At 40.3% G+C, this 204,495-nt stretch overlaps 7 protein-coding genes across 10 annotated transcripts; 6 read left to right on the plus strand and 1 right to left on the minus strand.

The window, feature by feature from the left end:
• The first annotated feature begins 3,094 nt into the window (after positions 1–3,094).
• Positions 3,095–6,346, plus strand: rbm8a (RNA binding motif protein 8A). 2 transcript variants are annotated; one of them, XM_014989829.2, is made up of 6 exons: positions 3,095–3,213; positions 4,291–4,350; positions 4,453–4,530; positions 4,784–4,920; positions 5,629–5,765; positions 6,000–6,346. In XM_014989829.2, the coding sequence occupies exons 1-6, from the start codon at positions 3,147–3,149 to the stop codon at positions 6,046–6,048; spliced, it is 528 nt and encodes a 175-aa protein (XP_014845315.1). In that variant the 5' UTR covers positions 3,095–3,146; the 3' UTR covers positions 6,049–6,346. The 2 variants fall into 2 exon arrangements, with proteins under 2 accessions (XP_014845315.1, XP_014845316.1); XM_014989830.2 differs by having other exon boundaries at positions 3,095–3,207.
• Positions 6,347–9,007: 2,661 nt separating this feature from the next.
• Positions 9,008–48,850, plus strand: otud7b (OTU deubiquitinase 7B). 3 transcript variants are annotated; one of them, XM_014989832.2, is made up of 12 exons: positions 9,008–9,204; positions 31,854–32,085; positions 33,088–33,258; positions 35,062–35,292; positions 35,373–35,474; positions 35,794–35,921; positions 37,197–37,303; positions 37,525–37,652; positions 38,069–38,218; positions 39,752–39,869; positions 41,782–41,860; positions 43,020–48,850. In XM_014989832.2, exons 2-12 carry the CDS (start codon positions 32,001–32,003, stop codon positions 44,460–44,462), a joined length of 2,742 nt encoding a protein of 913 aa, XP_014845318.2. In that variant the 5' UTR covers positions 9,008–9,204; positions 31,854–32,000; the 3' UTR covers positions 44,463–48,850. The 3 variants fall into 3 exon arrangements, with proteins under 3 accessions (XP_014845318.2, XP_014845319.2, XP_087869657.1); XM_014989833.2 differs by having other exon boundaries at positions 39,755–39,869; XM_088013531.1 differs by lacking the exon at positions 9,008–9,204 and having other exon boundaries at positions 26,728–32,085.
• Positions 48,851–50,927: 2,077 nt separating this feature from the next.
• On the plus strand, positions 50,928–85,396 carry mtmr11 (myotubularin related protein 11). Its single transcript, XM_014989834.2, has 17 exons — positions 50,928–51,772; positions 63,625–63,694; positions 67,553–67,689; positions 68,811–68,880; positions 69,062–69,201; positions 69,939–70,023; positions 72,577–72,724; positions 72,872–72,959; positions 73,158–73,246; positions 74,697–74,824; positions 76,267–76,345; positions 77,369–77,439; positions 78,737–78,909; positions 79,294–79,464; positions 79,540–79,758; positions 81,314–81,631; positions 83,567–85,396. Exons 1-17 carry the CDS (start codon positions 51,716–51,718, stop codon positions 83,987–83,989), a joined length of 2,466 nt encoding a protein of 821 aa, XP_014845320.2. The 5' UTR covers positions 50,928–51,715; the 3' UTR covers positions 83,990–85,396.
• On the minus strand, positions 85,390–89,596 carry LOC148154895 (uncharacterized). The gene is made up of 2 exons (XM_088013705.1): positions 88,942–89,596; positions 85,390–86,201 (listed from the first exon to the last, which is right to left on the minus strand). Exons 1-2 carry the CDS (start codon positions 89,022–89,024, stop codon positions 85,865–85,867), a joined length of 420 nt encoding a protein of 139 aa, XP_087869831.1. The 5' UTR covers positions 89,025–89,596; the 3' UTR covers positions 85,390–85,864.
• A 2,669-nt stretch (positions 89,597–92,265) lies between these two features.
• Positions 92,266–128,347, plus strand: sv2a (synaptic vesicle glycoprotein 2A). Its single transcript, XM_014989836.2, has 13 exons — positions 92,266–92,583; positions 107,944–108,701; positions 117,514–117,694; positions 118,903–119,054; positions 119,198–119,331; positions 119,658–119,747; positions 119,824–119,931; positions 120,024–120,112; positions 120,382–120,546; positions 120,740–120,873; positions 121,421–121,627; positions 123,098–123,257; positions 124,096–128,347. The coding sequence occupies exons 2-13, from the start codon at positions 108,092–108,094 to the stop codon at positions 124,277–124,279; spliced, it is 2,214 nt and encodes a 737-aa protein (XP_014845322.1). The 5' UTR covers positions 92,266–92,583; positions 107,944–108,091; the 3' UTR covers positions 124,280–128,347.
• Positions 128,348–128,968: 621 nt separating this feature from the next.
• Positions 128,969–130,988, plus strand: bola1 (bolA family member 1). The gene is made up of 2 exons (XM_014989839.2): positions 128,969–129,069; positions 130,331–130,988. Exon 2 carries the CDS (start codon positions 130,337–130,339, stop codon positions 130,781–130,783), a length of 447 nt encoding a protein of 148 aa, XP_014845325.1. The 5' UTR covers positions 128,969–129,069; positions 130,331–130,336; the 3' UTR covers positions 130,784–130,988.
• Positions 130,989–171,189: 40,201 nt separating this feature from the next.
• On the plus strand, positions 171,190–196,934 carry nr2f5 (nuclear receptor subfamily 2, group F, member 5). Its single transcript, XM_015005734.2, has 4 exons — positions 171,190–172,392; positions 184,552–184,832; positions 186,808–187,054; positions 193,243–196,934. The coding sequence occupies exons 1-4, from the start codon at positions 172,026–172,028 to the stop codon at positions 193,560–193,562; spliced, it is 1,215 nt and encodes a 404-aa protein (XP_014861220.1). The 5' UTR covers positions 171,190–172,025; the 3' UTR covers positions 193,563–196,934.
• The last annotated feature ends 7,561 nt before the right edge of the window (positions 196,935–204,495 follow it).

Here is a 204,495-nt window from a genome sequence, read left to right on the forward strand (position 1 = left end):
GTTTGAATTTCTCACTTTTTGTTATAGTTGTTGTTTGTTTTGGTTGGTTATGAACATCCAAACTTCCTCATGCAGGAATAGTTTGGGTTCTGACCTCTGAAGCAGTGGAGACAAATCCAAAAAATTAAGAAAAACTTTCACAACGTATTTAAATCTCCTTATTAGATCTCTGATTGGTTGGGTTGACTGTCGTGTTGTTCTGAGGTTTGGTCAGCAGCAGTAAGATGAGAAAAAGAAGATCCATGAAAAATATGGATTTGTTGCAACATATGTTGTCACTGCAATGTTTTACAGTAATACTGACATTGCATGAGTTTCTGATGTTATTCAACACAATTTTATTCAGTTCAGTTCAGTTCAGTTCTTTTTGAACAGATTCATCCAGTTGAGGGTGAGTTTTTCCTCTCCACTGTCACTGCATGCTTAGGAGGAGTAATTATTGCAAGTTAATGACTCCAGGCAATCTGCTGGGTTTTCTTTGATGTAAGACTTTTTAAATCAATTAATCATTAATAAACTGAACTGGATGATAACTGGGATCAGTTGGAACAGATGTCTGATTGGATTAATTAACTTTTTTGTAAACCAACGCTTTCCAAACTGATTTTAAATTGAATTATCTTCATAGATAATGGATGCTGATGGTGTTGGCAGGAAGGATCTCCAGCAGCAGTCAGTCTTGCAACAAATCTGAAGACAGTTCTGACTGAAGACTGTTGCTGTAGGAGATTCTCATTTTAACAGCTTGTTGTATTTTACATTAACTTGCCCTGGATGACACCATTGGTTTGCATTTGCCACGCCTTTTTAAATCTGATTGGGTGTATGGTTCGAAAGCCTGGAAAACCTATTGATCTGCTCAGTAAGTCTGTCAAACGAATTCCTTTTTTTCACTTCAAGGAGAAAATCTCAGCTGCAGTCGGACCAACCCGCAGTAAGCAGGCCTGCTCAGGTTATAAAACACTCAAGAACCTTCAGCTCCCATTTCGATTAGGATTTGAGGCATTCAACAACCCATATAAAAAAGAAGCTAATAATATCTTGTATCTTCTCCTCAGCAGTTGGAGGCAGAATTAATTTTTGTGCCTTTTGATCTGAAATTGTGTCCTGCACTGACAGCTGAGCTCATTTTTATGATGTTGTGGGCTGTTCTGCTGAAACAAGGGTCATCTGATGAAAAACAGGTCAAGATAAAGTCTCACATCCCATTTGCTCCCTTTTATCAGCAGTTACCTAACGATCTGCAGCAGCTCCTGATAAACTCACCACACATCAACTGTTCACTTTACAAAAACATTTGATCTGCTAGTTTGTCTTTATTTTCCAAGGTTCAGCCCTTATATTTCTAAATAATTCTTTAAGTCTTTTTGAAGGATTTTTTAGTGCACAAAAATACTCATCTCGTCTCCTTTTTCACATTCTCACAGCAGTATGCAAGGTTGGACATTCATAGCATCACTATGGCAACCTGCATTTCTGTCTGCTTTTTTAAAGTCTTGATATTGTGCTGTGCTCCTTCAGGAACAATGAGAGTAATAAAATGATCACAAAGAAAATCTCTGGCTGAGTTCATTTCTGAAACTGTATTCGCCTCCATGAGGCACCAACAACAGAATGATGCTTGTTTTGAGTCTTTTCTAATCTTTATTTTTTTCCAAATTCTTATTCTTAGAAGAATAAGAATCCCATGTATTAAGAGGAAAAAACTTTGCATCCACTCTGTCATGTAATTGTTGCTGGTAGTCTCATCCATGCTGGAAGAAATTGCCATCGATTTTGGAAAACCTGACAAGAAGTCTTTTACATCACTGTGGAGGAATTTTGTCTGACTCTTCTTTGCAGAGGTTTTTTTATTTGACTAAATAAAAACCATTTAATGGTGATGTGCTTCATGTTGCACAAGTGAACATTGATAATGAGGTTGTGAGCTGACAGATGGCCGATTCTCTTCAAGATTTTCTCCTACAATGTAAAATTCATGATTCTGATAATTAAAGAAAACATTTTGGGTTGTTAAGTAGCAAATCAGGCCCACATCATCACACTGCCACCACTCTGTTTTAATGTGGATGACATTCTCTGTCTGAAATGCTGTTAGTTTTACACCCCTGTTAATGAGACAAATACTTTATAAAATTGAATAAACAAAATAATCATTTGTAAACTCTTTTTATGTTTACTCAGGTTATATTTTTTATATAATTTGTTTAATGATTTCAAATGTTAATGTGACAAAAAAGGAGAAAATGCCTTTTTCACATTATCAAAAGGGTCTTAAAAGAAAATTTTAAATGTATTAGTTTCCTACATTTTAGGGTCAACTTATATGGTTTTTGAATCTTTTGATTCTGTTTTATATCATGTAGTTATTTCATGAGTTTTAATATTGAAGAATTATGTACATTTTAAAATCTATATAGTTTTTAATTTAATTATGCTAATTTATCTTTTTGTCTAAAATGTAATATTTATGTTAATTTTACAGATTATTATTTATATTCTATTATTTACAGTTGTGTTTTAAAAAGTACACACTTTTTAATTACAACAAATATTTAGGAGCATATAGGTGTGTATTAAAAATAATGACAAAGCAGAACAATACCAGCAATGATATCTTAGCAAATACAAGATTCACTTTATTGTCTTCAGCACTTTAAAGACAATGCAGAACTAAATTCACATAAAACATAAAAATGTCAGTATAGTTTAAAAAAGGGAACTATATGATTAGTAAATATAAAATCAGTAGTACATATTAAAAAATACAAACAATATTCAGCTGCTGAACAAAAGACATGTTGATTGAACTGAAAATGTTTTTGTTAGACTAGAATAATATTATAATCTTCAGAATAGGAACTATTATTGTATGGATTGTTGTTGCCCAATCAATAAAAGGTTCATGAGTCTACTACAAGCTGTTGAAATTTGTCATTCAAAAAAGGGGAGTTATTAATAAAATTTGGAAAATTTCATGGCTGATGTCCCACACACATGCAGTCCAGTGGATGGCAGTAAAACAGCGCCAAGCCCAGAAAAACATCAGCGAGTTGCTTACAGAAAGACACCCAGTCCACTAGGTGGCAGTAAAGCTGAACCAATACAAAGAAGAACACACGCTAGTGTACACAGAGAGCGGCATCATGGCGGACGTGTTAGATCTTCATGAGGCGGGAGGCGAAGACTTTCCTATGGATGAGGATGGTGATGGTGACTAGATTATTTTGTTGCCGTAGGGTTCGTTTTCTTAATGTACAAGTGATAGGCCCGTTTTAGGTTTATTTTTCTCGTGAATTGTGAAAACCGGTAAAACGGCCACTCTGCGGGTTGGCAGGCCCCAGCTAACGAGCTAAGCTAACAATGCTAACTGTTATTTCGTTCAGTCTCTGCGTGTTAGTTACCTAGCCAGGCAGCTATAGTTTGGCTATTTAAAGACTAAATACATTTTTGGAGGATAACGTATCAATTTGTCGTTGTTTTATCTGTAATGTATCTGATCAACAGTGTCGTGAAGTTGTGCAGCTCAGATTACCCGCTGGCTAACAACAAAAACCCTTATAGAAACCGTAAAATCAATGTTCAGTTTTGTTATTTTATCAGTAATGTAAGTAAAAGCGCTTTATACAGGAGACATATCACAAACGGCTGATCAGAAGATGACCTAGAAAAACATAAAATAACCGTACAGTAACAGCTCATTAAAAGAAATTGTTAAAAGATGGATAAAATGTATAATTTTGATCACATCAAAAAATGTAAATATATATTTTTAATAGAACTTACAGACTTTTCATATGTGATGATATATACGAAGCCGGTAAAAACTTTTCGTCTTAGAGCACCTTTAATCTGCTGTAGTTAAAAAAAAACTAAACTATTTAGACTCAAACATAGACTAGATTATTCTACACTAAACAGAATAGTTGTCACGCCTTTTAGTTAACTTTCACAAGTGAAACTGATTTTGAAGTCTCCGCATTTTATTGGTTACTTCAAGTATTGATTTGACCTTTGAAACTATGGTTTGTTAAACTTTGTTATTGTTAAATTGTAGCTTTTCCTCCAGCACCCTAGCTTTGGCTATTTTGCAGGAAAATAAATAAGTTGTAATTCAGGCAACTAGTGATTTCCTCTAATGCCCAAAGAAATCAGAACAACTGAGCGGAAATGGAAACAGACATATTTGCCAAATTAAATATACATAAAATACTGAGCATAATTTATCTGTATCGGCCAATTAAAATCACCTTTTAAATTTTCCTCATGACCTTCTCCTCCTGTCCTCAGAGAGCATCCACAAGCTGAAAGAGAAGGCCAAGAAGAGAAAAGGACGAGGCTTCGGCTTGGGTAACTTCCTCTGGTCATTTTCATTACCTCATGATAAAACCTTCCTGAACTGGTAGAAAATATATTCAGTTATTTAAAAAAAAAACATGTTGTGGATTACAGAGGAGGGATCCAGGTCCAGAGCTAAAGAGGACTATGATACTGTGGAGCAAGATGGGGATGAACCAGGTCCTCAGAGATGTAAGTCCTAAACTAAACTTTCTCTTAGAATTATTTTAGTATTAATTATTTATTGTTAATCATTTATCCCTTCTTTACTGACTCCATATTTGACCCCAGGCATGCGCTAACAAGCAAATGTCTTCAGTTTTATTTTAACAGTTAATTTACTATTTACTTAGTAATATAACTACAGGTAGTTGGCTGTGTTCAATTTTCCAGGGGATTTGTAGGAAGTGAAAGGATTTGGTATATTTTTGTTTGTTTGCTGCAGCGGTGGAGGGCTGGATCCTGTTTGTGACTGGTGTGCATGAGGAGGCCACAGAGGAGGACATCCATGACAAGTTTTCAGAGTTTGGAGAAATCAAAAACCTGCATCTTAACCTTGATCGAAGAACAGGTTACCTGAAGGTAAGGACAATACTGTCTGTCAGATTATGACTTGCATGCGGTATTAAAACTTTTACATTTGCAAAGTTTATGACCAACTCGTTCTTGTCCTTTAACGACAACAAAAAAACACCAAAAAAACTGGGATTTTCTCTTCATAATTTGAAGGGGAAAAAACATGTTATTCATATTATAAATTTTGTGATGGTACCTAAAAAATAGTCTTTCTAATTATAAACACTAATAGTTTTAGTTGATTAATTTTGCTCTACAAACCTTCCTCTATTTAGGTTAATAGTAAAACATTTTCTGGTTAAGATACTTTTGGATCCCTTTACTCTGCAAATATTTCTCATATTTTAATTAAACTGACTTTGTTTGCCTAAAGCCAGTTGTCAGAATATTTGCTAATATGTGTTGACAAACTTTATATGATCTTTAAAGATCATTTTCATTTAATAAAAGTAGTTTGAAATATTTTTTGCATATTTTTTGTTTTTGTGTTGTCCAAATGTATATTCATTTCAAATCCACAAGGTGGCAGCACTGTCTTAGTTATACAGTAGAAACGGACTGTCTGCTTTGTAGTTGTGCGTCTTTTGTGCCATATTTAATCTGCTAAAATACTTTGTATAAACAGTGGCAGTGTTAGATCCAAAAATAAATAAATGTATGTCTTTTTTTGTAATTATCTGATGATGCATGTGATATTTTCAATCTTTATCTCAGGGTTACGCACTAGTGGAGTATGAGACGTACAAAGAAGCGCAAGCAGCCATGGAGGGCCTCAATGGTCAGGACCTGATGGGCCAGACTATCAGCGTAGACTGGGCGTTTGTCAGAGGACCCCCGAAGAACAAGAGGAGGTGAGGCTTTTGGCCTTATTTTGATTTTATCTACTGCTTTAAAAAATGCATAGCTTGAAATATTTCAGTCAACTTCATGTGACTCACAATGCCAACCTTGTGTTTAATATGGTTATTCTAATATTTAGATTTTAATTTAAAAATAATCAATTAATGTAAGTTAATTTGAGTTAACCAACATGCTAGTTTATTTTGTTACACCCTCAGGCTGATGTAATGTGACTTGTGTTATAGGGGAGGCGGACGGAGACGCAGCAGAAGTCCAGACCGGAGACGACGTTGAGTGTTTTGTGGAAGAGTGAAGCCGTATCACAGTTGATTTAAAAAAAAAAAAAAAAAACTTGGTATTTTTTCCCTGATATTGTTTCAGCAACAGTTAGTCCCAGCATCTGGAGATGAGGAACTCTGCCAGGAGAAGCCGATTTATCTGCATTATCTGCAACACATTCAAGTCTCTTAGTGAAACTTTGGTCATACATGTTTATAGTTTTCACGATTTCCTCAAATGTTTGTGTTTGAATTTCATTGTGATTGTTTTGAGCTTTTATAACCTGGGAACAAATAAAGTTTTAAAACATAAATGTGTACTTTGTGTTTTATGCCACATCACTAATAGGAAACAGTTAAGATCATCTGGGCAATATCAGCATTTAGAACAAGGTTACAAGTTAAATTATTTATTCTCAGCCCAATATGAAAATTTTGGGCTGATGTTAATATTGCAAATATATATATGTGTGTGTGTGTGTGTGTAAAATTTGTTCCCCTACCCTTTTGATACCAAAATACACAAAAGTCAACAAGATGGAAATATGTCTCTAATATTTCATTTATTGGATCTATTTCAGGAAATTAATATTAAAGACTGACCAACATCAGCTGATACCAGCTGTAATGTTACTCAGTTAATTGGAGTTTTTCTCCGTCAATTCATCCATAGGTTTGATTACGATCTATCCGTTCAGTTAGATGGCTATCAGTCCATCTTTCTGTCCACCTATGCGTTCATTCATTCATATAGTTTCAGTGCTTTTCACTAATCCTTTCATTCACCTATCTATCCATACTATTATCTGTCAATCTGCTGGTCTATCATCCAATCAATCCCTATCACTGTCTACTCTTAACACTGTGATGGGTCTGCGCATGTGTCAAGCCCACAGACCAAAACCCGTGTCGGTGCGCATATTGGTTTCAGCAAGTCACGTGACCGATACAGAAACTGTTTCGAAATGACATTAACGCGCCAAACTGTGTTTATAGGGAAGCAAATCTGTCAATCTGTCAAATGCATTTGCCAAACGAATTATTGATCTTTTACGGAACAGCGTCAACTATGGAGCAACCTCAAAGGAAAGGTTTCTGCACTGTGGGACCATTTTGATCTTATATTGGAAAATAAATTTTTCATTTTTGTTGTTTCATCAAACAACAAAAATATATACTTGATCTGAATAGATCAAGTATCTATTCAGATAGATACTTGATCTATCTGAATCCAAATTCAGCTGAAATTGACTCTTAGTTTACTTTCATATTATGTTCTGCAGGTTAAGTGTCGCATATGTTTGACTGTCTTATTTAAATAAATCCACCTCCTCAATGTTGAGGCATTATGAGACCAGGCATGAGAATGAAGTCCCAGATACACCTAGATAAACTCAGATATACAGCCATTCTACAAATTACTCAGTTGCATTTTATAAATTATTTCATATACAGTGAACCTTGGCTATAACGCGGTCCACCTTTCAAGGTCTCGCTGCTTCGCAGATTTTTGTGGAGTTTTTTTGTCAGTGTTCTGCGTCCTGATTGACCGTATTTAATACAGACTGGCCATTCAGGAGATGGAAACTGAAACTTTCAATGCCTGCTGGAAGGCCGCAGAACCCGACCGGAGGCTCGCTTGACGAGATCCAGATACTCTGTGAATCTCGCAAAGCAGGTTGGAGGAGACGCTTTAATGACATGACTTTGCATCACATTAAGGCCCGATTGATGCACATGCATATCCGCTGATCTGAAAACAGGCTTTGTTCTTTGGTTTCAATGTAGAGTATTTAATTATGGTGTATAAAAATTGTAAAAACTAAAGGTAACTACTCACGGATTTCGCCTATCGGGGTTTATTTTCGGAACGCAACCCCTAAGAAAAACAAGGGTTCGCTGTAAATGTAGTGTTTACTTCATTTTTTTCTACAGCGGGAGAAGTTTTGTCAAAAAAGCGTAACAGACTACATTTCAAAATGTTGTAAAACCTTTTTTTAAATACAAATTTGTGGGGAAAAAAACAGTCCATGCATCCTCATTCCAAACACATTCACTTAAATTTTCACTTATGTGTACATGTTCACATTATTTATTGACTGTATATCAAATATATTTTAAATTTAACTGAAAATATGACATAATACAATATATAATACTCAATAAAATACAGACTTAAATCTTATTGTATATGATTTAAGTCTATAAATCATATGCAATAAGTATATTGTATCATATGTATATTGATATGATATTGTATACTTGTATACAATATGTATATTGTATACTTATTGTATGCAATGTATATTGTATATACATGTATATTTATACTTGTACGACACAGTTTTGCTATGTGTCGAAACATGACGCCTCATCTACCCATCACTACTTTACACCCTTTCCTAAAATCCAGTTTTCATCCTTATCAAAATGACATTCTTTGTGCCCCCCAGTTCATCTTTTTGTTTGGTTTTCCATCCATCCATTCATAAATATGCCCCCACATAACCCATTTATTTAAGTCTAACACACTGAAATCTCGACCACTGCAGATTTTTTTTCCATAACTTTTGTTCTATATTTAAAAGTTGAGTAAAATCATTGAAAATTCTGGAAATTTGACTTTTGGAAAAGTGTACCAGCATAGCTTAAGAAAAACAAATAGGTGCCCTATAAATATCGGCATCAGCCATGGAAAAAGACATCAGTCGACCTCTGTGACGAAACGTTTACATCATTCGGGATGATCTCATTCATTGCTTTTTGTCAACTCCACGCCGCCTATAGGGTACTGGGACAAACCCCTCTGGTCCCCTTCTCTTCCAGCAGCCTCTGTTCTCATTTGGTGTTTACTCTACTGGGGAAAATCAGTCAGCTTCTGGGCGTGCTCATTGGTTAGCGTCTGCACCATTAAAGCAGCAGGACGTCGTGATTGGCTCCTCCGCTCACGTGGGCGGGCCCAAACCGTTGCTTGACGTTGTTGTTGTAAGTGGTGGAGAATTACTTTGTCGGTGGTGGTGGTCCGGGTCGGGGTCCTGTGCTCTGTGTAAGCCGTGAATATGCTTAAAAGTTAAAATTCAAATTTTTGAGGGAGACATGTGATACATACAAGCTGGGAGTTCCTGGAAAACTTAACGGGACGATGAGAAGTACATCTGCGTGGCCGCTGAAGGTAAGCAGTAAGAGGATACTCCAGCTAGCAGCGTTAGCTCGGGTTAGCTCCTGATTAGCGTGAAGAAGCGCCTTGCTAGCTAAGTGTAACAGCTTGGAGGAAAAAAAAACACTCCCGTTCTTTGTGACTGGTATTCATGCTCATCTGTATACCAAGATATTTATTAATATTGCATTGTGGTGGGTGAATGTAAAGTTCGGGGGTTGTATGTAAACGGAACATCAGCCCCAAACGCGTTTATGTAAGCATGTGTATTGTTCGTAGATATTTCAAAGAGTAGTCATGGCTACAATAGCTGACTCAGTTTAGATTTTATAGCAAACTGCATCTGTTTGCAACTGTAAAGCTTTCTGGGTGTTATTTTTAAAGCATCAGCGATATAACCCCCTAATTTTTACGCCACACTTACTTTTATTTAATCCCTTAAAAATTAAGACATCATCATCTGTGTTGGTCAAAGCTGCCAGTCACGATCCAGAACATCAGACACCGGTGTGTGTTTAAGGTGCAGGCGTGATGTAACGCTTATTTAAAGCTGCAGCTTAGCGGGAAATTACCAGAAGTCAGTGTTTACACCTGCTCACGTGCGAGTCCGAACCTACAATTAGAACGAGCCGCTTCTGCAAAGTCAATAAAACTCGGATTGCTTTGGGTCTGTTCACCTACTGTGTTCAAACCACCACTTGGTTTATTTGCAGTCATTTCCAGAACCTCCTCGATATGAGAGAGAGGATTGAGTTTCTCTTAGGGATGAATTATTCACCTCTTGTAGTTGTGGAGGCCTGTGTTTTTGGCAGACGTTGGGTTGATGGTCAACAAAAGTAGGACAGTGGTTTTTACTGGAGTTGGACTCCATTTGGCTCCAGGATCTGCAGACTGTTTGCAAAATGATGATCCGCCACATCCTGCCATTTCTCCAATCTATTCAGTGGATAATTGCAATGCTGGCAGCATTTTCAGATGAATGTGCATGACTCTGGAGAACTCCATGTCCAGGCTGTAGGGCACAGAGGAGGAAGACGGTCTCCTTTACTCTAAATAAAATTGACATGAATTCACAAAATCAAAACTCTGCATCATATTTTATTATTGATCTGTACAGAATGAGTTTGTGTTATATGTGTTTAAAATACTTTAAGATAGTTTTAAGTAAACCTTTATGGGACTAATAAGGGGGAATGTTGCATACCAAAAACGATTTGGCTTAAAATTTTAGGAATATCATCTTTCTATACCAGTTTCAGCATTTCTATTTAGAAACCCAACATTTTTCTCAGGCTAAAAATTGCATATGCCAATTCTGTATTTTGGAGGAATTGGTACAGTTTTTCCTTGTAATTAGGGAAAAATCAATTTTTATCTACACTATGCATTAAAACTATAATTTCTGTTCTATAAACTACCAGTTTGTGCTTTGGTGCACTTTTTCGAGTCTGAAAAACAAGGTCAGTTGCAGGTTCCACCCCGAAACTGACAAACTGAAACAGCTGCAGGACAGGAGACATGTCCACGCCTCCATGTAAAGTCCGAGTTCATCAGGAATATTCCCACTGCCTGAGGAAATGTCATCCTGAAACTTTCAGCAGGACAGGGAACTCCTTGAGCAGGTTTTCTGAGAGGGGTGTGGCATCCATTCCTTTCAGATGCCAAAATAAACATTAGCTTTTAAAAGAAATCGAATACGCCCGTTCAGAAATGAGGCAACAGTGATAAGAACAAAAAACAACTAACATGCATTGCCAAAGAACCAAAAGCAATACAGAAGCTAATTTGCTTATTGAGCTGTTGCAGTTGTATATTTTTATGAATCATTTAAATTTGCAGTCCTGATGTAAATTTGTGCTTCTGTACAGAAATCTGCCCCATTATTCAAAATTACTGTGGTTTGAAGCCTGTAACAACCTGAGCTGAAAAATGCAAACAGAAAACATGAAATTAAACTTTTCTATCCATTTCTTTAACTGGTATTATGCATTTTGCATTAAACACCCTTAGCAGTTGTTGCTTTCTCTTGTGTTTGCACTCGTGTGTCCTCAGCTGCACGCAGGGTATGAAAATTTAACATTCATCTCTCCCTGGCTTCCCCAAACAGCTGTTCGCTGCCTGTGTGTGTATGAGTGTGTCGTGGATCCAGTGTCACTGACTGAGCCAGGCCTATTTGGCCACACAGCTATTCCCTTAGGATCCTGAAAGTGTGGTCAGATTAATAAGTAAGTAGATAAGTGCTTCTCCAGGTTAGTGGGACGAATGCATCACATTTATGATGGGTTTACTTGACCTTCTGTAGTGATCCGCCTGCAACGAGTGTCAGCTAACACTAGAAGCTGCTTCTGTACTGATTAGATAAGTAAAATGATGTGTGATGCATCATAAATACATGGTTAGATGCAGTGTGTGTAAAACACCTTAAAGCTGCAGTATCTAACTAGGCCTGTCACAATAAATTAATTACATGATAAATTAAAACAAGCTCAATACTTTTCATTTGCACAATTTATCATTTTGTCTTTTCGCTCTACCAAAAACTAGATGACAAAAGTCTGCTTTGTTCTAACTAACCCTTTTTTAAGTACAATTTAGTTTACTGAGAGTTCACAATTAATCTTTATTGTTTTTTCTGTTGTTTACTTATTTTGGATATTTCAAATGTCTTCCAGTTCCAGTGTTAAATGTTCATTAAAATAAAAAAATTATGGAACTTTGAGAGGATGTTCTTTCATTGTTATGCCATCAACATTATATTACTTGAAATGGTCTCAGAAGAACAATATTATTGTTTATCGCAAGAATTTCTGTTTGTCACTTTGTCGTCACAGTGTCATGAGACAGATAATCTGTGAAAAAAATCAAACTCCTCTGCTTCCTCAGTGCTACAAACAACCAATCAGAGCCAGGAGGCGGGTCTTAGCTCTGTCAATCATGATTATATATGTGCTGCTCACAGCCCTCTGATAGTAGAGTCAGATAAATAGTAGAGATGTGCCGATCAGGTTTTTTCCTCCCGATACCGATACCGATCACCCATGAGGGCCGATCACCGATACCGATCACATAATTTTTTTTTTTTTATCATAAACACTACCGGTTACATTATGTGGAAAAAGGAACCATGAATTCACCTTAATTTAGACAAAAACTTGTTTTTAATAACTTTTTTTCAAGAAGAAAACTAAACAAAACAGGCATTGTGCAAATTGTACTGCTATTGATAATACTATCTTTAACAGACTGATAACATATGAAGGCTCTGAAGAGGCTAAATAATACAAAGAGTCAAAATAAAACCTCTCAACATTGGCAAAAAAATTCAAGTATAAAACTTTACATTCAAAGGCAAATACAGGATCCATTACAATAAACAATCCAGAGTTACTGAATGAAAACTTCCTGATAGCATGGCGGCTAGCTGATTACTGCTAGCTCTGATTGGCTGTTTCTGACTGAGCGGAGTAATTATGCAGATCAGGGAGGAGATCGATTATTTTTTTTTAGAGATTATCTGTCTCATGTTAGGACAGAGGAAGTTTTAATACGTATGTAAAATTAATTTTTTTTAAGTTAGATGCTGCAGCTTTAAGCAGGTTCGGTGTGAGAGTCACTACCAGGTGGAGCAGAAGCGAAGCTCCGTCTGTCAGATATTACTACCTGTAGCGTAGCAGCGGTTCAACAGGAGAGCAGAACCAGCGTCTGACATCGCAGCTCGAAGACTTAAATAATTTTCCGGGTTATTTGTTTAGCTTTCTGACCGTCATGCTAATCCGGGTGAGTGTTTGTAGCTGTGTGCTGCTTTACCTGCTCTCTGATCCTCCATATGTCTTTTTTTACTGCAGTGAGCCTCGATGTAGCCAAACTCCGTCCAGTATGGCATTGTTTTTATGTCGTATTAGCTTCGTTGTGTTGATGCATTTTGACCTGCTTCAGTTTTCTGCCGCAACACGCAAACTTCCCCATTCCCTCAGTGTGTTATAGTTCCACATCGCTTAGGATTTGTTGCTGCGCGTTTGCGCAGAGTGAAGGAAAGAGGGGACCAGCTGCACAGGCAGGTTGGAAATGAGATGCAGGTGATCGGTATCGACAAGAGCCAATGATCGCCGATCACCGATCATGCACTTTTTCACGAAAATCGGCCCGATTATGATCGGTGACCGATCGATTGGCACACCTCTAATAAATAGTTTTCTTCTTGGAACCGTAAGTTGTTCTTTCCCCCATTAACACATTGAGTAGCGCCTGTATGAGCTTGTTTGACAGCGCTAAGACCTCTGATTGGTTGTTTGTTTGTAGATATCCTAGGAGGACATACATTTTTTTTTTTTCATAGATTATCTGTCTCATATTATTCTGTCACAACATGGTGACAGTTTTAGAAAATATGTAAAAAACTATTTTTGCATAAAAGTTACATACTGCAGCTTTAAGTGTCAATGTGAGGAAACCAATAGATGGCTTGTGTGGGAACTTTGTGTCCAGACAGCCATTATTAAAGCATCCCAGAGTCCCGCCCTCCCCGCCATGCCTGGTCGCCTGCCAGTCTGTGACACAGCATCTTGCTTCTGCTCTGGGCAGCTTGTCTCACGGCAGAGACGCTCAGAACCGAGGCACCTGTCTGGATGACGCCGTCTGATTGACGTTCTTACTGCTGCACTTGTTGGCTTCAGATGGCTCTCACCACTTGCCATTAAACTGGAGTAATAAAGTTAATAGAGAAAACGAAATAGAGGAGAGTGAACAGCCATAACTCAGCCCAGCATGATTTTCCACCCGCTTAACAGAAGCTGTGGTAATAAGAGCGTGCTGTATCAGTTACTCCTTTTCTCTCTCTCCATGGACTACAGGATGAGGATTGGATATTGATTGAGCTTGCTGCTGGGGGCGAGTGATTAAACAAGCTCCAGGTTGTGTTGCAGTTACATTTTTGTTGAATTCTGATGATAAGAGTTACACAGCTTCAGTCTGTTAGTGGAGACTTCAGCCTTTATCTCAGTGCATTTAAAACAAGGTTTTCAGCAGCTGAACGATGGCTGCCTGGACTGGAAACAGGAGGACAGGTTTGTTGTCCCACGCTGATTAGGAGAAATATTTCCCATGTTGATGTCTGAGGAAGGAGATTTTTTCCAACGCTTGGGTTTCCTGTGAACTCATTCACGTCATGTTAAACTCTAAATCTTACTGCTTTCCGTAGAGTAGGTTGTACTTTGGAACGTCGTTAAACGGTGGTGTGGTACCTCACATCTAGAAGGTCATCACGGCGTTTCTTAAGGGGCTTGCATGCTCATGAATGGATTTCCCCTGATATTTCAGCTTCCTCTTCCAGTCCAAAAACAAGCTTGGTATTTTAACTAGCAACTCCAAATTCCACTTTTCTGTCTGGGTGTTTGTCTTGGCCCTGGTGACTTGTCCTGGGGGCGCCCCATGGTTTCTGGTATGGGCTTAAGTCCATGATGAATAGAATATTTTTTTGTCTCTAATTTTAGTGACATCTCCTGAAATAAAAATAAAATAAGTAAAAAAAAAAAAAAAAGCTCAACAAGATTCAAGCTCTAATTTGGCAGTATCATGGTTTCTAGAGGTGCACCAATCGATCAGTTTCCTTTATTGGGAGATCTGCGATCGACCGATATATTACCTACTCATGAAACTGATCTTATCTACCTTTGCAAAGATGTGAAATTTTGTTGACCTTTCAGACCCCTTTCTGTGTTAGACTTCTATTTTCTGCAGTTATTGTGTCATGGGTATTGTTCAGTGTTTAATAAAATAAGCTTGGAACATTGATGATTTATTTTGACCTTATAACAGCTGACTGTGTTGGTTACAAAAAAGTTGACATCTGCCAAAATCAGAATCAGCAGATCAGACTTTTCAGAGATTTGTGATCAGCCAGAAAACTGCAACCGGTGCAGCCTTAGACAGGAGATACAACCAGGTAAGGGTTTGAGTAAATCTGATGACTAGACGGTCATCATAGCCGCTTCCTTCTGTTCTTCGTGGTTGACGAAGGAATTTGAACCACAAATGAATATGAAGATGGGTTTTGTTACTAGCAGTGAAAAGACAAAGGAGGAAAAGTAAAGTACAGATACTTTGTGCTCAAAATACATATGAAGACAGCAACTATTACAGCTGTACAATATATTCTGAATATAACCTCAATGCAACGTCAGTGGCATTATTTATATTTATTTGGTGTGCAGTAACTGTTGGCTAGTATATTCAAAGTGTTTATAAGCTTGTATTTTACATATTAATTTAATATTGGACTCGGTCTAACTTTAACAGACTCTCACATTGAACACTAATGACTCCAGAATGCCAAGGTCAAGAGATGAAAGAATAAAATGGGCAGCCCTACTAACTTGGCTCTATGGAGGTCAGTTGGTGTTCAGTTGCATTTAAATGGGGGAAAATTCAATGTGGTCCTACATTCATCTCCTGATTGCGTAGACAGACGTGTTGTTTGGTCTGATAATAATCTCATAAATTCTTGAAGAACAAACACTTAACACTGATAAAATGATATTGAGTTAGATAAGAGAGCCTCTCCCACATGGAAACATTTTTGAACCCAGCCCAATACGGCTGATCTTTGTTCCACATTTGCTTCAAAAGATAACAACTAATCAGATCAGAAACACGACGGATGGGAAGAGCCAGAACGTGTTGTTATGAGTTCAGTTTTGGCTGAGCTACTCCTGTAGCTTCCGGTTCAGACTTGGAAACATGTCATCCTCAGCCGGGCCCGTTAAAAGCAGGACAGCAGGAGTAATCCCACGCATGGCCTAATGATCAGCCTGTTATCCCCAATGACGTCACTGAGAGCGTGACGTTGGGTCGGTCCTCAGCGTACACGGCCTGGCCGGCAGCACATGGGGATTCACATGAGTTAGTGCTGGCTGCCTGCAGAGATGGGCGATTCAATCTGGAAGAATCCAGTCAGCTTCACAGAACAAGAGCAAAACTCTGAATATACATTTCAGCTCATACAAGAGTCTCATGTTTTATTATTAAAGAAGTTAATAATAAAACATTATTATTATATTGGAATTATATTATTATTTGGAATTATAGTATTATTATAGTGGAATAATACTTTCCACCATTATTCCACTAATGGTGGAATAAAGCACATTATTCCACCATTAGTCTGTTTGTGCTGCAGAAGTGGAGAAATCCTACAGCTTGTTTGTGTGTAATATAAAAAAGGCTCCATTTGCTTTCTTTATTTCAAACAAATCAATAAACAAATAAAGCAAAAGTACATGCATACATTTAAACACATACACAAAAACTGATTCTTGGCTAATGTAAGAATCAGTTAGCTTCTTTTCGGACTGAAAAGAAGTTACACTTTTTTAACTTCCTACACCTTTATGTTATTCTCCAATATAACACGTGACAGTATTTATTCTATCAACATCTTACGTAGAAAACAATTTTGGGGTGGGCATTTATCATATCATTTATTGTAATAAATGTCCAAGAATCTAGCTTCATTGTTGTCACAGCAAATTCCAATTAATGATGTTTGAAATCATCCTAATTTATTCGTATTGTCTGGATTTTTAGTTTTAGTATTTTCTCTATAGTTTGCTCACTGAGAGTATCAATAGATGTCAATAAATTTTAAAATATAATAAAAGCAGTTACTGATGTCCTAAAGAATTATATTACTTGATAAGTTTTTCAAGAGCAATATTAAAACCTTGCATATGTAGCTTTGGTAGAAAAATCCCATTAATAATCGTTCATGGTTTAAAGTCATGAACATATTTGGTTATTTGATCGTGAATTTCCCGTCTGTGTGCTGATAATTGGGTCAGCATTGTTCAGATGGATGCAGAGGCTCGTATTTCTTCCCTAAGCTGGAGGCCGGTAGGACTGAACGAGGACTTCTCACTCTGTCTGCAGTTTATCTTGGCAGCTGTCCTGAACACCTACTCTTCATCATTTTATCCATCTTTCTTCATTTCGTTCATCGTTCCTTTCGGCTCCTTTTTTCTGTAGATCTTTAACATTCTGGTACTGTTACTGGATCGATGCCAGTTTAACTCCAGCTTTCTCCTTTTAACTGCATTGGTAGCTATTCAAAGCTAAATTAATCTAGGCAGCTGCACTGCTCAGAAGTTTGTAGCAGATTTTTGATCACCAGGTTTTTTTTAAACATGTAAAATATTTGTTCTAGCCGTTTAAATGTCTAGTTTAAAGTGGACCAAACCAGGTTGATGTGAACCCACCTTTCCAGAGACCAATTAACTTAACAGTTCTGTTTTTGGATTGTGGGAAGAAGCTGCAGTACCTGGAGAAACATGCAGGGAGAACATCCAAACTCCATAAAGAAAAACCTCAGGAAGGGTTTTGAACCTGTGACCTTCTTACTGTGAGGCAACACTGCTACCAACTGTGCCACAGGTTTTTTTTTTTTTTTCTATTTGATATTTTTTGCAACAAAAACAAATAAAGGGACATTTTTCCAGACTTTAACTAGTTTAGGATGACGTTGGATACTTTCTTGGTTATTGTTTGGTTTTTGACTGAAGCTGCACTCAGTGTGGTGTGGAATGTGGGAATGCCACTTGTGATTCTTTAAAGCCCTGTCCACAGGAGTCTGCTTCATGTGGCTGTTAATTAGCACTCTGTGAGCGGTGGTTTTTGGGCCGGCCGGACTGCGGCGATGGGCCTCGGGTACACGTTTGGGAACCTCTGAGCACACAAACAACAGCTAAATTCAAGAGAACCAAAACTATAACGTGGCTGCAGTGTTGCGCCTTCTGGGGAACTTATTTATCATTTTTCTTATCTGTTCTTGAGTTTGTCTTGACTGACCACTGAATCATTTCTCCGCTAAATTTATCAGCACAATAAAGGAAGTGACACATTGTCAGGTGGTCCCTGTGAAAATAAAGGAACAAAAGCTTTTGGATGACATTCATCCGCTTGAAGATAAGAACATTTTTGAGTATTGAACACAGTTCCCAGTTTTCCATGTCTGGCATATAACCATTCATTTTAGCTTTTAAACTGGTTCTATTGATCCTGTGTCCAGACAGAGGAATAATCAGTAGCCCAGCATCATGATCTGTTTGTTCTGAAGATCCTGCAGCTTCATCTTCCTAACATGGCGCCTCCTCATCCTGACTCTCACACTGACAGGAGGAACCACAGAGCTCTGTTAGGTTAAAGCTCATCTTCTGAAGTTGGGATGTTTTTCCTCCAACAGGTTCCAGAGGAATCACCTCAAACCAGATGTTGGACTGGATTTTATTTCACTGTCATTTGTGAATGTTAGCTTCTCATTTTCAACAGTGGAGCTATAAAGGTTGAACAAGGTTATCATTTTGGAGAAAATCTCATCAACATCTATATTTCCACTAAATAAGAGGCAAAAAAATTTTTTTGATAAAGGAAAAGCCTCTCAGGCTCTGAGCCCGACAGCACCAAACTATTTTTTTATATTAGACAATTTATAATTCATAATCATCGCTGTAGAAGCCATTTGTTAATGAAACATATTTACCGTGTTTGTTGTTTGTTGTAAATGACGTAGACCTATACTCACAACGAACGAGATAATTAGTCCAAGTTTGTCGTTTATTGAAAGTTCAGAAATTACAGCGGCTGTGATGCGCCAAGACAAAGGAAAACAAAGATAAAACAACGCAAACAGGTGTTCAACTCTAAACCACTCGCACCTTTTTACTCTCCGTCTCTCTTTGTCATTTCAGCACACCCGTTGCCATGGCAACCGCTCGCTCCTCGAGCCGAGCACAGATTACATAAAAAACGTAACATTCACTCCGTTATGATATTAGGTTTGCAGGCTTGATATTTATTTTGCGATCCCTGAACACAGCGGTGGTTGATGAGTTAATTTTAAGCTCCTGCTCTGCTCGTTATTTTGGTAACGGAACCGAAGCGCACAGAATTGCGCAACACCTTGTAGAAACAATAATCACTGAGATTATTATTGTTGTTGGGTCATTAATTTGAACACGTTTTGTTGATTTTTGTGTTGTTGTTCTTTAATAAAGTTCTGAACGTTTTGATAAGGAGTCAGAGGAGGACGTGCTGGTCTCAGCCTCCTGGCGGCGTTCAGTTTGTCACCTAAATCCGAGATCGACTCAAAACCTTCCACGACCAACGTGTTATTGCGCCCCTGCTCTAGCAAAGCACGAATGGCTCAGAAACAATATGAAATGGGGGAAAAAAGTTATTTATTAACTGATTAAGTCGTGTTTTAGATTGTTCTTGGAAAAACTAATCACTCACGGCTGCACAGTGAACCCACTGATTCTTTACAGCTGACAGCTGCTCCTCTCTCTTGCAGGTACTGCGTACCCCCGCTAAATCTTTTAGGGGTATGCAGTACCCTGCCGTACCCCCTTACTTTCATCCCTGGTCACAGGATGAAGAGCTTTGTCCGTTAGCCTCATTCAGAACAAGCTCTTTCTTCCCTTTAAAAGGGAGTTTGTTGTTTCCTGCTGTGGCATGCTGTGCAGCGCTTCAGGGAACAGAGGACTCGAACGTCTCTGCTGCATGCTCTGCTACACCATGACATCAGCTCTCAGGCACCGATAAACACTCGTGCTCTGCAGCTACTGGCCGGTCCACCAGGCTGGATTTAGCACTTATTACTTTGCTCCAGTGAATATCAACAAAAGCACACATTAAGCTTAAGGAAACCAGGACAAAGTACTTGCATAACTTTAGGCACGGTTTGTGGGAAAACTCAGATTTTTTTTCAGATGATGAGAGGTCAGGTTCACCATAAGGAACCAGAAGCTAAACAACATGCAGGGAAGATGTTTATCTAATAACCTGTTAATGTAGCTGTGGTTATGTTTATGAACAAAATGTGATTTAACTGGCCAGTGGATATGATTCATGTTCCATGAAATAAACTGGCCCTATTCACTCTGGGCATGAATATTGATGTTTGGACATGCAAACAGAGAGAACTGGGCATGAGTTGGTTACCAGTATTAAAATAAACCACAGTTTTACACATTTATGGTTTCAAGACCTCTATAATTTTTCTATCTGATTAAGTAAAAAAGGGATTAAATAAAAATACTTTTAATGATTGTCCAGAACACACCCTGCATGGAGGGACTGCATGCATGGTGACCCATCGTACAGCTGGACTGAATCCATTTTTTACACAATAAATGCTTCCTAAAAATACCTATTGCTACCACCTCGTTAGACAGACGTCTGTTGTATACTTAAGGGTATAATTTAGGGTGTTTTGAATCCTTCATTTAATTCTGATGTTTACCAAAACTGCCTCACAGAACAGAACATTAATCTAAGATAGGAATGCATTCTTCAAGCTACAGAGGCGCTGCAGAATCTACAGGTCACCGCTTCAGGTTGTTTTGTTAGAATGAACTCTACCCAGCAATGTGAAGGGTTTCTTGGAAAAACAACGTGCGTGCACGCCTACATGCTCGAAATTTCACATGCATGAATTTCACCGGCCTCTTGGCTGGAGGAGGGGTAAACAAATGCCTCCTTATCATGCAAGTTCCATAGGAAATGAATGGAAAGGGAGCGACGTCGCCTCCCATGTCTTGAGCCCTTTACTTGACGTCCGCTACAGTCAGTGACCAAGTGGCGAGTAACAAAAATTTAGCTTTTTAAGCTCTTCAAAGAATAAGAATGTCCTAAAATGCCTAATTTGTCTTGTTGTTGTTGTTTTTTTTCCTCTTCTTTTTTCTATTTTGGGGGGTGTTTAATAAGGAAAAATATTACAAATATTTCTAAAGTAGCACCATAAAATCATAAAAACAATCACAAAATCCTAAACCAAAGCCACAAATGAGCTGCACTTCCTTCACACACCCCATCCTTTGTGTCTCATGGATTGGTAGATTATTTTGAAACAGGATAACAAGCAGATATAAAACTTGCACCTCTTTAAACGCACAACCCGACACATACTGCAAAAGTAAAATGATCTTCTTGAGTTCTTCATCTTACTCTGTCTTGTCCTGTCATGTAGAGGAGAAAGTGAATTCACACAGATCAGCTTCGATTGTTTCTGAGCCGTCAAGCAGGTTAGCGAGGCCGCAGGAGGGAAATTAGGCCGTGCAGACATTTCTTTGATGACTGAGCAGCTTTTGGACTCCACCAGCTCCACTGGCATAGCCTCAGAGTTGGGAGGCATGAATGTGGAATCTCTGACATCAGCTGTGTGTGTACAGCGATGTTGTCTTTCACATTATGTACCGTCGCTACCCCAGCTGGTGGTTTGGGCCCCCATCAGGGCAGAGAAGTGGCATTTCTGCTGATCTGATCCACCTTGTTTAAGTTGTCGTCTCCTTCCTACATGGGACGTTTGACACTTCTTGGAGTGCAGGCTCAGCGAAGCAGTGAGAAAACGGTTCAAGTCCTTATTTGGGAAGAAGATGGGCAGTTGTGACAGCATCTACATCCAGATTCACTCAAGACACGAAGAAGCTTTTTTTAAACTAATGCTATTAAAACAGTCCATTTGCCATTCTAAATCGACGGTCACTAATAGCTCTCTGGATGTTCTGTTTAACTGCGTTTCACTGGGTTCTTATTGATTTCACTTCAGTGACCAGCCTGCTAGTGTATTTTCTTTTGTCCAGAGAAATGGTCACAGTCCAATTTACTGTATTGATTTCTTCTATGTAAGCAATTACAACAGGAAAGATTGGTTCCTTCCCCTTTTTTTTACCTAGTGCTTTGGGGAATTACTAAGGTACCATGTTTGGAACCTTGGGGTTTGTATTATTTTTAATTGTACATTCTTGTTTTTAAAAACGAGCTACAACAATTCAGGGAGGTTTGTGTGTTTTAAAGTTCATAAGTTATCAACATTCTTGAAAGTATGAATAGGATACATTCCAGTTAGCCTTCCGATTGTGTTTCCAAGTAGATGAATCGTTTGAAAACTTTTCACTAAGAAATAAGAAAGCTTAGTCACACTGTGTAAGATGGGAAGTATTTCCACAGATGACTGTGGAAATCTCTTTCAGCGATCGGAAAACAAAAACAAATTAAATGTTATAACTGAAATATCTTTGGCAACAGCACAGTATTGCAGCAAATCTGTTTTTAATTTTTCAAACCCCAAATACACACTAATATCCACTAATGTGAACAGTGGAAACCACCTTAGCACTAATGCAGTACCTGACATCTACAGTCTTCCTTTGGGGCCAATCATTACCAAGAAAAATTAATACCACTCCTGGACTGACTGCTTATAAAACACCAGCCAATAACGTGTCAAGTAGTGTTGCTCCCAGGTATTTTATCTTCCCAAATTGCATTTTCTTTTGAATATTTTCTTTCAAATCAAGTTTATTTTGTCAAGGACGCCACAGTGAACAATGTTGCATGTTAAAAACAAAGCAATCGTTTTGTATGAAGGTTTTCTAGCTACAGGCTAATTTACAAACCCAGTCCTTGGTTGGACCTTTTTTTCAAAAGACAGCAACGTTAAAATTAAAGATTCCTCTCACACATTATTTTAGAAATGCTCTATGAAAAGAATGTGAAAATAGGCAAGTTTTCCACAAATAACTTGGAAGAGAAATCTGCAAATGCTGTCCCTCAAATAGGCGGAGGAGCGGTTGGTTCTGCTTCATGCAATGCCTTAGAAGGTGATGTGCCTACATTATTCCAGTGAAACACTTATACACCCTTCGAGATGAATCATCACACACAAGACAATGGGATTACAGATTTTTCCTGCTTTTTTTTCAGACTTTGCTTTTTTTTTCCTGTTTGGATTGAACAAAACTATATAACTTGTAAAAGAAACCCTACTCAGTTCTGTGTGAAAAAGTCTTTTAGTTTACTGACTGGGTTTGTTCTTGCTTCTTGCTTTCATCTCTGTTATGAAGGATTTTTTTGGTTTCTCTCCTTAGTCAGCCAGCATTGATCCCTCTCCTTCCCAGCTCTTACATAATGAGTCAGTGTAGGCTGACTGGGCTTGGTCACTTACCCAGGTTTCAACACAGGAGACAAAGTGACTGCTGACGGTCAAACATCTCACCACACCTTTATTTATTTGTCTTCTCATTCTTCCTTAGTTCACTCGTCTTTTTGAACTTTTTAAAAACACACTTCTATTTGTAGTTTTCATAGAAATAATGATTGTTATTGGAGATATTTCAGCCTTTAGGCTCCTCTCTATGACTGGTGCATAACTTCCCAGGTTTCATTTGTTGGTAATATCCAGAATGCTATTTTGTTTTGTCAAGTTCTTTAGTTCCCAATAAATGAACTTAGAGCTGTTTAGCTTTTAATATTTGGTGGTAATGGTCTAAATTCTCCTCATGGATGTATTTCCATTGATTGTGAACTAGTGATGCCACCACATGTTTATTCATAATGGTGGCATAAAGCCAATAAAGGTTCAAATGTCGTTTAACCCAAAATTGATGGAAAAAATTTGTAGTTCATTAAATTTTCTTAAACACGTTTTCTTTAGTAAAACAGTCAACAGTTGATGTGTCTTGCGTGCAAAACCAATATTGGCTCAAACTTTAATATTGGTGCATAGTTCACCTGTCTATGCCTGCTGTCTCTTTTTCCAAACATTGTTGCACTCCAAAATATTTTGCCCAGCAAACAGAGAAACTGAAGCAATCTTACTTGAATTTCTACTAAAGGAATGCAGATGATGATGATACATTAAGCCAGATGGTTTGTTGGTCTTGCTGTGGTGCTCACTGCTTCATTCACAGGCTGGCAGTTTTGATTTCTATTTCCAGTCTCTGCACTGGAAGCGGAGCAGTTGGGTCACCCTTAGCACTCCTGTTACAACTCCCACCAGTCACATTGCCTCTCCATGTTTTCTTCTGTCCTTAATCTCATTACTCATATGGTTTTGCAATTCAGAGAGGGCGTGTAGCATTAGCTGAGATCACAGGACGGGTTTATGTGATTGAACTAAAATAGAACTGACACATTTATATGGTCATTTAACAAGGCCCAGCCATTAAAGGCGAATGTTGCTTCTCAGTTAGATATGTAGGTAGTGGATGGATACTTCTGCTTCATTTGGTCTGACCACAAAATATGTGGAAGGAAAAATAGGTTGGGTCATTGTGGTGTGTGAATACTTCTCATTCCTTAATCGCAGCTCCTTTTACTTCTCATTATAAAAGAAAGCTCATGTTTCAGATGAATGAAACCCAGTTGGACCAAACGATAAGGGGGAGAAACTTGTCCGAGTACGTGACTGTTTTTGTGTGACAGAAATGTACAGCATTGACATGTAGCTGTGCTTTAAAGCTATGTGGAAGAGCAGGTTCTATGAACATAAGACCTCAGTGGTTATAAAATCGTGACATGCGACACACAAGGTGGAGCATGTTTAATCCAGAGGCATAATCTTACTTTTTTCGTCAAAGAAAATGGATATCGTATATTTGAGTTGCTTATATGCTGTATAGTTTTGTTATATGGTGGTGCTGTGCAGCTAGACAATCTTTACTTTGGTCCCATAAATCAGTTAGATCCAGTTTGACAGAACCACCATATTTTAAGAAAAATATTGATTTATAGAAGTTGTGTTTGTAAGTGACGCACTTAATGAATGATAATAGAAGAGTTGGTGGAAAACAACCTTTTGGATACGGCTGACTTGAGGCCCAGTTTTACAGCGGTATTGTTGCTTGTTTTTGTTTTCTTTTACGGGTTGCCTATTTATTATTTACATTAAATTTTAGAGTTATTTTGTTTTCTCCATCTTCAGTATGTGATGAAACCATTACTTCAGTCACTGCAGAAAAACAAGCAGTCGTCTGTCAAACATTGGCCTGTTTCCAACAGACAGGAGGAAGGCACGGCTCAGTTTATGGTCGGGTGACTACAAGTTATGTTGTTTGTGTTTAAGTGTGGAAAAAAAGCGAAAGGCAGTCATCTGTTAGCCTCACGCGATTCTAAGGTACACACATGTTTTTGTAAGGCAGCTTGACAAACTTGAAGACAAATGGTGTGGAAACTTTAAATGTTTAGATGCTTTATTAGTCATATGAAGGCGCTGCAACATCTTGGAGCTTATTGTTTTGGAAGTCATAATTTCTTCAGGATTTGTCACAAATTAGACTTAATCCAGGTGTAAACCTTCCATTCAAAGGTTGGATGTTGATTATTTGGGTAAATTTGGTTTTAGGTATAATTCCAACTGGTCAACAGATGGGATCACTCATAACAAACTTTAGGTTTTCATGTACAGTGGACACCCAGTATTCACAGGGATAAGGGACCAAATATTTTAGGTCCCCTCAAATTCTTATAGCTGCCCATTTTAATTGTTTATAAACCAAATATACCTTAATATGCATTTATACACAGTTGAAACAGTTAGCACTACTGCAGAAGCTAATATATAAATTCCCCCACCCCTTTGAGAACTTTGTTCAAGTTACTTATTGGACCAATACCAATATGCTAAAAAGTATTTAAAAAGTAAGTATGCTGTTTTTCCATTATATTTAAGATATGCTTTGTTAAAAAAGATATAAAAATATAGCAAATATATAAACTTTCTGCAAATCAGTTATTTTTCACACAAAAATTTGCCAATGTGAATTGGAGGAGGTCTAGAATAATGGAGAATATTGATCTCTAACTCCAAGTCATTACTATAAGAGATCTAATGTAGATGAAAGTAAGAGCTAATACTACTTACAATAACTAAAATCTTAGTTTTTTTTTTCTTCATGTATTATTTTTTTCTGGAAATCATATCAGACAAGAACTTAGTCTTCTGAGAAAACTTATTAAATGACACAAACTAACAAAACTGATCCAAACATTTATAATTATGTCTGCATTGCATCTAAAAGTTTTAGTGTTGCAGTGACAGTTGGAAGCAGAGGGAGGTCTGGTGCAATGACTTCAATAAACATAAAGCAAATCGAACTCAAATTCTAAAACCAAGACAACCCAGAAGCTACATGTTGGTTTCTTAAAATCAAAACACAGCTTGTTTAAAAATAATCTCTGAATGCCAGAACTTTTGTACTTCCATTTCTTCATCTTTCTTCTCTCTTTCTGTTGAATGTTGGCGCAATCGAAACCATATTTTTCATCTGAAGTATGGCAACACAATCTTGCATGCTCACCAGTGAATTGACCCTCCCATCTCACCAACGGCTGAAGCGGTGGAACGGTGACCTCCCCGTCTCCCTCTGAGATCCAGCTGGTTCTCCCGAGCCCTCAGCTCAGCACCCACGTGTTTTCAGCAGCTCCTCTTATGTAAGCTCTCCTGCCAGACAAAAGCTCAGCCATCGCAGATACAAATCACTGACTGGCCCTTGCTGGCAGCAGAGCTCTTAATGTTAGCCAGTAATCCCACTTACTGATGTTTCTGCTTAGAATGTGTTTTTGCTGGCTGTAATTTTGAATTATACACGTTTATGTGTTCTCACGCCATTGCCTTTAAATGGTCTTGACCATACCGTTGTTGTTGGCTTCAGTTTTAGCTCGCCAGACGTCCACTGAGATATAAAAGCAGATTGTTTGACCAAAGCTGCCTTTTGTTTTTAAAGACAAAAACCCACAACCACAAATGTGCAACTTGCTCCTGATTTTTGCACTTAGATTTTAATTGTACAGTGTTTGCCTTTTGTCTTTTTTGATTCATCAATGGTTCCCATTTAAATCTCCCCATCTTGTCCAAATCTATTCCCAATTCCCATCTGAAATCCCTCCATGGTTTCCGACCCACACGGATTCATTCATGTTTCCCATTTCTTCTCATCAAAGTCTATAATTCTTGTCCTTTTCCTTTATATTCAAATCCATCAATAATTACATGCTGTCTATAACCATGATTCCATCATGTTCAATCTAAATCTATCCATGATTCCTATTGCATCCCACCCCACCCAGGATTTAGTTCCATATCAGTCTGGAAAGGTATGGCAGGAAACCATAAACCCCTCCATCCAGGAACACTCTTCTGCTTCTCAGGGGGTAATACGAGGCTTTCTACATGGTCTGGAGTCCATTTCTGTATTGGGAATCTCAAGAGCAAGGTTCCCAATGCAAAACGTGGTCCAGCCGGGGCTAGTTCTTGAAAATGAACCATGCCGTCACTCTGTAAGCTGATGAAGTCGAAGACAAAGCATAGCTTCAAACCTGAGTAGACCAGGTTTGATTAGGGACCAAAATTGCAACATGTTAAATTTTCAGCTGGTGTAGCTCTCTTTCACACTGCTCTGAGCGCAATTTGCTTCTTCATGAAATGTAAACATAAATGGAGTGGAGTCAGATTTTAGCTGTTGAAGGATTTCTCTTTTGTCTTTGGCAAATTACTGTTCAAAAATGGGCTCAGCTTGATCCAGTTCTCCCACTAGATGTGTCTTTGTTTTGGTAGTATTTACCCAGAATGCCTTGCGTTGTAATCCCCTTCATGCTTTTGGAGCAGTCTTGAGTCCAGTTGGTGTTCACACATACATTTGAACTTTACCAGAGTTTGCTTCAGTCAAATCAAGACTGTTTGTAGGCAGACCAAAGTTAGCTTTTTTTGGTCCACATCAGAGTTTGATTTCACATTCACACCTCTCTAAATGAACTGGACTTTCTAGGCAATATGTGTAAAGGGAACTAAACAGGACTGGTGTGAAAAGCACTTGTAGAAAAAATAAGCACTGTGGCAAACAGGCCTTTGAGACCTTAGAGGCACACATGACATCTACTATCTTGCTCTTCTGACGCTAAAACAGAAGAAGAGTGGGTCTATGTCGGGTATTTTGAGTTCCTATTAAAGGTTTGTCTGAGCTTCAAAATTCACTCACGTTATCAGACTAATAAAGACCAAGTGATTTATGCTTACAGAATGTAACCCCACAAGTCTCCTGGGACACAGTGTGCAATTTATACTGGCCTTTTCATTTGAAGATAAGCAGTTATTAAGTGTGTCTGAATCTGGGCCAAATGACGTTACATCAGCTGCTCACAGCAAGAGTTACAGACCAACTTCAGTACTTTCTGTCCGTAGAGTTTTGCCTTCATCACTCTAACATGTTTCAGTGCTGTCCCTCACTGCCCTACACTACACAATAAAAACTGGAGGTTTTATTGTTAATCTATAATAGTTTATCCCGATACCCAAACAAGGCGAAAGTGTGATGGAGTTGCTGAAGGTTTGTTTTGAAGCTGCAGTCTTGTTTAGTTGACTGCCTTTTTTGCAAAGTCTTTGGCTAACTTCACTTTATTTCAATCAAGAGAAACAAAAAGTGGTCAATGGAGAATTGACTAGAGATTTGGTTCAGTGTTTTATTATTACTGCAGGATAAGCATAGATGGATGAATAGATTGACAATACAATAATTAAAAGCACACTTGCAAATTGGGGATACACTGATGTAAAATATTGGTTATTAATATTGGCCCAGTTTTACTTATCCAACCAATGCTGCCATGTTAAATAAGGACAAACATGTTCTGATGTTATTGATGATACTGATATATTGTGCGTCCCTGTTGAAAATTATTGTTTAGAAAAGACAGTGCAGACATTTCTGAATTAAAAAAAGTTTAAATCACTTTTGCATAGCCTGATATTTAGACACTGAGTGTACCAGATGTACTTGAATGCACCATAAAAGTGCATCTTCTGGAAATCCTCTCTGCTCAGACAGTACCAGTGTGTTTTTACAAATCATATGCTGTGCATCATTTTGGACTTGTAAAATCCTGTCGATAGTTGGATTTGGACTTTAGTTAATATTTTCCAGAACCAGAGATGTTTATGTTCAGTTTGGTTTTTCAGGTAACTCATAGTAAAGAGCAGAGCGAGCCATCTGCCCTACTGCTGTTGAAAAATGCATACCCTGACAAATTTTTGTTTCAGTCCTCTCTCCTTTCTACACTGCAGCTGCATGATGAACCTTAATGTTTCCAAATGATTTAATAATAACTGGGAGTCCCGTCTGTTTCAGACAGCGTGTTCAGGTATAAAACAACACTGTAGTTCAGTACATCCAGACTATAGGCATTTTATTTATTTTATTTCATTTTTTTGTCTTTTACTCTGTATTTATTATTATTTAAAGTTGAAATTCAAATACAAATGGAATGATTAATATCTTGGCTCTCATATCAGTGCAGATTTTTTATCTATATTCATTTTAAAGCATCTTTCCTCAAACAATAGAGCTTGTGAAAAGTAAACAAATACATATATGTATAGTATTGACGTCTGTTTGCTTTAATATGAAATGTATGTTTTTCATTCCCAGGTAATTTGTAGCTAAAACACATTATGTCCCAAAGATAAACACCAAGCACATGAATCCACGGTACACATAGTTGCATAATATCAGGGATGCCCCACTTCAGATATTTTTGTTAAATTCCAACTTCGTAAGAGGAACATGTTTAACCTTTGGCACAGTTTGCTGTACAGGAACACCCTGCCACCTCCTCTGCCCCCCAGCCCCAGGTTTTTAAAGCAGTGTCCTTGATGGTAATTATACAGCGTTATCTCTATTTGTCTGAATAAGATCAAAGTTTGTTTCCTCACACCAAAGTGAGTTTAATCAGATAACATCAAAGAGCTCCACTGACTGTGGGAATGCCAGGGCACAGTGGCTGCAGAAATCCAGTTCTGGCTCAGAAAGCCTCCGCCTGCGTAGCTTTTGATAAAGATAAAGAAACTGAGGGAGGCAAGAAGGATGGTGGAGAAGAGTAAACTGGTGAGTCATCAGACACAGTGGAAAAGAGTTCACTGAGTCACGGCTGAGCCAGGAGCCCTGGGAGGTGGATGAGCTGTGGGACAGAGGGGAAGAGATGACTAGATGGGGTCAGGATTGAATCCAGCAGCTTCTGAACTGGTCACCAGGAATGATGATGCCTTAGACTGTGAATCCTGGAAGGTTTATCACACGCTTGTTGCTTAAAAATGGTTGAACATGGAAAGAACAGGAGGTAAAACCCATTTGTTATATGTATTTAAGGCTTGTATTTGATATAAAGTGTGAACCATCTGGGATGTGTGCTGGGCCTGTATCTGCATGCAGAATATTATTTCAGCCCTGACTGAACATCCGTTGATTCAGGGCTGCCTTCTGACTCATCCCTTCTGTCCGGCTGCTGCATCGATTGCCCTCTGCATCCCTCGTGTCAACAGCCCATTGATGCTGACTCTCTTATTCTTTCGGTCTTGATAATGTCTCTACATTGATTTCAGTGGCCGACTGATGCAACCCCACAGTTTCTTTTGAGCCTCCGATGAAATTCGAGGAGTGGAGCTATGTGATCGATTTCAGAGCATCGACAGGCATAATTACTCTTCATGTATTTGATAGTAGTGAGATGAAAATATCTCATATCGCCAGCAAAAAATTAACATATATTAGCTGAGATAAAAATGTGTCTTTGTGATGAGTTTAGATATGATTTATGGGGTTGTACAGGCCTTTTAAACTGTTTAATTTACATGCATTATTATTGTTCGGAAAATGTCATGTTTAGAGGTGAACCGATCAGTCTCCAACTTTTTATTGAGTGGAATATCACAAAAGAGAGGGGAAAATGTGCTGTGGGCTCTTTGTTAGAGGTATTGGTTTTTGAATCCAACAGAAAATGAGTGAATTACAAGATTCTCCCCATCAGAGCAGAACAAGCTGAAATCTGCAGATTCTGATCCGTTTGGTGGGTCTGAACGGTTTCTACTGACACACACTGTTCAAGTAGGCCGGCATTGAGAACACAGTGGGGCCAATTAACAGGTGAGGGCTTTAAAGACATACAGAGCAGGTGCATGGCTTATGTAAGTACAAAGGAGAAAAATGTCGAAACAGAAATACCACAATAGAGGTGTTTACTGCCAGATTGTTTTTGCTCTTTTCTTTTTCATATTGAAATGTGTTTATTGCTAATATAGTGGACCCCCAGTATTCACAGGAGCCAAGGGCCACAGTTGCCCACAAATTGCTAAAATGTTTAAAAAGCTTTACCTGCTAATTCTGGTACAGAACAGGTTTATATATACATATGACACTGCCAGGTTTTATAAGGTCGCAATACTTCCAATCATATTTTATTTAAAAAATACATTGAATTTCAGGCTTTTGTGGAGTTTTAATCTCTGCTCTGAACTTTCACAACTGTAGCAGGCCCATGTTTAGTGCAGGCGATCTCATGTCGGATTTTTGTTCGTTTTGCATTCAACTCGACGTCAGCAAGTTGTGTAACAAATAAGGCAGGACATGGAGCAAAACATAATTTTGAGAAAACATTTCTGTTTAATTTGGTGTTTTGCTTTCCTTGCAGCATGTGAAGAGAGGAGCATAATACCTTCTGGTTCTGTCTGACTGTTTGAAATGCCAATATGAATCAGGAACATCAGGTTATGCATAAAGGACAGTGTGACCATGTGACGAAGCAGTCTGCTTGTTCAGAATTAACAGACCCTGTTAATTCTGAAGGTTTTCTGGATTTGGTATTGAGAGTTGACTGACTGAAGGCATTTATATGATTGCCTTGTCTCTGGATAATGTTTTGGCTAAAGGGCGTTAAAGCCGTGACATTTAAAAGCAGCTTGGACGAAGCATGTACTGTAAGACATCTCTGATCTCTTAACAAAAAGCGGTAGTGTAATTGTTTAGTATCTGATAACATCTCTGTTTAACCTTTCCCATTTCTTTTCTCAGGGGTGGCCGGTAGAGTAGCTCACCAGAGGACGGCTCCACCTCCTCGTTGGCTGTCCCATCTCGGAGAGCAGAGTTCGTGTTTGTTTTTTTCTTTTTTGTATTTTTAATGTTTGGAAGCAACCACTCAACTTGTGAATTCATGATCACATGACCGTGGACATGGACGCAGTCCTGTCCGACTTTGTCCGTTCTACTGGAGCTGAACCGGGATTGGCCAGAGATCTTCTAGAAGGTGAGACCTAGCCCTTAAAAGCCTCAGGATTTTATTTTAAAAATCTGTTTTTTACATATTTATTAAAACTTTAGCCATGTCATGACAGTATGCTGTCAAACGGATATTCTGTCGAAAAAAATGCAACTCCTCCACCACCTCCCAGTGCTACCATTACTAAAAATGCAACGCTCCCAGTCACAATCAATCAGAGCCAGGATGCGTGTCTTAGCGCTGTCAATCATCCTCCTGTACGTCACTCAATGTGTTAATAGTGGAAAAACAATGTACTGTTACAGAAAAACCATTTATCCGCCAACATAGTGGCTATGCTAACTAACGTCAACCAGCTGTAGCTTAGCAAAGAGCAACCAGGAGGGGATGAACATGAGATTGATTGACAACACTAAGACCCTCCTCCTGACTCTGATTGGTTGTTTCTGACTTAGTGGTGTATTTCTGCAGTTAGTACTGGAGTTATCATTCTTGCACCGTCACAACATAATGATAATTGTGAAAAATATTTATTTATTTATTTTTACATATTTAAGACCTAAAATGTCTTAATTTTATGTCATTTTTTTCCCCACCCACGTGACCTGCAATTGAACAAAGGTCACATGGGTTCAAGTAGACACAGAGCTTCATCACTGGAGATACCTAGTTTCAGTTGCTGTTTGTGTCTTATTATTATTATTATTATTGGCTACCAAACACTGAGAGAAGCAAGGTATGGCTAAAGTGAAGAGGATTTCTGTTGCCTAGCAGCAGTGCGAGCTGCCAGCAGATATATGCTCTGAAAATGTAATGCAGCTGCAGCAGCGAACGCTGGTATTCACCTGAGTGACGGAATGCGCCTTTGCATGAGATAAGACGGCCCATGCTGCCATGACTGGTGGTAAATATTTAAACTCATTAACGACGCGTCATTTGTTCGCCTTGTAAAGCGGATCCAGGTTGTTGAGTCCCGTCGTCCAGTTGAGTCACATGAATGTTTTCTCCTCTCTGCCTCTGTCTGTGTAGGTAAGAACTGGGACTTCACGGCGGCGCTCAGTGACTTCGAGCAGCTGCGGCAGGTCCACGCCGGCAGCCTGACGTACTCGTTCCCAGAAGACCGGGTCTATCAGCCATCCGAGAAGGAGATGGCCCGGGTGGGGCGTCCTGTTCTCCACCGGCAAGACGAGGTGGTGCAAGGTGAGGCACAACGATTTGCAAATATTTGTTTTTTTTTCATTAGAGTTCAAAGTCTGTTTATGTGGTCGCTTGATTGTGATTAGATTTGGAAGCCATTTTGAAAAATTTTAAATAGTTTTTTTGTTCTGCTTGTTGTAAGGTGGTTGTAAGGTGTTTATTAACTTATCTAAAGTTCAACGACTTTCCTTACTGTCCTGGCCACACATCACCCTCACAACAACACAAAGGAGTTTCAACACAGACCTCTGTACAGTGGAGGTTAGATTTATGTCCAGGCCGGGTCGGACCAAAACTACTCGTTTTTCTGGCACATTTAATCAGCCAACGATGAACATGCAGAGATAAAGGTGTGTGGTAACACTTTATTTGACAGGGTGTCATAAACATGACATAACATCTGTCATGACCATGAAGGAGTCTTTATGAATTTTGCATTATTTACAAAATAATACAAAGTTGGCACTTCTAATAGACTTTTAATACAACATTTACAGCAACTTTGCATTAAAAGTGTCATTATTTACCGAATGATACTTCATGAAAACAGGCATAAACATTCATAAAGACTTCCTTATGCTCATGACAGGGGTTATGTCATGTTTCTGACGGTGTGATGTCATTCTTATGCACGCCCCGTCAAATAAAGTTTTACCAGGCGGGTTAATCTACTCATTATAGTCTAAATAGAGGAGCACTTCCAGAAAACAGCACAGATGCTGAAACACTGAGTTCCTTTAAATCAAGACTAAAAACCCACCTGTTTAGAGCTGCCTAGTAACTGGGACATTGATCAATGTATTGATGTGTATTTGCTTGATAATTGTGATGATTGACAAAATGTAATGTTTGTTTCATAACTGTTTTGTGTAGTGTGAAGCACTTTGAGCTGCCCTGTTCTGAAATGTGATGTACAAATAAACGTGACTTGTTGAAGAAAGAATGTAAAGAGCCAGAAGCTCATTAGACTGTAACCAGCGCCTCGCCCTGCTCCGCTCCTATCAGTCACACATCTCAGATGATCTACACTTGACTGACAACAAGTGACAAAATGGAGTTAAATAAAAGCTAGAAATGGAAGAAGTTACACTACTTACTTAAATTGTAGCCTAAAAATGACGCATTATTAAAATAATATGTTGGGTTTACTTTGGCCTCAGGTCTGTAATGGAGGTTAATTAGTTGGTTTGCATCGAGCTCAGACACGATGTCGACTGGCTCAGGTTGGGTTGAAGTTTTTAGGCTCGATCTAAACTACAATACAGTGTAAAACAATCAAAGTTAAAAACAGGGAAGTATTGCAGATTCAGTAAAATAAAATATCATGAAAAAGTTAATTTATTTTAGTAATTAATTCAAAAAGCAGAAATTATGTTGCATACATAAATTACATACAGATTTATGCACCTCAGCCAACATATTTTTAGTAATTTGGTAATTATGTTTAACAGTTTATAACAGAAGTCAAAAAGAAAAACTCTTTAAAGCAGCTGTTTTTAGTTTTCACAGTCTGGACAGATGGTAGATGGCAGCACTGACTGTTAAGTTTGGTCTCCAATTAAAGTCCAGTCTGTTTGAACTATTTCTGTTCCTTTTCTACCCAACGTTTTCCTTCCACTAAACTTTCCATCCTTCAATTTTTATTAGAAAACCTGAACAATATAACCCCCACAAAGTTTTTAACCTTTCCATCTTTTAATAAACTGCATTATTAAAAATAATACAGTATACTGCATACTTAATTGTAAAACAGTAACAGTTTCTAGGTTTACTTCCCATTGTTTCCTCTCTGCCGTTGCGTTTCAGCGGCGTCAGAGAAGCGTCTGTCGAGGGGCATTTCTCACGCCAGTTCCACCATCGTTTCGCTGGCCCGCTCTCACGTCTCCAGCACCGGCGGCAGCAGCAGCGAGCCGCTCCTCGACACGCCGCTCTGCACTTTCCAGCTACCGGACCTTACTGTGTACAGGGACGACTTCCGCAGCTTCATCGAGAGGGACCTGATCGAGCAGTCCATGATGGTGGCCCTGGAGAACGCCGGTCAGACTTTCACTCATGTGACTCATAAAGGTGCACGCTTCCTTAAACACAGGGGTTAAAGTCGAATTTTCTGCCTGCAGGGCGACTGAACTGGTGGACGAAAGTGGTTCCAAACTGTCAGAATCTGTTGCCGCTGGCGACGAGCGGAGACGGAAACTGCCTGTTGCACGCCGCCTCGCTGGGTGAGTCTCAGTCCTTCCAGTAGCGTTCAGGTTCCCTCTCCATTAGCATTCAGCAGGAGAGCTTCGCTGTTGACTGAAGAACTAATTGCAGTGTTGCTGAGCGCATCCACCTCCCCTTTGTGGCCCTCTTAGGAATGCCAGTTCAAAGAAATGAATAAGGCCACAGCTGATGTGGACACATCAATCTAGACCTTGTTCTGTTCACCAGCTTGACGTCTTATCTGAAAAACATAAATGCAGGCCGACATTTGTAGAATTTCTGATTCTCTTGCATTTTATGTAGGAGAGAAAAACAAAATGTTGTGCGTTTCTGCTTCAGGAATGTGGGGCTTCCATGATCGTGACCTGATGCTGCGGAAGTCTCTGTATGCGCTGATGGATCACGGCCTGGAGAGAGAAGCTCTGAAACGCAGGTGGAGGTGGCAGCAGACCCAGCAGAACAAAGAGGTGCGATACCCTGACTGCCCGACGCTCCGAGACATTTACTCAGCTATTGTCTGGCTAAAGTCATAGTAAAAAGAAAGCACAGTTTTTGAGTTGCCATAAATAACATCCATTTAGTTAAAAAAAAAAAAAAAAATGGTTGACTTTTTTTGTTTGATTTTAGTTGTTCACTTTTGTCTCGACAATTTTGGTCCACGTGACCAAAAGTTTGGAAACCCCCACTTTACACAAAACTACAAACTGCGTCAGTAATGAGCCTCAGATAAAAGAATCTGCCTCAACCTGCGAGAGAAAACTGCTCCCGGAGCTTAAAACTATGTTTTTATGCAATTAAAACCCAAACTTTCAGGTACATTATTCATCACCAGCTGCTTCAGCAATGCAGCATCCATATTTAACAAGGCTTGGCTGCATATCAGGGATTTCAGTAGTTGGGCCAAAGCCCAATAGTTGCTATAAATGTGAGCAGGAATTTAAAGGTAAAGTGTAGAAACACTTTCCAAAGCTGAAAAACGGGTAGAACTTACATATAGACATAAAATAGAATAAAATGTTTTTTTTTTTTTTTAACTTAAATGCAATATGTATTTATTTTTTGATCAGTTTACTGCTATGATAATGTTCTTTCAGCAAATGGCCTTTTTTGAGTCTGTGTGCTCCAATTAGTGAGTAATCTATTACTAATCTAGCTTATGATTATTTCAAAGATTAATTGTTCCAACCCCGTTAAACTGTATGAAGAACATCAAATCTTTTCTACTTTTAGACACGCCTGCAGTTATTTTTTAACTTGACCCACATTATTAACATGCTGATGGTTGTTTAACAGTATCCTCGACAGGCGGCTGTGACTCCTGATCCTCTCATAAGGCTGTAAATGTTCTGTACTGTGACTATGAAACAAAACCAGGCTGTTTGGGGTTGTTTTCAGTTTTTTCCAGACTGTAGTTTTTTGGTATGAAAGCAAGCTTTGTGGTGCAACAAGTGTGTGATTTAACATGGCAGCAGCCGGCGTGCAGACCAGACGCCCACAGAGCACAGGCCATACCAATAACTGCTTAATATCTGGTCGTTCTTCAACGGCCGCTGCGGCTCCTGCAGCGTTTATTTTCCATGAGAAACTCTGGCGCTGCTGTCTGAGCAGCACAGACGCTCCGGGCTCAGTTGTCAGTTTGTAGCCTCGTGGTAAGACGCAGGAACGTCGGCGCATGCTTCTGTGACATTCGACACCGTCTCTCTAAATGACAAAACTGTGTCCTTCGTTCCCCCCCATCTCAGTCCGGGCTGGTGTACACGGAGGAGGAGTGGCAGAAAGAGTGGAACGAGCTGTTGAAGCTGGCCTCCAGCGAGCCAAGAATCCACTACAGCACCAACGGCACCAACGGGTAAGGTCTGGCACGGACAATGCACTGACTGTTAACCCACGCCACTTAGTCACACGCTGCTTGTTTTCCACGAACAAACAACTGCGGCGCGTCACTGTGACATGTCCTCTGAGACGCATAAACAGCCGAGCGGCCATGCTTTTTAATGAAACGTTTTTTTTTCATGGTCTGGGTCAGTTCCAGAGTAAACAACTGTTTGTTTGTGTTGTTGCTTTCTGCAGGGCGGAATCGTCTGATGAGCCGGTCTATGAGAGCTTAGAGGAGTTTCACGTCTTCGTCCTGGCTCACGTCCTCAGAAGGCCCATCGTGGTGGTGGCCGACACCATGCTGAGGGACTCTGGAGGAGAAGGTTGGTGCAGCAGAACCTCCACCTATTAATGCTTTTTCACCTGGAGGGAATCAGGCAGAGGGCCGCCACACTTCACTTCCACTCTAGACATGTATGAAATTATCACATGTATGCCACGGTTTCGTCGGTTTCTATTTTTGGCACAAAACAATTAAGCGATACTGATACAGTTTCCAGCTAATAGGATAACTGTGTTTCCACTGCTGCAGTAGCTTAATGAGGTTATATGACAATCAGGACTCCACTATCAATAACCGATATTATTTCCTAACCTTTCAACACACTACTGACATTGCTTCCACAAAAAATGGAGGAACATCTGTCTGCTTTCATTTGTTAATTATTCCTTTTGTTTTGTGGATAAACAGTTTAGCTCTTGTCATCTAATGTTCCTGGTGCCCCTCTCTCTGCCGCAGCCTTTGCTCCCATCCCGTTTGGAGGCATCTACCTGCCGCTGGAGGTGCCAGCTGCCAAGTGCCATCGCTCTCCACTGGTCCTGGCGTACGATCAGGCACACTTCTCTGCCCTGGTCTCCATGGAGCAGAAGGACAGCTCCAAAGATCAAGGTGAGGCCCCTGATGTCTGCAGCAGCTCTAAAACCGGCACAGCCCTGTTCAGATGCCAGGTTTCAAGGTCCAGAGCAGGGGTCCCCAAACTACGGCCCCCTGAACAATGCCGGATCCGGCCCGCCTCCTCATACCAGAGAGCATTCAGTGTTTTTTTTCATATATTGTATTTTCCGGTTTATATGTGGATTTTTCTTCAACCACCAGGGGGGCTCTTGAGCAGATGTGAAACTAACTTTCCCTCAATGGAATATATACTAGTCAGTACCAGTCACCGTTTCACTCACGGTTTTTTCCATTTGCATTCTGGGTAAAAATCTATCTAAAAGCGCGAATGTGTCGTTGCCCCGCTCGACAGTTTTGAAGACAGAGCGGCAGCAGCAGCCCACCCCCCGACAAGAATTTTCTAAGGTTTCTTCCTCCAAAAACTAAGACTGGCCCCCGACCAGAGAAAGGAACAGCTATGTGGCCCTCGCAGGAAAAAGTTTGGGGACCCCTGGTCCAGAGTATAAATGAAAAACACATTTCCCAATAAAAACCATTATTATTGCCTTATGTGATGTCATTTTCAGGTTCAACACAACCTGAACTCTGCAAATTTACACGTATTATTTTCGTTTGTAAATTCTGTTATTGCATATTAGCTCTTCAATCACAGACATAAAATCAGAGTTGAAAAAAAAATTCAGAGTGAAACCCCCCAAGATGCCTAACAAATGTATTTATCATTTATTATACCACTGTATACTGTAAATATCTAAAACTGATGAAAAAATACTGGAAACAGTTTTATAAAATTAAAAGCAGAAAGATGAAAGCAAGTCTTCATTTATTTGAGTACAACTCCACAGATAACTTTTAAGATCCTAAAAAAGATGCTATAAAATGTGTAATTGTGCCAAACAAATTAGAATCTTGGCAATTTCCTGATAGTATTTTGCAAATGCTTATGCTTCGACGTAGACCGGTCCAGAATGTGTGATCAATGACATGGTTTCTTTATTACGTTGGGATATGGATGATAAACAGACATAGGCAAGTCACAATAACACATTTTTGCTGGACGATGAATTATTCCAGAAGTTATTGTGATAAATTATAATATTGTTGTGGTGAGACCATTTTTTAAGTAATGTAATGCAAGAACACATTCTCAAAGATCAGTAAACTTTAAATTCTAATGAACTGGAAGACATTTTAAATATCCAAAATAAATAAAATGACAAAATTAATTTGAAGTCTTTGTAAACAAAATCACCCCTCAAAAAAGGGCTAGGTGAGACCAAACTACCAAACTGAAGACTTTTATCATCCAAACGATAAATCAGGTCAGTTTGTTTCAGTTTGTTATTAATTGATTTATTGATTATTGTGACAGCCCTACCTGCTCATGTTTAATTAGAGGGGTGTGTGGATATTTCTGCTCAAAATCTGGTCAAATTTAAATATCCTGGATTAGTAATGGTCACACCTCCAGCATGAGGAATAAAACTGCAGCACAGTTCTATTCATTTTTTTGTCTTTTTCTACCAGCAGTTGTGATTCCACTCACCGACTCGGAGCACAAAATGCTGCCTCTGCACTTTGCTGTGGATCCTGGGAAGGACTGGGAATGGGGAAAAGATGACACAGACAACGTGATGCTGGCGAGGTAAACGCACAGAATGAAACCGTCCGCTCACATGTTCCTTCTATAGAAAGGTCACAAACAATGCCAACAAAACGCTGCGTCACATGCCAGCGCTGTGAGCGTGCCGAGGCCCGTAAACAGCAGCGGCGCTTTCTGCAGCAGGCGGAGGCGTGCAGAGATTGGCCGCTGACGCCAGATTACAGATACCCACTGACGTTGACAATGAGATTAGCCGTAAATACTTTGAGTGAATGAACCAGAGGTGCAAGCGCCAAAAATAGCAGCTCTGTGGAAAAAGAACCTTATTAACTCAGCTGCTAGTGGTGACTGTCTCATCTGAGTGTGTTTAAAGGTCATGGAGATGAAGGCTTATCGCAGAATGTGAATCCAAGACATTAGGATCCATTTTCTCTACCTGTGTTTTATTAAATGTATTGAAATGTTAGAATTGGCAGCTCAGAAACAAACCATGTCACCTCATTTTACAGAACTAATGCTACTAATGATTAATCAAATAATAAAATTGCTACATTATGCAGATTTTTCATTCATTTTTTAGAAATACATAAAAGATGCAAATAAACAAATGATTTGATAAATTTTTTAAAATATATTTTTATTTTTGGCTAAAATGCCATGACAGCATTTTTTTCTCTCTCTTTTGCTTGACAACAACACAGTGCATTGGCTGTTCAGGGCTGATCTGTTGCTTGGTTTTTGGTTTACTGGTTTGTAATTGGATAACAAAATGTGCTTAAAGACAGATTCCTTTTATTTCTTATTTTTACAGAATTTGACCCTGGGTAAGCTAAAACTACCATTTGATTTCTGGGAAGAACATATTTACAAAAGTTTATTATTATTGTCAAGTTTTTTGGCCTCTTCAAACCACCACAGCTTTTGCCCAAACTTGAAAAGGCTTTCCTCCTCCAAAGAGACGCAGAAACGACTCATCTCAGCGACATCTTTTTATTTCTCTTTTCTTTTGTCTTTAAATTACTTCAGTTTACAATACAAGACCACCATGATTTTGTTTGAGTGGTCAGAGTAGACACAGAGAGGTCACCAAGCAGGTTGAAAACCTACAAACAAATGAACCAAAATAAATTACAAATCACAATGAGCTAATTAAGCAGCTTACCAAATATTACCAATCTGTTTTTAAGTTAACAGTGAATGAACAAATAAATAAACTACATTCTAAACACATAAAACCAATTTCATCACCAAGGCTAATTTGGTCTTCTGAATGCAGATGAAATGATTTAAACTGTGCATAATGTCCAGTTCCTACCAGTGGTGTCTTTGTGGAAGCTTGAAGCCGAGGTTCTTTGTCTGTAGAGATCATTCTGAGCACAGGTGTGCCAAGTTACCTTATAGGCTTCTGAAGGCTTGAGTGAGAGAGAGATGGGTGCGCTTGATTCTCTCTGATGCATGTGCCAGTTGGGTGGAGATAGCAAATACACCCACTAATGCACCATTTGCTGTTTTAACTTGACAATTATTGTTTTAAATGGAAAAAAAAAATATGTGTATATATATATTTTTTTTACAATTATCTGCTCTGAGTTTGTTGTTCTTTTAACAAAAGGCCTTTTTTAGAGTCTGTGGACTCCAGTTAATGATTAATCGATTACTAAATTAGTTGATGATTAGTTTAATAAGCAATTGATCCAATTATTTGTTTCCTCCCTAAATACTAACGGGTGTAATTTATTTATAGAAATATATAATCAGATCAGCACAGTGACTCTCTGTACTGAGATTCAGATTCAATTGGGATCATTTATTATGTTTTCAGCCAGTTTTATTAAGTTTTTTTCTGTAATCTCAGAATCCCAGCCGGTTGCAGCAGTCGTTCCTGGTGACGGTGGACATGTAGCAGCAGAATCCGCCTCAGAACTGAACTTGTTTATCTATTTTTTCCTCCCAGTGTGGCGCTCTCGTTGGAGGCCAAGCTGCAGATGTTACACACCTACCTGACGGTTACCTGGCTGCCGCTGCCATGTGAGGTAAAAACGAGCTGCTCCATCAAACTCACCTGCTCCGGTTGAAAACAAACCAAAGTAAATCGTTTATATCAGCAGCTGTGTTTAAGTGTGAAAAAATCTTTGAATAAAAAGTCCAAATGTACCGTTTATATGGGCGTAAAATGAATGACTCCAATCATGACGTGCGCTTTCATGCATGTCATGTTTGGAACATGTGGCGTGTTGTAAAATTCCCTTAAAAACACAGAAGTCGCACTTCCGTGTGTGCGGAGTCTAAAAACAATCAAGCGTAGTGGCATGTTGAGGTTTCTGAGCGCTCAGAATGGATCAGCGCCAGGTTCTAATGAGGCGTTGCTGCCTCCGTCATTAAGCCACAGGCTCAGCAGTTCGCTGTCGGCCTTCCTGTCTCACAGGGTGAGAGATCGACAGACCAGTTCTGCTTCCCTTTCACAGCGCACACATTCACAGTCAGAACAAATGTTTAAATGCATTTCCTTCAAATTATCAGCAAAAACCACACCTCTGATTCAGGACACAAATTAATTCTGATCAAGATGGATCCGACCTGAAAGAGACAGTGGATTTAAAAACGTCAACATTTCTGGCTTTTGTTGACCAAATAAAAAACTCCAAAACTTCTGTTTTTGTCTGAGTTTATTCTTCTAAACTTCCATATTATAGAAAATCTGACGAACGTGAATCGAGGTTTAGATGTTCTGGTTTGATTTTCTTCACATTCATCTCCTTTGTCTAAAGCCGGGGTGTCCAAAGTGTGGCCCGGGGGCCATTTGTGGCTCCTGAACTGATTTTGTGAGGCACATGACTGCAGCTGCAGATGCAGGCTTTTTGTTTTTAATCAGGATAAAATCAGTTTAGACAAATTAAAATCTGTCAATTTAAAATAATGGCTGCAACACAAATGACTAATTAAATACAGTACAGTTGTTGTATTTTTTGTGAAGATCACAACAGGGTTTGATGCGCCCAGATCTGCTTTTAATGAATTTATGAAACTTGCCTGTAAAAACTAATTGCTTATTGGGACACGGTTATTTGAAATATGTTATTTCTTTACATCTCTGTTTATTTTTCTTCTCTCACTGAGCTAAAACCAGAGCTAAAGTTAAATTTAAACATTAACCTGGTGCACTAAGTGTTTTTCTGCTTGGTTTGCCTGCAGCAAGCCCCTCTGGCCCAGCCCGAATCCCCCACAGCGTCCGCTGGAGAGGACGCCCGAACGCCTCCCGACTCCGGAGAGTCGGACAAGGAGTCGGTCAGCAGCAGCTCCAACGGCAACGGAGATGCAACAGCGGGCTCCACCGCCAACGGCAGCGGCTCGTTGGCCAAAAACAGCTCGTCTTCTTCCTCCAGCTCCTCCAGCAGCGGGTCCGCCGGCGCCGGGACGGGCGGGAAGGACAAAACCAAGAAGGATAAAGACAAAGACAAGAAGAGGGCAGACTCTGTGGCAAACAAGCTCGGCAGTTTTGGGAAGACGCTGGGCAGCAAGCTGAAGAAGAACGTCGGCGGGCTGATGACGGGGAAGAACGCCGGAGCGGCCGGCGCCAAACCGGAAGGCGGGGAGAAGAAGAAGGGCTCATTCAGGGGCAGGAAGGGCAGCAAGGACAGTTCGCCGTCCGCCCAGGCCTCTGAAGACTCCGGGAAAGGGTCGCCGTCGTCGGGCAGTGAGCGCCTCCTAGGGACCATGAGCAGCATGAGCAGCAGCGGCGGCAGCAGCACAGAGAGTGAGCACTACAAATACAGCTCCGACGTGAAGGTGAGCCTGGGCATCCTGCGGGCCGCCATGCAGGGCGAGAGGAAGCTCATCTTTGCCAGCCTCCTCACCACTAGCAACCGCCAGCCCTTCCAGGAGGAGATGATCCAGCGCTACCTCTCCGACGCCGAGGACCGCTTCCGCGCTGAGCAGGAGCAGCAGCGGCGCGACGCCGAGCGGAAAGGCGTCGCCAATAACCTCCAGCCGCCGAAGAAGGAGGAGCTGAGCTACCGGCCATTTGACGCCAAAGAGGAGCTGACGGAGTCCTTACCGCCCTCCTTCAACCCCACGCCGCTGAGCCCCTCCCTCTACTCCGCGGTCATCCCCATCCCTCGCCCGTCGTTCATCGACCAGCCCCACGTGCCGACGCCACTGACTCAGCACCTCCACATGCACAGCCACCTGGATGCACGGCGCCAGCTGGCCGGCGGCTCTCCAGCCGCCTCTTACCCGGGCCTCCCCTCCTACGCGACGCTGCCCCGCCACTGCCCCGCCGCGCCGGGTCCCTCCCACCCGCAGTACATCCCCTCGTCCCTCAGCCCCTCCCGGCTCGCCCCCTCTTACCCGCCGGAGTTTGACCCACCCGATTACCCTGGCGCTGAGCCCATCGCCGGCGGCTACACCAACGGTTTCCGGGAGCTGAACGCCGGCCTGGACTGTCGGAGTGGGCAGCCCCCCGTCAGACACTACTCTCTGGGCAGCGCGGGCGGCCTGGCCGGCCTGCAGTCCAGCCGCTGTCGGACACCCAGCTGCAACTACTACGGCCACCCAGAGACAGGGAACTACTGCTCATACTGCTACCGAGAGGAGCTGAGGAAGAGGGAGGCGGAGCCGGCCGTCCACCGCTTCTGAGCGAAGAGTGGCCTTTTTGTGTTTCAGTTGAAAAGAACGTGGAACGACCCCTTACCGTGTCATTTCCTGTTGAAGGCAACGAGAAGAAACTGGGGAAGAGACCGTCGAAGAAACTGACTGCACTTCTGTTACGTTTTTGCTCTTATGCAGCTGTTGAGTGTGTGTGTGTGTGTGTGTGTGTGTGTGTGTGTGTGTGTGTGTGCGTGTGTGTGAGTGTGAGTGTGAATGTGTGGACTTCAACTCTCCACCAGAGTGAAGTTATGCCCAAATCCCACTTCTTCTAATTAAACAAAATTTGTGTCAAATGTTACATTTTTGTACAAATTTTAAGTTTGTGCCACTATCATTTTAAAGATATTAATGAATGTTTCCAGAGGTCATCAAAGGTCAACCAGTCAGTCCACATTTACAGAACCCAAGGAAACATGGTGTCAATCAGCTGTGCTACATTTGCTGGTTCGTGCAGCAGAAAATGTTTTGTCTTTTATTTTTAAGGCTGAAAAAGTTCTGAGATGAACCTGCTGGTTGCTTGTTTGTGCAACTATTTTAATTTAATTTTATTTTTTTGCCACAGTTATTTGACGCCAAATTAGTTTGATTTTGTAAAACTGGGAAGCCAGGTTGACCTGATGACCCCTGAAAACATTCATTAATATTTCTTTAAAGGTTGTGGCATAAACGTTAATCTCTAGTGACTTGTGAGAATTTCTTTTTTAAATCTTAAAAATTGTAATGGCACAAACAAAACTGTTTGCTGCACAAATGTGTCACAGTTGATTGACACCATTTTCAGTTTGATTTTGTAAATATGAACTGACTGGTTGACCTATGACCTCTGGAAACATTTATTAATGTCTTTAAAATGATAGCTGCACAAACAACTGCTTTGGTGACAGATTCTGTTTCATTTGAAGAGGTGGTGAGGGGTCGGCTTCACTCGGTGACTCTCCTCCTTGGTAAGAGTTAAACACCTGGCTACTGTCTCCTCCTAGTGGAGGGAATGTAAACTGCAGGCATCGTATATAACACTCATGCAGGCAACTAGCAGTGATGCAAGCACAACTGGAGAAGGCACAACTGTCTCCGCTTCACATGTTTAGTCCAACATCAGTGTTACGGATATGACCTTACTGTTACTGGATGCCTCTGTCCTCGTCGGATTGCTTCTACTCGATATTTGCATTATGCAAACTGAAACTACTGTTTATCGCTCGACGTGCAGAAAGACGCTGCTGAGGTGCTAAAACGCAACAATCGGCATCCCCTGCAATAAATTCCCCGCCCCCTTTTTTTCTTATTTTAACTCAATCAGATGAAAACTGGATCTGGAAGATGTCAGCAGGTTCAGCACAGCCAAGCTGCTTTGCAGAAGTATTGAAGCCCCATATTTTCTCAGCTTAGATCCACAAACTTTGATTTGTCTTTATTGGGATTTTAGGTCATGGAGCAACAGACGTTAAAAACGGTGCAGGGTTTGAAAAGCAATGCTCATCCTGCAGCTACGGATTTTCTTTTAGCGTTACACATCTAGAAACTAAAATGGGATGAAGAGTTTGAGTCTGGTCCAGGCTTTGACTAGGCCATTTTAACACAGGAGTATGTGTTGATTAAGTCTTTCTAGGGTAACTATAAACGCTCTCTCCAGGATTACTTTGTATTTGGCTCCGTTATTTCCATCAACTTCCTGTTGCTGTTGAAGAAAAGCATTCCCACAGCATCATACCGCAACCATTGTGTTTAACAGTGGTAGTGTTCAGCTGTGTGTGCTTTTTTTTTTTCTCCATTTGATAAAACAATGACTTTCTTTGTGCAACGCTTCCAGAAAAGGTCACTTTTCTCTGTAAACAGAGTTGCCATGTTGCCTCTTGGCCTCTTCTCTGATTATCTCATTTTCTGGGCCGTCAGTGGTTAAATGTAATTGTTTGTTGTGTGTTTTAGTTAGGAGTATCACTGTAAAGGAGGGCTGAATGCAAATACATTCAAAATCATCTATTATTTTCCTTCCAGATCATAATTACATACTGCTTTCTCATTCGCATAAAATCCCAATAAAATGAACAGAAGTTTCTGGTCTTGGTGCGACAGAAGCTGAAACCAGTTGAAGGGGTTTGGATACTTTTGCACAAGGCGCTGTAATTAAAAGCAATGGCATCAGCTGAGATCTGTGACGCTACTCACCCACTCTGGAAGTGAAATAGCTTTTTTTTTCCCCCTGACTCTTGACAGAACCAACTTTTCCGCGCAGTATAACGGGAACAAAAACATGCAAATGGCAGTCCTGAACTTGGACGGGTTGACTTTTAAAGCTGCTGCAGGAAGGAACGGATCGTGACCGCGTCGATGCGTAAAGCGGTGCTCTGGTTTGATTTCAGGTGCAGGTGAATTTCAAAGGTGTGGGAAAGTTTTTCTTCTGTTTTCAGTCTTCTGTCAGCTGCTACACTGGCTGTTTTAAATGCTCTTTGCACCAAATGAAGAACAAACACTAAATAAATCAGACACTGGGTTTAACACAAGGTTCTTATCGAAGCTTAAATTAAAAATATTACGATTTTCTGAAATAATACAAGATTTCTAAGAATTCCTGTTTCCTCCTTGCTTAGGTCAAATGAAAACCACCTCGGATAATTTACTTAGAGGCTGAAGGTGTTTTATTCTCCTCCCTTTAAGCACTTTTCCAGATGTTTTCTGGATTTTTTGTTTTTTCCCTCCCTGTCTCTGCAGACACTGCCGCCTGGAAGTACGGGGCTCAAACTAGAGGCTTTTATTCCAACCGCTTCCTTCCAGTTCACTGCTGACCGCTAAACCAAGCAAATAATTGCACAATTTTAAACTAGCATCGGTCCCTTTGAAAGTTACACCCTCGTCATGTCTATTAAGCGCTGGAAATAAGCTGATAATAGGGTGGATTTATTTGAGTCTTCCTTGTTAATTCGAGTTCAAGACTGTTGTGGTTCTCACGTCTTGCTGTTTTATCGTTTCACTACAAGAAGCCATGATGTTGGACTCCAGTTGCTCTGCTTGTTCAGTCTTCTCTCATTGAGGTTGGTAGAAAAGCACAAAATAGTATGCAATTCACTGCCTTGCCCGCTAGAGGGTGCTCCTGTCTTGTTTTCCGTATGGACTCGGTTTTGATTCTGGCCCTGCTGCTCTAACTACAAACACTAAACCCCCCATTAAACGGATAATAAGGTGTGTTTTTATTAGTGTTGTTTAAACACTATTTAATAGCAAGATGTTGCTAAAGCTGCTCAATTTTCAACGAAACGCAACCGTCGTCAGTGTGAATGTGTGTCAGCATGTGTTGGTAATGTAGGATTTTAACTGATACACATGAATAAATCTTTTGTTGGGGAGAAAAACTTGCTTTTTTTCCTCTTCTCTCCTTTCCTCCAAAGTAATAATTATCTCCCAAACTCAGTTTTTACATCCTGCAAACTATGTATATATATATATATATATATATATATATATATATATATATATATATATATATATATATATATATATATATATATATATATATATATATATATATATATGACAACAAACAGAAGCGCCTGTGAGGTTGTATAAATATGTTCCGAGTTATTTTTGTAAGCCCAAAGTTTTACAGTGTTTTTAAAAGGGTAAGAATGTATTTTGTTGGAAACTTCCACAGTTCTGAGAATAAGCTTGGAAAGAGCCTGGATCTGGGGGTGGAAATGTTTGGGCTGTTGAAGGAAACCCCCACATGGGCCTTTTTGATACTTGAGGCTCCTCTCATTGAGAAAAATTTCCTTAATACTGACAAAACAATTTGAGAATAAATATATCTATATATTTATAGTGAGATTTTTTTTCTGTTCTTTCAAATTTGTTTCCTTGTAGGAAGTTTAGTTGAGATCATTTAGGATGTTCTTTCTGGCTAATTGTCTAGAAGTCCGGCTGTTTGTTGCTTTCTAAATTTGTGAACGTTTCATTTTTGATGCTGCAGCCATCAGTCCGTGCTTCAATTAAAGAAGTTTTTTTTTGACTCTGCTCATTTCCTCAGAACAAGAAGAGAAATGGCTCCGCATTAGTTTGCAGCACCGTTGACTCGATTATATTTTTCTATGATCTTTTATTTGGGGGCAACGGGGAAAACCTCCGAGCTGCATGGGACTGGAACTGTTGCATGTAAATGGCGAACCATTTTACCAAATTTGTGCGTTACTTTAACCTGATTTTTGTTCTTTGTTGTAATTTGTTCTGTTTTGATTTTTCTATCTTTAATTTTTTTTTGGTTTGTTTTAAAAGGCTGTGTGACTGTGCAATCTGGATAGAAAGAACATCAGATTTTATGTTAGGTATTATGATTTTTTTTTTTTTTTTTTGCACCGTTTGAATAAATTCTCATTGTATTTCAAGGATCTTTCGTCTCTCTTCTGTTTTTGTTGAGTAGCTCCATTTTGTCAGTTTAATCCAAAACAACAAACCTTGAAATTTGAATATTGGATAAATAGTAAGTTTAGCTGTAAAGTAAACTTACCAAAGTTAAAAAAAGTATTTTTCTCCTTCAAGAAAACACATTTTCTACCAGATGTTAAAGCAAACCAGTAAATAAAATACACATGAAAGTAATATGTGGCTGTAATCCCACTAAGAAGCATTAAAAACATTATAGACTCTCCAGTTTGGCTTTCATCTGAATCCTAAGCTATTTCTGAAGAAATTGATCACCTGGAAGTGTTTTTATTGCAAAACTTTTCTCTTATTTGCTCTCCGTTTCGTTGTTTTATCTTAACCTTGCTGCATAATACATTAGTGAATATCTCCCAGCTCAGATAATCCACGCTCCTGTGTCTGTGACTGTTTTATGTATTAGAGAAATCGGAAACCCTGATGCAATATTAAACAGCTTCCCATGTGGTTTAAAAAAATCCAGACCTCTATATTAGTTGACTGGGACGCCTCACCTGCTCAGCAGAGCTCAGGATTACTCAAACTTTCCCTTTTCTTCCTGGGAAGGATTTCCTGAAACGCCTAAAGTCTTGGTTCCTTGTGCTGCTGTGAATGAGAGGGAAAAGATTCCTGCACGGATTTGTCTGAGGATCACAGTAAGGTAAGAAAACAGGCTGCAGATGGAACATTATAATTATTTGGTTGTTTGTTTCTTAATGTAAAGATAATTTCTATAGAATAGAAAAAAGTTGGCTTTGTTTCTTGACATTCATTCCTGTATAATAAAAATGGCTTCCTTTAGATACCAGTTGTGGCTGCATCTGCTTTTACATAAAGAAGAACGTGTTGGAAAACGAAAACTTGGACATCCTGTACAAAGGGAATCTAGCTGAAGCTTATTTGGTCTGCTTTTTGAAAAGTACTGTTTAAGGTTTAAACAAACAACATTCTGTAAATGTATCCTTGCCTCTCTCTTCAGGGAACGCTGCACATTTTCCTTTATCGTTCTGCTGGATGCAAACAGACCCAAACCATCCGAACTCCACCGCTGTGCTCCACATCTGGTATCTGATGGTTACACTGAAATGCTCAAACTATGTTACCTCATATTTTAAAATGGCTAACTCACCAGTTTTAACTATTAAATGGGTGGAAATAACTAATTTTAATCAAGTAATTAATTAAAAGATGAAAAAATAAAGTCATGATCCTAAGCAAACCAAATCTATTGGCTGACTCTGGATAGGAATCAAGTTGCATCTGCAAGTTGTTTTTTAATTTTGTTTTTGTTTTGCTGTTTGTCACAGATGCAAACACAAACTCAAATGTTGCTGCTTCACTGAGAGACATAGAGAACAGGCTAAAGGGGAGGGTCAGAATATGTGTTATGTTAGTCGTCATCTCAACTTTTTTTTCTTCTAGTACATAACTGAAGACAACAGTGAATTTAATTTGAAGTGAGTGGCTGGTGACTCAAAGAAAACGCAACAAAATCTGAAAGTATTTTCTGATAATAGGAAATGTTTATAAATGAATGTGTATAATACATTAAAATCTTCAAATAAATATTGAATATTAAATGTTCAAGTGAATTTTAATAAATATTTTTAGAATAATTCAAAGTTGGACATCCCACCAGGTGAATATGTAGCTAAACCCAAAGTTATTCACACCCCTGCAGATTTAATGTAAAAGTGTCTTCATTAAACCAAGAACTTTATGATACACATCTATTTTAAAATTTCATTGTATTTATTAAATTGTATGGCATGTAAATTATTTATATCATCCTCAATAACCAAGTATTCCAAATAACCAAATAAATCAAATATTTACTAACATTGTGTGTATATGTAAAATGCTAATTAATTAATTAAGTGTTAAGTAATAACACCTGATATTTGGAGATGATGTGATTATGTGACAGATATTGAGTTATGTAACTTCTGGTATTTTAAAGACTAAACTGAATAACAAAGAAAAACAAATTCAAGCAGAATAAACTTTAAGCTTTTTTTTTCAACAAAAAACTTATGAAACAATTTTTTTACTCAGTTTTATTCAAGAGTAGCCATATTACTACTGTAAAATATTACTCAGGTAAAAGTACAGTGTAGTAAAATTGACTCATTTTTCAAAATAGTTACTGAAGTAAATGTAGCCACCAGTCACTACCCGCCTGTAGCTATTAACTTCTGTGGTGACTGATGGTGAGTTCAGGGAGTCTATAAAAATCAGGAAAGACTGCTAACCCCCCGAAGCGTGATTTTCGTTCCAAACAGAAGCGAGACCAGAACATATCCAGTCTCCTGCGGGTTTTTCTGTGAATGCTGACTGAAGACTCTCCCCGAGTCCAGCCTCACTGTCTCTTTAAGAGCCCGCTCTCCTTCAGTCCTCCCTGCTTCACTATGGCGAAGGAACAAACAAACAAAACGGAACGGGTCCCGGCCGGAACCGTGAACACATCTCTCGGTTTGAGTGACTAAGCTCAGTGAGTTGTGGCCGCTCTCAGGCAGGGTGTGCTCTTGTTTTCTTTATTTTTCTCTCTGTGCGGGTTGAGAGGCAGATGCTGTCCGCACAGAAAGCGATGAAAAAAGCTGGAACAGTTGGCTTGTTCACACCGAAAACCTCAGCTGGAGGAGGAGGAGGCGGAGAAGAAGAAGCCGGGCTGCTGCTACTGCTGGTGGCCGCTGTTCAACGCCGTTTTAACGGTTTTCCTCCGCTGGAAACGGATGGACGAAGCAGGACGCTAACCCGTAACCATTAGCTTCAGACAGCACACGTTTTCCCTCCTGGATTCTTCCTGGTTGTCGGTTCTGAAACAGTCCAGAAAGATGTTGACAGGATCCAGAACGACGTTCAAAGTGAGGCAGATGCTCCCAGATATTAAGGTGAGGTTACGGGACAGGCTAACTGGCGCTAACTAGTCCCTCTGAGTCTGACCTACTTCTGCCTATTCTAGTTTATCCACAGCAGATGTGTAAGTGAGACCCATAAACAGCTCATGGTTGTTTAAGATTTTTTTTTTTTTTTTTTTTTTGCTTGTCAGACAACCATCCAGTTCTTATTTAAAACCGATCTGATCATATTTGGAAGCTTTATTTTTTATCTCATGTGTATTTCCTGCCTCATATTTAATTTAAGAGACTTTAAATATTTATCTAAGCATTTGATTTGGCTGTCAGTGCTACAGTCCGTCTTCATAACTCTGCTTGTGACCATAAAGCACAGAAGGAGGCAGGAAAAGGGCAGTGTTATGATGCAGGAAACACCAGCCATCATTCAGCAGGCTGAGCTATAAATGTTCAACCAGACCGGCCGGATTAAACCACCAGGATTCCTGCACCCTCCCTTAAAAATACTCTTGTTTGAAAGCACCGATCTCTTTTTGCCAGTACCAATTTTCTTTTCAATTTCCTAATTAAAGCTGCACAGTAGACTGAATCACAAGCGTTTCTACAACTGGTTTTAATGACAGAGATGCTAAAGTTCACACAGAGGTGAATGTGGGTTCATCACATTACCATCATTACCAAAATGCTCAGTTGCATATTTTCCTGCAGCTCCAGTTGTTAACCTTTGATTCTTCCTGAAAATCAAAGTCCTTGTTGATGCATTTATTGTCAGGCCGGCACTCCCTAGCTTTTCGTGGAAAAGTGGCAAGATTTTATAGTTGGACAACAGAGTGATGCATAACTAGTTACTGGCATTTTTTTTTTTTTTAGATCTGATTAAGTCTGTAAAATAGTGAGCGAAAGAAAAAACAGCCTTATTATGTTTAATGGAAAACCCAAATTGCACACTGGATTAGTTGCAAGCAGGTATTGGGTTTGAATCCTGGCTGTTCTCCCAATGCGTTCATTGGTTCTCTGCTTCCTCCAGCAGCCCAACAACATGCATGTTGGGTTAATTAGCCATTTGTGTTGCTCTCCGTTGGACTCATCTGGTGTTCTGCCAGTTTTACATGTGTTTCTGCTCCAGCACAGCTGATTCAAATGGGCCAACTACCTCCTCAGGATGTCATAAAGTTCTGCAGAGGTTCTGCTAATGAACCATCGTTTGGATCAGGCTTGTTGAACCGAAAACATGCAGTATACCGACCCTTGAGGACTAAATTTGGACACCATTGCTGTAGTCTCCTGTCTGTTAAGCACCATCCTGCTTCCCTAAACCAGCAGGATGGCCTGTTTGGAAAGGAAAACCAAACAGGCCAGTAACGAACTTGGATCAGACTTTATTAAGATCAGACTTGTCAGATTTGACAAAATAAACACGAAGACCTTTGTTTTGTTTGCCGTTCTTTATTTACTATGATGAAGATATAGTCTAAGCATTAACTACATCTTAAACATGAAAACTTGTCTTTAAATGGAAATAAGGAAGAGACGCTGCGCTCCTCTGGGACGTTCTCCATCCATCCTGGATTCCCTCTTGTTTTTTCAGTTCCCTGCTCTCTACTTGCTTTAAAGGATAAAGACTTGCATGTTGAGAAAGAGAGGGTACATATAATCACTGTTACTGCTTGGAAGCCTAATTACAGTCCACAAAGGGGAATGTTAATCATGTCTCTCAGCATGGTGGGAATAAACTGCAGCCTGTGATTCATCATCTGGACAGATGTGTGCTGAACAATTTCAGCTCCTTTTTATTTACACGAGCAATTACGGAGAATCGACGAACTGCTCTGAGAGGTGTGTGTCATTATGCACACCTGACAGGAGAAACATTTGGTCGATGCATGATTAGACAGAAAGCACAGGGTTTCCTGTGTTCTTGGCTGTGTTGTCGCGCAGCCTGGCTTTGTGTCTCCTCGGATATTTTCTGCAGCCGCGAGGGGAACTGGGAACAGATGCCTCCCTTTGCTCCCCCTCAGGCGAGGCTTGCATGTGAAGTGGTGGTGGTGGTGGGGGGGTGACGTGCTGTGCACAACATCTGGCTGTCGTCATGGAGACAGGCTGGATAGGTCAGGACTTGGGAGTTTTTACTACCTCAGAATGAGACGTTGGGAAGTCATCAGCGTGCGGGCTTGTGGCTCAGGCAGAGATATGGTAATGCAGTGTAGCGGCCTGTGGACGGTAGATTATACGCTGAGGCCACCCACACACTCTTTTGTTTCACTTTTCTGAGCGAGTGGTGAAGCTGAGTCTAAATCTGGGACCAGATGGTCGCTCCGTTTGGACGTGCCATTGAATCTTCCTTTCTTCATTACAGTTAAAGCCCGTTTTGATCGGCTCAAACAACAACGGGTTACCAATTCATTCATTTTCCTAGTCATAATCAAAAAGTGTGTGTTTTCTCAGTTGTTCAGGCGGAAACTGAAATGTTCATTTCGGAAAACTTTCAAGATTAATTTTTTTTAGAAGCATGAGTAAGTTTGGGGACATAAAAGGAAACGGAGGGTGGAAAAACACTTGTTATCCATTTTCTGAATTCAAAACAACAACCCAAACAAGCAGAGTGTTGTCTGCATTCTCACTCCATGCTCTTCGTGATGTTCTGATTCATCGGCCACATCAGGCCGTGAGTATCCATGACTTTGGAATCCCTGTTGGACAAGCAGAGAAAACAAAACTGAAGCCACAATGTTGCTAATGCATAACATTTAGCTGGTAAATCTCAGCTGCAGCACAAAGCCCAAACCACCAGCCTCCACCACTGTGCTTTGCAGTTGCTATGGGCTGATTTTACTGATATGCTGTTTCTATTGTATCGTCAAACCTCTACGCTTTGTTCCCATCTGTTCAAAGAAAATTGCTCAAAGTCTTGGCCGTCATTCAAAAGCAAATCTGCAAACCCATGTTGTGCTGCTGTATTTGTTTCTGGTAAAAGAACTTTCTCCATTGACATTTCCATACTTCTTCAGTCTTTTTCAAACCATCATGAACTTGGAGACCAGCGCAAAGTTTCTGGCGAAAATTCACTGACATCAAAGATCCATGGAGAGGGACACAGATCTGGTGATGTAAAGACTCAACACCACGAAGTTCAGGGGAACTCAAGGGAACAACTTCATTAGCAGAACATCATGATCATGAACTCTGCCATTTAGCGTACTAACTGAGGCCTGTAGAGTCTGAGATGAAACTCCTGCAGTCTTTTGTCATATCTTTGAGCATTGCATGCTCTGACCTTTAGGATGAATCTGCTGGATTGTCCACTTCAGTGAAGATTGGAAAAAAACACGTTTTTCACTTGTTAATAACACACAGACTGTAAGAGCTAGCATATGATTAATTATTCTGTGGAGTTTGATCAGCTGTAGCTGGCTGCTACTTTTTCATGCATTTATTAAGCACTTTACTGCTTGTGCTGCTTTTTCCATCTCCCTCTAGACAGGCATGGTGCATTTCTTAGCATTACTGTAAAACTCAGACTTTGGAAAAAGTAACACTCCATCAAAATTCCAATATGACATTGTTACGGGTTCCTTGCAGTCAGCAGATATGAAGCCAAGGATTCATTGTGTTGTGCAGCTACTTACAGTGGTGAAAAAAGTCATGAACCCCTCAACGTTTTTCTCAGTCAATATGTTTCTAATATTTCAACTGACAAGAAATTCGTACCAGATGTCGTCAACAGCTGACGTAATCCGCTCTTCCAAAGAAATCAAAGGAATTTAATCCACAATGAAGCTATGGCTAAAAAATGGAATGACATAAAAGAATAAGTATTGGACTTGCTTACAAAAATGTGTGACAATACAGCCTAGAAAATACTTTTTTGGTGAGTTAAGACTTATCCTGTATGTTGCATGCAGTCACTGTTCCAATGTGATGTTGACTCATTCTTCCTCACAAACCTTTTTTAAACCTGAAAGCTTCTTGGGGTGCTTTGCACGAGTTCTGATCTTCATCTTTTTTCCAAGTTAGATGACTGACTGGGATATTCAAACAGATAAAGTTCTTCAATTTTACACGTTCCGCCAGAACCAGAACCTGTAGGACAGCCCAGACCATGGTGTTTCCACCTGCAGTCTTTAACATTAGCATGGTGTTTTTGGGTTGGTGTTCAGAGCCATTCTTCCTCCAAACACGGTGTGTACAGTGACATTCATACCCTCCGATTGTCCGACCAAGATAGACCTGAGGACTGTTTTCATCAAAACTACGAAGCAATTTGAGGGAAATATCAAAAGTCAGACAGGAAATGAGACATGGAGGCCAACTAAAACACATTCGACAGGGACATGCACTTGTGAATACTCGATCTTGAAGGTCCAGTGCTCCATGGAGGGACCCTCCAGTCGAAGCCTGTACTTCAGGAAAACATCCGATTGGAGCGTGAAGAGTCAGACACAATCTTGAATATTAAACCAGCTGATTTTGATTACTGGCATATTCTAGATGGTTCTTGGCTTTTTATGGCTTTTTCATACATATTGTCTGTACCATGTCACTTCCTATCACATTACTTAACTTATGGAACAATTAGTTTTCTTATAGATTACTTGATTTGTTGGTGACATCTGGAGGATTTTTCATTTATACAGGAATATTAGAAATATATTTACAGAGATCCACATGTTAAATTCTTATCTGCCAGATTTTATGTTTTGTTCCTCTATCGACTGATACCAGACATGCCAGATTGAAAACAATCAAAATAGACCTTAGAGTTGTTGCTGTGCTGCTTTTCTCACTTGTACTTGGGAAAATAAGTCACCTTCAGTAGAACTTGAAACAACTTCAACCTCCTCCTACATCTCACAATGTACAAAGAAAGCTCTACAAATTGTGTTTTTAAATTGATGTGTAGGAATCCTAAATGCTACATAGAGAAGGCAAGGGCCTCTTTTTGACAAGACGGTGTGCATGTTGGGCCTCGTTTGGGCTGCACTTTTCTCTGGAGTTCGCTCTGCTGGCATCAGCCCTCCAGCTTTGAAGCAGCCAGTTGAAAGGCAAACAGCTCAGCAGAAGCAGAAATGCCAGACGATGGATCATCAGAGCGGCTGCAGATTAAAGGCTGATAAGAACGTGCCATTCCAGCATGGGCGCACCCTCCACCCCCTCCCACAGCAGCCAAATACCACCTCTACTGCCAGGCCCCCAGCTGGCTGCAGCTCCTCCAGCTCAACAGAGTCAGACAAAGAGCTTCTTCTCAACCTCTGGCCAGGGCCGCGCTCCTCTGAAGGTCTGTTGGTCAAAAGGAAAAGCTCAGACTTTCTGAAAGTCAGGATGGAGTCCAATTATCTGACTTTCAGAGAGAGGAGATGTGAAAATAACACTTGACCAATGTGCAACACTGGATTTTTGTTTTTAGTCATTGCTAAATGCAAAATCTCTTTGCAGAGATTCTTAGTGATAAACAAATCTCTCTTCAGCGTAGAGCATCACTACGTAGAAATATTCAGAATATTTTGGTAAAAAATATTAAAGCTAGATCAGAATTTGGAAAAAAGATTAATAGGAATTGCATGTATGCAGGAAGTACCCTTTACTCGGAAGACCGAGTTTGACTATTTCTGCTTCTGTTTGAGGCAGTCTTGTTCTTTGCACTTTGGCTTTTTTTGTTCAGTGCGTGAATAAATTAGATGCTGGATCTTCTGTTGCCTTTGTAGTAAATTCAGTATACTTATTTAAAGAACAAAAAGTTTTCTTTTTTTCTGCTGAAAAAAGTCCTGTTTCTGCTGAGAACATTTGTGATTTGCTTCTGGTTGTTCAGCTGCAAAGATTTTATTTGCTTGTCAATTCTTACTCACTGTGAGGATATTTGAAACCTTTTTTTTCCTAAGAAATGATAACTATGTGATTCAAATAAATAAAATTTCCAATCAGAAGATCACTCAGCCTTTCAATACTCATAATCTGCTATTTTCTATAATCTAGGCAAGAATTAGATCCATAACCAGTGGAAACGGATTGTTATATAAGAACGAAAGAAATTAATATGCCATTAAATTAAATCGTATGATGGTTTTCGTCATTAAGAATCCTCCTTGATGCCTAACTACCAAGAGAAATGGACAACTGTGCACATGGATATGGAATGACTTGTTTGTGGATAGAAAATGGCAGATATTTGGGGCGAAATGTCAACGTGTGGTTAGGACAGAACAACCTAGTATCGTTAATATGCTGCTCCCTTCAAAATGGGACAGAACAGATGTGTTTCATTTCTTCATTAGAGGAATTTTGGATTTCGCTCCACTTTTCTTTCCGACTTTGCTTCAATTCAAGTAGGCCTGCAGACGTTTATTTCTCCACAGCCGTCTTAAGGTCCCACCACACCATTTCAATCAGACTTGGGTCTGGACTTGACATCACTTTGATTCTTTTGCACTTTCATCGCAGTTCTGCAGAGCAGTTCAGACTCAAAAAGCCTTTTAACATGTTAGTCCTGAGAAATTAAATGATACAAAAAACTGCATTTTCCACACGTCACTTATGACGTCTGTGAGCCCAACTGAAATGTAACTGAAGCTGCCAGTGATTGTTCATGTAGTTAATAGTAAAGGGTCCATAACACTGACTCTCCTCCACTTCACACCTACTCACCATCTCACAGTGCGACTTCTTGCCTCTGCAGCTTAGGCTTCGGTCACACAGCCGATGTTGATACTTTTTTTTCATTGTTTTTGTTGCATGGTTGTTAATACTTCTGATTAAATGTGACCACAGTCAGACTTCTGTGAAGGGTTTAAACCAGGGGTCTCAAACTCCAGTCCTCGAGGGCCACTGTCCTGCAACTTTTAGATGTGCCTCTGATGCGCCACACCTGAATAGAATAATCAGGTCATTAGCAAGGCTCTGGAGAACTGATCTACACAAGGAGGAGGTAATTAAGCCATTTCCTTCCAGTGTTTTGTACCTGTGCCACATCTAAAAACTGCAGGACAGCGGCCCTAGAGGCCTGGAGTTTGAGACCCCTGGTTTAAACCATCTGCATGTTGTGAAGAAGAAGGTAGACGTCACACAGCAGCGCACTGTTTAATGAAGTAATAATGTGCAGCGCTGTTTATAGTTAGATTTTAATGTTGTCTATCAATGAGAGCTAACAGTGTTGTCAGACGGTTACAACAAGATGAAGGCTTCATTACCGCATCTGGCTTTTTCTGGTGTAGAATCGACCTGTTTTTCTATCAACGGTCCTTTACATGCGTTTTGAAGAATTGCTTTTGAAAAGGTTGATTGAAACGTCAAAATTCAAAATACAAGCTTTTCCCCCAGAAATCTTGCTAAGCCCATTGGTTGGGACCTAGGGCAGACATTCATCCAGCAGCCCGTCATCTTTGAGTTGAAAAATGTTTAAAGTTGACAGGAAATTAGAAAATATTACTTGATAATTATGTTCTATTAAAAGATTGGGAGATTCATACCTGAACGCCAACTATTAAGTCTCAAAAAATGTAATCATTTTTAAAAGACTTAAAAAAATAAATAATGCTTAGCCTGGTGGGGGCACAAGTAAAGCCTGGTGGCCCGCCAGGCTTATAATACACTAGGGGAAATGCTGAAATAACTTCCTCAATTTTGCAAAAAGTTTATACCCCTGCTTGAGGTGTACTTTTGGTTTTCTGAAAAAGAGTTTATGTGCTAAAGGGGAGATGGAAACACATTTGTCCTGATTTCACTGGTGGGTCTGTGCCGAACCAGAGGCACAAAATTTCTTAATCTAAAACTCCATGAGTGGAAGACTCTCTATTTTTTTTCCAGATGTGTGGTTTAATTTAGTTTGCAACCTCTACATCCTGGTTATTACAGTCTTAAATGGCGTCAACATCTGACAAAATTGTGCTGGTTGATTAACTCCAAACTTGGCTAATTCACATTTTCTTTATTGTAACATTTGGAAAGTTCACTCAAAATTTGCAGGAGGATTTAATGGAAACAAAGCTGCAATCAATGACGCAAAAGTCTGAAATTCAACATGACCCATTCTGTCTGCAAACGGTTTGAAAACTAACTGATATGAATCTGATTTAGTTTCACAAATGAAAGTGGCACAAACTGGATTCTTTTGGAGGGTGAAAAGATAAAAATCAGGCCATTCAGGCTGCCCTGAAAAAGTCGGATATGGATCTGCAGAGGATGTTTGACACCGTCTAAATAGACGACTAGCCAACCTGACATATCAATAAAAAAGGACATGCAATGTTCAGAGAGAGGAGAGCTTTTGTCCTTCCGTTCTCTAAACATGCCATCCTTGTTTAGTCTTCCAAGTCCCACTTAACATGCTAACTTTTGTTCTAGGTCTGTAAGTCTGTATCAAAGCCAGTGGAGCACTGATGGAAAATAGTTTTTTTCCTTTTGGACCTTTTCTTCACCGATTTTGTTTGGGAAAAGAAGCGTGTTCCTTCCAGAGCCAGGAACAAGCAGAGCGTCTGCAGTAGCATGAGGAATGGAAACTGCAGTCAGGCTTGGCCTGCGTCCCTGGGAATGAATGGAGGGAACGGAGCGGCGAAGAAGTGGAGCAGCGAGGCAGTGCGTGGGGGGAGGAGGCGGCGCTCATAATGGCACTTCAGAAGCCAGTTAATGTGAAAGTGAAGTGTTGAGAAAAACAACCACAGGAATATAGATTTTGAGTTTTATGACTGAGACCTCGGCCAGCATTTTGTGACCACTATGTTATTAATTTAAAGCCATTGTTGTTAATGGTAAAACCTTTTTGTTGAGCACATGATCAGAGTTTAGCTGCGGCGTTGGCTGTTGTGGTCACTTGTGCTGCTTCTTTCAGAGAGCTGACTCAGTCGACCCAGCTCCAACAACAAAACAAGAAAAGAATGACTTTTGATCCACTTAAAAGAAGCTGAGGAATTCAGCTGTGGGTTTTCTGTGGGTGTGGATGCAGAGATCTGGCATGTCGAGGCCTTACTGTGGGAGAAAGGAACAATGAAGTTGAATTTTATTGTGCTGCCTTGTAATAAAAGCTGTTTTTCCGTGCAGAAGACTTTCTGGCTGCTAACGAGCCTGTTGCAGAAGCTGGGAGCGCATTTGGACTTGATTCTGTTCCGTTTATCTGAGTAAACATGTTAAACGATCATTCACTCTCCTGCTGTGTAATTCAGAAAGCGTTTACTTAATATTTTCAGTGCATGTGTAAGCAGTTTTTACAGAACCTGTTTTCTGTTAAACAGTCAAAAACTCTCTGTTTCAAAGAACACAAGCAGCTATGAATAAGTGTGACTTTTTTGCAACCTTTTCATGGAGCAGTGTTGTTTTTTTCTCTGCCATGAAGCAGAGAGTGTCCAGTTTTTAGCAGCAGCCTGCTAACAGACTTCGCCGCCCTGCAGACTGACTGGATTCATTGTTATTGTTCACACATCCTTGCTGACTCAAAGGCCTGCTTGTGTTTCACGATAGAGCCGGTGCCTTTAATGAAACAGTAATAAATTGTTTCATTGTGGACCTGAGCTCAGTCAGAACTGCTGAGGTTCTGCTGTCTGGACTTTTCTTGGATCTCCCCGTTCTCGCTCCGTTCTATTTAAGAGCTTCAACACCACCTGTGTAATCACCCCACCCTATCAAATTGCACCCCTCCTAGCTTGTTATGAGTGTTCGGCCTGTAAATGTAGATTGCCTCCATAGGGGGGTTGAATTTTAGGGGGCAGTTAGGAGCAAAGTTAAGTGAAAGCATATGGTGCCAGTAAGCTCTTACTGGTTAGGAAAAGTCTTTGTGGCTCTGCTGGATTCTGCTTGAACTCGACTTCCTGAGATTTTGGGGAGATCAGGGGGGAAGCCGGAAAAAACAGAGCGACGGCATGGAAACTGGGAGTCTTTAAGGACTGGGTGGTGGGGGGTGTTATTCTTTGTTTATAAATGACTCCACTGGGACACGTCCAGCTCAAAGGTGACTTAACCTTCTGTCCCCATGTGCTGACTGTGATGCTTAGTCTCCATTTTACGTTACGCAGAAATAATTTGACAGGAAGAAAACAAAATAACTGTCTTCAAAGGTTCTCATAAAAATGCCTTTTATCATCCTAATCTATTAAATAAAATATGTTTAGAGGGTATTTAAGAAATAATTATCTTCAGTAAATCACATAGGACCAAATAAATAAGCACCAAAACATAGTCTTCCATTTTGGATGCAGTTTGTTCACCAACAATGGAAAATAATACAATTTACAAGCAGCTGTAGTTTCTAGAACAGGCACAGAGGGGATTAAGGGATAGATTCAAGTCTCATGAACAATCTTTATCTATCCGGTTTGTAAGCTTCAGACCTCAGATCCCACAGGTAATCTGCTGCAAGCTCATATTGTCCTGTGAAAAGGTGCAATTGATTTATTAGCCATCCATGAAGTGTGGGTGTTTAATGGTTTGTAGGAAGCTGTTTGTGTTGGCTCCAGTTTCATATTATGCCTCGTTTCCACTGAGTGTTACAGTATGGATCAGTCCGAGTCACTACAGCGTTTTCAGGAGAGCGTTTCCACCTACAGCTGGGCTTTGACTGGACAGTTACGGTTAGACCTGAATGCCTAACATGGCGTCATACTAATGATGTACTGTCTTGTGCTTCTTGCAAGCAGGGACATTTTCTCTGACCCCCAATCAGTGGACTGTGTTGTGTGACGCCAGTAGCTCCATGCTAACCATATTATTGTCCAATGACCTGCAACTTAAGGTGGCTCAGTAATGGTTGAGTACAGATTGCTCTTCAATGGAAACAGAAAATGACATACCACACAAACTCGTGCCGGTCCACTCAGTGGAAACAAGGCAATAGTGACCACATTTATATCTCCAACCAAATGAATAAAATAAGCTTAAGTCAGCTCCACCATGTGAAGGTGCCTGTGTCATTACAAAGGCACTTCCTTTTTATCAAGATAAAAGCATTTCCTGTTCTATTCATTAAGAAGTTCAGCATTCTGCTGCACTGAGTTTCATTCATTACATGGTCATTTACAGCACCCATAGGAAGCTGTTCACCACTTTAACTCAACAAGTTAAAGTGTCAGAAAATGGTTCCCTATTGATGTTAAATGTGGTCCAACATGGAGTGAAGTGATGAAAAATGTTCATGTAGATTCTTAGTCATTGAGGAAGTGAAAAACTTTGAACAGTGTTAAGTTTTGTCTTTCTAACACCTGCGCTGCAGCCTCGTCAGTATTTATCTACTGAAACTCGCACCTTGAATCATGTGACCAAAACGGCACACACTCTGACACTGTTAGGATGGTCAGGTTAACAGAGTCTGAGACTTGTGACCTTATTGACCTCATCAGTAACTACAATGTTCCTGTTTATGATCTCCTATGAGTTTAATTGTTACTGATCGCAACTCATAAGCCTAATACTTTCAAAAGTTAGTTGTTTATAAGATTAAATTATTTAGAACAATAATAAACTGTTTGTGTAAATCAGGCATTAAAAAGCCATGAGTTGGACTGAAACATGACTTGGACTTGAGGAAATAGAAACAATGTGAACAAGTCAAGTCTGTACAACATTAAAACAATATTTAAACATGGTTATATTTGTCTGTGTTGAATGTTTGAATTTAATGACGAATACATTTCCAACGCCACGTTGCATTATGGAATACAAGGTGATGTTTAAAGATAATATTTTCACCTTTTTAATAAATAAATGTGGAAACTATACACACACGTTCATAAGGTATTTCATTCCTGTTGTAACGCAGATCTAATAATTTATATAAAAGTTTTTCTGTATTTCTATTATTGAACTCAACTGTTTTATTGCTGTTCATGGGCTTTGTTCAGAGTTGACATCTCAGTCCAGCAGCATTTGAAGGGTTAAAATTCTGATCATCTTCTTTTGTGGTTTTTATTTAGGAGAGGATGCTGAACCAGAGCAGCATCGGCGCCAGGAGTCGAGACGTGTTTGGACTCCGGTGTTTACCAGGTGGGACCACACATAGATTTAAATACAAGAAGATGCAAGAGAATGATTTATTTGGTTAACTTTACATCCACACAGCAACATATTGGATGATATCATCAGTTGTTGTCAAGCTCTGCTAATCCAGCTCATTTGCTTTTGCGGCTCTTCTTTAACTCTCAGTGTCCTCATGATTCTCCCATTGGGGTGGATGGAAGAGATGGTTGGAACTTCCTCATCCTCTCTTTGCATCCATGAAGCCTCCTTTTCAACTCCTGGGATTTGAGATGCTAATCAGCTGCTCCTAATCGTAAAAACAATGCCTTGTTGCCGTGGTTACTCATACCTTAGGGAACATTTTCTTGCTCCTTTCAAGGTGGAAGATAAAGAAAGTTTAAACACAAACACAGAAACAACAACACTGGCAAAACAGTAAAAAGTCTGTGTACAAATATCAATAAAACAGTCTGAATGACAAAATCAAACCTGATTAATCAATGCTTTAGCAAAAAAGTGATGAAGAAAAGTCTACAAAAAGAAGCACTATTTTGCTTTAGCACCTATTCTGTTAGATTTGAATGTTTTTCTGTTAAATATTGACGTTCTTGGCCTCCTCTTATTTTTCCTGTCCTGGCATCAACCTTTCTTTCTCCTCTCTTGTAAAACCCTCTGACTGTTCTGTCTTTCTCCATTTCTTCTTCACCTTCATTCCAGCTGGAGTAAAAGTATAGCTGTCCTCGAAGAGAAGGGCAAATGATAAATGTCATATATCATTTATTTTCTGATCCCTGCCATGACCTGGTTTGACTTCCCTCAGAGCTAAAGCTGCATGTAAATGCTGCCGTTTCTGATTCAGGTAGAGGAGTCCATCTTTTAAATGTTACCTTGCACGCTCCCTCCTGTCTAAGTGTTGAGGTCGTTTGTAAGGGCAAGTTCTCTTTCAGACACAGCGGAGTCAGGAGTCAGTGTAACTGCACCAAGTGAAAGGGCTCATGTTGCACCTGCAGACTCTTACTTTCTCCCCGTCGGCCCATTCTGCAGCTTCATGCAAACACTTTGCACAAAATTAATATGTGCCATCTCTCCTTGTGCTAAAATATGATGCAACATGTCACTGAAGCATCAATAACATTTTGAAAAGTGTCCTAATGGGTTTTCTTTCATATCAGAGGGAGATTAAAATTAAAAATGCTTGACAGATGAAAAAATGCTTGCAGAAGCCGTTCTGTTGTGTCAGTAGTTACCAGTATTCTCAGGTGACGGCGGGACACAGGACCTCAGAAACGGAGCTGGCCTGCAGGAGGTCAGACGGGTCAGCGCAGCTCCAGCAGCCGTGGGTAGATCATGTACCGTTTCATTGCTGCTAGTAAAGGAGGAGGGGGTGTACTGTCCATCCGCACACAAAGCCGGGGGCCGAACCCCCTTCAGAGCATCGCCACAATCATTCTCCACTCAGGCTAAAGTTACTGCCCGTCTCTAAAGCTGTCAGTCAGCTGACTGATGAACAACAGAGTGATGATCTTTGGATTCTCTGGTTTCATTTGGCAACTAATTCTTTGTTTTATGTCTAAAGATTGAAGATTTCAAACTGGAGAAACTTGAAGATATCTTTATGTTTTGATTTGAAATCTAATCCAGTTGATTTTGGATATTTTAAACTATTTAGACTACTGTTCTGCAGAAAGTAAATACAGAATAAGTACAGTTTTACTCACTGAGGTTTTCATGTGTCGATTCTTTAATCAGTTTAACTTTTTTCTTCTTGCACCTCAGTAGAAAATCAAAAATTCGTGGGGGAAAAAATGAAGTGCTTTCTGAGCATTTGATTCTAGTTTTACTCAGATTTGTTTTCTTAAACTGATCATTTAATTCAAAATGTCCTTTTAAATCCCACTGGCATGTAGTGGTTCAAACCAAAATTACTCATACGTCTGGCAGATTTACCCTCATGTTCTTCTAAGGATACTGAAGATTGGGGTTATGGCATGGAGGCATTTCTACCAGAAATACACAGGTATGAAAATGATTTGATTTGCTGTAATATCAGTGAATGTTTTTTCCATTTATTATTTAGAAGTTGATTCAGGCAATTTTTTTAAAGAAAAAGTTAAATGTTAAAGCAAATCAATCTAAGAAATTCCAGGGTGATGAATAGTTTTGGATTGCCTGCATCATGTGAATGAATATTATCTTTGTTTAGATCTTTTGCTGCTTTTTGTGTTCCACTGTGAAACATAAAACTTCATGGATGTAAAAACAAAAACAGAAGTTGGGCTTAAAATTATAAATTTGAAATGGATATGTTCAATGAAAGCATCACTAAATGGCAGTAAATTTGATAATATGATTAAGTGCAGATATGATTTGCAGCTTAAAGATACAAATCACACTTTTTATATGACTGGTGTCCTAAAGAAGATTACAAACAGGAATCTATCAGTAGCAGCATTTGTGTTTGTGGGACTATTGTGGCAATGCCATGCAGTCACAATAATACAGTTACTTAAAAACAAAAAGTAATAAATTGTTATTACCAACAGAACCACATCATCTGCAGAAAGCAGAGACCAGATCCAGACGCCGCCAGAATGGATTACCTCAACACTTTGGACAAAATCTATAAATTCTGTCCATGAAGGTTATGAACAGAAGTTTAATAGTAACTTTCCCAATAATAAAAGCTATTTATGGAAAGCAGAGTGTGTTATGAGATTTTGTTGTTTTAAGTGGTGAGTAAATGTGGAGCAGCTCAGTGTTGGAACAGCAATGGCTTGTTATGCAATTGGAGCGCTACAGGAAGGCCGTAAAAAAGCCTTTATTGGATTAAAGGGCGACATAAACACCTTCACCTGTCCTGCTGAGTCACGCTGGAATGAATCAAAGTTTGTAGTCTAATCTTAACTTGAGACACCACGTTCCCTGTGTTTGCTTCACCTTTAAAGTGTGTAGCCTGGAGGAGTGTTTCCAGATCCGTCACTCCCTGAGGAGACTTTAAAAAGAACCACACACTGCAAACCCTCCGTGCTCAGTCGCTGCAATCTCTGCTGCTGGATCCAATCCGGGGTGGTTTTAAAGCTTAATTACAGTTTATGCTGCTTGATTTAAACTTCTCTTGTGCAATCAGAAAAATGATGGAGGGTAAAAAGTGATTTTCAGCAGCAGAAGGAAGTGTAATATCTGTAAAAATGGCAGTTTCCTGTTTATGTGTTGGTTTCCTCCTGAAAGACTGGGCCGAGCCCAAGACTGAAAGGCTGTCCCAGTTCCTTTTCACATAGGCACCAAAGGAATTTAGTTCCTCCTCAGGAGGCTTATTGTGACAGCAGCCTCTCCTCTGCTGATCTTTTCAGTGAAACAGAAGCGTTTTCTTGACAGTTTTCTCCCAGTCCTGGTCTCTGTTGCCATGGAAGCTCTGAGTCTTCCTGGCAGGGATTTAATATTCCTGGGGGAGGCTTGGAAATGTGCTGCCTCACTACTGTGTGTTTGCTAAACTGCTTTCTTTTTCTTTCTTTTACGATCATGTTTACACACATCTGTGTTTATGAGTTCTGGAATTTCAGCTACGCCTTCATCTTTTACGGACGTTGCAGATTTACAAACCCTCCATGTTTGTTTCTAAGTGAGATTGTTGACTCACATTTGTCAATCTCACTATAGTAACTTGGTGTGATGTGTGGAAGACATCTGATGGTGTGCGTACAGCGCGCTGCGCTCATCGGAGAGACAATCTGGAACAATGCGAGGACATACCTTTAGATGGGAGGATGTTGTTCCACCCACTCCCAGCTGCTTACTCATTTCAGTTCCTGTTGTTGCTCCTCTCTGAAGCCGACGTGTTGTTGGAAAGTTTGTTGAATTTCAGCAGACGGTCTGTGTGTCTCCCAGGTGAATGTGTCCTCCAGAGGACGGTCATGGTGAGGAAGAAGCTGACTGCCAGGGAAGGCAGAGGATGGCTCTCTGGTACCCTCTTCTGCACCCACTTCAGAGTGGCATTTGTTCCCCAGGACAGTCCCAAAGCTGATGTGAGTCTTCACCTAACTGACCCGTAAAAATGGAGTTGTGGCAAGAAAAAAGAGCCACCTGTTTTCAGCGTGGATATATTCAGGAAGTTATGAAAAAAGATTATCCCTGATATGAAGAAGACTTGTATGTATTACATTTTTTCTTTGATAAATGGTGGAATACTCTATCAAAGTCGACCAAGAGTCAGACAGCAATCTTTTATTACTTCGTCCGTACAAGATAAAAAGCTATTTGTCCCAAAAAAGAAAGTCCTCAGTAACGGCCTTAGATAACCAGCTGTTGCTACCCATCAATCTGGAGTTGACGTCCGAGCAGATTCATCCCAGGGTCAGACAAATGCTAACAACTCAAAACCTCAGTGTGCCTGTTAAAGGGACAGTACTGTGTATATTCCAGGCACACAGTGCCATTTTAAAGCACAATAAAGAAACATCAGTTGTTATAAAAATACAGAATATATCAAATGTGACTTAAAAAATGTCTTTGGTTCTGGTACTGGAGCTGCAGAGCAGAACAAAACCAGAAGACCTGAGTGGTCTGGAAGGTTGATACAACAGTAGATCTTTAATGTATTTCAGTGATGTATAAACTAGCAGAAGTATTTTAAAGTCTATTCTTTGAGCTCCAGTGAGCCGTTGTAAGGACTTTAGAACTGGGTGATGTTCTCCATCCCCCTGGTTTTAGTGAGAACGCCAGCAGCAGCGTTCTGGATCATCTGCAGCTGGAGGATTGATTTTTTTTTTCAGGCAGACCTGTGAAGATGCTGTTGCAGTAATGAATGTAACTACAGTTAAACACATGGATGAGATTCACTGAGACGCCGGTCCTTTAATCCTGGAAATGTTCTTCAGGTGATGGAAGACTGACTTTATAACTATCTTTGTGTGTCTCTGAAGGTTCAGGTCTGAGTCCACCACTATATCAATAACGCTATAGCAATTAATTATTGGTGCTAAGTGCCAAGTCGTCCAATCATGATGTCTTTAAACCCGGAGGGATGGTTGACTTTTCCTTTTTTAAAAACAATCTAAAAGCCAACATACTGAGAGTAAATATCTTAGCAACCCGTTAAGACGCACCAACCATCTAAATCTGGCTTCCTGTGTGATTTCTGATGCAGGACAACGCAGATCCGATCCTCCTGGGAGATCATGACATAGCTCTGGCATCTATAGAGAAAGTGGTGGCTGGTGAGTAACACCTCAAACCCACTCTGTGGTACCGCTCACTGTCACCTGCTTTTAGCATCTGCTGCCATGCTGCAGCGCTGGTTGTGTTTTATAGTAGGTATGGTGATAAATCTCTATTAGCTTATCTCTGCTTTACTTAAGTTAACATTTAACAGTTTTGTTGTCCTGCTTTGCGTTTCAGTCGGACCAAACAGAACCAAGCTGGTGACCCCGAACTCGTCCCTGAAGTTCACTCCAGAGGAGTTGGTGCTCTACTGTCGGGACATGAGAGTCATGTGCTTCCTGTTTGACCGCCTGACCCCCGATGCGCAGGTCATAGAGGTGTGTCCTGATCTCATTGGTTTATGACAGCAACAATACACACACTGGGACATGACACACATTCTGCAGGTCCAGAGTCTCATCAGAATCAAAGAGTTGATGTTTACATCACATTTAATATCTGACCCAATATTAATATCTGTATTGGTCTGGATATCGAAAAAATTCTAGATCAGGTATCATTGACAATGTGCCCAATCCATAAGGGCAGATCTATGCAGTCTAACTCTATGCTTTCTGCTCTGAGTGACGTCATACTTTATTTTTGCATTATATTTAGAATTCCTAATTGCACTTCCTGAACCATTTTAAAGAAGGTTTGCTGCAGTTTATTTTTTGCATATTTGACTGAGGTAGTGAACCTGTTGTTTTTGTCAGTTTCAGTTGTAGAAACATTTAAAGTGAATTGTTTTTTCTGCATCGGCCGATACTAAACCTCAGATATTGGTATCGGAAGTGTAAAAAGTGGATTGATACATTCCTGATCTTTTCCTTTTTTACTATTCAGCACTGATAAAACAATATTTTTGGTGTTTTCTAGAACAGTTTCATAGCCCAGCCTCTTCCTGTGTGTGTTTGTGCACCAGATTGAAAGCTCAGGTTTCTTATCACCCTGTACATCAGCCATATCAAGCAGCTCATCAGTGTTGTAGCCCCTCTGATTTGCCTCAGGTCTTCCTGCTGTAAGTTGACGACCTTTTGTCCTCCTGACCGGCTTTCTTGGTTCCCCTCCTCAGATAACTTACACCATCGCCAAGACCTACCAGCCTCTCAAACCCGGCTCCGTTTTAGCCTTCCAGAACGCTGCCCTGGGGAGTGTAGGTGAGTGGTTACTGCCCGCAACCGCTCCAGGTCCTTCCTGGAACCAGTCCTGTCCATTTACAGCTCAAGGATGAATGTATTGATGAGTAATATGTTATATTCATTTTGGTCTTTTTAATGATTCATTTGAGCTTCTGGGGTGAAATGGATGCACAGCTACAGAGATAAACAAGAAACATCTGGGTCCACAAGTGGAATTTAATTGGATTTTCTTTCTTTAATTCACACACAGTTAAAGTTCACAGTTAAAGTTATACCAATAGGTTCAAAAGTATTCATGCACCCCCCCCCCCCCCAATATGTGCATAAATATCCCTTTTGCATTCTTTTTGCAGCCATTTTGGTGTAACTGCTTGCATATTTGATCATTCAACTTGGCAGAAATTACACAAATTATTTGGCTTCATGGCATCGATCTCCAAAACGTTTAATAATGTTGAGGTTGGAGCTTTGAATAGATCTATTTTTATCTATTCCTGACTCGTATCATGCATGTATCCTTAAAGAGTCATCATGAATGGTGATGCTGTAGGCAGGAATATTTTCTGTTTCTGTTTTTGAAGATTTAATTTTTAGAACTTTAAATCTTCACCATTGCACTCTTTGGGTTTCCATAGTTCAGAGTGCTGCTAGCCCAGCCAACAAACACCATCTTGTTTGACAATTGTGTTTTACATCTTCTTTTTATTTTGACTTTGAATCCAAGTGAACTCACAGAACAAATTAAATTAAAATGCAGTTTTTTAAAACATATTTTCAGTCATTATAATTGTTTAAGGACAAAAAGTGAAGGATAAAAATCATCTGAAATCAAATTTGGTATAATTTTTAAGCCATATCACACAGCCCCATTTTGTTGCCATGGCTACACATCATCACAGCTGTCTAAATAGCTCAATGTTTGTCATGTGACTACAGACTTTGACTTCCTGGTTGAGCGTGAAGGTACTGATTTTTGAGTACGTTTCGCCTTTATCTTTTCTTTTATGGTTTTTCCCTTACATCCACATTTGAGCTTAAATCTGTAACCATGCGTATTGAAATTCAGTTAACAAACTAACAAAATAATAAACCATGTGTTTGTTCCGTTTCAACGTCTCATTCGGTCTCTAAGGAGCATTTTATAGTTTTCTCACGGTGGGTCTAAAGACAGAATGTACAAAAATCTGTGATCACGGTTCGTCATCCGTCTGCGTGTCATTCCCACCATCTGCAGCACCGTCTGAATGCGATGCTGCAACTCTCCAACTTGTGGAGAATGTAAGATTGGAAACATCAGGAAATCTGTGCAGACCATAATAAAACACAAAGCTCACATCGTCTCAAGTTGCAGATATTGGAAACGTTCTCTTAGGTGGCGGGACAATGAAAACATTGGCTTTGAAACCGTAACCATGTGGAGATCTGTTGAAACTGACATCGATTTGAAGATTAAACCAACATAACTAAATATATAATCAAGCTACCAAAGTAGCTTGATTATATATTTAGGGGTTATTTTAATATAGACCTCAGAAGTTTGTTGCAGTTAAAAACATTTTTAAACACGCTGCTGAGTGCAGCCACATATGGAAACATGAGCCCCTCTGTGCTGTATATCAGGGTATGCTAAAGCTACGCTACGCTGGCCGCTCTGGCTGACTGTCAGCTCTTGGATTAATAATGCAAGCCCCCTTCAGCAGCAAGTAGTTAAATGACCTGGAGTTCAACTCTGCCCTAAAGGGTCAAGTGTGTCCGTCCGAGTCTGCTACAATATTCAAGAAACATTAAATGGTGGTCTGACATTGAGAAAGTAATATTTGAACAGTTTGATTCCTCCTCGTTTTACTGGATAACCCAAATAGTTTGTGGCACATTTCATTGCAACACTTTTGTATCAGGAGGACTTGATGTCCTGTCAATGACTCAGAACAAGCCCAAATCATCAGCCAGCCTCCACCGTGCCGATGTGCTGTTTGGTGCTGTGCATCACGGCCAAACTTCAGTCTAATTTGTCCAAAAGACGTTTTTCCTGAAGTCCTGTTGTTCATTCAGATGCAGATTTGTGAATTTAAATCACCGGCAAACTTAAATATTGGTTTTAATATCGGCCCAGTTTTACTTGGTGGGTACTGATGTTAATGCTGATGTATTCTACATCCCTATGAGGCTTCTGTGTATTTGTGTAAATGTGTGTTTTTTGTTTGTTTGTTTGTTTTGTATGTTGGAATGTTTTCTTCTAGGGAAAGATTAAAAATCTTTTGTAAATAATATTTTTCTCAGTAGAGATTCTTTAATTAGTTCCTCCTTTAAACCAGAACTAAGCCCCAAATCAACTTCTTTTTTTCCTTTGGAGAAATTATCTAAGTTAAACCATGGGGGAGTTTTTTTACACAGAAACTCCAGAAATGTAAAGTTGTGTACTTTCTTATCACAGCTGTATAAAACTGAGAAACAGCAAATGGTGGTGTAATCTAATTTAAATACTATATCTGCTCTCCTCTTCAAAGTGTCACAGATGATATTTGAATAAAAAATCCAAACCTTGTGTTTGAATCGCTTTTCCTCCTCCAGAAATGAAGCAGTTCCTAAGCAACCGCCGCCGAGACTCCCACATGAACTGGTTTGAATCCGCCTCGGACTGGGAGCAGGAGCTGGAGCGCTGCGGCGCCACGGGCTGGAGGGTCAGCTCCGTCAACGACCGCTTCGAAATGTCGAACAGGTAAAACCTCAGGCTGTGCAAACGGGTTGAACACAGTGAAAACGAAGAGAGACAGACAGACAGGCGGCGCCTCAGGCTCTGCTGATGCGTCCTCCGATGTGTTTTTAACATGAAACAACTAAAGCCGTTCTTTCTGCTTCCTGACAGCCTGTCGAAGTTCATCGTCGTTCCTCAGAAGGTTTTGGACACAGAGCTGAAGAAGAGTTTTGCCCACTTCAACGAAGGACGGATACCTGTAGGCTTCAGAAACACCCTTTGATTCACAACGCCGCTTCTGAACATGTTGTGTTTTTAAAGTTGTGATGTGTTGAAGTGGTTTGCTGATGTTTCAGCTTCTCGTTGACATTCTTTCAGGATGAATTAATTTTAATTTAGTTGTTTTTGTGGAATGTGTAACGCGGCAGGGTGACGCTCTGGTTTTGGTTTTTTGCAGCGCTGGTGCTGGAGGCATCCCAGAGGCAGCGACCTGCTGCGCATGTCCAGCTTCCAGAACAACATCTACCACGAGAAAGACGACATCAGGTCTGGGAACGCAGCGGCATCTGTTTAATCAGGACTGTCTGATCTCAATAAACTCTGAGGTTTAGGTTGGGTGACATTTAGGTTTTAGTCTCTTGTCTTGGTTTAAATATCTACTCTGAAAAATAGAATGGAGCTCCAACTTAAAAATATTGAGTCGGTTCATTATAAGTAATCAAATTAAGGTTGTCCAGCTCACTTTATTTACGATTGTTTAACATGACAATAAACTTAGTATATTTACTTGGATAAACTTAATTTGATTAGTTGAAACAAATGAACACAATTCTTTTTAAGCTGGATCACCTGATTTTTATGTGTATTAAAAGTCTAAAAATGGCTGTTTAGCCTCCAGGAAACCTCTTCATTCAGCTAAGATGAGTGTTTATGTTCTGAGCAACCATTTAAATCAAAGCACAAGCTTTTATTTCAGCTAAATAAGCAATCAAATCAAATAAATCTCTGATAATTTGAACTGTCTGTAACAACCATGTTCCTTTTGCTTAAAGCTATCAACTTTTTATAACTTATTATTACACAATATTTAAAATGGTAGACGTTGCTTTATCTACTGATGATACTGTCAAACATGAAAATGAAATGGAAAATCACCTCACCACAGATTACAGCTTCTTTAATTTAGTTTTTTTGAGTCTTTTAGCTGATCTCTATCTTCCTTTCTGTCAGGTTGTGCTGTGCAGGTTTACTGCTGACTGTCGTCTTTTTACTCTGCAGCTGGAGTTTATTTTTGTCACTGTTGAGAAGAAGCTCAGATAAGTTTTATGGCTTCCTGAACAGGAAACGCATTGGAACAGCTGAAAGCCACAAGCTACTTATTAAAGCTGCAGATTAAAAGCTGCTTAGAGTCACAGCAGCAGAATCTAGTTTTGACGCTCTCTTCTTACTTCCCTATTTATGAACAACTTCCTGCTGTGACTGGAGACACCACAGAAGAAGAAATTATACAGAATTTTAAAAAATCATTACTTATAAGCCATGTGACAAAAAACTGAGTCCACCTCATGATTGCAGAACCACTTTAACCCACGATAGCTCTGATTAGCCTTCTTCTGTGTGACGTTGAGCTTTTCTCGTCATTTTGCTGGTATTTTGGCCCTAATGTTCAATCTGGCATTGCTTCAGGTCAGCAACGTTTCCAGATATTAGTTTCTGCCCAGCTTTTCGGTCAAGTTTAGGTCATTGATTTATTTATTTTTTCAAGGATTCTGCCATGTTTGGTATCGTTGTCAGCTGACCTCAGATTTGAGGAAACTTAAACTTACTTTTATAAAAAGAAGTTTTCTCCTCCAATACTTAATCTTTTTCTTCTGTCCTGTCACTGATTTTAACATTTATGTTCATTATGTCTAAAATCTTAGAATTTACAGAGGGTGTACTTTCACCAAAGGTGAGCTGGTTGTAAAGTAACCCAGTGTGGCGTTGTGCTCTGCAGGAACCTGGAGATGGTTCTGTTTGGTTGTCAGTCGTCTCTGTGCGTGGTGGTGGAGCTGGGCGACGAGCTGCCGTCACCCGCCGACATCCAGCTGGCCCACAGCCGCCTGCGGGCCCTTTGTCTGGGAGGTGGGCTCAGACACACACACTCACATCCACACACACGCCATCTTTGTGGTGACTTTCCATTGATCTACATTCATTTTTACAGCATCAAAACTCAATTCACACCTTAGTCCTAAACCTGACCCATAAGCCAAAAACACCATTTGTCCCCACAACGTAATATGTGTGAGGAAAATTGTCCCCATAAGGTATTAAATACATGTAACACCTGAACCAACATGTGTTCAGATGGCGCAGAAAACCAAGCGTTCATATCTGCCATAAATCTGTGTGATGGAAGTGAATCTATTTTCCAAAGCTCTTACATTTCAGGACGATTTCCATAAAACTGATAAAACTAGAAGGTTCCTCAGTTATATTTACAACATAAATCTAAGTTTTTTTGTTTATTTTAATGTAAAAGAGTAAAATAAATTCTACACAAGCTACACAAGTTCACTTCTGTGATTCAAACCAAACAGGTGGCGTCATTAGCTTGTTGAACTATGTTCTACCACATGTTGACGTTCATACATAGCGAGTAACAACATATTGAAAGTTAGTTCTGTGTTAGCATTAGCATTAGCTTCTGCTTAATACCATGTTGGTATATCACTTCACTGTTAGTGAAACTGTCTGTGGTTAGCTCTATAGGGTTAGCGCAGCTAACCTGTTAGTTAGCGGTACATTGCTAGTGACGTTATTGGAAGTAACTTTATTAAGTTTAGAAAAAAACGTTTGAATATCGCTTTAATTTGCATTTTTGAAACGAATTTCCAGTTATGCAAATTACGTTATCCTGAAAAGTTCATCCAGATACCAGAAAATAAAGTCAAATAGACCTTTCCCTTTACCTTCTTTAGCAGATATGATTTATTGGAGTCATATACAGTAATCTTATCTTCCTGCAGCAGATTAGGAGCACATTTTAGAAAGTAATCGTTGTTAAAGTACATATAAAACGCCCCCAAGAACAGTATGAAAGGAAAAAATGGTTTAAGGCAGAAAGATGATTGAATTTATCTGGTACAAAAAGAGCAAAAGTGCAAAATGGTCTGTATGACCTTCAACCCTCCGTACAGCTGTTAGATTTGAGTTCACAAGGTGACAGAGTAACAAAGAGCCCAGCAGCATGTTCCACCTCAGCTTCACATGCTCATCTGCCATCCGTACTCTCACAGAAACGGTGTGTGAAGGTCGCTCTTTATCGCAGCTCACACATTTATCAGCTCTGTGTTTTGTCTTGTTTCACAGCGCAGAGCTCTCTGCTGTGGAAAAAAACACCCACACATGAATTCAGTCGGTTACCGGGAGGATTTGGTCCTTCATAATGAAACTAGATGCTCTGATTGGCTCAGCCTTATGTGGGTTTTACTCCTCATATAACTGTTGATGAAATGGGATCAGATCTGAATGTTTTCGTGTGTGTGTAGTTTCTGGGTTCTGAGGTCATGTTTGGGTTTCAGATATCTCCTCGTCTGTGTCGGTGCCTGATGATAAATGGTTATCCACGCTGGAGGGAACACACTGGCTGGACTACATCAGGTAAAACCTCACAGTCTGCAGTTTCTCTCACATTCATCTTCCAGAAGCTTTTTGCTCGTTTGGGTGTCAAAAAAACTACAGCTCCCATAATGCACCAGGCATGCAGCATGACAGCAGTTAATCTTCCAGACGTTCAACTCACCTGCAACACTGTGAGGAGATTTGGATATTTTTCTCCTGGAAGGAAAACCAAACTTTTAGATTCACTTCCAGACCTCTAAGCTTCCTTCCTTTCATCCTTTCATCCTGTCTTCCCTCTTTTCTTCCTTCTCCCTTTTTTCCTCCTTTTCATTGATCAAAATGTTGTTTTTGCTTTCTAGTTCTCCTTTCATCTGTTCATTTCTTCCTTCCTTCTTCCCGTCCTTCCTTCCTTTTGTCAATATTTCCTTCTTTCATCTGCCCTTCCTTCAGTCTTTCTTCTCTCCTTCCTTCTGGTAATATTTCTTTTTTTCTTTCTTTCCTTCCTTCTTCTCCTCTTAAAGTCTGCTGCTGCATCTTATCGCTGCCATTACATTTTGGGAAAATAATATTTAACTATATGTAACTACTGACTAGAACATATGGATGAGAGATATGAGGCAGCCTCTCTATCATTATTATTATTATTTATTAAAAAAGGCACAGATTTAGTCTTTTTGGTTGTTTTGGTTGAGGTTTACGTTCAGACCAGCAGAACCAGAGGCAGAATATTTCCTGCCAACTGAACGGCTCCAGGGTTCGGTTTTCGCTTCTTAGAGAAGCAGAACCAGACAGAACTCCTCCAGGATCCTCAGAGAGAGTAGCTGCTCAGTCAGCATCGTTTCACTCAAAACTGCAAATATTTCCTTTTTACTCCAACATAAACACTCTGGGGAATGTCGTTCCTTCACCTTTCTCTCTGTGTGTGTGTGTGTGTGTGTGTGTGTGTGTGTGTGTGTGTGTGTGTGTGTGTGTGTGTGTGTGTGTGTGTGTGTGTGTGTGTGTGTGTGTGTGTGTGTGTGTGTGTGTGTGTGTGTGTGTGTGTGTGTGTGTGTGTGTGTCCAGGTCGTGTCTGAGGAAGGCGTCAGAGGTTTCCTGTTTGCTGCGCAGCGGTCACCTGACTGTGGCCCTGCAGGGTGAGTCACATGACGCCGGACCCTGGCTCACATCATTCAGTCCATCCATTCATTATTCACGTCAGTCCTCCTCATTAAAGCCACATTAGGGCTCAGAGTGAAGTAGCGCGTTAGCAGGAACAACCACACTCCACTGGACCTACATGCACAGTTAAAAGCCTCCAAACAAAAGATACGCAGCGACCGCTGCTTCACCTGACAGGTAAATCCACACCACGGCGTCTTACTGCAGACTTTATCATTTGATGTGACTTAGTTTAGCTTCTGAAGGAGACTCTAAACCTGTCAGTTAATTTAATTTCAGCTTCACTGGTTCAAATAAAAAATCTCCTGTTTAATCACCTTCTGCTGTTAATCAAAATCATTTTTCACGTGTTGATGTGAGAATTATTGTTTTAGCTGCTGATGCTTCCTTTGCTAGAAATAATCAAGCGTTCACTAAAGGAATGCTGTTACTGCATTTTAGGCAAGAACATTTTTTATTACTGTTTTAAAAGGGACTTAATTATTTATTTGTATTTTATAAAATAAGTTTGAGTAGTTAAATGAAATATCAGTAGAATGTGCCAATTTATTTTATCCGACTAATCGACAGAATAATCAATTAGTAGAATAATTGTTAGCTGCAGTCCGAATTTAGATTCACAGACTTTACAAACACTGAGCTGCTTGATCAGAATGGAGAGAAGTGCATTTACATGGGTAGACGCTCTGAAAACACTGTTAGCTGTTGAGCACGGTGGTGGCTACATCATGATGCGGGGCTGTTTTACTGAACTGATGCATTTCTCAAAATGGATTAAACGATAAAAGAAGAGGACTGCCTCAAATCAACATTTCCTAAAACCTGGATCTGCATCAAGAAACCAACCAGAGCCATTTAATTGAAAGTTCTTCTTAGAAGGTTTTGTTTCATTATAATCCAAAGTGATCAGAGTTGTCAGCTGATGACAGAGTTAGCATGCATCTGTCCTTGGAGCATTTTTCTGCATCTCTGGAGGTTTTTTCTTCTCTGCTTTTGATCACTACTTGCACTTCACATGCTTTGAAAATGAAGACGTAGAGTGACCATTATGGCTTTGTGAGATCCTGTTGGAACTCGTTAGACAAACATGTTTGCTCATTTCTCACCATCTGCTGTGGCAGAACAAAAACACCCTGTGACACAGACGCAGTTTGTCATCCTGCAGACCTGTGATCAGCCGTTTTCCCCCTCTGGTGGTTGTTCCTCTAATCCTCCTTTTTGGAGAAACTGGCTTTAAGCTAAACCTTTATGCTGTGCTGTGTTTCAAACCAGAGGTGGAGGACCGGGACATGAGCTGCGTGGTGTCCAGCCTGGTCCAGGTGATGTGCGACCCCCACTATCGGACCCAGCATGGCTTCCAGGGCCTGGTGCAGAAGGAGTGGGTGATGGCCGGCCACCGCTTCTACAGCCGCATCAACTACCACCGAGAGAGCGACAAGGAGGAGGTGAGGCTCCAAAACTGAAAGCAAGTTAGAGATCAGAATGTCCAACATAACCTCAGCTCTCCATATTCCCTCTCCTCTTATGGCGTTTTAGTCCGATCCACTCGGTTTGATTGGGAACCAAAATTGTAATATTTGTTAGATTTTCAGATCCTGCTGTTCTCGTTCAGACAGCAAACCCTTTAAAAAAACCTGTTCACGCCCCTCGCCTGCGGGGGCGCTGCTCCAAGAACTACTGAAGGAAATGACTCAAAAACCTCTGAAGAAGACACTGTTTTGGTCCACATCAGAGTTTGATTCACAGAAAACGAAGCGAACCAGATTTGTATTAAAGCAGACTAAACGGGGCTGGTGTGAACGCACCCTGATCCTCTCCCTGTCCTGCAGTCTCCGGTCTTCCTGCTCTTTCTGGACTGCGTCTGGCACCTGTGGTTCCAGTTCCCGTCCCGTTTCCAGCTGACAGACGACTTCCTGTTGGCCCTGCACGACAGCGTCCACCTGCCGCTCTTCTCCACCTTCCTGTCAAACTGCCAGCGGGAGAGATGCAAACGCTCCCAGGTACTGAACACGTGGGACAAACTCCTCCATTCTGCCCAGAACTACGTTTCTGACTCTTTTTTTAACTCTTGGCAGAACGTCGGCCAGTTGTACACGCCTGTTAACGGCTGGAGGGACATGCTGGGTCCGGACTCTTCCTCTGACACGTCAGACCCACCGCTGCCTCCAGTTTGGGACTGGGCCCTGCAGTACAGTCGGGAGAGGCGGGACGGCTTCGTCCAACCCGTCGCCCCGATGCCGCCGCTCCAGCTGCTGCAGAACGGAAACCTCAACACCAACCTGGACACACACAGGGTAAATGCTCTGAGCACCAACACCTGAACCAGAGCTGCTAACACGTAGCTTTATCACAATATTTAGTGGTATTGTTGTGATAACAATAAAAACAGCAAAACTAGTTTTTTAGGTAACTTTATAACTATGACTACATGACACAGCAAACACAAATCCTGCTCTAGAGAAACATTCCCGTCTATAAAGCTCTTCTTTAGGACACCAGGCAAAGAAAGAAATGTGATTTGTGTCACGACACGCATCAAGGTTATTATAGTACAGCCTTCTGAACTAAACAAAATCTACAATAACTAATGAAAACTAAACTGTAAGAAAAAACCCAAAACTTTTACACCCCTACGCTTCACACAGTAACTGCATTTAATCATATTTTCAAATTATTGATATTTTTTTAATCTATGGGTGAGAAAATATTTGGAAAACAAAACAAAAAACGGTAAAAGTAACAATCCAGACAATTTTTTTTTTTAAACATCATAATTTGGAGTTTATCATGACAGTGACAAATCAAAATTCTTCTCATTGATAAGAATTTCATCATGATAAACTAATGGTATGATAAATTCCCAGCCCCAGCTGTTGGCAGCAGCACATCCTGTTCTTGACCCCACAGCTCCCTCTAGTGGTGGATGTAAAACAAGCACTGTGCTTCACCGATCTGCAGCTGAGCTCCACAGCATCAATTTTCACTGAGACATATTAACTGTTTATAAAATGGACCTTGGATTTGTATCAACCTTTATTTATTCAACCAGGATCAAAACTCCTGGCAAGTGGCAGCTCATACTTACAGAGTAACTACTTATCAGCAACTCTTCAACAACAGTATATTTTTTAAGTAGGATAAGTTTATTGGTTTATTTATTGTTCACTTTTCTTACCACCATCTGAATGATTTTGATCGACAGCTTTTGTGCTTTTAACCTCCTCTGGTTGAAGCAGGAGAATTTAGTGCCATAACCTCTGATTAATTATTAATTACTGTTATTTTATTGTTTTTTATTGTGACTGACTTTAAAATTATGAGCCCATTTGGACATGAATAAAGATCTGAATCTGAGGAGCAGAATGGACAATAAACTAAAAAAGGAGAAATAAAAAATATTGCTTTTTTATGTGTGACATGTAGTTGATGGAAGATTAGTAATCTAGATGGAATGAAATATTGTTTTGATTTGATTAAATTAATGTCATTTTCTAAGATTAGACTATTAAACATCACCAGAAAAAAATAATTAAGCAGAATGCATCATGGGTAGTATCTGCAAAGATATATAGCAGTTAATGTATTATGTATCATTGCGTGTGTTTTTTTTATTATGCGTCTATTATTGTGTTTTAACATCAACCTAACAAAGGGACTAGAGATGGAAATTAGCCCTCTGGCTGTAATCTCATGTACATTTTTATAAATATGTGTTTATCTGTTTTTAACAATGACCTTGAAGTTGAAAATGTAAAGTTTTTATGTTCTCCTGCTCAGAGTTGCTGCTGCTGTTGCTCTTCTCTGTTAAATCTTTTATCTTTCCTGTGTGTTTGTGTTGTGGCCCTCCAGCTGGCCGACGCCGGCCCCGGCTCCGTGTTCCTGCTCTCCCGCGGCTCCTTCACCTGCCCCGCCAACCTGCCGCCCTGGCGCAGTGGTGGCTCGGGCGCCTACAGAAAGAGCCACCGGAGGGCGCTGTCCTGTGAGAACGTGCCTGGCCTGGAGCGGCTGCTGAAGGCGTGGGCCCTGACTGAGCTGCCCCAGAACACGGCCACCGCCTCAGGGTCCAAGGGGCCCCTGGATCCATACGAGCCGCTGCTGCCCCTCCTGATGGGTCCCTGCATGAGCCTGTGGAGGGAGTGCTACCTGCGGGGGGCGCTGCACGCTCAGGTACGTGGCAGGACTCTGTGAGGAATCCAGCAGATGACGTCGCCTCTTAGAAATGCAGATCAGTCGGACCTGCTGGTCAGTAACTCCCAGAGCAGAGCGGAGGCTTCGTGGTGCGTCTAACGCCGTTTCCATGGCGATGATAAGAATAGTCCAGGGCCATGTGGGCGGATGCCGTCGCCTACTGCACACAAGCTGCAGAGGGAAGCTATTAAACTGCAGAGGGATCCACTTCATGTTACAGGAAGTGATTATGAAACGTTTTGGAGCCTTTTATAGATGTTCCTGAAGTTATGAGAGGAACACAAATCATCAGTGACACGACAAATAGACTGAATGGTCTGTGTGTGTTAAGTTTAGGTTCTGGAGGATTCACAGGATGAAGTGGTTTAATAACATCACTCTGAAAACTCCCAGCTAATCCACTGAAAAGGAGGTAAAGCCTGGAAACGTCTAAACTCTGGTCTAGCACCTTTAGCTCTGATTCAAAAACATAAAAATATGCAACAGGATTTTTTTTACAAAAGAAATGATTTTGAAAATGAAGAGATTTGAAAATCATTCTCATTTATCCATTAAATTCATAAAATCCATGACCTCCTTTTTGTTTCGTTTTTCTTTCTGAACAGAAAATTTTGCCCTAGAACCTGTAAAGTTCTGTTTTCAGTCTGTTTGAGTAAAATAATTTTTATGTTTAAATCTCACAGAAATAAAAAAGAAAAGGAACTTTTCACTTTTTTAGAGGTTGAGCTCTATAAGATAAAAGAAATTTCATAAATTTTCAAAGGTTCTTTGTTTATTGCCAACCAAATTTTAAAAAAAAAATTATTTGTCTTGATTGGAGCAAACCGAACGACGATGCTCCTGAACTGCTTACTAATAATTAGCAAGAGAAGCTAATCATGTAATCTGCTAATGCTGCAGGCGTCTGACGTTTTCCTTTATCAGGGTGAAATCAGTCATTGTCTTTGTTGGGTTTGCAATGAAAAAAGCCTGGTGGGTGTGAAAAGCTGCTCTGACTGTCTGCTGGTGCTACACACTGTTATTTTTATCCAGCTGCACTGATGCATGCAGCATTTCTATACATAAATATGGGAGCCGTGGTAATTAATATGACCTGTGTGGTGAGGGTGAAGAATTTAAAGCAGCTGTTTCAGGCCTGAAATGATAAACTCAGATCTCTGCTGTCCATAGAAACCTGCAGTGAATCGACTATTGGAGCTCCTCAGTGATCTTAATCTAAACTAATATTTTAGTTTTTTCACCCTGGATTTAATGCAGATTATTTTTGTTGCTGTTCTTTGCAGAATCAAACCAATCTCAGTGTTTTATCCCATTTTTTTGTGTCAATCCAACAACAAGCAGAGCATAAATATCAAAAGGAGGAACAAATTACACGTAATAATCTAAAATATGATGTGCATTAGTATTCAGTTCTATGCTGGAACCTTTTTATTCACGTTTCTGGTGCACACATGAATCTGACACACAAGCTACATCTGCTAACGGCAGCGATGAACAACAAAGCTGCTTCTCTGAGCCCTCTGGGGGTTAATGTCTGCTTCAGAAAATGATCTGATGGGCGCTGGGAAAGCTAGCAAAGCTTTTCCAGCCTAAAATAGCAGCAGGACAGACGACCCCAATGCTAACGTCAGTGTCCACAGTTCACATTTATAATAAAGTTCCATGAATGATCAGCGGTTCACAGGAAAACTGAACTTTGCACCAATCTGATGGTTGAATAATTTAAAAAACAGATTAAAAACAGTAAATATCTTTGCTGTTGAGCTGTAATTTAGCTGCAAAATGTGTTTTTGAATTGAAAATGTTATCAATGTATGGTTTTCGATTAAAATGCTATTAGTTTATTACAGATCCTGTAATAAATTGGTTTTATTTTGGGGTATCGGGAGGGAATGACCCTCTCTCTGTTCTCAGGCCTTCTCCCACCCGGTGTCGGCCAACCGGCCCCACCCGGTGGACCGTCTGGCCCAGGAGGTGCAGCAGCTCCGGGACCAGCTGGCCCAGCTCTCCCCCCGCGCTGCTCCCGACTCGCTCACCGTGACCTCCGACCCCCGGCGACCCGACACCAACCTGAACCAGAGCACCAACAACAGCACCTTCCTTTACTCGGCGCTCCGGCCCAAATCCACCCCCCCGCCTACCTCCACCAACCAGCACACCTCCAGGGGCCCCCCCTCTGCCTCAGCGCCGCCCCCCAGGCCCACCAGGGACGGCCCCAAACACTCCTTCCTGTTCGGACACTCGGCGGTAGCAGAAACGCGGTCGGACCCTCGCTACCATCCGCCGCCCGGCGCCACCAAGCTGCCTAAAAGCAACGGCTCGTCGCTCACTTCCTGAGGTCCAGGAGCCTGTGAAACCAGTATGAGGCCCATGTGGTCCCGTTATGGGTGACAACGGGCCTGGAAGAAGAACTCTGCTGTGTTCTGTACAGACAAACATCCATTTTCTACTTTTTCTTTAAAATGAAATCAGACTCAACAGAAATGCAAAAAAAGACCAAGAAATGAAGCCGAGGAACGGCCGGCGGTTTATCTTCAAAGTGACTCGGTTCTGTTCCCACACTGCTCAGATGAACTGGGAGGCTGCTGGACCGGACCGGACCTGTTCAGTACTGTCAACCTCTACGCTGTGTGATTACTCAATATGCAAACAGATTTTTCTGTCGACGGTTTCTGAAAGCCGCCGGTGCTCCAACCTCCGGCTTCAATGAGGAATTTAGGACATGGGATCTATTTTTGGTCTCGTATCCCTCCGCCGCTGCAGCAACGGGGCCTACTTTCACTCCACAGTATTAAATGTGTCTGCAGGCACAGCTCGGACAGTCTCACAGCCAGAAGAGTCCGATTTAGCTTCTCTTGTCGCATCATGTTGTAGAAATCTGCCTCCAGGACTTTTTCCTTTTTCTAAAACTGAAGTCTGAATTTTTATATTTAAATTGCGTCCTTTATCTTTCATTTGCCACAATTCATCTTGATCACTTTACTGCTATTTTTTGTAAGTATTTTCTGGTTTTGAGTTCCAGCCTGGTTCATTCTAGGTTTCATACATCAACATTACATCAGACGGTAAAAAAAAGCAGTGAAATATCCCTTTAAGACATCTGAATCAGCTGCCTCGCTCATCCAGATAAAACTAGATGATTGCACAAGTATTTGGAGGCTAATCTTGTAAATTTGTCTGGAAAATTATGGAACTTCATACTGAAAGATGTTGGTTATATAGTTCTGAGTGTTAATTAGCAATTCTAGATGTAACATGTGGAAAGGAGTCATTTCTGATCAGGTTAGTGTTTTTCTAATAGGAGGCCAGTATTGGGAGCAAAGGGAAGCTTTGTTTACATTTTAATTTTTCTGCTTGTTTCAATTTGAAGTCGGAAACGTTCCACTAATAAAAAAAAAAAGTTCCTTAATTTGAAAGCAGGATAACAGCCACCAGTCCTGATCTCCTGCCGGACGGTACCTCAGTTAATTACTGTAAATATTCATCAACACAAAAGCTCTCAGCTTGCCAACCTGTTCGTCTTCCCTAGAAACGTGTTGCTCCTGTCCTGGAAAGTTTCACCCCTGCTGCTGTTTTCATCTGTTATTTAAAGTTTTTGGTACGGACGTTGTTTAAAATTTGCCAGATGTAAATATTATTTTTGGTTTTTTGTACCAGCATGTTTTGCTTGTGATGAACAAAGTGTTTCTCATTTCTGCTCATGAAAACATGAATTTCCCCGAATAAACACGTTGTCGTACACAGGCTCACGAACTTTATTTTTTAACAAAATAAATACGTACAAAATGATCTGGAACACTTTAAAGTAGCATGGCGCCTTTACAGTAAAATCAGGATTAAAAACCGACACGCAGGATAAAACCGCTTTAAGAGTTCATGTGCAAATGAAAAAGGTGAATACTGACAGTAAACTTCCACTTCAGCTCCTGTGACGGCTCCAGGAACGACTCACAAGGCGTTTCGTTGAACACTTTGGGATGAAATGAACGCGTTCTTCCACTTTCATTGTGCTGATCTTTCCACCCGTCTCTGGAAATGCATCCTGGTACTTACTGAGCATTCTCATTCGTTTCAGCAGGTTACCATAAAAAAAACAAGCAAGACAGACAACATAATGTGGAATGACTGACTTTAGTCCAAAGTGAGCTTAATGGCAGAGGCAGTGCATTCAGAGCTGAGGAAATCTGAAGTCCAGCATGTGAGGAAAGACTTTCACCCCCACCGACTCCCGGTGCACGGCTCCTGCAGGATCCCGCAGGGCCCGTAGAAGTACCCAGAGGAAGACGGGGCCAGGCCGCCCAGCTGCCGGATGGACTTGCACATTGGGCAGGGGTACTCGGACAGACCCTCGATGTCCTCAAAGGCCATGTTGACGATCTGGTCGCAGCAGGGGCTGCAGAAGAGGTGTCCGCACGAGAGGCGCTTGAGCCGCACCTCGTAGGTGATGCAGCACTGACAGTGTGGCAGGTCAGGCCCCAGCGACAGGGAGCCTGTCAGGGAGCTGCTCTCCAAGCTGCCAGCCTGGCTGGAGCTGAGCTTAGCAGGAGACCTGGGGAGAGACGGGATTAACACTCATTCATGGAGTCCCTCAGGGATGTATCCTCAGTCCCATAACGATCTCATTTCAGATGGCCTGCTGATATAAATGATCAACAGTTAAAGTTTAATTCAGCTGTTTTCTCAGAACATAAGAATCAGCTTTTTGAAGGTTATTATGGACTGTTATTTAAAATATTTTTTTGTTTTAAAGTCTTGAGGTTTTAGGCCTGAATAACCCAGTTACCATCACTTAACCTAAAATTTCATCTTTGTACTTAAATGTGATGGTTTCAGAGCTGGTTTATTCCAGCTGGGAGTCAATGTGAGGTAAAATGTTTTCTGTTATTAACAGATTATGAAAATCAATGTGTGCCTGGAATTCATTTAGCTGGAAGTGAGATGAAATTTTACCTTATTATGGTTTCCTGCTCATTCTGGGTCATTTTCAGGATTTTATTATGTGTTTTTAAGGTATTAAATGGCTATGCAGTGGATAAAAATATCATAAAAACCTCACAAATGCTTGATTCCCAAACCCATCTATATTTGTTTTGTTCCTTTACCCTGACTGACTGAATGATGGCCTCTATTTGTTTTTCCAACTTTATTGCAACATTCTTTCATTCTATTTTTCCACAAAATGTTTAAATCTTATTTAGATAAAATAGTATTTTGTTTCCCTTAGCCATTAACCTGGGTTATGTGGGGTTCCTCTAGGCTCTGTTATTGGACCGCTATTATTCTACATCAAGAAGAAACTCTGATCCCCCAGCCAATCAGAGCTCTTAACACATATTGTCTATTAAAAAAAAAAACTGGTTCATAACATCAAATTTATCATTTTGAATAATAGGAACGCTCTCCTAATCTTACCATGCGACCACTTGTGTTTTGCCATCTTGATGCATTAAATTTATTTTAATGGCATTCTGTAATTTTTACAATAATTATATTGTAGATTGTTTTGTTTTGTGTTGCTTATATTTGACCAAATATGTAGAGTTAAGTTCACTTTAACTTTCCTGAGTTTTTATAACCTTTTGTTTCTTTTCAGCAAAACAAATTTTAAATTGATCCAATAATAACAGATGAAAAAGCCAGAAGGAAAATTCTGGCACATTTGCAGCAATGTTAGTTAATGTGTGTTGTTCCTGCCACATTAATATAAAAACAAAGCTTCATATCATCTGTTTACAGTGTCATCATATTTAATGTCTCATGTAACTAAATGCTCACGATTTAACATGGAAAAGTTTTGCACAGACTCCCCAAAGCTGTTATCACACACAGCTTTACGTTTCTGTGCTTCAGTCCTTTACAGTCATAATATCAAGGATGAGTTGTTGAAGTCTCAGACGTACGTCTTTAAGGACATTACTAGAGATAAATTAGGAAATATTTTACAGATAGTGATATCTAAATATATCATCCTTTAAGTAACGATTGCATTTATCTACAGAGATGGGAGTTTGCTGCAGCAGTTCACCTGCTGATGTCGCCTCATCACTGATACCAAACATCTGGAAATGTTTGAGACGACCAGGCAGGAACTGCTGAGCAGAACCAGGTTTTCCATCTCAGTTTTCCAGAATAACAGGTTCACTTGGTGTAAGCCAAGGTAACTCTGGGAGCAAATGTGTTCCTGCATTTTCAATAGACATCAGATATTCTGATTGATCAAAAATTGATTTTTGATGCATAAGTTAACTTTACAGCGGGCTGCTGAAACGACTATGATACCTTTTAATTTCTTGATACAAATTTAGAGTCATTTGAAGATTTCCGGTGCAGAACTGATTCTCCGCTTTAAAACAGAATAAATCCATTTGGACGATGAGAAGTGTTGTAAATTTTATCAGTAACCAACAGAATCCTTGAAGTGAGCTGAATGTGTCTTCTCTCATATTTAAATGCCTCTAACATTTTGGTCGATGTCGTCTTGCAGAAAAGGACGTTGAATCATAGAATTAGCCTGCAGGTGATGGTGACTTTTCTCCAGCGCTGAACGTGACCCATCATGTTTGATTTGGTTAAAACCTAACTGGTCAGACCTGAAATTAGGCCAGTCTGGGTGGAGTTAAAGGCAGATTGCACAACCCTAAACAGACTGTTGACAGTTCTATGTGTTTAGGTGTGGGCCTGGATGTTTCTTCTATGAAAGGCTGCAACCTGTTAGAAACAACATCTGAACATTCTGGGTCATTGCTTCTGTGCAGGATTAAGGCTAAATGTGAACATTTCTGGCTGGATTTCTGCATAATGCAGGTCGTAACTTAAGATTTGATTCAATTTAGGGACAGAAAGTGGCTCCATGATGCAGAGCTGGAGAAAATGAGAGCATCCCCTGACTTAGGAAACCTGTTGTCACTGCAGCTGAGAAGTGGGTGCCATATTTCCTCTTAGTGTTTAGAAGTGAATCATTTTCCACGTCCTGTGCTGACATTTAAACGGTTCAATGGTTATTTTTAAGCAGTGAAATATGGTCATTTAAAGCTCTTTGCATGAGGTGGACAGAGTTACGCAATAAAGGATTATCTTTAAAAAACGGAACAAGAGGCTGAATATCCATATTTGGGACTAAAAATATGAGCGAGCACTGGAAGCGACCAGAAACTGGTTTTTTGTTTGTTTTGTTTTTAGCTGCAAACGCCCACCAGCTGCAGCCAGCTGGATGGTTCCGGCCATTTCAGCCCGAATTCAAAGAAAAATCAGGTGGATTACTGATGATGATGATGGGTTGGGGGTCTCACCGTGATGAAGATGAGTCTTTGAAGCAGTCGAAGCTGAGCGCAGTGAGGATCCTCCACAGCAGATCCATGCCGGTTGCTCTCATGGTAACATCCAGAATCCAGCGAGCTGCTTTCCGACGAGCGTCATGTTGGACAAAAACAGCGCCGAGCCTCTTTAAATGAGGACGCACGGCGGCGCCCCCCCTTCCTGAGGAGGAAACGACCCGATCCGCCCCCCCCTCCCCTTCCTAATGTTTCCACTGACAGGGATGAAGAGGATGTGCGCTCATCTTCATCATCATCTGCTGGTATTTCAGGAGAGGAACACAAAGCGCCGCTTTCTTTCTCGACCTCTCTGGCGCCTCAACACTTTCTTCTGGCGTCTTCCTCCTCCTCCTCCTCCTCTTCCTCCTGCTCCTCCTCTTCCTCAGCAACAGCAGGGGGAGGGGGCAAAACTGAGGTGCTTCAGTTGCATCACGCGTCTCTTTTACCAATGAGCTCAAAGAGCAGCAGGAAGTCCATAAAATACACAAAGACCCTCATGTGCCTTTTTTTCTTTTTCTTTTTTTTACTTAAGATATTTTAGTCTAATTTTTCACAGCTGCGCACATTTTAGTCAAACCATTTTTTTTCTTCAACTAAAGCTGATCCCGGCTCTTTAGTGTAACATATTACACTGAGATTGAATCTAAAAATCCCTAAAAAAAATTTATTAAATAAATATATAAAAATTTTTAAAACTTCAGCTTATTTAGTTTTGCTAAATAATTCTGGAGTAATTTAAGGGGAAAGAAATTTGTGCACTAACGTAACATTTGTAACTATAGTTATTAATATTCAGAACATAAATAAAGTGTCGGATAAAATGTGAATTAAATGGGGATCGGAAGAGTAAGAGAGGAGAAAGATTAAATCTGATCCCTAACAGACTCCAGCCAATTATTAGCGCTTTCTCTAATCTGGCCACTAGATGGCGACAAAATACAAACTGAAAGTAAATTTAAAGCGAGTTAGTTTGTCAAACGTTTCTTCTTCTCTGTGTCGGAGCCTTTAAAGGACCAGAAAACCTCCGACTCAGTGAAAACCTCACTGCGCAGCGGAGTGATGAAGAGCTGCTGCTTCATCACAACGTCCACAGCTGCAGATAAGAGCTGACGGAAGCTCTCATTGTTAAACTGGGTCTGATTGGGTTACTTTGTACAGGAAATTAAAGTGAGACACGATGGTGAGCGTGAAAGGGCAGCTAAACAGGAAGCTGCTGTAATACAGAGAATCACTCCATGAAAATAAACCAGAACAATGAAAATTCACTGAACCCAGATGCTGATAATGAGTCACCAACCTGTAGATTAGATGTTACAAAGTATTTTATTAAACAGAACTATAACCCAGTCAGCATGCCTAAGTGGGACCCATGTGGGGGAAAGGAGGGCTGATATATGGGTCCCACATGGGTTTGTCCATGTAGGGCCACAGCCCACATGGACAAACCCATGTGGGCCACCACCATCTAGGGTCCATGTAGGGCCCATGTGGGCTCTGGCCCTACATGGGCAAACCCATGTGGGGCCATCGTGGAACCCGGGGACAAACCCATATGGGACCCATATGGTCTGCCCTCCTTTTCCCCACATGGGGCCCACCTAGGCATGCTGGCAGGGAAGTGTGCTGTAAGTAATTGTTTACATGTTTGTTCTGTTTTACAATTATTTACTTGTAAAGAAAAAATAAAAAAATAAATGTAACCTCAATGGCGATTTGGTTTTGTTCATTTCCACCAGCAGCAGCCAGAGTTCTGCTAACTACAGAAATAACTTGCATAGACACAACGTAGGCTAAAAGATCTCAAAAAGCAACGGCATGAAGCTAAGAGGTCAAAGTTCAACAAGAGGAAAGAAAGACAAAGATGACCTTCAGAATAACTGCTGACTAAAAACAGCAACAAAACCCAAATCCAAGCAAAATCTTGATACCCAAAACTTTTGGCCTTGTTGCCATGGTTATGCATCACTACAACTGTCTGAAAGTAAAACAGGAAGAATAAAAATCCTTCCAGCTGCATCAAAAACCAAAAGGAAAAAAGCCTGAATAATTATTTGCCAAAGTCATGTTTTACTTCTCCATATATGCTTATAAAATAAACTTTGAACTAAACCAACTCTCCTCTGATGTGTTTTGAGGAATATAAACCATCACATCACTTTACGTGTGTGTGTGTGTGTGCGTGCGTGCGTGTGTGTGTGTGTGTGTGTGTGTGCGTGCGTGTGTGTGCCAGAATGAAAGGCTGACTGAAAACAACAAACTTGCTCTTAGAATTCAGCATAAAGCAGAGAATAGACGCAAAGTGCAGGTGGTGAAGTTACTTTATGAATGATTGATCACGTCCTGCAGGTAAATCGGCCTCATCATCAGCGCTCTGACGGGTCATGACCTCACACATCATCACCAGCAGCAGTCCAATCAGATCCGATCTGATCAAAGCTTTCAGCAGTTCTTCTCCATTGATTGTTACTGATCAAATTATCTGTTATGAGCAGGAGAACCAGAACCAGAACCACCTGAGGGAACTGGTGTGGAACTGACTAAAGAGGCTTTTGGTGACATTTACTGCAACAGCTTGTGTTGTTTGCAATATTATAATAGTTTCTTTTGTAATTATGGTTCACTGACTTCAGGCTGGACCAGTTAGAAAACCAAAAGGTGTTTTCTACATGTTCTGCATTCTTATGTATTTTTCTGTCAACATATTTGTGTAGATGTTTGTTTTGTTTGGTTGACAAAGGCAAAAAATAAAAACTGTTGATTACCTCCTTATTGCCTGGATTTTCCAAAGTCAGATGTGCATTTTCAATAAATGCAAAAGAAGCAATAAATACATAAATGAAAAAAAAAATAAGTATATGTTTCTGGAGTAGTATTGATTTTTTTACATTTATATTAAGAACGTAATAAAACATAAATAAATAAATCTGGGATATTTTTTATTCATTTTTATTTGTATTACAGATGTAAATCAATCAATCAACAAAATAGATATTATTTTTGTCCATTTTTACAAACAATTTGGTCACAAAAAACCTATGAAAAAATATATATTGTGATTTTGCTGCAGGTATCGATCGTCAGGAGTCACGGAGGAAGACATCCGGCTCCTCTTCATCACCTCCTTATAATTAAAAGGTTTTCCGTTTTAACATCAGGTCTCTTTGATCTCTAACGGAGCCAATTACAGGCACGAGCCCAGACACGTGCCAGGGGAGCCTCGCTTATTGCATCACCAAACATTTGCAGCTGAAGCCTGGAGTCTCTTCATTTGTCTGAATAATAAGAGCTGGACTCTTTATTGGTTGAACCAACCAGGCTGGGAAAGAAAAGAAGCGTCTTCACACATCCGGCCGCTCTGCTCGATTCTGGTTTGTCGCTGAAACCAGGATGGGAGCGAGCAGGAGGAGAGGAGGGTGTGTATGTGTGTGTGTGTGTCCATGCAGGAAGGATGCTGTGTAGTAGAAAGGGAAGCGGGCGGGAGGGGGAGGAGTGAGCAGCTCCCCTGTCACTACGTCAGGAGCCATCACAGGAGCCTCTTTCTGCTGAAGGATCCGGGTGACTCCCTGCGCCGATATCATCCCAGTCGCCCTAAAATGCGCTGACCTCCTCATCCCAAAGGTAAGATTATTTAATCCAACATCTCCCCTCCCCCCTCCACCTTTTCCCTACGGCTTTTCTTGCTCTGCGTCCGTTTATAATCGGTTCTGTGACCATTTCACAGAACTGACAGCCTCCTGATAAAAATGGTTCTTCGATGACCCTAAAGCCCTTAAATGATGATAGTTGATAATAAATGGTAAATGAAGCTAGAAATCGGTTTGAAATGTGTTTCTGGGGGCATTTTGTTGCCAGCTGCGTTCTGTTCTGGTTCCTTCAGAGAACCAGCATCTTCCATCCTTCTCACAGATCACATTGTGTTCTGTTTAGCGGTTTTAAGCAGCGCTAACCCGCAGCTCCAGATTTCTAAACCATGTCTGCTAATTAGCGCTGGTTTCGGCTCCGGTGCCCTTGCCTCTCTCCTCTCCGCCTCGTTTCTAGATTCCGCCTCGTTTCTCCTCTCAGATGAAATCCCCACAGCCTGCCTGGTTATCTGTGGTTTTATCTGCTGTGAATCATGAAGGAGGTTGTAAATGTGCATCCTTGGAGGTGTCCTGCGTCGTGTGCAAAAATGACCTTGTGGAAACCCAGCGGGGAGGATAAGATGGAGAACGAGTGATGAGCAGTTTTTCTTTTTTTCCGGTGTATTTTCGGGTCTTTCTGTTTGCTCTGCTCGGATCCTGCGCTGCAGTTGGACCTTGCTCTGGTTTGTTTATGATGTGAGGCAGAGTGCATCCTCAGCGCTGCTGGCTGATTAATTCATGCTCCACCGTTACCATGAGATGCATTTTACAACTTTGCATGTGTGATGTGTTGTGTCGCTGTGTGGCAGCCATCCTGCAGCTCAGTCGGCCTGTGGGATGAGACGCTGCAGCGACCCGTCACCAAGCAGAATGTGGGACTGAAAATAGGTTTTATTCTTCCTCAGGAACCAGATTAAAGAGCTCCAGCCCAGTTTGTTTGTTTTCAGTTCATGTGTTCATTTGGTCCCCTCCTGATCCGTTGAACAGTTTGGGTGTTTCCCCTCATGCTCTCACAGGAGACTCATTGTATTCGTTTTTATTTCTCACTGAACTGCCGTCGCAGAATTCAGTGTCGATTTTCAGCAACATGGAAAACTGAACATTAAAAACCCAAATAAACCAGTTGGCCCATTTGGATGGACTGTCTCCTCACTCATGTCCAGAGAAGATCCTAAAGGTCAGAGGTCAGAGTGGTGCAAATGAAAGACTTGCTGTTTTACTAGGACACTCAGATCAGGACAATTTGTCTGTCCTGCAGTAAAATACAGAGCCAAATTAGTGTCAACATAGAGTCAATATATGGCCAATACAGGACCAATAAAGAACCAATACAGGACCAATAAAGAACCAATACAGGACCAATAAAGAACCAATCCAGGACCAATATATGTCCAATCCAACCTGGCATTGAAGCAGAGCATCTAATGAACTCAGCCTATTTGTCTTTGTGCTCTGGAAGGAAACTGGAGTTAAAAACTAATTTTGCAGCTGCTGCAGCTTCTGGGTTTTCTTTTTTTATTGAATCATTTAGACTCCAGGTTTGTTTACAGTATTATGATTAAAGAAGTGACCTGAGCTGGATGAGGATCTGCTGTGTGAAGCCGACTTCTCACCAGGTACTTCAGGTTCCTCCTGTCAGGTTATTTGGACTCTTTGCTTCTTTTTTCCCTGTATTAATTACTTATTTTCATATTTTTTCTTTATCTGTGTTTATTTCCTCTGCTAGTTCAGTTATTCTTATTTTAATTTAGTTATCCTTGTTCTGTTTTACTCAGCTTAGTGTGTCTTTTATTTATTGTTTGTTTAGTTATTAATTTCACTTGGATTCATTTTTCTCCAGTTTGTTGCTCCTCCCTTGTGTTTCTCTCTCTCCCTCCTCCGTCTTTGGTTTCGTCTCTCAGCTGCAGCCTGTTACCAATCAGCCTCTGGTTCTCTGTGCAGCAATCAGCTCACCAGCATTTAAGCTCCTCAGTAGCTGCGTTTCCATTACAAATGTGTGCAAAGCTTTGTCCATATTCTGATAATATAAAAAAACAACTTAAGTTTGCAGTTGCTGTTTCCATTAAATAAGAACTGAAATTAAAATCACACATGAATGAGCTTCTTCACAAACCTGAGGCCAAATCCGTCCCACGTAGTTTTTATGTGTCCTGCTGGACTCCAGAGATAATCGTTGTTTGATTAAATATTATCACTCAAATCAAAGCAGTTTTTATCTTCTTACTGCCAAATTACATCAATCAGTTCCTCCAGCTGTTTGCAATTCTGTGATCATGGAAATTAACATAAAATCACGAGAAGCTTGCACTTTTTCACGGTAATGTATAATTTCAATTTCTTATAACTTTTTCTCAAAAATGGTCGAAAACACTGGGTTTAAGTTAAGTTGAACCCAGGTGGAAGTATTTCTTTCTTCCACAGCTCGGTCATATCATCTATGACCGATACGGCAAGTAAGAAAAAGTCACATTTACCCTCATATATAGGTATGCAAATGATTTTTGCAAATATTTCTAATTTAGTCCCACAAAATCAGTGATTTTAATTGTGGAAAATTTGTTAATGTGTTTTATCAATACATTTTGGCACAAATGGCCCTTTGAGAAAATTCATAATATTGATATGGAACAAAATGAAGATGAGTTTTCTACCCAGAAACTAGCAGCTCCAGTTCAGATTCATCCTTCTGTCATCTTCGTTTTTCTCTGGACTTTGTTCACACTGAAGCTGCATTAATTTTGTCAAACTAGTTTTGGTGGATGTTGTGAGAAGAACTTTGATTTTGCTAAAATCCATTAAACTGAGCTTGTGCTGATTGTTTTGTTTTCTTATTCGACACGTTAAAAAACCCAAACAACCCAGATTTAAGCTCATTTAATGATCAATGTTGACTCTGTGGCCCCTGGCCCCTGGCCCGGCCTGCAGCACAGTATTTCCATTGACAACGAGCAGCAGCTGCAGCAGCAGCAGCATCTTTGTTTGGTGTTCCTATTTTCTGCCTGCTGCCCTGCTGATTGGACCGCGCTCCCGTCTGTCCTGAGATTATCCCGTTACGTTCCAGCTCCCCTCTCCGAGTCAGATACAGTAGCAGAACATCTTAAAACACGGTGGAGCGCGGCGACGCTCAGCCATCAGCGCCGCTCTGTGAACATCAAGGTGGCTTTTACGGATCGAACTGCCTCATTTGCACTTGTGGAGACATCTGTTTGGACCTCACACCCGCCATGTCTCTGCTCTGCTGCAAGGCAGAGGAATAATCAATGGCCTTTTTCTGTCAGCTGCAGATGAAAGAGGGTTGGAGCAGCAATTAGAGTGGAGCGCACCATAAATAACTCACAGTGCATCTTATTTCTGCCAGAGGTGACTTCATGCTGTCCTCTGGTTCAGGATGGCAGGGGGATGTTTGATGAAACATCAGGGATCAGGGGTGTCCAAATCGCTGATTCAAAAGTTCTCACAGGCCAAGAAAATAAAAATAAAACTAAAATCAAGCAAATAAAGTAGTCCAGTTTTTTGTAGGAAAGATCCTTTTGATCATAGATCCAAAAGGATTTTGCCTGTTTGCTGTAGGAAAAGAAAGGCATCTAGTTTTTAAATTTTTTGCTTGATTTAATAAATTTGTTCCCATTTCCAAAGTTTTTCATGATACTTTGCGATACTATTGTGATAAGGATAAAAGTGATGACAAGAACAACATATTACTCCTTTTTTATGTGACTGTAACTTTGTGTCACAGCATTTACAGCCCCACAGACACAAATGACTCACTTGAAAACATTCCCAACCATAGTACACTTCTTTAGGACACCAGTCACATAAATAAGTGTGTTTGTATCACTAAGTTGCACATAGTAACTGTATTTTTACATTTCCTAGTATTTATTGATGCTTTCATTCAACAATCCATCGTCAGTCTCGACAACAAGGACAGTTCTGGGAAGTTTTAAACGCCATTAAGTGGAATTTATGGTGACAACGATAAATCATAATCCTTATGACAAGAAATTTATCATGATAATGATAAATGGTACGATAAATGCCCTGCTGCAGGTTTTGGGTCACTTTCTTCCAAAATGTTTGCTACATTTACTCAATTTTAATACATTTAATAAAAGCTGAATGTGGTGCAGCTTTTCAGTAAAAACCTCTGGACACACGTGGTTCTAGTTATTATTAAAGCTTGGTTATTAAAAGATGAATACTTTGTGTTATGCTTGACTGTTTCCATGTTTATAATGATTTGACCCTGATTTAAAAATAAAAAGGTCAATAGATAAACATTTTCTGTACTTTGGCAGTGAATTATAAATCTGCTCATCTGAACTTGTTTTTTCTTCTGAATGAACATGATGCAAACAGAACGATGAGCAGATCTGGAATCACACGACCATGGAAACGACGCTGCGCTCGTTGCTCTCAGAGCGCCGGGCTGCAGTGTCTGCAGACGGCATGCTGATCTGTGCATCATGAGTTAGGCTTTCACAGGTTTTATAATCACCTTTTTAAATCCCTGCAGGAGGTTTCTGACTGTCACAAAGAATTTAGTCCTGTTGCAGGAACTGAACCTCTGTTTCTTTAGGCTAAACTACAAACTCAGCTAGTGAGGTTTGTGGAGGCAGATTGACCTGCTGATCTCTCCAAGCTAAATTTGGTTCTGTTTTGGTCGAGTACTTTGAATTGACTTTAGGTTAAAACAGAAGAGATCAGCAGCTCAGGTGGGAGAAACTGTTGATATGATAAATAATAGTTACTCTTACTGGAGGAGTGGCTTAGAGGAGACCAAAATGGAGGTCTGCACATTACCCTGACCATGCTGTTAGCTTGCGTTGCTAGGTGATTGAGCAGTACTTGCTTATTTGTGATGTTATATTCTGGAGGTTTTGAAATGGCTCATTTTCCAGACACCAAAAAACATTAATTTATTACGAAAACTGGCTGGAAGTTTTGGTTTCTTTAACTGCTGGGTTGTTTTTAGAATCAGTAGAAACCCAATTGGAAGTACAAAAATGTGCAGATTGTGAATTTTGCATAAAGCATCCTCTTCAAGTGTGAAAAGTCACAAAAAGACTTCCAGTAGAATTTCTGCAGAAGATTTTGCGACTGTGACTTGACTAGAGGGGCTTTTTGTTAGCTTAAAAGAAAGTGGAGCAGTTGAAGGGGTATAAATGCTTGTGCTGCTCATTGTAGATGTGCATGGAGGACACGGTAGGTGTAAACATCTGCAGGAGGAGGTGTCCTCATTAACTAAACTGCTGAGTGAATCCAGAGGTCTGACGATGTCTGCATCGTGGCTGTCCTGCTACAGAACCAGCAGCTTTCAGTTCCAGTTCCTCTCCTGCTGGAAATTGGTGTAAAAATGCTTCATTACTGAAATGCATCTCTGCCTTTTGTGATGTATAGGTTCTCAGCAGAATGATAGATAAACAATTAGCTGCACTACAGTTCCAAAGGTAATGAGCTTGTGGAGACATTTCTCTGTTAGACCTGAATGAGAAGATGGCAAATGCAGTCCATTTATCCCTCACAACGTTTACATGCTTCCCTCAGCTTGGCTCCGTCTGACTGCCGTTCAGCCCGTTTAGCAGAGACCAAAGCCAAAATGGATGCAGGGCCTGACGTCACGCTGTTTGACATGGTGTTGCTATCCGACTTGCGGCCTCCGTGGATGCAGAGCCTCCCAGAGGAGACCTGCGTGTTGAGGTGGAGCTCTGGCCTGGTTGAGCTGAAAACAGCCAATGGTCGCCGGTGTGTGCAGCTCTGGGTTGGACGTGATGCAGCTGGAAGAGCTGTGTGACTTTGTGCAGATGAGAGAGCGTGAACTGGAGCGAGGCTGCTTTATTGCAACAATGCATCAGCGCGGGGGGAGGTCGAGTCGATGCTCAGACCGCTGTGCCTTCGGCCAGAGAAGAGCCATGAATTATTGAAGGAACTGAAAGAATCGCTCACTCAACATCAGCAGGAGTTAGTTTTTATTTACTTAGACTCCTGATACTGAAAATAAAGAAATGTTGACTTGTATACTTTTCGCTCACACAATTTGCTGCTCCTTTCTGTCTGAATTGGGTAAGAAGCTTTCATTCATTCTGCTCCCTGTTCTTGGAACAAGAAACTTTGAAATTGACTGAATAAATCTCATTTGTGTTTTTCCATCCAAACTAAACGTTCTCGAGACAAATTCAATGACTGTTTTTTACGGCTTGACCTTTTCTTTTGTGTTGTATTTGTTGGTGCCTCTTGACCAGGACTCCCTTGAAATCGTTGTATTCTCAATGGGTTAAAATTTTAAATAAATAATATACTCGGTGTTCAGAGCAGAGAAAAGATTTTGGATAAGATGGACAAGGTGAAGGAAAAAATGTAACAGAAGAAATAACAGACATCTGAGTGAAATGCTGTGGAATGACCTTTATCAGGTTCTTTACATTTTAAAATATGAATTACAGCAATTCTGCAAAGATATCAAAATGAATGGAAGTTGTTCCTGCCAAGATCGGCACAATCAGTTATGAGGTCTAGGAGGAAATTACATTTAAGGGTCAGTTTGTGTTGATTATTCACCTTTGAAATTAAAATAATCATTTGAAATGTGGATTTGTATTTTCTCAGGTTATCTTTGTGTGATATTAAAATTTGTTTGATGATCTGAAACATTTTTTTGCGTTAGAAAAAAGCTAAAACAGAAGAAATCAGACAGGTGTTGGTTTCAGGTGGGTCGGCTGCTCCGTCCTTCACATTCTGACTCCAACAGAACCGAAATGATGACAAGCAGTAAACATAAAGCTTTAAACTTACATGCTCCAGTTGTATGATTTTCAGCTGCTCCCTCTTTTGAGCGTTGATATGAAAAGAGCGTCCAGCTGCATAATTTCCTCTAGTGGACTGTTTATTGTAGGCGTGGGTGTTTGTTTAATGAGTCTGCTGGAGGCGCTGGGTGTGATTGAGATTTCCAAACAGAAGAAGTTTTATGTAACATTTTAAATGTTCTTAAGAAGTATCTGAGATACTGAGGCCGGAGAAGGAGCAGACAGATTTTACTGATTCTCACATCGCTGAGCTGTCAGGGGGAACGATGCATTTATGATCACGACTTCTGAAGTAATCCCTGAGCCACATAAATCACTAGAAATGTCTGTATCTTCTTTTTTTTAGAGGGTGTTCCTGAAAAATAGCTTCAGCTTCAGTTATAAGCTGCAGCATTTCTGATCGGGAGAAAAAAAAACATCTCTGCATGTGAGAAATGAATCCTGCGCTGCATGACATTACCAGCCATCTGCAGCTAGAAAAGGAATCACCACACACACACACACACACACACACACACACAGACACACTGTAAATGGATGACATGAGAGGCAGGTGTGGAAAAACAGGAGGCTGGATGAAAACTATGCAGAACTGAATAAAGTGGCAGCATAAGGGAATCCAAGCATTACTGAAGAAAGATTATAAGGTATGTAAATAACCAAAACACACTGGAATACGACGGGGAAACTGAGCAGATGGAGAGCAAAACAATATGTTCACTTAAAGTTGATGAAGCACAGTTAAGATAAAAAAACACACAAAGTCTTTTGAGATGGAACAAAATCTAAAATCTCCTCACATTGAAAACTTGAAGAGATTTCAAAGATAAAAAATGAACAAAGCTACAGTACTGTTTTTAAGATATCCTCTGCTGCAAAATTCTTTATGTTGTTGCTGCTAAATAACAAATAATAATGATAAAGCTAAAAAAGTGACTTTAAATAAGCATTCTGTTGCCTCTGACCCCTGAAGATAACGGGACTCCACTGTATTCACAACGAGGTCAATCTGAGGTGAACCAAACACACAGCTAGGCTGTTATAAATATTAATATGATAAAGAAGAAAACACCAACAAAATGTCTGTGTTTGCATCATTTTGCTCGTATGCCTTAAACAAATTGAGCTGAGTGTATTTTATAGAGTGGATGTGTTTGGTGCTGTAAGCCATCGGATGTTAATGGTGTTGTGTTTTAGCTCTTTTATTAGTTTCTTCTCTCTCCATCCGTCTTCTCTGGTGCCCGGCCGTTTCCCTGCCAAAAGCTGCCTGCCGCTAAATGGATCGTTTATGTCCCTGAAGTAAAATATCCTGCTTCCATCAGAGGCACCAACACCTGATAAAGAGGGAGAAACCTATTCTAGGAGATAAAAGACATGCAGTAAATGTAGCTGTTGTAATGCTGAAGGATAAAATGAGACGCAGAGATTCAGACGCGGTGAATGGGCTGAAGGTTCTGTCGTCTGGTTATGACTTCTTTAGAAGCAGATGGGAATCTCCAGAGCTTCTTTCTGACATCAGAGCAAAATGCTGCAGATTAAAGTCATAGCTTTCTGATTCGGTGCATAAAGGTTTTTCTTTATATTTTCGTCCAGTCAGTGACTTTAAACCCAAAGCCCACCACCAGCTCTGGGCTCCACTTGAATAATCTTTTCCAGTTTCTGAAGGTTATAGATACATTTACTGCCTCCATTAGTGCAGGATTCATGGTAACTGATATAAAAAGTTAGTTTTGTCTTTTGCAAAATGTGGTGGTTGTTGATGAACTAAATATATTGTTTCAGGTAAGAAGAGAAGTAGGCTGTATCCTGTCATACCTAATCGTTTTGTTGCATCTGACCATGCTTTACCACTCTGCCATCATACCTGCATCATAACCCCAGAGTCTAGTTACAGCTGGCTGTTTTAGTGTCACTTTATAAAGTTGCCCTACAAAACGTTGCATCTCACACTTAGTTCCTCACATAAACATTCTCATTGCAGGCTATCATACCATTTAAACTCACACCATCTAATTTTTATTGCATACTAAGTTGTACCATGTTGTCTTCTGGTACAGTCCAAAACTTACTGGGTTGTATCATATTACTGATTGCTACTATACACAGTTTTATGCTACCATAGTTTGTTGTATGAGGCATCTGAATGCAGTTCTGATCTTTTCCTTGGTTTTGAGAGGCTTTGTCATGTACAGCTATCCCGAGGAAGGACTCAAAGTGGTCACCTTGTGTAGCTGGTATAACTCCGCTTTATTTGCTGTCCGTGCCACACTGGAACAATACAACTCTACATGAACAGCGCATGCTCCTGCATCTGCTCCTAGCTACGGAAGCCTAACAGTGACATATCACTACATCTCCCCCTTCCAGCAACGAAATGCTTTCTTAACCCTTACATGGATACTTTGCAGAAATCTTTAACAAATTAGAAACGGCATCTCTGAACACTAGGACGTTGGGGTAGACTGCCCTCAGTCCGCAGCAACGTAGGGATTATTCTGCCCTCAACAGTTGCTGTTCCTACCAACTCTACAAAACAAACTTAAGAATTGTCTTTATGCTTACAAAGTTCCAGTGCTCTTTCAAAATTTCAATTTGCTTCTTTTCTCTCCCCCCCCTTTTTTTTTTTTTTTTTTTTTTTTTTTAGCTTGTATCAAATGACTCTTCTAAAAAAAACAAACTGCAACAAGCAACAATGTTGTTTTTTTTTTCCTTGAAAACTCAAAATTAGAATGAACTTAATACATTTCTGAACTCTATAAGTTTCACACCTAAATTCCTGAACCAAACAGGTGAAGTAAAGGGCTTTGAGTCACTAAGTGTCTCTATATCTCAGAGGAATTCTGACCACTCTTCCTCTGGATGTAACCTGGGAACCATCGAGTGAAGTAGGACGCTCCACCTCTGGGTGCAGCAGCCTCTGAACCGGGCTTCTGGCCGTGGAGTCAGAACTGTCCTGGGGTGGAAAGCTGCTGGTCGGTTCCACTGGAGAATCAGGTGACTGTAGCTGATCTGGTCGATCGGTGGGCTGTGGGACGGCTTGCAGGTGTCTCCGATTCCGTCGTAGCACAGTTCCATGCTCTGTTTCCACCATGTAAGACCGTGGCTCTTCGCATTTGGCAATGACTTTAGCTGGGGTTTTCCAACCTTTTTCGCCATCCAATCTTATTCTGACATTCTGTCCTGGTTGTAGCGTGGGAAGTGGTTGTGCAGAATGATGACGGTCGTGGAAGAACCTATACGCTGACTTTGCCTGGTCATCTTTTTGCTGAACCAGTTTCTTGTCCACGGGAGCAGCTTGCAACTTGCTCTCCAGCATCGGAAGCGTAGTTCTAAGCTCTCTTCCTGTCATTAGTAGTGCAGGACTCACACCTGTAACAGTACTAGGGGTTGCTCTGTAGCACATCAGAGCCAAATGGGGGTCAGGCTGCTTCAAGATGTTCTTAGCAGTCTGAACTGCTCGTTCAGCAGCACCATTCGCCTGGGGGTAATGGGGACTGGAGGTCGTGTGCACAAATCCATACTCTCTGGTGAAGTCCTGGAACTCAGTAGATGTGAACTGAGTAGCATTGTCACTGACCAGTTCCAGTGGAATTCCCCACCTCGCGAACATGCTCTTGAGTCGACTAATGACAACACGACTAGCCATAGAAGACAAGCGAGCTATTTCGATGTCTCTGGAGTAATAATCAGTTACAATGAGATAATTCCATCTCTCAAACTCACACAGGTCTGCAGCAATGCGCTGCCAGGGGCCCTCTGGTAGGGTAGAAGTCAGGAGAGGTTCGTGTCTTTGGGTTGGTTTGTTTTCTATGCAAAAATTGCATGATGACACTGTCTGTTTAATGTCAGCACTGATGCTCGGCCACCACACTGCCATTCTAGCACGTGCCCGGCATCGTGTTAGTCCTTGGTGCCCTTTATGTAGATCTGAGAGCACCTCAGCCCTCTGGGCAATAGGTATCACCAGTCGGTCCTGATACAACACTAATCCATCTGTTTCTGAGAGATGTGCTCTTGCAGAATAATAACGATGAAGAGATGGATTCATGGCTGTTTTGGGCGGCCATCCGTTCCTGATGAAACCTATAATCTGCTGCAATTCGTGATCGTGCTGAGTGCCTACGCGGATCTTAGAGAGTCTTTGAGATGAGACTGGTGCATTTGTTACAACTGACTCAATATGTGCTTGTACTACTTGGTCTGTGGTCTCATCACTCGTGCATCTCTGCGGCCTCCTGGATAGAGTATCGGCCACCACCAACTGCTTGCCTGGGACGTGTTCTGCTTCCACATTGAACCTTAAAAGGCGCATCAGTAGTCTCTGGCACCTTGGAGGGGCTTTGTCCAAGTCATAAGTATTTATGAGTGGGACAAGTGGTTTGTGGTCTGTTTGCAGAAGGAAACTGTCCATTCCCTGAACGTAGCGTGCAAATCGCTCACACGCCCACACCCCTGCCAAACACTCTTTCTCGATTTGGGAGTATCTTCTCTCAGCATCCGACAGCGTGCGGGAACAGAATGCCACTGGCCTTAAACCGTCCTCGTGTTCTTGTAGTAGCGCTGCCCCTAAGCCGTAGCTGCTTGCATCTGCGCTGATGACAGTTTTCCGATTTGCATCATAATATGTAAGAGCTGGGGCTGACACGAGCATGGCTTTAACAGCGACAAACGCCTGTTCTTGTGCGTCGTTCCATACCCACTTGTTCTCTCTCCTTAAGAGACTGGTGATTGGGTGTAGCTTGGTGGAGAGGCCTGGCAAAAATCTTCCCACATAATTAATCAGACCCAGAATCTGACGGAGCTCCTCCACATTTGTGGGACTCTGCATCTGTGTGATGGCTGTTACCTTGGTCGGGTCAGGCTTGATGCCTTCGGCACTGATGATGTGACCGAAGTACCGAGTTTCAGATTTGCTGAAATGACACTTTGCTTTGTTCAACTTCAAGCCACTGTTCTTGATAGTCCTCAGAACTGCATTCAGGTGATTATCGTGTTCCTCCTTAGTGCGTCCATAAACGAGAATGTCATCCATTACTACAACAACACCTTCATGGTCACTCAGCAGCGTGGATAACCGTCTTTGAAATATTTCCGGAGCTGATGTGATTCCAAATGGCAGTCGTCTGAAGCAGAACCTACCGATGGGGGTTATAAATGTTGTTAGCCTTCTACTCTTTGAATCCAGAGGGATCTGCCAAAATCCACATGAGGCGTCCAAGGTGGAAAACACCTTAGCCCCCGCCAACTTTGGAGCAATATCCTCCAAAGTTGGTAAAATGTAGCGCTCTCGTTTTACTGCTTTGTTTAAGCGTTTCAGATCCACACAGATTCTTACTTGGTCTCTGTTTTTCTTTTCAACGGGAACCATCGGGGCGCACCAATCAGTGGGCTCAGTAACCTCTTCTATAATGCCCAAATCCAGCATACGCTTCAGTTCAGTTTCAACCTTCGAAAGAAGGGGAAATGGGACACGGCGCGGAGTTGTCAGGCTGTAGGGCTCCGCGTCTGCCTTCAGTTCTATTTTGACAGGGTCACACTTAAGCAGGCCAATGTCCCCAAAGACATCCCCTAGGAGGTCTGTGTTTATATTGTTGATCCTTCTGACCAAACCCATCCTCCTAGCAACACTACCTCCCAACAGGTTGTGTGCATATGGTCCCCTTATGACAGTGACCCAGAACCGGTATGTCTGTCCTTTAAATTGACTTGTGGCCAGAAACTTGCCCACACAGTGGACTTCGCCTCCAGGGCTGGTGACGAGTGGCATTTTGCTTGCTGTGACTAATCTTGGGCTCTTTGGTAGTCCGTTAAATGCAGTCAGCGACATCACCGTAATGTCTGCACCTGTGTCGATCTTAAATCGGACGGAACAGCCGTTTACAGGCAACTCTACAAGCCACTCATTTTCCGAATCTGGCTGCTCAATTATAACTGGCTTGGTATTAGTTACCGCTCCAAGAAAAAACATGTTGTCCCTCTCCGCTGGATCGTCAGACACCACTGTCACCTCCTTTAGCATCTTTGTTTTGCAGACAACTTCAAAGTGTCCAGTTTTATTGCATTTCCGGCACCTCTTATTCTTAGCTGGGCATAACTGTGTTTTCCCATGTTGTCTATTACAGCGAGGGCATGTAGCGATATGTTTGGACTCACCCAGCTCCGGTTTTCTCCGCCATTGTGCATCGCAGTTGCTCTTTTTAGTGTGAAAATGCCGTCTTCCTTGACTCATTCCGTCCACAGCATGTTCCACACACAAACTTGCTCTTTGCTGTTTGATTTGTTCGCTTTGGCGTGCTATTTGAATAGCTCGTTCAAGTGTGAGGTCTGCCTCCAGCTGCAATTTTTGGGAAACGTCTCGGTCCAAAATGCCTATCACTATCCTGTCACGAATTTGTTCGTCTTTGGTGCCTCCGAACTCACAATATTGTGCTAGCTCGTATAAACTTCTAAGGAATGCTTCGACTGGCTCTCCGGCTTTCTGCACTCTCTTATGAAAGCAAGCTCTGTCGTGAATAATGTTCCTTTTAGGCACGAAATGGTCGCTAAATTTCGCCATTACCGTCGTATAGTCCAGCTCAGGATGAGTCTCTACGGTTCCTTCCTCTACCTCTTCTTCGTTGTTTTCCCTCTCATACACAAAAGAGTCATAAATAGCCTCTGCCTCTCTTCCCAGGGCATAGAGAAGCGTGTTAACTTGAACTTCGCTGCTCTCTCTGTCCAGTTTCGCTGCTACTCTGAAGCGGTCGAAGCGACGGCGCCACATGGGCCAGTCCGCTGGGCGGGAGAAGTCGAAGGGTTCTGGTGGTCCGAACTTTGCCATATCTCACACAGTAGGCGTCCTGTCGGCCACTTCTGACACCATGTCATGTACAGCTATCCCGAGGAAGGACTCAAAGTGGTCACCTTGTGTAGCTGGTATAACTCCGCTTTATTTGCTGTCCGTGCCACACTGGAACAATACAACTCTACATGAACAGCGCATGCTCCTGCATCTGCTCCTAGCTACGGAAGCCTAACAGTGACATATCACTACAGGCTTAATGGACACATTATCAACTGGAACAGAGGAAATTCTCGACTCTCTAAAACAGCATTCATTGTGTTTTCCTTTCTGTCTCCTCTGCACTTTACTGCATCTGTTTAGCTGTGGCCTGAGATCGTGCTTCCCATCCCTACAGTATCATCTTTGCTCAGTAGAAGAAAATGAAATTACTTAATTAAATCTTTCATCAACTGCCTGCAACAGCTTTTAGTCTGTCCCTCGGCCTAACTGCGATTAAATTACCAACTCACACTTCATTAGAGATGTCAGAAGCATTTAGAAAATGACTCAGTTTCACAATAAACTTTTGCTTTGCTTTAACTCTAAGATGTATTGCAGATCAGATTTAGGTAATATAATTTTTAACAGTTTATTTAATGGGTGTTGTCAAATGCTCTCCATCTAACTCTTGCTTGGGAAAGGCTTCATCGTTATATTGATAATAATGTCATTGTAAGAAATCATTGTTCATCACTAAAATATTTAGCACATTTGAGTGATTTCTGATGAACAAATAACTTCTCCTCCTTTATAGTTTAGTTGTGAAGTAAAATAAGACGGGTGCACCAAGCTGATGTCCACCCACACCCATCTAGTAATGCAGTTCTGGTTTTAGGTGAAGCTGCTGATTTTTATTTGCAAGCCTGGACAGGAAGTGGTTTACAGAGTTTAGTCCCAGTCGCCTCCTCAAACAGGGTTGAGCTCATCAAGCTGGGCTCTAAACCTGTATCCAAGATGTTGGTTATCTTTCCAGAACCTTTGGACAGCACTGGGCACACTTTCACTAATCAGCTAACATGCTAGTGGCGGAGCAAGTACTTCGTTTAGCTCTGTAGCATTTTCGCTAACTTTGAAAACATTTGGCGCACTTAGCTTCGTCTAGGTTATTTTTTCCAGATAAACCTGAAACGCTACTTTACTCGGTTGTTTTGTGTTGAACTTTTGGTTTTTGACTGTTAGGAATTCTTCTAATTAGATTTTTATATCCATGCTCTTGTTTTGAAGTGTGTAAATGCAACAGTTCGGTTTCCTCTCCTCACGTTATGTCTTTTTTAAAGAAACCTTCTTGAGCGACTAAGCTACAAATGAGTTGCTTGAGTCAGCAATATTCAGCTATGAAGCTTCTGCTAATTAAAAAGTTGGTATAGCGCTGTAGCGTTAGCAAAGCTAATGTTTATGATGTAGTAGTGTTCATAATGTCCACTACTGTTGGACAGACTAGGCGACATGGATGCTCTTCATGGCTTAATTCACCTTAAAATGTTAGAAAGAGGGTTTCCTGGAGAAGTTCCAGGAGACACAACCAGGTAGACTTTGGACTGGACTTATGTCTGGTCATGCTGCCGGGTAATTTTAGTTTGGATTTGTTTGAGGATCGGGTGATGGATGGATGGATGCTCTGGAAGCTTCCTCTCCACACATTTAATTGAACCTGAAGCTTTATTCTTTCTCCTAGACTACTTACAGTCCACTAACTGCTGCTGACATCCCCGTTTCCTTTGCTTCCCTGCAGGGTTTGGTGTCTGAGTGGTGACCAGCAGCAGAGCAGGGAGCTGTCCACGGTCCTGCCTGGATCAGTCCACAGAAATCCACAGCAGACACTCATGTGCTGATCTCCCCCGTCCTCTGCAGCATCTCTCCGCCACCTTCAAGCATCCAAGATGGACGACGACGGGCGCTACCGAGACGGCCGCTCAGACTTCATCCGCGGCGCCAAAGACATTGCCAAAGTTGCCAAGAAGCAGGTTGGCAAAAAGGTCGGACGCGGCGTGGACAAGATGGCCGATGAGTACGTCAAGCGCTCCTACAAGCGCTTCGAAGAGGAAGACGACGACGACGATTACGCGGGTGTGCCGAGCAATGATGGTGGATATTACCGGAACGACAGCCGAGCCAACGATGATGAAGGCCACAGCGACTCCACCGAAGGTCACGACGAGGACGATGAGATTTATGAGGGCGAGTACCAGGGCATTCCTCGAGGTGACTCTGGGAAAACCGGCGGCATGGATGGCATGGCAGTCGCCGAGGCGCAGCAGTTCAGGGACCTGTCAGCGTTTGAGGGCGAGGTGCGGAAGGACCGGGAGGAGCTGGCCCAGCAGTACGAGACCATCCTGCAGGAGTGCGGCCACGGAAAGTTCCAGTGGACTCTCTACTTTGTTCTGGGACTGGCGCTGATGGCCGACGGCGTGGAGATCTTTGTGGTCGGCTTCGTGCTTCCCAGTGCGGAGAAGGACATGTGCCTGTCAGAGCCGAACAAAGGCATGCTGGGTAAGTCAACCGAGTTTTGGGTATGGCAGGCCATTTTAACATAAAATCGATTTCACTACATAGATATCTGAAATCGGTTTATGAATAGACATATTAGCAAATGAAGGTATTTCTAGTTATGTTTTGACTAGACCAAGTACCTGTTTGAGGTATCTCTTATTACATCCTGACTAGTAGGCCTGCACAATGACAAATTTTTCTGGATCATAATTTGGCCCAATTGTTATTGAGAATAAACGTTTTTCAAGTAATATAATGCTAATAGCATAATAATGCAAGAACACATCCTGAAAGATCAATAAACTTTAAATTCTAATGAACATTTAACACTGGAACTGGAAGACATTTTAAATATGCAAAATAAATAAACAAAATATCATAAACAACAAGCCTTTGTGAACAAAACTGTCCTCCAAAAAAGGGATAATTCAGTTTTTGGTGAAAGAAAGAGAGAAAAGAGAAAAATTATAATTCATGCAAATGGAAATTATTGAGCTCATTTTAATATCTCATTCAATTAATTAATTTATTAATTAAATTGTTTATCTTTGAGTTGTATTGAGGTTTCCATAAATTACTGACTATCTGAAACACTTATTTCAGATAGCTTCAATTCACTTATGACTTGTCATAATTCTAATTAAAGGTATATTGAATGACACCATAATTCAACATATCCTTAATGTATTTTCAGATAGTAGCACAATAGATTTGACTTGTTCAAACATATCCTGAAAGCAAATTATGAATAGGCAGATTTAAATTGGAGATATGTAGAAGCATAATTCTGACTGGTCATAATTATATTCAAGATATCTTAAATTGTAATTACGGATGTTTGACCCGTCAAATGACAAATCTGGTGACGTCATTTCAGGTATTTTGGAAGGAATTTTGACTCGTCAAAATGTTAATAGTGTAATTTAATTCAGCATAATGAATTATTATTCTCACTGGTCAGAATGTAAATGCAGATATCTTAAATTACCGTTAGTAAGTAGCATTACTTGTGTCTGGTCAAAATGTGTTTTTTTAGATATCTAGAATGTAGTTACAGGAAGTCAGATGAAACTGATTTTATGTTAAAAAAACCTGCCATATTTTGCTTCTAGTTTGAAATCACTTTGTGCTTTTTATTGACTCTTTATTTTAATTTTAGTACCTTTGGCATTAGCTGCTTCCACTTCACTTGTCTCCCCTTGTTATTTAAAATCCTTGCAGTCGCTGCAGTTTTCATTTTGTGAGGCTGCAGCTATTTAGGACCCAATTGGCCGTGCAAGAGCCCGACAGCCTGACTGAACTCTCAGGCTCACGGTGTTATCAGTCGCTTCACCTGTGTTTCTGAGTGTTTGTTTGTGTCTGTGGATGTGAAAGGGAGCGCTGGCTTTGTGCTTCCTTTGTGTGTGCTGTTTGTCTTTCTAACACTGTGTGCAGCGCGGCTGGCTCTCTGTTTGCACTGAGTGGAAGCTGAAGACTCCGGGATTGTTTTTCCTACCCTGCGGGTTTATGTTTAATCAGCGTCCAGAACCACATGATTGTCTGCCGTTAGCTGCACAGGGTGGACACACAGCAGGAACCAGATGTATATCAAGGACTAATATATTAATAATTGCATACATGTGTTTAGAAAACACAATTATTTGCAGCAGATAATTTAATAACTTTGACTTAAACATCTTATTTTTGAACCTTTTTTAAGTTAAACAATCTTTACCATCAACTTCCATCCAAAATACATTACTTACAAACATTACTATTGGCATTTGATTTCAATTTTTAATTTGTTTTCTGTTCTCAGATAGTAAAATTATCTTCAAAGTTTCTTGATTTATTACTTTCCACTTTAGGTTGCTTATGTTGGTACATATAAAAAACTGTGAATATTATGAAGAAATTCGATAATTTTTTATTTCGTGTCAGAATGTAAAAGAAAGCGACACTCATATAGATTTATTAAACATAGAGTGAATATTTCAAGCCTTTATTTCTTTTCATTTCTATGAATATGGCTTACAGTATCTACGCGATACTATATGAAAACCCAAAATTATGTGTCTCAAAACTTCACGACAGCTGCGTCACAATTATCCCAAAGCTGGAGGATAGATGAGAAATTCAGGTGCAATATGGAGGTGTGTGCTCCTGCACTGAAGGGAGCAGCACTACAGCAGTGTCCTGAGAGAAAGCCAGTTTTAATGGGATGAATTATTGTTTGCAGTTGAACGGTGAAACTCTGTTAATTAAAACCAGATGCAATATGAACAGCAGCTACAATGCAAACAGAATTACAACAACTTACCACCACGTTTGAGTCATAAATAATAAATAACAAGGCACTGTCAAAAAAGTGCCTTAGTTAATTAGTTAGGTTTGAGGGCCTTGTAGCGCCTCCTAGAGGGCCACAGCTGCAACAGGTAATGACAGGAGTGGGATGGACTTGAAGGATGTTGTCTGTACAGACGGAGGAGAGCACAAACAATGATATACTTTATTTTTTTTTAGTTAATTAGACATTATTGATAGAGCACTTTTTGCATGAGCTCTAATTGTTTCACAAAGAAACAGAAAAGTAGGACTCTTACCAACTGAACTAAACTAGTAAAATGACGGTGATTCATATCAATAAAAGGGTTAAAAGACCAAACAAACAAAAAATAATAATCAGAGGAAGAAAAAAAAGAAACAAAAACATTGCAACATGAGTACAGCCCAGAGATTTCTGAGCTCTTGTTTGAGTCTTTGTCCACATTTGTACATTTTGTACTGCAGGGAGCTTTAAAATGCAGCTGGTCTCACCATGATGTTTAGCATTAATGTCAGGTCCTACAGCACGCTACAGGGGAGGCGCACTGCTGCAGTCAGTAAAATAATTCAATAAAAACTGAACATTTCACCCAGAGGAAGCAAGAAAAATGATAAATGTTTAAATTGTGAAAATACTTGAGTATTTATGGGTGAAGGCTTCAGTTAGGAGTCACGAGCGGCCTCCATTCTCTCCTTCGCTTGTTATGCAACACGTCTGACTCACAGTCGAAGAGGCTTTTTTTTTTTTTTTTTTTGCTCCAACTTCTCTGCATCCCCTGATTTCCGACTGCTCCCTCCACTCTGCCCGCCCCGCTGCGCTCCATCAGCATGCAGTCTAAACAGTCTTTAACCTGAAGCACTGGGCTGGGATCGTGCGCTGTTTGCATGCGACACCCAGCGCACGTAGCAGAGGAGTCTCTGCAGAATGAGCTGCAGAATGTTAACATTTCAGACGATCCCAGAGAGGACGCTGTGACAGCTCATTTCACAAAACACTGCTTCGTTTTTTTACGAGGGGTTCTAGGGGCGTGTTGCTGAGGAAGATTTGATCAAGTAAGAAAACTAGCAGCCGGGAATTCAGAGTGACACAAATCGTGATGCAGCGTTGATGCTCAGTGAGCCGCAGGAGAAACACACTGGCTGTCATTGACTTGCCCTTCTTATGAAGCTGCAGCGGTTGCAGCTGCTGCAGCCAGTTTATTAGAAATACACAAAGTAGGAATTCTGCAGAGAAAGAGATGACTTCTGGAACAAACTGAGCTTAAATGCTTTTGATGTGTGAGAAATTTCATGCCGTATTTCTGTCCTTCTGGCGGCCTGCTGGCTGAGCTGCGTTGTGCATTGCGGTGCTGCTGCGCCGTTTGCCTGCAGCATCCAGGAACCTCTCTGTATTACAATAAGTGTTTAACCTTTTGGTGGATTTTCATTGTCCTGATTGAGGGGAAACAGATGGGACAAAGACAAGATGGCAGATCTAATCAGGCCTGTCTGATTTACTGGTTCTTGTGGGACAGACTGGCATGAGAAAATTGGAAGCGTTATACCTGGCTATAATTAGCATCAAATCTTTGCTGCACATAAATGTAAGTGGATATGAGGGTCTTTTATGTTTAATGATGTGTTTTTATTGGCAGTAGTATTATGTTAAACCCAAGCTAAACCCCCATCTCTCCCACTCATCCATGCAGACTCAACAGTCCTGCAGTGTTGCACAGTTTTTTCTTTCTTTTCCCTCCCCACACACATCCACATGCATCCACTATCCCTGTGCCTCAGGGAGCTCTGCCACAGCGTTGGCTCGTGCTGTCTGCTCCTCCCTTTTTCTCTCTTTTTACTCCTCTTTTCATGCTCTTCATCTCCTCCTCCCACCACTTCCGCCTGAGATGCCCACCTTTGCTGCTTCTCTCCAACACCTTTTCCAGCTCGTTTCTCCTCCTTTCTGCACCACTGCTGTTTTGTGAAATGTTTCAGATCATCCGACAAATTTAAACATTAGACAAAGAAAACCTGAGAAGATATTAAAAAGGCAGTTTTCAAATAATTTCATAATTGGAGTAAAAAACTTTCCAAAGCAACATGGTGTGTTTTAAAAAGTGCTTCGTTGTGGAATAGTAAATTAATTTTGAGCTGTGTTCAACTTTACTTCTGTCTGACCTGCAGAATCAAGACATGATCAAAACAGGACCTGTCTGTCAACAGGAAGTAGAGTAAAAGCTCCCAGGAATCACTGCATCATGCTACAGTCTAAGGAAATTCAAGAACAGAAAAGAAACAGTCAGTTTTCATCTGACCCTTATTTTGGGCAGATGAAGCTAAAAGTAGATCCAGGACTTGTTTTAGTGCTGCGCTACTTTCCTGTTTTAATCAGACGTGTAAATCTTAAATGTTTCAAATGACAGCAGACCTGAAGCATTTAATGCCTCATTTATGTTATTTGAGAGATAACAGACTGAGCCTGAACTCCTGGCTTCTCTTAGTAACTCTGAAGGTTATTAACACATCAAGCTGATGTATCATCTTGTGCAGTGACGACAGCAGGACAGATGGTGATCTGGTTCCACTGATTGGTGCTGCAGCCCACAGCGATATCCAATCAGAGATCTTTACTGAATGACCCGGTCACTCACTGTGATTGATTCGCCGGTACTCAGAAAGCACAACCATCATGTTTCCATCATATCTACTGATCTAAATGTGTGAATCATGTGTGACAATAGTAGTTTTTACTCAGAAACATGAAATAACTTTTAAAATGACTCATTTTGTTAATGAATGCAGAGTTTCCTGCAGTTGATTGGACAAAGAAGAGAAAAGTCACCTTCTTTCTGAGAACAGAGCTGCAGTTTTTCTCAGAGATTCACTGAATGAGTCACACGATTCAGATGAAGCAGAAAACGATTAATTTAATAAATGCCTTTAAAAGGCTGTTTGATCTGAAAAGAAAGGACGTTCCTTTTGATTTCATTTAGGTCAACAGCTTCCATCCTTGGTGCTCAGATATAATCAGTCGTTGGCCTGACACATGAATACCAACGTGAACAGTGGATGATCTTCTTTATCTAGTCGATACTTTGTACAGTTCTTAGCAGGATGTTTTTATTTCCCTTCGTTTATTCATGTTACAATCAAAGATTTCCATGTATTTTTACTGAGCACATCTCTATCAATCTTTTTTCAATCTGGAGAGTTACATATTCAGTCTTTTTTCAGGAACTGTTCAGTTTCATGATTGAAATTTTTCTGTGATTAAAAAGATTGAAGTTTGTGGTTGTAATCTGGAAAGGTTTTGTAGGAACTGTAAGCTGTGGCTTCTTCCTAAATGACCTCTGATTTACAGAGTTTTTCCATGTTTTTATTCATGAGTCTTGAATTAGTATTTTCACCATTTTATTGCTCAACTTTGCATTCTGCTTTCTGATAGTTATGTGTTAGTTTCTCTTTTATTTTTAATGCTCACTTAATCACATTTATAGTAATGTTTCTCTTCTTTGCATATTATTAAGGTGTGTATTTTTAGATAAGTAAAAATACCAATATGCTGATGGACTAATGTCTCATTACGGCTGCATTTCAACGTGTTAGAGGTCGTTGACTGGAGTAGATTTGCCTTTTGCAGACATAATCCGAGGTAAGTTTAAGTCTTCATGGCTAATCCCTGAGTTACCAGCTTTTTTGAGCTTTTTTGAGGTTTAAGATCAGAATTTGCACCTGATCAACATCTGTCTACAAATTTAGAGCACAAGAGTGTATCTGTGCATAACAGCCTGATGACGTTGCATGAACACAGCAGATCCAGATCCATTTCCACAGACAGAACAAGTCTCTTGAAATGTAGACATTCATTTTGTCTTTTGCGTACGACGTTTTAAACAAATAAAATGTCATCATTTAGAAGAACTTCAGTTTAATGGACATTGAATTATTTGGATTGTTAGTAAAGTTACACAGTCAAAAATGAAGCTGCAAGCTATATAATTAGCTAGAAAGCTACATATTTAGCTCACAAAACATATTTAGTTAGCAAGTCAAATATTTAGCTTTCAAATAAATATTTTATTTGGAGTTAAATATATAGATTAGAGTAAAACAATTAGCTCCAAGCTACATATTTAGTTAGCAAGCTTAATATTTAGCTCCAAAATAAATGTTTAGTTACCAAGCTAAATACTTAGCATAGAGCTAAATGTTTTAGTAGAGCTAGATATTTAGCTCAATGCTAAGTAAGGAGCAGGTTGTGAGTGAGTGTCTGGATCAGTGGAAGGGATGTGGCTCATGTTGAGTCCCAGCTCTGATTTTGATTCTGTTGTTTGCCTTCCTGATCATCATTTAAAGAGTCCAGAATCTTCCATCTCTAACGTGTCGGACATTTTTTAAACAAGCATCGCTAAACTTTTAAATCTAGTGTTATCAGCAGCAATTATTATTTCAACATTTTTGTTGCCATAAATAAAATAGTTTGTTTTTGGTCAAACCACACAACAGCATAAGCTCACCACGTTCCTCCCTCCCAAACTGATTCCTTTCTGTGATCAATCAATGTGGGGTTGAGTTATTGCTGAACGCATCCATTCATGTTCACAGCTGGGTTCGGTGCTCCAAGCAAAAGGTTTTAATTAGAGATTCACACAAACATAAAAACCCAGAACAGAGGATTTCCAGTTCAGTCCTCCACAACGGGCCTGTTTGACTCCTGCGAAACAGTTTCAATCTGTGACGTATCAATTTCAGTAATAACAAGTTGAAAGGGGCAAATCACTACCTATTATACTGGATAGTCTATAAATCAATCCTTCTCCCCTGCTTAGTTGGAAAATGGCAGTATTCTCATTAAATTGCTTGTTCTACTAAAACTGTGACTCGGCTCGCCGTGGAAGACACAATCAGTAATTGCCTCCTGGGAAACGGTCTATTCAACTTCATTGACTCCGTTGTAGACGTTGGTGTATCTTAATTGAAACACAAAGCCTAGTTTAGACTGCAACTAGAAATACTAATGATACTTTGGCTCTCAGTGTTTCTTACCATTTTGAAGCTGTGGATGAACATATGAGTTCATCCACAGGGAGATAAAAACACTATCACACTTCTGTCTGTATCGTCATGTATGAAATACAGTCGACTAATTTAGCAGTTTGAGATCAACAAAGTGAACATCACTCTATAGAAAACCTGCTAAATATATTTCAAACACCTAACAGGGACCTCAGTGCATAACTTGCATTAGAAATGCACCAAATGTTAATTTCATTGAACCATTTTCAAGCTTTGGATGAAGTAGATTTACATTAAAATTACATTAGCTTTCATATTAGCTTAATTTTAAAATTTTCACCCATCAGTCTTTTGGTTTTTGACTTGACTCAATGCACTCGCACCGACAAATCAGATAATTGAAGAATCTGGATTTGTTAAACCTAGTTTGACATGCAGAGCCACAGATTTTAAAATAGAAATTAAATTTGAGTTATTCTGGATGCCAAAAATGACCCAATACTTTACACTCTGCAGTCTCATCTGCAGGTTGTTTGTGTAATCTGCAGATAGTTGTTGAAGGTAAATATTTTGACTGAAATGTCCAGAACAATTATACCTTTAGGTTTGGAAAGATAAGGAATGAAAAAATGAACATTGTGTAAGAACCGTGTTTTTACGTTTTTCACTGCGTTCTAACTTTACAGGAAGAATATTTCATACCAACTTGAGAAAAAATCTGTCTTTTCCCCCCCAAGTGCAAATTATCAAACTAATAAAATGCAGGAAATTTTCCAGCTACCCTCCTGCAAATATTGTTGGAAAATCAATATTTTCCAACAATATTGATTGTTGGAAAATAATCAATAAGAGATAAAATAGGTTTATCTCTTCATTAGTTGAAGAGATAAATCTACTTCAACTAATGAAATACAACTAAAACTGATTAAATTTATATTTTTCTAGATTTGAACATTGCAAGTAAACAAAATAACACTTTAGTTTGGCCTTTAACTAAACATTATGTAAATGTATGCAGTAACCTTTTTCTTTTTTGTCATGCAAAACAATACTCTTTGCTCCATATTTGAATGTTGACAATACATTTTCAGCTTGATTTAAATAAAAACCTTCACTTAAGCACAAAAAAATAATCAGTTCTTTTCATCCCTGATAACACTCAACTATATTAAAAACTCAGATTTTAATAACCGTCAGATGAGAAAGAGTTTTTTCTAAACAACTGATGCTCCATTTTCTTGCAAGAAACATTTCAGAGGATTATTCTTCAATTCTCCCGTAACGTTTCATCTTTAATGCAAATCTTTTTAGAAGTCCAATAAGATTTCCCATGGAAGTAATTTACAGCAAATTAGAAATCTAATGAGAGTGAAAGTGAAGCCTTGAAGTGCCAGGCGTGAGTTTATCCAAGAATAATAACTCATTATCATCCTGTCTGCCTTTCTACTTCATCTCTTCCAATCATTTCACGCTGCTGATGGACCGACTCGTCCCTGTCCGCTCCTCTTCCTCGCAGGTCTGATCGTGTACCTGGGGATGATGGTTGGAGCCTTCGTCTGGGGCGGCCTGGCTGATCGGATCGGTCGGAGACAGACCCTGCTCATTTCGCTCTCCATAAACAGCGTGTTCGCCTTCTTCTCGTCCTTCGTCCAGGGATACAGCTCCTTCCTTTTCTGCCGTTTGGCCTCTGGCGTCGGGTAAGCAGGCAGATGAATCACGCAGGGAGTCACAGCCACTGTGATGCATAAACAGCAGCTGAGGTGACGAGCAGTGAAATGCTCAAAATCACAAAATACATCAAGGGAAAGGCACCGAAAATGCAGCAAAAGAGCATATTGAGTCCAAAGTGATCAGTTCATGTCTTCAAAAATATATTTTTAAAATTAGAAGTATAGAAAGAGACATTAAAATGTACATTTTCACTTATCGAGAGAAAAAAAATCCAAACCAACCTGGCACTGTGTGGAAGCACAATGATTCCCATAGATTAGGGTTGGACAATAAATCAATAACAATATTTAACAATGTGATAAATATTCAATATTCAATATATAGAATATTGACTGAATTCTGATCCAGACCCGCACAGCATTGTGGGAGATGTTGGCAGAGCTAATGAAGCCAATGGCGGCACCTGCTAACTCACTCAATCTTTGGTTACCTAGCAACTCACGCGCTCCTTGGTTACCTAGCAACAGCCTGTGGAGTAACACAGGCAGCAGCAGTTTAAAGTTTCACCACCACGCCTCCTAACTGCTTAAAATTAAAAATCTAACGGAGCAGAGTGAAAACTGTGGATAAAACAGGAAAGGTCGCGTCATCAGTTTGGCAGTATTTTATACATTTAAAACAAAAACTAATCAATAACTATCCATATTGATAATTATAGATATCGGCTCATTTTTCTTGCTGAAAAGTTAGTTGTAAGTTAGTTTTGTCTTATTTCAGGTGAACTTAAATATTTGCTCCAGAATCTGGATGAAAATACAAGGTAAGGTTTCGTGGTTTTGCAGTGAAGTGTGTGAATTCATTTATTCATTTACTTATTTACTAGTCAAAGTGTGATCCTAATACAAGCCAATCATGCCTGAAAATCCTCCATATGACTGAATGAAAGCATTTCTGCAGAGAAGATAAGCAAAAGACTCATTGCAAGGAGTTTTAAATGCTGAATATCAGTTGAATGGGGCCTTTTGCATCAGAACAATGTAGAAAATCCAAAAATTGGGTTTAATTCAAACCCCTTCCTAAGAGCTTCAACACAAAAATCCCACTTCGAATGTTTTCTCTGCTTAAATACGTCTCAACACTGGCCTTCATTTTCTCTTACCTTCCTTTCAAGAGCATAATTCATCTTTTGATCGCCTCTTTCTCTGCTTTTCTGCCTCTCTCTGTAACTCTGCAGCATCGGAGGCTCCATCCCGATCGTGTTTTCTTATTACTCTGAGTTCCTGGCCCAGGAGAAGCGTGGAGAGCACCTGAGCTGGCTCTGCATGTTCTGGATGATCGGCGGTATCTACGCCTCCGCCATGGCCTGGGCCATCATCCCACACTACGGTGAGAAAAACAAACAGGTCTCTGAGGCAGGCTCTGTTTGGAATGTCATTTCAGGACATAATGAATGAAAATAAGGCATTAAAAGAACCGGAACCGTGTGCGTTTGGCCAGATGGGACTATTTTGATTATCTGTCCTTGTTAGGCTGGAGCTTTCAGATGGGCTCGGCCTACCAGTTCCACAGCTGGAGGGTTTTTGTTCTGGTGTGTGCCTTCCCGTCTGTGGCCGCCATCTCTGCCCTCTCCACCATGCCTGAGAGCCCCCGCTTCTACCTGGAGGTGAGCTGCCAGCTTCCTCCCCCGATGCTTCAATCAAGTTCATTTGTAACTGTCTTTATGTGGCTCTGAAGGTTCAGGTCAGAGTCCATCACTACACCCAAATTTCGGACCTTATCTCAAGTTCCCAGCTGTAATAAGTGAAGCTGTGCATTGACTCTAGTTCGCTCCTCTTTAGGTCCAAAGATAATAACTTCAGTTTTGTTTCTGTTTAGCTGGAGAAAGTTTTGGCACATAGATATAATGCAGAAATAATGTTTGATTCTCAGACACCCTTCAGCATGTCCTTCAGCAGTGCTCTAGTTATTTGTCTTGTTTTCCTTTTGCAGAATGGGAAGCATGACGAGGCGTGGATGATTCTGAAGCAGGTCCATGACACCAACATGAGGGCCAAAGGTTACCCAGAAAGGGTCTTCTCTGTAAGTCGCACACAGCACAGGTGATACTGAGCATAAGTGAAAATGAAGGACTGAAGATGAGATCTCTTGCTGCCAGGTGACCACCATTAAAACGGTGAAGCAGATAGATGAGCTGGTGAACATGAGCGACAGTGCGGCCTGGCATGAGAAATGGAGGCTAAAACTCTCCTCACTTTTCCACCAGGTTGGTTTCAGAGATGCCTCTGACTGATTGCTCTCTTCTTGCCATTGTTCCTTAAATGTAATGAGTGTCTCTGTGGTTTTGTGTTCTTTCAGGTGTGGAATAATTTCCAAACCGTTTTCTCCCCTGAGTACCGCCGCACCACCTACATGATGATGGCCGTGTGGTTCTCCATGTCCTTCAGGTAAGACCAGGTTGATGCTGTCAGCCAGACTTTCTGACAGAGTTAAAGGATTAAGAATTTACAGTTATTCACTTTCTGTAAAATAGTGGGAGAGAATAAAATAAAACGGGAACATTTCTACTAACTTGCTTTGATTCATTTTAAATTAAAGGTGCACAATATTTCTGTTCCTGTGAAGCCATTTAAAAGGTGCTTTCGAAAAGTAAAGGTTTTGTGTGAATTTTCCACAGTTTGGCTTTTTGGGACTGATTTTCCTTTTCTTCCTGCAGCTACTACGGCCTGACCGTGTGGTTCCCTGACATGATCAAGTACCTGCAAAAGCAGGAGTATGCCTCGCGCACCAAGGTGTTTGTCAAGGAGAAAGTGGAGCATGTCACCTTTAACTTCACTCTGGAGAACCAGGTCCACCGTCAGGGGCAGTACTTCAACGACAAGTGAGTCTGCTGAGGTCCCTCATTACAGGCTGACAGGAGAAACTGCAAGAGGGAAAAATGGTTTCTGTCATCAGTGCTTTCATTTTTATCATAGGTTATGTTTTGTTACTGTCAGTTTGAAGCAGATTTTATTCTTTTTAGAAACACTGTTTGACTTGCAGGTTATTTTATTTGCTCATGTACTTGTTTGCAGGTTCATGAATGTGAAAATGAGATCTATGGTGTTCGAAGATTCGCTGTTTGAAGAGTGTTACTTTGAGGATATCACCTCCAGCAACACTTTTTTCAAGAACTGCACATTTATTGCCACCCTCTTTTACAACACTGGTGAGGAATTCACACACGGGCTTAGTGGTTCTGGAAACTGTAGTCCAAAATCTAAAAGCATTAAACATCTTTGGAAAAAATGAAGAGTCCACTGCACTGAACCCGACTGAAAACCTGATGATTATTCCACCAAATATTGATTTCTGAATTCTTCCCGAGTTAAAACATTAGTGTTGTTGCTTCTAAATGAATATAAACTTGTTTTCTCTGCATTACTTGAGGTCTGAAAGCAATGCATCTTTCTCGTTATTTTGACCATTTCTGAGTTCATAGAATGAAAGAACAATGTTCATTTTACCCAGACATTTACCTATAATAAGTAAAATCACAGAAACTCATCATTTCAAGTGCTATGTTTATTCCAGTGCTGTATGGATGCCATCATTGTGTTTTTAGGCTGCGATCAGTAATGATGATAGAATCTGTTGTATGTTTTTGTTGGTTAGGTTTAATTAGCTGAAGTTGCTTTTTTTTTTTTATTATTTTCTGATATATAAGTTCTTTTTATCCCTGCTGCTTTTTACCGACACCCGTTCTGCCTTCGCAGATCTTTTTAAATACCGTCTGATCAACTGTAAGCTCATAAACAGCACTTTCCTGCACAACAAAGAAGGCTGCCTGCTCAGTGACGTCAGTGATGAAAATAACGCCTACATGGTCTACTTCGTCAGCTTCCTGGGTACCTTGGCAGTGTTGCCAGGTAACATTGTGTCTGCGCTCCTCATGGACAAGATTGGGCGTTTGAGGATGCTTGGTAAGACAGAGAACGGGACAACTAGATGTAGCATTTGCTCAGATGAAAGTACTGGAGAAGGAGAGAGAGCTAGTGTAAATAAATCTTTGACTTATGACATTTTAAATCATAAATGTCTTAGTCCCAAACAAATGTTTGAACATTTTGCATTTGTCTTGCGTTTTGCTAAATTCATGCAACACAACATGTTGTAAAATAACTTAAAAACAGCATAAATATGCTAAATTGTCCTAAAATTGTTAAATTGTTCACTAAAATTCAGATTTGAGGCTGAATGTTTAAAATGTTGTGGGAGTGACCAAAAAATACAACCCATAAATTATCACCATGTTTGGTGCTAATTTATGGGTGTCAATCAATCTCTGAACGCTCATAGCTGCGTGTTGGTCCTTTTCTCAGGCTCCTAACAGAAGAAGAAGAAGTTTTATTTATGTAGCACTTTTTCAGCAACAAGGCAGCTCAAAGAGTAGATGTGCAACTCGTATGATATTTTATGCATTTCAAGAAAAAACAGCCCTTGAATAAAACAGCAAGCAGTGTTGCATGAATGCTTATGGTTTTTTGTTAATTCAGAACTATATTTATAATTACTGATTGTTTATTAGGCATTATTTTCTGCTTTATAACTTCACAATAAATATAATCACAATCAGATTGAATGAAATATGACATCAAGTTGAAAAGTACTCTGTTTTTTCTTGGGGATGTTATGGGAGTGATATCATCTCATTCAGGAGGAGCTATAGCACCCCCTAGTGTCGATCTTCCCCAAAGACTCATACAGTGTTATCAGGTTGAAGTTTAACCTGACATAAACAGCATTTTCTGATCAAAATCAACAATGAAGTAGATTAGATTTATGTACATACTTGCCATTTTTCTTATATTTGAACATAACATGAAAATCTTTTGTTAGCAAAGATAGCTTAAGTCCTACAGGAAATCACATTTGCAATTTCATATCATCCTGCTTCCTTTCTGTACTCCTAGGTAAATTTACCTGTTGTTTATTTTGAGTTTGTTGACTCATATATAATGTCAAATTATGACCCCTAATCAAACTATAATAATAATAAACATCCTGCTTGTAAATACCATTTTTTGGAATTACATAATCACATTTCCTTACTTTAAATAATGGGTAGAAAAAAAACTACATCCAATCATTCAGGTGTCAAAGCAGGTACAAAATGTCCTCTGCATCCACACTGATGCATGATGGGTACAAAATGTTCTGATGGCTCCATTACTAGACAGAAAACATATTAGGACTGGAATCAGTTCACCTTGAATCAGTTGAAAACATCAGTTATTTTTAAAAACACGTTACCTTAAAGTAAGATTCGAGACCATTAATGAAAACAGTTCTTGTTAATTCAAGTAACTCTGGTTTAACTCTCAGGTTAAAAATATACAGTGGCCTGTCAACAGTAATCACGCTGCATCTCTGCTTGTCTCCTTTTTTCACAGCCGGCTCCAGCGTCATCTCTTGCGTCAGCTGTTTCTTCCTGTCTTTCGGCAACAGCGAGTCAGCCATGATCGCTCTGCTGTGCCTGTTTGGTGGGATCAGCATCGCCTCCTGGAACTCCCTGGACGTGCTGACCGTCGAGCTCTATCCGTCTCACAAGAGGTGGGTGATTTAGGCGTGCTCTGACGTCCTGAAGGCAGCAGCACTGAATGATGTCAGAGGACCTGCCTTCTGTGATTGGTCGGCTTTCAGGGACAGACGACATTGTGGGGTGAAATTATTGCTGCTGTTTGGACTGCAAAGCTCATTTTGGCATTGAATGGTTTTCATAAAGCAGATTTAATTATTACATGTATGCATCTAAAACTGATTTAAAAATAGAATAATTTAGATAAAGAGGAGCAAAATAAAATGTTTTCTATCAGAGATCAGCTTTTAGATACGATTGATGGGGAAATACCACCATCAACAGGTTATAATAAGAAATGGCATAAAAAAATCCTGAGATGTTCTTCAGTTTATTTGATTCATAGTTTGGAAATAAAGAAGGAGCAGTATCTTGTTTAAATGAGAAAACATGGGTTCTTTAATGAGTTTTAAATCTCATTAAGACTAAGATATCTTCTCTTTTAACTAAGAAAGATCATAACAGTAAAACAGCATAACATCTTAGGATTTTAGATGTCGTCTAGAAGATTTTAGACATTTTAGATGTCTGAAATTGACGATTTTAGATGTCGTCTGATTAGAGGCAATCAGGAGTTATTTCTTTTTAACATTTCTTTAAACAAAAAACTCTCTGCATCCCATTATAATTAAAAACTTTCTTTTTTAGCAACTTTTACAAAAACTGTGAAAGTTTCTCTTTTGAACAGGATATTTCTCCTGAATTTATTTCCAAGCTTTTTTCAGTTAAACGCTTCAGTTGTACTCTCCTTAAACACTAACTGAACTTCCAACACGAATCCAGCGTAACTCTTGTTCTCTCCTCTTTCCTCAGAACCACGGCTTTTGGCTTCCTCAACGCTCTGTGTAAATTAGCAGCCGTGCTCGGCATCAGCATCTTCACTTCATTCGTTGGCATAACCAAGGCCGTGCCCATCCTGTTTGCCTCTGGCGCGCTGGCAGCAGGCAGTTTTCTCGCCCTCAAACTACCAGAGACGCGGGGTCAAGTGCTCCAATAGTGTGGCGCCTGCAGCTCTGCAGAGGGCAGCAGAGCTTTAGCCACACTGCAGAGGAAACGGCTCAAAAGTTCATCAAATCGTGCCCTCTGACCCCACCCCACACTCACCTACATCCACAGTAAAACAGTAAACTACAACATGAATTTGTTAAGGTGCAACATTCAGCCATGAGAGTAAAGGTTAGTGCTGTTGCTGCATCCTGATAATTCCAGAAAAAGATTGTGTTTGTTGATGTTTACTAAAATCTGGAGATGAAAAAAACAGTAAACCAATGTAGATGTAACTCCATTAAGTTTTGTCCCCCTCAGTGTAAAAGCATCCAGGGTTGGAGGTCAGTGACTCTGATAGTTAGCAACGCAAACAGACTCATAGAAATGACCACTAGCCATCATTGCAGAGTTGTCCGTATTCACCTCCATTCTTTTGAGCGACATCAACTCACCTTTGAAGTTGTGAGTTCTTCATCTCTGTTGGACATCTGCTCAAAAATGCAACAATTCCTGCCTTGATTGGAAGCATTTTTGACTCTGCGGGGGAACACCAAGACGTGTCCGTCTTGGCCTTCCTTACTCTGTCTCTCCTGAGGTCTTGTGTTGGTGTCTAGACTAACTGCCATTTTGTAGATAATAGAACATTCTGGGTTTGCTTTGGTTATCGTTACGAATCGGAGATGAATCTCCCTCCCTTTATGGCATCACTTTGGATCGCACCAGAACAGGGATGAGTTCGAGACAAGCTTTCTGTGTCTGTCCATCTAAAGCACAACCATTTGTCATGAGAACATTTTCCCAAGGAAAATGTTCAGAATCTCCCAGTTAGCCATTATTCCAGTCAAACTGTATGTCCCTTTGTGAGAACTGCCTTTCCCCTTCTCCTTTATGAATATACAGGATGTGTGTCTTTAAGATGTTTCAGAGGGTGTTATGCATGTCACAAAGTATGAACTGTATGTAAACTTGAAAATCCAGACTATAACATGTAAACAGAGTTTTACTACATTTGCTCATATATTGTTCTCTATCAAATTTCTGTAGTATCTTGACAGGACACTAGTTCTATATTTCTTGGTACCTTTAACAGTCCTTCCCAGGTGTTTTAGAGCACACTGCACGAAACGTTGCAAAACTTGAAATGTCTGAAAGAAGATCATGATCGATAGACAAGTTAGCTAATCGCAGTCACGTTTAAGTTTTCACTGAGAACTCAAAATTTTAACAATTGTGGGTCATCTTTGCAACTGAAACCTGGCAAATAGTTGTTTATTTATTAAGTCTGTAATCATTCCATAAATGCACCTTTATTTTTTACAATGATAGGGGTGGGGCGGTTTGGAAAATCCATGGTTCAGTCAGGTTAGCGCACCATGAATACCAGCCTACAGAAAAATCATCTTTAAACCTTTTGTAGATGTTCAGCACACCAAACTTCAATTTAGTGAAACTGACTTTCTATGTTTGGTGAATTCACCAACTCCCCCACAATTCCTTATATTAGCTGATTCCTTTCTGCCTGATTCTTTTTTTGTGTGTGTTAGTAAATATTCAGTGGTTGCATAGATGAGCTAACAGGTGGGCTGTGCAGCTGCTAGCATTAGCAACATGTGTTGCTAAGTGTTTCACTCTGGTCTCAGTTTTATTCACTTTAAACACTTGCTCAATAGTTATGGAAAAACTAAAAAACATTGTAGCTGGTGTCTCCTTTCAGTTTGATCAATACGCTTTACATACTGTGCATCAATTTATCATGAGTAGCTACCATTAGCATGTGATACAGTAGCTGAAATGGGAGACCCAATCATCTAAATCCTCTCATTTAACCAAACAATATTTCTGCTGGTACTCTCAGTATGACTGCTGGTTTCTGCAACTTCAAGATGTTGATGCTCCAGGACTTTTAGTTGTTAGTGACTCACAAGTCCTGAACCGAAACATTTTTGCAGTTTACCTTCATCCCAATTAACCGATATAGGATAACAAGCTTTATTTGCCTTTTATGAATTAAATATATTAAATTCAACACCATCAGGGCTACACCTTTAACCTGATTATTGTTAGAACACAGAACTGATTGGGACATTAATTTAACATGCAGGATAATTAAGTCTTTTCCTGGACTTTAGCATATGATAGGAGCAAGACATAAAAGCACACTTATCAGAAAGAGATCACTAACAATTATCATATTTTCCATACAGGTCACATGCATTCCCACTTATATTCACAGCTACTTTCCAGAATTTGGAAAAGTAATCATGTCAGACCAGTTTTTCTTGTCCAAACTGCCATTTTGTAGGATAGGAGCCATATGTAGTTTCAATTGAATATATAGCCAAACCACTGCACTAAGAGTGCATTGTGCACAATTCTGAGAGCCTTGTGTTGTTTGACACTCATCCTGATGCGCATTAGGCTGGACAAGTAATGAAGAACCAGGGGAACATTTAATGAAAGCACAACCTTAATCGACCAAATGATGATGTTGTGAACATGCTGTAGGTTTACACAGTTCTGCAAAAAGAAAACGACCCCTCGTTTATTTGCATTTACTTTACGCTGATCTAGATTTATCACCTGATCCATCATCTATTTGTGTGCCATGAGTACCACCTGTCATGAATTATTGCCAAATATTTTCTGTGGCCTGAGTTTACACATTATGACAAGAGATCTGCTATAGATATAAATATATGTAAATAAAATAAACTATAATAGCACTAATAGGATTTTTAAATGATTTCCCCCCATGGTCTTTACAATACTAAAGTCGTTTTTTCCTGTTTGTTCATGTAGAGCAGAAACACTTTTATTTTCTCTCTGAAACTGATTCAAAACGCCAAGTTTGACAGTTCAGGTGCCCTAGAAAAAAACAAATCTCTTTGACTTGCAAAAAACTTCAGAAGCCAAAATAATTAGCAGACTACATTGCAAAATGTCCATCACACCCTCTCAGAAGCACACTGATAAACCCTGAAAAACAGAAACTGCACATGTAAGAAATAAATTCTCTGCAGACCAGCCCATGTCACACATCAAGATTCCTCTGTTTTAGCAGAGAATGCTGTTAAAATGCTAACACGCTTCTCTCATACATATCTAAGCCTATGTTACAGGGTGTTTTTGTATAATTAACTTGTTGCCTAGGCAACAGTCAGTTGTGAGTGCAAAAAGTTAACAAAGCAATAAGTGTTTGGGTGTTTGTCTCTTACAAAGTTGTTGGCAGTTGAAGCACATTACTACATGCTGGCCTTTTTCCACTGAAGGGATTGTTTAGCGTATTTGAATTGTGGCTGTGTGGAGTAGTGTTGAGCTGTTGGCGTCTTACCTGCAGTAGACAGCTGCTCTGAGCAGGGAAGATTAAAAGAGAATTCACACCTAAAATAAAAAATAATTCTAAACTTTTCTAAAAGTTTGGCTTGTTTAAGATGGAGACAATTCACTCCTTAACATGTCTGTTCCTTAAAGTTTTAACTCCACCTCTCAATGAGATTTTCTTTTTCAATCATCAATCTGAAATCGCCCTGACTGCTGTGTTTTTCACGTAAGAGACTGACTGCTCAGAACTACTCCGCACAACATTACATCAAAAATAAACTCTCCCACTAATGAAGACATGGAATAAAAAAGTTAACATTTGTGTGTGACTCTCTAAAACCACTCTTGGTCTTGAGGCTTCTGTCGATACAAGTGCATCACCATAAATTAAACGTAACAAAGAATTATCACCTTTGTCACTGTACCGTGCTGTAGAAAATGTAGTTGATTGTTTGTAAGTATAGAAACTGTGGAATCAAATATAAAAAAGTGATAAAAAAAAAGTGTAAATGAACAATGCTGTATGTTGTCTTTTGATTTTATGTATTTTGTAAATGAGAATGAGATAATACAGTAAAATCATCAATGTCAAACACCAGTTATGGATCATAGTTAGATTAAAAGTGCAGATGCAGTTTTGTTTAGAGGTGTGTGAGATTCCTCCATGTTGATTTTTGATCAGGATCGCACTTTGATGTGATCCTTTGGAACTATAACAAAACGTTATGAAAATAATGAACAATAAACAAGTGGAAAAGATGGATGGAAAGTCCATTTATTTAAATAGTCAAATATATGTATAATTACACCTAATGATCTTTGTGCCCACTCACTGCGCTAGATTCCCCTGCTGAAGGAAAACATGTTGTAGCTTGTTTAAATTTTGCTGCAGAAGATACAGATAAGCAATAAGTAAAGTTCTTGGTTTACGGGTCCATCTGTGTTCCAGCCATTATGGTGGTCATGTGATTCTAAACTAATCTTCCCCTGTGCGTTGTCTGGGGGTCACCCTTACAGAAAATCTGCAGATTGCCATTATGTAGCAAGGACTTTGATCTGCTGATTCTCTGCATCAAATGGAGCAACAGTGATTCAGATAATTACTTTTTCACAAAGGGCAAGTTAGAAGATAGATTCATCCCGTAAATGAAATCATCTCCTGAAAATCGTATTTTGTGTTTACTTAGGTCATTTCAGTCTGATTTTTAGCATATTGATCAGCAGGGGATCTCTAGTTGTATATACTTTTAAAAAAATATTGAGTATTTATCTCATTAGTGCTTAATTATATGGAAAAACGTGAGCCTTCAGGTCTCCTTTTCCCTGCGTTTTTATTTCTGCGCGGCTCACACACCGGTGAGCTGTAAAGGAGCGGACCCGCTGGAGGAAGCCAGCAGATGGCAGCCGAGCAGCTAAAGGCGCTAGCCGTCATAAAATTTAAAAGAATACGAAGAAGTCGCTCTGTCTTTCCTTTGAAAGGTGGGTTTTTTAGATAGTTGGAGAATTTTATCTAAATGAGAGTTTGGTCAACATGATTTGTTTCTTCATGTCAGTGGTTTATATATTTATGTTCTGCTGTGTTTAGCTTACAAGCTAAGTAACAGCGGCTGGTAGCAAGCAGCTAAACAAGCTAAGCTAACATTATAAAACAATCAGGACCTTGTTACTGGATGTTGTCTCCTTTTTACAGTCTCAAATACACATAAACTGTCTGTGGTTGTAAATCGGCTTTAAAGCCCATTAAAAGAGTTGGATGCTATTTTCAGTCCATCCTGATTTGGTAAAATAAAAGTTAAGAGTTTCTTACATTTCATGTAATCAATGCCCGTCCTGCGTGTAGTGTGTTTTCGTCAGTGCTTTGCTTCTGTATTTAATTTGATATGCTTAAATGGAGCAGATGATTTTGTTGTAAGATGTTCTGCGTTATAAAGCAGAGAAATGCTAACTCTAATCAGCCCGGGACCTTCTTGGTGCAAAGCGAGTTTGTTTCGGCAACAAGGCAATTCAGAATGCTTTACATGGTGAAGACGTAAAACATGGCATAATCAAGGAAAACTTGAAATATAGACTCATATCAATATTATAGTTATTAATATAAGGCAACTTTAAACAAACTGGGTTTTTTTTTAGCTCCCATTTAAAGGAACTCAGGGTTTCAGCAGCTTTGCAGTTGAGTTTCTCTAGATCTTGCTGGGACGTTAGTCCTTTAATCCTGGAAATGTTCTTCAGGTGATAGAAGGCCGACTTTGTAACTGTCTTTATGTGTCTGAAGGTTCATGTCTGAATGCATCAATAATTTTCAATCGACAAAATGACCAACATATTTGATGTGTTCTGATGATTCTAACAATAGAACTTCACAAAATGCAACGTCTGTTACTGGTTTTCACAAGTATCGACTAAATGAGGTGTTTGATGTTTTTGTAAAGTAAAGCACTTTGAACTGCCTTATTGCTGAAATGTGCTATACCAATAACCTTCACTGGTAACTAATCTTATAATTTGCTTTAATCTGAGCTTGCAGATTAAACAAGTGGGGATCCAAGATATAACCTTGTGGAACGCCACATGTGATTTCTGCCCACTCCATTGAAAAGTTACCCATTGAAGTCTCTGTTCTTTAGGCAAGACTTGAACCAGTCCAGTACTGTACCAGAGCGTCTGACCCAGCTGGAACAGGAGGATGAAAATGAAACATTCCTCATGATCAGATGAATAAATCTGTTTTTGTTCTCCACAGTGGCTGATGCTTCCCAGTGTCTCCCGCTGCACTCGGCCCATCTGCCTTTCTGTAGCTCGGCCTCTGGCTCACTTCAGACCGCCCATGGACCCGGACCCTAACCGGCCCGTTGAAACAACCATCAGAACCAAACTGACAGAAAAGTTCAAGCCCGACCACTTGGAGGTCCATAACGAAAGCCACATGCACGCGGTTCCCCCCGGATCCGAGTCCCACTTCCGAGTCCTGGTGGTCAGCACTCAGTTTGTGGGTTTGCCGCTGATTCAGCGCCACCGTCTGGTCAATGAGGCGCTGAAGGAGGAACTGAGTAGCTGTGTTCATGCGTTGGCCATCCAGGCGAAGACCCCTGAGCAGTGGGGCATGGACCCCGCTCTGGGCAAGAGCCCGTCCTGCATGGGAGGTTCGAAAAACGACCGCACCGTCGAGGAGAAGCTGAAGGCCGGGCGGGAATGAAGCGCTGGACTCTCACAGCCCGATCTTTGGTTTTATCTGCTCTGAAGGTAAAATGATGGAAGAATAAACCATCTCTTCACATTAATATTCATCTACGGTGATTTCCCTGATGTTGGTGTAAAACTGAGTACAGATGAGAATAATCAGGTTGGTTTTCTGTGCTTTTCTGCTGCTGAATGTAAATAAAAGTGTTTTCTGAGATTCATTTCCATTTTGAAGGATTTATTTGCATAAATATCTGCTTATTATATTAGGAGGGAAATTATTAGCTATTGGATTTATTTCTAGTTGAAGTCAAAACGTTTCAGTTCAGACATAATGCTGTTTGCAGTGATGCTGATTTAAAACCCAAATCTTTTATATCAATTAAATAATCCCTTTAACTTTTTTCTGTGTTTTATGTTTGTCGCACGTTATTTTGTTAAATGAAACCTTTAAATCAGATAGTATTTTTTTTATTTTAGGTCAAACTGAGGATAAAGTTAAGCTGGTTTACTGTTGGTTTTTGTATTGGATGTTAATTAGGGGTGTCAGTGTAAAGGGGGCTGACTATAGATATCTGTTTCACTTTTTAGATTTTTATTTCCTTCCACTTTGTGTTGGTTTGTCATATAAATCCAAATAAAATATGCAAATATGTTAAGTTTTTGAAATAACAAAATATGAGTAAAGTCCAAAGGGTCTTCTCAAAAATCACTTTTTTCTTTAATATTTTATTTTCCATATCACAGTAAGCTGTGCCACAAACATCCAGTGACTTTTTACTGAAAATCAGAAACAGTCTTACTCATTTATTATACTTTGCTAAATTATAGACTCACAAAATGGAAAATTAATGGCTCAAAAAGTGAAATAACTGTAAACATTAAGGAAAATGAAAAATTTTACATGTAAGAGGTAAAAGAGAATTCAGGTAGAGTTTTGACACCACTGGGTTTCTGTATATTGTAGACAATCGATCTGGCTTATTGATCGTTCTTTGTCAGTCCTGCTGGCTCGACACAAGGGGGCGGTATATGCTCACACAACGACCAACTGCGCGGATGTTTAAAAATATTTTAATCTCCTTTAAAGACACAATAACAATCATTTTAAGTCACTTTTTATTAGATATTTACAAACCTGAGAAAATCAAATCAGAAACTAGATGTTAAAATGGGTCAAACTAAGTTCACACAAAGATAAATTTAACTTTTAGGAGGAAATGTTTAAAGTCTAAACGTATTTTAATGTTTTATGTGAGTTTTCACGTCATTAAGTAAAAATCAGATTTAAAGAAGCAGAAAGTCCATGAGTTTGTTCTGGTTTCCAGCTGGACCCAGTCATGAAGTTGTTCTTGTTTATAACGTGATGACGGGTAAAAATCACCTCCTCAGGAGGCGAGGAAGATGAGACAACAGCTAAAGTGTCAGCTGGAGTCTGGCGTGAGGAAAACGGGCGTCAGAGGTTTAAATCAACTCAGCTTTGACAGGTCAATAAAGCAGAATGTTTCCCTCCAGCAGAGTTATTGTTAGCTGATGACGACCGGCCTCCAGAGGAGCTGAGTGTCGACTTCTACCGCCATCCTGGGCCTGGACCCGACGGCCTGTCAGGCCGAGCAAAAGGTTCTGGTGAGCAGGGAGAGCAACTGGTGTCACTGGTCTAGAAAAAGGCAAACAGTAACACAACCAGTTTACGACCCCTGGCACTCATTAGAGCCAGGAGGGCCCCGCGGATCGACCCGGGGCCTGGAGCGCCCTGCACTCTGCTGCTGCTGGGGAGATTTATGCCCTACGATTCCAGGTGGCGTTATGATCCGGCAGAGAGGACGGTGAGGTGGAGTGCTGGGACTTGTCTCTGCACTTAACAGGTTGGCTTGTTTTCCCTGTGAGCAGTACATCACCCGTTCATTAGAGGGGGTTCTGCAGCGAAATGACAGGTTCTGTCGGGTCAGAGCAGTAGATGGTGACCCAGAGGGGCTCCGCGTGAAAATACCTTTCACTTTGGAGACAAACTGTCCAGAAAACCCATATTTATATCCCCTAAGAAGGTAAATAATTCACACTTTACACTCAGAAAACTGAGAGAGAAATGTTCAGTATTTTTTTGTCATCAATAGTTTTTAAGTCAACAGATTAAATATTTCATACTTTCTTTCTTCACCATAAAACGTTTAATTCAAAATGGAATTACTAAAAAAAATCCACCTAAAAAAGACTAAAAACAGCACACAAAAATAACAATAGAGGCCATTCATTAGATAAAATACTTATATCAAAATAAATTAAACTTTTCCAAGTTAAACTTTATGCCAAAACGTGAAAATTAATAGTTTATAAATGAAAGTGAATACATTTTCTTAGAGGAAATTTTAGTGTTTCTCCATATACATTTTTAAACAGAAGACAAATAATAGCATTGATATCACTATTCATTAAAAAAGCAATTTAATCTTTTTTTAAATTAAATTATGAACATTTTTAGCTTTTAATTTTTAATTCTTAACTAAATTTGACTCCATAGATTTGTAGTAATTTAAATATTTTGAATTACAAATTTTTATTTCAGATGATTCTTACAAACATTCATAGCTGAACGTCGGCCCACCGCCGCTCCTTCACCGCAAAAACACAAAATCTTAGCGGGTATTTTTTACCTAGTTTCTGGTGCAAATATCTCAGTGCACATCAAATAAGACAAAACTAACTTACAAGTAACTTTTCTGTAAGATATAGCAGCTGGCTTTAAGGCAGTAACTCCTTAATATTAATAAAAATAACTGGCAGATTATTTCACTTATGGAAAAAAATGTATTTTTATTAGTGAATAAATCTGCCAGTGGAACTAATACTTTTTATTAATATTAAGCAATTATTCATGTAGAAGCAGCTCTTATACTTTGCTGAAAAGTTTCTTGTAAGTTAGTTTTCTTATTCCAGGTGTGTTTAGTTATTCGCACTAGAAACTAAAACTACTTGGTTTGTGTTTTTGCAGTGTTTTCCTCCAGATCCGGCTCCAGCAGTGATGGATCTGTGTCCGGTCCCGGCTCTGGCCCATCAGCTCTGCGTGGGCCAGTGCAGGTCAGTGGGAACCCACCTTGGCGGTTCTGGTTCTGCGTCACCGGTCCGGGACAGATGGTGCCAGGCTGGTGCTGGGACCCTGAACGGGGCAGGGTTCCCGCGTACCAGAGCGGCCGCTGATTTATGCTGCGGCTCCTTCTGCACAGTTGACCTCTGCTGGTTGAGGGTCATCCACCGGTGGGGTGGCTGAAGGGAGGTCGGGTGGGGTTCTGGGAGGTCGGGTGGGGTTCTGGAAGCAACAAATGGGTGCCTGAGAAAGGGTGGCTGTGCCGTCCCAGGGGACTGGCGTCGTCTTGTGGCCCTCAGAGCAGCTGCAGGATCTGTGCAGCATGTGTGTACAGAAAGCAACGCATTTCATTTAAACCATCGGTGTTCAAAGTGAGGCCTGGGGGCCATTTGTGGCCCTGAGCTTGTTTTCTGTGGACAAATTAGGACAAAGATGCATCTTTTAAATTAAACTATACTTACCAAATGGTAGATGCAACACAGAGAAAACATCTTTCCCAAACTTTCTGGTTTCCTTCTGTTGTCATGGTAACTTATACTCTAAAGCATAATTCTGCTAGTTGTAAAGTAATTTATTGGTAAAACCCATAAAAAATCTATTAAAATATTAATTATTAGCCATCTCTGCATTCAATATTTTCTTTTAAAATAATGAATATTTTTCACATTGAGGTAACTTGGTAGTATGCAGATAAAAATAGCTTTTATTTGATTTATAAATATTATTTAAGTACACAACTGTTTCCTTGAAGGCTCTGTTTGTGTCGCTTCAGGACCGCATAAAAACCTATGACGTGCCACATTTGGTCCCCGGACCTTGAGTTTGTTCTAAAGTACCTTATTGCACCCAAATCTGCTTTTAATTAAAGTATCAAAACTTTGCAAAACACAGCTATTAAATTTGTTTCTATTGACCATATAATTGCAGAATTTGACATTTTGAAAATAAGTTTGTTTAATTGAAACACGTCAATTTCCAGAAAACTCTTTTCTGATGAAAACTTTTTTTGATGTGTTGGTTATCAAAATTGGATTGTTTCACAAAACTCCACTGGAACCTATTTTTTGACACGAGTCGCATGATTAATAACCGGATGTTGCTACTGAGGCAAACCACGAAGAAGACGACGACAGGAAGTGGTTTTAATGAGATCAGATGAACAAACTTCTTCCTGTGTGATTTTAATTGTGTTTCTTATTTAATGGAAACAGAAATTATGAAACTATGGTTTTTTTTTTACATTAGCAGAATATCGAAGTTTTTTTGCTGAAATTCGTAACGGAAACACAGCTGGTGTTTTCAAATGAAGACCTACCTGGATCCGGTCTGTATTTTCTTTCAGTTTTCTTTGACAAGCAAACTGGACGCCTTTGATTTAACAAGAAAAATGTGTAAAGACCATTTGTAGTTTTGGATCTGCAATCTCATTTTTAAAAATAAAATCTCATTACTCTTTTTTTTAATATATATAAAAATAGTCCTTGCAATTTATTGAGTAGGTAAAAAAAAACAAAAAAACTAAAAACTCAACATATTGGGTGATTTTAGTTTCTGAAACTGATATTTTCTTGGTCCAAAAGAAGTTTGGACACCCCTAAATTAAACCCACCTTTAGCTTACTAACAGACAAAAGCAGCAATTTGCAATTCAGAAAATCTCTAAAACTAAAACTAAAATTCATATTTATCATCAGAGACTCTGAGCGGCTCCCACGCAGCTCTGACGATTAATCTTCAGCTGGTTTCATGTTTTAGAAACAGTTGAGTTAAACCTGAGGTGATGGTAATAGGCTATTAAAGCCCTTTAATTGGAAAGCCCCTCTGCCTCCACCCCTCCACCCCCCAGCCCACCACACAGCTGACTAATGAAATCAGTGAATAGCAGCCTTGAAAGAGCAGGACAAAAGCAGAGATAGAGAAAAGACAATATCCTTGTGTGGGAGAATTAGTTACACTCAGTAGTCTAAGTGTTCAAAGCACGGAGCAAAATAAAAAAAAAGAGGTTGGGGGGTAGAAGAGGGGATTAAAGGAGAAGTCCACACAGGTGGGAGTGAGATGGGGGGGTCACATGACAGGACGTTACCTCGTTTGATAAACAGCAGCCGCGGCTCACAGGAAGGAGGAAGGGAGGAATTTTATAGGCGGAATTAACTGCTTCAGCACATCAGGTATTCATTAGGGTAAATCTCCCAGGTGTGCTGTACGTGTGAGAAAAGCAGTCACACGGCTCTGATGCACGACGGCGACATGGCAGCAAGGCACGGGGCAGTTAGGTGCTTTTAATTGTTTCTCACTGAAAGGATCACAGCTCAGCTGGAAACACCGAGATCAGAGCCGCAGTTACAGATGATAATGTTCTGGTACTGAAACAATTAATCTGAGGTCCAGAACCTTCTGGATCTGAGAAGAAGCATAAAGAAACAAAACAGGAAATCCTCTTTCATACATCCGAATCAACATCAGTGGATTAAAACGTAGAGAATCAAAGTTAAGCTAAAATTATACAAGAGTGAAGCTTAATATAACAACGCAAATAGCTAAAATCCAGAGTACTTGAAACCCTCTAAAAATACTCATAACTAAACCAGAAGTGGAGATTTGAAAGTTTAACTTTTAACCTAACCCGACTGCTCACCCAGTTTGGACAAATCTCCATGTGTACAGTGACGTCACTGTATTTTGAATTACTGCTGCTGCTTTACACAGTCATCTCCAACTCACTGGGTTTATTTTGGGAATCAAAACTTCTTTATGCTGCTTTTCAGGCACATAGTCACCAATAAGGGACGTATTTGCATGTCTTTTGTTTTCTCTCTTGGTGAAATGTATAAAATAAATGAATCAAATCAATAAAAAGCTTGATATGTTGTTAAAAGTGTGATTGAACTAATGAGACATCGCTGACAAATCTGCTGACACACAAGATGATAAATGAATGGAGAAAGTGACATCTGTATTGCTGCAACTGCCTTTCTTGTTACTGCGATTTTTTTTCCCCCAATCAGTCGATCACAGCTGGAAGTCCTGGGAGTTTTTCCTCAGGGTGTGAGGGAGTCTGGATGGACTGGTTTCTGGGCCAGAGAGCAGCACAGGCCAAGGCCCCAGCCCAGAGCCCAGAGCCCAGAGCCCTGCGTTCGTCATGCAGCTCCTGTTCGCTCCCTCCAGGGCTCAGAGTGTGCATGTCAGGACAGATAGGTCACAGATAAGTCTCTTTCAAGGCTTCTTCTTTCAACCCTTTTGCTCCGCAGCGTTGTGATTACGAGCTTTGAACCTGTGCCTCATTCCTGCAGCGTGTCCTTCGTCCTCCTTCGCTGTCAGTCACAGCAGCTTCTCTGCTACTCTGGGCTCAGTTTGCACATCTTGGCCGACTCTCCTGAACTCGAAGCTTTCTGGTAACTTCTTTTCTACTCAAGTAACATCTAAGTTTAGCCAAGCCGTTCCATGTGGCATCGCTCTGTGTAATTCTTTCAAATCTTCTCAGTGTTACCCATGACTGAACCTTAACAGATAGTTTTCTCTGCCTGCATTTCTTTCAATAGCCCTGGTTCTTCAGGAGGATTAGATCCACTTAAACGCCCTTCAGATCATGTTTATATCTCCACCACAGCCTGAAGCTATTATCATATCACCATTTCACATTATCACTTTTCCTCCTGAGCGTTGCTCAGCCCTGATGTTTTGAGTCCAGAGGTTGTAAGTTATTTAAACATCGGTGTTTAGAATATTTCTGAGGATCTGAGAACCCTGAAAATCTCATAATATCCATAGAGACAAAGCAACACTCATAAACGTCCACAAAATGTTTGTTAATGGAAACGCAGGATTGTTATGGGTCAAATTCACTGGCTGGGCCTTGAATAAAGTCAAACAACTGATACCATCTGGTGTTAATGTCTGTCAGTGGTGTCCTTTTGCACCTGTTGTGTCCCAGTTTTACTTTATTCTCTAAAAGACTCTTCAATGTAAAATCTAATTTATGAGTTTCCTGGACAAGATGAGCTCAGAGGAGATGTAGAAATACAAAACTTAGGAAGTTTGTTACTTACTGTGTTGCTTCAAATGGATTACCAAAAATATGTGAAAGTTTGAAGAGATTAACAGAAATCTCTTTATAGCTAACACCAGTGATAAATAAGAAGTAGGGCTGTAGATTAATCAAATTCAGATTTCAACAACAACAAAAAAGATTATTTTTAAATCTTATTGTTTTGGAAAGTTTATCTCTGCAACTATGCTTTTATTTTGTAAAGTCTCAGACTTCTGACTAGGAGTAAAATGTCACGGTTCAATTTTAAAAGGGGTGGTTTTGTGTATCTTTTTGGAAGTGGCACACTATGCTACTCTTTAGCACAGTGCAATATATATAAAAAATTAACTTTGCATCATCTGATGCCTTGAAATTGGCCTCTGTCTCTTTAAGAACCTCCAATCCTTTCCAGCTTGTTTTTGATGAGGGAATAACATTATAACATAATTCAAAGATGAAAAAAATAAGTTTTCAAAATATCCTCTTCACAGTTTGTTTCGTGCTGTAATGAAGAGAGGATGGACGGATAATCAAACTAACTGGCTGAAAAGAGTCATGTTGTTTAGGTTCAGGCATTTAGAAATGAAAAAGGTTGAAGTCACTTTGGAGTTGTTGATGTTTAGAGAATCCAGTGAACCCGAGGTACCGAAGCCTCAGTGGGTTACAGTAATCGCCTTGCAATCAGAAGGTTTGATTCCAGCTTCGTTATGCTGATGTTCCTCTGGCCAAGACACAGAACCGTAAGCTGATCTGTGTCTGTTTGGGTCAGTGTGACAGGAAAAGCACCATAGCTGTTTTCTTTCCCACATGCTGTGCAGCGTGTTGGACCAGCTGAATGCTGCAGGCGGCTGGATTTGGACTTCTGGTTTTCCTCAGCTACCAGTGATGTTTACATTCAGCTTGATGTTGTTTCAGGTGAATCTTTAAGCTGGACGCACAATGAGCTCTGTGCCTTACTGATGTTGAAAGATCCGTACGTTGACATAAAGTTCTGGTTTGGTCCACCTTTCTCTCCTCATTGAGAAACCTCAATGTTCCCCAAATATTAGAGATTAGGAGTCCTGAATGCTTCGCTTTGGTATCCAGATAATTAGCATAACTAATGTATCACAGCACAAAAATGCAGCGACTAATTCACTTTCTAGTATCTGATAAAAACATCACGTATTGAGTGCAAACATGAAGTGTGAAATATAAAACTGCAGGATGTTTTTGTTTTTTCATGCTAAGCTCTCCCCTTTTGGTAATCCTTAAACATGCAGCACCTTTATTTTATTTAGCTGATTTCCTCCCACTTCCTCCGAAGGCGATGATTCACTCAGACTCGCTCAATCCTTTATGAAACCCATAAATGATATTGTTGGGACTTCTGTTCAGGCCAGAGAGGTCAGCCATGAGCGAGGCCAGTAAACGCGGGGTTAATCTGGTCTCTTCCAGATGTACTGGCCGAGTCAAAGGACGTCCGAAGGCTCCGCTTGGACTTCCACAGAGCATGATCTATTGTTCATCTGTCAGAAGCGCTGTGATATATTCTATCCTACCCTGGTGGACAAAACGGACCCCGGCGATTATACAAGCGGGGCCATTGGTCCGCAGCATCGCCGGGCCGCTGACTCTGACACCAGGCAGCTTGACCTCCAGGTCTCGCGCTTCTTTGTTTTCTGCTGACCTCTGTTTCTTTTACCCCCCCTCTGAACCTTAAACCTCCATCCTCCCCTCTCCTCCCTCTCTCTGTGCCTAGCCTTCTTCTCCCACACGCTTTTCACACTCATACAAATAAAGAGCCGGGGCCCCTTCAGTTTATTTTATTAGCAGTTTGAAGGCCCGGCTCTTTACAGATGAGAGGAGGGAAAAATAATAGGAAGGAGCTTTAATTAGGGGAGTTATTTGGACTCAAATAAAACAACAGGGTCAACTGGGAGCGCTGGGTCAACTGGGAGAGTTTGGTCTTTGATATGAGGACTTTGTCATCTTTGGGTTTGACCCTCATATCCATATAATAGAGGATGAAGAGCTCAGAGTGCTGCTGAGGAATGGAGTGATGCTTTTATCAATAATCACATGGATGAGTGAGATCAGCTCTGAGCTCCAGCTCCAGCTGTGTGTCTATGCACACACACATGTGTTTGTTCAGTGCCAGGTGTGCCCCCCCTTCCTCTGTGATCAGCCTGTCTTCGGATTGTGGCATGCAATTTCCCTCTCCTTCACTTCCCCTCTTCCTCTCATCTGGCGACGGCCGCTCCCTTCGGCTTTCACGCTGTTTACCAAACATCCCTCCCTCCTCCCTCCTCCCTCCTTTTATTTCTGCTTCTGCACATGCATGTCTTTGTTTGCTCTCATCGGAGTACAAAAGGGTTCCCAGCCATTGCCAGCCCTGCAGTGTGAGACAGGAGGCCTTAAGTGTTGCTTTCTGCGGGGAGAAACGAGTCCTGGGTGCTGGATGGGCCGTCGCTCCAGCAGGAGCCTCTGGAGGGGCAGAAACAGTAAAACAGAAGATCCTGGGTGTTCATCTGGGTGAAGCCTGCAGCTCTGCCTGAGTTTACAGACTGGAGTTTCATCCTTCAAAACGGACATTAAAAACAATTTTGGAGTGCTACTAGAAAGTACTTATCCCTTTTACAGATTCATACCATTCTGCCACCTTAAAGCTTTTATGAAATTATGTTTTTTTAAATACATTTTGCTAAAACTGTTACTACAGGATAATATGAGACAGATAATGTGTGAACATAACATCAAGCTCCTCTGCCTTCATCCAGTGGTCCTACTGCCATCTGCAGAAATTCACAGTAATAACCAATCAGAGCCAGTAGGAGGATCTTAGCGCTGTCAATCATCCTTGTGTACACACTCATGCTCACACTCTTACCCTTTGCTCTCTGCTGCGCTACAGTTCCTTCACCACAGCAGAGCCTGCTGTGAACCCATAGGCTAGTTAGCATAGCCATGATTAAACAGTTTTCCTGTATTAGGTTGTTTCTCTCATGTTTTTCACAACTGCAGCAAAACAGCAAAAGTGGGTTTGAATATGCTGTATGGGGAGGGTATGAGCAGCATGTACATGAGCATGACTGACAGTGGTAAGAACTTACTAAGGGTCTGCACTGCTTCAGCAGGAGATAATTTGGATTTAAAATAGGCCTTAAAATAGCTCATTCTGAAAGGAGCTCAAAAAAGGCAGAACTGACCAGAAGATGTCATTATCCAAAAATGATTTTGTGCAAAAACTGTAATAAATATATTTTGTATAACTCATAGACCTATCCTAACCTGAACAAGGAAGCATAAAGGCCACCTTTAGAGGTGGTAAAACTTTAAAATGAATATTTGAGATGTATCCTGTCTTCTAAGCTAAAAGATGGCAACAGCTGAACCATCATTTCCAATTAAATCTGCTCTGCTACACCCAGCTGGTCATTCACTTAGGCCACTAAATGTTGAACTTCCATAACACTGAAGACAACAAACTCCTCCGTCACCCAACTTTATTCCACTGTTCCTACAGAGGCGGCCATCTTTATGAGCCAATTTGAGCTCTGCAGCCCTCCTGCCCTGTAAAATCATACGACTGACTCAAAGAGATTTGGATTAAAAATCAAGTAAAAAGGATTTACAACCTGGGCAGATGTATTTCTGTCGGTTTCTACGAATTTTTGACACAAAAGGATTAACTCTTTATCTGTAAACTTTTGCAGCAGTCACAGTCAAAGGGCGGCGAGGAGCCGTGCAGATGTGGTGATGGGCGTGCTGCTGGCTGAGATGGAGGTATTATAAGTGGCTTGCTCCAGGATGACCAAGTAGGTCAAGAGAATCAAGGCGGGAGTGAAGGGGCTCACAAAGCTGTGAGGGGAAGGTCAAGCGTGAAATCCCTGCCCCCCTCCCGCTGCTCTGACCCCCCAGGGAGGATCTCCGGACAGGTTGTCAGTGTTTGATGCACTGCTGCATGGCGGCCATGTGTGGTGCTGGAAAATTCATGATTAAGATGTAAAAGCATCTGAAATGCAAATTTGGGGTTTGAAAAGCTCCAACTTTTAAATACAGAACACAAAAACATCAGTTAATCACATCTTAATCTGCATGACTGAAACACATTATTTAGTCTATGAAAATCCTTCTAGATATAAAATAATTTTTACATAAATGCATCCAGTCTTACAGAGTGATCAGATGCAAACAGATTTATTAGCTTCTATCCCATTGATACTGTAAATGTACCCAAACCTCTCAGCTAGCTTCACTTCAGGACAGTTTTACAATCAGCACATGTGAAGCAGTGAGAGCATCCAGCTGAAATCATTCTGTCTTTATGGCTGATTGCTGTAAACGAGGCATTTGTGCTGGAAATGATTGTTTTCTTGTGTCGTGATTACCTCCAAAGGAAAGCCATCATCGCTTTGCATCACAAAAAGCTGCAGCTAAGAATCTGGATCTTCATGAAAAGCTGCAGAGAAGTCGAATTCACTACAACCAAGACAGTCCAGAAAAGGCCAGAACAATGAGACTGCCAAACCACCATCAATGGAAAATCCAAAATGAAACCTGCACACATATTTTAATACTTTTACTTTGGAATAACAAGATATATTTGATGGCCTGGCTAATTAGGACAACAATGTGCTCACACCAATATTCATCATTCTGGACAATGTTTTACTGCAGTTGATGCCACAACTGATGCACATATGACCCATGATGCTAAAGGTCCCACATGGGGAAGCAGTAATATAATAATTCAGTTTCCAATATGATACATTTACACTCATAAGTGATCATTTATTGAAGTCAAGCTGAAGAGACTCTTTGTGGAGACTAACTCCATACAGCTGAACATCCTGTGTACTATAGGAAGTAAATGAATGTGAAGTTTCAGGAATCAGTTTGGATGTTGCATTTATTGTTTGGTTGCAGTTGGTAATATTACCAGCAGCCTATTTTAATATTTACTGTTTATGAACAAGTTGATTTCTTCTTGTGTCAGCATGTATTTCATGTTGGCTAAAATCAAATTGTCCTCAAAAAGACACATCTCTTAATAAATGTTTCCAGATTTTCAAAAATGTTTCTTAAAAATCAGAGTAGAGTAAACCAAAGCCTAAAGGTTTTGGTTTAGTGAATCTAGACTGAAACTGCACAAAGATCATTCATCTTTATGAAAAAAAGATTTGTTTAGTCAAATTTAAGGAATTAACAACTTTCAAGTATTTCAGCATTTTAAACAACATAAAATACTGGATGAAAATCAACCAATGATGTAATTTTTTGGATCTTTGGTGAGAATCTGACTGATAAATGAGACAAATCGCACCAAACGTCTTTAATTGTGTTCTTTGTGGACATTCCTGTCACACCCTGTCGCCTTCACGTCACCGCTGCACAGTGACGCCCTCTCTCTCCTTTCTCGCCCTCTCTCCACCTCAGCGCCCCCAGCGACCCACCCACACCCACCTACCTCTGGTAAACACTAACCACGGCACCTCAAAGGCTCAAATGGCATCACTAATACAAGCCCTGGTGCCCGTCGTGTTAACTGTTATTGGTTTTAGGGTGTTTCACCTGTTCAGACATTAATCACTGAAATATAACATTAAATCAGAAAAGCTGGAAAATTTGGTAAAAGTGCAGGTGATTTCTTGTGCAAATTAGAAATGGGATGTTATGTTCTGCTTAGATAATTAATCATTTTAGGTATTTTGAACCAAAAGTTTGGATTCTGAAGAAGAAAGTTTGAATCTGACCAGAATTTATTGACTGGAATATTTCAGGGAAAAGTTCTTTAGTTTTGTCCACTTAAATAAATGAATAATTTGATTAGCATTTCCTTAGAGATCAATCAGTTTTTTTAAACAGTACGTCTGCTTCCATGTTATTCACTACTTTTGTGGGTTTTGGTGAAATGTGACTTTGCTGCAGGTACCTGCAGAGTTTCCGTCCTCGTTTTGGTTTCCAATCACAATCAGTAAAAACATTTAGCCTGTTTAGGTGCTAAAAACCTATTGGTTCATTAATCACTCATATTCAATAGTCAATGATTGATCAGAACTTACTAAAATGTGATTTAGCAGTTCTGAGCTTTAAAAATAATTGCAGCAGCATCAAAATTTTGCCTGATTTTGACTCATAAAGTCAAATGTGTGACTGACTTAGTTTCATTTCTCGATGCTGCATGATCTCATCCTGTGCTGTAAATTTAGACCCTCCGAAGTTCACAGGATAAGATCTGTGCAACACTCAACAAAGGAAATAATCACTCAGGATTAGAACAGGATCATGACTCCCAGTCATGGGACCAGGATGAATTAGGAAGCGAACGCTGGAGCTGTGAATAGAGGGAAGGAAGTTTCTTGTGTCTTTTATAGATCTGCAGAGTGAGAATGACCAACTTTCTTTGCTACTGTTTAGTCACACTGAAAATCATTGAGAAACTGAGTATTATATACAACTTTCTCTGCTGATGATGCAGTTTTATGACTGAGAAAGACATAAAGCTGCAGAGACAGAGGTTCACGCTGAGGTTGGGCTGCAGCCCTGAGTAATGAGCGACCAGGAAGCTCTTTGAACCTGTCAGTGACCACTTGTATGTGATGACAGAGAGCTGGCCGTCACTGACGAAGGTCCAGTTTTGACGTTTCTTTGCCTGAAGTTTGACTTTGCAGGACTGGTTGTGTTTTGAAAGTATTTCATGACCTCTCAGGTACAGGAAGGTCAACGAATCAACCTGGAATCAAGTCAAGATCAAGGGCTGCGTTTTATCCGTCATACCAAGATGAACTTTTAGGTTTGAGTTTGAATGAGGTGAAACGTTTAGAGTCTGTGTTGAATCACCTGCAGTTTGTTGCTTTTAACTGTCCACAGAGATAAAATGTAACTAATCTGTAACTATTACACAGATCTTGGTTTTATTTAGACGAATGGCGCGCTGTAAAATATTTAAGGTGGTTTAACTTTGAAAATGAAAGTCCAGCTGCTGCCTTAAAAAAGCAATTTAAATGAACAAGAACATTGTTTTGGTTTTAACTCAGAAATGAAAGTTCATGAAGTTGATTAACAACAAGAGACAGTTTGTCCAAACTGTTATAAATTTAATTAATCTTGAATTAAGATAAATTAAATTTAATTAATTAATGCTTTCATTTATTAATGCTTTAGCTGAAAGCATTAATATTAACTTAATGTTGAAATTTAAACCAAATAATTATTTCACAATATGCAAAAACGACTGTTCAATTAAAGAGCACATATTTCTCTACTACTTTCACTCACATTATAAAGCTAAAATAACTTATTTTACTTTAGAATAATTTAAATTCATGCATGAACAAAATTTCTGATTTTATAATGAATTTAGTTAAACATCTCAATGAATTCAGCTCAAAAACATTTAGTTTAGTAGAACATTATCCTCAAGATCTGCAAACATTAAAATGAATATTTTCCTTAATAAAACAAGAGTCAGATCAACGTAACTCTTCCATCTCAGGATACAACATGTCGCTAAGCATTCTGGGAAATAGTTCCCACTCTTGTCTTTTTCTTCTTTCAGTTTTTTTAAGTGCAAACCTACAAACTCTAGTTTATTCTACTTTTGACAAAATGAATAAAAAGTGAACAAAACTTGCTACTGAAAGTTTGTCTTTCACAAACTCAAACATTTAGGTTCAAAATCTAAAACCTGCTAAATTTATTTGACTTAAAGAGTAGAAGATAGCAGACACAACTATGTTTGACAGTGCATATAGAGAGGAGTGGGACCCATCACAGCTTCCTACATCCATGCAGCCGCTGTAGGAAAGTGAAAGTGTGTTTATTAGCGGGTAGGAGGAAGGTCTGCTGGCAGAGCGGGCCGAGCCGGGAGCCGCTGCCCCTCCCGGGGGTTCGAGCAAAGAGGATGAAACCTGTCATTAGGGAGGTGAGAGGAAGAAAGCTCTCGGTGGGGGGGGCATTGTCCTGGGGGCGGGAGGGTGGGATGGCTCTTTAGTGCATCAAATAACACGGCCCCTGGCAGCCTTTGTTGCAGAGTGAAAGGGTCCAGTGGTGGCGGCGGTGGGGGTCACAGGGGTGAGGGGGCAATCCTGAACATTGGTCAGTGGGAGAAAGGACTCTGTGGGTGAGGAGGGGAGAAGGATGGGGGAGGACGGGGGTGGAGGGCTTTTATACAGTTGTTTTCCTCTTCTTTGTCGACAGGTCATGCAGAAAAAGCTTGTTTGTGTTCGGAAACTCTCTTCCCAAACCACCGAACATCAACGTGTTTAATTCGCTTCAAACATGCATCAGCTTTTCATTTTTATGTCGATTGCAGTTGTTCTTCCGACTGCAGGAGGTGAAAAGAAAAAGTTGACATGTATACTGAAGCTCAGCGCAGAGTCAGGACCTTTCGCTCATTCAGGGCATTTTAAGGGGACAGGTCACATACATAATGGGAAACGGACAAAAAGGACCAAAAGCTTTCCTCTGTGCTGGAGGTCGTGCATGGCGACTGGATGACAAATCCGCCACAGTATATCTGGATGACAGCTTCAGTTGGGAACGGCCACCAATTTCACTTTAGGCTCCAGGACCAAATCAAAGAAACAGCTGCCAGAAAATAAATGAACACATCACTGTAATTCCTGCAGGTATCGCTACGGATGACCTTGTTTCATTAATTGAAGTTCTAACAAAATTCTCTCCACCCCAAGCATCATTCAGCCACTTCTTTGCTAACGGTGCATGTTCGACTGGATATGTCAAAGCTGTTCTCACAGCCTGAGCAGCTAATAAACTGATCAACCGGAGCAATTACTGACTTCATTAGCAGCCTTTCATCCAATCCCAAAGCGCTGATGACTTTAGAGCGCCAATAAAACCGCCAGGTTGCGACCTAAATGTTAAAGGACCTCTGCAGAATGAGAGGGGACAGACGAGGGTCAACATCTCACACTTGTCACACCCTGGTGTCAAAGTGTGTTTACATCACTCTGCTTCATGATAACAGACAGAAACCAATCTATGAGAATCCCAAGTCAAGTCCAAAGACCAGTTTGGGTCTTTTGATTTGCTGGATGAAAACAAAACGAAAGCTGAAAAACGTTGCTTCATTTAGAGTCATTAAAATGATCCTGCAAGAGACAAAAACAATTTACCCGAGCAATAAAGTCTGAGTATTAATATCTGACTAATGTCAAAATTATGCCACACATCCTTAAAGCCAGGGAATCAAGTTATGTAACATGTAATTTAATTTTTATTTTATTTTATTCTATTGGAAGTTTGTGTGAAATGTAGTACATGTTGGGCTGCTGGCTAGCAAAGTTGCTAGCTCTGTTGCTAAGCAACAAAGAGTCCCTGTGTTCAAATCTTACATGACAAAAAACTGTTTCTATATCTGCCTTTGGTCAGATTACTATCACTGAAACTCATTTTTACTAATTCATATGGAAACAATTCATATTTTTTCATATTATCCCATCTTTAATTTAGTTATTAGCAAGTTGTGGCAAATGAGTGGGGTTTTATTATTTTATTCATCATATTTTCAGAATTTTTATTTATACAGAAAGTTTGCACAGATTTGAAGCAGAAGGAGTTTTTTTTTTTTTTTTTTTTTGGAGTTCAATGAATTTTGAGGAAACTAAATAAAATTAATCTCATCTAATATGGAGTCCAACATATAAATCCTAAAATTTAGATGTTGTGAAACATCTAAATTACCCGTTTGGAACATTACTGAGTCTAATCTTTATTATTATTATTTGTTAATGTGTGAATATTGGAGTGTTTTAGATATGGAAAAACAGGACGTTGTCCTCCGACGCAGAAATCTGAATCAGACCAAACAGAAACGTGACGCCCGTCTCCTCCTGCAGTTATTAGTTGGTACAAACACTAAATCTTCCACTAAAATCCTGGTTAAAAACCAGCAAGTGAGTCTGGAGCTCATTATCAGCCAGTTACTTTCTATTGCTTTGGTGTGGAGTTTAGAAAGTAGCTTGTTTTTTTCAAATGAAACTAGGGATAAATTCAGATTGCAGTCTGAAGTTAGATTTTCACAGTTGGAATATTGAAATATTGATTTTGTTGATGCCAGAACATCTCTGAGTTCAAACTTACCTTCAGGAGCCCAGTCTGTATAAAACCGACATCCTACTGGTCAGAATGAATACGTGTGTCCATACACGTCTACCAATCAGTTTCTAATTAAAACATAAAGCTGGATAAAAGTTACAAATGCGTATTTTTATTAACTTCTGTGCCTGATGTTTCTCTGAAGTCGGCTCTTGATGTTTTCACCTTGGCAAAGCCATAATTAGCGGCTCCTGGTGGGAAACATCAATTAGCTTTTTTAGCAGGTTTGCATGGAGCTGTAAAAAGAAAACTGGACATATACACGGCTTTTAAGTGTAAAAGGGCATTACAGAGGTGAGCAAATTAGCCCCAGGTCTCAGTGTGACGGAGAAAAAACTGTTACAAGCTGCTTTCAGGGGAAAATGGAGGGAAATACGAAGGGGAGGAGGAGGAGAAGGAGACAGGGAGGGCAAACCACTTTCCCTGCTGACTTCTCAGGAGGGAGGAGGTAAAGATCACGGCTCCAGCAGCCGTCCGCCTCTCCTCCAGGGGTGCCTGGTTCCCTCCTTTAACCCTCTGCCTGTTACGGCGCTGATGGATGGCTTAATAAAACCAAATCCATCCTTCATTCACTCTACTTCTCACTTCTAGGAGTTTAGTTTATCTACCGGTATCTCTTTAAAACAAGAATGCTAATTAGAATTTTTGGTTCTGATTTCTTCTGTCTCTGTGTCCATCAGGGGACAGATGTGGAGGTCTTCCTTTCCCAGGATTCCCCAGGGAGGGCGTGGACAGGTTTTACACCCTGCAGCAGAAGGGAGGAGGCGGCTCGCTGTCCGAAGGGTCAAGTATTAGGAGTTAAGTGATGCATAAGTAACGCTTTGTTTGGACTGATCTAAGGGAAGGAAATTTACTTCGTTTGTCTGTAATGAAATTATTTTTTTTCCCTTTGAAACTGAATTTTTAAATAAAGATTAAAGGCAGAAAAGGCTGAGGGTTCATGGGAAACGAGCTGAAAGTCATAAAGACAAAAAAATCTCCAGATGGAAGTGAAATAATCAGCAGATTAACGTAGAACATTGTTTTAATGACAGAACCTGAGAGAGTGAGAACATCTTAGGGAGGCTGGAGAAACCAGGTCAGTCAGAAAAATCAGACATGAACGAGGTCATTAGTCAAACTTCAGACCTTATTTTTGGACACATTGTTGTCCATCTTTATGTGTTAGTCATGCAGATTTCTAAAGATTCACTTTCTGCTCAGGTTTATTCAATGTTCCCCAGAAAATAACACATTTTTGCTAGACCTTAAGTGAAAAAGTCCATCTTTAAAATGAGAAATAAATTCACAACATTTACATTTATTGTAGAAATAAAAACTATTTTTATTCTTAAGTTGAAATCAGCTGAATATGCCTAAAATATACTTTTTTTTGTCTAGCTTTCTGAAGGTTCATTACCTAAATATTTTCAACTATTTGAATCATTTTACTCACTCAGAGAAACAAACTGATTCTATTTTTGTTGTTGACTTTTTGCTGTATGTAAAATACAAAATGATTCCTAAAGAAAAATGTTGAGCTACACGACGAAGCGTCTCTCAGGTCCTTCCAGCTCTTTGTTTCATTTCTTTGCTCTTTGTCAGACTTTTACACGGTTTGTCCACTGTAAATAGATTTAATGCCCCGATTTTCATTTTTGTTGCTACTTGCAACACAGTGTTGTCATGGTAACAGGTAAAATCTAGACCTTGGCCTTTCCTGGACTGTCAGCTTACCTACAACGTCCCTCACTGACGCAAAACATTTTTATTAGAATCAGTCATATTGTGGACGTTTCTTGACTGTTCAGATATTATAATGGGTTTTTTAATGCATAATGCATATTTAAAAAAATGATCCTACTCATTTGCACATTCCTTTTTGCTCATAGCATCATAATGTAATTTTGCCTTTACTGTACAGCATGTCATTCTTTACTGCGTTTGTTTTTCATATATTTTAATAGTTTTTTCTTTGTGTGAACCTACATGTCTTGATTCCTGTCACCTGGATTTCCCTCCCACTCTGTGGGACAACAAAGCGTATTTATATTATATTTTATTACATTTGTTTGTTTTTAGAACAAACAATCTATTGCAATTTTTCCATGATGGAAAATGTCGCTTGATGAAACAAAACGTCACAATGACTGTTTATCAAATAAATGTCTTCCAGGATTGATGACAGATTCCCTAGTTGATCACTTTTTATTTTTCCTGCAGTCAGCTTTTCTTTTGTTTTGGACAGAAGTTTCCTGGTCTACATAAGGAGTTTAAAACATTTACCTTCCAGCTGCTAAACTCAGAGACCTGCTGGTCATTAGCTCTCTCCCTCGTCAGCCGGCTGGAGTGGCAGCTCTCTGCGCTCACAGAGGCCTTTCAGACCTTGTGGCTTCCATAGCACAGGCGTGAAAATCGGCTACATTTAATCAGCCATGGTGGAGAATTTGAAGAAAAGGATCAAGAGAGCTTTGTCCTAATGGATTGGCTACAGTTTGGGGGTCCAGCACTCCAAGTTATACGTTGTTAAAGGCACATCACTGCGGCAGTATAACTCAAAACACATGTTGTTGCCTTTAAGCTCTCTCTCTCTGTCTGTCTCTCTCTGGATAAAGGAAGAAATTGATTTTGATATGTTTTTGTGGTTCTTTTTGACATTTGAGGGCCAAATTTGTGCAACAGTGATTTCGATTGACTGTCAAGGCAATCACTTCATCAGCACTCCAAAAAAACAGAAAATTAAAGAATAAGTCTGCTTTTGTGTTTAGGAAGTACATCAAGTGACTCACGTATACAGAGAGTCAATTCTTTCAGGCTGTCTGTACATTAAAATTTCAAGCTTACGGCCATGGCAATTCTTACCACTACAGTAAGGCCATAGAAGACGGAGGCGACATTCAGAAAGGGCCCGCGCAGTCAAACAAAGCAGTAAATCAAGTGCCTTGACACATGCTCACCAGACAGTTTGCCGTTTGTCACAGAGCCTGAATGGAACTAAAAGCAAAGTTGTGGACGCATCGGGGTGATCGGCATTGCTCAGATACAGCACAAGGGGCCTTTTCAGACAGCTGCAACACTGATTACATTGTGTGAAGGCCAATCAAAGGGGAAAATGACGAGAGCAGCCATGCCGGACACACACAATGCACAAGTGGCAGCGGTCAGATGGTGGCAGGGAGAGGTACGTTTTGGGATGCAAAGTCTCACAAATGGGAAACTCTCAGGAAGCGATAGCAGCTTTGTAAAGTTGAATTCAACATGTTTTATAAAAAAGATGACAGATAAAAACCTCTTGCTGTATCAATGAGCAATAAATCAATTACATAATAAATTAAACTCAATAATTTCCATTTGCATGACTTGTCATTTTTCTCTTTTTATCTCTTAGTTCCTACCAAAAACAGTCTTTTTACAGAGACTTTATCATTAATCTTATTTGTTGCTTCTGTTATTTTGTTTATTTATTTTGGATATTTAAAATGTCTTCCAGTTCCAGTGTTAAACGTTCATTTGAATTTAAAGTTTATTGATCTCTGAGAATCTGTTCTTGCATTATTACACCATCACCATAACATTACTGATTGAAAATCAGCTCAAAACAACAATATTATTATTTATTCCAATAACTTCTGCACAATTTATCATCCAGGTAAATTTGTTTTTGCGACAGACCTAATTGTGACTTTTAGTTCCTTTTTATCAGCAAAAATATTCACTAGTGCTTAATAAAAAATATTCTCATGTCATTATATTTAATGGTTTTTATCAGTCAGTCTGCCGTATGACAAAAAAATGACAAAATCTTGATTTGCATGGAAATTATCGTTTTAATAAAATAAGTGAGCTATTATGTAAATGCGTAAAACATAAAACAGTGGAGAATCTTTCTTGGATCGACTGGCCAACCAAAATTACTCCAAGAGAGCATCAGTGCCTCATATTGAAGGTCACAAGAGCCCAGATAGTTTTATCTAAGGTGCAGCAGGTCTCAGTTGCCTCAGTTAGGGTCAAAGTTCATGCTTCAACAGAAAGAGGGACTGTGCAGAGAAAGCAATGGGGCGTCTCACTCATCAAATAACATCCTGATAATTCTTCATTTGGTGAAGGTGGAACATTTTGGAAGCTGTTACTTCTGGCGTAAAACATTTCAGACAAAGAGCATCAAACCAACAGTCAGACATGGTGATAACGGTGCAGTGATCTGCATCCGGTTTGTTCCTTCAGCACTCAGATCAGCTTCAGGTTGAATCAGTGGGAGAACGGAGAACAGGAGAAGTAATCAAAACGGCCACATGCATGTTGAGAACCGATGTAAATACAAAAGTAGGTGAATCTGTAGTAATCCAACCCAAACTAATAGCTCTGATACCTAAAACAAAGAACAAATAAATAAAAAGAAAATGAAATGAGTCTCAGTCTCTTCTCTAGCAGCTTGTAATAACAGAGTGCCAAGGATCAGAGTTAAAACCACTTTATGTATTTTATGATTTTGAGATTATATTGTATGCAGATGACATTCATTTATATTTAAGGATACATGCTCAGACCTCTGTTTGCCCAAAGACTTCATATATATTTTTATTAGTATTTAAATGAGATGTTATCTATCAGCAGATCAACAGCTTGGGGAGATTCTAGAGTCCCTAAACTTTCTGTTTAGTTTTTAAGGAATATAACATGCAGTCAGTTTGGAAATGTCTCATTGGAAACTCGTCAACCTGACTATTAGTTATTGTCTGATGTTTACAGATTTACATTTTTAATTTCTTTTTGTTAATTTCTGACATTTTTTTCTTTTACTTGTATTAAACTAAAGCTGAGCAGTCAATCTGAACCAAAGAGTTCTGAAAATATTTAAGAAAATTGGAGAAGCGTCACTTGATGTCTGTTCCTGTTCTTCATGGTTTCTCTCTATTGTCTTTTTTCAGTTGTAATTTTCAGTTTATGTGTTTTGTAATGAACCAGAACCAAACATGAAGAAGCAGCATCCAGTTTTTATGCTTTAATCTGGAACAAACTGCCAGAAAACTGAAAAACAGCTGGAAGAATTAAACCCCACCTGTGTAGATGTGACTTTGATTAATAATAATAATCAGAACATTGATAAATATATTTGATCTATATTTGATGATAAATGTTCTTGATAGCTTTAATAACGGTTTTTGACTAAATATAATGTTCATTCCTTGTTTCATAATTGTCTTATGATTTTATTGTTTAAAGCACTTTGAACTTCTAAAATGTGCTTTAAAAATGAACTATTTTACACTTGTATAAAATGACTAGTCTCTTTTATCATATTATTGTTTTGCATATTTCAGCAGGTTACTCTTGAAAATGATACCTTTTGTCTCAATGAGGTGAAATAAAAACAAAAGTTGCATAAATAAACATAATTCCTGGATTTCTGATGAGAAACAGCAGCGTGTCGTTCTGTGTTGTGATTTATCAGCGTTGAGAAAATTAGCCAGTGGCTAAATCTGCTGCAGTGCTTTTCTACTGAGACTGATGCTCCTACATGTTACTCAAGATAAACTCAAACTTTTATTAAATGAGTCTTAAACTCTGAGTTGGTTTGATTGTCTGCACCAAAACGATCTGTTTTCTGTGAAACATTTTTTTAATCCAGTAAGATTTTGGTTAAAATGCTCCAGCAACAAACACAACAGCAAAACTTCAGGGAGCGATAAAATGTGCACAACCATGAGAAAAGTTACAAAAAGGAGGACAAAACCACTGAATGATCGGTAATGAGGACCAGACATCAGATTGTCACTGAAACATTGAAGCCTCCTTTCAATGGTGCAGATTTAAAGCGAGTGTTATTTACAGAGATGCCAAACACACGCTGACACCACATTAAACAGAGTCAAGGGGCAAACGACAAAAACACATGGCACTGACAATCTGTCACTGTCACACTCTTCCGTCTCTTCTTTTCTGTTGCTGATGATGACGACGACGATGACGACAACGCTGACAAAAGCATCTTGTTGCTTTCTGAGGCCGAACAGAGGCTGTGAAAGCTTGGCCAGCTGGGTCGGCTCTCTGCGAGCGTCCGGCGAAGGCTTTTAAAAGTCAAAGTTCCTCTGCAGAACTCACCGTCTCTCAATGAGGGTCTCCCTGTAACACCGAAACATGCACACGTATCTGGTACCTACATATCAAGGATCAGTTTGATCATGTGCCCCACGGGAACCGGAGAGAGTGTTTGGCCTCAGGGCGTCCTAAATGTGATTCAGTGTGAGTGTGTGTGTGTGCGTGTGTGTGTGTGTGTGTGCGTGTGTGTGTGTGCTTTTGTGTGTGTGTGTGTGCTTTTGTGTGTGCCCGTCCGTGTGTGGGAGGGCTGCTGGAACAGGGGATTTTTTGTGTTGGGGAAGAGAGAGGCTTGGGCACTTCATCTTCTCTTCTGTGCACTGCCAAAAAGGCCATAGGTCAAAAGTCAGGGCGATTGGAGAATTCCGTGCTGCATGCCGACAGATCGGGTTTCAGAGCGGGGGGAGGGTCGCGGAACACCCTGGAGGGTTAGGTGCTTGTGTGTGCATGTGTACATGAATGCATTTGAGCATGCTTGGCCTGCATGCGCATGTAAGCGTGTTTATGTGCGAAGCTTGTTTGGGCAACCTTTTTTTTTTTTTTTTTTACATCTCATTGCAGGTTTAACACTTGGAGACATTTGGAGGTTTCTATTGATGTTTGGAGACATTTGGAGGCAACACCTACCTTCCCTGACCCAAAGGTCCCGGTGGCTGCAGCTGTAAGACTGGAAAGTTTTAGCTCCAATTTTAGTTGATTGTCTTTAAGAGGATTTAAATCCTTTCACGAGGGTTGAAAATAAAAGTTGCTTTTTACTTTTTTACAATAACAAATAGATTGGACTGACAATCCTGTATTGTTTGTGACTAAACAGAATGATCCTTATTGCAGATTAAACCTCCTGTCTAAATTTGCACAAAGATTCTTCTTTACATCAAAGTTGATAGAAAAACCCCTCCAAAGCTTTCCTGTCAATAGAATGCAACAAAGAACCTCCAGAGGAATCCCTGGCTGCAGAAGTCTCTTTATAACTAACCGGGACCTTTAAAGCTTCGCTCTGTAAAGGTTTAACTGTCAGCTCAGCTGCAATCAATCCACAGCTCCAGCTTAAACATTTAGCAGAAAGTGAAGTGGTTCCAGTGCAGACCTCAGCAAGCGGCAGCTCCCATTGTAGCCTTTTGTAAGTGATCATTAATGAACATGTGCTCCGGGGCCTCCGGTGGCTCCCGGGGAGCCCGGACTGATCACCACAGCTGTGTATCCATTGTGCTTGCCCGCAGAGACAAAAAATAACACAGGACCTGGCTATGTGCTGGAATTTATTGTATTTATTTTCTGGGGCGTAAACATGCAAAGGCTGAACTGAACAGCAAGGTGAGGAGGCAGAAGGAGACGCGATGAGAGACATTTTAAATCTGAAAAACAGGTTTCTGATTCTTTAAGGATTGTTTATGGCTTCTACATGAACAATGAATCAGTTCAGAGAGGATACGTTGTCTTTATCAGCTCCTAAAATGATTGGAGTCTAACCCTAAATGCACAAAACACACACCAGCAAAGATGAAATTGATATATAAAGTTTAGAAATAAACTTTATATACACTGTCTTTATATAATACTGTGTTGAAAGTGTTTTAGTCTGGTTATACTTGACTTTCATCTTTTTTTCAGCGTGTTTTCATGTTTCTGTGCACTTTGGTCCTTCTATGGCTTTTGTGTTTTGTAAACTTATGGATGCCATTTTCTGCTTTCTGCTGCAAAACAAAATCTGTGTACGGGTCCAAACAGAGGAGCCCCAAAAGAACCGTGACGAACAGAGCAAAACCAGCTTTTAAAAGCAAGTCCTGAAACGGGCTTCCACCTTCTGCTTTATTCTGCTTGTAATTTATCTACATTTTAACAACAATGCTGTTCTTAAGTAAAGTTTTTTTTATTTGTTTTTTAGTTTACGAGGGCTGTGTCCTGCAACATTCAGATATTTTTTGGTTCTTGTCTCCTCATGAAGTTCTGCAGTGTTGATAACAACCTAATTATTTATTATTAGATTCAGGAATCATAAAAGTTGCAGGATTCTGTCTGCAGGATTGAGATCTGTGACAAACACTGTTAATCACAGAATAAAGTCATTTTGTTGCACATTTAACAGCTTTCACTCTTTGTTAAGAGTTTATGGTTGTGATTCTGAACTTGTGTCAGTAAAAAATAGATCATTTTTCCTCAGTGAAAAGTGAAATGATGGAAACTCCATGTTTTCTGTTTGTTTCGGTTCCTGTCCCGTGAAGCTGACATTAGAGTCATTTCCTGTTTTGATCTGAAACTCTGTGAACCTTTGCTCTTTGTATATTTTTTTATTTTTTCCACATCTGGGTTCTTGTATCTCACCTGTTCTTCACCTACTTTAACTTTACCTATATAGACTCTGCTAGTCTGCATGCAGTCAGAGGAGAAAGAAAGATTTCATGGATGTTCATGTAAACATAGTAAAATATAAGGGCAGTGAACTCCACGCAAATACAAGACACCCCCGGTAAAATAACCACCTATTTTAATAGTTCACTGACTAATAATACCTTAATATGCATTAATTCATTACAGTATAAACAGGTTTGGCATTAGCCCAGAAGCTAATGGTCTTTGTCATCTTCACTTTTGGAGAAGATCAACAGATTTACATTCAGGCACAGAGAATTATGGCTTTTGCTGTAACTAAAACATTTGACTAGAAATTGGTTTGGGTTTAATTGAAATATAATGGGTGCAGGGATGGAAAAGAAAGCAAAAAAGTAAAAAAAGAAAGGGGCAAAAAGTTAAGGGAAAGAAAGAGACAAGAGTGGAGGAGAGAAAGACAGATAAAAAGAATACAGAGATAAAAGTAGTCTGCTTCTACACCTGCAGAAAGAGAGAGAAAAACCAAAGTACTGAGAAACCACAGCGACAAACAACATATGCATGTATACCAACAACAGCATCACAGAAAGAGCAGCTGGTTCAAACAACCAGCAGCAGGAAAACGCGTCGCTCATGGATGAGCTGCTCTGCAAACGCCAGTCAACAGAGAACCAAGCAGCGTTTCAGCTTCCAAGTTACATTTTCTTCTGAATATCACAAATGTTCTAAGAAACAAAGAAAGTCTGTAAAACTCTGTAAATACCGAACAGCAGACAGGTGAGGATGGATACATGTCCTTTGATGGACATAACTCTCAGTAGCTGTTTTCTGTTTGTCTTTATGGTTTTAAGGTCCTACCACAACTTCTCAGTCAGGTTAATGTTTGGTTTTTGACTAGACCACTGCAATGCCTGATCTAGTGCAGATAGTCCTCTGTGTGTTATTGTCAACTCTTACAGGAGAGGGTTTCTGCTTCAGCCCTTTCAAAGAAGACAATTGTTCAGATCAATTGTTCTATCATGAACTTTAACATTAAACTGAGGCATGCAGTCTGAGAATAAAATGTCATCTTTTAACTTATTCACCTCTGGTTTCCCAGAGGATGACAGTGTAATTCTTCATCTTTTCCTTTCTGCAGTTAGACCCAGATTACATTTTTAGATTCATATTAAAACCCAAAGTTACAAAACATTTAGTTATTGCTAGTAATTCACTGAGATCTGAACCAGATTTGCTCTTAGTTTTCTTGTGGTTATTTTTTTCGGTTGGTACTTTCATACATCCACACACAAACAGATAAACTAAAGCAAACAACAGAAATTCAAAGCTCTGTGTGAATACAGATCATGACATTTAGCTTCCAGCTTGTTCTACACTTTAAAACTGGGGGATTTCTGCTTCCCAGTCGCCTTCGCTCATGTTTAGAGACTCCATCTCTAACTCGTTGTGCAGAATCGCATGCTGTCGTCCTCTTCATGCTCCGCTGCAGCTTCTTTTGCTTTCACATGCCAAGGGATCATGAAAGAGTGCAAACAAGTCATTGATGGATCGGATGGAGCACACTAAACGTGAGGGTTGACCTCCCTGCCCCTCCCCTGTTCGGCTCCCCAGGCTGTTTGAACAGAGCGTTCGGATCAGGACCGCTGTCCGGCCACTAATGGAGGCGACTAACTTTCAAGGGGTCCCGTATCTTTGATGGCGGACGCGCTAACAATGTGTTCATTCTGCGGCTGCGTAAGAATTGGCCAGCAGGGTTCCAGCAAGGAGGGAAAATGTAAACGGGGGATTAGCTGGACTAATGGCCCCAACTTGTCGTTGATGTTAATTAGCGTTAATTAGGACCGCCTTCGTTTTGCAGATTGGACCAAAAAGTTGTGGGCAGTTTTTGGCCTCATGGTCAGATTCTCATGCATGCTTTTTCACACTTCCCAACACAAGGCCGAACTCTTTCTCATTATCTTCAGCTCTCAACAGTGTGGCTCTCATACCCTGACGGCTTTCCTCTGTTTGTTCTTCGCTCGTTGTCGGAGGCCATTTGCTCTCGCCACAATGACTCCTTTTCACTGGGTTTGATCTCCGCAGCGATCCATCCTCCTCTTCTCCAGTGATCAAAAAAAGGAGAAAAACCTCTTTGCGCAGCTTTAGAGCTCCTTCCCCCCACTGACATGTGTTTGCTGGTCTGTCCACTGATCCAGGGAAACAACAGTAGAAGGATTTGGGATCTTTTTGGCTCCTGAGGTTCCTGAACTGAGACATAATCGGCCACTTTGTTGGGTCGGTTAACCCCGCATTGTTCCACTGGCCCCTCGGCTTGCTTGGATGGCAGCTTTGTGCAACACGTTCATGTTCTCACAGCGTTCCTCCTACCTGGAGCTTTTTACTCCTTTATGCTCAGTCACTCTTCCATGAGGCCCGATGTCCCTGCAGGATCCACGAGGTTGAAATGAGGGAATCTCAGAGAAAAAGGTGGAGGGCTGGGTGATGATTCTCTCTGGTCAACACCAGGTATCACTTTATTAACCCTCGACTGTCTTGACCCCGTAGAACCAAGAAACAGCGGGGCCAAAGGGCGCCTCCAGGGAGTGTGGCGCAGGAGGAGGAGAACGGGTGAAGGGGTGTGGGACGTCAGCGATGCCCAGCGATGACTTTACCAGTACGATGACCCCCTTGACCCTGACACCCCAAACCAGAGCCGTCCCTCCTTGCAGCTGCTGATTCCCATTGGTCTGCCATGTGCTGCTGCAGACTCAGGAAGAAGGCACGGATAGCGAGGAACGGCAAAGAAAGGTCAACTGCTGGTCAGAGGATTTTATTGGGAGTCCAGGAGGGAGGGAGCTGCAGTGGGAGAATGCATTAAAGACCACCGTCTGAGATTTTAACTACAGGGAGGGGAATTCAGCCTTTTTTCCATCCCTGCAGACATTTAACATTCACAACGAGGAAATGCAACAAAGTTACGATTTAACTTTCATCTGTTCTAACAGAGGATTTTAAGAACTATAGTCTGGATTTATCCCTTTGATTGTTTATATGTTACCTTCTAAGACTTTTCTGTAATAATTCAAAGGAGACATTTTATGTAAAATTCACATTTTGCACATTTTCTTCTTTCATTCTGGTTTCTGCTTCTTCTAAAAATTCCCACACTTTTTTTGACAATAAGTTAATGTTTTAATAAGCTGTTTTGAAAAGCTTTTCAATGTAACATCACAAATCAGCAGGCATTTTCTGTTACCTAGCAACCCCTGTCAAGCCCAGCCAGTTACCTAGCAACCAAAGCTGACGTCCAGCACATTTGGTCAGCTGGTTTTAAGGATGTATGTACAAAAACCACTTGCTGCATTCTTAATGGTTGTGCAGAAGGTTCCACTTCTGCTTTTCAAAGATGTACGGTTGTATAATTGTGCATCTGTTTGGAGCCATTTTCATGGAGGTGTGTAAATGAGTTACGGGGGGCGTGGCCAGCAGCAGCTTACTTGGATTTAAAGTGACAAGACTCCATAAAACTAAAAATAAACAGAACTAACCAGACTGAAATCTCATTACCTTAAAATGAGATTTCAGATTTTATCTAGCACATAGACTTATCCTAACCTGTTTAAGGGAGCAGAAACACTCAGTTCCAGTGTTTTACTTTGGACTTGGAGTGTTTTTCTTACTGACCACATTAAGACTTACCTCATGTTAAAGTGGTACTGATCGATAGTTCTGGCTTTCTGGAGCTCTACCAACGTGTTTCTTCAGATTTTGGATGCCTTTTGGTTTCTGTCCAGTACCTGAGCATTTTTTCCTCTTTAAATGTTAAGTCACTCAAAGCTGACCTATGAATCATTCAGGCATAAAAACACTAATGGATGAGTCATAGTTATCTCTGTCCAAAGAACTCATTTTAAATTTGATCTTGTGCCACTTTGTTCCCAACACTCGAGCACAGATACAACATGTTCCCATCTCCTTCCCTAATTTTATGAAATAAATAAAAAAATAACAGTGTTTGAGTGACAGTTAAGACAACAATGATCCTCATTAGCTTAAAGAGCATCCTCACAGTAGACGCATTGCTCGTTCATAGTACTGACGATCTCTTGGGCCATGTAATTATCATGGGATGGAAAGCCTGTGGAAATTCCTTCAAAGAGACGTCATACTGGAAGATTAGGGCTGATCCAATCCGGGGTTACAACCGCTCCGAGTTCAGGCTCCGAACTCTGGTTGAGCCTCTGATTAAGTCAACAGGGATTCAGCATCCGAAAATAGAACCGGTAGGAAAAAGTTTCATCCTCTGACTTTCTGTGAACAGATTTTTTCTAAAATCCTCAAAATTCTCGAGCTCCAGTGATGATCACACTTCAGTTTCATGAGGAGAAGAGAAGTTTCCCTTTTACTTTAAAATGCATTTAATAACTGAAACAGTTGGACGTTGTTAATTATGATGGAGTTTTATTTTTTTTATGTTTTGGAGTGCAATTTTGAGAGGAAATAACAGAAAATGTGACTAAACTGAAACTGTGAACTTAAAGTTTTACCACAATACATTTTGGTGATATTACGATCATTATAAAAAAGAAAGATGATTTTTTTTTGTGTGTGTGTGTGACTGCATCAGAGCAATCATAACCCCACAAAAACAAATTATCGTGACAATGTTATTATGATAAGAACATTTATTACCATAAAAAAGGCCCATTCTAGATTTCAACATCACAATTGTCCATGGAAAGAGCTTGTTACCTACTGACGTTCTTTTCTGGACTTGCAGATGTGACAGCTTCACGGCTCCCTGCTGAGCTGCGTAACCGTCTTCATGTCAGGGCTTCTCTCTCCAGAGGGGACACATTTCAGCCTTTCTTTGCTTTTAGTCAGGCACACACTCAGACTCCTGTGCAGCGGTCAGGAAGACATTGTGGAAAACAAGGTTATCTTCTGACCCAACCCCTGCAGAGCAGAGTCATCAATGTTCTGCTGCTGGAGACCAGAGAGTCACACGGCGCAGCCTTCAGCCGCCGTCCGCGGGCTCATTTATTGCCTGATCGCATGTCCCTGTATCATAAGTTATTCTAAATATTATGATCTGGAGGCAAAAGAAATTTAAAGTTCAATTTAATAGAGTTTAAATGTCTGGGAAGGTGTTTCGATTGGGCTGACAGTGCAGGTAGTGGTTCGGTTCAGAAGATGTGTCATAAGCTGCATTTTTCTCTACTAATGTGAGCAAAACTTTCTTTGTAAAGCACAAACATCGAAGAAACATAATTTTGCAGTGTTTCCATTAAATAAGAAACAATTAAAATCACACAAGAATAACTTTATGTGTGCATATGGAATATGATGCTCTCAAAGCTTTTCCACTAAACCTTCTTACTCAGTACATTCTAATTTATAATTTTAAATTAATTATAAATGATTTATATATATATATATTTTGCTGTGCTACTTAACACTGAGTATCATTAAATGAACCAGTATTGCAGATTACAGAAACCTTACAACATGGTCTGTAGGCATGTTGCTACTAGTAGCTTGTCACAAAGACATAATTTGTTCTGATTCCTGTTGGTAAATTTATGAAATGTCTCAACTGTGGCGCAGCCTGATGGAAAAAACCTAGAAGTATAGGTCCAATAAAAAAAATTATTTTAATTCACTTAAATATAATTTGTCTGACAATATGAAGCAGCTAATAGGTGGCCAAAGGCAACACATCATGTTCTAAAAAGATGAGAAACAAAGCTGAGTGTTTGAGTTACTCAACGGTCATAAAGTCTCTGGACCAAAATGTCATCACTGCACGGCTCAAACCACAAAGGTTCATCTGACGTCAGTAAAACAGACCATCTGGTTGAGTGTTAAGACTTTTGGGACGCAGAGTGAAGAGAAAATAGCAAACTAACACAAACTGAGACAACATTAAAAAAAGAACATCACACTAACAGTCAAGCACGGTGGTGGCAGTGTGATGGTCTTGGGTTGCTTTGCTGCTGCAGGATTTAATAATTTGCCATATAGATGCTGCCAGTTCTGATGTGTTTTTACTGGTTTCTCAAGTGGTGACTGTGATGGGTTTGTTTTTATCATGTGCATCACATTGAGCTGCTTTGTTTCAGCAAATAAACATGATTGATTGACTGATTGATTGATTGATTGATTGATTGATTGATTGATTGATTGATTGATTGATTGATTGATTGATTGATTGATTGATTGATTGATTGATAAATGTTAAAAAAATTTTTTTTAGAAATCACAATCAATTCTGATCCCTGAATTAAATCTCCTTATAAATGACTTTAAAACATATAATAATAATAATAATAATAATAATAATAATAATAATAATAATAATAATAATAATAATAATAATAATAATAATAATAATAATAATAGAACTGGTTAAAGTGGCCTAGTCAAAGTTTGAACTTTAATAATTCCGCAATACATTAAGTGGATCAGTTATGCTAAACAAAAAACCTGAGTCAGATAGATAGATAGATAGATAGATAGATAGATAGATAGATAGATAGATAGATAGATAGATAGATAGATAGATAGATAGATAGATAGATAGATAGATAGATAGATAGATAGATAGATAGATAGATAGATAGATAGATAGATAGATGTTTTCCTCTTTCTTTCTCTCTCTAGGCATCTTTTTATGGAAGTGACATTCCTGGAGCGGTCCAAACAGAAGCCCTTGTTTAGAGGCGAAACCCTCCCGCCCTGTCCCCTTTTTTCATCTTCCTAGTTTTGGAGCCCTGGGTCAAAGGTCGAGACCCCCTCCAGCTTCAGAGACATGTCAGGTCATGCAAGCCACATAGCATTCCCTGTATAGCCCCCACCAGCCCACCTCACTGCCCTCCCCCAACCACCAAAAAGGCCTGTTGCCTCTTAACTCCAACAAGGCGGCTCACAGCAGAGGTGTGTGAATGTGTGACTCCTTAAAGCTGCAGAGATCTCGTATGATTTGAACAAACATGTAAATATGATTAAAGATGGAGTGAGGGCTAAAGAGCAAACCTCATTAGATGGAGAAACATTTCTCTGCTGTGATGAATCTCAACACTAGCATAAATAAACACGCAGATTTTCTGTTCAAAAATAAATTGGTGATGTATATGGATGATGTTTTTAAAAAATCTTTTCCTGTGTGAAATGAGCAGCTTATGTATTTATTTTTTTTATCTTTGCTTGGCTTCAAGTAAAATACGCAAGTCCTGCATTGAAATCAGACAAAAATAGGAAATAAACTGCCATAAATTCATGCAGGGCTGAATCAAAACTGTCAGGAAGCAATTAGGAAAACACCATAATTCCTTCAAATGGGGCCAAAGTTGAACTGATAGCAAAATGTGTTAAGTGAAAATAACCAATTTTGCTCGGATGTAAAAGGTCGCGAGACTCGTCGGGGCCTTCGCTTGTGTCCTCTTCGCTGAGTCAGCAAAGAGAGCCACAGTCCCACCAAGAAACGGGATGAAAAATGGGTTTGAGGAACACAAACAGGCCTGGGATGTAGTGCAGAGAAAAAGGCTGACCCCTTCCAACAGATAAACAAATAACTAAATAAATCCTGGGGACACTGGGGGTGAGGGAAGCTACCCCCGAGGGGTCAGAGCAGGAACAGATAAATCTCCCTTAAAGACGCCATGCCTCTCCATGGTTAACCTCTTAATCAACCCCAATCGGCCAAAGGAAACAGTGCTGACTCTCCAAAACGCCGCTCTGTCCTCCAATCCACACTTTCTGTTTGCTTCATGGGAAAGATTTGGTTTTTATTCATGTTTAGTTTAAATTATTTGACAGCTTTTTATCTAATGCAACAATTTTGGTAAAAATGACTGAAATTGTCGTTTAGCAACAAACCTCTTCGGTGCTTTACATTCATCTTTTAAGCATGAGGCGACACTGATCCATGTTTTCACACCTTACACGTTTGGTCCATTGTAATCAAATCAAAATTCATTTCCCTGGTTGGTCCAGACCGTTTGTCCAGGTTTGAATCCACTAAAAGGATCCGTGGTGTGGGCCAAGCACCCAGGTCGAGACACACTTTTTCAGGTGGTCTTGGTTCAAACAAATTCTGGTGCAGTTTGCCTCTGATGTGAATCCAGACCGGGTTGCATGTAAGACATTATTGTGAAATCGTATCTTATCGGAGGTCTGATGCCATTCCAAAATTCGGTCCGGACCAAACAAGCAGACTGAAGGCCTTTCCTGGAAACACAAATGTCTGTTTGTGTTGAATATCTGCTATCCAGTTAAGCTCTTGCTTGGCTTAAGCTCTTTGAAATGCCTTGCTGCTGAAATGTGCTATACAAATAAAATTTGATTGATTGATTGCTTGGCTTACTGGGACTTTGTGCCATTTGGCAAATCTAAGCAAACAAAAATCACACATGGTGTTCCTCAAGGCTGCATTCTTGGGCAACTTTTGTTCAATATCTGTAAGGTCTCCCTTCCTACTACAGTATAGCTTTTCATACTTATGATATTGACACAAAGTTAAAAATTTCTTTCACACATGAACCCAATTTTATTACAAGTACTCTAACAATGTATCCATAATATCACTGAGCAATGCGTCAATCTACTTTTTCCTTAAAAGCGCCACCAGAAAAAACGTTTTCCTGGACAGAACAATCTCCACATCCTTTGATTTTCATCAGGTTATATTTATATATTTTTATATTTTTAGTGATGATATATTTATCTTTTAAAAGCATATCAATCAGGCGGCGAGAGACCAGTGACGTGGTCAGGAGAGGCAGGTGAGGTAGAGCTTCACCTGTAATCCTGATGAGTACAAATAAGCATGAGAAGCAAAACAGATGCTAACAATGATGAAAGAAAATCAGTTTTTCCTCTGGAATTTTCTACAAATAGTTTTTTTTATTGGTAATTTAAACATTTTTATAGTCAAAATTCGCAGAAATTATGGATTGCCTTTTGAAATACATGGAAAGAGCCTGCATCACACAGTATCACCAATATACTCTTACACCTTTTCTACATAGGTTGACGTTCCAGTCTGTTTGATGTATTTAATTAATGTGAGTGACATATTTAGTCTTTCTGATCGACTGGCCATAAATGTGTAGTAAAAATGCTCTGAGTGAGGCAGAAAGTACCACGTCTCTCTGATAGGGGGCAGTGCTGAGCCCCATGGACACGACGAGCAACAGGCGCTCTTCTTCTACACATTGAAACGATTGAAAACAGTCCAGGGAGAAAATACAGAGGGAGCAAAACCGTTCAATGCAACTCTCTCTGGCTGCCAGACTTTTGAATATGAAAAGAAAAAGGGAAACAAGGACGTGTTTTTTTTTTTACTACAGAATGATGGAGATATTCGTGGAGGAGGATGGATACATGGACGCCATAAAGGTAAGATCATACACGATTTTCAATTTTCATCAGACAACAGAGGTTAGCCAAAGGAAACAGCCAAATAATAATAAAACAAAATTTACCTTATTGAATATTTATTTATCTTTCAATTATATTGTTAGACACTTTAATCAGTTATGGTGAAAATTAAAATATAGTTTCTATATCGGATTTTGGATTTCTACATCGACCAGCCATGAGCCTCACCGCATGTCACTGCTGGGGAAAAACCTAAAGCTGCTGCAGCGTCCTGACCAACACCACGAAAATAGATCATTGCACAGCAGTTTAGAGACACTGCATCAACACTTTTTATAAGGATAATCTTGTTCATCTTTTTTGTTTAAAAGGTTATGAATGATTCTTGGCTTAAGAACAACCAAAGGGAGGAAGACTTTAGATGCTCTTCAGCTCTTAAGCAAACTCCCTGAAAACCTGAAATGTGTAGAAAATGTTAGATTCTGTGGTCTTAAATACAAAATGTGCAGTGCAGCTTTTACATAAAAGTAAAACATTATCATTCCTCAGCTGTTTGTGTGTAATTTCTTTGCTTTTTATTTGTTTTAAATTATCTTGTGAATCTGAAAGTTACTTTTAATCACCTTATCTGTGAATGGAGATAGACAGATGGGCTTGTTTTGCCTTTTTGCCCACAGCTGACACAGATCTTTCTGACTTGGAGGGCGGTGAGGATATGGTGATGACGGAAAGGAAAGGGAGTAGTGATGAAAACCCGGGTTAATCACTGTCCATGTTGCTGTTGAGATATGCAATCATATTATTTTGCAGTATAATATTTTTGCAGCCCTAGTTTTTGCTGATATTCAAAAATATTTTCATCATAAATGAAGCTGATGACAGGGCTGCCCTTTTAGTCCAGAGTTTTTTGGTCTTTCAGTCAAATCCTAGGAAACTTACTGTAGCTCAGCCAGAGCACTGAACATGAAGTCAGCCTTCATGCTGATGATTTATTGCCTAAAAAAAGAGAAAATCTCACATTTGTTCTTTTTAATGTCCTTACTGTCAGAATTTACAAAGTTTGGTTACTTCTGCACATTTTCCACCTCTGCTCTGTTTTTAGTTTTCAATGAGATTTCAAAGAATTTCAAACATAAAACCTCTTGATGCTTGTTATCGGTTTCTCTGGGGAAAACGCAGAAAGTAAACTCATCATAAATTTACCTCCACCTATTATTTTCACATCCTTCTGCTGCACAAACACTGAGGCAAACTAATTCTTCTTCTTCTTCTTTCTGTCTTTGTCCATCAGCAGTCTTTTCTGAAACACTTAAGAGCCAATTAGCCTCCTGTGAGTGTGGAGCATCCAGATAACATCAGCTTAGAGCTCATGCAAGACATGGGAACTTTTTCACAACCAAGAGTTCCTATTTCCACATCATGCTCAGATTGCATACCTGCTCAGTTGACAGCCTCTTTCTCAACGAGACGCATTTAGCACCAGCTAAAGCGGAGCGCCACATTGTTGGCAGTGGCGTTGTTAGGACATATAAATTTACACGTAACCGTGGCCCCTGCGTTTCCTAGGCCATACGATGCGGTCATGCTCACCCCCCGGCCCCGCTGCGACACCCTCGTGTGCCTGGACCTCCTGCAACAGTTGGTCCCATCATCCATCACTGAGAGTCACACGCATGGCTCAGGATACTCTGCTTGTTACCCGTCCAGTTTTTCAGAATCAACGGGGCAAAAGTTCAGCATGATCAAACAGCACAGTTCTGGTGAAGATGCTTAATTTATGGAGCAGAGGTCGAACTGTCTGTGTTTGGACATGTTAGCTTTGCTATTTGGTCCTCTGCTCCCTGGCTGGAGGATGAAACAGAAATTGCTTGTGCATGCATGAACAGGTTGCAGGTATTAAGCTGAAAATGATTACGTTCAAAAACACAAATCCTAACATGATATTTATGTTGGGGAACAAACTGACCTCAGATCAGTTTGAGGCTGTTCATCCATGTTTAAGGCAAATTACTGATTTTCCTTGTGGGAAAAAATAGAAAATTTGGTTGTAAGAAGCTTATGATAAATGTTTTTTTTTATTATTATAATTGGTACAGAGAATTTTATGTGTAAAACAAACAAAGTTGTACATTTTACTTGATGAGCACCATGTATTGTATTCAGACCCCTTAAACGATATGCCTTACGATACTACAATATTACAAACACATCCTTTATTTTTTTATTTTATTTGGATTTTATCTGGTAGACCAATACAAAGTAATGCATCATAGTGAAGTGTAAAGAAAATTTGAAAAGTGTGGCATACATTTGCATTTAGCCACTCTGTGTCAATAGTTTGTAAATCCAATTTTCACTGTATTGACAGATTTTGGTTTAGATTGGATGGAGAGCAAATCTTGCCTCTGAATATTCATTTAATTTAGATTTAGACTTTGACTAGGCCACTCTAACACATAGGTATGTTTTAATATAAACCAGAGGTGTCTATGCTTTTTGCCATGGGGCTAAAAAAAATGGCCCCTCAAGTTAGAAGTACTTGAGGGGCCAAAAAATGTGATTATATACATTTTAATAAAGATTGCAAACACTATTTCATTTTCTATTTTTGCTACTCATCAAGAACCGCACAGCAGTCTGGTTTCTGTTGATAAGGGATCCATGAATCAGATCCAGACCTTAGAGAAACTCACAGAGACAAAAAGCAGAGAATGAGTTGAATGTTTTTTTCCCCTAGATTTTTTGTGTTTGTATTTTTAGGACTAAGTACAGCAGATTGCTCACTCTGTCTAATTATTTAGCCAGGTTAAATAAACGTTCAATCTGCTTTCCAGCAAACAATTATGTTTGTAGTCCAATTTAACACCAAACTAAAAGCAGCATTAAAAAAAAACATGAATACATTTTTCATCTTCTGACTTTAAAATCCATTTTAAAAGACCTTCAAATGAATGTAACTTATTCCCTAACCCATCTCCCTCCTGAGCTGATAAATCAAATTTATGAACTCAGTTTCTGAATTCTTATCAAGGTCCGCACAAAATCCTTTTGAGGGCTGTAAATGGCCCCCGAACCACAGTTTGGACCCCCCTGATGTAAACCCTTCCATTGCATCTCTGGATTTGTGCTGCGGCTCGATGACCTGAACCTCAGCGTTGGCCTCAACGCTTTAGCCTTCTGCAGCCTGATCGATGCGGCTCACAGGCGGACCTCCATCTTGGTCCGTCTGCAGTCGGTCCATCCTGTTTCTGCGTTCAGATGATGGATTGAACCGAGCGCTGTGAGATGTTCAAAGCTCGGGATGTTGTTTTAGAAACTAACCCTGCTTTAAACGTCTCCACCACTTCCTCGCTGACCTTTCTGCTGGGTTCCCTGGTTTTCATGGCGCTGGTTGTTCTGTAATGTTCTCTAACGAACCAATGAGGCCAGCTGGATTATAATGAGGTCACACTGCACACATGTGTACACTGGATTTTATTTAGAGGTATCAGAGTAAAGTGGACAAGCCCAGTTTGTTCATTCTTAATTGTAAGATTAAGAAAACGTATAATTTTGCTTAATTCCACTTCACAATTATGTTGATTCATCACAAAACCCCCTCGAATATTTCATTTTGTTCAAACCTTTGTGTCCTGAAGATATTTGTCAGGACGGTTATTGTCCGTATTTGAAGATTAATGGGTGAACATCACGCTGATCCTCATTTAATTAGCCTCCTCTGGGTGAAGTCCTGGTCAAATTGATCATAAGCCTCGGCTGGATTGAATTACACTCTAATTACCCCCCAAACCCCGAGGAGCCCGGGTTGCTGGGCCTATACGCAGCTCGCAGAAATCTCCTAATAGCAAAGCGCGGGCTAATTGGGGGACAGGTAAGGTTACATGTGACAGCAATTAAGCCGAGCGCGGGGCCAACTTTATGGCCTCCGGCGAGAAAGGCGCCCCGCTCGGGACCCCGAGTGAAGTTTGGCTCTTAGCGCTTTGCTGCCCAACAAAGACGAGCAAAACTGTGAAGCTTAATGTCATCATAGATAGATAGATAGATAGATGGATAGATAGATAGATGGATGGAGGGGCGGGAAGAGAAGAGGGGTGCGCCTCATTCACCCTCCCGCCTCTCCGACCCGTCCGCCGGCATCAAGCCTTGGTGGAGTTGCCCTCACATGACAAATCAGGAGCATATCTGGGAAAATAATCAGCCTCCCGCTGCTTTCAGTGTTAAACCCTCCGTCGGAACACAACACTGTCGCCGTTGATTAACGCAGAGCCGCGTTTTCTGGGAAGCCACTGAAGTCCCGGAGCATCAGACCCGCAAAAACCTTTTTTTTTTCACCAGTGAACGCTTTGTGTCTCACTTTGAACTGCTGATTTATCTCCCCGTATTTATTTGTTTAATGTGCTTATTTATTTCTGTTTATTTGAAACAAAGCAACAGGTTCCGTGGGCTTAATTGTGGTTCAGAAATTTCCATTGAAATTGGACAGATTTTCTGTTACGCGCTGCATGGCAAATAAGAGTAAAATATGCTAAACGTATACCTGAAAAAATCTATAAACAAGTTAAACAAATAAATACATAATTTAATAATAACTTTAAAAAATCAAATCAAATCAAAATAAGGAGAATGATTTACACCACCGTGAAAAAAACTCGATTTCATTTCCGTCCAGGATCAGGTGTGATTACAGAAATTAAACTTTTATCGTTCTGTCTGAAACTGGTGGTGTATAAATTTCAGTTCCTGCCTGAATTTTCCCCTCATTTAAAATCTGGACGTTTCAGTAAAAGGAGCTGAAATTCATCATCGGGATGTTTTTTCATCTATTTCGTGTGAAATCCGACCTGAGCGGAAACTTCCGTTAAAATAAGAGTTAAAAACACTAAACCGGGACCCATTTCTATATGCAGACATAAACAATATATATATATATATATATATATATATATATATATATATATATATATATATATATATATATATATATATATATATATATATATATATATATATATATATATATATATATATATATATATTCTAGTCCTTTTACTCTGAAACCCTTAGAAAATCCTTCCCATTCTGAAGGTTTGTTGTTTAAACTCTTCTTAAGCCTGACTCATGAACAAGTTGGGTAGATTTCATCTACGTTTTTAAGTTAAGAATTTTAACTAAGAGCTTATTGGAATAAAACCAAACAATCTGCGCATTTTGTTCTGAATGAGCGGTTCGGGGTGTCCCACTAAAGCCACTGCTGTCAGTCAAATCAGACCCAGTCGCTCATCTCCCAATCAGAGAGCTTCTGGCCGTTTTTACTAGACTTTTCGGTCCAATCCCGTCCGGCCTCTCACCTCGCTCTCCTCACACGGAGGGGAGGAGAAGCGGCCTTATTTGGCATTTATTGCCTTATATGGTGCGCCGGCAGGGGCGGTCTCCTGCCTCTGACACTTTCCCCCAACAGGAGCTTTGACTCTGGAAGACAGGACACCCAGACTGAGGGCGACCCGGCGAACAGCGCTGCTGTTTGGATCTGTTGTTTGGTTTGGTTCTCCTCAGCGGACCGTCATCCTGAATGCTCGGAGGAAATCCCGTCTGTCTGTGGTAAAGACAAAAACTTGTGCGCAAACTGAAATCGTTTTCCAGCTCGCTCCGCTGCGCGCAGGACGGTGAGGATCCAGGAATCTCCTCTCCTCTCCTCTGGACTCGCACTCTGTGCCGCTGGGACCAAACGAATCCTGCTCTGAAAGTCGCAAACACGTGGTCAGAATTAGTTTAATTTTGTGTTTGAAGAATCGATAGCACCCGAACAGAACCGAGCCGGAGGGTGTGAGCTGCGGGATAATTGTCTCCTGCGCAGTTTGTGCGGTTTTCTCCCAGTTTAGGATAAAAACACCCGACAGGATTCCTGACAGTGTTTTCACTCTGACAGCCAAGCGGCTCACTTGTTGGACTGACTTTCCCGAGAGGTTCCGCTCTGAAGAACAACGTGTTTATGGATCGCTGCGCAGAGAGGAACTCCGGGAGTTGTTGGCTCTGCAGTTCGACATCGATCATGTTGATTCCCCGCGGTTGCTTTGTACTATAATAGATGTTTACACAAAGTATTAAGTCGTATTTTAAAAGTGACTCTGTTCAGCTCAGACCAGCTCGCATTGACCCCTGAGGACAGAGGGAAGCGCCTTTTCGCCCTTCCTCTTTTCTGTTTTCCTTCAAGGCGTCAGGACGGATCTCCACCGCGCACTCCGACTTCTTCTGTGATTTAAACAGAGGCAAAGTGTTGGGGGATAGCATGGCAATGGTAGTAAACCAGTGGCCAGAGAACATTTCTGCAGATCCGGGCTCCCAGCTGCAGATGTGCGGCCAGGAGCCCGGCGGGGGACCGGGGACTCCTAACGGTTCCACACCGGGGAACGACACGCTTTCCGGGGATAAGCTCCCCAACGTGGACTGCATGGTGTGCGGGGACAAGTCCAGCGGGAAGCACTACGGCCAGTTCACCTGCGAGGGATGCAAAAGCTTCTTTAAGCGCTCGGTGAGGCGGAACCTGACGTACACCTGCCGGGGGAACCGGGACTGTCCCATCGACCAGCACCACCGGAACCAGTGCCAGTACTGCCGGCTCAAGAAGTGTCTCAAAGTCGGCATGAGGAGAGAAGGTAAGCCGGACATCTTTCACTTTTTGGGCGCAAAGGATCGCGTTTCTGTGCGTAAAGTTGTGCGTAGTGTTCATTAGTCACTTTGGTCGAGAACTTAAAAAAAACAACAAATGTGCAAATGTGTTTAATTTGCACATTTGCAGCAACGCTTCAGACAGATCTGACCATTTCCACGTCTTTAATACTAAACTGAGACATTTGTAGACCAGCTGCCTGCCCGAACTGACACATATCGGTCCACTTTAGTCCAAACATGACGCGTTTCCAGTTTTTAGGAGACACACGTCATTTTGGAAGAGCACCAGGCAGAACTCCGGTGCGTAAATGTGCGCAGCGGCTTCAAGGTTCCGCGCGTCCAAACGCAACTGTGGGTAAATAATCAGTCCCACCTGCGGCTCCTCGCCGCGATTCCTCAAACATTCTCCAAATCCGACGCATTCACGGCGCTCTGTAAAATCCTCCCTTTGTTTCTGCGCGTTAATTATGCTGTTTGTTCAGTGACACCGGGAGCCGCTATAAGAGGATGCCGCAACATTTGTTGCATTGTGTTGGATTAACAACGGGTCAGTTGACGCCAAAGAGGTTCAGTGGAAACGTGTTGGTGAAGAGGAGCGCTTCGCCTTATTAATTATCATCAAGCAGCGACACCCAGCCCACGAGGCGTGCGCTGGCGCGTATTTAACCAAAATGAGACCAGAGTGATCTCTGCTAATTGCTGTGCGGCGGTTGGTTGAATTTTTGGCACATATTTTGAACTAAATCTCAAAATTATAATTCTTGAATTTACATTTTCCTGCCTTAATATGAGGGAAGTTTTCATGTTAGGGAAAAATATGGAATCGCGCGCCGATTTACGCACAAATCAAAGTAAAACATGCGAGCTGTGCGTAGTTTATGTGCATTCTGCTTTTAAGACTCAGTTCATTAAATGTCTGTATTTAATGGAGATGTTACACTTCAGTCTAATCAGGAGACGGGATAAGGTCAACAGCAGTGTGTCCACTGGCTAAGGACACTTAGCCAGTGGACGCTGAAGGACAGATCGTGTCCTCTCCGCCCTTTGTTCTTTACTGAAGTAAAAAACAACAACAACAAAAAAAAACAACCTCCGGACAGGTTAGGAACACCCGCCCTGCTCACATCTGAGCGGATCCCTCAAGGCTTCCTGCGGGTGAACTCCTGCGCCTCTGCGTGCGTGTGGACTGTAGGCTGCTGGCATGTAAAGAAACCCGCAAGCCACACCGAGTCGGTCATGCTCCTTTCCGACTGGATGAACCCGAGGAAATCTCCTGATGCGCCGCATGCGTGTTTACGGCTGCAGAAGCTGTTCATGCTCCTGATTTAGTTTAATAACGAGCCGTAAAATGTAACATTTTAGATTATGACAAAGAGTTCTGTCAGAAGAGGAGCTGTTTGTGCAAATCCTCCCTCTGAGATACGCTCTTTGGTTTTATTTTATTTCTGAAATCTAAACGGAACTTCATTTCTCAAATTCTTAGTCAGCTGCTTTATTATTGATTAATTATTTATCAGTTCTGGGAAGTGAAGCATGCCCAGGTTTTAAAAAGTCATGATTTATAATGTTCTGCAATAAATTCTCTCAAATAAATTTAGAATATTTTAATGAAATGTCAGAGGAAAAACTGCTAGAGTGGAGTTTCCTCAAGCTGTATTTGATTTACTATAAAACTGTACAGCCCCTCCCCAACCTGTTGCTGCCAGATAGCTGGCTGAAAGAATGAACTAGAATAAATGCATTCTGCAAAATAAGCAGCTGATAATGACTTTGTTAGCAAGAGTTCATTCAGTGTCTTTGGTTTAGTCTTTATACCAAAAGCAAAAATAATAAATAAATGTTACACATCACATCACCATAATCAACATATAGCAGCTGCCGTTGCTGCTCTTCTGTTTTGAATAAAAACATGAAGTTCATGTTCGTCATCTCTGCTCTGGCTGCATTTCAGGATGTCAGTGTTACGGCTGACCATCACAAGTGAAGCAGATTTTATGCTGAATCTAACAAAGTGTTTTTCTTCATGATGGAAATGAAAGAGTCGAGTCCATCATCATCAATAATAAGAAGATATTAATCTGAGCAGGTATCAGTTTAAATATTATTAAACTGATACATTTCGGTTGAACATTTTTTTGGGAGTTGTGGAAATTTTCAGGTTTCTCTCCTGACTGACGACCTTCTACACAAATACAGCTCAGCTAGTTGCTTTTAGTAATCTGTGTTACTCTAAACTAGTTGTTTTCACAGGAAAATTAAGGATGAAATAAATAATAAAGTATCCCTGGAAAGCTGATATGAGTGTTTAATGCTGGTTTCTGGTTCCTGGGTTCCTGGAAGAGGTCTCAGGACCGTTCAGCGTCCGCCGGGTCGCCCAGCTCTCCTGGTTCTGCTTACATCACCTGAATGGAAGATTCTCATCTGTTTCAATCTAGACATTTTCACATCCTTACAAAACCTTTGAAGATCAGTGAGAGTTTTGTTGTGGATGTTATTTACAGACAGATCTCGTGTGTTTGACTCCACTTAAAGATTTTCCCTTGCAGAAAATAAGTGAGTGAATCTTCTTGTATGACTCTGGCTCAGAGTAAATTAATATTTATCTGCCTGAGAAGACTTTTTAAAGGTTTCACGAGTGGCAGATTTAAAAGTCGCTCTCTCCAGAGGGGACATCTGACCTCTTTTCCGTGTCAAACATCATATCATTTGTCGAAGACTTGGTTGACGGGAAGACGCTTCGGTTGGAATCAAACGTCTGAATCGCTGGCAGCGGTGGAGTCGTTTCGCCAGGCGGCTTCATGGAAGCTGCAGTTGTTTCTCTGTCGGCAAAGAGAATCAACATGACACTTCCTTTGAACTGCATGTTTTAATTCTGAAAGGACGAATCATTGAAGACAGAACATGCATTTATTCACCGTGATAAGGTCACACTGTCTGCTGTGTGTGTCCTGAATTAGCTGTGAGCGCCCACAGACATGGCGATGGTGGAATTAGCGGCGTGTTCTGATGATAAACAGACCCAACATCTGTTTATAGCGCAGAAATCTGTAATTCCCTCTCTGAACACTCCTGACCCACTTTGCACCCTGACAGAGCGTTACAGCAGCGGTAAATGTAGGTCAACCAAAACTAAAACATAACCAGAGGACGGACTGAAGTCAAAGTCCAAATGTGTGGAGCGTTGAGGAGGCGGGGGGAATATCCCAGTGGTGCGTTCAAGTCCAACAGCGTGCATTGGCTAATCCAACTTCCCATCAAGCGCTCCTGAAATGTCTTATTTGGGAGTTTCTAATAGTTAAACCAGGAGCACATTGCTGCAGAGTTAATGATTAAATTCCTCTCAGCTGAAAATGCTTCTGGTCAGAGTAGAAGCAACATGTGGGGGAGGGGGGACAGAGTTTCATTGTAAAGTTCTGAGCTGCTAATGTGACAAAAGTAAACACAGTGGGATCTTCCTTAGTTTCTCAGCCTGTTTTCACGAGTCAGCTCAGTCATCTGGGATGAAACTCAGCACAGAATGTGTTTTTGTATAAATTAAAAGGATTTTACATTAAAAAAGATGCTTGGATTGAAACTGTGTGGTGCAGATTATTTATGCAGAAGGGGATTTTGTGATGGGAATGTAAACGAGCTTCAGGGTGAGATTGTTTGCAGGTTATTCAGAAGTTCCCAGACGTGAAATCCTGCCGTCGGTTTCTGTCGCTCTGCGTCCAGCAGCGCCTCAGGACGGCCTGCACTTACGCTCTGTCGCGTCTCTGGCGGCCATTGCTCCTTCATGTCTGACGGATAACTCAGGACACTTTTACTGAGCAGGTGCTTCATTTTTAAGATTTGTCCTCAAACGACAGGAAAGCTGGTTGTAAAATTGTACAGAAAACTTTCTTTCTGAAATATTCATTTGATTTTATGACTGCTGGTTTTACAACCCCTGACTTCTCTACAAACAACCAAAACATTTAGCCATCTTTAACATACCTGGTTTAATTTGGACCATAATGGCTGGAAGAACCGTAAATTGTTACATATTTGCACCATTCGCCTGGGTCTGAGCAACATTTTCATATTTGCCGTAATAAATTTGATGCTAACAATTTAAATGTCCTTTTTGATTTTTGAGGGAACCTCTGAGGAATAAAACCAGCTTAGACTTTGGAAACTATTAGATGTTTATGGTGTGCGAAAAATAAAATATAACATTGGTATTAAAAGGAGAATTAAAACTTTAAAATAAGAATAAAAATACATCAAATGTAACAATTAATCCTGCTGCTGTAAAATATTACAGCATATTAATTATTACAGTTATAATAATGTAAAAATATAGAATACATACTACCTAAATAAAGTGGTCTTAATGTGGGTTTTGTGTACAACATTCCCGGTTCACAGATTTTCCCACAGAGCATAACTTAAATATTTGAAAACATGAAGCTTAGGAAGCTGAAATCCTTTGTTGTAATCCTACTTGGCATCCTATTGGCTGCTTTTTGCAATGCAGCCAATCCAAGAGCAACATTTGTTTTCCTCTGTGCTGATTGGCTGGAGCCCTGAAAGCAGAAATGAGGAGGTTGTAGATGTGAGCTGCTGCTGTAGTGATGGTCTGGGGTCCGCCGTGTGTTTTAGTGCATATTTAAATATTTTTAGTGTTTGAACGCTCAAAACGGGCAGTTAGAAGAGATGTAGTGGATTTTATTTATTTGTGGGCAGCTGCTCATCAGACATGCTGCTGTTGAATCTAAAATGATTCATGTTGCTGTCAGATTAAAAATGATTTCATTCCTTTAAGAAGTTTGATGCAGGCGTTTCAACAGATGGTAAAAGGTGGCATTAAAATAATTGATCTGTTTTCATCTACATTTCAATAAAATTATAATTTTCTGAATCATTACCAGGAAACTATTATTGGCAATGCAGTAATCAAAGTTTTGCATACTTCCTCTGGTATTTTGATGATTTTTTTTTGACAAAGAACTCAAATTCTTTGAGGTTGGAAGGCCTCTGTGCCATCACCTTAATCTACGGTTGTAGTTTAAAACCAGTGGATGGAGCTACAAGTTTCGTCATGGTGATTTTTCATTCTGTTTGTGATTAAAAGAAGAGAAAGTGTGTTTCTGTGCAGCAGGATGTCGGATCGGCTCTGCGTGAGGAAACTCCACTCACTCTAGGATTTCTAAAGCTTCTCATAAAAACATTTTAAACTGTGAAAACTACTTTAAAACCGCAACTTTTTAAATATCCAGTCTCGGCTCCTAAAGATGGGATGTCCGAACTTTTTGCCAAAATCATCAAATCAAAACGACAAAAGGAAAAAAAAAAAGAGACCCAAAAAAATGAAAGAAGAAACAAAATGCTGCCTTTTTTACCTGCTCAACAATAAACTGTACTCTGCTCATACTACTTTAATTAAATAAATATATAGTTTTTTTGTTGGGTAGATTTATGTAAATTATTGTAGATTAAAAAACCTTAGAAATGTTTTGCAGGTTTGCCTCATTTTGGTCCATTTTGTGAATTTCTAAAGGTTGTTATTGAACTTAATAAAACATTGTGTATTAATTCTGAGCAATTAAAACAAGATTCTGCCTATTGCATTGAAACATTTGTAGCCAAGTTTAATAAATTAATTAAAAGCAGATCTGCATAGATGTAGTTCCCACCAGTGGATGCAAAAAGTTTGGGTTTTGAATATTTTATACTTTAGTCAATATTTTCTGATGTTGATTTTAATTTGTAGGGTTATAATACTTCTGCTTCCTGGTTGGTCCTTCATGCGTAACGTCAACATCTGATGAAATCACGCTTTGCTTATCCTGGTTGATTCTCTCCAGTAGGAAGAAACACACCGAATTCACTTTTTCTTTTCAAAGTAAAAATGAAAAGTTTCCATCTGCATTAACTGCCTGCGCCACACAAAATCATTTCAGGGGCCACAAATGGCCCCCGGCTGCATTGTGGTCACGTCTCTCCTGAAGTGAATTCTATTTTACAAGAACTGTTGAGTCTTTTTAGCGTTTTAAGAAACGTTTGTATGACATCAGCAGAAGAACCATGTAGGAGTCTGTTCTTGCACAGTTTGAAACATTTAGTTTCAGCAGAAGTGAGTTTGTTTTCTGGCTTCCAGTTTCCTGCTGTGGTTCTGATAAGATGTTCATTTTTTGGTGAAATTTGCATAAATCTAAAAGATGGATTTTAATAGAAGCAGCTGAGATAAACAGAGAAAACTGTGATTATTTCCACCAAAGCTTTAATATTATGTGTCTGCGTCAGCTCCTTTGACACACTGGCTCCTTTCTGCTGCGCTCTGTCTCTCGTTGCCCCGCTGCACTGACCTGCAGGTCAAAGTTCAGGGCCAAAATAAAACTATGAGAGCCGTGGGGATATCACCTCGGTGTCACATCACAGGCTGCCCTCTCAGCTGGATCACACATGTGCATTCACACGCACTGCAGGCAGATAGAGTTACTTTTCTGTCTTTTTCATGCAGATTTTTTGTTTTTATTCTTTTAGGTCAGGATGTTAAATATTTCTCACATTGTTTCTCTTTGCATCCTGCAGTCACTGTATCTTATCGCCGGCTTTAGCTATGCTCACAAGCCGAGGCTTTAGAGCTGAAAAAAGCCACTTTATTAAACCCGACTCCGAGAATAATCCAAATCCATAATGCGTCTGTTTTCCTCCATCCGCGCTGACCTTTCGGACCAAATGTTGATAGGCCTTAATTGTATTTAGCTGCTGTAATTCCTCTGACTGCCTGACCCAGAGGCTAACCCAGCAGCGCTCCGCCAGCTGCCGTTTGCTGAAGCGGCGTTTTGAAAGTCACAGCTGAAACGCACTGCAAAAAGTCTGACCAAGTATTTTCGGTCTAGTTTCTGGTGCAAATATCTTAGTACACTTTAGATAAGACAAAACTAACTTAAAAGTAACATTTTAGGAAGATATAGGCATTTAATATAAGCAAACAATTCCTTAATATTGTTGAAGACGTATTTGTTGGTGGATTATTTCACTTATAACAAGACATTTTTTACAAAGTTTTAAATTAATTTATCTGTTAACAGAATGAGAATTTTTCCTTTAATATTAAGGAATTATTCATTTAAAACGAGTGCCTACGTTTTGCTGGAAAGTTACTTTAAACTCAGTTTGTCTTATGTCAAATGTGCTAAAATATTTGCACCAGAAACTAGACAAAAAAAAACTTTGTAAGATTTTGTGTTGCTGCATTGGGTCCCAAAGCGTCTCCAGGGTCATTTCCCTCCTCAAGCTGCATCCCAGACATGTTTCTGGATTAAACTGCTTGTTTCGACTTCACAAACCCAGTAACTTTTGTCAAATTGCAGAGAATTTAGTTATTTAAAAGCAGAGTAACAGATTATGGTACCTTCTGGTCCCATCCCCCCTGCTTCCCTCTGCTCTGGCATCTGCTTCTAATCTCGTTTCTCTCTTTCTGCCCTCTGTCATGTCATCTTTCCCTCCTTTCTTCCTCCATCACCCAGTTTTTCCTGCTTTCTTTCCCTCTTTCCCTGTGTTTTGGTCCATCTCTGTAGGCGAGGCATAACAGAGAGCGATGTGTTTCAGTGAGACGTACTCGAGCGCTCTGCCTCTCAGGCACGAGTGACCCCCACAATGAGGCTTTTGAAGAGTCAAGTGGCTCCAGCAGATACGCAGCCGTCCGCAGAATTACCCGCTTATTGACACCAGAGCAGATTAATAGCTGTGAATGTTTGAATCAGGAGTGAGTCCTCTAAGACTTCTCAGCTGAGGAAGGAGACTCAGTCCCTTCAGACTCTGTTCGTTTGACAGCGCCCTCTAGTGGCATTAGGACATTAGGAGACAAAGTCCACTGACTTGGACGTGTCAGAAATACATTCAAAGTGTCCTGAAGAGTCAGTGCAGTGATGCACAAGTTACAGGGAAGGACTTAATGTAACTTAAACATTTTACCGTTTAAATTACACTAAAATGTTGCATCATGGTAATCCAGCGAGATTCAGATGCGGTTTTTATGCAGCAAAAATAAAATACAGCACACAAAATGTGCATTTTATTGTTGTAGATGTGGAAATCATCCAAGTTTAACTGCTAAAAAACAATTTAATAAGTCAGAATAAATGCATTTATACTTACTGTAACTTCATACATTTTTTAGGCTATTCTTTTTATCAATTATTTTAATCATTCAAATCAATTAGTTACTTTTTGTAGTATTCTGTTTTATGACTTTATGCTCAACAAAGGGCAATATTTGTCAATTGATAATTCCAAAATCGAATAGAAATACAGTCAATCAGCAGCTCATAAATAACAGAATAAATGCATTTAGTTCATATTTCTTTGTCCCATTTCTTCCTAAATATACATTTCAGATCTAAGAGCTCAGATATGTCAGCATGGATAAAGGAGACAGATTCCCACCTATCATTCCAGACAAACACGTTTTATGGATGCAGACGACAGAGCTCTGCTGGGTTCATGACGAACAGGACGTTTCACGAAGCCGCCCGCTTTAACAAGGAACAAAAAGGAGGATTTTAAAGTTTGTTTTTTACTAAGGTGTTTTAAACGTTTTTGGGTCAGTGTTCCCAACGCCAAAGCAAGGAAAGCCGCCATTGGCTGTCCTAAAATTTGCTTCACCACCCAATTTGTACAACTGGCCACGTTGTTACTGGAGGAAGGAGGAAGGAGAGACACAAAGTGAGTAAGAAATACATTGATTGTGTTGCAGCAACAAGCAAACCTTCTTCTGATGCTTCCTCTGTATTTATCTGTTCTTAATACCAGAAAGAGGCTCCTAAACAAACCTGCTTAAGACTTTTTAAAAAATATATATTTTCATTTCTTTAATGATCTGCATAATTTCAAACTTTAAATTTTTAGTTGAACTTTTTAAAGTCTGGTTTGGTTTGTAATCTTCTGGAGATAACTCTGAGTTATCTGTGACCAGGAACATTTAATTAGACACCGTTGTTTTGATGACGGTTGAACGCGGCCATCTTTACTGTGGCACTGTTTCTCATGTCACAAAAGGATCATTAGAAAAAGATGCTACATTTGTTTCTAGCTGCTTGTTAGCGATGTTAGAGGAGTTTGAATACTTGCTAAACATAAAGACAAAGTGATAAATTGGCAACATTTGCCTCCAGGTGAGGAAGTTCAGATTGTTAGCTTTCTTGCTAAGTTTTGTCCTTAGCGTTAGCGCTGGTGCTAAACTAGCTCAAGCTGGACACAAAGTTGAATCCTTGCTTCAACTCAGAAACTTTCTCAAACACATATTTTATCACAGCTACTCACATTTACTGAGATCATATATTTAAGGAAACCCATGAAAACTTGTGGTTTGGTGGCAGCTGCTGCTGCACAGGATGAGAACCACCGACTGAACCATACCGGGTCAAATCCGTTACACACCATCAGCCTCTCCCTCATCAGACAAAATAATCCTGCTGCGTTTTGTGAAACACTTGAGACTTTCTGTCCCCCATCCATCTATTATTTAAACTTGCAGCATAAAAATATTTTCCTAGCATCACATTGTAACAGAAACTTTAATATTTACATGGTTAAGAACCAGAAAGTAAAAACAAAGTGAGCACATACGAACCTAATTGACTGTATAGATAAACATGATTCAGATTTACATTTTAATACAACTTACAAGGAAATTTGCCGTTTTGATAAATATCTGAACTTCTCGTTCTTACAGTCTGACACTGACTGAGTTGAGGATTTTTAATGGTGTTACTGTTGTATTACCAATATTAAAACTGCAGATTTCCCATTTTATGTTGCTTTATTTTATAAAACGTGACTTTGTAGCAGTTGTAGGGCGCCCCCTGCTGGTGTGGACCAGCCAGTCTCCTTCCTGGTTCACCTACAGATGGATGTAGGTGGTTAAAAACTTTTGTTCTTAGGGAGTAAATTAGATGCATTTAGGTTGGGGTTGTTTTTTTCTGATGATGTATTGCATCTGAAGAAGGCAGAACAAGACATTTTACCATGAAGTAAAAGTTTTGAAAACTGTGAAATTCATCCAGGTTTTCAACTTCTTTGTACATCAATGTTTTCTTGCATTCAACCTCTTCCACAGACATCATTAGTTCTGTAGATACTAGTACTTTACAAGACAAGCAGGTTCAATTCACAATGAAAATCTGCAGCTGAAATGACTGAAAACATCTGATCAGGGAATGAATCTAAAACTAAATGCAACAGTTTCATTCAGAGTTTTGTTTCTATCGCTGTTGGACTGAAATCAAGTGGAAAATTGTTGTTTTTGTGTGACAAGCAGCATCTTCTCATGGCTTCAGCTCGCAGGAGTGGCGTGCATTCCTCTTGATTGCCACAGGTTAAGCAGTCCATGGGGGGAAACGAGTGCTTTGAGGTCAGCACCTTTTGTGCAGAGGTATTTTTCGTCAGGCTCAAATAAAAGGCATTTTCCGCGCGCTCCACAGTGAGTTGACCTCCCGCTTTTCCAGACGCGTCACGGTGCATTCAATTGCTGCAGCAGCTGTGGGTGAGGCTGCAGGTGATATTTAAAAAGCATTTCCACACCCCCATTCACTCACTCACTCACTCACTCACTCACTCACTCACTCACTCACTCACTCACTCACTCACTCTCTCTCTCCAGCCTTTACCTGTCTCCCTCCATATTTCACCTTTTCCTCCAGCCCTCTCTTTGCCCTCAATCTCTCTTTTCTCGACTTACCACCTTTCCCTCTCTACCTTATCTCACTATTCCAGCCTTTTACCTCATTTTTCACCCCCTCACACATGGCTCCTCTTTGCATTTTCATTGCCTTTCTCCCCTCTCACACTTGCTCCGTGTAACAGTAGATGGAGTTATTAGTCAGACAGTGGGGATGGCTGAACAGGTGTTTTCCAAATGGGCCTTTGAGCGCTCGCCGCATCATCATCACTCCTCGCCCATGGGGGGTTGGGACGTGTGTTTGTTGGAGAGCTTGACCTCTGTGTGCCCTGTTCGCTTCAGGCTCAGCCATTTGCCAATACAGGGGCACCCTGTGTGTGTGTGTGTGTGTGTTACATGTGTCCATGTGTGGGTGCATAACATATGTAGGTGTGAAGAAGTGTTATATCTTTAACAGCTGCTGCTTGTCATTACTCATTGATGCAGAGCAGCGGTGGGGAATGGCCTTGGCTCGGCCGCTGAAGAGACGAGCACTGACACGTTTAAGAGTTGGAGAAATGTTTTTCGCCCCTCGACCTCCTTCTGCAGCCCCACACATTTTGCATGCCCAATTTGCTGCTTTTTTCCTTTGCTTCTACCTTTACTTAGGCTTTCAGGGCTCGCTTCGTTTTACACACCCTGTCACGTGTCCTCTGCAAAAACACAAAGTCTGACAGGGTATTTTTATCTAGTTTCTGGAACAAACATCTTGGCACACTTAAAAAAAGACTAAACTAACTTAAAAATAACTTTTCAGCTAGATGCAGGAGTCAATATTGATGAAAAAGTAGCAGTTCCACTGGCAGATTATTTCACTCATAAGACAATTTTCCTGTTATAAGTCAAGCACAAAAAAAGCTTTCTTGAACCAACTTTAAAAATTGACTCCAATTTGTTACAACTAATTTTATGAGATTCTGATTTGATTACTTCAGAAATCAGAATAATTGTTTTTTTTTCAGTGTAATCTGCCAGTGGAGCTGGAACTTTTTCATTAATATTAAAACAAGTTCCTGTATGTAGGTGAAAAGTTACTTGTAAGTTAGTTTTGTCTTTTTTCAAGTTTAAGATATTTGTATTATAAACCAGACTAACATTATGTGGTACACTGAAAAAGAAAACTGTTGATCCAACTTTAAAAAGTTAATTTGCTAAAAGTAATCAAGTTAATTTTATCCAAGTAAATATGTTAAGTTTGTTAAATTGTGTTAAAAAATGTAAGTAAAGTAAGTTTGACAAACTGAATTTGAATAGAAAAAACAAATTAACTTTTTTAAACTTGGATCTCCATTCTCTTTTTTCAGTGTAATCTGCCAGTGAAACTAAAACCTTTTCATCAGTATGAAGGAAATGAGCTCCGATATGCTGCTGAAAAGTTACTTGTAAGTTAGTTCTGTAATCTGGGAAACGATTGTAAAGCTCATGCAGCCCCGCGTGTTTGTGTGTTTTTGGACAGCTGTGCAGAGAGGACGCACATCGAACTCCCAGAGCAGCCCGGGTCAGTACCTGACCAACGGCTCCGACCCGTACAACAGCCAGCCTTACCTGTCGGGCTTCATCTCCCTGCTGCTGCGCGCCGAGCCCTACCCCACGTCCCGCTACGGCGCCCAGTGCATGCAGGGAAACAACCTGATGGGCATCGAGAACATCTGCGAGCTGGCGGCTCGGCTGCTGTTCAGCGCCGTGGAGTGGGCCAAGAACATCCCCTTCTTCCCCGACCTGCAGCTCATGGATCAGGTGAGCCTGATGAGAGAAAGAAAAACGATTGGACACAGCCTGCTGTCATTGCTGAGCCGCTTCCAGCTTTTATTCTCGTCATTCAGACGGAAAATGCCTGGAGATTCCAGGAAGCCGCACCTGAAGTCATTAGATCTCACCTTCTCAAGAAGAAATCTGACAACTCATTTCTCTCCCGCCACTTTGGAAAAGAAATGAGCCGATAAATAAATGAAAAGATAATATTTTCCCCTACATCTGCGTTGAGTGTCACTTAGCAGCGTGTAAAAAGGATTCTGTTTGGCAGAACCTCGCGGCGCTGAGCGTGGACCGACCTGAAATCGATCCTCCTCATGCAGATTTATGCTGCTGGCTCAGAGGAACTGTTGTACCTATAAATATTCACTTGGACATTTGGTAGTCATGTTATGATGAATTCATCCTGCTGCTGCAGCAACAGACCGTTAATGAAACCATGAAATGTTACGACAGTAACAACGTTTGCTTTCACTCAGGGTGAATGTTTCCGTTCCTCTTTCAACATGATAACAGTTTCATTTAGACCAGCTTACAACCCGGATCAACTTATACCGTTTGGATTCAATTCTCAGTTCATATTTTGTCTTTCTTCAACATCAGCTGTTTTATGTGCTCCAAAAACTGTTGTCAGTAACTTTGGCTACTCTTACAGGTCAGATGTAATAAAGCTACACTGTAAAAAAGAGTTAAAAACGTTAGTTGTTTTGAATGAATTAATGAAGTTATTATCTCTACATTCATGTATGGTGAGATTATAGTCAAAAAGAGCCAACTCCAAAAACAGTGTGGTGTAAGAAATACAATATAAATACAATAAAAACATAAATATGGTGATATTTACAACACACACACACACACACACACACCTACACACACACACACACACATATATAACCACCATAAAATCTTTTAATTTATTCATATTTACTTATTTCCAGCCTCTTTGAATAAATCCACCCAGTTGTAGGAAACTTCTGGTAAACTGAAAATCCGCTAATAGCGCCGCTAGCTCTTCATTTAGCACTTTAGCTCTTTTGCTAACTTTGAAAACGCTTAGCACACTTGGCTTTACCCAAAAGTAATTTTTCCTGATAAATTTGGAAATCCATATAAAATGCTAATTACCTTGACTATTTTGCAAACTTTTAATCCTGAGAAAACGTGATTCAGATATTATCTTAGTTTATGGCGGGTCTAAGCCTCAGGGCTGAAAGTATCTCAGTCTCAGCCCTGATTAAAGCTGGTTGAATGAATCAGCTTGTCCTCTATTGATCGTTAAGAAAAACCGGATCATCTCTCATGAAAGGAAGAAATGTCTATCAGCTGTCAGTGTCACTCCTTCAGGTTTACTTCAAGTTCATGAAAATGATGGAAAATAAAGTCAGGATTATGAATTTGAACAAGTAAGTTTCAGTTTAATGGCTTTTATTTTGACTTTTACTTGAATGAGCAAACTTTAAGTTTGCTCAGCAAGATATAGGAGTGAGTATTTTTAAGTTGAAAACCAACATCTAAACTATGATAGTGGCCAAAATTGAATCCAAAAAGGAGATTGTTCTTGGATTCACAGTTGGTTAGTTTGAGACTTGTGCTTGTCGAGCCTCGTTCTCATGCTGCTGATTTTATCTGCAGTGTAGATATCAGCACCACAGTCACGGGTCAGAACGCAGTCATCAATTGACGCTCAACAATTCCCGTTTTTAACAAATTTAACTTCGACTGAGGACGTCCCAGCAGCTGGTTCAGTTCAGAGTTTAAATGGATTAAAATGCAGCTTTTCTGTCTGAGTTCATCAATGCTGTTTACCTTCAACGTGCAGGTGAGCAACATTTCGGCTAGTTGATGCTTCTGTAAACTGAAGTTTACTCATAGTTTGTGAATGAAAGAATAAAGCTCACCTGGTTAAATCTGGTCTGGATTTTCAGAACCTTCCCATCCATTCTGTGTTCCTGTGCAGGTGGCGCTGCTGCGCATGTCGTGGAGCGAGCTCTTCGTCCTGAACGCAGCCCAGTGCTCCATGCCGCTCCATGTGGCGCCCCTGCTGGCGGCCGCCGGCCTCCACGCCTCGCCCATGTCCGCCGAGCGCGTGGTGGCCTTCATGGACCACATCCGCGTCTTCCAGGAGCAGGTGGAGAAGCTGAAGGCCCTGCAGGTCGACACGGCCGAATACTCCTGCCTCAAGTCCATCGTGCTCTTCACGTCAGGTGAGTTTGGATCGATTCCCAAGATTTTAGTGGTGAGATTTTAGGTCAGTAGGTTTGAAAACCCCAGAAAACATCTTAATTTGAGGGGAAAGAAACTAAATGTTTTCCTCTTTGGTTACATTCAGATGATTACATTACACATGGAGCGGCATGGAGCACTGGGCGGCGTACATTACATTTGGTTGATTTCAGCAGGTACTGAAATCATGTAGCATTATTTTACTCCAACATGTTTGAGTTGTTTTACTTTATAAGGTTGAAGTCGTCCAGTAGGATCTCCATTTCCTGACATTTTACTGAACAAACTAGATTTAGATGAAATTAGTTACTTTCTATTCAAGATTCCAGCTCCCATGTTCTTGATATGAGGACAATGATTCACTCTCTTTGCTTATTTGATTTAATGTGAAATGGAAAAATGTAATTTAGTCCAGGCTAATTTGCAGTCATTACTTTCCTGCCGCACTAAGAAATAAACCAATTAACTGCAGGATGAATTAAAATGATCTCACTAATTTCCATTTGCATGATTTATTATTTTTTCTCTTTTCTCTCTTTCTACCAAAGACTGGACAAAGTCCTGACTCTGGTTTATTGGTCTCAACTGGTTCCTTTTTTGAAGGACAGTTTTATTTATAGAGACTTTATAATTTTATTTGTTGCTTCTGTTGTTTTATTTATTTAGCTTGGATATTTCAAACGTCTTCTGGTGTTAAATGTTCTTTAGAATTTAAAGTTTATTGATAGTTGAGAATATTTTCTTGCATTACTAAGTAACTACCGTTATGTTACTTGAAAATGGTCTCAAAACAACAATATTATTGCAGGATTTATTACTGTGACAGGCCTAAATTACCCTGGTGAAGTTCTTCACGCCAAAGCTCTGACTTTAAAAAGTACAAATACAATTTGTTTAATAAGATAAAAAACAAAAAGATAAAATCACAGGGCATCAATTCCTGTAGTTCTGGGTCCACATTCCCTTAAATCCAGGCCTGTTGAAATTTATGTTAAAATTTCACACAATTTATGCAAAATCAGTCTAATCACAGCTCAGCCCAGTTTATTGAAATTAATTAATCCATTAAAGTATTAATTTTAAAAGTATTTTTGACAATAAATAATAGATTAAAAATATTTCTAGTTTGAGAAAATACATGTAAAAAAGTGTAGCTGCATGTCAGATATAATAAATGCTGTTTCATCTCTGCAGATAAAGTCTGATCTTGTTTTAAGAAAATGACTGGAAACCCAGATAAACACTGTAAATATCTGAATGTTGTGCTGAGCAATAAAAGCTCACATCCAGGACATTTGGAGGAGATTAAACTTCCAGATGGTGTCGGCTGAAAACGCAAAGATTACCATGTTACACCGTCCCATCGTCTAAATAAAAGGCCGCGTGTCGTTACTGCGAGTTCATAACATTCTTGTTTTACAGTGATGCAACGCCTGGTTTTAATGTCACATTGCCGGCGCAGATGGCTGAACTCGCGCCGTGCCATCTTTCACGGCTGTAACCATATGGCTGGGATTTGTTTGTGGTTCACAGACTCACGGAGGGTTAAAGGTCGATTCCGATGTCAACAAAAACACAACCTTTCTAGTGTGAATAAGTTTAGAGGGAATTAGCAGAACCTGCTTTGAAGCAGGTTCTGCTGATCGGTTTATTTGTGTCTTAATCACAACAACTTAACGGGAGCTTGAGAACCGGCCAGGCTGGAGCGTTTCTGGAGGTTAAACATCGCAAAGAGGAAACTCCTTGTGAAAAGCTGGTTTAACGTTGCAGTTGAGGGACAAGAACTTATCACCCTAAAAGTTTTATGAAAAACTAAATGTGGCATATAATTGTAATTCATCAGGCTCCTAAATGGTTTTGAAAACTCTGATCGTTAAATACAGTTCTGTTCATTTCCGCCAAAAATTTAAGTTCAAATCAGACATTTTCTAGAAAAATCATGGAAATTTTGGAATTTCAATAATTGAAAAAAAATTCTGTTTTGAAACTCAATAATTTCTCAATTTTTTTCCAGAACATTTCTAAAATGAATCTCAATTTTTTTCTGCAAAATCTTTTGCTTTTTAAGCCCAAAACTGTTCTTGCACTCATTTTTTTATATCTATTTTGGCCCTAATCCATCGTTGTAACTGCATTAAGTCATCAGAAATTCACTAAAGAACATCAGAGAACAACCAACATCATGAAGATCAAGTAAACGGGCCAGAGAGAACCTTCTGGTTCCATTTAAACTGGCTTTAGCTCTGAAACAACATCCCAAGCTGTGGATGTCTCCCAGAGCTCAGTTTAATCCGTCATGTGAACATGGAGAGAGGATGGACCACCTGCAGACCCACCGAGACCTGGACGTCCACCTGCCCTGACAAGAACAGCATCAATCAGAGGAGCAGCCATGGCAACTCCAAATCACACTCCATAGTTATGCAAAACGGGCAGAGAGTGACCCAAACCACCTGCAGCTGCTTCGCTCAAAATCCCGTTTTAATGGATTCAAGTTTGTGGCTTCAATGTGCAGAAGTGGTACCGTTTATTTTGTAATGTTTTGTAAAAGAAAAAGAAAAACACTACAAACTGATTATTTATTCTCCAGAAATGCAGCACATTGTCAACAAACCTGCTAATAAAGATTAATTACATAGTAATTAATTAGGGTGTTTCCAGTGGTTCTCAGAACTAATTTTGATTTAATAAATAAAATTAATTAAGTTGAAACTTTCATCCAATCCAACTTTTCTATGTTCCAGTTTAAAGTTGGAAATCCTGTAATCATGTCCAAACTGAGACATATTTAAGAAAACATAATCGCAGGACGTTCTGTGTCAGACCTGTGGATGCATTTCCTCAACATTGACATTTAAAAAAATATGCATGGTAAATAAGTGTTGATTTGTTTTCCTTTATCCCTAAAAGTTCGTTATTATGTAATATTAAGATATGCAAATCATCAAATCCTTGTTTTGAGCCACAGCGGAAGCGGTTGTAGCAGAGGACGGGAAAGGCAGTGAGAAAAAAGACTTGCAAAGCAGACAGCAGTGCTTAAACTGTGGAAAAAAGCTGCACTTAATCCACAACCTCTTCACCTCCACGGAGGCTGACCGGGAGCTGACCTGCAGCGCTGCAGCACACTCCGTCTTATTGGCTCCATATGTAAATGCAGCTGGTACAGTCTTGGTCTCTGCCCTCCTTGAATTTGGTTGTAATTTGATCACGATGTTAAACAGCAACGCTTCGACTATGCAGTATTTTCAACCCCCCAGTGTTTTACTTTATGTCCCAAACATGATCCAGTTAGACAGAAAAGTAAGCTTTGTATTCAAATTGCATTAGGAGCTCCTGACTTCCAACATTTTACACTGTAAAACTGCAAACATCCAACATCATTTATTTCTCAGGCTGCACCACTGACTCACACCACTGAGCTACTGAGGGGTACAACTGCTGTAAGTCTTGACAAAGCCCTTGATGTTCGTTGTTTTGATGGTGCTTTTATACAAAGCCTGTTGTGGTTTATCCCTCCAGTCACAGGGATCCAGGACAAGCCAGAATCCTGTCACATCTGGGATTCCTCACTGCAGGATCATGCTTTGTGACCCTGGAGGAAACGGATGGTGAACGAGCCAACACTGAGATGTTCCTCCTTTCTGATTTTAATTGCATTTTCCCTTTTTTTTTTTTTTTGCCTCTTGCACGGCTTGTCAGATCCATTCCTGATGCGTGCTGCGTCTCCTCCGAACCTTGGACCTGTTTGTGTACGTGGGTGGCTACAGATCCACCTCTCCACTATCTTCCCTGCTTTCATCACTTCTTTCTCCTTTATGATCCCATCTATTATTGAAAACAGCCGTCCACCATCCCACCCCCCAAACCCCTGTGCTCCCCAAACTCCAAGCTGAGTCCAAGCCCCAAGACCCCTGCCCCCACCGCAGGACTTGAATTATGCATGGCGCGCTTCAGTTAGACGCAGGATTCGCCGTGACCTACATAACTCCTATAGCCTTGAGCGTCTTGTGTGACTTTCCTCTGTTGGCAGATGCAAGTGCACACACGTTTTGATGAAAAAAAGCTGTCAAGAAATATCAGAAATTGACGCATTGCAAAATGGTAATAAACCTGACTCGTAGGATATCTTAACAAGCTCAGACAATCACCAATTGTCTGTTTGTTTCCATTGAGGCAACTCCCTCCGCTCCCCTGTGGAGACCCGACCCATCAAGCCACATCAGGGAGTGGGTATTTCATTCCTGCCACCCTGATCCTTGGCCCCCTCCGATCCGCTGTGTGCCCAAGGATGAGACAAAAGAACACGTTGGTGCTTGGCGTTGAAGGGCACCCACAGAGCTGTCGCTTTGGCACGCGAAGTGGTCTTGGCCGTGCAGACAGCTCCGCTAATCCTGACCAGGCGCTGGCCGTTTAGTCACGCAGGACCCCAAATAAAAATCCCAACTACAACGCCGTCCAGCAGCCTCCCATGTGGAGGGAAATATAGCCAAAGAGGGGGCAATTATTCTCAGAGAATGATAAGAATAGAGTCGGCTGGGGGTGGGGAGGCATTGACACGCTTGATTAAAATGTGGAGTAAATTAAATAGTTTCCAGAGTGGAACCGAGGCGCAGCAGGACGGGGTTTACACGGGGGACAGATCAAAGCCTGCGATGACGAAGCGGACCTGTGATGCAAGGCGACGGGTTAAAGCTTACAGGCCAGCGCTTTCACCTAAAAAGCTTGAGAATAAATTGCCCTCATCGAGTACCTGTCTGCCGAATGTGGGTTCACTCAGGGGCCACAGCGTACAAAATGTACAGTATGCGGCAGAGTACAATAAAATGTCTTTGTTTAGACTTCACACTTTTCTGACCTCCTTTGCTTTAATCCCTTTGCTCTCCCCTCCGCGCTGAGGGTGCAAAAAATATCTCACGGTGTTACGCACTCTCTCAGTCTGTGTGAGATTCAGCTGGAGGTGGGAGTGAAGAAGAGGGAAGGTTTGATGGGCTTGGAAGCAAAACAGGAATCCAGGCTGGGAAGGAAGTGATTTCAGACCAAAGGCTTGAGGTGGATGAATATCTCTGAAGTCAGCAGTAGATTTTTATTCTAAGGTTTGAGCATCTTACCTTGAGCCTCTCGGTGGAGGAGGCCTGTGATGGTGACTCTTACCTAGTCCACCAGATTTAATTGTGGATAATGTAAATTTGGTTAGTTTTGAATGGCATGTCCTCTAAGATCTCAGACACTGATGGTGAAGCATTCCTTTCTCAGCTTTACATCCAAACAGACTAATAATTTAAACAAAAGTCTCACAAAGTCACATATCAATGAAAACCAAAGCAAAGCAAGCGAAATATTTGCGCGTTTACGGGAACAAAAAGGAATCATCCCATTTCAACTGGAAAGGCCACAAACACTGTAGTGAAACCATTTTCTTCACAGTTAATGGAAAGGATTAGAAAACCTAAAAAAAAAACTTACCACTTACTGTTATCCTTTGCTTTTGAGATGCCCGAGTTGACAATTTATTAAAACTGATACGTATATGTAAAATAATCTCAAACAGTCGTTCAAAACCAGAGCTCTGAGGTTCCTCTTGGTTATCTTGCACTGCAGAAACAAATAGTTATTAGAAGGGATAAACTGTTTCCTGATTAGGACTAAGACCAGTAGGGAATTGACAATATCAGGATTGAAACAATAAATATGAAAATGAAATCCTGGTTTTCTTTTCAACAACTTGCACTGGCTTTGTCTGGTTGACCAGTGCTCTCCAGTGGTGCTTTTTGAATTTGTGGGTAAACTGACCCACAAACTGGTGCCCAAGCCTCTAGAGCTACTTGCCTACAATTTTCAGATGCATCCTTTGACAACACACCTGAATCAGATGAATTCCTCATTACCAGGCTTTTGCAGAGCTTGCAGATTGTGGATGAAGGTGAGTTGGAGAACGAGTCCATCTGAAAGTTGCAGGATTAGCACCTGAGCCATACAAGTCTCGGTGTTTGTCGTTAACATGAATGTTTTTGTTCTTTCTTTAGCTCTTTTTCTGACCTCTAAACCCTCATTTCTGTTTGGTACGCTGCCCTTTGGTCAAACCAGTTAATCCAGAGTGGCTCCTTCCTGTCACGAGGAGTTTGGTTCCCTCTTTAATCAGACTATCATAAATGTTCCTTCTTTCCTCCAGATGCCATGGGGCTGTCTGATGTCGCCCATGTGGAGAGCATCCAGGAGAAGTCCCAGTGTGCTCTGGAGGAATATGTGAGGAACCAGTATCCCAGCCAACCAAACCGATTCGGGCGCCTGCTCCTCCGCCTTCCCTCTCTGCGTATCGTCTCCTCACCGGTCATCGAGCAGCTGTTTTTCGTGCGACTGGTGGGCAAGACGCCCATTGAGACATTGCTCCGAGACATGCTGCTCTCTGGCTCCAGTTACAACTGGCCCTACATGCCCACAGTGCAGCGCGAGCGGCCGCTCTCCCTCCACTACAATGAGAACGGACCCTGAGGCTGAGCAGCAGAGGAGAAGCTCATCCTGCTTTCCTTCCCTTCCTTGTCCGCAGTCCACTTTTCAGCTTTCCCCGAGGAAGCATCTTCCTCACCATTCCACCCATGAGACTCTTGAAACGTTACCATCCCAGTTACACAAGCCAGCCAATCGTTTGTCATTGCCGATACAGAGACTCAATGGCCTCTCCAAGTCCCTGAGCTGATGGCGTGCAGTCTTTCTCTTTGAGACGTGGCATGAGCTGGACGTGTTGCTGCACAGTTCACCAGCAGGTCTGATGGACTCACTTCAGATGTCAGTTATAAAACTGTGCAAACATTTGCCTAATTCTTGGTGCTATGCCTGCATTTACAGAGCATGGCTGAACCTGAGTAGGGACTATGCCATTCGAACTCTGCAGCCAAGAGCGAGGTCTGAGTGTGTATTTACTAAATTTTGAAAAGCAAACCAGAAGCCATTAAAAGAAGACAAATGCCAAAATGTCTTGAACTTTTGCAGATGACGTTATATTGTGTGTTGTTTTAGCACTGTTTGTATGGAGAGATAACTCATGATTGTGTCCATATGTATAGTATATCATTGATTCATTGGCATCTAAGGCATCTTTGGGTTCACTGAATTAAAAAGCTCAGGTTTCTCGGGGTGTGGGGGGTCAGACTAGCAGACATGTCAGTATTGGGCTCTGGTTGTTCTGCTCCTTTGTCACTTTGACCATGTGCAGTTTTGATCACGTCTTGCCCAGATTTTCATGGAGAAGAAAGGAAGTTGTCTTCCATAGGCCTCTTCATGTGTGTGTTTCGGTCTTCTGGTGCACACTTTGATCGCCGTATATTTAAAGTAATCTCCCGTATCTTGGAGTTATGTGACTCCAATGAATATTTTCCATTAAAGGTTGCAGATATTTTATTTGGTTTGGTTAGATGACATATTCCTCATTTGTTTTCAGAACCATATCTGAAAATTTCAGAAAATGAAAATATCATTAAATTCAGGAGTATTATGAGATCATGTCACAAGATATCTCGTAGTATTGAAACAGAATTATAATTTTTTTATAATTGAAATCCTGTCAGGTTGCAGTCAGGAGGAGTTTATTTGGAAAAATAAGATTAAAGAGTATTTTGCCACTTATCAGAAGAAACGAATCTGATCTACAGGTATTTCAATGAAGTACTGAGAAACTATTGGTGACATTGGATTGCAATTTGCAGCTTACAGTTCACCATTTATAAGTGATGCATATATTGCACTTGACCGTCTCTAGTTCAAAATCAAGTATACCATTGAAATACTTACAATGGTCAAACTGGACCTGGATAATCCTTTAAACACCGGCGCTGAATTATTTTAACCATAGCAGTTCTTTAAAATCCATTTGCCATCTGCAAAACTTTTACTATATTAACTGACAAAAAGTAGCAATTCCACTACTATTCTTCATCATGACCTCGTTCATTTGGTTCCTGATGAAAACTTTACATAGAGAAGTCAAACATGAACAACTTGTTTTAACCCAGTTTCCTCATAAATGTTGTAAAAATCTCATCACAGAATGTTCCTGTAATCTAAATACCGAGTGTTATCTCAGTGGTTTTTACCTGCATTGTGTTTCTTCTCATGATAAGAAAAACTAATATTTTATCATCATCCTTTGATGCATCTGATTCGCAGTTTGAAAACCAGATTGCCAGGGATTTTTTGGACACGACAACAAAATGATGCACCATTTCTAAGATAGTCACATATAAAGCATAAATGAGCCACTTTTACAAAATGCAAGGATCCACTTCTCTAATTTAGCAGAAATGAATGAATAACATCCATTTGGAAACTTTAGTCTCATTTTAAACTTTGCATATTTTCTGTCAGCATTGATGTTTCTCTCACCAGGCCTGGTGAACACTTGGAGTGGCTCCAACTGACTGCAACCTGACCAATGTTTTGATTAATTCAACGGTTAAATCTTTGGCCCTCTCATAAAAGTATCCACATTTTATCCTCAAATAAATGTACTGAACGCCATGATTTCTACACAAAAGACGTCTGCACCAACAAATCTATACTTATGTAAGCATTTCTTACAAACTGAACTCTCACGAGGAACAGAAAAAGTATGCAAAAGTAACTGAGTGAGTGATAAATGGAAGTAGGCATGGATGAATAGGGAACCGTAGGAGAGGATTGGCATCAGAGCAGCCAGAGCCCTCAGTTAGCACAAAAACACAAACCCAACTAATTTTACACTTAGGAGCAACCTGTGCCAAAGCAGACATGCATTTAGTTTGGAATAAATTCATGTCAGTTAAAAAAGCAAATGCAACTTTTTGGTTTGTCTTTAATTTGACTACAATTGTTTGGATTCTCAGGTTAAGCGAATCACTTTATAACATTTAAAAGAAATGAATTAAAGCTTTGGCACTTGCATTGAGATCTTGTCAGACTTGACATTTATTCACACTTGTTAAATCTCAGCACTGGTGGAATATTTCTGCCCTCAACCCATTTGATGAAAATACATATTTACTTTTTTAAAAGATTCACTAGAACTCCCTCATTGATGCTGCCACAGGAGGCAGAAACACCACTGATCATCATAGATGTGTTTTTCTTTTTTGTAATGATTGTCAGTATTGGACCTTTTAGACTTTAGGCAGGAAGTGAGTGTCTGGGGGGCAATTTACAGAATTAGCTGTATTTGCCTTAGAACAAAGATTTGTCACTGAGCATTTATCTTATGACTGTGCCATAATCTCTCGTTACCTGTTATAACAGGTATTATGTTCTGTCAGGAGTGGAAAGAAGCTCACATGATGCTGAAATGGAACGTGCATTTTCAAAAAAGACATGTATATGTGGATTGTCTTTATGCAATAATTAGATGTTAAAAAAAGAACTACTCACAATAGGATTTTTTTTTTTTGCTTCGACATCAACAGCACTTTTAGTTTTTAGACATCATGCAAGTTATTTTTCCACTTCCGGGTGATATTGTTGTGTAGGGAAAAGCCCCTAAACTCATGTCATTTGAGCTTATCATGTGGAGTAATGTATCACTAACCTCTGAAAACCTCAGTCTATGTTGCAACACTATCCCTGTGGGACTTAGGACTGTGTTTAATGTAGGAATACTTTAAGTTTTTATTATTTTTCCTTTGTCCTTTTGTTGGAAAAACTTTGTTTATGTCACATTTCCAACACGACAGCGTAGTATCGACGTCAACCATCAGTATTGGAAAAGCCATCAGGGACCTGAGAAAGTTGTGTTGGTAAATAAATCCGCAGAAAGTTTCTAAGAGTTTGTTTTTATCCCTTTTGCTTTTGTTTGGAAATATTGATTATCCAATAATTGAAATAAAGTTTTGTTCACACTAACTGTTCTGTACTCTCTTTTCAGTCACTTTCCAGACCTAGAAAGAAAGTACACCCCATTTCAGTTTGGGTTTTATCGGTCAGGTCAGAATAAAATGAACTGATCTTCACCTGAATACTAAATTAAAAGACTAAAAAAGCAATGTGGAAGATTAAGTGATTATCAGCAGTCTGACCTATCAAGAGCAAACGTGTTGTTGCTGCAGCACAATAGGGCTGAAACGACTAATCGTAATGAATCTTATGTTGACATAATTATCAGTTAATTTAATAATCGATTAATCACAGACTAAAAAAGCCATTTGCTGAAAGAACGTCACCCTCAGAGCAGTAATTAGTCTGAAACTGTACAAAAATATCTACATTTTGCATTTAAGAGAAAAAATGCTTTTTGTCTGTAAATATGTTCAACCCAGAATCCAGGTGGTGGTTTTAGCTTCACCTGCTTTAAATTCTATTAAGCACTTTTAGTTTCAATTATTAATCAATTAATCCAACAATTAATCACCAAATCAGCCCTACACCGGATTGATCCAGAAAGGCCTGAGATTTCACATGTGGATGTTAGAAGTATTTTTTAGCTGCAGATGCTTTCTTTCTTTACTACAAATGATCAATGTCTTTTATGTAAAAGTAATGAAGGTCTGAATTAGTGACAGATGTGCGAACGATCTGTACAGGAAGCTGAGAACTCGGATAGCTAATGGCATTTACTCAGTGATTAATGAGGGAATATAAACTAAACCAAACAAGAAGCACAAGAACTTGATGTCTATTTTTAATTTATGACCTTTCCTCCTCCTGTAGACATTATGCAGTGGATGTGTTTTCATTTCAATGTTACATAAAGGATTATCAGCTGTGCTACTATAGCTAATCAAAAACAAACAAACTCATTTCTTAGAATCTGCTGTATTGACGTGGACATCTGGGTAAAAAAAGTAGAAAAAGAAAAGGCTAAAACTGTCTGTGTCTGTTTTCTGCCAGGCGAGTCAGTGGTTGTGTTCTCTAAAACGACTAAAGTCAAAAATGTAATCATGTTTATGTTCTCGGTTAACCGCTAACCTCTGCTAGTGGCTGCTTCTCTTAAAGAATACCTTTCAGAATAAATCATCTTATGGCACCATAGAGATTGAAAAACTCTTGAATCAAAAAGGGAAAGAGAAATAATCAATACCTCGGATCAATGAGAACTATTTAATCAAAAACAGGGTTTCCCCTCAGTCTGGCTGGGGGGAAACCTAAATGTCCCTTCAGCCGTTTCAGAAAGTAAACAAACACCGAGATTTGTTGTTGTTTTAAAGGAGAAAAAACACATGTGACCTTTGACCTCTGGCATGTTGAGACGTGAGCTAGTTTGAGTAAAAATAAAAATTTCACTTAATGTTAAAAACACTGACTAAAATGTCATTTTTACTGTTTTCTTACGTTAACATTCAATTTGAAAATATGAAAATATGATTCAGCGAAGTCTCTGTGCAGTTTTGCGATATAAATCAATTTATTTAAATATGACTGAACCTTGTATCAAATATGAAAGAATGCTCTCACGCATTTATCTAAAACAGGAGAAATATGTAGTTTTATATGATCATTTTTATCTTTATCACAGTAGTAATAACAGAATATGGTGATAAAATGCTGAGCCCTTGTCTTCCACCTCTCCTGGTTAAATTGGTGAATCAGTTGTAAATCGGTTGTTTAACGGACAGATACAGAAACATTTCCTCTGAGGGACTTTTGATGGATTATGAAGCTGATTTATTTCTGAAGTTTGATCAGGTTTCACCCACGCTGCACACAAGAACAAATAAAAGCCACTTTCCCCCTCCTGGTAACCTTGCGCCCTTTAAACTCAGCCCCCCCCCCATCTGTCCCAGCCACCCACGGCCGTCCCGCCCCCATCACCCCTCACACACACGTGTGTGTATGAAGAGTAGCCGACTGACTTACGCCTTCATTTCAGAGCTGTCACTCCTGGCCAAGCACCATGACCCCTCAACCTCCATTCTGGAGACGCACATTTCTTTCTCTCTTTTTATTTTTTTTTCTGGCCCTCACCACATGAATATAAAAAACACATGTGGCCCAGAGCAGTGTGTGCCTGCCTGTGTGTGTGTGTGAATGTTTATATGCACAGGTAAATCAACCTGACACGGCTCCTTTGAATGGCAGGAGCTGAATTACTTTTGCACTTCAATTTTGCACACCTGCCATTTATGGCAACCACCAGGCTCAGCACAAACTATAAAAGCAAAATACGCCGTGTCAGGGTACAAATGAGAGCCTGTAAATATCACAACCTACAAAGCCTGTGAAAGAAAAGCAGGTTTTTCCTTTGAAGGTAAATTACTTGTCTTTTTATTGGCAGTTGATCCAAATCATTAGCTGATATGGTAAATATATTGCTTTGTTTTGCAGCCTTTTCCTCCTCTGATGCAATAATTACACATGCAGGGGCCATTTATGAATTTATTTATTTTATATTTTTACATTCACAGTTCAAGGGCAGAAACGACACATCTGAGCCATTTTGCAGGTAGACAGTCATAGCAATCAGGTCCCAGCCAAAGGTCGAAGTGACAAACACAATGAGGCTGCAGATTCATCACCCGAGCGCTCTGACAGTAATTGTCCTGGGTCCATGTCACAGTCGCTGCCGCACTTTTAAAAATACACGAGATGCTCCTTTGACAGAGAAGACATGGGCGTTAGTCACATGCATTTAAGTCAGACACCTGCACTATTTGTTATGACACACTTTCAATTTACTGTATCACAAAGAGTCAACCCCCACCCCACACACACACACACACACACACACACACACACACACACACACACACACACCAGAACTCCCAGGGCTTATAAAAGTGGAGCATTGTTTTTGTAATTTGGTCTTGGGCAGAGGAGGCAACACATGGGAGGGATTTTTGTTTAATAAAATGGAGCTTTTTATCTTGTTGCTAAATGTGAACGGTGGCGGCACAAGGGCAAGCCATCTCAGGGGGAGGAGGGCGAGATCGATAGGTGGGATGTCAGACTGAATTGAGGTCAGTCTTTGTCTCACCAAAGAGGTTCCACTTACAGGCAGCATCAAAATAAAGAACGATATTAAGTGAAGGTTGGGGGTCCAGTTGTCTTGTTCTGGCTTGTTGCTCTGTAATGTGTTCATCCTCAGTGACAGAGTAGCTCAGATGAAAAAGGTGAGACATTTACAAATAAGCTGGAACAATTTATTCTGTTTTCCTTTATACATTTTAGTTTATTTAGAACAACCTTAAAATGTGTGAAAAACCTGAAAATAAATTAGTTGAACTAAATTCAACTAAATGTTGGACAATCTAAGACTTCCTGTAAGATGTATTTAACTGAAGCATATTTAAATGTATAATTTCTAATGCAATAGACATGGAGACAAAGAAAGGGAAAAAGAGAAAAAACAAAGGAAGAGAGGAGGGCAAAGAGCTAAAAGGGAAAGATGGTGTCATGATTTGTGGATAGTGGAGGTGAGGAAGACACGGTAATCCCAGTTTGACATAAAAGCAATGTGGTTTAATGAAGATGACTCAGGAATACAAAAAACACAGGAATCTGGCAGACGGCAGAACACACCATGAACAATAGACAAGGACCCGACAAGAGACAAAGACAACAGGTGGGTTTAAATACACAGGGAGGGTAATCAGGGAACTAGACACAGCTGGAGCAATCAACAGGGAAGACAGAGACTCACAGGGGAAAACAGATCTAGACACAGAAAAACCTCAAAAATAACTAAAAATAACTACACAAAACACAGATCACAACAGATGGAAGAATAGAAGAGAGGGAAAAGGATAAAGAGAATAAAAGACAAAACCCCCAAAGTGTTTCTACACCTGCAGAAAGAGAGAAAACACAGAGAACCAATAAACTAAAGGAAGAGAAATTCATACATAAAAATATCTGTTTCCATTATAAATGTGCATAAAACTTTGTCAATATTCTGCTTATATTGAAAAATTGTGGCATTCCCATTAATCAAGAAACATAATTAAAATCACATGAGAATAAGTTTGTTCAAGCAATAAGTCATTAAATTATACTCAAACCACTTCCTGTTTTCTTCTTCATGGTTTGCATAATATCCAGCTGTTGATCATGTGACTCATGTGATGCAAAAAGTGTTTCTGCAAACACACGGATCCCGTTCATATCTCTATGCCAACAATTAGACGTCCATTCTGAAGCATGGTGGAGAATCTGTGATGCTGTGGATTTGGTTATCTGTGTTGTCGGGATGGTAATCTCGTTAGAGTGAAATGTTTCAAGAACTTTTTGAAATATGAAAACTGGTGGACTGGCATTCATCTGTATTTTGTTTTCTGATATTTTGCTGATAACCATCCTCAGAAAGCTCTGTGGGTTTTTTTAATCCAGACTCGTTAACGTGACAAATGAGGCTGAAGATCTCCACCAGCAGCAGATTGTTTCTGGAGACAAAGTCAAAGTTGATCCCAAGATTCATTTATTTCCCTCTGCTTTTCTTTTTCTTTCTATGATTAATGATTAAAATGAACCAGACCCAAAACTTCATGAAGCACACCCTCTTGACACTTGATATCTGTAGCAATGAATCTCCAAAACTAATATAATGAATTGGATCTGTCTGGTCTGTGTGTGTGGTCCGGCTGCGGACGGTTTGGGAAGATGTCCTAAAAAGCAATACCCCCTCCTCAGTATCAACAGGCTCCCATTTAACATTCCCAGATCCCCTGAAATGAAACGTTCTCTTTTTCCCCTCTCACAACTATCATCGCCGCCAAAGCATTTCAGGGGAATTGGATACGTCTCAGATCTCATCAGGCGTGGGTCGGAGTCACCCCTTTCCAGCGGAAATTGCTCTGGACGGCAGCAAAATGTACATCACTGAGGCACCGACCAAAAACGGCTTTGGCCCCTTTCGTATAAAGACCCCACCCCCACCAGCGTTCCTCTTATAAATCCTTAAAAAGGGCCCCAACCCCAATGTATGGCAACACCATCAATATTGATGTGGGAGAAAGTTCTTTCAAAGCCTCCTCAGTCACAGAACATTAATATTGATAGTGTTGTGCAGCAGCCGGGACGCTCGGTGTGTCTCTAAAATGGTAATTGCATCTGGACTCAGGGTTAGAGGGCAATATCATTGCTGAATATGGACACAGCTGTTTAACTCAGGGCCGGGGCGTTTATCTGCGCCTGTTTGCCAATTTGACCAACAGAAGAAGGACATGTCTCGAGTTGTGGAGGAACTTTAATGTTTGTTCGCTCAGTTTTATTCTTCCAGACAACTTTCCCGTCTGATCATGATTTAAACAAGAATAAAGTAGTGGTGAGCTGCATTATAGCAGAATTAATGGACCAAATAGTGATCAGATAAAACTGAAAAATATCAAAGTTCCCTCCTGAGGTCCAGCTGAGGCATCATTGGATCCCACTATTACCATGTAAGAGCCATGTCTCTTTTTTTTTAAGCATTCATGCCTTTAATTTATTCCTGAATTTTAAACAAGCCTCCAGTCACTAGGGGGCAGCAGTGCTGAACTGCTTGTTCAATGCAGAAGAAGAAGTAGAGAGAAGAAGTTTGTGACAGTGAAAAGAAAAACAGAGGGATCATTTTAGGAGAATAAAGTCAAGTGTACTTTATTGTCAAAGATCTATGTAACAGGGTTAACACAGAAGTTTGAAACTGTGTTTCACCAGACTCCAGTGTTCAATTAAATAAAACATATAAACACATAAATAAGACATTGACAGCAACCCCCATCCCCCCCACACACACTGTAATACACTGTGCAATAAGAAGACAATAAAGCAAGAAGAAGAATATAGAGATGGACAATAAAAACACAATCACACACACAGTGCAATAAGAAGACTAACATACACACACACACATAGCAGCAGAAGTCCAATCAGTGGACAATAGTGTATTGTAGTGGACAGCTGGCATCAATAGTTTGAGTATAAACGTGCATTCGTTGGTAGAGTATTCTCTGAAAATGATCCGTCATACAGAGACAGTAAAGGCTGGTACAGGTGAACCTGCTCTGCAAGAACATCTGTTTATGCGCTAAATATTTAGCTTAATGATTAAATATTTAATTTGAAACTCTGGCATTTATAAATGAATGATGAAAACATGACTTTGTGCATTTGTTTTTTCTTATATAACAAGCTAAATAACTCAAATTATTGTTAATCTTTGACTGTAGCTTTACTTCATCCCATAGTCTCACTCCTAGGTGATGCCTGATCATGAATGTAATAATGTAGTTTTAGTGTTTTTAATCTCTTCGGTGAATTGTCCAAACAGCCTTTTAATGAGCCACATTAGTCCAAACTTCCGATAAAACCTAAAGGATTTAGTTTCACGGCTGAATGAGAGACATGACATGGATCAGCATGAAATATGATGTAACTCTTTAGTTTTCTATAGATTCATAACAGGCAGATTTAAATATATAGTGTGTTTTATGACACTGGGATATATTATGACTACACAACATCTAAACAGAAAGGTTTACCAGTGTAGAGGCAACCCAGCCATTCTGCAGGAAATCATGCAAAATCACTTATTTGCCCTTTTAAGGACGCCTGATGCCAAACGACCTGCTTTCATTTGCATCCTGTTATCCATCCTACAGAAGAAAAATACCCTGCTCACTGCGTCCCTCTGAACGCGTCAACCTGTAACACGAAGCTCAGAACGTTTCTTATCAACTGTAACAGCCCATCGACTGCAATGATATCATGGCTCCATCGCCATGGCGTCCTCAGCTTGTTCCAACATTAGATGACGCCGTGGTTGTTTTCTGGGTCACTTGGTTAAATATTTCAGATGGTTTTTATTTTTAGCTCCATCTGTTTCCACTGTGTGTATGCCATGCATGTGTGTGTGTGTGTGCATGTGTGTGTGTGTCCACATTAGTGCATCTCATAGCCTGTCTGGAGGCGGCATTTGACCCACTAAGTCATCTTTATGTGCCCCGTGGGATTTATCAATTGAAAGTAGCATGCAGAAGGGGCATCACAAATGGTTTCCAACTAATGTTCACACAGAACATGTACAGGACTTCAGCTGCCTCGGACTCTCGGCAGGTTTTATACGAGATGTAAAGTTAAGAAAAACCTTTTAGTCACTTTAACTTGCAGCATAAAACTATGCAAATTCCTCGTGAAACTGTCTGTTGCCTATTCTGTTTTTCAGTTAACCTTTGTTCCTGTAATTAATACAACACAAACAGAATGTCCACAGGGCTCAGTGCACTGTGAAATCCAAACAGCATTAGATCAGTAGTCCACATTATCGAACTGTCAGAGAGGAAAGAGGACATTGTAATCGCTGCAGAGATGAGCGCTCACCGAGCTGGAAAAAGCAGACAAGTTTTCCACAGATTATGAGAAACAAAACGACTGGAAAGAGCCCGGGGCCAAAGCTCCCAGGATGCTTTCTGACCTCACCATGTATGTGGAATCAATGCAGGGCTCTGATTTTGACCTTAGCTGCCCGTGCCGACATATCCGACCGCTCCCTGCA

This window comes from Poecilia mexicana, unplaced genomic scaffold (assembly GCF_051168715.1).
Source record: "Poecilia mexicana isolate PSO_F unplaced genomic scaffold, ASM5116871v1 scaffold_16, whole genome shotgun sequence".
In the NCBI taxonomy this organism is placed as follows: domain Eukaryota; kingdom Metazoa; phylum Chordata; class Actinopteri; order Cyprinodontiformes; family Poeciliidae; genus Poecilia; species Poecilia mexicana.

Bases quoted from the DNA above. Each gene is read 5' to 3' on its own strand.
- rbm8a (XM_014989829.2), top strand. From the start codon at position 3,147: ATGGCGGACGTGTTAGATCTTCATGAGGCGGGAGGCGAAGACTTTCCT. The intron at 4,351-4,452 runs GTAACTTCCTCT...TGTGGATTACAG, and splicing joins AGGACGAGGCTTCGGCTTGG to AGGAGGGATCCAGGTCCAGA. The intron at 5,766-5,999 runs GTGAGGCTTTTG...CTTGTGTTATAG, and splicing joins CCCCCGAAGAACAAGAGGAG to GGGAGGCGGACGGAGACGCA.
- otud7b (XM_014989832.2), top strand. From the start codon at position 32,001: ATGACCGTGGACATGGACGCAGTCCTGTCCGACTTTGTCCGTTCTACT. The intron at 35,293-35,372 runs GTCAGACTTTCA...TTCTGCCTGCAG, and splicing joins GGTGGCCCTGGAGAACGCCG to GGCGACTGAACTGGTGGACG. The intron at 38,219-39,751 runs GTGAGGCCCCTG...TTTTTCTACCAG, and splicing joins GGACAGCTCCAAAGATCAAG to CAGTTGTGATTCCACTCACC.
- mtmr11 (XM_014989834.2), top strand. From the start codon at position 51,716: ATGTTGACAGGATCCAGAACGACGTTCAAAGTGAGGCAGATGCTCCCA. The intron at 72,725-72,871 runs GTAAAACCTCAG...GCTTCCTGACAG, and splicing joins CGCTTCGAAATGTCGAACAG to CCTGTCGAAGTTCATCGTCG. The intron at 77,440-78,736 runs GTGAGTCACATG...GTTTCAAACCAG, and splicing joins CCTGACTGTGGCCCTGCAGG to AGGTGGAGGACCGGGACATG.
- LOC148154895 (XM_088013705.1), bottom strand. From the start codon at position 89,024: ATGAGAGCAACCGGCATGGATCTGCTGTGGAGGATCCTCACTGCGCTC. The intron at 86,202-88,941 runs GTGAGACCCCCA...GTCTCTCCCCAG, and splicing joins AAAGACTCATCTTCATCACG to GTCTCCTGCTAAGCTCAGCT.
- sv2a (XM_014989836.2), top strand. From the start codon at position 108,092: ATGGACGACGACGGGCGCTACCGAGACGGCCGCTCAGACTTCATCCGC. The intron at 108,702-117,513 runs GTAAGTCAACCG...TCTTCCTCGCAG, and splicing joins GCCGAACAAAGGCATGCTGG to GTCTGATCGTGTACCTGGGG. The intron at 117,695-118,902 runs GTAAGCAGGCAG...GTAACTCTGCAG, and splicing joins CGTTTGGCCTCTGGCGTCGG to CATCGGAGGCTCCATCCCGA.
- bola1 (XM_014989839.2), top strand. From the start codon at position 130,337: ATGCTTCCCAGTGTCTCCCGCTGCACTCGGCCCATCTGCCTTTCTGTA.
- nr2f5 (XM_015005734.2), top strand. From the start codon at position 172,026: ATGGCAATGGTAGTAAACCAGTGGCCAGAGAACATTTCTGCAGATCCG. The intron at 184,833-186,807 runs GTGAGCCTGATG...GTTCCTGTGCAG, and splicing joins ACCTGCAGCTCATGGATCAG to GTGGCGCTGCTGCGCATGTC. The intron at 187,055-193,242 runs GTGAGTTTGGAT...TCTTTCCTCCAG, and splicing joins CATCGTGCTCTTCACGTCAG to ATGCCATGGGGCTGTCTGAT.